Consider the following 278,669-nt stretch of genomic DNA (forward strand, 5'->3'; position numbering starts at 1 on the left):
CTCCCACAGGGGACAGCAAGGACACATGGACTGAAAGAGAAACCTGCCTCTTGTCATTCATTGGACTGGCCCCATAAGTCCGCAGTCGAAGAGCGGCTGCCCACACCCCTCTGACGAGGCAGGTGACAGGAGCATGGGGGCTGCGCCCGCACGGCCACGAGGGACGGCAGAAAGCGGTGTCAGAAGACCCACTGGCTTTTCTCAACCAAGCGTCGCCGAGATCAACATTCCTTCTTGAAAACATGGACTTTTAAAACCTCGAGCGTCTCTCCTCATTACCAGTGTAACTTAGAGAATCAAGCTCCCCACAACCCGCTATCAAGTCACCCCCTTTGGGAGCTGCTGGCGTCTGTCTGCAATAAAGTACCTCGCGCCACCAGATCGAAGCAACAGCCAACAAGAGCCTGTCCATGGGCAGGGGAGACATTCCCAGGAACACCACCACACTGTGCAAGCTGTGTCTGTGCCTTGGCCCCTGCTGGGGGCTGCCCCACGTCTCCAGAAGGGGGGCTGGAGGTGCACAGTGTGTCTCAGCCCCTGCCTTTCCACGGACACTGCCGCTGGAATGCAACAGACGTACAAAGCCAATTCTGCAAGTAGGAGAACTGGGAAATGGGGGCAAGAAGTCCGGTCACTGGAGTGTTCCTTTAAAATGCTGAGGAGCGAGCCGGGTTGGCCCCAATCCTGAACCCTGCTCCCCACAGGTGGATCGCGGCTCGTGAGGTATTTCTGCTACTTGGATGGGCTCTGCCTAGGTCCCAGGGCCACCTCCATTGCATCCAATTGCACAATCAGGGACTTAAACACCCTGCCCCCCTCCAGCTTCTCCTCTAACCTGGCCACATTCATTCCCCTGGGATCCTCCCACTCCCACCCTATTAGTCTGCATTAGAGGCCTCCCCACAGGCTCAGGCCTGCAGGTTCTGTCCAAGACCGAATGGAGGCTCCCTGCTATGGACGGAGTGTCCAGCAGGGCACCTGTGCTTTTTCCTCTTTCCTCTTCTTCCGCAAGAGCTCCCTCTTCCCCGGCCACGCACGCTGCTTGCGAAAGGGCTCTTTGGGAAAAAGGCTTTTTCCTCGTAGAAGGAGGATTAACCCCTCTGCTCTTTTGATTTTCCTGCGGAAGAACGTAATTGCAGTGTGGATGTTCCTCAAGTTTTGTAGGAAAAACGACTGTTTTTCCAACAAAATTCTGTAGTGCAGACATACCCGGAGATGGGGTCTCAGCAAGAGAGTGATCACGACTGAGAAAATTCAGGCTCCTGTGGAAACCAAGCTGGAGTGCGCAGCGGCTTTGCGGGGTGCGTCTCCCCGGATGAGTGACTATGTAAAAATGGCTTGTTTGCCTTCGAAAGACCAGCTCCCTGCACCAGTCCCTCGCCAGAGCTGCTCACCCTAATGGCCCAAATTACCCGTCACCCTGGGGTGCCCTGCGAAGAGGCTTGGGGGGGACTCGCAGCTTTTCCCATTTTCATGCCGGGTACCATGAATGGTGATGAGATGTTGAGGACCAAAGGTCTGTAATTAGCCTGGAAAAGGTGGGTCAGGAAGCCACACTGGCTCCGTTTCCATTGAGCTGCAGATGCTGCCTGGCATCGGAGAGTCCTGCACCCCAGACGGGAGGTTCTACACGAACCCCACGGTGACAAGACACTTCCCAGGAGCGCTCGGCCGGGGCTCTGAAGGGAGACGTTTCTCCAGCTTGGAATGATTCCAGCTTGAAAGGTGAGGCGCAAGAGAGCAATTTTTTCCATGAGAAAACAATTTCCAAAACTCGGATGGAAATTCAGAGGCTGCCTGGATCTGCAGATGGGGCTTTCTGACCAAACAAACAAAACCAACCCTGCACTAGTCCCAGATCATGGCCCAGGGCCCCAGAGCCGAGCCGGGGCCTCGCAGGTCACACGTCCGTGTGCGACACCCGCTCTGTGCACACCGGCCACTGAGCAGAATGAACCCAGCAGCAAGGCGTGCCGCGGCCTGTTTAAGGAGTGACTAAGCCGCCAGCCCTCCCTCGTGAGGAGGGTCCAGCGGCCAAGGCAGAGCTCCGAAGCAGCCGCACAGGATCGCCAATGGCGTGGGCACCCAAGCCCGATCCTCCTAACCCTGAGCAGGTGGTGGCAGGACACGGGCAAGGCCATAGCACAAAAGCACCGTCTGTGCTGCTGCCTCGGACTCCCCTATCCCATCTGCTCAGGCCACGTTCATCCCTGAGAGTTGGCCTGGCTACTTCTAAAGCGAGTCTACAGCCCCAGACAAGGGAGGCCAAAGGGGCCAGGGGAGGCCCCCGAGAGCTGGACAGCTCCAGACACGTAGCAACAGCTGCAGCCCGGCCGCTTATTTGATCCAATCTCCCCACCCCGACAGCCAGAGCCCTGCTGGCACGTCGCAGGTGCTGACCTCCGAGCCTGCGGCCACCCCGGAGCAGCCAATGGCAATCTCAGCTGGAGACCCCGGCTCAAAGCAGCAATCCCCAGTCCCCCCCGACGGGTCAGGTGCAACAGCCATTTACTTAGGAAAATCGTAAAAACCAACAAATCGCCTGCAGCACCTCAGAGACTAACAGACAAGCAGGCGGCAGCACGAGCCTTCGTGGGCACTGCCCTGCCCATGGCCGGAGTCATTACAGGTCCAGTTTCTACATAAATGGAGGTGGGGGAGGGAAGGAAAAAACAGAAAAAGGGGAGTCAATTAGAGACAGAGACTATTGACATTGACTCTTCCTCCCCCCCCCCCCCATCGCCTATTTATTTAGAAACTGGACCTTTAATAACTCCGGTCGTCTGGAGACGGGGGCTGTGCCCCCAGAAGCTCATGAGCCCATCGCCATGGCTTGCTGGGCTCTGAGGTGCTGCAGGACTCTTCGTTGTTGCTGAAGTTTTTCCACTGACAGACCAACGCGCCCCCCCCCCCCGAGCTTTTACCTAGGGTTAGTGTCAGCAAATGGAAACAGATGAAGCCAGCCAAGCCGGAAAACCCTGCAGATCGGGCCGGCTTCTGCTCTCTTGGCTCCAAGCAGCCGTCTCCCCTGGGATTAACAATTCCCAGTGAGGCGCAATGTCTGGCGCCGAGGCAGGTCCCCGGGCAGCGCGGCGGAGCCCAGAACTCCACAGTTCTGCTCGTTAGGCAGCCGGGTGGGCGCCTGGAACGAGAGGGGGGCTGCCTGGATCGCTGGCTGAGAACGGACAGAGCCCGACAGCCAGCGGATCAGGGACTGAGGGTCCCCAGGCTCTGCCATCATGGGCCCCCCAGTCCTCTCAGGTGCTGCACTGAGGTCCCAGCCTGCCCTCAGCGGAGCGGTTTGTCCCAGGGGGAAGACCTGGATCCACTGAGGAGGGGCTGCACCCCTGGGCCGGCCTTGGTGTGTCCCACAGCTACAGCAGCTCCCTGGCAGCGAGATCCTGGGCAACCCGCCCCCCGAGGAGCCAGGGCTAGGTCAGCCCCAAGCGGGGCCCTGCCCCCGCCGGCCCTGCTCCCTCTAGCCCTGCCCCCCCCCCGGCCCTGCCCCCTCCAGCACTACCCCCTCCAGCCCTGCGCCCCCAGCTGCGCCCTCTAGCCCTGCCCCCCCCGGCCCTGCCCCCTCCAGCCCTACCCCCCAGCCCTGCCCCCTCCAGCCCTGCGCCCCCAGCTGCGCCCTCTAGCCCTGCGCCCCCGGCCCTGCCATGCCAATGGCCTCGTCCTCCAGCCAACCGCCCCTCGCGTACCACAGTCCTTGCCTCAGTCAGCCCCCTTCAAGCCTTGCCTTGCCCCCCAACCACCCTGCCTTCCCTGTAGCCCTCTGCCTGCCCCCCAACTATCCTGCCTCCCCTTCAGCCAACCACTTTGCCCCCCTCAGACAACTGCCCTGTCCCCTTGGCCAACTGCCACACCCCAGCATTTGGGCCAGGGGGCCACCAAGCTGATGGGTGAGACCCTGGTGCCACCGAGCTCTGCCCTCAGGCCCACGGCTCGGGGGCCCAGGGGGGATCTGGGAGTGTCACGGTGCCACTTTGCAGCCGGCCCCAGGAACCGATCCAGGGCTCAGCCGGGTGCCAGCGTATTGCTCTGCCAGCTGCCAGGGGCCCGGTCACACGGGCCAGGCCCTTACAAGCTTCCCGCCCTCCCCAACAAGGCACCCACAGACCTGCCCAAGCAGCAGCCCCAGCCAGAGCCTCCATGAGTCTGTGGTAGAGAGAACCTGAGACAGCCCTGCCCAGCCAGGGGCCGCGGAGCATGGGAAGGGGGGCGGGAAGGGGGCAGGCGGGATGGTGGGAAAAGGGCATGAGAAGGAGGGCAGGCGGGATGGTGGGAAAAGGGGGTGGGAAGGCAGGAATGGGGGCGGGCAGGATGGCGGGAAAAGGAGGTGGGAAGGCGGGAAGGGGGGGCGGGCGGGATGGCGGAAAAAGGGGGCGGGCGGGATGGTGGGAAAAGGGGACAGGAAGGCGGGAAGGGGGCGGGCGGGATGGCGGGAAAAGGGGGCGGGCGGGATGGGAAAAGGGGACAGGAAGGCGGGAAGGGGGCGGGATGGCGGGAAAAGGGGGCGGGAAGGCGGGAAGGGGGGCGGGCGGGATGGCGGGAAAAGGGGACAGGAAGGCGGGAAGAGGGGGTGGGCGGGATGGCGGGAAAAGGGGGTGGGAAGGCGGGAAGGGGGCGGGAAGGCGGGAAAAGGGGGTGGGAAGGCGGGAAGGGGGGCGGGCGGAATGGCGGGAAAAGGGGGTAGGAAGGCAGGAAGGGGGCTCTGCCCCGCAAAGGAGCAGTGGGACACAGGGCACGGGGGCACCACTCGCTGTCCAGGGGGCTTTTGAGCATGGCGGCTCCACTGCCCAGCTCCTGAGCCGGCACCTCGGACTGGGAGAGGCCACCGTCCCATGACACCCGACCAGCTGCCTGGGGAGCGCTCCCTGCCCAGCCCTCTCCCCGGGGTGCCCCCAGACCAGGCCGCAGCCCCGGGGACACAGATGGGGGGCAGCAGATTCCCTGAGTCTGCAGGAGGGGGCGCACTAAGACCCCAGCGAGAGCGAACGAGGCAGGGTCTGCCCCAGGGACTCGGTCAGCCAGGCCGCGGGCGAGTGCAGAGCGCCAGGCACCAAGGCCCGCGCCGCCAGAGCCGAAGCCGGGCAAGCAGGCCCACCAGAAGCCGTGCTGCCAGAGGGGGTCGGCATTCGCCCCCATGGCCTGGCCCTCCACTCCCCTCCCCCCCCCACACCTGCGCTCCCGCCCCGCCCCACCCGCTGAGGCCATGCAGGGGCCCAGCCTGCCCAGCGCGGGGAGAAAGCTGCTGGGCCGGGCCCCCTGGCCCCAGCTGGGCCCTAGGCAGGGAGGGCAGAGCCCAGGGGGTGGGCTGAGGAGCCCTGCCAGTCCCAGCCCAGCCCCGGCTCCTCTGAACGGACCCCGACTGCCCCACAACAACCCAAGACCCCGCCAGAGTCGGGCCAGCGACCCCCCCCTCCCCAGGCTGCCTGGCCAGGGATGGATTTGCTGCTGGGCCGGGGCCATGCTGAGCTGCCCTTGGCTGGGCTCTTCCAGCAGGCCTGGGCCTTGAGAGCTCATCCCTTTGGTTCCATCTTTATTCATTTAAATAAAAGCCAGTTTAGAAACAGCAGCAACTGGGCTCTCTGGGTGAGCCCTCTGGGGGCCCCTCTCTGCCCCATCCGAGGTCCAGCCGGGCGCTGGGACCCAGCAGCTCCCTGGCCACTTCCGGGCAGGGCTGGGGGTTCCCTTGTGCATCCTGCCGTGGCCACGGTGCCACGAACCCGCATCCTCAGCAGCGCTGGCGGGGGCTGCCCCGGGCGATCCAAGCCCCGGGGGGAGCACTAAGAGCTGGTGGGTGCAGGGAGGGCAGCCCCCAGCTCCCCCTCCCAAAGGGTGCGCAGTGTCCGGCGGGGGGGCCGGCTCAGATGGCATTCTCCTGGGGACTGTGGCTGCTCCTGTGCTTCTGGCAATTCCTCTCCTTCAGGAGGGCTGAGGTCTCCTCGGCCGCCGAGGGCTCCGCCTTCTCTGTCGTGCCAGGGTCCGTTTTGGGGGCACCACTGTCCGGAGACTGAGGGCAGCTGTCCAGGCGCGAGGCCAGCAGGCCGTTCTGGTATTGCTGGCGTGTGATCTGCAGAGGGGGAGAGGGCAGACGTGGTCAACCAGCCGGACGAGCCCAACAGAGCTCCAGAGCCGGGCCTTTGGCTACTGCCGTCTTGAGTGTAGACGAGCAGCACCAAACTACACAACCCAGCATGCTCTGGCTCTTCTCCCACTCCTACTAGAGACTACAGATCCCAGCACACTACTCTCTGGTCCCTCTCCCACCCCCACCAAACTACAGATCCCAGCATGCCATGCTCCAGCTCCTCTTTCACCCCCCACCAGACTACAGATCCCAGCATGCCATGCTCCAGCCCTTCCTACTGCCTCCAGAGACCACAGATCCCAGCATGCCATGCTCCATCCCTCCCACCCCTACCAGACTACAGATCCCAGCATGCCATGCTCCATCCCTCCCACGCCTACCAGACTACAGATCCCAGCATGCCATGCTCCATCCCTCCCACCTCTACCAGACTACAGATCCCAGCATGCCATGCTCCATCTCTCCCACCCCTACCAGACTACAGATCCCAGCATGCCATGCTCCGTCCCTCCCACCTCTACCAGACTACAGATCCCAGCATGCCATGCTCCATCCCTCCCACCCCTACCAGACTACAGATCCCAGCATGCCATGCTCCATCCCTCCCACCTCTACCAGACTACAGATCCCAGCATGCCATGCTCCATTCCCCCCAGTAGGATAATCCCGCACACTCCCTTTTCTAAGAATTGCGTCTGTGCTGGACACTTTGGTTCTTATAAGCAGAATTACAAAGAACGCATGAAATCAGCCGTGACGCTGTAAACATCCGGCTTTCTCCCCAGCTGAAAACACGTCAGTTACTAGAGTTCAATACTTTAGACCAGAGGTTCCCAAACTTTTTGGCATCACGCCCCCTTTTTGATTTTCGAAAAAACCCTCAGCCCCTCCCCCCACCCCCAAATTGGCAAAACTTGAACTGACCGGGGCTGTAAAACTTGATTGTGGGGGTGGTGGTGGGGGGGGGGGGGGGAAAGAGGGTTTAAAAAATCCCTTGTGCCCCGCCTGGAATTTCTTCATGCCCCCCAGCTTGGGAACCCGGACTTTAGACTTTAAACATATTCCCCAGGGAACAAACCCTTCCCCACTTGCCAGTGGACCAGCCTGTTTTCCCCAGTCTGGTGCCTTTATTCGAGGCACTTGCTGGGCAGCCCAGCAGGCGTCAGCCTTCGGAGCGAGACACCTCGGAGCCGCAGAGCCAGTTACCAATCTCCCCAACTGCAGCCCAGCACAGGCCCCTCCCGTTCAGCCAGCCAGGCGGCCTGGAACGTTTGCGCCGATTTCAGCGTGTTGCTGCCTGTCACCGCAGCGGAGCGTCTGGCACTCGGCTGCGCACTTCCCCGGGCTGCACCGTCGCCGGCCTTTGCCCGAGCCCCTGCGCCACAGGCCACTTGGCAAGTTGCTGTCGCGTTCGGCGCCGCCTCTTCGTCATTTGGGTTTCGTTTCCATCGGTCTCTGGGCCCAGTCGCAGGGGCCCTCAGCAGGGTGGGCTGTGCCGCGAAGGCCTCGTCCCCGACGCCAGCCCCTCCTCAGCCCCGGGGCTGCTGTGCTCTCGGGGGCTCTGCCCTGGGCGCTACGACCAGCCCTCTCGACGCGGAGCCGGGGTTCTTGAGCATCCTCCGAGTGTCAACTCCCATGGGCACTGGCAGCTCTGGTCTTTCCCTGGCCCCGGGGCTGACGGGCAGACGCTGCAGTGTCTGGAGGAACTGACGGCAGATATTCCTCGGGCTGCATCTTCCAAAAGGCCACAAGTAGCAAAACCTCTTCCTCCTTTCCTGGTGCACCTTTCAGTCCCACCCTCTGCCCCTCCCCGAGAACGCAGGCGCACGGCCGGTGGGGCGGCACGACGAACACCCTGCGGCTTGACGTGTCCCGGGAGGAGAGGCCCTTTGCCTCGCCCGTCGTTGAGCAGGTGAGCGGAGTCGGACTCGGGTCTTCCCACAACTTTCCTCCTCCTCCACTGTCTGAGCTAAAGGGGACAGAGCCACCAGGCCAATTCCACTTCCTTTGGCTTTCCCTGTCGTCGTCCACGAGGCCCCCGCGCGTCCGACCCGCCTGTGCGCTAACCGTGCTCCCCGGGACCAGGTATCTGCGGCTCCGGGCATCGTCTCCAAACAGTCCCGCTGCTTCCCATGGCGCTCACACCAGCCAGCCCCGCCGGAGGCTCTGCTTCCCACATCCCCCCCAGCCCACTGGTCTCCCTGCACTGCCTCCACCGGGGCGCCAAGCCTGAGCGCAGCCCTCCTCTGCCACCTCCGGCCGCGCAGTGCTCTCCCAGCGCAGGCAGTCCAGGCGGTGGAAAGCCCCGATTCTGGCTGGGCGTGGGAAGACCAGCCCAGGCCTGGTGCAGAAAGGGCCTTTTCCTGCCGCGCTGACTTGGAAAGAGGCGCGACGGGTTAGTTCAAAGCCGGGAGGTGAGCAGACGCTGCCGGCTTGTTACACGTGACGGGGTCACGCGTGGCTGGTCTGCTGGAGCCTTTCACGCGGTGCACGTTGGCCTGGTTACAGGAACGATCTGGGGCTTTGGGCCCTACGTGCGGCTGAGTCTTGTGAAGGGAGCACGCTGCAGCTGGCCCCCATAAAACACGTCTCATGGGGGGGCCCGATTGCCTTCCAGACCCCCCCACGGTCACAAGCCAGCCCGGGGTGCAGCCCCCTGGGGCGGGGCGAGGAGACCAGCAGGGCTCAAAGGGAACCCAGCCGGGACTGACCGGGCCCCAGGATCCCAGCACTACGAAGCTCAGGGCCTTGGGTCCCTCTGCCAGCAGTCCGAGGCCCCTTGCGTCGCTCCCTCGCCCCGCCCGCCCCACGCCGCTGGCCCAGCCCTCACCTTGAGGAACTGCAGGTCGGTGAGGGCGCGGACGCTGAAGTCGGAGATGTACTGGGAGCTGCTGCACAGGTTGAGCTGGTTGGCGCTGCCGCTGATGGGCGAGACGATGGAGTCCGAGCGCTCGTGGTAGATGAGCGAGGCCGAGCGGTTCAGGCTGCTCATGTGCGATGGGGAGTGCAGCTCTGCAGACAGACGGGCAGCTGAGCGGGTGCGGCCCCCTCGCCAGCCAGCCCCCGCCCCAGGCCCGGCGCTGCAGCCAGCACCCTCCGTCCAGAGAGCCCAGGCCTGGGGCCGCTCTTGGAAGGGAGCAGCACCACCCTGCCCTCTGCTGGGAGCCGGCCAGGCCCCGTTCCCCGCACACGGACCACTGGCCCCAGGCTCTGAGCCTCATCCCCAGAGCCATCCTGGGCCCCAGCTCCTCCCAGGCCGCCCTGGGTCTGGCCTCAGCACCAGGCAAGCTGCAGGGAGGGAGGCCCGAGTCTGGCCCAGCATGGGGACGCTGCAAGGCCACAGAACTTGGCCCAGCCCCGGGGCCCTGCTCAGAGCTCTCCCCTCGGGATCCCGGAGCCCATCCCATGGAAACGCCAATGACCGTGCGGTGTGGGGGTGGATTCCCCATGGTCCGCGGAGGCCTTCCGAGAGGTTCTGCCTGGGAGGAGCCGCCCCGCTATGGGGGGGGCAGCAGACTTGCCCCTCTGGGTGCCTGGCGGGGGCGGGGGGCCGTAGCCTGGTCAGATGCTCTCCACCTCCCTGGCGCGCCTGTCTCTGGGCGGCTCCGGTGGGCCAGTCCCCGAGGCAGATGCGTGGGGCCCGTGAGCAAGGCCCAGCCAGGCCGGGGCGAGAGCCAGGGAACCAGGCCGAAGCTGCGGAAATCTCCCTGGGGACGAGGGCCGGCCGCGCAGGGAGACGGAGAGTGGCGCCCCAGGGCCCTACGCGGGAACGGCCACCAGCAGAGCGTGATGTGCTGCCACACCCGCCTGGGACCACGAGGTGGCGCCAGGCACAAGCGGATCAGACAAGTTTTGCCCAATTGTGTGTTGAGAAAGGCCCCGGGGTGGGGTAGCGGGAGGCCCGGCAGGGCGGGGGGGAGGGGCTGTGGGGCAGGAGTGAGGGGCACCGTTGGGGGGGGGAGGGAAAGGAGGACTGGGCTGGTGGGGGCTGTGGGTCGGGACTGAGGGGCACTGGCAGGGCTGGCACGCTGTCCCTGTGAGCCGCAGCCTTGCCTGGTTGCTCCCACTGCCCCTGGAGACACCGAGTCCACCCTTCCCAACGGTGCCCAGGCTCTGGCCCTGTGGGGGGTGGACACTTACCCAGCTGGGGGGGCGGGTTCAGCGCCATCATGCCATAGTAGGAGAAGGCGCCCGTCTCAAATTTCATGTTCTCCTTGCCGGCCTCCACCTCCACCTTCCCCTGCATGGCACAGGGACTGTCAGAGCCCAGCCCACACCCCCCTCACAGCCTCCTCCTCCCCCCACAGCCCTCCACAGGTCCCCATCTCTCCCACAGCCCCCCCCCCACAGCCTTCTCCTCCCCCCCACAGCCCTCCACAGGTCCCCATCTCTCCCACAGCCCCCCCACAGCCTCCTCCTCCCCCCCACAGCCCTCCACAGGTCCCCATCTCTCCCACAGCCCCCCTCAGCCTCCTCCTCACAGCCCTCCACAGGTCCCCATCTCTCCCACAGCCCCCCCACAGCCCTCCACAGGTCCCCATCTCTCCCACAGCCCCCCCCCCCCCCCAGCCTTCTCCTCCCCCCCACAGCCCTCCACAGGTCCCCATCTCTCCCACAGCCCCCTCCACTGCTTCCCCGCAGCTGTGCAACCCCCCTCCTCGCCCGCAGCCCCCCAGCCTGCCCCCTCCTTCCCCATGGACAGGTGCTGGCAGGGGAGTGGGGGAGGTGGGTGTCTGTGGGCGACTCCAGCCCAGCAGGCTATGGGGCAGGGAGACAGAGGGGCACTGGGGATCTCCAGAGGGGCTGACGGCGATGGCCCAGGTGAGAGGCCTCCTCTCGGGATACCAGGGCCTGGCCAGGCAGGTTGGGGCAGGACTGAGGCCGCCCGGCACCTGCTGCTCCGAGGCCCCCAACAGGCTAATTCCCACACCTCCCCCAGCGTCTCTGCGGCCCCCCAGTGCCGTCCAGCCGGCAGCCGGGATCCCAAGGGGCAGGCCTGGGGCGACAGCCTCACTAATGACCTGGTGAGGGGGTGGATCGCATCCGCAGGGGGCGCTAAGCTGGGGGGGCAGAGATGGGGCCCGGACACATTGGCGGGCTGGGCCCCAAGAAATCGGACGAGGCTGGAGGACAGGTGCGGAGTCCTGCCCGGGGCGGGCAGAGTCCCCAGCCGGGCGCCGATCGGCAGAAAGGGGCCTGGGACCGCAGTGGGCGAGAAGCTGGGCGCGAGTCCGCCTGGTAGCCAAGCAGGCTGCTGGCACGTCGGGCACATTCGTGGGGGGAAGGGGTGGTTCCCCGCGGGCCGGCCTGGGCAGCACCTGCAGGACGAGGATGAAGTAGTCGGACGGCTTGTTCCGGTGGTACAGGAAGTGCCGGGCCAGTCTCTTGTTCTGCTCGTCAAACTTCAGCTCGTGGACGACGTCGGGGTGTTTGAGCAGCCGCAGGAGGATTTTCTCCGAGATGAGGCTCGGCGAGAACATCGGCACCTCTGGGGGGAGAGGGAGGAGGGTCAGACACCCCCAGGGCGCTGCCCCTGCTCCCGGCACAGCCGCCCGCCCTGGGAGCTTCCGCAGAACCAGCTGCCCCCAAAGGACTGAGCCACGGCCCTTGCTCCTGATCCAAGCCAGCTTCATGCAGCCACCTCTGGTGTGGAGCGCCTGGCCAGGGGAAGGAGGGAATGGCTGAGAGTCCTGGCACTGGGCGCCATGCCACGAAGTCGTGGGCCTGACGTGGGACAGATGGGGCCCGGGGCTCCGATGCAGCTGCCCCGGAATAGGAAAGGCCCCTGGGCACCGGACACAGGGCACCAGCAGCGAGTCGCGCCCATTGGGCCTGCTCTGCCCAGGACTGTCTCCCGCTTGCTTGGCACCTCCCAGTTCTGCTGCCAGGGCCCAGCCAGGATCAGCTGACGCCCCATGGTCCTCCCACGAGTCCCATCACGCTCCCAAAGCCCCTCCCCTCCGGCGGGCAGCTGGGCGTCCCGGCGCAGACTCACCCGTGGCCAGGAACCGGTGCGCGGCCAGCAGCAGCTGGGGCGAGACCTTCACCTTGAGCTCGTTGTCCGAGTCCTTGAAGGCAGAGAAATCCCGCTTGTTCCTCTGGGTGGCCACGCGCTTCCGGCTGCGGTTGTCGGCTGCGGGAGGAAGGGGGTGTCAGGGGCGTCCGTGGGCTGCCAGGCAGGGAAAGGCACATGCCCCGGGGCTCTCCCTGCTCAGCCGGTGCCCCCCCGGGCTGCAGCCAGGCGCTCCCTTGGGCCTCTGCCCTCCCAGCAGCACGGCTGCGACAGCCCCACCGCGTCCCGGGCGCCGCAGGGCACCTAACTGTACATGTCCGACTCGTCCAGGATCTCCGACTTGATGATCTCCTCGATGACGTCCTCCAGCGTCACCAGGCCCAGCACCTCGTAGAAGGGGTCGCCCTCCCCCTCGTTGTTCACCTTCTGCACGATGGCCAGGTGCGACTTGCCTGGGGGAGACAGAGCCGTCAGCCGCCTGGGAGGGGCACCCCGCCGGCCCGGCCTCCGCGCCGTACCAGTCACCCCCCCCATTCTCCCCGCCCCACACGCCCTCCCTCCCCACCCCCTGCCCCAGCCCCCACAATCCCTCCCGCACCTGCCCCACCCCCCCACTCCCTCCATCTCACCCTTGCAATCTCCCCTCCTCCCACACCCTCCTGGGGGGGCCGCGCAGTGCAGCTTGGTGGATTGGGCAAACCCTGCCTTACCGAAGGCTGCAATTACCCCGTCCGGCTACCCAGAACCGGGTTAACCTGCTCGTGCTGGGGGCTGACAAAGGGCAGGGAGCCCCCTGGTCCTGCCCAGCAGCGGCTTGGGCCTTGGGGGCCGGGATGGGCGGGGCAAGCTCCCTGGGCCCCAGCAGCCCCAGAGCCAAGGGGGCAGACAAGTGACACCAGCTCCCCCCGCGTCCAGCCCCGGCCCCTCAGAGGCGCCCCCGCGCACGGGCGACAAGCCCTGGGTCCTGGCCAGCCCCGGCCACCACCCGACTTCGGCCCACGCGGGGTCGCTGGGGGTCACGTCAGCACAGAGACTCCCAGGCCGCTGGCAAGGGGGAGCCGAGACCCCTGCCCAGGGCTCCCTGGGGCAGCACCCTGGCCGAGGGGAGTCACCCGGCGGGGACCCAGCTAGGCCTGCAAGTCCCATTTCAGCAGGTCACCCGCCAGGCGCAGCGTGACCAGTTAACCGAGTGCCGAGGGGCGGGGGTGGGGCGCTGGTTAACCCCGGCCCCCCCAGCACCCCCCAATGCCCAGCCGTGGTATCCGGGGGAGGGTGGGGTGCAGGGCACAGGAGGGGAAGGATGAGACATGAAGGGCAGAGGCAGCGACTCGGGGACGTGGGGGGAGCCGGCTCTCGGGGCACGGCTGGAACAAGCCTCGCAGACCCCACTGTGCGCGGGCAGCTAATGGGCCCCAGCCGGCTCGGCCCACTCGCCCCAGTTCTGCTCCCGAGCCCACAGGCCTGTTTCATCCAGAGCCGAGGGGAACCCCCACTGGGCTCCGGGCCCCAGCCAGGACCCCTCCTCCTCCAGGCTCTGCTGGGCCAGTCGGGAGCCAGGGAGGGTCTCTGGCCTGGCCCCTGCAGCGGCCAGGGGATCGAGGCCCAGTCGCTCCCTGCCCCATCCCTCCTAGTCCCGCCCACCGAGCTCCGGGTCTCGCCTCTCGCCCCCTGGGCAGAGCAGGGCCGGGAGACCGGAACGCGGGATGCTCCACGGCGGGTACCCGGCTACCCGGACGGTCGAGCAGGCGCTGCCGCCTTTGAGGCGCAGACTCAGCCCTTGGCTCGTGCTGCTCTTCCCCGGCAAAAGCGGCACGTGGAGCCCGGGACCCGCTGGGGGCTCCGTGCGGCGCTGTGGCAGGAGCCCGTGGCCGGCGGGGGGGTCTCCAGCTGGTCTCCCCAGGGCCCTGCTGCTTCGCGCTGTGCGAGGAGCCGGACGCCGGGCTCCCACGGGGGCGTTTCCAAGAGGCAGCGCCACACGGAACTGGGGTCTGGCCTCAGGCTCCACAGGGCCCTGCCGCTTTGACGTACCCCCCGTCCCACCCTTGCTGCCCCCTTCTGACGGGAGCGACTAGCTCTCCACATCCCTGACTCCAGTCTCAGCCCAGTGCCCTGTCCAGGGAGTCTCCTCCTGCTGCCCCCTAGAACTCCCCACTCAATGGGTTCCAGGGGGTACGCGGGCAGGCACAGGGGAGGTACGGGGGGGTACAGGAGAGGTACGGGGTGGGGTACAGGAGAGGTACGGGGTGGGTTATGAGGGCAGGCACAGGGGAGGTATGTGGACAGGCATGGGGGAGGTACAGGGGAGGTACGGGGTGGGGTACGGGAGAGGTACGGGGGGGTACAGGGTGGGGTACGCGGGCAGGCATGGGGGAGGTACAGGGGAGGTACGGGGTGGGGTACAGGGGAGGTACGGGGTGGGGTATGAGGACAGGCACAGGGGAGGTATGTGGACAGGCATGGGGGAGGTACAGGGGAGGTACGGGGTGGGGTACGGGAGAGGTACGGGGGGTACAGGGTGGGGTACGCGGGCAGGCATGGGGGAGGTACCAGGTGGGGTACGGGAGAGGTACAGGGGGGTACAGGGTGGGGTACGTGGGCAGGCATGGGGGAGGAACCGGGTGGGGTACGGGGGAGGTACGGGTGGGGTATGGACTGTAGGTGATGGCCAGTGGTGTTCTGTTGGTTTCTTTCTTGGGCTTGTCCCGTAGACAAGAACACCACTGGCCATCACCTACAGTCCTCAGCTAAAACCTCTCCAATGCATCATTAGTGATCTACAACCCATCCGGGACAATGATCCCTCGCTTTCACAGGCCTTGGGAGGCAGGCCACTCCTCGCCCACAGACAACCTGCCAACCGGAAGCATATTCTCACCAGCAACTACACACCGCACCATAATAACTCGAACTCAGGAACCAATCCTTGCAACAAACCTCGGTGCCAACTCTGCCCACATATCTACACCAGCAACACCATCACAGGACCTAACCAGATCAGCCATACCGTCACTGGTACATTCCCCTGCACATCTAACGTAATATATGCCATCATGTGCCAACAATGCCCCACTGCTATATACATCGGCCAAACTGGACAGTCCCTACGTAAAAGAATCAATGGACGCAAATCAGATATTAGGAATGGCAACGTACAAAAACCTGTAGGGGAACACTTCAATCTCCCTGGACACACAATTACAGATCTAAAAGTAGCCATCCTGCAGCAAAAAAACTTCAGGACCAGACTTCAAAGAGAAACTGCTGAGCTCCAGTTCATCTGCAAGTTTGACACAATCAACTCTGGATTAAACAAAGACTGTGAATGGCTCGCTAACTACAAAAGCAGCTTCTGCTCTCTTGGAATTCACACCTCCAGATCAGCTGCTAGAAGTGGGCCTCATCCTCCTTGATTGGATCCACCTCTTCATCTCCAGCCTGATCCTGGCCTGCATATTTATACCTGCCTCTGGAAATTTCCACGCCATGCATCTGACTAAGTGGGTCTTTGCCCACAGAAGCTTATGCTCCAGCATTTCGGTGAGTCTCTAAGGTGCCACAGGACTCCTCGCCGCTCTTGCAGATTCAGCCTAACACGGCTCCCCCTCTGATACTTGACAAGGAAGAGGGAGACACATGGTTCTCCTTGGCCTCTGAGCACAGGACAAGCAGCAAGGGGCTTAAACTGCAGCAGGGAGGTTTGGCCTGGACTTTAGGAAAACGCCTGCCAGGGGGTTACACACAGGGACAAGTTGCCTGGGGGGTTGTGGAATCTCCATATCGAAGAGCCGGCTGGACAGACGCCTGCCAGCGATGGGTTCGCTAATACAGTAAACTTCCGATAATCCGGCACCTTTAGGACCCAGGGGGTGCCGGATTATCAGCTATGCCAGACTATCGGAAGGGGGGGCTATGAGGGGCTTAGGGTGGTGTGGGGGGGATGCCACTTCAGACCCCGCATAGCCCCCCCCTTCCGATAGTCCGGCTCTGCCCCAGGCGTCCCCGATTCAGCTGCTGCTGGTCAGTTTCAGCAGCAGCTGAATCAGGGACGCCTGCGGCAGAGCAGCTGGGGTGCTGCCGGGTTGGTCCAGTGGCGCCGCCCCTTGGCGCTGCGAGATCAACCCGGCAGCACCTCAGTTGCTCTTGGGGACGCCTGGGGCAGAGCAGCTGGGGTGCTGCTGGGTTGGTCCCGCAGCGCCAAGGGGCGGTGCTACGGGACCAACCCGGCAGCACCCCAGCTGCTCTGCCAGAGGCGTCCCCAAGTCAGCCGCTGCTGAAACTGACCAGCAGCTGACTCCGGGAAGCCTGGGGCAGAGCAGCTCTGCCTTGGGCTTCCCGGAGTCAGCCGCTGGTCAGTTTCAGCAGCGGCTGAATCGGGGACAGCTGGGGTGCTGCCGGGTTGGTCCCACAGCATCGAGGGGCAGCGCTACAGGACCAACCCGGTGGCACTCCAGCTGCTCTGCCCCCGGCTTCCCCGATTCAGCCGCTGGTCAGTTTCAGCGGCAGCTGAATCGGGGAAGCCGGGGGCAGAGCAGCTCCAATGGTCCGGCTGCCCGGAGCACTTCCGGGTTCCTGATGGTGCCGGACCAATGGAGTTTTACTGTACTAGGATGTAAAGGGGGATCCGGTTACCCAGGAAGTAACAGGCTAACCGGAACGCCGACTGGGTAACCGGGTAACCAGGCCGTGCCCAACTGCTGCTGGACACCTGACTGCACCAGGCCAGGGCAGGCCCAGCTCAGGTGGGCCAGCTGGTGGGGACCCCCCCGCACTGGAGTGGTCCCAGCAGCCAGGGGAGCAGCCCCAGCCCCACCCGGGGTGGCCTTGTGCAGTGCAGATTCCACCATGCGCTGACCCTGGTCCAAGTGGCAGCTGGCTCCGGCGCTGCAGAAATCCCAGAGCCCCAGGGGCTGCTTCAAGGTGGGCTGGGGGTGGCAACGTCAGACACGCTCGGGGGAGCTGCCTCAAGCCAGTGGCCAGGAAACAGGGTTGGGCTCTGGGCTCCATCCCCAGAACCCACCCAGCTTAGTGTCAAACCGGAGACTTGGCCCAAAAGAATCAGATGAGGTTCCGCACAGACAAGTGCGGCCTCCAGCCCTTGGGACGGGGGGATCCCAAGCCCTGCTGCAGGCTGGGGACCGACTGGCTAAGTAGCAGTTCTGCAGAAAAGGACCTGGGGGTTACAGTGGATGAGAAGCTGGATAGGAGTCAACAGGGGGCCCTTGTAGCCAAGAAGGCTAATGGCACATTGGGGCGCATTAGGAAGAGCATTGCAAGCAGATTCAGAGATGTCATTATTCCCCTTTATTCAGCTCTGGGGAGGCCACATCTGGAGTACTGTGTCCAGTTCTGGGCCCCTCACCATAGAAAGGACGTGGCCGCATTGGAGAGGGTCCAGTGGAGGGCAACCAAGTGATCAGGGGGCTGGAGCACATGACCTGTGAGGAGAGGCTGAGGGAGTTGGGCTTGTTCAGTCTGCAGGAGAGAAGAGTGAGGGGGGATTTGAGAGCAGCCTGCACCTCCCTGAAGGGGGGTTCCAAAGAGGCTGGCGAGAGGCTGTTCTCAGTGGGGGCAGGTGGCAGAACAAGGAGCAATGGGCTCAAGTTGCAGTGGGGCAGGTCTAGATTGGCTATTAGGAAAAACTCTTCCCCTAGGAGGGTGGGGAAGCGCCGGGCTGGGTTCCCTCCGGCGGGGGTGGAATCTCCATCCCTAGAGGCGCTTAAGGACCGGCTGGACAAAGCCCTGGCTGAGTTGGGTTGGAGCAGGGGGCTGGATTTGATGACCTGCTGATGTCTGAGTCTAGGGCAGTGTTTATGGGACTATCTTCTGCCGAGAGAGACGAGCTTTCCAGCTGCAGCCGCGAGGGGAAGGGAGATTATCTCAGGAGCCCCACTGCCTGCTGTCCCTCTGCCCCCCCACCCGTGCCCATGCTGTCACTCCTCCCTCCTCCCTCCCCCCCCCCCGCAGGGAGCATGCTAGCTAGCCCTGCTGGCCACACCGGCCCAGCCGGCTGTACTGGAAAGGCAGCTCCCAGGCAGAGGAGACAGTAACCAGGACCCCAAGGACTCGCCCTGTGGGATGGGCAGGTGGCGCTGGCAGGGTGTTTGCACAGATCAGGCAATAACCTCTCCCCTGCACACTCTTCTCTAGCCCTTAGCGCCTCCCCTTCCCTGCTACACCTCCCGGCTCCCCCCTGGGGTCGCTCTGCCCCCCCGGAGGAGGTGGGGCTCCTCGCTCTGCGCCCTCTCCTGCAGGCCAGCAGCACCCCCAGGAGCGAGCAGCACGGACCCAGGACAGAGACAGAAACAACTTCCTGACACGCAACCGAGGCTCACCCGGCCCTCTGCCGACAGGGCCGTGCCCGGGGACAGACCCACCTCTGGGCCAAGCGCTGGCCTGCAGAGGTCCCACTGCACAGCAGGAGCATTAACTCTTATGCCTCCTGCCAGGAGGTTTACAGGATCTGTGGAAAGAGGCTTTCTTTCTCGACAGATCCCCCTCTCGACTGCCCGCGACAAAGCACCGAGTCTGCAAAACACGGCGGCCATTTTTATGAAAATTAGGCGCAGGATATTTAAATCCCTGCCTCATGTGCAATGTTGACCTGCCTAATCTGCATCCCTCTGCCGACAGAGGGATGCAGTCTAGACATACCCACAGTCTGGTCCACATACCTACCGCCTGTCACACACAGACCGGCCTGGTCCACATACCTACCGCCTGTCACACACAGCCCGGCCTGGTCCATATACACCTACCGCCTGTCACACACAGCCCGGCCTGGTCCATATACACCTACCGCCTGTCACACACAGACCGGCCTGGTCCACATACCTACTGCCTGTCACACACAGCCCGGCCTGGTCCATATATACCTACCGCCTGTCACACACAGCCCGGCCTGGTCCACACACCTACCGCCTGTCACACACAGACCGGCCTGGTCCACACATCTACCGCCTGCCACACACAGACCGGCCTGGTCCACATACCTACCGCCTGCCACACACAGACAGGCCTGGTCCATATACCTACTGCCTGCCACACACAGACAGGCCTGGTCCATACACCTACTGCCTGCCACACACAGACAGGCCTGGTCCATACACCTACCACCTATCACACACAGACCAGCCTGCCACACACAGACAGGCCTGGTCCACATACCTACCGCCTGCCACACACAGACAGGCCTGGTCCATATACCTACCGCCTGCCACACACAGACAGGCCTGGTCCACATACCTACCGCCTGCCACACACAGACAGGCCTGGTTCATATACCTACCACCTGCCACACACAGACAGGCCTGGTCCACATACCTACCGCCTGCCGCGCACAGACAGGACTGGTCCACATACCTACCGCCTGCCACACACAGACAGGCCTGGTCCACATACCTACCGCCTGCCACACACAGACAGGCCTGGTTCATATACCTACCACCTGCCACACACAGACAGGCCTGGTCCACATACCTACCGCCTGCCGCGCACAGACAGGACTGGTCCACATACCTACCGCCTGCCACACACAGACAGGCCTGGTTCATATACCTACCACCTGCCACACACAGACAGGCCTGGTCCATACACCTACCATCTATCACACACAGACCAGCCTGCCACACACAGACAGGCCTGGTCCACATACCTACCGCCTGCCACACACAGACAGGCCTGGTCCACATACCTACCGCCTGCCGCACACAGACAGGACTGGTCCATATACTGCCTTTGCCCCTCCTTCCGACCCAAACCAGTAGCTCACACACATATGTCCAGGCATCGACAGGGGCTCACCTCTCAGTAGGTCAGATTCTGACTCTCTGCCCCATCGTCTACTGTCCCCCTGATCTGCTTCTCTCCAGCCCCATCGTCTTCCTCCTCATGCCAAATTTCAGCCACCCCCACCAGCACTGCATCCCCACCGCTGCCCCAGCTGGGCCCAGCAGTGCCAAGGGGTGATTAACGGGAGAGCTGGGAACCCCCATCACCTGCTGGGCCATGAGGACAAACGGTCTCCTCCCCCATGGGGACTGGTGCACGCCCCGAAGCGGGAGAGAGGGGAGCTAGGGAAAGCAACTCTGCCCCTGAGCAGCAGAAATGTAAGTGGAGAAACGTTTCCTAAAACCGCGAAGGTCTTTTCCTTCCAGCGGCCCTTCCGCAGAGCCGAGCCAATCCCCAGGCCCTTGGAGCAGCCACGCGGCCGGTAGCCCTGCTGCCACTCCAACAAGCCAGCCTCTAGCACTCAGGGTGACCTGCTCCAGCACAGCCTGCTGTAGCCTGTAGACAGGCAGGGTCTCCCCCAGCGGCTGCAGAGTGAAACTGACAAGCTTCTGGTCAGTTTCACAGCAGCTAATCAGGAAACTGTCAGGAATCAGGTCAGCTCCTGCCAGCTCTGAGCTCCAGGAGGGAGCCCAAGGCAGGGGGCAGGAACAGAGGAGCCCCTCCACACTGGCAGCAGCCTGGGAAAAGGGCTGCTGTAGAGGGGAGAGAAAAAGCGACTCCTCCCTTCCAGCAGCCAGGGCAGGCCTGGGGCTTCCAGGTAGCCAGCACCCTACTTGCCAAAAGCTCACTCAGTGATGTGGTCCCCCCGGGGGCAGGGAGAGCCGCCATTGTCACCTTCCTTCCTACTGGGAGCCAGGTCCAGCGGCCTTGACGTGCCCCGGCAGCTCCTGGCACGGAGGGAGCAGAGCGGCTGTGCCCAGGTTGTCCCTGCTGGGCAGAGAACGGAGCTGGCCGAGTGGCGTGGGATGGCTGCAGAGGGAGGGGGGAGGCAGCACTGGGTCCCCCAACGCTGGGATCTGGCTGCCACCTACATCCAACCAATTCCACAATTTCAGGGCATGTACTTGGCATCAATGGGGGGAGTCAGGGAGCTGAAAGGGGGCCCCTGCCAACCCCAAACACCTCTGCAATTGTCTCTGGGTTGACAAACGGGGCTGACAGCAGCCACTGCCGCCTCCCAACCCAAATGAGCTCCTCTCTGCCCAGCCCCCCAGAGGGTCACAGGCCGACCCCTGTGGCTTAACTCCCAGGCCTATCACAAGGGTCCGTGGGGAGGCAGGAGGGGATGGGCGGCCCCAGCTTTGGGGGGAAGGAGGCGGCACACCCAGAGCCCCTGGCAGAGGAATGGCGACCCTGCCACGGTGGAGGATGCCCAGCCCCGCGCACGGGGGCAAGCAGGGAGAGCTGCAGGACGGGGGCATCCCGCGTGTGTGTGCAGGCGACTGGACAAGCATCGGACTCTAACGCAGGCTAGCCTCTCCCGCTTGCTGGCGCGTTCCCTAGCTCAGCCAATCAGCGCCAGGAGGAAGGGGACCTGCCCATTTCCGCTTTGGGAAGGGAGGAGTTTCAGAGACCAATTTCCCTCCGATTTCTCCACATCGTTCCTGAAATGGACACAAGACTCCAATAATCCGCGCGGAGCAGAGCGTTAGAACGACTCCTCGTGTCTTGCTCACAACACTCCTGCTCACGCAGCCCAGAATCATGTTTGCGTTGCACTGTCAGCTCATGTTTATCATAGAATCATAGGACTGGAAGGGACCTCGAGAGGTCATCGAGTCCAGCCCCCCGCCCTCAAGGCAGGACCAAGCTCCGTCTACACCATCCCTGACAGATGTCTGTCTAACCTGTTCTTAAATATCTCCAGAGAGGGAGATTCCACCACCTCCCTTGGCAATTTATTCCAATATTTGACCACCCTGACAGTTAGGAATTTTTTCCTAATGTCCAATCTAAACCTCCCCTGCTGCACTTTAAGCCCATTACTCCTTGTCCTGTCCTCAGAAACCAAGAGGAACGAATTTTCGCCTTCCTCCTTGTGACACCCTTTTAGATATTTGAAAACCGCTATCATGTCCCCCCTTAATCTCTTTTTTCCAAACTAAACAAGCCCAGTTCATGAAGCCTGGCTTCATAGGTCATGTTCTCTAGACCTTTAATCATTCTTGTCGCTCTTCTCTGTACCCTTTATCTTGTGGTCCACTATGACCCTAGATCCCTTTCTGCCAGACTCCTTCCTAGACAGTCGCTTCCCATTCTGTGTGTGTGAGACTGATTGTACCTTCCTCAGTGGAGCACTTTGCATTTGTCCTTCTTAAACTTCATCCTGTTTGCCAGATCATTTTGAATGACGACCCTACCCTCCAAAGCAGTGACAACCCCTCCCAGCTTGGGATCATCTGCAACCTTTATAAGCGTACTCTCTATGCCAATACCTAAACTGTTGATGAAGATATTGAACAGAACTGGTCCCATAACAGACCCCTGCAGAATCCCACTTGTTCTGCCCTTCCAGCAGGATTGTGAACCATTAATTACTACTCTCTGAGAATGGTTAGCAAGCCAGTTATACACCCACCTTATAGTGGCCCCATCTAAGTTGTATTTCCCTAGTTTATTGATAAGAAGGTCATGTGAGACCGTGTCCAATGCCTTACTAAAGTCTACATATACCACATCCACCGCTTCTCCCTTCTCCACAAGGCTCGTTATCCTATCAAAGAAAGCAATCAGATTGGTTTGACATGATTTGTTCTTCACAAATCCCTGCTGGCTGCTCCCTATCACCTTGTTATCTTCCAGGTGTTTGCAGATGGATTCCTTAACTATTTGCTCCATTATCTTCCCTGGCACAGAAGTCAAACTGACTGGTCTGTAGTCTCCCGTGTTGTTCTTGTTTCCCTTTGTATCGATTTGCCCTGCCAGACACTCCAGCTCCATGGGGTGAGGTGGAAGATCAGGCTCGGGGTTACCCACATGACCAGGCGGTCAGTCAGCTCTCTGCAGACCCAGGCCTGCCCAGCAGCTGACAGGCAGAGTCTACGCTACTCAGCCTTCAGCATCCCGGCTGGGGCGACCCGGCTCTGGGAATGCTGCTCGGCCCCCGAAAGGGTCTCCCTCCGGCAGAGCAGCAGTCACAGGGCCCCGGCAGAAGCGGGGGGGTTTAAGCACCCAAGAGCGACACAAGTTGTGTCAAGCAAGTGCGAGTGTCCATGCAGGTCAGGCAAGGGGCACAGCCCAGAGCCCCGCCCCCGGCCTGAGGACTCAAAGGTCGGTTTGTCGGACCACGTCCACCCAAAGGATGTTGAGGGGGGCAACACTCGGCCCCAGACCCGGGACAGAACTTCTGGCCCCGCCAGCTCCGAGACGGATGTTGGAGGAGAGGGCAAAGCTACGAACCCCCTTTGCAGAGCACAGTCTGGGTTAGATCTAGGGGTTCTCTCTATGGCTGGCAGTCACCAGCCTGTGGTGCAGGGAAAGCGAAACGAAGGGGTTTCCGAATGCAGCACGGCGGCTGGAGAGCTGTGCTCCTGCTGGGTGGGGGCCCGGCTTTCGGCACCAGGAGGACGCAGGGCGCCGCGGCCGACGGCGTCAGGAGGCTGCTACTGCAGAGACACGGCAGCACAAACAGGACGCCCGTGGGCAGGGGAGCAAGGAGCCCGCCCCAGATTAGAGATGTTAGTGACTATAGTCGCTTCTCTCCCCCTTTGTTGCCTCTATCAGTGAGAGGCGGGGGGGGGGGGGAAGCAGGAGCCGCTGCTGGGGGGAGCCAGCTTACAAGCCGGTTCCCCCCAGCACCGTCTCCGCAGCAGGGAGGGGAGGCAGGGGACCAGGCACGAGCCAGGAATCAGCTGTCGCAGCTTGCGCCTGGTCCTTGCCACGGAGCCGCAGGGGGGTTAGATCCCGGGCCGGCTCCTTGCTGCGGCTCTGCGGTTTCCCCCGGGATCAGCTCATCAGCGAGGCGATGGAAATTCCACGGACTAGTCAATTAGCCAATTAAACGCCACCGAACATCCCTCGCTCGGACACGGCAGCCTCTGAGCTCCGCCCCGCGGCGCAGCCGGCGCCGAACAGAACGGGCTCGGTGCCTTTGGCACCGGGGAGTAACGATCCCGTGGGGCGAAGGGCAATGACAACCCGCCCTGGCCTGGCCCCAGCTCCCGCCCACCGCCATGTGCCAAGGAGCCCCGAGGGAGCTGGCTGGGGGCGGCTCCAACCAGCAAAGGCAGGACCAGCAGGGCCTGACAGAGAGGGGGAAGGAAAGGCCCTTTGCTGGGGGCCCAGCTCATCGGCGGGGGGGGGCGGAGAGCACAGCGCTGGGCACCACATGGGCACCGGGAGACGGCCCCAGGGCAGCTCCTGCTCTCTCAGGAGAAAAGCTCGTTGGGGCGAGGGTCGGGGCCGGGCTCCAGGCCCCACTGTGCAGCGCGCTTGGAGACATGTGGGGAGCCCACTGACTCCACCGGGCCAGAGGCGGGGACTCCCGGAAGGCAGCTGTGCTGAGTAGAAACCCGGGCAGCTTCCTGCTCCCCTCCCATCAGGGCCCGGTTCCTAGGACTCCGAAGCCGTCGGGGCAGGCGGCAGGTGCCCACAGGGACAGCGACAGGGACGGGGGGACAGACAGATGGCGCACGTCTCTCATTGCAGGCAGGGCCAGCTTCCCTGCTAGCCTTGGGACGCAGGGCAGTGCCCCAGCAGGAGGGACCCTGGAAAACCTGGCCCCTTGTTCATTCCCTCCTTGGCTCTCCCCTGCACTTTCTGCGCCTGCTACCCGGCTGAGCGGGGACGCCAGGGCAGGGCGGAAGGTGCCGCAAGGCAGGGACGGGGAGAGCAGGGGACAGCTGCTGAACTGGAAAGTCCAGAAGCCTGAAGGGATTCATTGGGCCCTCCCCGTGCCACGGGAAGCGACTGCCACAGGAGATGTTTCGGCAGGACTTCAGGGGGTATTTACAGATCTTCTGTGAGCCTCCACTGCCCTGCCCGAGCCAGGACAAGGCGCTGGCGAGCAAGGGGCGATTTGCTAACCCGGTACAAACATTTCCCAGGGCAGGCTGGGTTGTGCCCCGCGGGGGCTGCAGCTGATTTTGCAAGGCTGATTCGCATCTGAAGCGTCACTGGGGAGCGGAGTTAGTCTGTAGCAGGAAAAACTTCAAAAACAACAGTCTAGTAGCACCTTCCAGACGGCACCGTGAGCTGCCGGGGGCACAGCCCACTTCTTCAGATGGCAGGAGTGTCCGAATCCTGACCCAAGGATAAAATCCTTGGCATCTGAAGGTTCACGAGACAGGAAACCTCCCTCAGGGCAGAGCTGGAAGGCTCAGGACATGCAGAAAAGCACATCGGCCTCAGCCCTTGGCTTTGGCTGCTCTAGGAACCAGCCCTCCTTCCTGAAGGCCCACAAAGCAGGGGGGAAGAACTGACTGGAGAGACGCAAGACTTTGGCCAGAGACTGGGGAGCCAGGCTGGGCAGTGGGAGACCCAGGTCAGCCCCTGCTCCGTGTGTGGGAACAGGAGAGAAGCCCTGCCCTGCCCTGCCTCCAGTCTGCACTGTCCAGGGCAGGGGGGGCAGACACACACATGGGGATTAGCTGCGGGGGGTGAGCGGGATGTTCCCAGCTGGACGACAAGGGGTGCAATCGATCTGGGGATGCAGGAGCAAGGGGGCCTGGATCCGTGCACAGAGAAGGAGCCTGGCGAAGAGGCGGGGGGGGGGGGGGCCTGATGTGAGACATGACAACAGAGGAGGAGCGTAACGAGAGCAGAAAAGCTTCCCCCACTGAGCTCTGTGACGAGTCCCCATGGCGAGGAACCGGGGTTCCCACCCTCTGGCTTTCAAGGGCCGGAGCCCCAGCCAGCCCCCAGTCCACTGGCAAAGTGAGAGGCTGCATGGTGGGGGCAGAGCCAGGGTCCCGCCTGCACCTGGAGCAACCCCGGGGGGGGGGGCAGGACATGCTTTGTGCTGCTGCAGGTGCAGGCAAAGCTGAGCACTTTGGGGGCTGCCCAGGAGAGATTCAAATGCCCCCCAGCTGCTCAGCAGAGCGCCCACAGCCGCCAGCCAGTGTTTCCACTGGTGGTGCACGTCCGCACAGGCCTCCGTGCGCAGAACAAAATGTATTCCGAAGCCGGATGGAAAATATTAGAGGGAACACGGGGGTGGGGAGGGGAGGATGACCAAGAGAGCGGAGTGAGGAGTCCCTGCCGCACAAGGCCGCAGGGCCATGGGGAGTGAAATCCGGGAAGAGCTTGTCCAACCCCTACCACAGCATCTCCTGTGAGGCAGCGGGTTTGCCCACGGTGCTCCGTGTGTCTGTGTCAGTCTCCAAGGCACCACAGGGATGCTCGTCTTTAGAGTTACAGACTAACATGGCTCCCCGCTACAAGTCCCTGCCAAGCGAGTGGGTTCTCCCAGGTAGGCGTGTGCCCCCAAAATCCCCAGCAAAGGCCCCAGGCCCTGCCCAAATTGCCTCACGCTGTGTCTTCTGCAGCCAGGTCGCAGGGCCCGGAGTCAAAGGCTTCGTCCGCAGCCAGGAGCTGTCAAGCCGGAAGTCTCAGCCTCACCCTCCAGCAGAAGCGCATGACAATGCGGCTGGCCAAGAGACCCCTGTCTAGCAGCTCCCACTGTCTCCAGGTGGGTCTGGCACATCACTCCTTAGCAGCCAGGGCTGGGACCCCGATTCTCGGGTATGGCCCTCACTCCCCTGCTGCAGAATGAACGTGGCGAGGTTCAAATCGCCGGCAGTCGTGGGGCGTGACCGGGTAGGGAGCGCTCGTACCGAAGGCCACGACTGATTAGTAACATTGAGTTTCGCAATAGGAACTGGGGGCCACGAAGGAGACCGGCAGAGAAGCGAGAAGGAACAGAAAGGAGGAGGAGGGAAGGCCTGGAAGGACTCGCCCCCGAGACACAGCCTGAGACCAGAGCGGCTGAGAATCCGCTGCACGACTGATGTGACGCAACCAGGATCCAGAGGGGCCGGGCCGGCCTGGCCACGGGGAGTTCGCCGGCCAGGACCAGTCCTGGGCCGCGCTGCTGCCGGTCCCAACACAAGAACCGCAGTGACTCCCCTGGCGCCGGAGCGGGGGCCCGCCAGTCTGCGCGCTCAGATCTCTGCTCTGACTGTGCGAGTGCTGGGGGTTGGACCCTGTCCAGCTACAGGCCACCAACCCACGTGGCCTTGCCATGGCTTTGGGCCATAGCTGACTCCAGGCCGGCCTTCCAGGGGAAGGTCTGTGCTGCCCACTGCCAGAAGTCACAGTGGGCCCATGGGGTTACGCCGACGCCAGCTGAGGTGCCCTGGTGCCAAACCAGGCCTGGGGTGCCCAGCAAGAGCCGTTCCACTGGGAAGAGACGGGATCACAACACACGCTCCCAAGCACGTGTGTGTCTCTGCCCACTGGGTGGGGCAGCAAAGCTAGTACCTGCCCCTGGCCGTGCACAGTTGGGGGGCAGGGCAAGTCCTGTCCTGGACATCCTAGAGTAGAGAGCGAACCCTGCCTGGAGGATCTGAGCATGACCACTGCGGGAGGGTGACCCAGGGACAAGCAGTTTGTTGCTTTCACTTTCTGGTGACACAAAGCTGTAGATAAGGCCTCCTCAATCACAGCGGAAGTGGGAACCCACCAGGAGGGGGAGGGGGGACACTTCTGCCCCCCTCCCATCTGTCTGAACCCTGAGTCTCTGTCATGCATTTGGCTGACTCGGCACCATGAGAAAACGATCCACAGTCTGAATTAAAGAGACAGCACCAAGTGAAACACCCAGTATTTGAGTAAGGGCACGTCCTTCCCTTTGCTAACACCACCAGAGAGATCAAAACACTCAGCTGACCCCCAGAGCCACAACTGCCCCCTCCCCCCGCCCTGCTTTCTCTATTTCCTGCATTTCATTCCACTGGGACAACAGATCCCTGGATTTCCTCCATACTCCTAGATCAGTTTCACTTTCAAGTTCTCTACCTTGGCAGGCCCTGGATGTTTGGGATGCAAACACGTGGGGATAGGGTAGCTCCAGATACAGATAAAACCCCAACCAGAGACTGTGTGCAAATATAGCACTTCTGTCAATATTAGCGGTTGGGAAGCTTTTCAGACCCACACTCTCAGGCTGCCCAGCATCACTAAGGAGTCTCTACGGCCGAGTATGCAATAAACAAGCCTGTTTTGCAAAGCATTTCTACTGTTTCGCACTGCACAGAATTGGCCTTGTCCCAATATGTGTCTCTCCCTTCCCCGCAGCGCAAACGTCCCTGCTGCGGGGCAGTGCGCTAGGAGCTCACCCCTGCCGGTGGCCCAGAGCACAGAAGTTGGGGATGGACCGACTCACTAGCTCATCTCCACAGGGCCCAGCCAGGGTTGGTTCCTGCATCATATTCGCAAATGTTTGGTCTAGCCGAGTTGAATGGATTCCTGCACTTCCCGTGGGGAGGACAGGCCTGCACAGCTAAGCTCAGCTCCCTGACCCCACTCCACTACGGCCGCCAGAGGTGCCTTTGGATTTGCACTGGTTTAACTGAGCCCAGTGGTGGAGAGATTCCCGTGATGGTCGCCCTGAATTTCCTCTCTCACTTTCCCGCAGTTGCAGCCCCTGTGAGCTCCTCTGTCTGTCCACTAAAGCCGCACACCTACTGCGCTAGCCCTCCAGCCCAGCCCAACACATCAGCCAAGCAAGCAGAACCCAGCCTGGGCTGGCTTACCCTTTTTGAACTCCTCCAGCATAGCATCCAGCTTGGTGTCATGGAAGACAAAATGGACCGGGTGGTTGTAGAACTTGGTGATGGTCTTCAGGGGGGTACAATCGTCAGGGTCCACAAAGGCCAGGTCCTTGACATAGAGGATGTCCACGATGTTGGAGTGCTCCTCCTCGTAGACGGGGATGCGGGTGTAGCCGCTCTCCATGATCTCCGACATGGTGTTGAAGTCCAGGATGGCGTCGCTGTGGATCATGAAGCAGTCATGGAGCGGCGTCATGATATCCTCCACCGTCTTAGTCCGGAGCTCTAGCGCTCCCTGGATCATGTTGAGTTCCTCCTTCACCAGGTCATTGTAGGGCTCCGTCACCTTCAGCATCTCCACCAGCTTCTCGCGGTTGTAGACGGTGCCAATCTCCTGGCCCAAGATGCAGTCCAGGAGCTTGCTGACGGGGAAGGAGAGGGGGAAGGTCACGAGCATGAAGAACTTGGTGATGACGATGGTGTTGGCGCCCACGGCCAGGCCGTGCCGGGAGCAGAGCGCCTGCGGGACGATCTCGCCGAAGATGACGATGCCGATGGTGGAGGCGACCACGGCGCCGATGCCGGAGCCGATGAGGTCGTCCAGCAGGATGGTGAGGGTGGTGTTCACCAGCACGTTGCCCAGCAGCAGCGAGCAGAGCAGGTAGTTGCCCTTGCGGCGGATGGGCTCGATCTTGCGGGCGTAGCGCTTCTCCTTGTCGGTGCCGCAGTTCTGCACGATGCGCAGCTCCATGGGGTCCAGCGCCATGAGGCCCAGGTTGAGGCCGCTGAACATGCCGGAGAGCACCAGCAGGCAGATGATGAGGATGACCTGGAACCAGAGGGGCAGCAGCGACTTCTTCTCCTCCAGCACCATGAGGCGGCCGTCCTGGCCCTCGTGCTGCAGCCAGGGCTGGCCGGGGCCGCTCTGGGTGCAGAGCACGTACAGCTTGGTCTGCTCGTGCTTGCGCAGGGGCTGCACCTGCACGTGCAGCACGCCCGAGGTGTTGCGGGCGTCGTGCATGCGGGGCTGCACCACCAGGTCCTGGCTGTGCTCGGGGCAGGTGCCGTTGGCGCTGGCGTTGGCGCCCAGCTCGGCGAAGGCCACCCACTCGCCCGTGCGGGGCTGGATGCCCAGCCCGAAGAGCCGCAGCTGCACCTGGCTGCCCTCGGTCACCTGGATGAGCCCGGCCGCGGGCGGCCCGGGGGTCTTGCTGCTGCCCTCCAGCCGCATGCCCAGGATCAGGCTGCGCCCCCCGCCCGCAGCGCCCGGCCCCGCCGCCAGGGGGAGCGCGAGCGCCAGCCCCAGCAGCGCCCGCAGCGCGGCCCCGCCCCCGCGCCCGCCGCAGCCCGGCGCCATGTTCCGCTCCGCGCGCCGCGCGCCAACAACCGCCCGGTGCTGGGCAGCGCGGCACGTCACCGCCGCGCGCCCCGCCCCGGCCCCGCCCCCGCAGCCGCCCCGGCCCCGCCCCCTGCTCGCGTCTTAAGGGGGCGCCGCGAATAGCGTGTTAAGGGGGCGCCGGGAGTCCGCGGGGGGAGCAGCTCCTGGGGGAGGGGGCTGCGGGGGGGGCCGTTCACGGGGCAGGGGTTCCCAGGGGGACAGTTCCTGGGGGAGGGGGTTGCAGGTGGGGGGGGCTGTTCATGGAACAGGAGGTTCCCAGGGGAGTGGGGGGGCAGTTCCTGGGGGAGGGGGTTGCAGGTGGGGGGGGGCTGTTCATGGAACAGGAGGTTCCCAGGGGAGTGGGATGTGATGGGGGGGCAATTTCTGGGAGGAGGGGGTTGCGGGGGAGGGGGTTTGCAGGTGGGGGGGCCGTTCACGGGGGAGGGGGCTCGGGGCAGGGGTTCCCAGGGGAGCTGGATGGAGCAGGGGGGCAGTTCCTGGGGGAGGGGGATTTAGGGGCATGGGGGTGGTTTGTGGGTGCCCTGCCCTAGGGGTAAATTGCTGTCCCATGGTGAACACGGGGGGTGGTGCCCTACCAAGGACCTTGTGACCAATCTGTAGGGCGAGGCTGAGGGTTAGGCCCTGATCTCCCCCCGGCTCTGCATTGTCAGGTGGAAGTTTCCTCCTCTTTCCCCTGGTTTGCCTTGATTTGTCCCTGGCGTTTACAGCTTGCCATAAAACACAGGAGCCAGGAACGGGCTGGGTGCTGGGGTGGCTCAGCCAGTGCCACCCTACAAACTTGGATGCAGCTGCAAGTGCTCCTGGCATCCGCCCCAGGAACAGCCCTGGCAGGGGCTCAGCAGATCACTGCGAGTGCACAGCCACGGGGATTGAATCCGGCTGTTTTCCCTGTTGGGCCCAGACCTGAGGGAAGGCAGGAGCAGTCTCCTTTGGGTCTGCCCTAAAGCCTGGGGAGGTCAATGGAGAGACTTTAATGAGTGGGCCCCAAAACTGTGCGTTAGTGAGCTACTATTTACCATCTCTGGCAATAGGAGCGAAGCTGAACCCTTCCCACTGCATCCACGCTATGGCACATTTCTCAGCTTGCACCACTCCCCCCAAGGTGCCCCTCAAGCCAGTCACTGCTGGACTGTCCCAGCCCATGGCAATCCTGAGGCAGCTCCTTCACCTGAGATACAACACAAAGAGAGGCCATAGCATGAGCCTCAGTGGCTGTAATGGCCCCCCGAGGGCACTGCCTGCAGTGTAGTGGTAGCTGGGTGGGTCCCAGAATATTAGCAAGACAAGATGGTGACATTGTCTTGTACCAGACCCACTCCTGCTGGTGAGAGAAACAAGCTTCCCAGCCACATAGTGCTCCCCCTCAGCTTGGAGGAAGTGCCCAGCTGCCTCTCCCGGCTCTGTCAATCTGTGGTGCTAGAAAGCTTGTCTCCCTCACCTACAAATATCACCTCACCCACCCTGCCCCCTTCCAGTCATTGGTCGTTGGCAGAGATGTGGCTGGAGAGTAGCTCAGCACTAGTACAGCCCGAGAGGCTGGTGAGCACAGAAGAGGTTTTTCAAGCACCTTAAGCTGTGAATTGCTGTACCCGCAGCTTGCAGCACAATTCCCCCCAGGCTAGGGAGGATGGGTTTTACCATCCACGAGAAAATCTGGGGCTGAGTTAGAAGCTGCTTTCCTCCAGCTCAGCAAATCGGGGAGTTGATACTGTAACTCTTCTCTGTAGTTTTCATCTGTTTTTTCCTCTCTGTTGCTTGTGGTGGGTTTTGTAACAGACACATGACAGCAAAGGCAGTTGTCCTCCAAACAGTGTGCAGAAAGAGTTCCCTCTTGTGGGATCAGAGAAACTCTGCCTTGTGCACTGGCACCCTGCCGACTGGCACTGCGGGCCTGTGAGGAAGTCTATAAATATCCCACATTTCTAGAGTGTATGGCATCCTCCATCCCCAGACGGTTCCAGACTGCTAGCAAACTGGTCTACAAAGCAGACATAGGTCATTCCCTGCTGAAATGCAGCCACCTGGGGGTAGGATGGATGAAATATTTAATAGCGATAGGAACATTAGGAACTCAAGCCTGTGCAGTACTGACTGTCCTCAAGACCCTTGAAAAGGGATTTGAAGTCAGTTGGCCTGGTTGGAAACAGGCTGTAGGAAGGGACTTGAAAGGCAAATTCAGTATCCAAATAAACGACAGGAGGGCTGAATGTAATAATGGACTTTGGATCTGGGCTAAGACATGCTGACTTCTGCTAGGAGGCTGCTCCTCCACACCTGGAGAACAAACAATCCTGAACAGGTACATGCCTGGCACCTCCACCCCAGCAGGCGGGAGGGCGGGGGGGGGGGGGGGGGGAAATGAGCTGGATGTACAAGAAGCCACTAAAGCATCTTGGCAGAGGACCCAAAAGCACTCAGATGGCTCCAGCCAAATCTCAATCAAATGCCCAAGTACCTGCAGTTCCATCTTGGACTGAATATTGAGCAGCGGAAGCTCGTTCTGCTCAGAGCCCTTCAATCAATCAGAGACCTGCTGGCAGAGTGCATGTCTGCTTTACAGCTATGCTGCTGGCTTGCTGAGCAGAACCCCTCTGCAGGGCTGGCCCATGCACCTGGTACAGAGGGTGACAGCCCTGCCAGGTGCTCAGCCTGACTGTATAATTAGAGAGGCAGCCACCTGATTGGCCCCTTGAGACAAGTTCTGGGGTATTTTAAATGGCCCTTAATTGCTCTGCTAGTCACTGTGCAGCCACTGGAGCCCCACCGTTGAATGAGGATGAGTTGCACAAAGCAGACCCTAGAATCATAGCAAATTAGGACTGGAAGACACTTCAGGAGCCATCTCATGCAATCCCCTGTCCGAAGCAGGACCAACCCCAACTAAATAATCCCAACCAGGGCTTTCCACCCCCTCCCTAGAGAACCCATTCCAGTGCTTCACCACCCTCCTAGTGAAATAGTTTATCCTAAAATCCAACCTGGACCTCTCCCACTGCGACTTGAGACCATTGCTCCTCGTTCTGCCACCTGTCACTACTGAGAACAGCCTCTCTCCATCCTCTTTGGACCCACTTTCCCCTTTAGGCTGCGATCAAATTCTGCCCCCTCCCCCCTGCTTCTCTTCTGCGATCATTTGAGGACAGTTCTGCAGGACTAGTGATTAACTGGCTGGTTCACCGCACCCCAAAGATTTAGTGAGCTGGGGATACTAGTGCTCCATGAGAACCATGTCAGCATATGATACAACCAAAGGAACCCTAGTAAGAGACTTTCAAAGACAGGTCCATGGGTGGGTGGCCCAGCTGGGCAGCCTGCATAGCTCACAAACAATGCAATGACCCCAACGCAGGCACTGTAAGCCAGCTCCACCCAGCTCTTTCCCTCAGCTTTTCCAGGGGCCAAGGAGACCAGCTCTGACTCCTCTCTTCTGCTAGAGCCTGCACCAGGGGCTCATTCTGGGCCCTGGAAGTGACGGACTCACTGAAAGCTCACAAGGCAGGTGTAGAATCCAGGAGTCCTGGCCACTCCACTTAACTAGAGCTGTCTCCTCAAAGCCCTATAATAGCAAGTGACTACTATGGTGCCTTGCAAAAATAAGCCATTGCAACTCTCTCCTAACAACCGGGTGCATGTTAACAATGCAGGAATGCCCCTTTGCAAGACTAGAGAAGGGCTCTGATTGCCAGCCAGAAAAGGATCCCCATGACTTTAGCGATCATACAGAATAGCACAAGGGCCTTCTATAAACACAGGCACTGTGATGGCTATATTTGGTTTCCAATCCCGTGGGATCCATTGCCACAAGCGCTTCTTCAAGTACTGCAGGGAGGCGTAAATAACTCCTTTGGGGACCAGCACGGCCAGGTGCGCTCTGCTGGAGCGGTAGGCTGGTGATTTCAATGGAGCTGCCCTAGATTACAGCAGGAAGAGATCACTGGCTGGGCAGCATTGACCAGCTGCCATCTAGCTGCGACCTAAGCAGAGGGAGCAGAACTAGCCAGGCAATGCCTTTGCTGCCGCCTCAGCCCCACCATCCCATCCATGGTCCACGGGCTGCGTTACCGTGGCAACAAGGAGCCGCGTGGGAACTCCCTGGGAAGATGCCCAAGGGGCGCGCGGCCCCGGGCTGTGGGCAGTGGAGACCAGCCTGGCTGGCCCCTTGCCTAGGGCTGCTCGGGGGGCTCGGGCGGCCCAGGCCCGGGGGCGGCAGTGGGACCCCGCGGGGGGAGGGGCGAGAGCGGGATCCCGGGCCCGGAGACTCCCCAGCCGTGGCCCGGGCCGTGACTCAGTTTCCCCGCACCCAGCGCTCGGGGCGGGGCTGCTGCCACGGCCGGCGCTTCGAGGGGAAACTGAGGCGGGCAGGCGCAGCCCGCGGCCCCTCGCACCACGGTCGCTCCCGCGCCTGTCGCCATGGCACCGCTGTCCCCCTGTCGCTACGCAACCGTGGCCGGTGAGGGATGCGCGCCTCAGCCAATCAGCATGGCGGTCGGCGTGAGTGGGCGGAGCCCGGAGGGGAGCCAATGGCGGGCCGGGTGGCGGGCGCGTGCGGCCAATGGGCGGGCAGGGCCGGGGAAGATGGCGGCGGCAGCGGGCTGGTGGCGGGCTCGGCTCCCGGCGCTGCTCGTGCTGCTGCTGCGCGGGGCGCGGGCCGAGCAGACCGAGGAGCACCTGAAACGGGAGCACTCGCTCACCAAGCCCTACCAGGGTGAGGGCGGGGCCCGCGCAATGGGCGGGGCTAGGCTTGGGGCGGGGCCCGCGCAATGGGCGGAGCTAGGATTGGGGCGGGGCCCACGCATGGGGGGGGCTAGGCTTGGAGCCGTGGGCGGGGCCCACGCAATGGGCGGGGCTAGGCTTGGGGCGGGGCCCATGCAATGGGCGGAGCTAGGCTTGGGGTGGGACCCATGCAATGGGCGGAGCTAGGCTTGGGGGTGGGGGCCAGGCTGGGATGGCAGGGGTGGGGTGCAAGGTGGGGGACAAGCAGTGAGCTGGTGGTGGGGTCAGCGGAGGCAGTCACTGTGGCAAGGAGAGCTGGGCAGCAGGTGGACAAGGAGGCAAAGGGGATGGAAAGGGACATGGGGGGGCAGGTGCAGAAAATGAGGCTGCTGCTGGGAGGCGAGGGGAAGGCAGGGTGGGGGTGTAGAGGGGACTTCAGCCAGTGGGCTGGAGTGTGATGGGGGGGGCAGGAGAGGGAGGGGTTTGGGAACCCCAGGAGAGAAGGGCTGGGAATGAGCTATGTCGAGTGTACATGGAAAGGGGAGGGTGACCGGGCGGTGGGTCTGGGAGGAGAACCAAGGGAGAGAAGGAAGCGAGTTGTGGGGGAAGGTAGATGGCGGGGTGCTATATGCGAACCAAAGGGCAATTCCTACTCTTGAATGGTTCGAGCACTCTACTGTTGTATGGCTGGTGCAGATGTTTCCCTTCTACCCCCAGGTGTTGGCTCTTCCAGCTCTTCTCTCTGGGATCTTATGGGCAATGCCATGGTCATGACTCAGTATGTCCGCCTCACACCAGACATGCAGAGCAAACAGGGGGCCGTGTGGAACAGAGTGGTAAGAGTAATGCTCTGGAGCAATATGTGAGAGCATGGGCACTGCCGGGTTTCGGCTGCTGTGCAGAAGCGATTTGTCTTTGGGATGCGGTCAGTGCGTCTGAATTCAGTCGTGGGGTAACCATGGTGATAGGGATGCCTTGATTTATAGAGCCCAGATTCTCATGGGAATCTGCTGTGCAGGCCACAGAGTGGTGGTCTGATGGTGAGTCTCCGTGGCTCTAGCGTAAATCAGGGTGGATGGGCCTCAGGGGCAGATTGGCCATACAGATTATTTGTGGGATGCTTGCGTAAAACACGCTCCAGCTACAGTTAATCTGAAACAAGCCTGTTGCTAACAGGATCAGTAGTTGCTAAATCAGTGTCTTGGCAGCTGCGTTTGGTGTAGCAACAGGAGGTTGTTACCCCTGTGACCACAAAGGGCAGTGCTTGTCAGTGACTTGCAGGAGGGAGCCCTGCCAGCTCTATGAGAGGGTTTGAGCCAAAATCCCTCTGATCTCATTGTTGTTACTATTATAGTCCATTCAGTATCACTACTCAGTTGTGGCACAGTCTTTAGATCCTGACCAGATGAAGAGCCATGTCCCAAAATACAGTGACTTAGGACAGAGGCGTCTGTTCTGCGGAGTGAACTGTGTGGACATGCACAAGGTGGATAGTTCTCTATTGTGGATAGTTCTCTGAAAACTTCCACATAGTGTGCAGCGGCGGTCAAAAAGGCAAATAGGATGCTAGGAATTATTAAGAAAGGGATAGAAAATAAGACACGGAATATCTTACTGCCCCTGTATAAAACTATGGTACGCCCACATCTAGAATACTGTGTACAGATGTGGTCTCCTCACCTCAAAAAAGATATTTTGGCCTTGGAAAGGGTTCAGAAAAGGGCAACTAAAATGATTAGGGGTTTGGAACGGGTCCCATATGAAGAGAGGTTAAAGCGACTGGGACTTTTCAGTTTAGAAAAGAGGAGACTGAGGGGGGATATGATAGAGGTCTATAAAATCATGAGTGGTGTGGAGAGCGTGAATAAAGAAAAGTTATTTATTAGTTCCCATAATAGAAGAACTAGAGGACACCAAATGAAATTAATGGGTAGCAGGTTTAAAACTAATAAGCGAAAGTTCTTCTTCACACAGCGTATAGTCAACCTGTGGAACTCCTTGCCAGAGGAGGCTGTGAAGGCTAGAACTATAACAGAGTTTAAAGAGAAGCTAGATAATTTCATGGAGGTTAGGTCCATAAAAGGCTATTAGCCAGGGGATAGAAATGGTGTCCCTGGCCTCTGTTTGTTGGAGGCTGGAGAAGGATGGCAGGAGACAAATTGCTTGATAATTGTCTTCGGTCCACCCCCTCTGGGGCACCTGGTGCTGGCCACTGTCGGCAGACAGGATACTGGGCTAGAAGGACCTTTGGTCTGACCCAGTACGGCCGTTCTTATGTTCTAAGGTCACTGGACCAAAGGCAGAGCAGTTCCAGCTCCTTTGAAGTCAGTGGAGTCGTACTGGTTTATACCAGTGTGAATTGGGCCTTCTCAGTTTAGCCTGTAAACTCGAGCTGACCTCTCCCTGCTCCCACGTGCCAGGATTTCACCCAGGTCACCTCACAGCTGCCTTCATACTTGGCACAGCAGCACACGTGTCTGGGCTCTCCACCTTTCTTGGCTGGCTGTCGGCTTGAGTCACAGGTTCAGCTCTCACTGACTGTTTGTTAAACTTATGTCTTGCGTAAGAAGTGGTTTTAATTTGCTTATGAAGTGAAAAGCTGGATTTTGAGCCAGAAAATGTTTTATGGTCAAATCTTCTTGCGCTGTTCAGTGCAGGCTTTCTCAACTTCAGTCTGCTTGGGCCTTCTAACATATTCGTGGAGTCTTACCTTGCTGTTCTTTACCATTTATATTGCCCTTGGGTTTATCATGGAACCTATTTTAAAAAGCTGGTATTGGTATATGAGGTCCTAGTTCCAGTCCCTATCAAGGGTTTGCGTGTTTCTCTGGATTGTTGTAGGAATTGCTCAAATCTGTAAAATGCCTGCTTGTGGGGAGAGCATCTCTCTAAATATTTTAGAAGTGTCTGTGAGCTTGTCTGTCTGTGAGTCATTTGTTCAAGGACTTCTCCTAAACGATAAGAGCTAGGAGCAATACGTTTATTATGCAGCTGCCTCTTTTCCTAACCTAAAGCGAGGTCTGGTTGGTTGTGGCAGGAAAACGAGATGTGCCTGGAATTCTATTGTTTTCCATAACATGGAAAGTGAGGGGGCTGATCGGAGGGTCGCGATACTTTTTTTTAATTTCAATTGCATTTTAAATGTTTTTAAAATCACGAATACAATACGAACTTTCTCATTTACAAATAAGTTACAATTACATCTCACCACAGATGTGTTCCACATACACTGACAGTCTCGTTAATGGCTCCAGTCTGCCCAGCCTAATGACCAGCTCTTTCTTCTGGAAAGGCCTGGGCTTTCTGTTTCTCGGCAGACTAGCACACGCAAAGCCAGACACAGGCTGGATGGGATTGTTTTTGTTTTGTGCTTATGTGGTGGTGAACCTGGGCCAGGCACGGCGGAGGAGTTAGTTAAGACATTGTCTGAAGACAGAGACAATACACAGGAAAGGATGGAGGCAGCATAGAAAGGAAGAGTGGCATGAGCTAGGAATGGTAAATATCGGTTAATTGAATAGTTGAGTAACTTCGTGAATTCTTATTGGTTAGTCTCTAGTCCCTGGGGGCGGGGCCAGCAGTCAGTGTGCTCGGGCTCCACTCCCGAGGAGTCGTCTGCCACTGTATCAGAGGCAGCAGTGCAGGGTGCCAGGCGGGAGCTAGTTTGTGAGGGGAGTCAGTTTAAAAACCAGCTAAGAGGCAGCAGTGCGGGGTGGCAGCAGCCCCTGCCAGGGGGGATCTGAGCTCCTGCACCTGGCGCAAGCTGGAACTGAGCCAGGCTGCTTGCCCACCTGGCTCCTAATACACTTTAAATGCAGAGCCGTAGAGGGGGTAGGTCCTGGACCCGGCATGAGCCAGGACAGAGCCAGGCTGCTGGCCACCTTGCTAAAAAAGTAACTGGCACGGGGAAGGGAGGAATCCATGTAGTCTATAGCATTACCTATAAGCTTTTGTTAATTGGTTAATTGGTTAACCGACTACACTGTTACATCCCTAGAATGAACTGGAAAGGCAAAGGGAAGACATTCAGCACATACACAGCTTCCTGTGCTCCCCCACACTTTTGCTACAGAAAAAATGTCCTGGCTCATAAGAACTAGGGGTCACCAAATGAAATGAATAGGCAGCAGGGTTAAAAAAAAAAAGGCAATTTTTCTTCATTCTGCGCATAGTCAACCTGTGGAACTCCTCGCCAGAGGATGTTGTGAAGACTAGGACTTTAACAGGGTTCAAAAAAGAGCTAGATAGGTTCATGGAGGTTCGGTTCATCAGTGGCTATTACCCAGGAAGGGTAGGAATGGTGTCCCTAGCCTCTGTTTGTCTGGAAATGGATGATAGGAGAGGGATTACATGAGGATTATCTGTTGTGTTCCCTTCCTCTGAGGCATCTGGCACTGGCTAGTCGACAGACAGGACGCTGTGCTAGGTGGACCTTTGGTCTGACCCAGTCTGGCTGTTCTTATGTTCTTACATTCTTGGTGTAAGAGGGACCCTATCCAGGACTGTTTTTGAAGGAATTTGTCCCCTGGGTGAAAAAGGACAACGTGTCAAGAGTAAGCAGGGCAAGAAGGAGATGCAGGGCCTATTTGTAAGACTTGTCATTAAGAAATATCATTAAGAAAATTGCTTAGTGGGAGAAAACGATGTAGATGTGGTGGAGTGGTTAGAAACTTAAACAATTCACTTTGCAAAGCATCATTCTTCAGGACTCTCTCTCTTCCTTTTCTGTAAGTGAGATTTGACAAGGAAACTCCCAAGCTGTTTGCTGTGTTGCTAAAAGAAAAGTTTAGCTTAGCTAATCCTTATGGCTTGTTTAGTTAGACAGGCAGGTTTAGAATCTATCGCTCATGTACGCAGCACAGAAAGCTGCAGTAAGAGAAATCTAGAGGTGCCAGTTGCCACGGAGTGTCATTTTCTTATTTTATATTGCATAACACACACCCCTTACTTGGAATATCATGGCCACAGACCAGAACGCTGATGTCGTAAGTCTGTTCCCTATTTCACTGCAGCCCACCTCGGCTTTTCCAAGGGAACCCCATTCTGTACTCGTTTTCTCGAAATACAGATGTGCCACTGAGGTCAATAGGGCTTATTCCAAAATTAAGTGCTCACTAAGCACAGTCTGTCTTAGCTCTTTTAGTAACTTGATTTAGATCGGTGATTTAAAGCCCTTGATTTAAACAACCCACCCTGCTTAGACCTGTGTGAGGGCAGAACCAAGCTCTTGGGTTTTATAGCCATGGGTCCCTAATCTGAATGGTGCCCCTGTTGTTAATTATTCTTGCCAAAATGCCTGTTGCAAGGGAAGAGGAAGGCCATCTCTGCAGCTTTGCTCCTGTTAGCACCTGTACTTGTGCTAGTGCTGGCGCTGGCCAGCGCTTTGCCCTGCGGGGTAGAGGTGCCAGGCTGGGGCTGTGCGGTGACACAGTGGTATTGTCTGTCGGGCACGCTGCGGCCGGTAGCGCCCCTCTCTCTCTCTCTGCCAGGATGGAGTGGAGTCCCGCTGACATGTCTGCTTGCGTGGCAACAGCGGGAGGGGCTGTGATGTGACGGGAGGGTTATTCTAGTGTCCAAGTCCCTCTGACTGCTGCATACCCTCTCCCCTTTCTCTCTTGCAGCCCTGTTACCTGCGAGACTGGGAGATGCAGGTCCATTTTAAAATCCACGGGCAAGGCAAGAAGAACCTGAATGGGGACGGCTTTGCCATCTGGTACACCAAGGATCGCATGCAGCCAGGTAAAATGCTGGCAGCCAGGTGGAAGAGCTGCGTGAAGCCTCCACTGTGGACATGGCAGGCAGACGAGCGCTGCCCGTGGCTGGGGGTGGGGCTGGTTGCCACAGTGACTTGTATGTTAATCTCACGACCCAGTAATGTCACGCGGCTAACACTGACTTTGGGGTGACCATTTCCTGGGGCTCGTTGAGTGAATTTAGCCTTGTGGTAGCCAATTTCTAGGCCTGATTGTCGGGGGTGCAGAACAAGCCCCACTCCTGCTTCGGTGGTGGAGACGGCAGCAGCTCCAGATGTCTGGAGACCAGACTTGTGCTGTGAAGGGCCGTGTCCCAGTGTCTGGGCAAGTCGCTTCATCTGAGCCTCCGTTTCCTCGTCTGTCAAAGGGGGACGGGCTGATCTCTAGCCCCTGTGTACCCTGCAGAGTGTTGCTCTCTCTGTGGGACGGGTAGGGAAGAGAGGTGCAGAGGGCAGGGACTTGTCCAAGCTCGCCCAGCGGGTGGGTGCTGGGCTAGGCTGTTCTGCAAATGCTAACTGCTGCATTGGGGAGGGGCCACAGGCCCTCCAAGCCTGGCCCAGGGAGAGGGCAGCTCTGCTGATGCCACTTGCTTAGCTGCCCTAGGAGCTGCTGCTAGTGCCAAGCCCAGGCTTCCTTAGGGGTGTGTCTGGCATAGAGTCTTGGGGAAAGTTCTTTGGCATGAAATTGGAGGCTGCCCCACTGGCTCTCATTGGCCACAAGGGGGCAAGTGTCATCTGCCGCTCCGAGGTGGGGCCAGTCGGAAAGCAGGTCCCCTGGCTCTGTTTGAGAGCCGCGGGGTGCAAGCCACGTCGCTCGGCGTTCACTCTCTGCAATCCATTCCAGGGCCCGTGTTTGGGAGCAAGGATAACTTTGTGGGGCTGGGGGTGTTTGTAGACACCTACCCCAACGAGGAGAAGCAGCAGGAGGTAAGCGGGCCCGTGGCGGGCCAGAGGGAGGTGGGGCCCGGGTCTGAGGGTGTGTTACCGTCGCTATCCCCGCAGCGCTTGAGGGTAGAGTTGGCGAAGTGGCTGTTCAGGAGGGTTTGCGTGTTTCTGGTGGCAGTGCAGCTGGCTGCGTTAGATTCCAGGCATGTACCAGGCTAGGGGGGCTCTGAACATAGCCTCCTCTCCAGCTCCTCATGGCTGCACCTGCTGTGGCTCCTGCTCTCGTTGCCCCTCCTGTTTCTCTTCCTGCCAGGTGCTGGGTTTGGTGATTTCCCTGCCATTCCCTCTCCGGGGTGAGTAGCTTTTCACACGGGAACCGGTCAGCCTCTCTCTCCGCCCTGTCTGTGCCAAAGCACCTGTGTAGAGGAGCACGCGCAAGGACTGAGTGGGCCTGGCTAGTTTCTCTTGCACCAAGCAGGGCTAGCCCTTGTAGGCACAGGCCAGACACACCAATTAGCATGTGCTGGAGCAGCCGTGGCCATCAGCAATGGCTGCAGCACTTTGGAAGGGTGGGGCAAAGGAGAAATGGGAAGCAGGTGTACTCCGTTGGCAGCTGTCTGAGGTGTTGGACACTAGCTAGGCTGCTGAGTCTCGTCTCTACAGAGCCGTGGTTCAGATGCCAGCCCTGACACCTGCTGCCCAGGCTTTCCTGCAGCCCTCCTGGACCTCTCCTGGGCTTTAGAGCGCTGTAGGCAGGCCGTGCTGGTGCTGGCATTGATGCAAACGTGGACTGATGCCATGAGTGTGCGCATTGGCCAGCTGGCAAAGGAAACGACCTGTGCATCTCACCAGAAGGTTCCCGGGGGTCGGGTGTTTAGATTTTCTCCCTCTTTCCCCTGGGAGAAGTGAGCGGGGAGAAGCCCAAGCAGCCAAGACAAAAAAATGTTGGAACAGTTTTGTTAAATTTTGCACAAGCTGAGAGTTTGTCATCTCATTCCAAACTTGTTGTGGGAAATACACGGCTTTCGTCCAGCCAGCCCTGGCGGGTGCGTAAATAATCCCAACATTCGCATCCTGCTGATTCTTCCACTTGGACCCCAAGTCTCCTTTGGACTCCCTCTGACCAGCTCATCTGTGCAGGGGCTTCTGACCTTGAAACTGACTAGACAGATCTTGCATCACTGTCAGGTTTGGCTGAAAGATTAACACTGTCCTGCTCTTGCTCCGTCAAGGGCCTTTGTACGTGTAGGTTTGGTCCTAGGTATTGCCAGTGGGAGAAGCCGTTGCTCACCGGTGCTACTCCAGGGCTTGGCATTTAATGGAGGGTAAAGGTCCTAAACTGAGCCACCGCGCAGGGAGAAGTCAGAGCATCTGCAGCTTGTTGCTGGCGTCTGGTTTGGGTCCTAGCCAGCCGACACAAGGGAGGATTTTATTCCTGTTCTGCCGCAGGAGAACTGCACTGACATCTGTGGAGCTGCATCCGACTCCCAGGGAACGGGTGTAGAACTCGGTCCCATGTGAAAACAACGGAGTAAGCTCCGGGAGCTTGTGTCCAGGTCACTGGGATGCTGGCATCTGTGTGGCTCTGGGCCTGCCCTTATCACAGTGATCCTTGCCTCAGAGACGCCAAGAGCCACTCCCTGGCCTGTGGGCACTCCCCTCCTACAGCAGAAGCCAGAGGCGCAGAAACGCTGGACAAGCCATGGCCATGTTGCTCCAATAGGGCCTGCAATCAGAGCTGCACCCTCTCCTCACCTCGCCCTTCCTTTCCTGCACGAAACCCAGAAGTGGGGCTCTGTAGTTAACTGGGAAGTGTAGATATGGGGGGCTGCAGCTCAGCAGTCCTTCCTTGGCATGCATGCTCGGGTCCTCGGCTCTGGGTTATGGTGGTTTGCGCGGTGGGATGGGGAAGGGAAATAGGGGTATGTACTGGGCAGCTTATGGCGGGTGGCTTCTTGGGCCCGTGTATTCAGGGGCTTGGCACAAGTCTTGCAAAATGCAGCGTGTGCTCAAGCCTTGGCAAGGGGGCAGTGCTGGTGAGTCCGTAGGGCGCGTTTCCCTCCCAGTTTACAGGTTGACACTAAACTGTCTGGTCGGTGACTCTGTCTTGCTTCTGCACCTTTCTTGCTCTCACTAACCCTCTGGACTCAGGCTCAGAAGAGGAGGTATACCCCTGGAAACCAGGTACTTGCTCCTAGCTCCTTTCCAGCGGCGGAGTCCCCCCTCCCCCAGGGTGTTTGTGATCTTGCCGGGTGAGAGAAACCTTTATCTGACGCTGCAGCCAGTCCGGCTGGTTCCGAGCGTTTCTCATCGGCCACGGATCCCACCCAGCCCGCTGGTGACAGAGCAGCAGGCTGCTGATCGCTTTCCTGGGGCCTCTCCGGGGGAGAAGTCACCTCTCCAAGCTCTCGCTCAGGCCTTGCCCTGGTGGCTTTGGTGCACTCATCTCTTCCTGGGGGCGGTGCCTACCTACAGGCGGAGGAGCCGCTGCAGCTCTCTGTCTTGTCTGCTCTTCTCTCTCCCTGAAACAAGCCTCCGTTCCTGCACCTTGTGCAGCATCAGGCTGGGGCCCGGCCTCGGGGCTCTGCTTGCCTCTGCTCATGGTCTAGTGGATCGGCAGTGGCTCAGCTGGGGGTGTTTAGCCATCTGCTACTGCCACAGGGCCTCTCACGGCGCTGCCCACGAGGGCAGCAGGAGCGCTGGCCCCAGACTGGTGCACAGGGAGCATGTCTTGGTGGAACAGAGCCCAGCGTGGAGGGCAGGACGTGGAGCAGTGGCTGGCTGGCTGGGCTAGCTGGAGGGCACTGTGTGTGAGCCAGCCCGGCCTGTAGGAGAAGTGCGATGGGACTGCCCCTGGGGAACGGGAAAGCTGGGGGTCTCCGCAGAGTGAGCGAGCCTGGGAGGTGGCACCCACGACCCTTCCTAGAGCTGGGTGGGGGAAAGGATCAGCCAGGCCAGGGCCTCCTGCCCACATTTGGCTCCCTTGCAGAGCCAGCTCCTGCCAGGCGCTGGGGGAGGTTCTGGGCTGGGGCCACTCTCTGGCCAAGGCCTGTTTCTGCGCTGGGGGGGGGCTTTGCGCTGCCCATGTCTCGCTCTCGGCTGCTGCCGTTGCCTTGCTGCCTGGGCTAGGCCTGCGGAGCGGTGAGACCAGTGACCTGCGGCCTTGTCATCCCTCCAGCGTGTGTTCCCCTACATCTCGGCCATGGTGAGCAATGGCTCCCTCACCTACGACCACAACCGGGACGGCCGGCCCACCGAGCTCGGCGGCTGCACGGCCATGGTGCGCAACCTCAACCACGACACCTTCCTGGTGATCCGCTACGTCAAACGGCGGCTGACGGTGAGTGGCCTCCTGGAGCTGCGGGCCAGCCGGGCTGCTCCGGGCTGAGTGAAGCCTCCTGTGTTTCAGATCATGATTGACATCGATGGCAAGCACGAGTGGCGGGACTGCATCGACATGGCGGGGGTCCACCTGCCGCGGGGCTACTTCTTTGGGACCTCTTCAGTCACAGGAGACCTCTCAGGTACCGCGCTGCGAGCCTGGCTACTGCTGCACAAGCCCTAAGGGCGGGTCTGCGTCTCCTCCGCCGGGGTCTGCAGGCCCCCAGGCCCGTCGCTGGGCTGGGGCTGCTCTTTGTGCCGTGGCGAGAGCCCCGCGCGCCCGGGCCTGCTGCCTGGCCTCTGGGACTCGCTGCTGTCACTGGGGAGCCAAAGCCCTGCCTGCAGATGTGCCTCTGGTGCTCAGGCCAGACCTTGCTGGTATCGGAGGGCCTGAGGGGTCTCAACTCTGAGCTGTGTCCGTGGAGAGGTCCCTGGGGCTAACCGGGGAGCTGGAAAGGCAGGTGTGTTGGTCAGAAAGGGGCCAGCTCCAGTTCGTAGGCGCGGGGTGTGTGCAGCATTGGGGGCAGGGCTGGCCGCGAGCCAGACGCCTGCGGGCTCCTGTCGGCCCACACCTGGGTGTGTAAGATGCAAAGGTGTCGTGCTGCCAGCCCTTTGCCCAGCCTCACCCCCGCTCCCTGCTGCAGCTGGACCTGTGTGGGGGCACCTGGGGATGTCCAGGAGGGTTCTAGAGCAGGCAGGTTTGCAGGGCCCTGCAGCCACCAGCTGTTCCCCTTCCCGTGTCGGCGAGGGGCCTGTGCATGGGCTTTGTAGCTGTGGACTCACAGCTGCCTGGCCCCATCCGGCATAAGGTGCATGAATTCTGCCCCTTGCCTGACACGCCCCGCCCTGTCTGCTCCCGCGGGGCGAGGGCCAGTTCCCCACCAACTGGAATCAAGCCTCTTCGAAAGCACGTTGGTCACCAGCACCTGGAGTCATGTTTGCTCCAGCAAAATCCCTGATTCCCTCCATGGCCATCGTCCGAGCACTGGGGCAGCGGGGTTGTGTGCCAGACAAGGAAAGGGACTGTGCCGGGGGAGGGGGGTGATGGGCCTGGCTGCCATCAGCTGGCTGAGGGGGCTGTGAAGTCAACGGTGACCAGCGCCTTGTTTCTCTCTCGGCATCGGAGTGGCTTGTGGCCCCGGTGCCGGCACCGTCCCCACACTGACCATGGCAGGCCCTGTCCGAGGAGCTGAGTTCTGCTAGCCTGGGCCACGACCCCTCCTCCCACACGTCTCTTGTGCCCTAGATAACCACGACATCATCTCCCTGAAGCTCTACCAGCTGACGGTGGAGCGGAGCCCAGCGGAGGAGAAGCGGGATAAGGAAGTGTTCCTGCCCGTCGTGGACAACATGAAACTGCCCGGAGGTGAGTAGCGCTCAGACTGGGACCTGCCAAGTGCCCCAGGCGGGCTCTTCTGTTCCTTAGGCTGTCTCCCAGAAGGAGGGCACAGCATGAGCAAATAGCCTAGCAGCTGGGCCAGCGTCAGCCTCTCCGCGACCCCTCCAGAGTGCTTGGAGCCGGCAGCTTGGCCAGGTCAGGGATGCCTAGTGCACAGTGTGCTCTGGAGACAGGGCGGAGGATGCTGCAGGCCACTGAGCCAGGCTCTCACCTCCCCGGGATCTCCCCAGACAGACCCAAAGCCCATAGCGAGGGTAAAAGGCAAGTCCCGGGACGCGGGGGAGAAGGGTGCTGCAGAGATGGGCAGGGTACATAACCCCGGGGGGCCCTAGGCTCCCCGTCGCCATCGTCTGCAGTGACTGACCCTGGCTTCTCCTCTTGCCCCCCAGTGGAGGCGCCTCTGGAACCCATGAGTGGCCTGGCCCTGTTCTTAATCGTGTTCTTCTCCCTGGTCGCCCTGGTGTTTGCCATTGTCATCGGCGTCATTGTCTACAACAAATGGCAGCAGCAGAGCCGGAAACGCTTCTACTGACCTGGCGCCTGCCTTGGGGGACCAGCAGCTCTGCGGAGGGGGTCCCGTGCCAGTGGCTGGCAGCGGGGAAGCCCAGGCTAGCACACGGAAATGCCTGTTCATCCCGGACTTTGTGGAGCGTGACGAATGACCCCTTGGGAGGCTGCTGCTCTTGTCGAGTGGGGCGATTCCAGCAGGACCCCGGGGGAGCAGGCTTCGTGTGACGTGTAGGGCAGCAGGGACACTGACCCCCCGGCCCTGCCGGCTGGCTCACTGAGGCGTGCTTCCCCCTGGCCCGCGGGGAGCCGGGAGCGCTTGCTTTGCAGGGCACGTGGGGCTGAACGTTGCAGCGACTCTGGGGGGGGTGACTGCTCTCTGGGGCAGTGCCACAGCGTGACTGGCTGGCCAGGCCCTGACCACTAACCCCTAGAACAGCCCCCCTGGCGTGAGGCTGGCGCTTGGCCAAACAAAATGCTCCTTGCTGGGTAGTGCTGCGCCCTCCATGGCCCCTGCAGGACCCTCGCTGCCTGCTGCTGGCCCCCCGGCGGCTTTCCTGGCTCAGTGCTCTGATGGCAGCTGAGCTGAGCTGCCTGCTGCTGCTAGCGTCTAGCCCCCTCCTTCTCCCTGCCAGCCGGGCTTTGCTGCTGGGGCATAGCCACTGACGTCTCCGTGCTGGCGCGGGAGTCCTGTGGACCCTGCACAAGGGTCTGGAGTCACTTGCTGCTGAGCGTGGGAGGGTGCTGGGCGAGGGACGGCTAGTCCCCCACCTCCCCTCCGTTCACGTGTGATCATGTTGCTGCCCAGGGACTGCTGTAACCCTGGGGTCTGTTTCATAACCAGTTGCTGCTGTCAGGGGGCCCATCCCTCCCCCGCTGGGCCATTCTTTGCATGCAATGCTGCTTCCCCTTTGGGGACCGTGCTGGGAGCCCCCTTTGCCTGGGGCTGTTGCATGTCACTTGTCCTGTGAGTGGGGTCAGTGTCTCGTGAAAGGCCCAGCTCTCCTGCCTTGGTGCGTGGATTGGAAGGACACCGATCGGGGGCTGGCCTGGCAGAGAGCTTGGCCATGCCGGGGGAGAGCGCCGATCCCTCCGGACGCTCTGCTGCTGCCTGTCAGGGATGGTCGGCGATTTCCTGCCTCGGGCTGCTGGCTGTGAAGGACTCCTGGCTTTCGGGCGGCCCTGCTGACGGTGCAGGCTCCGGGAACAGAGTCAGCATCCAGGGACTGTTCCATCCTGTGGTATCACTGGGCCTGTAGCTGTGCTCACGTGGCCCAGGGCTGGTTGAAATCCCACGCCAGGGCCAGGTTCTAGTTCCCTGGCCCTCCTGCCCTGGTGACAGTGCTAGGGGAAGCAGTGATGGGCCTGGGATGAAGCTGGGGCAGAGGAAATGCCCAGACTCCTCAGAGGCTCCTGGCCATTCCCGGCAGCCTGGATCCTGCCGGCCTCCGTACCTCAGGAGGCCCAAGGGCCCGGCCAATTACGGGGCATGGTCGTCGGCCCAGACCACATGGCTCGTGATGGGCTGTTTTTCTTTAAGTGCCTCAGTTCTTGGGAGCCCAGCTGGAGACCCCTTTGTACAAACCAGGCCCCCTCCCTGGCTCTCCGCCTGGGCCCCAAGCCCCCGTGGCCTTGGCTGCTGGCTCTGCTCTCCGGAAGGCCAGGGCGGTGCCAGCGTGGAGCAGCGCTGCCGGCCTGTGGCACAGACGAAGCAGCCACTCTAGCTTGGCGACCAGCCAGAGGCGTCTGAGCTGTGCTGGTGGCGGCGGCTTGGCAGGAGGGTCTCCAATCCGCAGTGCAGCAGAGGAGCAGGTAGGAATCTGCTTGTTGCCCGGGGGCCTTGTGGTCTCTGAGGGTCTGGGGGTGAGGGCAAGACAGGGCTGGGGAAGCCACTGGCCTTGCTGCAGCCCCAGAGGTCCAGGCCCTGTGCCAGTAGGATAACTGGCCTTATTGAAGGGGGGAGGCTGCAGGCCCCAGCTGGGTGCCTGTGCTCACTGGGCTCTGAGCTGCACCTGCTGCAGTGTCCGAGTTCCAGCCTTCACAGCCTCTGACTTGTCCCTCCGCAGTTTCCTCCCTTGGGCAGAGCCTTGGTCCCCGGGAAAAGCCGTGCTGGAGCTTCGGGAGGTGCGGCCCTCCTCCCTCTGCAGAGGGTCTGACGACGGCTAAGTCTGCACTGGTCCGGTTGTGATCCCCGAGCGCAGCACGGGACAGCGCTGGAAAGCAGCCGTGTGCACTGGGCTGCAGCTCCCAGCGCTGCCCTTTCCCCGCGGAGGCGGCTCGCACGGGAACTGCCAAGTGCAGACAAAGCCTTAGATTCGTCTGCTCTCCCCACCGCTTCCCTGAGCACCCTGTTGGGAAGGTGGCAGTCGTGTGGCCTTTGCAGCAGCAGGGGGGCTTGGGCTAGGGGAGGTTTACACGTGGCACAGCAGTTGTGCAGCCTGTTTGCATCTCTGGAAGTGTGAGCGCGTGCCTGTTTGTGCAAGGGTGCCTTGGGTCTTGGAAATAAACCCACGTCCCACGCGCAGGGGGCTGCACGTCACTTAATCCAGAGGCGCCGTTTAACCTTTCCGCCGCCCCGTAGGAGGGTGGTTTGACCGTGTGGCTCCAGGGGCACACAGGGCATCTCTGCTCCTGGTGGCCTCCCGCACTTCCTGTTGCTGGAATCCCCTCGGCACAGTCGTTGAAGTGGCTAAGTGTGAAAAATCCCACAAGCTGCCTGCTTCCTTCCCGGAGCCGGCGCTTGCTTTGCCTTGTGCTTGGAGTCCCCGAGCTGAGCCTGGGGCGAGCGCGCGTGCTCAGTTTCGCCCTTTTCTTGTGCTCAGCCAGTTTGGGCCCCTGCCCACTCCCTGGGGCTCAGGATTTCTGAACCCCCCTCCTCCCCCCCCACCTACCCTCGGGGCAGAGGTGGGACTGGCCCCTGCAGCGTAAGCCATGACGGTGAGATCCTTCCAGCTCCCTAGAAGAGAGTCCAGCACAGCCGGCCTGAAGGTAACTGGCGCAGGCTTTGTCTAGCAGCCTGGTTCTGCTGTGACTGGCATTTCCTGCGGCCAGTGCCCACCCTGCATGGGGGGGTCCCGCTGGGGCAGAGTGGAAGTGGTGAGTGGACAGGCGCCTGTGGGGCCATGCCTCCCAGCCCGTACAGCCTGGCCATGCCAGAGGCAGCAGGAGTCCAGAGGTCCTGCTCAGCATTTGCAGAACTGTAGCCAGGGCAGGGCCTGCACTGCACCCCAGGGCTCCCGCCCAGCCAGGAAAAGGCCATTTCACTGTGAAGGGTCTTTATTGGGGACTACAGGCCTGAATGGAGCCGGGCACATCTGCTCTCCCATCGGAGCGGAGCAGCTGGCTCACTGGCATCTGGGGTGCAGCCTTGGGAGGGATTTGTAGGACAGCGCCGCTTCCTGGGGGTGGCGGGGAGCACAGGGGGGTGGGCCCCTTTTCACTGGGAGGCAGCAAGAGCGGCAGGTCTTCAAGGCCTGTAGCACGTTGTTCTCCCCACGGCTACTGGCCCTGGTTGCTCCCTGCCAGGGGGTTCAGGCTCCCAAAGGAATGCAGGCTGCGGAAGGGGTTTATCAGCTTCATGGCCAAGTAGCGCTGGGGAGAGAGGAGGAGGAGTCAGGCTGTGGGCTCTGCCTGGAGCAGCTAGGGAGGGGGCTGGAGCCGGGGACCACAGGCGGGAACAGCTCCAGCTGGAAGGGTGCAGCAGCCCCCTTCTCTCCCGCCCCCCCCATGGTTTGAGTCAGCTCATTCTCCTCCCCCAGCAAGGCCAGCCCTTTCCCCAAAGCCTACCTGCCTGACCCTCCCCCAGCAGCTTTGGATCCCCCTAAGTCCCCCCAGAATGCTGCTGGCTGGCACCCTTGAGCCATGGCTCAGCCAGGGGCCCCAGAGCTGGGCAGAGGCCCTACCAGTGTGGTGCTGCAGATTCTCCCTGTCTGCAGCCCTGCAGGGACCCTTGCAGGAAGCCCCCTCCCACTCCAGGCCCCGACTGCCACGCACCGGGGAGGCGTAGATAAAAGCTGCAACCAGGAGCAGCAGCAGAAACAGCAGCACGGCCAGGATGATCCGGCACCTGTTTGGCTGCCAGATGATGTAGCGCAGGCTCTTGAGGGGGGCCGTGAACCAGAGGAACGAGGCTTCGGGGCGCCTGCCAGGAGAAGAAAGTGTCTTGGCAGCCATCTGGCCTGTCCCAGGGGATCCCAGCTAGCCTGGCCCAGCAGCGGTGCTAGGGGCTTTCTGCTCCCCTCCAGCCCAGCCTTTGTGAATGGCCCAGGGCTGGCCTAGCTGGGGGGGGGGGGTCTCCCCAGGTGCCTCCTGCATGGAGAGGGATTAAGGTTTTCTGGGGCACAGGCCCAGAGCAAGTGGGGGTCCCCTCCCCACCCGTTTCTGCCCTTTCCCTCGGGTCCCCCCACGTTCTGCCCCCCCACTGCAGTCCCAAGTCCAGAGAGGCTCTGTCCCTGCACCATGGCCAGGACGCTGCAGGGAGTGAGAGCTCTCCCAGTCCCAGGTCTGAATGGTGGGGCTTCCTGCTTCCCAGGCTTCTCCAGGGGCCAGGCTGGGGTGCAGGGGCTTCCCCTGCCATCTTACAACTTCGGGGGGGGGTCTCCCCCTGCCCAGAGGCTGCTTCAGAGGAACTGCTCACAGGAGGGGCTCCCCCAGCCTGCCCCCTGCAGTGGACTTCCAGGCCCCCAGTTGGGCACAGGCCCTGTTGGCCCAGTGGCTAAGCTGCCCTGTTTCTCGGGCAAGGAGGGGCCCGGGGTGCTGGAAGCAGAGCTGTTTTCAGCCTGTGCAAGGAAGCAGGACCCGCACTTGTCTGCCCCCCGCCCCCCCCTAATTCCTCCCCGCTGTGGCCAGCCTTTCTCCGTGCCTCAGTGTCCCTGGCCATGCCATGGGGTAGCCCTGTCTGGCTCCGCGGGCAGCTTGGCAGCAGGGACTGTGCTCAGCTGGGGGCCCTTTCCCCCGGACGCTCCACTGCAAGGCCCTGGCGAGCTGCGTCTTGCTGGCCAGGAGAAGTGGCTGCTGGTGTTGGGGAAGGGGCACCATTTTGTTATGGTCCATTTTATTTTTCCCCTTCAAGATATGGGTCACATGACCCTTGTCTGCCCGGTTACCGGAGGGGCCGCGGTCACTTGACCCTTGTCTGCCCGGTTACCAGAGGGGCCGCGGTCACATGACCCTTGTCTGCCCGGTTACCGGAGGGGCCGCGGTCACTTGACCCTTGTCTGCCCGGTTACCGGAGGGGCCGCGGTCACTTGACCCTTGTCTGCCCGGTTACCGGAGGGGCCGCGGTCACTTGACCCTTGTCTGCCCGGTTACCGGAGGGGCCGCGGTCACTTGACCCTTGTCTGCCCGGTTACCGGAGTGGCCGCGGTCACATGACCCTTGTCTGCCCGGTTACCGGAGGGGCCGCGGTCACATGACCCTTGTCTGCCCGGTTACCGGAGGGGCCGCGGTCACATGACCCTTGTCTGCCCGGTTACCGGAGGGGCCGCGGTCACATGACCCTTGTCAGCCCGGTTACCGGAGGGGCCGCGGTCACTTGACCCTTGTCTGCCCGGTTACCGGAGGGGCCGCGGTCACTTGACCCTTGTCTGCCCGGTTACCGGAGGGGCCGCGGTCACTTGACCCTTGTCTGCCCGGTTACCGGAGGGGCCGCGGTCACTTGGCCCTTGTCCGCCCGGTTACCGGAGGGGCCGCGGTCACTTGGCCCTTGTCCGCCCGGTTACCGGAGGGGCCGCGGTCACTTGGCCCTTGTCCTCCCGGTTACCGGAGGGCTCATAAGGGGAGTTCTCCCTCCCCCCAGGGCTCTGTGTGTGTCATCAGCACAGCTCAGCCGGGCGAGGGCGACAGCTAGCAGGCTGTAGGGCCCAGGCCGCCTGGGGCAGAAGCCAGCCTGGTTGCTGACAGCCCTCTGGTGCAGCACTCCTGGTTCCCGGCTGTATGGCCTGCGAGCGCAGGGGAAGGACTGCACCCTCGAGCCGGGGTAGGACTGTTCAGGTCATTCCTGTTTGGGGTTCTGGCCTGTGCCAGGCTTCCTGGCTACAGCCGGGTCGTGGGTTTGCTTTCTAAGCTTCGTATTTGGTTAAATAAACCCGCTGCTGTTTGGGCCGTTTCTGGGGGACCTGAGTAGCGCCCGGTGACAGACGGGGGCAGGTGTAGAACCTGCGTCCCAGTAAGCAGGACTGGGTCCTGCTCTAACACTGGGGGCAGCTGGAGCTGGTGGGGGCTGGGCAATAAGCTGGGGGCGAGATGCTGAGCTGGCCGGTGAGCAGGGGCTTGGGCAGGGAGGAGGGGTCAGTTCAGCAGCTGGGCATGCGAGGGCCCCAACCTGCAGCTGAGCCAGAGAACCGCAGGGGAAGGGGAGAGCTGTCGGCTGAGCGCAGCCCTGGGCCCACAGAGAGCCGCGGCCCGAGCACGTGAAGCGCGAGAGCAGCTAGCGAATGGGCAAGCGAGGGCAGAGGTTCAGCCCAGGCCCTTGAATCTAGGAGCTCGTCTGGCCGCAGAGAAGCCAAGAGCAGGCCAGCGAGCGGAGCTGGACTCTGCCTGGGAGAGGAAGCGTCGACCCTTCTCAGAGCTGCCCCGGGCGACGCGGCGCGACCTTGTGCTCGCTGGTACCCGTGTGCTTGACGGCTGCCGCTCGGTGCCTCTCACAAAGCCAGGGTGGCACCTCCTTTGTCAGGAGGAAGGGGCTGGCCGGTCTGTTGTTTGTCCTGGGACAATCGGGGGGTTTCCCTTATAAAATCTGAGAACTTTAAAACCATCCCCTCTTGGTTTGCCTCTGCCTCTGCCTCGCCCCGGTGAGCCAGGCCCCACTGGCTCCCCTCACTTACACTGGTGGCTGCAGGGTGGGGTTCACATTCGGCTCCTCCCTTCCCTTCCCAGCCGGCCGCTCCTCCGCCTCCTTGTCCGTCAGAATCTCCAGGGTCATCTCGAGCTTCCCCTGGCGAAGCAAGGCAGGAGCTGGGGCCGGGGCAGGGCGCCCGCACAGAGCTGGGGGGCTCTGTGGCAGGGGCGTCCTGCCCCACATGCGCACGCGCCTCTGATTCGCCACCCCCTGGGTCGGCTCCCTGCTCCCTGCCGCTCCCTGGCTCTGGCCTACCGACACCCGCTGCCGGCCCTCCTCCTGCACCACGCATGGCCACCAGCCTCTGGCGAGCCGCTGCTTGAAGAGCGAGGTTCTCTTGGGGCGGCGGGCGAGGGGGCGGGACTCGCCCTCTTCCTGCAGCATTTTCAGGGTGCAGTCCCGGGGGCGCCTGGCTGGGCAGGGCATGCCGAGCAGCTTGAGTTCCAGGACCCCTGCGGGCAGCAAACGGAAGCGGCAGGGCTTGGGGTTGGGGGTCCAGGCAGGGGCTCCCCTAGGCAGGACCTTACAGAGGCCCTGCCCGCCCTAGAGGGCTTGCAGGGCTGTCCCTGGGGGACGGGAGGCTCAGGGTAGCCCTCCCACTGTCTCTGCTCTGCCCAGCCCGTCGCACCCCCCGCCCTGTGTGGCACTAACCAGGGATTCCCAGGGGCTGGGCCGTAGCCCACCCCCCACCTTGGCCCTCCCCCTGGTGGCAGGTGGCAGGAAGCAGAGCGCCCCAGTCCCCAGGCTGCTGCTCTTCTGTTGTGCCGAGATCGGGGTGCGGTTTTGCACCCCAGAAGTGGCTGCATTTTGTTGGCACTGCAGCATCTGGGCAGCTGGGTGGGACAGGCAGGTCCCAGATCGTTAGTGAGCATGGCCCCCGGGAAAGGGCCAAGGGGACCCCTGTAGCCTCCTGGAGCTGCCGACCTGCGGGGAAAGGGCCAAGGGGACCCCCGGTAGCCTCCTGGGGCTGCCGACCTGCGGGGAAAGGGCCAAGGGGACCCCCGGTAGCCTCCTGGGGCTGCCGACCTGCGGGGAAAGGGCCAAGGGGACCCCCGGTAGCCTCCTGGAGCTGCCGACCTGCGGGGAAAGGGCCAAGGGGACCCCCGGTAGCCTCCTGGAGCTGCCGACCTGCGGGGAAAGGGCCAAGGGGACCCCCGGTAGCCTCCTGGGGCTGCCGACCTGCGGGGAAAGGGCCAAGGGGACCCCTGTAGCCTCACCGAGAAAATCATCAGCCGAGAACTTGTCGTTGTCCCACACCTGGAGGATGAGCTTGGGGGGCACCTTCAGCACCGTCTCGTCCAGGCTCCAGAGATGTTGCTGGAAGCAGAGCAGGCGGGAGCGGGACGGCCCCTGAGCTGGGGGCAGGGCAGCTGCTGAGAGCAGCCAGCATGTGGGGGTGGGCAAAGGGAGCCCTGGTGCTTGGCCTGCCCAGGGGCTGCAGCGTGGGAGCAAGCGCCAGGCTGCGGGGCACTTCCCGAGGGTCTAGCTCAGCAGCCCCAGCGGAGCCTGGCAGGCGGCTGCCCCGAGTGCAGATGGCAACACCCCGTCAGCGGAAATCGGCAGCCTGGGCCTTTGGCCAGTGGCCCTGCAGAAATGGGGATCAAACGCCGGGGGGGCAGCCTGGGTCCCAGCACGGCCCCGGCGTGCAGGGGAGCAGCACCCACCTTCCTGGGCAGGACGCAGACCTGCTCCATGGGCAGGTACTGGAAGGGGAAGATGAACCGCCAGTTGAAGTTGCCCTCTCCTCCCAGCGACCGGTAGTGCACGTCGGTTCTCTGCCGGTCCTCCTCCAGGCCGTCCAGCCACCTGGGCAGGGGCACACGGCCGGCTGCGAACAGAGACAGGCCGCTCCCCGCCCCCTGGGCCCTCCCGAGGGGCTGGGCGTTCCTGGGGGGAGGTCACGTCCTAGTGGCCCCTCCCGGGGGACCTGTGACGTTTCCCGCCCCAGCTGAGAGGCAGCAGGGCAGAGGTGTCAGCTGGGGGGGCCTGGAGCTCTGGACACTGCAGGTGTGTGTGGGGGGAGTTCCCCTGTTGCCCCAAGGTCTCCAGCAGGGGGGGGCAATTGCCCCGAGGCCTGGGAGACCTGCCCCCCACGCCCTGCCCTTGCACTGGTACCGGCTGGCTGGGCGAGAGGGAGCTGCCCCCCAGCTGTCGCCGTCCTGCCTGGCTCCCTGTGTCCGTAGGCAGAGCGCTGGGCTCTGTGCCTGTGCGTGTGTGTGTGGACTAACCAATAGGCTGCACTGCCCCTTCGCACACGCCCGCACTCAGGCCGTCCCAGCTCAGCAGCCTGTGCACGGGGCGGTGCAGGAGGGGCCAGACCTGGGCACCGGGAGGAGCTGGACCCAGGGGACTCCCCGATCCTGCACCCCGTCTGCAGCAAGACGCGACTCCGCCCGCCAGTGGGGTGGAGGGTTCATGGCTCCTCCAGGACGCAGCCCGGCACAGACGTGACGCGGCTCCAGGACTCAGGGCCCGGGTGCCTCAGACCCCTGGGGTGGGGGGTCCATTGTCATCACTGGGCCCTCAGCCCAGGCTGCTCCCCTCATGTTCCCAGCCAGCAACTGCCCCTCCCCCAAAGCTGGTGTGGGTCTCCGCCTCCCTCCCTTTGTCTCCCCAGGCTGGGCCCAGGTGTCTGGGTCAATCCACACGTGGGGAGTCAGTGGGGATCGCAGCCCAGCACAGGGGCCCGGTCACAGAGCAGGCAGCCCCCCCCCACTACGGCACAGCTGGAATCTGTCAGTGGGGGGCCCACGTCCTGCTCCCTGCCAGCTGCTCTGGCCCGGCTCTGCTAGCCTGCAGCCTGCCTGGCGGGGCCGGGGTCCTTGTCTGCTCAGCCCTGGGCTGCCCCCAGCCCTGCCAGTGCCCCTCACCCCCAGCCCCTGTCCTGGGTGCCCCCCAGCCCTGCCGGTGCCCCTCGCTCCCAACCCCCAGCCCCTGCCCTGGGCGCCCCCCAGCCCTGCCAGTGCCCCTCGCTCCCAGCCCCCAGCCCCTGCCCTGGGCGCCCCCCAGCCCTGCCGGTGCCCTTCGCTCCCAGCCCCCAGCCCCTGCCCTGGGTGCCCCCCAGCCCTGCCGGTGCCCTTCACTGCAGCGCCTGCCAGCTCAGCCCTGTCCCCCAGTCCTGCCGGTGCCCCTCACTCCTGACCTGCAGCCCCTGCCAGCCCAGCCCTGGGCGCCCCCCAGCCCTGCTGGTGCCCCTCGCTCCCAGCCCCCAGCCGCTGCCCGTTCAGCCCTGGCACGGTCTGTGCCCCAGAACACTCAGCAAAATTCCAATTAAACACCCGCAGAAGAAAACCCGTCGAGAGGACTCAAGGACTCTCCTGTCTGCTGGTGCCAAGGCTGCAGGCTGGACCCGAGGGCCTTGGCACCAGCAGACAGTTTTCTCTGCATCCCACGTCTGTGGCTCCAGCCACGTGTCATCCCGCTGGGCACGGACGGAGGCTGTGTCCCGGCGCTGCCGGCAGGGGACCTGGTGCAGCCGCCAGAGGCCTGCGGCCTGCGGGCTCTCACCCTTTCACGTAGATGTCGCTCATCCTCTGCCCTGTGATGCTGATGTCGCGCAGATCCACGTCCCGCGTGTTCCAGATGATGCAGCGCAGCTGGTACCTGGGGAGGGGCCCGGCTCAGGCTGTCGGTGCTGCTCTGGGCTCAGGCTGCCTGTGGCCAGGGCCAGCTGGGGCCAGAGGAATGGGGGGAACAGGGGCCACCGGAGCAGGGTCACCCATCGGGGAAGAGGCTGCAGGTGGACGTTGCTGGGGCAGGGCCTCTTTGGTCACCGAGTCCGGCTGGGGAGCTGGGCCACGGCCAGGGCGAACAGGGTGGGGGGAGGAGGCTGGGGGGGTCAGTGGGGCTGCCCCAGAGCTGCCAGCCCCTCCTGGACACGTGGGTTTGTGCTGCGCCGGGTTCGCCGGCTCTGTCCACTCACCGTTTGGGCTTCCGTGGGGTGATGTTGAAGGCAGGGCCTGGGGGGCCAAAGCTCTCCGGGAAAACGTCCACCCACATCTGCAGCTTCCCCTGCCGAGCAGACAGGAGCAGGCAGCTCCTTGACGTGAGCCCAGGCCGGCTCCCCTCCCTGCCTCCAGACCCTTCTGCCATGGCACCTCCAACTCTCGCCCCCCCGGGCCCGGCTCCTGGCACTGAGCTCCAGCCCCCCACGAGGAGCCGCTGCTCTGGGCCCTGCAGCTCTTGGGACAGGATGGAGCCTTCCTCCAATAACAAGCTGCCCCCCTGGCTCGGTCAGCTCCCCCCATCTGGGCCCAGGTATCCCACCTGCCAAAGTAATCCTGCAGCCACGCCCCCGCCGCCACGCCCACAGCCATGTCCAGGCCCTGCAGCCAGACCCTTGTCCCTGCAGTCACGCCCACGCTCCTGTCGCCACGGCCCCGCCGCCACGCCCACACGCCCACAGCCATGTCCAGGCCCTGCAGCCAGACCCTTGTCCCTGCAGTCATGCCCACGCTCCTGTCGCCACGGCCCCGCTGCCACACCCCTGCCGCCACACCCACACACCCACAGCGGTGCTCAGGCCCTGCAGCCAGACCCTTGTCCCTGCAGTCACGCCCACGCTCCTGTCGCCACGGCCCCGCTGCCACGCCCACACCCCCAAAGCCACGCCCACGCTCCTGTCGCCACGGCCCCACTGCCACGCCCCTGCCGCCATGCCAACACACCCACAGCCGTGCTCAGGCCCCTGCAGCCACGCCCCTGCCGCCACACCCACACACCCACAGCCGCGCCCAGGCCCCTGCAGCCACGCCCCTGCCGCCACGCCTACACACCCACAGCCACGCCCCTGCCGCCACACCCACACACCCACAGCCGCGCCCAGGCCCTGCAGCCAGACCCTTGCCCCTGCAGTCATGCCCACGCTCCTGTAGCCACGGCCCCGCTGCCACGCCCACAAACCCACAGCCACGCCCATGCTCCTGCAGCCACGACCCCAGCCCCGCAGCCATACACTTGCCCCGCAGTCATGCTCACGCCCCTGCCGCCACGACCACACACCCACAGCCACGTCCAGGCCCCTGCAGACATGTCCCCACCCCCGCAGCCACGCCCATCCACCTGCAGCGATGCCCACACACCCACAGCCATGCACCTGTTGCCATGCCCACACACCCACAGCCATGCACCTGTTGCCATGCCCACACACCCACAGCCATGCACCTGCAGCGATGCCCACACACCCACAGCCTCCCATATGCCTGCAGCTATGCCCATGCACATGCAGCCACACACACACACACACACAGCCATGCGCCTGCAGCCACAGCCTCCCACACAACCACAGCTATGCCCCCATACCTGCTGCCACACAGCCTCCCACACACCTGCAGCCACGCCCACACAAGCGCACACTCCCACACATGAATACAGGTTCACATGGACACCAACACGCACGGACTTGTACCCACACAAACACACATATGCCTGCACACACATGCACACACAGGGTGCCAGTGCACCCATGCCCACACGTGCACATGCATGTGTAACCCACCCCTCGGTACCGAGTGCACACCCGCTGACTCACTGCACAGCTCTTGCACATACCCAGAGAGCCGGATGCACACACATCATCTCACTGTACAGCTCTTGCACATACCCAGAGAGCCAGATGCACACACATCATCTCACTGCACAGCTCTCGCACACCCCCACAGTGCAGGGTGTACACCCGCTGTCTCACTGTACAGCTCTCGCACACACCCAAAGTGCCGGATGCACACACATCATCTCACTGCACAGCTCTCGCACATCCCCACAGTGCAGGGTGTACACCCGCTGTCTCACTGCACAGCTCTCGTACACCCCCACAGTGCAGGGTGTACACCCACTGTCTCACGGTACAGCTCTCGCACACCCCCACAGTGCAGGGTGTACACCCACTGTCTCACTGCACAGCTCTCGCACACCCCCACAGTGCAGGGTGTACACGCATCGTCTCACTGCACAGCTCTCGCACACCCCCACAGTGCTGGGTGCACACCCACTGTCTCACTGCACAGCTCTCGCACCCCCCCACAGTGCCGGGTGCACACCCGCTGTCTCACTGCACAGCTCTCGCACCCCCCCACAGTGCTGGGTACACACCCGCTGTCTCACTGCACAGCTCTCGCACACCCCCACAGTGCCGGGTGCGCACCCGCTGTCTCACTGCACAGCTCTCGCACACCCCCACAGTGCTGGGTGCACACCCGCTGTCTCACTGCACAGCTCTCGCACCCCCCCACAGTGCCGGGTGCACACCCGCTGTCTCACTGCACAGCTCTCGCACCCCCCCACAGTGCCGGGTACACACCCGCTGTCTCACTGCACAGCTCTCGCACACCCCCACAGTGCCGGGTGCACACCCGCTGTCTCACTGCACAGCTCTTGCACACCCCCACAGTGCCGGGTGCACACCCGCTGTCTCACTGCACAGCTCTCGCACACCCCCACAGTGCCGGGTGCGCACCCGCTGTCTCACTGCACAGCTCTCGCACCCCCCCACAGTGCTGGGTACACACCCGCTGTCTCACTGCACAGCTCTCGCACACCCCCACAGTGCCGGGTGTACACGCATCGTCTCACTGCACAGCTCTCGCACCCCCCCACAGTGCCGGGTGCACACCCACTGTCTCACTGCACAGCTCTCGCACCCCCCCACAGTGCAGGGTGCACACCCGCTGTCTCACTGCACAGCTCTCGCACCCCCCCACAGTGCCGGGTGCACACCCGCTGTCTCACTGCACAGCTCTCGCACCCCCCCACAGTGCCGGGTGCACACCCACTGTCTCACTGCACAGCTCTCGCACCCCCCCACAGTGCAGGGTGTACACCCACTGTCTCACTGCATAGCTCTCGCACCCCCCCACAGTGCAGGGTGTACACCCACTGTCTCACTGCATAGCTCTCGCACCCCCCCACAGTGCCGGGTGCACACCCGCTGTCTCACTGCACAGCTCTCGCACCCCCCCACAGTGCCGGGTGCACACCCGCTGTCTCACTGCACAGCTCTCGCACCCCCCCACAGTGCCGGGTGTACACCCGCTGTCTCACTGCACAGCTCTCGCACCCCCCCACAGTGCTGGGTGCACACCCACTGTCTCACTGCACAGCTCTCGCACCCCCCCACAGTGCTGGGTGTACACCCACTGTCTCACTGCACAGCTCTCGCACCCCCCCACAGTGCCGGGTGCACACCCACTGTCTCACTGCACAGCTCTCGCACCCCCCCACAGTGCTGGGTACACACCCGCTGTCTCACTGCACAGCTCTCGCACCCCCCCACAGTGCTGGGTACACACCCACTGTCTCACTGCACAGCTCTCGCACCCCCCCACAGTGCTGGGTGCACACCCACTGTCTCACTGCACAGCTCTCGCACCCCCCCACAGTGCTGGGTGCACACCCACTGTCTCACTGCACAGATCTCGCACCCCCCCACAGTGCAGGGTGCACACCCGCTGTCTCACTGCACAGCTCTCGCACCCCCCCACAGTGCTGGGTGCACACCCACTGTCTCACTGCACAGATCTCGCACCCCCCCACAGTGCTGGGTGCACACCCACTGTCTCACTGCACAGCTCTCGCACCCCCCCACAGTGCCGGGTGCACACCCACTGTCTCACTGCACAGCTCTCGCACCCCCCCACAGTGCCGGGTGCACACCCACTGTCTCACTGCACAGCTCTCGCACCCCCCCACAGTGCTGGGTGCACACCCACTGTCTCACTGCACAGCTCTCGCACCCCCCCACAGTGCCGGGTGCACACCCACTGTCTCACTGCACAGCTCTCGCACCCCCCCTCAGTGCCGGGTGCGCACGCGATGTGAACACATCCTCCAGGGAGGGGCAGCCGCCCGGAGCGCGGGATCCCAGTGCACCCCCGTCACGTAGCTGTTTCATAGGCCGTGGCTGGGCGATGGACCAGGGCCCTGGGCTGGCTCCCTTCCCCCTTCCGGCTGGCCCTGTCGGCTGTGCCCCTGGGATCCTCAGCCCGGGCTCCGCGCTGAGCGGCCCACCAGGGACACAGCCCTTGCCCCATGGAGCAGAGCTGGCTCCGGGCCTGTCCCAGGAAGGCTGCCCCCCGTTGCGGTGGCTTTGGGGCGCTCTGCGGGGCCCTACCTGGTCGATGCCGGGCTGGATGCTGTGGTACAGTGTCCGGGTCTCCAGGTGCTCGGGGACCAGCCCGCAGGTGCGGAGCAGGTGCAGGGCCAGGCGCTCTCTCGGGGGGCCCAGGTGACGGTGCACAGGCGCCTTGCCCTCTGGCAGGGAAGCCAAGGGTTACGGGGCGCAGGACGTCCCTTCGCTCCCTTCTCTCTGACAGATCCAGCATCACCTGGGTCCCACCCACCCAGGCTGCTCCTTGCTGCAGCCCGGCCTCCCAACCCAAATCCCAGGGCTGGGCCTGCCCCCTCATGGGCTGGCTGCTGGACAACGGCTCCTGAGAGAGGGGGGCGGGGACCCCAGGGTCCTTGGGGCTCAGCACTCACCAAACTCGGCCAGCAGGAAGGCCCGGCCCAGGAAGGAGACTTTGCCTCCGTCTGCGCTGAACTCGGGCGGAGCCAGGCCCTTGGTCCTAGCAAAGGTCTCCAGTAGCTGGGTGGGGAGGAGCTGGTCTCGCCACTGAGAGGGGCCGGCACTGGGGAGGGGGCCCTAGGGTCAGCAAGAGGCTGTGGAGGTGGGGGCAGGGATTCGGGGGCTGTTTCATGCCTAGATGCAGAGAGCTTTCCAGGGCTGGACACTGGTCCCCAGAGGGGAAACTGAGGCCCAGAGGGCAGGACTAGCCCAAGGGAGCCCAGCAGGGCAGTGACATTTCTGGGAGCAGCTCCCCAGTCTCTGGCTGGTGTCCTGTGCTCTTCTCGGGGTGACCCCAGTGCAGGTGAGGCTGGGACTGGTCTGCCCCTGCACCATCGATTGTCTCCCTCCTGGGCACCCAATGCTGGTCCCCAGCTCTCTCCCCATCCGGGGCTCTGCCCCCTGCCAGCACTGGGGTCCCTCGCTCCTGCAGCAGGGCCAGCCTGTGTCTAGCCCCGGTGCCCCGATCGGACGGGGCCCATGTCCCGCCGGGCAGACCCAGGAGCCTGCATTTCCCATCCATCTCCTGGGGTCCCGTGCCTGGCTCCTGAGCCTGGGCACCCACTGGAGGGGGGTGGCGCTGCCCCTGCCCCCCAGCCCCACTGGCTCAGCGGGGGGGCGGGGCGGGGGCGGGGCACTCACATGCAGTAGGACTGGGGCAGCCCGCAGTGGGCCCGGAAGCGGGAGAGGAGCCGGTTCTCCAGGTCGATGCTGGTGCTCCCGATCTTCTGGTCGGGCAGGACCAGGTCGTAGTCGAAGAGCGAGATCTGCAAGTCCTTCTCCAGCGGGATGGTGCAGCGGAGCTCAAACAGCCTGGCCGGGGGCGGGGGGGGGGGGGGGGGCAAAGGAAGGGAGAGACTCTGCAGCCGGAGGGCTCTGTCCCCAGCCCCTCCTGCCCCAGGGCCCGGAGAGGGTCCCAGCACAGCGAGCGCCTGGCAGGGGGAGACTGGCTTGCGGCTCCATCGGACGCTTCAGCTCTGCAGGGCCAGGCCAGGCAGGGGCCCTGCAGCCTCTGCCCCCCCACAAGCCAGGGGCACAACGCCAAGGGCCCGCTGCTCCGCATGCTGGCACAGGGCAGCTGGGCTGGGCAGGGTGCGGAGGGGCAGCAGGGTCCGGATTCCTGCACTGAGCACGGGGAGGGGGCAGAGCTCAGCTGGATGGAAGCTGGGGTCCTGGACACGCTCTAGCGCGCAGAGCCCAGTGGGGGGGGGGAGGGGGGGAGCTCCCTGCCAGGCCTCAGCAGGAGACCGGAGTCAGGTGTCCGGGGAAGCGCTGAGCTCACAGGATGCAGCTCTGCCAGCCCTGGGCAAAATACGGCCCGCAGGCCACATGCGGCCACCAAGCCCCCGGTCCGGGCTGCGGCGCAGTGGGGAGCCTCAGGCAGGCTCCTTGCAGCCCCGCAGGCCGCTCCGAAAAGTGGCTGCCAGGCCGTTTCTCTTTCAAAACCGTGAGCCTGGAGGGGTGGGGGGAAGGCTTCAGGCTCTGCCCCTGCCCAGCACAATCCCATTGGCCGGTTTCTGGCCAGAAACTGGCCAATGGGAGCTGCCTGTTTGAATAACAGGCAGCACATGAAGCACCACGCCCCCCCATCTCCGGCTCACTTCGTCACACAAGCACATGGCCCTGCAGCCTGTACAGGCCAAGGGCAGCACAGGGCAGGCAGGCTGATTGGCTGAAAAACGTCTTAAGCTCTGCAAGCATTTAGCTCTGCAGGCAGGCTGGGCTGGTAAGTCTCCTGGCCAGAGCCTGCCTGTGGCACCCCAGCCCCTCCCTTCCCCCACCCTCTGACCCCCACTCAACATACCCAAACCCTCTGCCACCCTTCTGCACCCATAGCCCCTCCCAGAGCTGGCACCCCAGTCCTCTGCCCCGGATCACAACCCCTCCTGCCCTAGATCACATTCCAACCCCCTGCACCCCAGTCCCCTGCCCTGGGTCACAACTGCCTCCTTCACCCAAACTCCCTTCCTTACCCCAAGCTCCCTGCTGCATCTCAGACCCCGCACCGCCTCCATTAATATCACGGAAGAGCGAGGCCCTCGGCCACTTTCCAAAATCTTGGTGTGGCCCCCGTCAAAAATTATTGCCCACCCCTGGTCTACACTGCAAAATGCACCGGCAGCAGCGAATCCCAGAGCCTGGGGCTGCAGACCTGGGAGGCGCCTGCTGACATGCAGACATGCCCCTGGGTGGGAGCGGGGGCTGAGTTCCAGGGCGTGGCTGCAGGACCATTGCTCATGCCCTGAGCAGCCCCAAGCCGCAGGCTCTGGCTCTGATCCTGGCTGCGCGGCCGGGTCACTGTGCAGTGTAGATACACCCAGCCGCCGGGCTCTGGCCACCCTGCACTGGCCTATGTGCGGCTGTCTTACAGACACTGCAGTAACTATGCGTGTTGCCTGGCTACACGGCCCTCCGGCTGGTGGTGCACCCCAGGGCACGTGCACTGACCTGCCGGGGAGTGAGACCCAGGCTCTCCGTTTGGTGCCAAGCTCTCAGCCCCGGCCAGCTCTCTTCTCCCTGTGTGGGGTGGGGGGCTCCATGGCTCCAGCTGTCAGCACTGCCGGGGCTCACAGCTGGACCCCAGCCCCCATTTTGGAAGAGGGCCCCAACCAGCCCTGAAACTGACACTCTTGTCCATTTCATGGCTCCAGCTGAGGGAGGCTGATTATGTCGCCCTGCTGCCTCTGCAAACAGGCACCGAGAGCTGGAATGGCTGTGCCTGCCTGTCCTGTCCACTCCCGGGCAGGCTCCCAGCCCCAGGGTTCCGACCCATTCCCTCCGCAGGGCTGCCGGAGAGGGGCAGGCTCAGGCCCGAGCTGCAGGCTGGACTTACCTGCCGAAGACGGGCTCCAAAGTGTTGGGCAAATACTGGTCTCTGTCCCCCAGCTTCTTCGTGCCCAGGGTGACCCTGACGTAGGGGTCGCACTGCAGGAGGCAGCGACAAGCATCCCCTGAGTGCCACGTACCGGGCTGGACACAGCCAGGACCTGGGTCTGGCCGAGGAGCTGGAAAGGGCGCCCGGGCGGGCCAAGGCCCTGTGCCGAGCACAAGCTGGTGTTATCGCACACCGGGCAGGGAACCAGCACAACCGCTGGTAGTGCCCTGACGCCAGGGGGACTGTGCCACTTGGGGCCTGCCAGGTGCCTCCAAAGTGGGCCTGGGGTGTGTCAGGGCCTCAGGGGCCACCCACAGCAGCACGTCTGGGGGGCGGGGCTACAGGCTCGGGCTCTGGCACCAAACAGCCGTGCAGGTGTTCCCGCCGGCTCGGAGACCCGCCCCTCGCCAGACGCCAGCGCCCAGCAGGCTACTCGGGGCCTGGAACGATTGGCAGGGCCTGGACTCGGTTGTAATGAAACTGGAGATCTACTGTTGTCCTGCGCCGGCAGCTCTGGGCTTGGTGGCTCACTGGGTGCCAGTGCAGGACAACACACCAGACAGCTGCGTGCTGGGGAATGCGCTGCCCGTCGGGGTCACTGTGCAAGGTGGGTGGGAAGACATGGGCACTGGGTGCCAGTACCAGGCCGTTCCTGTCCTTGGGCGGCAGGTTAAAGGCCCGGACGATGTAAACCCGGACCAGACACTTCTGGGGATGGCTCTCGGGCAGCTGCTGGAATTGGCGTGGCGGTGCTGGGGAGCTGGGGTCCTCCGGCAGGGGGTAGATCTGGAAGGATCCCTGCAAACAAACCAAGCTACATGACTTCTAGCTGTTCAGATACTGCACCAGCGGAGTGTTGTCCCCCAGGCATCTGGAAGCCAGTCCCTGTTGGAAACAGGGCAACTTGCACGACTGTGCTCCGAGGGCAGGGCAGGCAGGGGCTGGGTGCGGTGCTGCTGGCTGCGGTCAGAGGGCAGGGCTAACAGGGGCATGCCTGGCTGTGGGTGACAGGGCCTGGGAGCACTCTGTAGACAGCGCACACGGTGCTGGGGGGAGGCTGAGGAGCTGTGGTGGAAGGACCGGGCTGAGGCACCCTGTCAGCCTGGCAATGAAATCCACAAACTCCTGGCACCTGGGTCTCACCTTGAATTCCCCAACCACCAGGGGGTCTTCGCTGGCCTCCTCCCGCACCCGGCCCCGGTACAGCTTGAAGGTCTGGCAGAAATCCTGCAGGCCCTGGAACTCCGGCACGGCCTCCAGCTCACAGCTATAGACCTGCCAGGGAGTGCCAGGCTCAGCGCGGGGTGGGACTGGACGTGCCCTGAGGGTGAAGCACCCAGGGGCAGACCCTGGAGTGTTGCCAGGGAGCAGGCTCGCCAGGCGCCCTTCGTTCGACACATGTTAGCTGCCCTTCTCCAGCAGGGCGCCGCGTTCTCCCCGGGGAGCAGCACAGACCACAGATCGGTCACCGTTTCGTACATGCTTCGAGTGCTCAGCTTAGCGGCCTGGGCATCATAGAATCAGAGAACACTAGGACTGGAAGGGACCTCGAGCGTCATCGCGTCCAGCCCCCTGCCCTCATGGCAGGACCCAGCACTATCTAGACCATCCCTGAGAGACATTTCTCTAACCTGCTCTTCAATATCTCCAGAGATGGGAATTCCACAACCTCCCTGGGCAATTTATTCCAGTGTTTAACCACCCTGACAGTCAGGAACTTTTTCCTAATGTCCAACCTCAACCTCCCTTGCTGCAGTTTAAGCCCATTGCTGCTTGTTCTAGGGAATGGCTGGTGCCTAAACCACTTCACCCACCACAGACATGCAGCTGCTTCTGGGGTGGAGCATGGCAGCTGTCTGAAGGCAACGTATGAGTCTGGGCAGAGAGTGTGCGCCAAGGCCTGCCTGGCTGACAGCATCACAACCTCTCCTCTGTGACTATCCTGGGGTCTAGCGAGGGAGGGAAACTCCTTACGGCCAGTCCGGAAAAGCTCAGCTGGTTTCCCTCACAGCTCCTGGGCCAGAGAGAGGCCCGGCCCCTCGCCCATCGGTCTGAGGGGAGCCACAGGCCTGTTCCACCTGGCCCAGGGTGGTCATCATCCCCAGCAGAGGGGAGATGCCTCTTTGCAACTCCCAGCCCAGCTGTGCCCGCGTGTGGCTGCAGCCGGGCACCCACCTTCAGGTGGCCCAGGCCTGTCTGCAGGTCGCCTCTGCTCTTTGCCAGCTCCCCGGTGGCAGCGTAGAACTTGGTCCACCAGTCGCCTTGCTCCTCCTCCTCCTCCTCCTGGGGCGCAAAGGGAGGGGGAGCAGCATGAGCCATGCTAGGCAGTGGGGGCTCCCCCAAGAGCCATTACCCTTCCGACCCCTCTGCCAAACCCACCTTCTCTGCTCTCGGTGGTGCCCGAAGCCAGGACTCGGCCGCCATCCTGTCCAGCATCTGCAGGGGCGAGGGGAGGAGCGTCCAATAGGGGAGGGGGATTCTGGGTGCGTGTGGCGCTTTGGTTCCAGCCAGGTCATGTGAGGCGTCATGGGGACCACTGGGACCAGCCGAGGGGGACGGGCCTATTGGCGGGGCCGGGCTCGGTCTGCAGCTGAAGCCGGGACGTGGCCGCCAGGATCTGGGTTTCAAGCAGCCTATTCTGGGTGGGGTCCCCGCCCCCCGGCAGGGCCGGCACGTGACTCAGCAAGGCCCGGGCCAGGCTTCGGGCTCGGACTCCGCTTTGGGCAGCTGCATTTCCCCCGCCCCTCCGGGAGCCACCTTCCCACCCGGTGCTAATGCTACACAAGGCAGGGAGAGGCCAGTGGTGGGTCCCCCGGAGACCCCTGGGGAACACAGGCTGCTCACGCAACACTTGTGCCCGTCGTTCTCATCACGCTGAGGGAGAGGCCGGCTGGGAGCTGACCCCTGACCCCGGCCCTCCCGGTCCTGACCCCTGAGCCCGGCCCACGCCCTCCCGGCGCTGACCCCTGACCCCGGCCCTCCCGGCGCTGACCCCCGAGACCTCCTGGTACTGACCCCTGAGCCTGGCCCAGGCCCTCCCAGCACTGACCCCTGACCCCGGCCCTCCCGGTGCTGACCCCTGACCCCGGGCCGGGCCCTCCTGGTACTGACCCCTGAGCCCTCCCGGCGCTGACCCCCGAGCCCGACCCAGGCCCTCCCGGCACTGACCCCTGACCTCCCAGCGCTGACCCCTGACCCCGGCCCAGGCCCTCCCGGCACTGACCCCTGACCCCGGCCCTCCCAGTGCTGACCCCTGACCCCGGCCCTCCCAGCGCTGACCCTCGAGCCCTCCCGGCGCTGAGCCCTGAGCCCGCCGGGGATGCTGCAGCTCTGTCCCTGGCCGAGGGGGTTCTGGGCTGCTCGTCACCACAAGGCCCAGCTGGCAACGCCAGGCACGTGCTGCCTGAGACGCTGTGACTTGGATTCCCGGAGATTCACTTGGTTCATTTGCACTTGTGAGGCCGACACTGTTTTCCTGCTCACAAAGCTTTGAATCTGGGAATTTCACCAATCGGTTACAATCGATCTGGCCAGACTTGCACACGGGCAGCCCCCCTTTCTGAGCAAGTGGCTCTCAGGGCTTGACAAGAATTAATTCATGAACCCCAGCCAGGAGGCAGGGCACCCAGTGGGGAAACCGAGGCACAGAGCATGGAGTGGCTGCTCCAAGGGTGCACTGCGAGTCTGTGGCAGAGCTGGGTAGAGCCCCATCGCCTGATGTCTGCCCCCTGCACTAGTCCAAGCTGATCCGCTCTCCTAGGGCTCGCTGGGCAGAGCCCCTGGCCAGTTAAACGCAGGCTCTGTGCAAGCGCAAAGCAGTGCACCGTGGCAGGAGGGGCAGCTGGCTCCGGGCTGCGGGAAAGTCGCACTCACCTTTGCGAGCTTCCCCTTGGGAGTCACTGCGCCGGGCGGGGAGAGGAGAGAAGAGACGTGGGATTAATGGCACCATGGCAAATAGCCTGGGCGTGGCTTGCAGGTCAGACACCCCACGACCCCGCGGGGCCCAGCTGGCCTTCACCTCCCGGATTTAGCCCTCGAATGCAAATGAGGAAGAGGAGAGAGGGATCCTGACGGGCCCTGTGGGAACTGGACCAGGGCCGTACCGCTCTGGAGGCCAGGGGCGAGCTGGGCGCGTGTGAAGGGCCAGTGTGGCTTGGGGTGATCCTGCCCTGAGCCACAGTAGCCCACGCTGAACGGGTGCAAGGCGCGGCCCACGGCAGCCAGAGGTTGGCTCTCAGGCTGCTCCAGGCTCGGAGGGAGGGGCACCGGCAGCTGGGTCGGGGGGCTGCAGCCTGGGAACAAGAGCCTCTGGCAATGCTGGGGGGCACCCCACGGCTGGAGTAGCAGAGGCTGCGGGTCCCAGCTGTGCTGTGTGCCGGGCTCACTGGGGATACACCTAATGCCGGGGCTGTGGGGCATGACTGAGGGGCCCTGCAGCATTCCTGCGCTATAGCACGTGGGCACCATGTGGGCATCACGCGGGCACCGGGCTGGCACCGAGCTGGCAAAGCTCAGGGCTGGGGCCCGTGGGGCTCGGCACTGTAGAGCCACAGGAGAGAGGCTGGCTGGGAGCGACCTGGAGGTCCCAGGCAGCAGTGGGAGAAAGCTGGTGTCCCCGGGGTCCTGGGGCTGCTGAGCCGGACTCTGACCTGGGGCGGGCAGGCGGGGGAGCTGCCCCTCGGCCGAGGGCTCGCACAGGTACGGGCGCAGGGATCTCACGCTGGCCTGGCCCACGACTGGCTTGTACCCAAACTCCCGGTTGTCCACGACCTTCAGCTCAATGGGAGGCGCGAAATCCTCCTCCACGGGCAGGTGCTGCGGGGTGGCAAGCGGGGCCTGAGCCAGGGAGCACTGTCCGGCCCTGGGGCTGGGGCGGGGTGGGCCGGCGGGACCCAGGCAGGTCGGGGGTGTGGCTGGAGCTCACCACTCGCATGAGGAAGACGCTGATGGGGAAGTTGGGGTTCTGCTGGGGGTCTCTGATGGGCGCCGTCTGGACAGACTCTCCGCCGCACTCTACCGCCAGGCTCGGCGACATGACGCTCACCAGCTGGTAGCTCCGCAGGCCCCGCAGGCCCCAGGCCAGGATCTGGGGCAGGAAGAGGGCAGTGCTGTGCCACGGCAGGGCCACATGAGGGAGGGGCGACGGGGCCTGCCCGTGTGGTTCTGGTGGGACCCTTCATCAGAAAGCAGCTGGGAGCCTGGCCAGCCGGGGCCGCTGCAGCCTGGGTCTGTGCCGGGGATGGGGACGAGGCTGGTGCCAGGAGAGCGGCTGTCGGGGCTGGCGTTGGCCAGGGGAGAAGCAGGCTCTGGGGGAAAGTGCCCGTCCCCATCCCGCCAGACTCTCACTCCACGGGGCCTCGACGGGAGGGCGACCGGCCCCCGGCCCCCGGGCTGAGCACTCGCCCGGCTCCTGGGGAAGGAAGGCACCCGCGAGGCACTGGGGCCGTGGGCTCTGCCCTGTGTGCTGATCCAGGGCCAGCCTCTGCCCAGGGACTCCCTGCGCCGCGACTGCCCTGCCCAGAGCTGCTCTGCCCACGTGGTCAGGTCGGGACGTGCCACTTCGTAGCTCTGCCTCCAGCCGTCCATGAGAGCTCCCAGCTCCACTCCTGCTGCCTCGCGGTGCCTGCTGGCTGGAGCTGCCCACGGGACAGAGACCCAGCTCACCAGCCCCGTGGCAGTGGCCGTGCAGTGCAATGCGCCCTCCCCCCAGATAAGCCGTCCACGTGAGCAGGGCCGTGGCCGTCACGCACCTCGATGGCCATCAGCCGCAGCGTGGGCCGGATGCCGGCAGGGATGGTGTAGACCCCGTTCTTCCAGGGGGGGACAGGAAGGCGGCCGGGGGCACCGTCCTGGGAGGGGGGCAAGGACGCCGTGTGATGCTCCGGCTTGGCTGTGCTAAGGCCGTTTCTTCGCACAGAATGGACAGAGGATTTGTGCTGGGGAAGGACCAGGACTGGCAACCAAGAGTGATTCCCGTGGCTTCCTCCCTCGTGGCCGATGGCCCAGTGACACCCTCCTACGTGGGCTGGGGGTTCCGTCCCGGTTCCTTGCCATTCCGGGAGTGCAGCCGTCTCAGCCTTTGGGGGAAGGGGGACCCTCCTGAGACCCTCGCCATGAGGAGCAAGTGACTGTGCCAGTCCCATGGGACCTCGCCTGGCCCAGTGCCGGGGCAGGATGAAGCAGTCCCAGCCCCGCCCGACCCGGTATTTGCCCAACCTGCTCTTCAACAGGACTGGGGATTCCACCGCTTCCCAGGGACCCTGCGCCACCGCCCAGCTCCCCGTCGAGGTGGGACGTTTTCCTGACACCGGCCGGACAGTGAGCCAGCCCCTCCTGTCCTACCCTGGGCGGCCACGGAGACCGGTTGTCTCCAGAGATGTGGTAGCCACGTTGGTCACAGGGTACTGGGGAGATTAGGGGGCCTGCCTCTTGTACTGCACCCATTGCTGGGGAGAGAGGTCGGGGGCCGGGGCTCGTCTCTTGTACACGTAGAAGAACATAATTTGTTGGGCAAAAGTCAACATGGTTTCTGTAAAGGGAAGTCATGTCTTACTAATCTCTTAGGGTCTGTCTACACTACAAAGTTCATTCGAACTAACAGACATTAGTTCGAATTAACTTTGATAGGCGCTACACTAGCGCTCCGCTAGTTTGAACTTAATTCGAACTAGGTAAACCTCATTCCACGAGGATTAAGCCTAGTTCGAATTAAGTCGTTCGACTTAAGGGCTGTGTAGCCACTTAATTCGAACTAGTGGGAGGCTAGCCCTCCCCAGCTTTCCCTGGTGGCCACTCTGGCCAACACCAGGGAAACTCGTCTGCCCCCCTCCCGGCCCCGGAGCCCTTAAAGGGGCACGGGCTGGCTACGGTGCTCATGCCAGGTGCAAGCCTGCCAGCACCCAGCCAGCAGACCCTGCACCTGGCACGGCTCGAGCCAGCCACCTGCTGTCACCCAGCCCTCCGCCTCTTCCCGGGACCAGGCTGGTGGCTCCCGGGAGCCTGCCCAGGTCCGCAAGAGGCGGGCGCCCACCTGGTCTAGTGCGGACATCGTGGACCTCATCCACGACCTCTGCACTAGGCACAGGAAAGTGGCCATCTAGGGCAGGAGAGCTGCCAGCCTGGCCACCCAGGAGCAGGTTTGCATGAAAATCAAGGTGGCCCAGTGAGACCCCCAACCCTGAGCCCTGAGCTTAGAATGGCCGTACTGGGTCAGACCAAAGGTCCATCTAGCCCAGTAGCCTGTCTGCCGACAGTAGCCAACACTAGGGACCCTGGAGGGGATGGACCGAAGACAGTGACCAAGCCATTTGTCTCGTGCCATCCATCTCCAGCCTTCCACAAACAGAGGCCAGGGACACCATTTCTACCCCCTGGCTAATACCATTCCATGGACCCAACCTCCATCACTTTATCTCACTTCTCTTTAAACTCTGTTCTAGTTCTAGCCCTCACAGCCTCCTGCAGCAAGGAGTTCCACAGGTTGACTATTTGCTTTGTGAAGAACAACTTTCTGTTGTTAGTTTGAAGCCTGCTGCCCATTCATTTCATTTGGTGTCCTTTAGTCCTTATATTATGGGAAATAACGAATAACTTTTCTTTATGCACCCTCTCCACACCACTCATGATTTTATAGACCTCTATCATATCCCCCCTCAGTCTCCTCTTTTCTAAGCTGAGAAGTCCCAGTCTCTTTAGCCTCTCTTCATATGGGACCCGTTCCAAACCCCTGATCATTTTAGTTGCCCTCCCCTCTCCCACCCTCTCTCTTCCTCTCTCCCACCTCCTTTTCCCAGTCTCCTCGAGTTTTATTCAATAAAGAGAGTTTCTATTTTTGAATACACGTGTCCTTTATTTTGTACATCAGGAAGGGGGGCTAGGGAGGGGTAAGTGGAAGGAGGTGAGGGAGGAATGGGGCACGAGACCCCGATGGGGAGGACTGGGGTGGCTCTGTGGGCTCCTCGGGGTGGAAGCTCTCCTGCAGCCCCCCCGATTGACCCCCTCCCCCGGATGCCAGCCTGCAGCAAGTGCAGCTGGGCTGATGGCCGAGTGCTGTGATGTGCCCAGTGTGGGCACTCAGGGCACTCCAAGCCAGGACTGCTTTGCAAGCGGGGAACCCCTGAGAACTGTCTGTCCGGGGTGGGGGTCGGGTCCCTTTAAGCACAGCCCTCGGCTAGCCTGAGACAGCAGCTCCACCCTCTAAGTCCTAATCTGATGCCCTGCCGGCACTGCATCCGGACATCCTTAACCTCGGTTCAGGGTCCACTCAGTGTGGACATGCTAGTTCGAATTAGCAAAACGCTAATTCGAACTAGTTTTTAGGTCTCTATGCACTAATTTGTATTAGCTTAGTTCGAATTAACTAATTCGAACTAAGTTAGTTCGAATTAGTGCTGTAGTGTAGACATACCCTTAGCGTTCTTTGAAGGGGTCAACAAACATGTGGACAAGGGGGATCCAGTAGATATAGTGTACTTAGATTTCCAGAAAGCCTTTGACAAGGTCCCTCACCAAAGGCTCTTATGTAAATTAAGTTATCATGGGATAAGAGGGAAGATCCTTTCATGGATTGAGAACTGGTTAAAAGACAGGAAACAAAGGGTAGGAATAAATGGTAAATGTTCAGAATGGAGAGGGGTAACTAGTGGTGTCCCCCAAGGGTCAGTCCTAGGATCAATCCTATTCAACTTATTCTTAAATGATCTGGAGAAAGGAGTAAGCAGTGAGGTGGCAGTTTACAGACGATACTAAACTGCTCAAGGTAGTTAAGAGCAAAGCAGACTGTGAAGAACTTCAAAAAGATCTCACCAAACTGAGTGATTGGGCAACAAAATGGCAAATGAAATTTAATGTGGCTAAATGTAAAGTAATGCACATTGGAAAAAATAACCCCAACTATACGTACAATATGATGGGGGCTAATTTAGCTACAACTAATCAGGAAAGAGATCTTGGAGTCATCGTGGATAGTTTTCTGAAGACATCCAAGCAGTGTGTAGTGGCAGTCAAAAAAGCAAACAGGAATCATTAAAAAAGGGATAGAGAATAAGACGGAGAATATCTTATTGCCCTTATATAAATCCATGGTACGCCCACATCTTCAATACTGCATACAGATGTGGTCTCCTCATCTCAAAGATATACTGGCATTAGAAAAGGTTCAGAGAAGGGCAACTAAAATGATGAGGGGTTTGGAACGGGTCCCATACGAGGAGAGATTAAAGAGACTGGGACTTTTCAGCTTGGAAAAGAGGAGACTAAGGGGGGATATGACTGAGGTTTATAAAGTCATGACTGGTGCGGAGAAAGTGAATAAGGAAAAGTTATTTACTTGTTCCCGTAATATAAGAACTAGAGGACACCAAATGGAATTAATGGGCAGCAGGTTTAAAACTAATAAAAGGAAGTTCTTCTTCTCACAGCACACAGTCAACCTGTGGAACTCCTTGCCTGAGGAGGCTGTGAAGGCTAGGACTAGAACAGGGTTTAAAAGAGAACTAGATACATTCATGGAGGTTAAGTCCATCAATGGCTATTAGCCAGGCTGGGTGAGGAATGGTGTCCCCAGCCTCTGTGTGTCACAGGGTGGAGATGGATGCAGGAGAGAGATCGCTTGATCATTCCCTGTTCAGTTCACTCCCTCTGGGGCACCTGGCACTGGCCACTGTGGGCAGACAGGGCACTGGGCTGGCTGGACCTTTGGTCTGACGCACTCTGGCCGTTCCGATGTTCTTTACTACAGCCAGTGCTGGGGAGAGAGATGGGGGGGGGGCTTGTCTCTTGTCCTGGGCGGGTCCCCCCTCGAATAGCCCCCCTACCTCAGTCTCCAGCAGCAGCTCAAAGGCCGCCAAGAGCTCGCCCGCGTCCTTCTGCTGCCTGGTGATCGGATGCCACTGGAGGCGGGGGGGCAGCCTGCAGTCCAGCTCCAGACAGGCCAGTGGGGGGCAAATGCTCCTGCCCAGGAAGTCATCCTTGTCCTAGTGCAATGGGAGATGTGACCAGATCACGCGAGGCCCCAGCCCCGGCTCCTCCGTTCCCGCCCAGGAGCCTGCACTTACGATCACGTCCTGGTCAAACAGCTCCAGCACCACCAGCGGCGGGTCCTGCCGGGTGGCCTGGGGGTCTCCGTAGATCAGCAGGTGGTGGAAGACCAGGGTCTGGTCCCAGCTGGGGCTCAGGGTGGCAGGCAGGGTCCGTGTGCGCTGGCTCATGTGCAGGAAGGACACGTGGACATAGGGATCTGAGGGTGGAAGTGGTGAGGGGGCAGGAATCTGTCAGGGGGGTGGGGTCTCTGGGCTCCCGCCTGCCCTGTGCAGCCCACGGGCACAGAAACGGCAGGGACGCTGTTTAGACGGCAGGTCGGGCAGGGCTCTGCCCACCGAGGGGCCTGTCTGGCCAGAGCCAGGAGAGGGGTGGGGCAGAGGAATGGGGGGAGTCAGGGCAGGTCTGGGGGGATGGTGGGAGGAGCCGGGGCAGTTGAGGATGGGGGCGGAATCGGGGCAGGTCTGGGGCAGAGGATGGGGGTGGAACCAGGGCAGGTGTGTGGGGAAGAGAGGGGGGAATCAGGGCAGGTGTGGGGGGAGGAGAGGAGAGAAGAGGGGAGGGAGAGTCAGAGTAGGTGTGGGGGGAGGGGAGGGGGAGTCAGGGCAGGTGTGGGGCGGAGGATGGGTGGAGCCAGGGCAGGTGTGGGGGGAGGGTAGGGGGAGCCAGGGCAGGTGCGGGGGGAGGGTAGGGGGAGTCAGGGCAGGTCTGGGGGGAGGAGAGGAGAGAGGAGGGGAGGGGGAGTCAGAGTGGGTGTGGGGGGAGGGGAGGGGGAGTCAGGGCAGGTGTGGGGGAGGGGAGGAGGAGGGGGAGTCAGGGCAGGTGTGGGGGGAGGGGAGGGGGAGCCAGGGCCGGTCTGGGGGAAGGGAGGGGGAGTCAGGGCAGGTCTGGGGGGAGCCAGGGCAGGTGTGGGGGAGGGGAGGGGGAGTCAGGGCAGGTCTGGGGGAGCCAGGGCGGGTCTGGGGGGAGGGGAGGGGGAGTCAGGGCCGGTCAGGGGGGAGGGGAGGGGGAGCCGGGGCTGGTCTGGGGGGAGGGGAGGGGGAGTCAGGGCGGGTCTGGGGGGAGGGGAGGGGGAGCCAGGGCCGGTCTGGGGGGAGGGGAGGGGGAGTCAGGGCCGGTCTGGGGGAGGCCGGGGGGCATCAGGCCGCCTACCGGAGGAGCTCTTGCCTTTGCTCGGCACCAGGTCCCTGGCTTGGTAGATGTAGCAGCGCAGCTGGTAGGAATTAGGCTCTGGAAAATGAAGAGTTCACAGGCCTCCCCTACACTCCTGCTCCCCCCCCCACGATCCAGCCCCGGGCCCAGCTGCAGCCGGGGCTCCCTGCCGTGGCCGTGGAGCCAGGGACCCAGCCGAGGACGAGGGCCGGCTCCAGGGCCGCGGGATGAGCCGGGGCCAGGGACTCACGCGGGAAGACGCAGGTGATCAGGGGCGTGTTCAGCTGCAGGATGTTCTGTGCCGGGGACCTCTTCTCCCCTCCGCCCGCCTCCGGCGCCTTCGTCTCGGGCTCCTCCTCGCCTTGCTCCCCGAGCTCCACACCCTGCGCAGGGAGCAGCCCTCAGCCCTGGGCAGCCCGGAGCCTGGCTGGGGCTCGCCGGGCAGATCCAGCCTCCCGCTCCCAGCCCCCAGCTCTGCTGGAACCAGTCCCTGCAGCTCCTTGTGCCGGGGCTCGGGGCTGCCTGCCCGGGGCTGCGAGCTGCTTGGGGCAGGCGGCCCTTGTGCCCATCACCTCTGGTATCGGGCCTGCTTCGGGCCCGCGGTTTGTGCTGGTGGCTGGATGGTGCTTTGTGGCAGAGGAAGGAGAGCGGTGCCAAGGGGAGCCAAGGGGCCTGGGGCGCTGCCCTCCCTCTCCAGCCGGGGACCCCTGGGCGTACGGCTGCATGGGCCAGTCTGGGGGCCCAGCCGAGATCTGCCTGCCCCGGCGAAGCCTCCAGCTGGGTCCAGGGTCCAGCCATTCCCGTGCGTGGCCGGCAGCGGGAGGAGCTGACCCCGGGGCTAGAACAGCGGCCGAGTGACCAGCCCAGAGCGATGCCCCTTTGCTGCCCGGCTCTTACCAGGGAGCCCTCCAGGAGGAAAATGGGCGCTGCCCTGGTGGGCTGCAGGGGCGCGAGCTTCCTGCGCCAGCAGCGCCGCCGGTACGTGTCCTGGGGCCGGGGCTGCAGGTGGAACTTCCAGCCCCAGAAGGAGGCGTATTCCCAGCTGTCCTCGTCCGCCGGCCTCCGGGCAGCGTGCTGCAAGAACGGGCGGGGCCTGGGGCCGGGGCAGACTCCGCCCTGACCCGCCAGGCCTTTCCCCTCCGGCAGACCCCCGGCTCCGTGGGGCGTCCCCCGTCCCCTGCTGGCTCCGGGAGCCTCGGCGATTCGCGGAGCAGCCAGGTGTCCTGACAGCGCTTGCTCCTTTGTCACGGCGACCCCCCAGGGACTGTGGGCTGCAGCCCCCCTGCCCCGAAACACAGCCCCCCAACCCCCTGCAAACACAGCCCCCCCAACCCCCTGCAAACACAGCCCCCCCGCCCCAAAACACAGCCCCCCCAACCCCCTGCAAACACAGCCCCCCCGGCCCCAAAACACAGCCCCCCCGCCCCGAAACACAGCCCCCCCAACCCCCTGCAAACACAGCCCCCCCGGCCCCAAAACACAGCCCCCCCAACCCCCTGCAAACACAGCCCCCCCGCCCCGAAACACAGCCCCCCCAACCCCCTGCAAACACAGCCCCCCCGCCCCGAAACACAGCCCCCTCACCCCCTGCAAACACAGCCCCCCCGCCCCAAAACACAGCCCCCCCAACCCCCTGCAAACACAGCCCCCCCGCCCCGAAACACAGCCCCCTCACCCCCTGCAAACACAGCCCCCCCGCCCCGAAACACAGCCCCCTCACCCCCTGCAAACACAGCCCCCCCGCCCCGAAACACAGCCCCCCAACCCCCTGCAAACACAGCCCCCCCGCCCCAAAACACAGCCCCCAACCCCCTGCAAACACAGCCCCCCCGCCCCGAAACACAGCCCCCCAACCCCCTGCAAACACAGCCCCCCCAACCCCCTGCAAACACAGCCCCCCAACCCCCTGCAAACACAGCCCCCCCGCCCCAAAACACAGCCCCCCCAACCCCCTGCAAACACAGCCCCCCCGCCCCGAAACACAGCCCCCCAACCCCCTGCAAACACAGCCCCCCAACCCCCTGCAAACACAGCCCCCCCAACCCCCTGCAAACACAGCCCCCCCGGCCCCCCGCAAGCACAGCCCCATAGCGCTGCCATCGCGGCCCCTACCAGCTGCAGAAAGGAGGCGATTTCCTGTTCCTGGCTCTGGGGGCTCAGGTCCCGACAGCGTCTCCGCAGCCAGCGCCGGCGCCGGTGCGTGTGGTACGTCTTCTCCGCCGCGCTCCAGGCCTGGGGGGCTCCGGCGGGCGGGATGCCGACGCCGTACTCCCAGCCTGCCGGAGGAGCCGCGCTGCCTCAGGACCCGGGCATCTGGGCTCCCGCGGCCAGGCCGCCTCCTGCCTGGCCTCTGCTGCCCGGGCCCTGCGGGGCGCTGATCCCGCGACCGCGGCTGCACACGGCACCAGTGTCCCTTCACCAGCCCTCCGGCGGCACAGAGCGCCCAGGACCCCCAGCCCCGCCCAGGGCGAGGGGCTCAGCCTGCACGGCCTGTCTGGCAGGGGGGGCAGCTTGTGCTGGGACCCGGCTGCAGCCCTGTCCGGCGGGTCAGCCGGGGGCAGAGCCAGCACCGAGCCCCAGCGCTTGGCGTGGGCAGCGGCTCGGTCCCGGCTCTCCGGCTGCTCCCGCCTCGCAGCCCAGCGGTTCCCCTGGAACGAGGCCACGTACCCGACTCGTCCACCGCTCGGTTCACCTCCACCCTCCAGCTGTCCGGGAAATGCCAGCCCTTGGGGCACACGATGGCTTCCTTGGGGGCGACGGCGGCTCCGCCCTGGAACCGAGCAGCAGGGAGCTGGGGGAGCGGGCGCAAGGCCTGGCAGCCTGGGCATGGCCAGAGTCTCCTGCCCGAGGGCCAGGGGCTGCTGCAAGGGCCGAAGCCTCGGGCCCCCCCCGGATCGGGGCTGTGAAGCGGGGGGGGGGTGGTTTCGGGTGGAGCCGTGCTCAGGCTGGAGCGGGCATGTATCTCCCCCAGGCAGGGGCGGACGAGAGTTTTGCGGGGCCTAGTGAAGCACGGGGCCCGGGGCAGCCGCCCCTGTCCTGTTTCCTGCCCACGGGGCCTGGGCTGAGGGCACAGAGCAGTGAAATTCACCCTCCAAGATGACACCTGGTTAACTCTTTTGGGGGCCCCGTGGGCTCCAGGGTGGGGCCAAAGTTCAGAGAGCGGGAGGGGGCTGTGGGCAGGGGGTTGTGGCAGGAGGGGGTGGGGCTGGGGTGAGGCGTTTGGAGTGGAGGAGGGGGCTCTGGGCTGGAGTCAAGGGGGCTGGAGTGTGGGATTGGGGCTCAGGGCTGGAGGCTGGGGTGGGGGCGTGGGGTCTGGGTAGCAGGTAGCGTGGGGGAGGAAGGGAGCTCAGGGCTGGGGCACGGGTGGGGGCAGGGCAGTTCCCCCATCTGGTCAGGGGGCAGGTGGCTCCACGCTGCCCCGCCCTCGCCTGCAGGCCCTGCCCCCACAGCTCCCATTGGCTGTGATTCCTGGCCAATGGGAGCTGCAGGCGTGGAGCCTCCAGACTAGTGCAGGGTGGGGACAGAGCTGTAGCCCTGGCCATGCTGCCTGTGCTAACCCTAACCCTAACCCTCTCCTCACCGCATCAGTGTTGGGACAAGGGGCCGGGGCCCACTCCTCCCCCGGCTGCCGGCACTCGTTCTCGTACACCTCCTCCAGCACCTCCCGCAGGTTGGTCTCGGTGTCCAGCAGCAGCCTGAGTGGGAGGCCGAGGCCAAGGCCAAGTCAGGAATGTGGAAGTCTCATCTCATGGCTTTTCCAAGGTGTGGCTTGCTGGCTCTGCATGCATCTTCCTCTTCTCTCCCACTGAACCTCAGCAGCGGAGGGCCTAGAGAACCCTCCAGGCAACTCTCCACCAGTGAGGGAGCATGTTCCTCCTAGCCCAGCTGGTGATCTTCTTACACCATGAGGCCTCATACAAAGTCTGAACGCCCTGAGACAATACGCAGACAGGATCCTGACTGGGACAGAGCTAATCTCTCCGGGTCTGTCTACACGACCACGCTAGTTCGAACTAGGGTGGTTAATGTCGTCAATCGAAGTTGCAAATGAAGCCCGGGATTTAAATATCCTGGGCTTCGTTTGCATCTTGCCGGGCGCCGCCATTTTTAAATCCCTGGTAGTTCGGACTCCGTGCCCGCGGCTACACGCGGCATGGAGTAGGTAGTTTGAATTAGGCTCTCGACGAGATGTCACGGTAGTTCAAATTAGAAAGCCTAATTCAAACTACCTACTCCGTGCCGCGTGTAGCCACAGGCACGGAGTCCGAACTACCGGGGATTTAAAAATGGCGGCGCCCGGCAAGATGCAAATGAAGACCGGGATATTGAAATCTCGGGCTTCATTTGCAACTTCAATTGACTACATTAATCACCCTAGTTCGAACTAGGGTGGTAGTGTAGACATACCCTCCGGGACATGGGCTCATCTATTTTCTGCAAAAGTATCCTACAGCAGTGAGTTCCGCAGTTCTGTTCTGCAAGCAGCTCTCCAGGCCCTTCACTAGCTTAGCTTTTCCCATCCTACTCCAACCCTCAGCTGAAGTCACATTTAACCCTTTAACCACCTTGCCTCTCAAGGAGCCTGCACAGTCCAGTATCACAGGTTAGTTCCCAAAGGCCATCTAGTGCTGTTTCCTGCCCTGGGCCATAAGACGTTTTTGGCTTAGAACATAAGAACGGCCACACTGGGTCAGACCAAAGGTCCACCCAGCCCAGTGTCCTGTCTGCCCACAGCAGCCAGTGCCAGATGCCCCAGAGGGATCCTCACCTGACCCCTCCCCTGTCGCCCATTTCCAAATGGATGATTCTGATACGAACATGCAAATCATTGTTGCAACCGCTGTTCTATGTTTGTACCGAACCCTGTGCACAGTGGCCAGGAGAGATGTCTATAGAAAGCTGATGATTCGCTGCTTCTGTCTGTACGACTCCTCTGCAGGGATGGCTCGTGTTTGGATTTAAAGTTACGAGTGTCGGCTCTGGGCGTGTTTGCTTCTGGGAGACTCAACAGGCCTGGCCTGCCTACTGACAGCGCAGCTCAGGTGAGGCCAGTCTGCACCTGAGGCCCTTTGCTGTGACCGTGCAGCCTGGTACCTGAGCCAGGGCCGCTGACTAAAAAGGCCCGAGTCAGGCACGGGCAGGCGACCGGCTCATGTGACAAACTCAGCTGGGGAGCTACGGTCGCACAGGGAGAAGGGGGTTCCCGCCACAGGGCCCCAGAGGTTCTCACTCCAGCTCGTCACTTCAGGACCAGCTTTGCCAGGAACTGGGCCCGGAAGGATGGCTGAGCCGGGCGCACGCAGAGACGTGCAAGGCAGCCGAGCATTGCGTCTCTGCCCCCAGCCTGCACCAGGGAGTTGTAATTAGAGTCATTCTGTTTTCTTAACAATTTTACTCTCAACCTTTTCTTTTACCAAGAACCCTTTGGCTGTCAGATGTGAAAGGCCTGGCCCAGCAGGCCTTCTGGGTAAGGGCTGAAGTATGAATTGACCAGGGACGGTTCAGCAGAACCGTTTCGGGTTGGGCGAGGTTGGTTTTCGTAACCTCCACGTGTCCAGTGTCTCCGGGGGTTGCTCGTGTGACTTGCTGGCCAGTGCGGCGAACAGGCGTGCTCTGTGTGATGGGTTTGGAGCCTTATAGTGAAGAACCCCCAGTTCGGGGCTGTACGTAGCCCTGTCTCTAAGCAGTTCACCCTGATTTGGCCCTCTCAGCCGTGTCCCCAGAACCTGTTATATTACAGGCCACGTCAGGCCTTGCAGAAAACGGTGCAACCTCACCTCCGAGCAGCCTGCTCGACACCGGGGAGATTCCTGCAGCCCCCCTCCCATGTGCTCTTTGGCCTCCTCCAGGCCTGCTCCCACCAACAGGGTCCCTGTGCAGAGCAGGCTCAGAGCCACAACTCACCGCCGCTGCGGCTCCACCGCCCAGTCGCCGTCCCATTGCCAGCCCTTGGGCAGCTGGAACTTGTCCCTCGGGAGACCAATCTTCCCAGTGATGTCCGAGAAGCTGGGATGCTGCATCAGCCCCTTGGAGCCCCATTGCCCAAAGATCTTCACCTGGTTCTCGTACTGGGTGGCACCGGGCGCGACAGACACGGAGGGAAGCGGGTCAGAGCGGGTGCCGTTCCATGGGCCGGGCTGGGCTCTGGGCACCGCAAGGGGGGTGGCGGAGGGGCTGTGGTGGCAGGGCAAGCGACGGGGAGTCACAGTCGCCTGGGCTGCCCGCGGCGCGGTGTGTACACGGCACTGCCCTCCCTCCCCACAGGGACGCCCTGCCCCAGTGGCGAGAGGCCTGCCCCGAAGCTGCCCCCCCGCTCCGCCTCACCGTCTCTGCATGGACCCCGATGGTCCCCTCGCAGAACCGCATGGTCTCCTGGCTGTCGGACACCCGGCCGAGCCACATCCGCACGCGCAGCTGGCCGAGGACGGTGCCCTTCCCGTCGCCCTGGGGGCTCTGCGGGAGAAGGGCAAAGAGCCAGGGCGTGTGGACAGGGCCAGCCCCGGGCTGGCGAGAGGGCAGGGCACTGGCACAGCTCTTACCTGCAGGAAGAGGGTGTGGGTTTTCCCGCACAGCCTGCCACAGGCACTGGGCTCCGCCTTGGAGAACATGATGGTGTGAGCCTTCACCCGGGCATAGGCCACCCGCTTCTCCTTGCACAGCATCCAGATCAGCACATCGGGCATGCTGGCGTGGGGCTGGGGGTGGGAGAAGAGATTGGGTAGATGAGACTGCCGAGGCTGCTCTCCTTCCCATGGCATGGGCAGTGCCAATTCCCCCTGCCGGGCCTGTGGGCAGGCGCAGCTCCAGGGGGACTGAGGAGTGGTTCTGCCCCCCTGCGAGCCCCATAGCACTGACGCAGCATCACTCCTTGCTCCTGCCTCCAGGGAGCCAGGACAGGACCATGCGGAGCCCCGGCTCAGCCCTCGGTCTGGCCCAGCACGGGCCGGGAAGGTGCTCAGCTGCAGCCCCTAGGGGCAGCAGGATGGCGGAGGAGCTGCCAGTGGGCCCGGTAGCTCAGGGTGGGTGTCTGGGAGGCAGCACGAGGCCTTGGCCTACCTCCGGCGTGACAGAGCGGATCCTCTGCAGCCAGTCCTCTCCCTTGGCGATCAGGGTCTTGGGGTCAGTCCCAGCACTCATCCTCTCTGCAGCCCTGGCTACTTGGCTGAGGAGCCGGCCACGCAGGTCTCTCAGGTGCTGATCCAGGCCTGTGGCTGTCACCCGCCCTTTCAAGCTGGGCAGCGGCCGTCTGCGACCAGCCAACAGGGAGAGGTCAGAGCTGGCCCAGCGCAGGAAGAAGAGGGGTCTGAAACTGACCTGCCCGTGCCCCACCAGGGAGAGATGAGGAAGGTAGAATTGACCCATGGCAGCGGGTAGGCTAGAACCGGAAAAGAGGGGGCCAGTCCCCCTTCTGTAGGCAGGGCTGCTCCCTGCAGCCTTTGCCAGGGCTCTGTCCCGTCCAGTTTTACATGCCCACGGGGTGGAGACGCCGTGCCTTCCCCTTGGGAGGCAGCCCCATAACCTCCCAGATCTCACGGGTAGGGCTCTTCCCCTGAGCGCCAGCCTTTGGTTTCCTTGCCTCCTGCCCTAAACATTCCCCTTCCTCCTTCGGACTCACACCCCTCAGACCTTGCCGAGTAGTATAAGCCTTGTGGACGAGGGGGAAGTGGTAGACGTGCTATGCTTAGACCTTAGTACAGTACAGAGATCAACCTGCTGCTTGAGACCCGATTCTGGCCCCCTCGGGTTAATAACACCAGGTGTCATTCCCATGCTGCTCAGGGGGCGCCACCCTGCTCCTGGCATAAAAGGGGTTAAAGCCAGCCCTGGGAGCCAATCAGGGGGGAGCTAGCGTCAGCCAATCGCTATAAAAAGGGCTCCTGGAGGCGAGGTGCACACTCTTGCTCCAGCTCTGGAGGGAGTGGGACCTGGCTGCCTGCTAGCAGGGACCATGGACAGAGCAGGGCTGGGAGAAGGCAGGTGAGCTGGGGATCTCAGGCCTGAATAACCCCCAGGCTGAGGCCCGACTAGAGGGGCCCAAGCAGGTACTAAGGCTGCAGAGGAGCAGCCAGGGCAGAAGCAGCAGGTCCACACCCCCTGCCAATGCTGAGTGATTAACCCAGGCGGCCATTGCCAGCTAGATGATGTGCCTGGCAGTGGGTCACTAAGGCATGGTGAGCATAGGGGGTTGGGGTTCCCTGGGAGGGGAGGACCCCAGGGTGTGGGGGTGCTGTGGTAGGGCAGGGCCCAGAGGGAAAGGGCTCCGTGGTCCTGATATCAGGCCCTGGGGAACGGGGAACCAGTAAGAGCGGGCGAGCCACTGGCGGGAGGTGGGTGCTGCTGAGCCGAGTAATTCCCAGCGTGACCAGCGGGAGGCGCTGTGCTGGTGAGTCACAACTTGCCACAGTGAGGCTAGAAATCCCGGAGCCACTCAGCACCCTGGGGCTGTGTGCACGGCCGGCCGAGCCGGGGGCAGAGGGGCACGGACTCGCAGGCCTGTCGCCGTGGGCGAAGCACCGTGAGGCCTTGGAGCGTGGCCGGAGCGCAAAGCAATTTCCCCCCCTCTGAGCCGCGCTCCGGGCCGGCCACGTCCTGTGCTGCCCCGAGGTGTCTGCACGGCTGTTAGGAGCTGGTGCCGGCTGACGTGGGCGCCAGGGCTCAGGCCTGCAACGTAGCTCCCGGGCTCTGGGCCCGCCCCGTCTTGCAGGGTCCGAGAGCCGGGTCTCCAGGCTCCACACTGCATCTGCGAGGTCTAATTACCAGGGAGACAGCCCTCAGCCGCCTGCCCCAGGCTCACCTGCAGTCCTCCAGCAGCTCCCTCAGCAGCTTCCTGCAGGCAGGGCCCAGGGCCGGGTCCTTGGCGTTCGGGACGGATCTCAGCGCGTCCAGGTTCAGTTTCTGGGGGAGGGGGGGTTAAGTCCGACCAGGTCTGCGGCAGAGCGACCGCGCAGTTAGCGCCCTCTCCAGCCTTTCCATTGACTCCAATGGGCCGGGTCCCCCAGGACAGGTAGCGGGTCTGGCTCGGGTCTCTGGCAGGGGCGGGGAGCCTCTTGGTGGGAGAAAAATCACTCAGGGGCTGCACAAAAGTGAGAAGCAAAAACCCACCTCACTGTGGCCCCCACATCCCCCTCACACCCCAGAGCCTGGGGGAGGGGCTAGGAGATTGTGTGGGCTCCCTAGGCTCTGGGGTGGGGCCAAAAGTGGTTCTTTGTGTGGGAGGGAGCTGCCAAGAAGTGAGCTTGAGGTGTGGGGTTGGGCAGGAGGGGCTGGGGGCAGGGGGGGCAGGAGGGGCTGGGGGCAAGGGGCAGGGGAGGCAGGGGAGGCAGGGGGGTCTGGGGGCAGGAGGGGCTGGGGGCAGGAAGGGCAGGAGGCAGGAGGGGCTGGGGGCGGGGGGGCAGGAGGGGCTGGGGGCAGGAAGGGCAGGAGGCAGGAGGGGCTGGGGGCGGGGGGGCAGGAGGGGCTGGGGGCTGTCTGGTCCCCACTCTGCTCCAGGCGGGCGAGCGGGGTTCGGGTGTCTGCCCGGCAGTGAAGGAAGCTGGAACGGTCGGGAGAGCGAGCCAAGGCCTGGCCGTGCGCCCAGCTCTGCCGCCTGTGCAGGGTGGGGTGCTTCAGGCACGTGCCCGGCGCTGGGCTAGGCCAACTTTCTGCTGCGCCCCGGCCCGATGTGCTTCCACTTGCATCCAGGGCTGCAGTTTGGTCCGGCAGCTCCCAGCAGCCCCACTGCAGACGTCTCCAGCCGCTGCTCCCTCCCGTCACTGGGCAGGCAGTTCCACAGTTTAACCCATCCCCCTCGCCCCACCCCCGACCAGCCTGTGGCATTTAACCCTTCGCGCACTTGCCGGCCGCTGCGCCTCTGCCTGGAGTCGCCACTTTGCCAAGCGGGGGCCGGTTAATTGGCTGGATCGCTCCGCAGCCGGAACGCCCCTGCGCCCTGCACGGCCGGGACCTGACTCACCAGCCTGTCCGCGATGGAGAGCAGGATGTTCAGGGTGTCCATGGAGTAGCTGGCGTCCTCCCAGAAGGAGGTGATGGCCACCATCGGCTTGGTGTCGTACCAGGGCAGGTAGTGATAGTGGTTTCCTGGCCGGTGGGCGGGAAGGGGGGTGAACGCTGGGCTTGGGGGTGGGGGGGAGACGATGGGGTGGAAGCGGCTGGTGGGTTATAGCAGCACAGTGCCCCCTCTGGAGCGTCTCGCCCCGGCCGCTGGCCTGCGGCTGTCGCTGTGGGGCCGCGCCAGACTGAGGACTGGGCCTGGGTCCAGCGATACAGGCCCCGGCTTGTAAGAACACAGGTCGCCCCTGCACCCGTCGCAGGAGCTGGTGGGCAGAGCAGGCTCAGCTGCACGCCCAGCGAGTCCAGAACCCACAGGGGGCCTTGTGGAGAAGGCCCGGGAAGGTCACCAAGAGCTCTCCCCGCTATGTGCCGGCCCCTTGCCTGAGCTTGGGCTCTGGACACAGAACCCGTCTGGGCCGGGGCTGAAACCCCCGCAGGCTGGTCTGAGCCCATGGGCCAGAGACTTCACTCAAGAGGAGTGCAACTGGGGCAGGGCAGGGGCTGGGTGGCTGCACTGGGGGGGCCCACCACCAAGGGGGTGTCTGACATGGGGTCTGCACCTGGGACTGGCGCAGGGACCACGCGGCCCCAGGGGACAGCAAGACGTGGGTTGCAGTGGGCCCCAGCTCAGGCAGCAGGGGCTCCTGGCAAGGTGACCCCCAGGAGGAGACCTGGTCAAACAATTTCCAGCATGGGGGGCTCTCTCGGAAAATGCCGCGTTGGGAACCCAGCACCTCGCTGGGAGAACGGACGGATCTGCGGGGGCAGGACCTTTAGAAATTCTGCTCGCTCTGAATCTGGCTGCTTGCGTCCCCCCATCTCTGCAGAGCGCTTCCCCCCTTCCCGCCCCTCGTCTGCCCCGCCAGCCTGGTCCCTCTCCCGCCTGGCCCCTACCGTCAAACACGGCCTGGCTGTACTGGGTGGTGGAGGCGCAGGGCTTGCATGTCACGTCAAACTTGTTGCCATAGTTCCCGATGCTGACCTCGAACTGGATCAGCTCCTTGAGCGCGGGCAGCATGGTGGCCGAGTAGAAGATGGCGCACAGGCCGTACTTGCGCCGGGACAGGTACCGCTGGCCAAGGGAGGACCCAGCGGCAGGGATGAGACCGGGAGGGGCAGGCGCCGGTGTCTTAGAGCCAGAGACTCACAGGCTGGAGACCTCGGGCGGTCACCTAGTCCAGCCCCAACTCAATCATCCCAGCCGGGCCTGACACACCTCTAAGGACGGAGATTCCACCCCTCCCGAGGGAACCCAGCCCCCCCCCCCGCAGGGAAACGGTTTCTCTCTCGCCCGTCAGGAAAGACTTTGAAACAGAATGAAATCGCCAGGCTCTCTGGATGTGAACGCGGCCATGGAGGAGTGGGGGGGGGGGAGTTGGTGAGCATGGGGCGTAGCCCCCTAGTATTTCCTAATATCCAGCCTAGACTCCCCCCCCCCCACTGCAACTTGAGCCCGTTGCTCCTTGTTCTGCCACCCACCCCCACTGAGAGCAGCCTCTCGCCAGCCCCTTTGGACACCCCTTCAGGGAGGTGCAGGCTGCTCTCAAATCCCCCCTCACTCTGCTCTGCTGCAGACTGAACCAGCCCAGATCCCTCAGCCCCTCCTCGCAGGCCACGTGCTCCAGTCCCCTCAGCATTTTGGTCGCCCCCCGCTGGCCCCTCTCCAATGCGCCCTCGTCCTTTCTGTAGTGGGGGCCCGGAACTGGACGCACCGCTCCAGACGTGGCCTCCCCACAGCCGAATAAAGGGGAACAATCACATCTCTGGACCTGCCGGCAATGCTGCTCCTAATGCCCCCCAATGTGCCATTCGCCCTCTCGGACACAAGGGCCCCTGTCGACTCAGCTCCAGCTTCTCTCCACTGGAACCCCCAGGCCCTTCTCTGCAGAACTGCTGCCCAGCCAGTCGGCCCCCAGCCCGCAGCAGGACGTGGGATTCTTCCCCCCCAAGGGCAGGACGCTGCTCTTGTCCTTGCTGAACCTCTTGGCCGCTCTCACCGTAGTGAAGACCCAGCCTGGAGCAAAGGCACCAGCCGCTGGCGTTTGAGCTCACGGGGTGACTGTGGGCCAGTCGCCGCAGGACAGCTGCCTGAGATGGGCACAGCAACCTCGGAGCAGGCACGGATGGCGGGGGAAGAACCAGGCACGTGCCCTTCGGAGCGAGGCTTTGCTGAACAGCTCCAGCCTGCAGCCCCTTTGCACTTTCTTAGGACCCATGGGATGGCCAGGTGGGAGCAGGCCCCATCTAGGTCCAACCGCGACGGTCGGTCCCCACCGTGGCCTCACTCTAACCCTGCGCAGCGCGGAGCCCGGGCGCGTTCGCCTCTTGCAGCCTGGGCTCGCGTGCAGGGCGCTGCGACTGCCTCTCCTCGCAGTGGGGAGGCCAGAGGGCCCCTCCCTGCCACGCAGGCTGCAGAGCTCCCGGGAGGGTCTGGGGGTCGGCCAGGGACGGCGGTGCCGCGATCAGCCTAACCCGGCCCCTCCGACACTCTCCTGGCACCAAGGGGACAGACCCTGCGGCCCAGCCCCGGGGACGTGTCGGTGCAGGGCTGCTCCAGCCGTGCCAGGGAGAAGTGCCCGGGCTGCCAGGGCTACGGGGCTCAGCGGTTCCCGTCTCGCAGGGGCCACGTGCAGGTGTGTTGGGAGCGAGGGGCCCACGGGCGCTCCCGGCTCACGGTGCCCCGATCGCTAACGAGCGGCTCCCTGTCTGCTGGAGCCAGCCCAAAGAAGCTTCGTCCCTGTGCCTGGCTGGCCCCAGTCCTGCTTAGTTACCTCCACCCTGGCAGCAGCCTCCGGCGGGATGTCCTCGCTCTCCTGGGCCGAGGGCCCCTCCATGCTGGTGTCCAGTTCCACCAGGACCCGGCCTCGGTAAGCCACGCCCTCCTCCTGCGGGACCACGGGCCTCAGACGAGAGCCAGGGAGGGATGGGAGAGGCAGGGGCTGGGAACCTCCTTTCGAGGGGTCAGAGAAGCAGGGGCTGGATCCCCCGTCCGAGGGGTCAGAGAGGCAGGGACTGGGACCCCCCTGGGACCCTCCCCATCCGAGGGGTCAGAGAGGCAGGGGCTGGGACCCCCCTGGGACTCCCCCCATCCGAGGAGTCAGAGAGGCAGGGGCTGGGACATCCCCCCCCCCGTCCGAGGGGTCAGAGAGGCAGGGGCTGGGACATCCCCCCCCCCCGTCCGAGGGGTCAGAGAGGCAGGGGCTGGGACATCCCCCCCATCTGAGGGGTCAGAGAGGCAGGGGCTGGGACCCCCCTGGGACCCCCCCCGTCCGAGGGGTCAGAGAGGCAGGGGCTGGATCCCCCGTCCGAGGGGTCAGAGAGGCAGGGGCTGGGACCCCTCTGGGACTCCCCCCATCCGAGGAGTCAGAGAGGCAGGGGCTGGGACATCCCCCCCCCCCGTCCGAGGGGTCAGAGAGGCAGGGGCTGGGACATCCCCCCATCCGAGGGGTCAGAGAGGCAGGGGCTGGGACCCCCCCGTCTGAGGGGTCAGAGAGGCAGGGGCTGGGACATCCCCCCCATCCGAGGGGTCAGAGAGGCAGGGGCTGGGACCTCCCTCGTCCGAGGGGTCAGAGAGGCAGGGGCTGGACCCTCCCCCCGGCCGAGGGGCACAGGGAAGCTTTTCCCACTCTTTCTGGGCCTGACATCAAGGGCGAGCGGCTCCATTTTCCGAGCCCCGGCCGAGATGCTTCCGGATGCTCCACGCGGGCTCTGTGATTCATGGGACAACCCAGGGCAGCAAGAGGCAACTTATGGGCTGGGCAGGAGGGGCAAGGCCTCTGCCAGATTTCTTCCTATTGCAGATTGTGGCCCCACAAACCCTGGTCTCCCTCCCCCCCCGCCCCCCCGCCAGCTCCTTCCCCTCCCAGGAAACAACAGCCAGGCCCTCCCACTGTGCAGGCGCCTGGAGCAAAGGGGGGTGGAGTGGCCCTGCCTGTGCGTGGGGCTCACTGTGTGATTGGGGAGAGGGGTCCCCCGGGTCCTCAGCCTCCCTGGTCCCATTCATCCAGCGCCTCCCATTCATGCCAGAGGCCTCCTGGGCCCCCGGTGCCTGGGACCCCACCCCGGGATGTGCTCTGCCTGGGATCCAGTGGGATCCGGCCAGCGGGCGGGAAACACTTACACTCCCAGAGCTGAGTTTCTCGTCCGGGTCGTGGAGGCTGGCGAACTCTCTGGGGCTCCCATAGAGGGTGAGGAAGCTGGGTCCAAAGCAGGGCAGGAACCCGGAGAAATCCCCTGGAACCCAGAGAGGGAGGTGAGAGGGCGAGAGGCCCCCGGAGGAACCCAGCCCTGAGGGTGCGGCCCGAGCCCTTACCTTCGATCTCAGCCCCCATGGAGGACACCTGGGACAGGCTGATGTCCGTGGTCCCCAGGACGTCCGTCCTTCCTGCTCGGGCCCTGGCAGTGCAGAGGGAGCAAAGGGGCTTTCAGGGCAGCAGGGGGGTGCTGCTCAGCAAAAGGCCCCCAGCTCTGTGCATCCCAGGAGCTCTGGCTTCTGCCAGCCCAGGCCTCGAAGCTCGGGGACCCGGCAGGCACGGACCCCTCTGCCGGGGACAGAACAAACCTCCCAAGGGCCAGCCAGGCTGTGCCAAGCGCACGTCCCTGACCGGCCTTCTCCGGCAACACGGAGCAACGGTCTGAGCACCTCTGAACCCCTCGCAGGCTCCCCCCTGCTGCCCGCCAGTGCCCTGCCAGGCCGCGGGCCAACCACAGCTCATTCCACCCCCTTCAGCAGCCCCCGTCCCCGGGGAGTCCTGGCCCCGGCTGCAGGGGGGCCCCAGCGTGTCTTACCCGCTCAGAACCGTTAGCTTGATCCTGTCGCACACCGAGGGCAGCTGCAACGGGAAGGGGGTTAGGAGGGTTAGTGCCCCGGGGCCAGGCCCTGGGAGCCCTGGCAGAGCCCGGGTCCCCCTTCCTATGAGCCCCCTGCTTTGGGTGAGCTGCCGTGTGCACGGGGGCTTTGGAGCAGGGCCAGCTGGGGGCGGCCAGGGGACAGGGGAGCTGAAGGGGGGAGAGGGAGGGCTTCCAGCCCCTTCCACTGCTGCAGGGTTCCCCGGGGAGAGAGCCAGGCAGGCGCCTGCCCGGGGGAAAGGACAGGGCATCGCACGCTCGGTGTCACTTCTGCCCCAGGGATGCTCCGGAGCCTGAGCTGCAGAGGCCACCGTGAGGCTCTCAGGGCTCCGTGGCATCCCTTCCTGCCCCTCGCCCATCTCACCTGGACGGGAAAGAACAGCACCTGGTTCCACTCGGGGTTGGCGTTCCGCGGTATCACGCGGGTTCGGCGCTGGGAACGGGACATGACTGTCATTAACCAGAGAGCAGCCGCCCGGGGGCTCAAACCGGTTCCTGGGCGACGGGCCCCCCCGCAATCCCGACTTTGCTGCCGGCAGCCTCACGGAGCCTTAGCCGCCAGGGGGCTGGGTACTGTCTCCTGGCCCCCCAGCTCCGTCGCCATTGTGGGCCCATTGGCCCGGGGGACCTGGGAGCTTTGTGCCCCACCAGGCAGCTGGGAGACTGGCAAGGAAAAGCAACGCGGCTCCCCCCAGCTCAGCACATCAGCCTGTCTGAACGGCAGGAGGTTCGTCCGCTCTCCCTGGGAGGGGACCAGGCCCACGACGAGTGGGCAGAAGATGCTCGTCGGTAGCATCCTAGGGCCGATCCCGGGAAGCCGGATGTCAATGAGCCAATGGGTGTGCTGGCTGTTAGGCCTGATTATGGGGCTGGTCCATTCCACCCACCCCGCAGCGGTTACATCACCATCTTCTGATGGGCCCTGGGCCTGGCCCTGAGAAGTGCCCTGAACAGACCAGTCCAGAGAGAGGGACCAGCTGACCCCGCGCACCCCGCTGGGATGTGAGACCCCCTTTTCCTTGCTCAGAGAGCTGGCTGTGTCTGTGGCAGGCGGGGTGGGGGAGGTGACAGCTTTCATTGGACCAGCTTTACTGGGGCAGAGACAAGTTTTCCAGCTTCACAGTCCCTGCTTCAGTGCAGAAGAGCTCGAAAGCTTGTCTCTGGCGCCAACAGGAGCTGGCCCAATGAGAGATTCCCCTCCCACCCCGGCACTGCCAAAGAGGAGCGGTTTTCCTCCTGGGCGCTCTCTCCAGCTAAGGGCAGAGGGAAGAAGGCTTGTTGTGAGAAGAGAAGCCTGGCAAAATACTTCACATTTCTGGTAGGGTTGCCAGATGGTTGAAACAAAAATACCGAACATCCCCCCCCCCAAAAAAAACCACCGGGAAAAAATTCTGTTGAAGGGAAAAAAAGGGGGGGGAGGCTAGAGCAGGGGGCTGGACTTGATGACCTTCTGAGGTCTCTTCCAGTTCTATGGTTCTATGATTCTAAGTTGTTGAGCAAAAAAATAAAATAAAGCAGCATTAAAACAGCATGTCCCCTTTAAGAGTGAGTGCAGGGATAGGAACAGGGGAGCGCTTGAGCACTAAGACCCAGGGGAAGCACTTGGTCTGCAGCCATTTTGCGCCAGCAGCCTTGCGGAACTGGGTAAGCCTGGGGTCGGGGGTTGGGGGGCTGGGGGTGTTGGGAGCCGGGGGGTCTCGGGCAGGCTGGGCGCCGAGTGTTTGTAGGGTTGTCAGGTGCCTGGCCTGGGGAAAAATTCAGAAAATACTGGACATTTTAGGTGTTCGGTATCCTCTGAATTTTTTTACCGGACAGGAGGTGAAAATACCGGACTGTCCGGGTGAACACCGGACACCTGGCAACCCTAATCCGGCGCTTTACTTGTCTCCATCTCCTCTATCTCTGGCAGAAAGTGAGATCATTTTCATTGCGCATTTGCTGCTGAGCAGGCTGCGAGGTCTGGGCGTACCCAAGACTGGAGCACTTTGGCCCACGTATTCCATCCCGAGGAATATCACACGCCCCGTTGGACACGGCCACCAGAGACAGCAGTTCCTTGGCTGTGCTGCTGCCAACACATCCTGCTTGGACTCAGTGGGTGCGTCTACACAGCAGCGTTATTTCCAAATCGCAAGGAGTAAAAAGCGATTTCGAAATACTGGCGAGCTGGAGGACTTCTTGCTCCGACTCCTGTAACCCTCCCTCCGGAGGAGCGAGGGGAGTCGGAGGAGGGGTGCTCGTCCTTCCACTTCCTGCTGTAGACGGCGACAGAAGCCGAATTCAGCTATTTCCACTTCAGTGGCACAATTGACGTAGCTGAATTCAACGTGTGCCCTGCAGCGTAGCCGTGAGCAAGTTCGCTATGGACACGGCCAGAGAGCAGCAGCCACCCCTGGTGCCGTGGAAAGGGAAGGACGCGGGAGTGCTCTCCGGCGGGCCGGTGTGGATGTGCTCTTGGACAGGGATTCGGCTTTGCGGCCTGGGGGTGCTCCCATGTCTGCGACAGCACCTGCCACCAACAGGCTGGTGAGTATCTGCCGCACTCTGGCTGCCGTCGTCCTGCTCAGCTGTGCGCTACCACCAGCTACTGGGAGCTCCAGGGGGAGCTGAATTCTGTGGCCCCTGGTGCCAGGGCATTTCTAGGGGCCACACGACTGTTTCATGTTAGCGTTCAGCGTACAAGCCTGGCTGCTGGGCAGGCCATAGATAGACACTGGAGCTTTTCCCGCGTGTGCTGCGGAACACGCCCCTTTCTGACGAGCGCTGCATGCGACCTACCGTCTTCCCTGCAAAACTAACTTCCACCGACGGGTCCACCCCGACCCTTTTGTTGACGTGCAGCTGGAACATGGAGCGGAAGTAATGCAGGCAGGAGTCCTCCACTGGAGAGGGCAGAGAGACGCGGTGTCAGGGAGCTCTCGGCCGGCGCCTGCTGCAGAGAGACCCAGGGCCTCCCCGTATTTGGCTTGTACAAGCAGCATTGCCCCCGGCTCCTTTGGAGCCCTCCCTGCGGACGGGTGAGCACAGGGACCCTCAGACCCGGGCGTTACCTGTGTTCTGGGAGGAGCCGCAGGGCTGACGGCACCATCCCCACCCAAAGAGCAACCCCCTGAAAAGTCTGGCTCCCAGTCACCTGCTCTGCCTACCCAGCCAGGGAGCCACGCTTACTCTGGGGCAGATCCTCTGCTCTGTAGACACGGAGCTGAACGGTGGCCAGGCACACGGGCATCGCTGGCGGCTTGAGAAGGTTGGATTCCACGTCCTCACTCTCTGCAGGCTTGTTCAGGTCCTGAGCGAGGAGAGAGCAGGCTGAGAACGGAGACAGCGGCTCACCATAACCCAAGACAGGCCCACAGCCATGCCAGGGATGTGGCTGCCTGAGCCCAGGGGTGTCCCTGCTCCGGGGAGAGCCACCGGCCGTAGGGAGCAGGAGAGGGATTCTTTGCAGCCCGGGCAGGGGCAGGGTCAGATCCTGGTGTCTCAGGAGCGATGGGGGCTCTGCCACTGGCTCCAGGGGCAGGAAGATTGAGCCCTTGCGCTGCAACCGGGAGGCGCCCTGGGGCACGTGGGTAGGGTGGTGGCCGGCAGCAGCCTGCGGATGGGTGGGGCGTGAAGCCAGGTATGCCAGGGTGAGTGCAGATGTTAGCAACAAGGTGCACCAGGGACACAGGGCAGCCACTGCTGACCCCACAGCCCTGCTGCCATGGCTCAGCCTAGCCGGTAGGCGGCCCAGAGAGTTCCAGTGAGGGCCAGGAGGGGTCGGGGGAAGCCCAGGAGCAGCCCAATGCAGGTGCTGGCCGTGTTCACGTTGGAGGTTTCAGCAAACCCAAGCCCACGGGAGGGAGCTGCGGTGGTTTGGGCGCTGACTTGGGGAGGGGGGTAGGAACTCAGCAGATCCCAGCCCCCTTCCCGTCCTTTCCCTGGGGGGGGGGTTACCAGGGCCTGGTCCCCAGCTCCGAGTACACACAAGCTGACTTGCAAGTAGCCTCTCAGGCCAGTATTCAGGTGCGTTGGATGGTAAAGGCTCAGCCACTTCCAGTTGAGAGCGTGACCTGGGGGAGAAGGACACAGGGGCTGCTGTTTGTGCGATGGCTTGTGTTCTCCCTGCCCTGCGCTCAGCTTTGACACGCCCCGCTTCCAAAGCCCGAAGGGACCACCGTGATCGGCCAGGCTGACCTCCACACACGCCCCGCTTCCAAAGCCCGAAGGGACCACCGTGATCGGCCAGGCTGACCTCGACACTCGCCCCGCTTCCAAAGCCCGAAGGGACCACCGTGATCGGCCAGGCTGACCTCGACACTCGCCCCGCTTCCAAAGCCCGAAGGGACCACCGTGATCGGCCAGGCTGACCTCCACACACGCCCCGCTTCCAAAGCCCGAAGGGACCACCGTGATCGGCCAGGCTGACCTCCACACACGCCCCGCTTCCAAAGCCCGAAGGGACCACCGTGATCGGCCAGGCTGACCTCGACACTCGCCCCGCTTCCAAAGCCCGAAGGGACCACCGTGATCGGCCAGGCTGACCTCGACGCACGCCCCGCTTCCAAAGCCCAAAGGGACCACCGTGATCGGCCAGGCTGACCTCGACACTCGCCCCGCTTCCAAAGCCCGAAGGGACCACCGTGATCGGCCAGGCTGACCTCCACACACGCCCCGCTTCCAAAGCCCGAAGGGACCACCGTGATCGGCCAGGCTGACCTCGACACTCGCCCCGCTTCCAAAGCCCGAAGGGACCACCGTGATCGGCCAGGCTGCCCTCGACACACGCCCCGCTTCCGAAGCCCGAAGGGACCACCGTGATCGGCCAGGCTGCCCTCGACACACGCCCTGCTTCCAAAGCCCAAAGGAACCACCGTGATCGGCCAGGCTGCCCTCGACACACGCCCCGCTTCCAAAGCCCGAAGGGACCACCGTGATCGGCCAGGCTGCCCTCGACACACGCCCCGCTTCCGAAGCCCGAAGGGACCACCGTGATCGGCCAGGCTGCCCTCGACACACGCCCCGCTTCCAAAGCCCGAAGGGACCACCGTGATCGGCCAGGCTGACCTCGACACTTGCCCCGCTTCCAAAGCCCGAAGGGACCACCGTGATCGGCCAGGCTGACCGCCACACACGCCCTGCTTCCAAAGCCCAAAGGGACCACCGTGATCGGCCAGGCTGACCTCCACACACGCCCCGCTTCCAAAGCCCGAAGGGACCACCGTGATCGGCCAGGCTGCCCTCGACACACGCCCCGCTTCCGAAGCCCGAAGGGACCACCGTGATCGGCCAGGCTGCCCTCGACACACGCCCTGCTTCCAAAGCCCAAAGGAACCACCGTGATCGGCCAGGCTGCCCTCGACACACGCCCCGCTTCCAAAGCCCGAAGGGACCACCGTGATCGGCCAGGCTGACCTCCACACACGCCCCGCTTCCGAAGCCCGAAGGGACCACCGTGATCGGCCAGGCTGCCCTCGACACACGCCCCGCTTCCAAAGCCCGAAGGGACCACCGTGATCGGCCAGGCTGACCTCGACACTTGCCCCGCTTCCAAAGCCCGAAGGGACCACCGTGATCGGCCAGGCTGACCGCCACACACGCCCTGCTTCCAAAGCCCAAAGGGACCACCGTGATCGGCCAGGCTGACCTCCACACACGCCCCGCTTCCAGCCACCTGGTCCAGCTTCAGTGCCCAGCCACTAAGCCGTAGGGGACCTTCCCCTCCTGGACGGCCGAGCTCGCGAGCGAACCTTTGTTCCCCAGGGAGCTCCATGCCCCCGGCCGTCCAGTCCCCCCCCCTTCTCTGCCACGCGGATCAGGACAAGCTCCCTGTGCTGGTAAAGTGGGAGGGGGCGTTAATCTTGTGACGTGGGGTCCACCCTGCCCAGGACTGGAAGGGCTTATGCCCTCCCAACGCCCAGGCTGCCCTGGAGGGAGCAGGGAAGTGACTGCAGACAGGCTCGCAGTGGGGCAGGAACCGGCCTTGAAAGCCAGGATGCTGTGACGGAAGCGGGGGCTGCTGCTGGGACAGCCCCCTCCCCCGGGGAGGAGGGAGGAGGCCTTGGAGCTGGAGCCCCCAGGAGCAAGGCAGGGGCCGAGGGGTGGCAGGAAGCAGGCCGGGGAGGAGCAGGGAGGCTGGAGTGGCTGGGTGGGGGGCGTGGAGAAGACAGATGGGGCTCTCCGGGGTGGGACCTGAGCCCTGCAGCATGTGGGGAAGAGGGACACCAGGAGGAGACGCGAGAGGAAGGGTCAGCTGGGGAGGCCACTGGGTTCGTGCTGGGAGAGCCGGGCAATTGGCCAGTTACTGCGGGTGCCTGAAAGCCGGACACCTGGGAAGCAAGCGGAAGAACTGGGAGTCCTGGCACAGTGCAAGAGCCGAGGTGTGACGGGAAACACAGACTGGGAAGGTACTCACCTGACTGAGCACCGCCATGGAGGGTAGAAACCGGGGGCACTTTTCTGTGGAGGGGGCGCGGGGTTTGGGACAGAGGTTGATGCAGACGGGAGCCTGGGGTAAGGGACTGGGGTGCAGGGGGTACAGGTGCAGGAGAGGGTTCTGGCCTGGGGATGGGGTGCAGGGGTTTGGGTTATCCCCGGGGGCAGAGGACTGGGGTCCAGGGGGTACAGGTGCAGGAGAGGGTTCTGGCCTGGGGATGGGGTGCAGGGGTTTGGGTAATCCCTGGGGGCAGGGGACTGGGGTGCAGGGGTTTGGGTTACCTCCGGGGGCAGGGGACTGGGGTGCAGGGGTTTGGGTTATCCCCGGGGGCAGAGGACTGGGGTGCAGGGGGTACAGGTGCAGGAGAGGGTTCTGGCCTGGGGATGGGGTGCAGGGGTTTGGGTTATCCCCGGGGGCAGAGGACTGGGGTGCAGGGGGTACAGGTGCAGGAGAGGGTTCTGGCCTGGGGATGGGGTGCAGGGGTTTGGGTTACCTCCGGGGGCAGGGGACTGGGGTGCAGGGTCTGGGAAGGAGTACGGGTGCGGACCCGTGTCCCGGAAGAGGGACACCGAGGTACCTGGCTGGGTCACAGGGGCCGGCAGCCCGGGGCGGGAGGCAGCGTGACGGCGTGTGACCATGGGAAAGGGCATCAGCCCAAGGAGCTACCCCCCAGAACGCCCAGGAGACCCCAGCAGTGAACGGACCCTGGAACAAACCCTCCAACCCTCTCCATGGTGTCAGCAGCCGTCAGGCTGGGCCCAGGGTCCCAGCCGCGCCGAGTGCAGAGGTCCAGTAACCCCTCTCTGCCCGGCGCCCCAGGCCGGAGGTAAGGGCCTGTCAGCCTGGCCTGTGCCCTGGGCGCCCGTTTACACTCCGCCGCGTTCAACGGTGCATTGTTTTCTTGCGCCCCCGGTCGCGCTGAATCAGGGATCTGTCCCTCTGCCAGTCACCGCGCCCCCAGCCTCTGGCCCCGGCGGGCTTGGCACTGCTGGAGGGGGCCGGCTTGGTAACCTTAGGAGAGGAGCCCCCCACCCCCCAAAAACCCACGCGGTCCAGGACTGCGAGTTGGGAGAGTAGCTTTAATGTGGGCGGGGTAGCCAGTGTTCCACCCCCTCCGGCAGGTCCCCAGGGACGCGAGGAAAGGGCCCAGGGCCCCAGGTACGGAGGGGGTGCTGCAGTTGGTGTATGGAGCAGGAGAGCTCCTGTGTTCTGGGAACATGGTCCCCACATGGGGCAGCAAGAAGGAAGCGGGGCTATTAGGCCAGTGCCCTTGGGGGGGGGGAGAGATGGACGAGGCGCCCCAGGGACGAGAGGGGCCGGCGTGAACCCCCGATTTGTATGTGGTCTGGTGGGAAGATGCTTACAAGGGGTAGGGGCGGGGCAGCCCAGCCCATGTGCGATGGGTGTGTTGACCTGCACGAGGTCAGGAAGGCTTAATACCCTCTGCCCCACCCCAGCCACACTGGGTATGCTCCAAGGGCTGGAGCAGTATGAACGGGGCTGGGGGAAAGGACCTGCAGGAGGCGCTCGAGATGGACCAGCCGGAGGCCCTGATGATGGGACCCAGAGGCCTGGGAGACTATATGGAGCCTCCAGATCTGGTGGAACTAACTGCAGGAGGAGGCTCATGTTGTGGAGCCTGATGACCCTGAAACTCTAGGGACCCCCAATGCCAGAGCTGGCAGGAAGTGACCCAGGGAGGGTGCGTGAGGAGTGGCCCCCCAAGTGAGCTCAGTGTGTGTCGGATCCCTGCTGAGCAAGTGGGGCATTGCTCCCCCACGGATAGAGCCCTGTGTTGGGGTCTGGTGGAGTAGGGCAGGCCCGGACCCCCTACCAGGGCTGCTGCCCCAAACCCCTGTAACTCCTGCCATTAGGCTGCACTGCCCCGAACGGAGGGAAATCATCACTGTCTCTCGTCATGGGGCTGTGCTGCCCTATACCCCAGGGCTGTGGCCATTGGGCTGCACTGCCTTGGGACGAGGCACCATCGAATCACGGAGGCTCCGCGAACAGCCTGCACCTACCGGGAGAGTCGTACACGTGTCCCACCTCCAGCTGCGAGAGGGAAACAGCAGGTTAGGGGGTGAGAGTCTCTGCAGTGCCGGGCATTCTCCCCACACTCCCCATTCAGGCTGCTCCAGCCCCCACCAGGTGGGGAAAGAGGCCGGAGCAGCCAAACAACATGCCCACGATTTGCAGCAGGGCTTGAACCAGAACCGGGCCCCTCTTGCAGTGGAAACGCAGCCCGAGGCCGCCCTGCTGCGGCGTCTCAGTTCTGTGCAGGACGAAGCTGCCGCGTGGCTGGAGGAGCAGCTCGCGCTCGTGCAGGCAGAACAGCGTCGGCAGGGGAGGCCTCCTGTCAACGCGACGCCGGGCGGCGGAACTGCCTCACTCGGTAAAGGAGCGAGGTGGGGCCGCCACGGCGCGTACAGCCACGCGGCTCCACCGCCACGGCACGTACAGCCACGCGGCTCCACCACCACGGCGCGTACAGCCACGCGGCTCCACCGCCACGGCGCGTACAGCCACGCGGCTCCACCGCCACGGCGCGTACAGCCACGCGGCTCCACCGCCACGGCGCGTACAGCCACGCGGCTCCACCGCCACGGCGTGTACAGCCACGCGGCTCCACCGCCACGGCGTGTACAGCCACGCGGCTCCACCGCCACGGCGCGTACAGCCACGCGGCTCCACCGCCACGGCGCGTACAGCCACGCGGCTCCACCGCCACGGCGCGTACAGCCACGCGGCTCCACCGCCACGGCGCGTACAGCCACGCGGCTCCACCGCCACGGCGCGTACAGCCACGCGGCTCCACCGCCACGGCGCGTACAGCCACGCGGCTCCACCGCCACGGCGCGTACAGCCACGCGGCTCTACCACCACAGCGCATGTGTTTCTGCAACCCCAGGCTCACGCCTAACGCCCGGCTGCGGGGGAAGGGCTGACGGGCGGGGAAGGAGACAGGGACAAGCGGCCACAGTTACAGAGCGCAAGCCGCTTTCCTCCCAAGGCCCACGTGCCCGAGGCAGGAGCAAGTTCAGGGGCCGTTTGTCGGCAGCATCTTAACGAAGGGCAGGCGTAAGGACGGAGCGTTGGCCCGAGAGCTGGACACGGGGGGATTGTGGAATAGCCTCTTGGGAGTCCCGTGGGCCAGGCTTTGGCCTCTCTTCAGTGTTGCCCTGGGACAAAGGGCCCACTGCCCAGAGCCCACCTGCGCACACGTGGCTAGAGCAGCCCCTGGGGTAGTGCTGGGGGAAAGGGACACCGGGTCCCCGCAGAAGGACACGAAGGGGGGACTCCCTGCCCTAGGCGGATGCCCTGGCCGCGTTCCTCCGGCCGTGCGCAGAGCCTGCCTGCCGGTGCCACGCCCAGCGCGCCGGCACCACGAGGAGCCCTGTGGCACTTGCACCGACACCGACATTGTGGCAGACGCTGAGGAGCCACAGGACTGACCCGGCTCCCCCGGAAACCATCTGCCAGCTGGCTCCAGCGAACTGCCTCGGCCAGAATCCTAGAAGCCCAGGGCGGGCAGAGGCCTCAGGAGGAGCCGAGTCCAGCCTCCTCCCACGCCAGGACCAACCCAACGCAATCAGCCCAGCCAGGGCTGTGTCCAGCCAGGACTCAAAACCCTCCAGGGACGGAGATTCCACCCCCTCCCGAGGGAACCCCTCCCAGCGCTTCCCCCCTCCTAGCCCCCCACTGCGAGCTGAGCCCATTGCGCCTCATTGCCACCTGCCCCACTGAGAGCAGCCTCTCGCCAGCCCCTTTGGACCCCCCTGCAGGTAGCTGCAGGCTGCTCTCAAATCCCCCCTCGCTCTGCTCTGCTGCAGACTGAACAAGCCCAGATCCCTCAGCCCCTCCTCGCAGGCCATGTGCTCCAGCCCTCTCAGCATTTTCACTGCCCTCTGCTGGGCCCTCGCCGATGCGCCCACACCCTTCGGTAACGAGGGGCCCAGAACTGGTTGCAGTTCTCCCGATGGGGCCTCTCTAGATCAACTGTCACTCACCTTGAACACGCCAATGATGGAATCAGCTCGCACAGCCCTTGAGTTCAGCACCTAGCAAGCAGACCCAAGCCTTTGGTTCATCATTCTTGTGCTGGGGTTTAAAGTCCCTTCATCCCTCCCTGCCCCGAAGGACGATGCAAGGGGTCTATTGCCCACAGGTGCTGGCGTGAAGGGGCTGTAAGTCTGATTCTCCAGTGTCTTGCACCCTGGCTCATCACTCAGCCTGTGTAAAATGCTACAGAATCAGAACTTTGCCTGCACTTGGCCCAGAAAAGACGGCACAAGGTGCAAAGCAGAGAATTGGGCTTCAAGTCTCCAAAGCCCCAATGGCCCGCAGGCTTGGTGAATATAAAGTTCACAGACTGATACATCTGAAGGCCAGAAGGACCGAGTGTGACTGTCTGACCCTGCGTAACACGGTCACAGGACTCCCTGCGCTTGTTCTTCTGGGAGGCCCATCGCTGTGGCTGAGCTAAAGCAGAGGTTTTAGAAAAGCATCCAACCTCCATTTAAAACCGGTCTGTGATGAAGAATTCACCATGCCCCTTGACACCGTGCTCCGGTGTGTCACACCCTGGGTGAGAAACGTACTCCTTGGCTGTGTCTACATTGGCACCCTTTTCCGGAAAAGGGATGCTAATGAGACCAGTCGGAATTGCAAATTCAAATAGGAATAAGGGATCTTCCGGAAAAGGGTTTATTTTCCGCAAGATCCCGTCTAGTCTGGCGCTTTTCTCTGGCAAAACCCCGAGCCGGAAAAAAGCGGCAGCCATGTTCATGCAAATGCCGCAGGGGATATTTAAATCCCCCGTGGCATTTGCAATTCCGACTGGTCTCATTAGCATCCCTTTTCCGGAAAAGAGTGCCAATGTAGACACAGCCCTTATGTATAGGCTGCACTCGCCTGGCTTCAGCTCTCAGAGACTGGACTTTGTTACCCTCTGGCTGCTAGACTGAAGAGCTTGCTTGTCACCTGGCCTTATATAGGAACTTCTAGACTGTGTCCAAGTCACTGGGCACGCCCCACGTCCCAGCCCCCTTCGACAAGCTAAATCGACTCAGCTCCCCGGGTCTCCCACCCTCAGGCACATTTTCTACCCCTCAGACGTTCCTGTGGCCCATCTCCGACCTCTTCCAATCGACACCCATCTGATTTAAAACGCAGGCACAAAACTGGAGCCGGTGGCCTGGTCTCAGTGCCACACTGATACAAGAGCCGTCCAGCTGCTCTGGCTTCCTGAGCACGGCACAGAACCATTGCTGTGCCCTCACTGACTGCCAATGGGCAGAAGGGAGGCGAGGCGTCTCGCCCGTCAGCTGGCCTGCCCCTGGAGAGACGGGGCGGAGGCAGCGAGCTGCAAGGAACCGGCTCCAGGGGCTGACTATTGTACCTGTATGTTTATGGTCTCGTCGAAGAGCTGAGTAGGCGTCTCGTGGAAGTTCTGGAAAAATATCTGAGGAAAGCGGGGAGAGGGGCATTTAGCACAGTCCCAGCCCTGCCGGTGCTGTCTGGGGAGCCCAGGGCTTCACGCCCATGCAGCCAGGGCGGGCAGTTGTGGCTGGATGTATTCATGGAGGTTTCATTACAGGCCAGTCTCTAATGAAAGATTAGCCTTTAATTCCTGCAGGCTGCAGGACAACCCTGGAGGGGCGGGAACCTAGCCTGCAGCACCACTCCCCCCTAGCCCCTTCGGGAGCCCGGTCCAGACACTAGGGGTGAGAACTCAGGGCCGCCCGCCTCCCTCCAGCAATCTCGCCTCCCACGCCCGCAGTAACTGGTGCCCTGAGACCACCCTTGGAACTGACGCCAGGCCCGCCCAGCGTGATACATCCCCCACGCTGCCCACCCACCTCGTTGAAATAGGGGTTGTTCCCGGTCTGGATTCTTGTCCTGAACACGTGGTCGCCGATGAAGACCTTCACCACGGGCTTGATGTTGTTTCCCTGCAACTGGCGGCCTTCAATGATCTTCACGCGCACCTGCAGAGAGGAGCTAGAGGGTCTCGGGCAGGGATGTTCGGTTTGCCCAGCTGGGCGCCCTGGGGCACCACGGAAGGTGGGACCTGCTGCTGGCCATGCAAGCCCAGAACACGAATCCCTGCTCGGTTCGGCACAGAGCCCGGTACAGGAAGAAGCCCCCAAGGCAGCAGGAAGAAACCCCCGAGGCAGCAGGAAGAAACCCCCGAGGCTGCAGGAAGAAGCCCCCGAGGCAGCAGGAAGAAACCCCCGAAGCAGCAGGAAGAAACCCGTGCATGAAGGAGCATGGAGGGGACCTTGGATCTGCTGCTGTGGGGAAGGACGGACTTCTGCTGCTGGGGTCACAGTACCTGGAAGTCCTGTTTTTTGTCTGCAAGTGCTTTCCTGGGACTTAGCCGGCTGCTTATTCCTTCCTTCCAGTGGCCCTCTCCCGTAAGACGCCAGAGGGCCGTGGTGACCCTGCTGCGTGGGCCTGGGACGGTCAGAAAGGGGTGGGTGACCTGGCAGAATAACCCTGTTCCCCGGAGCAAGTCAGAATGAGCATTTTCCGCCCCTGGGGCAGCTTTGCCAGGAAGGGGGACAGACCCACTTGGTACACTGGTGTTCAGGGCCGAAGCCCTGGCCCAGACCCCTGGCTCTGAGGAGCCTAACGCACCCGTTCTCAAAGCGCCACGACGTGCATGATTCACACTACACGTGAACCACACTGTGCCAATGGGGGTGAGCTCTGCTCTTCACAGGGGAGACATGAGACCCCGTAATGCCCTGAGCAGGCTACATGTGGGCTGGGCAGCTGCCTGGATGCTCCCTCTCACAATTACGTTCCAAAGCTAGCGGGGCCCACGGTGATCATCTCATCGGGCCCTTGCACCCAGGTCAGAGTCCTGCCCACAAGTAATTCCTAGGGCAGAGCTATTCAAACATCCAGCCTGGAGCTTAAAATTGCCCACCGAGGAGACTCCAGCGTGCCCCTTGGTAAGTGGTTAATGGCTGCTGCTAACAACGTGTGTCTGAGTGCGTCTGGCTTCATTTTCCAGCCACGGGGCCGTGCTAGCCTTTCCCAAGCGCCCACTGTCAAACATGTCAGGTCCTGAGAGCCTGCTCACGCGTGAATCATAGAATCCTAGAACACTAGGACTGGAAGGGACCTCGAGAGTCATCGCGTCCAGCCCCTGCCTCATGGCAGGGCCCAGTACTGCCTAGAGCATCCCTGATAGACATTTATCTAACCTGCTCTTCAATATCTCCAGAGATGGGGATTCCACAACCTCCCTGGCAATTTATTCCAGTGTTTCACCATCCTGACCAGTAGGAACTTTTTCCTAATGTCCAACCTCAACCTCCCTTGCTGCAGTTAAGCCCATTGCTTCTTGTTCTATCCTCAGAGGTCAAGATGAACAAGTTTTCTCCCTCCTCCTTATGACACCCTTTTAGATACCTGAAAACTGCTCTCATGTCCCCTCTCAATCTTCTCTTTTCTAAACTAAACAAACCCAATTCCTTCAGCCTTCCCTCATAGCTCATGTTCTCTAGACCTTTCATCATTCTCGTTGCTCTTCTCTGGACCCTCTCCAATTTCTCCACATCTTTCTTGAAATGTGGTGCCCAGAACTGGACACAATACTGCAATTGAGGCATAATGAGCGTAGGGTAGAGTGGAAGAATGACTTATGTCTTGCTCACAACACTCCGGTTAATGCATTCCAGAATCATGTTTGCTTTCTTTGCAACAGCATCACACTGCTGACTCATATTCAACTTGTGGTCCACTATAACCCCTAGATCCCTTTCTGCCGTACTCCTTCCCAGACAGTCGCTTCCCATTCTGTGTGTGTGAAACTGATTGTTCCTTCCTAAGTGGAGCACTTGGCATTTGTCTTTATTAAACTTCATCCCATTTACCTCAGACCATTTCTCCAATTTGTCCAGATCATTTTGAATTATGACCCTATCCTCCAGAGCAGTCGCAACCCCTCCCAGCTTGGTATCATCTGCAAACTTAATAAGCGTACTTTCTATGGTAATATCTAAATCATTGATGAAGATATTGAACAGAACTGGTCCCAAAACAGACCCCAGCGGAACCCCACTTGTTATACCTTCCACCAGGATTGTGAACCATTAATAACTACTCTCTGAGTACTGTTATCCAGCCAGTTATGCACCCACCTTATAGTAGCCCCATCTAAGTTTTATTTACCTAGTTTATTGATATCATGTGAGACCGTATCAAACACCTTACTAAAGTCTAGGTATACCACATCCACCGCTTCTCCCTTATCCACAAGACTCGTTATCCTATCAACGAAAGCTATCAGATTGGTTTGACACGATTTGTTCTTTACAAATCCATGCTGGCTGTTCCCTATCACCTTGCCACTTTCCAAGTGTTTGCAGATGATTTCCTTAATTACTTGCTCCATTATCTTCCCTGGCACAGAAGTTAAACCAACTGGTCTGTAGTTTCCTGGGTTGTTCTTGTTTCCCTTTCTATAGATGGGCACTAGATTTGCCCTTTTCCAGGCCTCTGGAATCTCTCCTGTCTCCCAGGATTTTCCAAAGATGATAGCTAGAGGCTCAGATACCTCCTCTATCGGCTCCTTGAGTATTCTAGGATGTTTCATCAGGCCCTGGTGACTTGCAGGCATCTAACTTTTCTAGGTGATTTTTGACTTGTTCTTTTTTATTTTACCTTCTAAAACTAGAATGATGAAAGGGTTGTGAAACAGCCCCCCCTTTTGAGCCACCTTTTCGTTAAACTAAGCAGACTGAGCCCGTCTCTCTCGCTGTGAGGCAGGTTTCACAACCCTTTCATCATTCGTGCGGCTTTTCTGTGTCCTCTTCGAGGGCTCAGCATCTTCCCTTTTAGCGTCAGGAAGCTGCCATCTCTACTGTTTACAGAGCCCAGGGACATTCCAGCACTGGCAGCATGAGACGGGCAACGTGTCCTGCTCGGATCAGTTCCCACCCACGGGACCGGCCCATGGCCCAGAGCCGGTGCAGAGAGGGAAGGGAGACGCGGCAGGTACGGGCAGGAAACGGAAGGACTGGGAACAGTCCCTTACTCGAGGTGGGCATGGATGTGGGGGATGGAGTCAGGTTTGGGGCACGTTTTCCTCACCCCAGACTTGTTCCTAAAACTCAAGAGAACTCTCCTCACAAGACCCCAAGGCCAAGCTGATCTGGAAAATGTAAACGTGAGTTACCTGTGCAGCATCCCCCACCTACAGCTGTTTACTCACCTTCACCACTGGCTTTTTCTCTCCCTGCCTCCTCTCTTGCCTGGAGTCTGGGAGGGGTGCAGGAGGCACTTACGCTGATGGTGCACTAAAGAATAAGAGGGTTAGTCCACCTCCTCTGGCTCAGAGTGACACTGTCCAGGCCCAAGAGCACAGGGACCCTACCCCGGCTCGTCCCAGCCTGCACACAAACCTCAGGCCGGCTCTGTTTATTTCCAGCCCTTCAGGGGCGGCACCAGCCCCTAATGCTTCACCTTTCTCTAAGGGTGCATGGGGCTTAGCACAGAGGTCCCCAGACTGTGGGGGCATGTCCCCTAGGGGGCACAGAGGAACAAGCAGGGGTGTGCGGCTGGGGCCAGAGCCCGCCCCAAGGAGGGGCATGGGGAAGATGCGTGTCCCGGCTGCTGGCCCCAAGGCTGTGCACACAATCCCACCCCCAGCCTTGGCCCCCCTACTCCTGTCCAGTCAGGCGGGGAAAGTGGAAAGAGGCTGGTCCACCCCCAAGACCCCAGTTCCCCAGAACTCTGCCCCACCCTGCTGACCACCAGCCTTCCCAGAGAACAGCCAGGCGTGGGCTTAGCAAAGAAAGTTTCGGGGCCTCTGCGCTCTGGCGCCGGGCTGCTCTCAGTGGGGACAGGTGGCAGAACGAGGAGCAGCGGGCCCAGGTTGCAGGAGGGGCGTCTAGGCTGGATATTAGGACAAACTGTTCCCCTAGGCGGGTGGGGAAGCGCGGGGCTGGCTCCCTCGGGTGGTGGCAGACTCTCCATCCCTAGAGGTTCTTAAGGCCTGGTGTGACACAGCCCTGGCTGGGATGGGTTAGCTGGGCTTGCTCCTGCGTTGGGCATGACTGCCCCCTGGTGGGCACAACTGGGATACCCAAGGGGCGGGGCAGGAACAGAGCTATAAAAGGCCAGCCCACTAGCTCAGTCCCTGCGGAGGTGCTGGAGGAGCAGGATGTCTCTCTCCCACGGCTGGACCCCGCACCTGATGGAGGTGGCTCTTGTGCCAGAGACCAGGAAGGACTGCGGAGCTGCCAGCCACTGAGGAGCTACTGGGGCTGACGCTCGCCATTGACCAGAGGCCGATGACAACCCCAAAACCCAGGTACCCCTGGAGTGGGAAGGGGCCCAGAGAATCTGAACGGGGTCCGGGATGGCACCCTCCCATCTTTGTGCCAGGAGGCCTCCGTTGGTCCGGCCCTGCCTGAGCTAGGGCAGAAGATGGTTTGCTGACTCGCCCACCCGAGAGTTAGTTCTGTCACACCACGGCTCTGCCTGCAGCAGGCCAGCACCCCTGGCAGCTGGGAGGGTAAGGGGCTGGGAGTCAGCGGCACAGGGTGGCGGTGGGAGGGGAGGGGCCGGGAGTCAGCGGCGCAGGGTGGCGGCGGGAGGGGAGGGGCCGGGAGTCAGCGGCGCAGGGTGGCGGCGGGAGGGGAGGGGCCGGGAGTCAGCGGTGCAGGGTGGCGGCGGGAGGGGAGGGGCCGGGAGTCAGCGGCGCAGGGTGGCGCGGTGGGAGGGGAGGGGCCGGGAGTCAGCGGTGCAGGGTGGCGGTGGGAGGGGAGGGGCTAGGAGTCAGCGGTGCAGGGTGGCGGTGGGAGGGGAGGGGAGGGGCCGGGAGTCAGCGGTGCAGGGTGGCGGTGGGAGGGGAGGGGCCGGGAGTCAGCGGTGCAGGGTGGCGGCGGGAGGGGAGGGGCCGGGAGTCAGCGGCGCAGGGTGGCGGTGGGAGGGGAGGGGCCGGGAGTCAGCGGCGCAGGGTGGCGGTGGGAGGGGAGGGGCCGGGAGTCAGCGGCGCAGGGTGGCGGTGGGAGGGGAGGGGCCGGGAGTCAGCGGCGCAGGGTGGCGGCGGGAGGGGAGGGGCCGGGAGTCAGCGGTGCAGGGTGGCGGCGGGAGGGGAGGGGCCGGGAGTCAGCGGTGCAGGGTGGCGGTGGGAGGGGAGGGGCCGGGAGTCAGCGGCGCAGGGTGGCGGTGGGAGGGGAGGGGCCGGGAGTCAGCGGCGCAGGGTGGCGGTGGGAGGGGAGGGGCCGGGAGTCAGCGGTGCAGGGTGGCGGTGGGAGGGGAGGGGCCGGGAGTCAGCGGCGCAGGGTGGCGGTGGGAGGGGAGGGGCCGGGAGTCAGCGGCGCAGGGTGGCGGCGGGAGGGGAGGGGCCGGGAGTCAGCGGCGCAGGGTGGCGGCGGGAGGGGAGGGGCCGGGAGTCAGCGGCGCAGGGTGGCGGTGGGAGGGGAGGGGCCGGGAGTCAGCGGCGCAGGGTGGCGGCGGGAGGGGAGGGGCCGGGAGTCAGCGGCGCAGGGTGGCGGCGGGAGGGGAGGGGCCGGGAGTCAGCGGTGCAGGGTGGCGGTGGGAGGGGGTAGCAGGCTGCAGAGAGGAGCTCCCGCCAGCAAGTTACCAAAGAGCTGCCCGCCCAGGCTGGGACAAAGCGCCCGGCAGCCGGAAGAGCCTGCAGAGAGCCCGGGAAGGTAGGAAGGGTTCCCGCTCCCAGTTCCGGCTGAATCCCAGCCGCCGCCTGGAATGAAATGGGATCGGCCTAAGAGCAGCTCAGCGAGCTCCCCCTGGACAGTTATTGCGGCTTCATTCCTGCCCGACAGTGTCAGACCCGGGCAGCTTCCTGCTAAAAACTCTCTAGCTCAAGGGAACAGGAGATGAAAAGCTTCCTGCTCTGCCTTTCAGAGGCTCTACCCTTCCCCCTCTTGCTGTGGCTGTAGGGACGTGGTGCCTGGTGGGTGTCCTGTGGCCCAATGCAGCCCAGGGCGCTGCACCCCCAGCCCTGCACATTTCTGGACAATGACTGGCTCATTTACTGCATCTGGATTAACACCCCAGGGTGCCCCTCTTACTTACACCTGTTGGCTGGTGGCCACGGTCCAGAAGGGGCAGGTCCGTCAGGGTGAGGCTGCGGCTTGGTTTGGCCGCCAGAGATGTGAGCGCTACAGTAACAGAGCCCAGCTCCCTAGCGGATAGAAACGCCGGCTCGTCAGCAGCGCCAGCATCCTCTCCCCAGCCACAGGAAGGGTCACCGCTCATGGAGTCCAGGCGGCTTGCGGGATGAGAGGCTGGCAGGCAACGCTTGCAAGGACGGGGGGCCAGTGGTATATAAAGGACCCGGTTGGGGCGGGAGCGGGGCAGGTACATGAAGACTTTGAGGGGGCTTGTAGGGGGAGGGCAGAATTGTTGTGACGTGGAAGTGACGCTGAGTCCTGCTCTTGCCCAGGAAAGGCAGCAGAAGGGTCAGGGTTAGGCAGCATGTTCCCACCCACGGTCCTAGTTAAGACCAAGCTTTGGAAGGGGCAACAAGGGAGAACCCCCCCCCCCCCGCCCCACGCCAGTCTCCTTGGCTGGAAGGGAAATGCTGGAGTATGTGTGGGTGGAGGAGGGTGGGAACACGAGGGACCAGCCCCCAGAGAGCCCAAGAGGCTCAGTCTTTACTGGCTCTTGGCGATTCACCTTTCTGTAGCTGGGCAACCCCACTCCCGGAGCTGTACGTCCAGGAAGGAGGCGCAGTCCAGGGGCTGATCTGCCAGGAGCCACACCAGCGTCTGCAGGAGAAGCAGCACAATATGCCCATCACCTGGCGCCGCGGGGCCAATTCTGGTCGCACTGACACTGGGTTAACTCCGCTACCTGGACCTCCCCTGAGATAGGGTCTGGAGTTACAAAGCGTCATGTCTCACAAGGTTTCTTCATGCACTGGGCTCAGCTGGCCTGTTGGTTCCAAGTAAGTTACTGGGCTGATTTGTCATCGCTTGCAGCCACTCGGATCCCACTTAATAAAATCACTTTTGTTTGTCATCCAGCGCCAGTAACTGCTGCCTGGGGGCGGAGGAACAGCTGGTGGCATCTCTCATTGGCGACGGGGACTGACCTGATCTTTCTCTGCGTAGAACTTTTATACGGAATCAAGTGGCTTTATCTGGGGGTTTGGTCTCATTGGGGCCATGCTCCCAAGTGCTGGCAAGTCCCTGTAACTGAGCCCCCCCCTCCCCTAAGCTGCTCTCAGTGTCTGTATTACTCTGCTGGGGGGGCTCTTACTCCAACCCTGTGCCATGGCTGGGGGAGGCCAGAGCTTCTGGCCCATCAGGACAGGTGGTGGGGCGCCCCCGAGGGCAGGCAGGTGGACTCAGTGGTATGATTAGCACATCGGGTGACAGTCCCAAGGGGATCTCTGTGACCTGACCTCTCACACCACGTTGGCCAGTTCTCTGGGTATGTCTACACTGCGAAGACACACCTGCAGTAGTAAATCCAGAGCCTGGGCCTAGAGACGCAGGCCCCCAGGGCTCAGCGACAGCGCTAAGAATAGCAGTGGGAAAGTTCCCAGTCCGGCTGGTGCGTGGGCTCTGAAATCCAGCGAAGGGTGCACGTAGGAGTTGTATAAATCCATGGAAGACTGATCCATCAATGGCTATTAGCCAGGATGAGCAGGGAGGGTGTCCCTGGCCTCTGTTTGCCAAAAGCTGGGAACGGGCAACGGGGTGGGATCAGCTGATTCCCTGTTCTGTTCTCTCCCTCCGGGGCCCCTGGCATTGGCCGCTGCCGGCAGCCAGGACCCTGGGCGAGATGGCCCTTTGGTCTGACCCAGAATGGCCATTTACACACCTGTGCCCCACACTGCAAAGAAGGTGACTCTCCCTCATCCCAGTTTCTCTGCCAATCTGACCCAGGGGGAAATTCCTTCCCGACCCCAAATACAGCAACCAGTTAGACCCTGCCCATGTGGGCAAGACCCACCAGGCGGATAGCTGGGAAGGAATCCTTTGCAGTAACTCTGTGTCCCATCTCTGGCCACTGCAGATCTTTGCTGGTAGCAGTCATAGGTCAGCTCCATGCCTTTGGGGGCAGCGCATCCGTCCTGCCATAAACTTACCAAGCTCAGGTAGGTCTTTGCCCCCACTGCTCCCCTTGGGAGCTTGTTTCAGACCAAGGCCGGATTAAGCGGGGGTTAGCTGGGCAGCTGCCCAGGGTGCAAGTATGGCTCGGTCCGGCGCTGTTCCAGACCTTCACCCCTCTGCTGGCTAGAAATCTTCACCTCATTTCAAGCCTAAACTTGACCAATGGGCTAGCAGCGTGTAGACTGGCCCAGAGGTCTGAGGGGTGGACTGACCCACACGTACACGCCAGTGCAATCACCCTCCGACAAAGCAGAATTTGCACATCAGTCTGGTAGATTCGGGGCAGCCTGCGCGCATGTGCCACATTTGGAGCAGAGGGGGAACACGCTTGCTAGCTGAGTCTTACCTCATTCCAGGTGGGATTCTGCTCCTTCTGCACGACTCTGGTGCTCCTTGTGACATCTAGGAGAGATTAGACATACCGCGGATGCCCCCAGCTTTCCACTGCCAGGCTGTGCCGTGGAGTCCTAGGTTCCAAGGCCGGAATGGGCCACTATGTTCATCTAGTCTGCCCTGCAGGCCAGGGGCCTGCCCTGACGGTCAAAGATGACACACAAGTCTAAACTTTCAAACTTTGGCAGGGATTTGGAGGGCCAGTTGCCTTTCATTTTCATAAAATCGAGGCATCTGAATCTCTCAGACACTTTGAAATCTCGGCCTTCGTGCCTACGAAGGTACGTTTCCTTCCCTGGCTTTGGTTTTGACCTGTGTTCTGCTTGGCGCAGATGCCTTAACAATGCTCCTGTGAGCCCCTTTAACTCCTGAAGGCCCTAACCCCGGGCAATCCTGGAGACTCCCCCCCCCCAAGCCTCCCCCCACAAAGTCACAGAGGCTGTTCAGAGAGCAGGGCCAGTGCAGGTGGGTTGCATCAGCTGACCCAGCATTGAGGGCACCGGGGAAAGGGAGGCCAGCTGAAGGGGAGTTTGGAGGCTGCCAGGGCCCCTGGGCGAGGAGGAAGAGAGTGCCTGAGACCTGATCTGGAAGGGGCATCCAGGGAGAAAAGCCCTGGGTGTGGAACAGGGCATAGAAGCAGGCGCAGCAGGACTGCCAGACTTCCCGGGAAGGGCGGCTGTGGGAGCCGGAGAGCGAAGGGGAGGAGCCAGGGGGAGGTTTTGTTGAAGCCACTACAAGAAAGCAGCAGAAAAGAGAGATGGGTGTGTTGGAGGCCTTGTCGAGAAGGGGGAAGCCCTGCCTTGTTACAAACCCCGCTGCACAGCTCATGGGGGGGGGGAGGGCGGCTTCTTGTCTTGTCCTTCAGTACTAAGTAGATTCATTGCCTCCGTACCACTCAGCTCGGAACAGCAGGAGGCCCTTGATGTGCAGAGACAAAATGCACCTGAGACGGGCAAAGGGTTATCGACTTATCTCCAGGGAAATAGGGAGCAAATAGTTGTTACCTCTGAAGGTGGCAGACACGTGGGAGTCAGGTGTGGTGAATTTTGCAGGGGGGATGTTGGCAGACAGAACCACGAGGTGCAGCATTTCTGTTCCACCTCTGCTGATGCTCTCCCTTCTTCGTAGCCAATGACTTTATTCTGTAACCATACAAGCCCTTCAGTACTTCCTTCTTTCCCCTTTACTCTGCCCATCCCTGTTTTTTGTCCTGTCAGTGGGTTGTTAGTAGCAGTAACTCATGTGTTTACAGCTTACCTCCGAATGCCGCTTTGTGGCTTTGTCTCACTGGAAGTCCTGTCTGTACGGAATGCACTTTCCGTTTCCAGGAAGTAGATCAGAGTGAGGCATGACATCACATAGAGGAAAAGGCCAAATAGTGCATCTAGGAAGTGATGCCATAATAGGAAAGAAAGAGGCTTCCATTCATAGATCAGCGAGGGTCAGCTGTTTGATCCCATGCTATGGCTTTGGAGATAAAACCTGAGGTGCTGACTGCCTTGGCTATTGGTAGTACCTGGACATTTTTTGGTGTCTTGAACAAATTCCCACATTGATGTCTGCATTCAGCCTGCTGCTTCCACTGGATACAATGCTTTTTTCACTTTGACCTAAGACATCATGTAGTGTTGATCTGAGTTGTTAAACAATGGCCAAGCTACCCTCCAGACTTGGCTACATGTAATTGGTGGGCAAATCACCCTCTTTCTTAACATGAAGTTTTGTTCTGTGTTATGAGTCACTGATAAGGTTTTGGAGACATGATAGACTAATAATCATTGGGTGTCCTTTCCTTCCCTGGAAATGTACCTAGCCCACATAGCCAGTGTAAGACTTGCCTAATGTGTGAGAACCCTGGAGGTAGCAGTTGGTCAAACAAAGATCCAATTACTGCTTATTTCAGCAGCTTGTGGAAACTCCCTAAGCAGAGTAAGAGGCTGCTGGGGGACCTATGCAAACACTGAACGCAGGGTGGTGGGTGAAGCTTCTGCTGGGGAGGTGACCTTCCTACCCTCATCTTCTCCCTGTGCCCAACACACATTCGACCCCTTCTCCCCTCCAGGCCACGCCCTCACCCCACTGTCTTCTTCTCTTCCCTCCCACTCCCTGTTCATCCTCTTCCACCCAAATCCCTGAGCCCAAATGAAACAAATGATATCACCCCCCCCCACTCTTCTGCATTGTCTTTCTGAAGAAAATGGAGCGTGTTTTCCATTGCATGCCAGGTGGTGAAGACTGGGCAAGCAGACGGTACCTTACTGAAAGCACTAAACTTGTGAATAAAAAATGTCAGTTACATGTGTTTTGATATACCCTGAGGTTTGTCAGAGGTTTATTTGCAAAAAGTTTGTAGTAAAGGGATTAGTCAGCTGTCCTGCTGAATACAACATGAAATATATTATGGAATACATCATAGATTCCCAAACTGGGGGGCATGCCCCCCCTTGGGGTGTGTGAAGAGATTCCAGGGGGGCGCAAGGCAACCCAGCCCCCCCCGTCAACCTCCCCCCGCCCCTCCCCCAAGAAAGAGCCTGGTCAGTCTGGTAAAAAAAATTCAGAAAATACCATGTGAAATGTCCAGTATTTTCTATTTTTCCTGGCTTGGGTGTCCACTGGAACACACACCTGGAGTATTGGTACCTTTGTTTTTACACAGGTCCTGGGAATCAAAGGGGCCACGACTGTTTTTTGGGCCTGGTCAGTTCCTTTCTTTTTTTTTTGCTCAACAAGTTTTGGGGGGGCAGGTGTGAGGGTTTCTCAAAAATCAAAAAGGGGGTGTGATTCTGAAAAGTTTGGGAACCCCTGGAATACATGATAGAGCTCTTCAGGGTTGTACATTTTCTTAACCAGTGTTTCTAAGCCGATTTATAATTAAAATACACTCTTAACCCTTCATCAAGTAACCATTCCAGAGTGCTACATACAAGAGACCCTCCTGGATGGGATCCCTTCATGGAAGCGCTGTTTGCAGTTGCATGTATTTGTGGGTCTCTCCTATCCCCTGCATTGCACCACATCCCCCGGCTTGGGGGGGGTCGATGCAGCCTCGGTGGGAGCAGGGATCGGGATTCTGCCCCGCACTCACCCTGGCATCGGGGAGGCCCTACCCCAGTATTTGCCTATTTCGCCATCGGCGGTGGTGCCAGGAACACCAGGGTTTCCGGAATTTAACTCACTGAAACCAAGATACTAGTTTAAGTGACTGGGGCTCTGTGCACCCGGAGTTTCATGCACCAGTGTGATCAGGGCACCAGGGCTGGGAGAGAGCTCGGCTCACACGGGGGCACCGGGGCTGGGAGAGAGCTCGGCTCACACGGGGGGGGGGGGCACCAGGGCTGGCCAGCAGGCCCCGTGGCTGCGCTGCGACAAGCCTCCCCCATTCAGCCTTCCTGGCCCAGCTCCGCTCCGCGCGGGGCCGATCCGCTCTCCGGCATGTGTCAGCGCCGCGCGCTCCGCTCCGAGGTCCGGGCTCCGGGGTTTGCGGGAGCGGCGCCTGCGCAGTGCGCGGGGCCGGGCGGGCGGCTGAGGCCTGGTGGAACGGCGAGAGCCTGAGGCGCGGAGCCGGCCCCGGGTGAGCGGAGCGGAGCCCCCCCCCGAACCCTCCCCCAGCGCCCTGCCCCCCCAGGACCCCCCCGGACCTTGCTCCCCCCCCTTGCGGCGCGCCTGGGCGGGGGGCGGGGCAGGGGGTTTGGGGGGCAGGACGGGATTTGGGGGGAGGGGAGCGGGGGGTTTGGAGGGGCAGGGGGGATGGGAGCGGGGGGTTTGGGGGGGCAGGATGGGATTTGGGGGGATGGGAGCGGGGGGCAGGGCAGGGGGCTTGGGGGGGCAGGGTGGGATTTGGGGGGATGGGAGCGGGGGGTTTCGGGGGGCAGGGTGGGGGCAAGGGGTTTGGGGGGGCAGGGTGGGATTTGGGGGGAGGGGAGCGGGGGGTTTGGGGGGGCAGGGTGGGATTTGGGGGGATGGGAGCGGGGGGCAGGGCAGGGGGCTTGGGGGGGCAGGGTGGTGGTGGTGCCAGTTCGTAGCAGGAGGGCCCTGACTGGGGGCATTCTGGGGCTGGAGCAGTTTGCACACACGCTAAGGGGCCCCAGGCTGTCTGGCGAGGTGGGGGTCTGTCCTGTTTTGTGCTTTATTGGGGCTGGGTCAATACAGCAGGGCCCTTTTCCTGCAGCATGTTCACCCTCCCTCTCCTGTCCTGTCCCAGTGCAAGGAGGCCAGGATGAGGAGCCGGAAGAGGCATTTACGTTGGCGCTAGATGCTGGGACGACCCAGAAGACATGACCTACCGAGGCACTGAGCGGGACTTCCAGACTTCAGCCAGGAGGATGGGAACCTCGTTGCTCTTCCAGCTCTCTGTCCATGAGAGAGAGCTAGACCTCGTCTTCTTGGACCATAGCTATGCCAAGCCATGGAGTGCCCACCCTGACGCCAGCAGTGCCCGGCCTGCACGGATGCTTTTCGTCACCCCCAGGAGGCACCAAGACAGCAGCATGTGAGCAAAGCCCTTTCTAGTGCTTCTGAGTTAATTTGCTTTGGATTCACACATATTTTGGATACTCCTTTCCTATGCTCTGATGGCTTTCTTGCTTTCTGTATCTGCTTTCAAGGTGCTTTTCAACACAGTAGGTAACATATTAAAACCCCAGCATAAGAACATAGAATGGCAAGACTGGGTCAGGCCAAAGGTCCTTCTAGCCCAGACAGTGGCCAATGCCAGGTGTCCCAGAGGGAAAGAACAGAGCAGGGAATGATCAAGCTTCTGACACACACTGGCAGAGGACACCATTCCTACCCGTCCTGGCTAATAGCCATCGATGGACCTGTCCTCCACGAATTTATCCAGCTCTTTTTTGAACCCTGTTAAAGTCCTAGCTTTCACAACAGCCTCTGGCAAGGAATTCCACTGGTTTTGTGTTGTATGAAGAAATGTTTCCTTTATTTTAAACTTGCTGCCTATTCATTTCATTGGGTAACCCTGAGTTCTTCTGTTATGAGGAGTAAATAACACTTTCTTCTCTATACCAGTCATGATTTTATAGATCTCTACCATATCTCTCGGTAGTAGTCTCTTTTCCCAAACTGAAGAGACGCAGTCTTCTCTTTGCTCGTGTGGAAGCTGTTCCATACCCCAGTCATTTTTGTTGCTTTTTTTGTACCTTGTCCAATGTCAATATATCTGTTTCAAGATGGGGTGACCACATCTGCATGTCGCTTACCATGAACTTATATAGAGGCATTATGATATTTTCTGTCTTATCTGTCCCTTTCTTGATGATTCCCAACATTCTATTCACTTTTTTGGCTGCTGCTGCACACTGAAGGGATGTTTTCAAAGACGTATGCACAATGACTCCAAGTTCTCTTGAATGATACCAGTTAATTTAGACTCCATTTATGTGCCAAGTTGAGTTTTCCAATATGCATTACTTTACATTTGTCAACATTGAATTTCATCTGTCAGTTCTCTAAACAGGACAATTTGTACCTGACCATGTAAGCTGTAGAAGTTCTCCCCTAGAGGGCAACCTGCTTTGTCTAGAATCAATTTTTAAAGCATTAACACACACTAATTGAGCTGGGTTTGAAGTTTTCAGTTAAATGTCAGATATACTGATATTTCTAAATTGAAACTGTTGCTGTTAGACTTTCCCCTTTTGAAAAAAAAATGAAAACAATGTTTTGGAATTGTGAGAATTCCATTTTGAAAATTTGCAGCCTTTTTCATTTTCAACCTTTTTTCATTTGCAGGCCCCTAAACATTTCAAATGGAGGTGCTGACCCATTTGGAAATTTAAGACATCTGCAGACCTCCAGGGGCCTGCAGACCACAGGTTGAAAACAACTGTGCTACATTGATGAGCCCATTATCAGATATTTATTCCGCACATAGGTACTTTCAGCCTGTACTCAAGTCACCCTTTAGTCTTCTCTTTGTTAAACAAAATAGATGAGCTGCTTGTGTCTTTCATTATAAGACAGGCTTTCTAAGCCTTAATCATTCTTGTGGCTCTTCTTTGGACTTCTCCAGTTTATCTATACCCATTTTGATTTGTGGGCAGCAGAACTGCACACAGTATTCCAGCATCGGTCTTACCAGTGCCAAGTAAAGAGTAGGATGTAAAATCCCATTTAATTAGTTAACTGGTTAAATATTAAGTTTAACCAGTTAACTGATTAAAGGGGAAAGATGGGGAGAGGGAGAGGTGGTTAACTGTTACCCAGTCACATCTCTAATACAGAGGTGAAATTAATTTTCTGCTCTTTCACTAGATATTGAAATTAAATTTTGTAATTGACTTGATTGGAGACATTTGTTGCATTTCCAATTTATGTACATTTGCCAGATTTTGAATTTTCACCTAGGGTATGTCTATGCTACAGAGTTTTGTCAGAAAAACAACTGTTTTTCCAACAAAACTTGAGGAATGTCAAAACTGCAATTGCATTCTTCCTCAGGAAAATCAAAAGAACAGAGGGGTTTTTCCGGCATTGGTAATCCTCATTCTGCGAAGAAGCAGCCTTTTTCTGAAACAGCTCTAGATTCAGGATGAGAGTATTTTTCAAAATCTCAAAAATTTTCCTGGGTCAGGAAAATTGTTTCCTGCCTAGCTCCAGTGCGAACATCATACCTTTACATTCTGGTCTAGACAAGGCCTGAAACATTCAGTAAGTCCAGTTAAAGTGTAGAAATCTGCTTAGAAAAAGCTAATCATGTAAGTACAGTGGCTTTGTTTTGACTACACTTTTAGAAGCAGTTAATTAGGTTGAGTTGGGTAGTTTGAGCTAACATCATATTGCTATATTTTATTCTAAACAAAACCTTTAGGGTGTGTCTACATAGCACCATAGCTTGAAATAAGCTTATTTCGTACTTTTGCGCCAAATTTCAGAATATCTTGAAACGTCCCTTATTCCTTGTGGAATGAGGTTTACAGGGATTTCGGAATAGCGAGTCTGTTATGTTTTGAAATAGCTATTCCACATCTTGCTGTGAAGATGTGGGATAGCTATTTTGGGATACTCTGGTATCCCGAATTAGCGCTTCAGGGTAGACGTAGCCTTAGAGAGGAACTGGGCATGAGCTAATAACTTTGCAGACCCAGTCTACACTACAGAATGTCACCATGGCTGACCATGGTTGCTGGGCTTGGGAGCTAGCTAAATGCTGACTGCATTTGAGAAGTCTGACTGCCTTCAGCTGATAGTGACAGCTGGGTCATTCCCTGTCTCCAGCATCATATGCGCTCATGTGATTACTGAGGACTATAGTTAGAGTAAAATTTCCAAGTGCAGACCAGGCCTCAGCCTGCCTCTGCAAAAGGTGGGGAGGTTGGTAGTTCTCAGAAAGCAAACCACGGCCACTGGGGCTGTGACTGTGGAAACTCACCATAAACAAACTGTCTCATGGCCTGTAAGCGAATTACCGTGATGGACCCAGATGCAGCCTACAGGTTGCTTGCCACTGAGCTAATGCAACTCTTGGATGAATAAGTACAGTAGAGAGAAGGAGCAAGGAGGTGATTTTTATCTCTCTTCTTCACTGGTGAGACTGATTTGCTGCATCCAGTTCTAATATTTGAATCATTACGGGGATGTTGGAAAATATGGAGAAAGTGCAGAAAAGAGTCACAAAAATGATTCAAGGTCTGGAAAAAATACCTAATAGTGGGAGGCTGAAAGCTCAGTTTTATCAACAGGAAAATTGAGAGGTGACATTGATATAATCAATACCTTCATGGGGAAAATAGCAGGTACTGTAAAGGCCTCTTTAATCTAGTGCAGAAAGGCAGAAGAACTGCCAATGGCTGGAAGCTGAGGTCAGACAAATTCAAGTTAGAATCAAGAGACGCATTTTAATAGTGAGGGTGATTAACCATTGAACAAATTACCATGGGAAATGATGGATTTTCCATCTCCCAAGTCTTCAGATCAAGACAAGATGGACTCAATTTAGGAGCAGCTGGGTGAACTTCTCTAGCCTGTGTTAAACAGGGGGTCAGAAAGGATGATCTAATACAGGCAGTCCCCGGGTTACGTACAAGATAGGGACTGTAGGTTTGTTCTTAAGTTGAATCTGTATGTAAGTCGGAACTGGCATCCAGATTCAGCCGCTGCTGAAACTGATCAGTTTCAACAGTGGCTGGATCTGGACACCAGTTCTGACTTACATACAGATTCAACTTAAGAGCCCCAGGTGTCCCCAAGTCAGCTGCTGCTGAAACTGATCAGCAGCTGATTCCAGGAAGCCCGGGGCAGAGCAACTCTGCCTCCGGCTTCCTGTAGTCAGCCGCTGGTCAGTTTCAGCAACGGCTAACTTGGGGACGCCTGGGGCAGAGCAGCTTGGGTGCTGCTGGGTTGGTCCAGTAGCGCGGCCGTTCCTCGGCGCTACTGGACCAACCCAGCAGCACCCCAGATGCTCTGCCCCAGGCGTCCTGATTCAGCCACTGCTGAAACTGATCAGCAGCGGCTGAAACAGGACTCCTGGGGCAGAGCAGCTGGGGTGCTGCCGGGTTGGTCCAGTAGCGCCAAGGAGCGGTGCTGCAGGACAAACCGGCAGCGCCCCACCTGCTCTACCACAGGCCCCGGGCTTTGCTCCACGTCTCCCTGGTCTGCTGGGGGGGGGGCACTAGCTGCGTCCCCCTCCAGCAGACCAGGGAGACGCGGAGCAAAGCGGCGGAGGACCCGGGCTGGACCCGCGGCGCTTCCAGCTGATCTGGAAGCGCCGCGGGTCCGGCCCGGGTCCTCCGCCGCTTTACTCAGCGTCTCCCTGGTCTGCAGACCAGGGAGACGCAGAGCAAAGCGGCAGAGGACCCGGGGCCGGACCCGCGGCCGCTTCCAGATCAGCTGGAAGCACCGCGGGTCCGGCCGGGTCCTCCGCGGCTTTGCTCAGCGTCTCCCTGGTCTGCTGGCTCCTCCAGCAGACCAGGGAGACGGGGAGCAGCTTTTCTCGCCCCGGAGGAGGCGGGCGGCGGGACCAGGCGTCCCGCCGCTCCAGTCTTCCGGGGTGAGAAAATCCCCGTTCGTAACTGCAGATCCGACGTAAGTCGGATCCGCGTAACTAGGGGACTGCCTGTTGTCCCTTCTGGTCTTAAACTCTGAGACTTTGTCTACGCTGCCGGCTTTGCCTACACAAATGAAGTGCGGATTAGCATTCTGCGAGATATAAGGATCTTGCACAAAAAGGGTTTTTTGCGCAAAAAACCATGTCCACACTGCATAGTTTTGCGCAAAAACCCCTTGTGCAAAAACAGCTTGAATAAATTATGCCAATGAAGCATGGCAAAATACTAATCCGCACTTCATTTGCATAGGCCTGAATTTATGACTATCAGGTAGAACTGGAGAGCTTCCCAGATGATGCAGGACTCTCAGAACACAGCTCATGTGTGAGATAAATTTACTCACCTGAAGCAATGCATCTTGCCTAAGAAAACAGGTGAGATGTTTTCTCCTCCATTGCTCCAAGATGCAGTAACTTCTGCTGAGTCTCTGGTGCTACTTAAGCTAAAGGGTAAAGCATTAGAAATAAACATTGCATTTAAACAAATGCCCCAAGGAATCTCAATAATTTGTATTTTGAACAAATGGGCTTAGCTGTAAACAGTGGTAAAATCACTTCTCAGTCCTGCAGCTGAGATTTTAGTTATTGCTTTTATTCCAGTGGTGGTGAAATGACCCAGTCACAATTGAGACCCTGTTGTTCTGGAAGCTATATAAATGCATAAGAAGATCCTTGTCCTGAAAAACTTAGTGTAAATTGGCAAGACGACAATAGACAAACAGCATGTCAAGGATCTTCTTTCCCGTTGAATTCCATCTCCCACTGCTCATCCCCCTAACACTGCCCAAATACTTGAGCCAGGATAATCCGGCAGTGACCAAATAAAATTATCATTATGGCTAAATAGCAAAGCAAAAAGAGATCATTAGAGGCAAACAGGCATCCTTTAAAATTTGGAGTTCAGATCCTACTGAGGAAAGTAGAGTGTCTGACAAGTAAGTGTAAAAAGAAGTTTGTCAGACAAGAGGAAGCCTGTCGGACATTCAAAGTGCTAAAGGAGCACTCAAGGATGACAAGGTAATTGTAAACATGTTCCATGGATTCTTTGCATTGGTCTTTACTGCAGAAGATATGAGGGAGATTCCTACACCTTAGCTATTTTTTTAGATGACAAATCTGAGGAACTGTCCCAGATTGAACTGACCCTAGAACAAATTGATAAATAGTTAGAAGTCACCAGGATCAGATGTATTCACCAAGAATTCTGAAGGCAGTCAAATGTGATACTGCACAACTACTTTTTTAATGTAACCTATCACTTAAATCAGCCTCTGTACCAGATGACTGGTGAATAGCTAATGTAAAGCTGATTATTAAGAGAGGCCCCGAGGCAGTTCTGGCAGTTTTAGGTCAGTGAGCATAACTTCAGTTTTGGACAAATTGATTGAAACTATAGTAAAGAGCAGAATTATCAGACAAATCAATGAAATTGGGGAAACTCAGCTTTGGTAAGGGAAATCAGGCCTCCCCAGTCTTTGAATACTTTGAAGGGGTCAGCAAGTATATAGACAAGTGTGATTCGGCTGAGGACATACATTTGGATTTTCAGAAAGCCTTTAGCAAGGCTCCACACCAAAGGCTCTTAGGCAAGTAAGTATTTAAGGGGTAAAAGGGAAGGTCCAGTTCTGGATCAGTTGACTAAAGATAAGAAACAAAGAATAGGAGTAAATGGTCACTTTCCACAGAGGTAAATAGTGTCCTCCAAGGATGTGCACTGGGACGAGTGCCGTACAGCATATTCACAAATGATCTGAAAAAGGGATAAAGAGCACGGTGCAAAGATTGCAGACAATACAGAATTACTCAAGATAGTTCTGTCCTGCCTGCAGAGAGTTACAAAGTGGGTTCCTGAGCAGTAAAATGGCAGATTAAATGTAATACTGATAAGTGCAAAGTAGTGCACATACATGCAGAATGATGGAATCTAAATTAGCTGTTACCATTCGTGAGAGAGATCTGGAGGTCATTGTGGCTACTTCTCTGAAAACATCCAGTCAGTGTACAATGACAGTCAAAAAAGTTCACAACGTTAAGTACTTCTTTACACAATCCACAGTTAATTTGCGGCATTCATTAGCAGCAGATTCTGTGAATGCCAAACATTTAATTGGATCCAAAACAAGAAGTACGTTGGTTTGTGAAGGGTAGGTCCATTAATGGCCGTTAGCCAAGATGGTCAGAGATGCAACCCCATTCTGTGAGTGTCCCTAAATTTCTGACTGCCAGGGGGATGGATTCTTTGAGAAATTGCCCGGTTCTCCATTTTCTCTGAGCACTGGCACCATCAGAAGACAGGATAGTGGGGTGGGTGGACCTTTGGTCTGATTCATTATGGCTGTATTTGTGTTCTTATGCTGTATGTGAACTGTTTCCAAACTGCTACAACTGAAGGCCCCAATGGGGCTATGAAATCCACAAGCATGTATGGCGTTCCACTGATCTAACTGGAATGTCCTGCAGATGCTCAGCTGTGTGCGACGGGATCCATGCCTACGACTGCAGTGGGTTGTGAGACATGGTTAAAACCTTATTCAGGGCTCATCAGCACAACAAGCTGCAAGTAACCCTGTCAGGAGACATTTCATTTTGTGGTGTAGACTGGTCCCAAGGCAGAGATGTTGGGTGTAAAACAGGGTTACAAATACCATGAAAACCAGAGCAATTCTGTCTTCTGCTTCAGTGGCAGCAGCTTCTCAGGCTGTGTTTTGGATACTGATGGGGGATGGGGTGGGGTGGAGAATGAAATCAACTTGGAGGAGCCATGTGCTTTCAGACAGGTGGGCACTGGTGTGTTGTCTCTGTCCATCTTGCTCAGGCTTCCCAGGGCAGTGTGTATCCAATTCCTGGTTTGCGTTGAGAAACCTGCTGCTGTAAAGGTCCTGTGATAGGGCAGAGACCTGTTCTCTGAAATCCCAGCTCTTCTTTCAGTGAGGCCGATATCCCCCTCGATGTGGAAACTGTCGCCCCCATGCCTGTCCCACTCTACGACAACCAGAAAGCACGCAGTGTGATGAACGAGTGTGAGCGCCACGTGATCTTTGCCCGCACGGATGCCGATGCCCCTCCTCCCCCAGATGACTGGGAGGAGCACATGAGCAGGTAATGTGTGTAGGCTACTGTTGGGTGTTTCTGTGCTGCGGTGCCTAGTGAGAGGCTATTTTATTACCTGGGAAGAGAAACAAAATAAGCATCCTGAAAAGGGTAATGCATAGAGGCATTGGGATTCAGGGTTGGGATAGAGGGTTGGGATTCAGGAATCCTCTTGGTTGGAATCCACTACCTTGGAAGAGTCCTCAACTGAGATTGGACTCCATAGTGCTATCCACTGTCTATGGAGGTAAGAGAGTTCCCATCCCAAAGAGTCTAGAGCAGTGCAAAGGGTAGGAGGGGACACTGAGGAAGAAGGGAAATGACTTGCCCTGGTTCCCATAGCAGGTCAGAGGCAGAGCTAAGAGGAGAATCCAGGTCTCCTGACTCTGTCCATGCCCTAGCCCCTGGTCCATGCCGCCTCTGGGTTCTGTTTGCCTGGGAGAATTAATGTTTGTCACATGCTTGGAGATCCTGATGTGAAAAGAGCTATAAAAGGACAAAGTGTTACTCAGTTGCAGAAATTAAGCAGGCTTGCACTTCTCACTGCTTCTCTTTCTGTAATGCTGTCTTGGGTGATACACAGGCTTAGGCTGTAGTTAAGTAATGTGTGTTGGATAGTAGGGATGTTAAAAGCATGTAATTCATTAATTGTGTCGACTACACGATGAATCACTAAGGGTTAGCACTGCAAGCACTCAGTCCCGGCTTGTGCCACGTCCAACAGTTACCCCTGCTGTGGCTTTGCACTAAGAGTATTTTAGGAGCCAGTGGGCAGGCAGCCTAGCTCAGTCCCAGGTCGAACTACTCCCTTCTGCGGCTCTTCATGAAAAGTAATTCAGGAGCCGGCAGGTAGGTAGCCCGGCTCAGTCCCGGCTCACGCTAGGTACCGGGAGCTACTCCCTTCTGTGGCTCTGCAATAACTCCTAAAATACTTCCCTCGCAGAGCCGCAGCGGGGGGAGTATTAAAGTTCCAGTTGTCCGAGCCCCTTTTCCTCTCTTCCTCCGTCACTCTTCAGTCAAGCAAAATATTTCTAGGAAGAGCTTTCAGTTGCTCTTCTATGTATTAGCTGTCTGGTCCCCATTTCAGAGGCCTTTCTCTTCAGATCATCTGCAGACTGTACCCGGAGGAAGCAGACACTCTTCTGTTGTGTGTAAGATACTGTTCCTCAGTTTTGCATGTGCAATTTGGTCTGCAGCCTGGAGCAAGTAACTCTTTGTTTCTTCCTAAAACATTGATGGTAAATGCTTTCTCTGCCAGTGTTTTGTTTGTTAGGAAGGAAAGAGGATCTTTGGCTAAGGAATGGGGTTAGAAATCAGCTAGAAGCAGGCCCCCCCCCATCTATCTATGGGCTTTTGTCCCTGGTTGTGTAATATCTCAGTGTCTCTTGACTAGGGATGTAAAAAGTCATTAAAAAAGGTAACCATGTAATCGCTAAAAATCTTAGTGGTTACACACACTGCAGGCTCTGCAGTATCAAGGTTAGCTGAGCTTTGTACTGCAGAGCCTGTCCCAATGCCTCCCCAGGAGCAGGCCAACAGCCCCTGTTGGTCCGGCTCCTCGGGAGCCACAGTGTGTAACCTGTGGCAGGGAAGCTGAGCCGGACTGGGCCTTCCACGGACAGGGGCTGCTCCAGCCGACCCCGCTCCCACGGAGGCTTCGCTGATGGCACAGTGCGAGGGAATGTCACCTGCTGGGGTCAAATACCACGGTGTTTTAAAGGGTGTTGCTTTTGATGAGATCTGTGAGGCAGATTACCGAGGCGTAAATGATTGTGTCAATGGTCTTTTTGCCGATCCCCCACTGGTAGCAGCATCACACAGAGCCCAGCCTCCTTTCTGTAACCTTCCTGCACCTGGCAAGTAGCTCAAGTGCTTTCCTAACCCACTTACCAGGTGCATCATCCACACAGCCTCCAAGGGCTGCAGGGTACACAAATGGCTTCTGCTGCAAGCTTCTATGGCTGCCGAGTCCTCCTCTGGCTCTGGCCTTCTTGCCCTGAGCGCACTCTGCCACAACTTCCTCCTCCTGTCTTGTTCCAGTGTCAGATGGTCCCTGAGCCCCTGAGGAATCCATGGGGGTCTTCGGAGTGGAGGTGGGGTCACTCCCAAGTATGTCATCCAGCTCTTTGTAGAACCTGCAGGTAATGGGCGCAGCACCAGAGCGGCGGTTTAATCTGTGGTAGGCATTTCACAGCTCCTTCACTGACCCTACACTGCAGTGCATCCTGGTCATGGCCCCTTTTGGGTCTGCCCCTAGAGATGTACCATAAGTAAGGTAATTCCTGCAGCTAGAGCACAGCTGGGACTGGATGGCCTCCTCTCCCCAAACGCTGGTGAGGTCCAGCACCTCGGAATGGCTCCAAGCCAGGGATCTCTTGGTGCATGGAGCAGGCATGGCCAGCTGGAGAGATGCGCTGAGAACACAACACGCATGCTTAACTTCTGTACCAGGAAAGATAATGGAGCAAATAATTAGGGAATCCATCTGCAAACATCTGGAGGATAATAAGGTGATCAGTAACAGCATGGATTTGTAAATAACAAATCATGTCAAACCAACCTGGTAACTTTTTGGATAGGATAACAAGCCTTGTGGATAAGGGGGAAGCGGTAGACATGGCATACCTATGTAGAAGCTGCCAAATGTTTTAGTAAAGCATTTAATACAGTCTTGCATAACACTTTTATCAGTAAACTGGAAAATACAGCATGGATGGGACTACTGTAAGGTGGGTGCATAACTGGTTGGATAACCATTTCCAGAGAGGAGTTATCAATGGCTCACAGTCAGGCTGGAAGGGCATAATGAATGGGGTGCCACAGGGATCAGTTTTGGGAGTGGTTCTGTTCAATATCTTCAGCAATGATTTAGACAATGGCATTGACCAGGAGTGGGCAATAACTTTTAATGGAGGGCCACTCCAAGATTTTGGCAAGTAGTCAAGGGCTGCATTTCTTCCAAGGGGGTTTAGGGTCTGGGACAGAGGGTTGGGTGCAGAAGGAAGCTTGGTGTAGGAGACTGGGATGCAGGAGGGTGTGTGAAGTCTGAGAGGGAGTTTGGGTGAAGAGGGGGTTGTGATCTGGGGCAGAGGCTTGGGGTGCAGAGTCCAGGAGGGAGTATGGGTGTAGGAGAGGATTCTGGCCTGGGGGAAGGGCTCTAGGAGGGGATTGTGACTTGGGTGAAGGGGGTGCAGAGGATTTGGGTAATGACTAAGGAAAGGGAAATGGGGTGCAGGGTCAGAGAGGGAGTATGGGTGCAGGTGAGGATTCTGGCCGGGGGGGAGGGTGCAGGGTCTGGGAGGGAGTTGTGACCTGGGGAAAAGGAGTATAGAGAGTTTGGGTGCTGGCCTGGGGCAGATAGTTGGGGGAGAGAGGGAATGGGGTGCCAGAGGCAGGCTCTGGCTGGGAGGTGCTTACCTAGACAGCTCCTAGTCAGCAGCTCTGCAGGAACCTGAAGGCTGCAAGTCGCAAGCTGCTCCACTTGGCTCTGCTCTGGGCAGGATGAAGGGGAGGAGGGAGGGAGGAGGCTTCGTTGGCTGCACCTGCTGCCAGCAAAATATCTCAGCTGCTATTGCTCAGAAATTGGCCAATGGGAGCTGAGAGATTTTGTTGGTGGCCGGGACAGCACAAAGCCTCCCTCCTTGCTCCCAGAATAGAGCAGCCACATTTAACGTGGCATCGCTGAGCTGTGCTTAAGGGTCCCAGCAAGGCATCTGCTGGCTGCTTGGCATCCAGCCCATTGGCAGCCTCTTGCCCACCCCTGGCATAGAGCGTACATGTGCAAACTTTGCGGATGACACCAAGCTGGGAGGGGCTGCAAGCGATTAGGAGGATAGGGTCATAATTCAAAATGATCTGGACAGAGTAGAGAAATGATCTGAGGTAAATAGGATGAAGTTTAATAAGGACAAATGCAAAGTACAGTAAACTTCCGAGAATCTGGCACCTTTAGGACCCAGGGGGTGCTGGATTATCAGATATGCCGGACTATCAGAAGGGGGGGCTATGAGGGGCCTAGGGTGGGGTGGGGGTGTGACGTAGTGGGGGTACCTTGCTGGTTGCTATGCTGGGAAGTGGGTTGTGAGTGACCTTCACTGGCTGCTGCCTGCAGCACAGCACAGCCCAGCAGGGCAGGGGATGAGTCATTATGCAAGGGGGCTTCTGAGTTCTTCCCCAGGGAGCAGAACAATGGGAAGAAGGGGAGTGGAGCCCTGGCTGGGGGGCAGGGCTGGAAGGGGGTGAGTTAGTTTCTGTCTGGGGGCATGGAGGAGACAGCCTAGGGAAAGGGGCTGGAATTTAGGGGCCCAGTCTCCCCCATCTCAAGGGGGGCTGAGGCATCCTAGGCCTGCCCTGTAACCAGATGACATCTGTGCTGTGCTGTATCCTGGAGAAGCAATAAACTCCCTCTATTCTACTGGCTGGTGCAGTCTGTTCGTGCCACTACGGGGGTGCAGGAGGTGGGAAAACCCCAATGCGCCATCACAGGGGGGAGTGCCACCTCAGACCCCTCATAGCCCCCCCTTCTGATAGTCCGGCTCTGCTCCAGGCGTCCCTGATTCAGCCGCTGCTGGTCATTTTCAGCAGCAGCTGAATCAGGGACGCCTGCGGTAGAGCAGCTGGGATGCTGCTGGGTTGGTTCAGTAGCGCTGCCCCTCAGCGCTGCGAGACCAACCTGGCAGTACCCCAGCTGCTCCTGGGGACACCCCGAGGGGCAGCGCTACGGGAGCAACCCGGCAGCACCCCAGCTGCTCTGCCCCCGGCTTCCCCGATTCAGCTGCTGGTCAGTTTCAGCAGCGGCTGAATTGGGAAAGCCGGGCGCAGAGCAGCTCCAATTGTCTGACTGCCCGGAGCACTTCTGGGTTCCCGATGGACCATCAGGAGTGCCCGAGCATTGGATGCCGGACCAGTGGAGTTTTACTGTACTCCACTTAGGAAGGAACAATCCGTTTTCTCTCTCACAGAATGGGAAGCGACTGTCTAGGAAGGAGTACGGCAGAAAGGGATTTAGAGGTCATAGTGGACCACAAGCTAAACATGAGTCAATAGTGTGACGCTGTTGCAAAAAAATGCATCCCAGAATCATGTTTGCTTAACAGGAGTGTTGTAAGCAAGACACAAGAAGTTGTTCTTCTGCTCTACTCTGCACTGATTAGCTCTCAGAGTATTATGTCCAGTTCTGGGCACCATGTTTCAGGAAACATGGAGAAATTGGAGAAGTCCAGAGAAGAGCAACAAAAATGATTAAAGGTCTAGAAAACACAACCTATGAGGGGGGATTTGAGAGCAGCCTTCAACTTCCTGAAGGGAGGTTCCAAAGAGGATGGAGAGAGGCTGTTCTCAGTAGTGACGAATGGCAGAACAAGGAGCAATGGTCTCAAGTTGTGGTAGGAGATGTCCAGGTTGGATATTAGGAAAAACTATTTCACTAGGAGAGTGGTGAAGCACTGGAATGGGTTACCTAGGGAAGTAGTGGAGTCTCCATCCCTAGAGTTGTTTAAGTCTCGGCTTGACAAAGCCCTGGCTGGGTTGATTTAGTTGGGATTGGTCTTGTCTAGAGCAGGCAGCTGGACTTGATGACCTTGTGAGGTCTCTTCCAGCTCTGTGGTTCTATGATAAGAGTGAAACAATTGGGTTTGTTTAGTTTGGAAAAGAGAAGACTCAGCGGGGACGTGATAGCAGTTTTCAACTCACAAGGAGGAGGGAGAAAAACTGTTCTCCTGGGCCTCTGATGATAGGACAAGAAGCAGTGGTCTTAAATTGCAGCAAGGGAGGTTGGGGTTGGACATTTGGAAAAACTTCCTGTAAGGGTGGTTAAGCACTGGAATAAATTGCTTCTGGATGTTGTGGAATCTGAGTTGGTTAATAAACATCTGTCAGGGATGATCTAGACAGAGCTTGGTCCTGCTGTGAGGGCAGGAGTCTATACCTGATGACCTCTCAAGGTCCCTTCCAGTTCTAGTATTCTGTTCTATTGAATCTGAACACAGGACTGCGAGCCATTAACTCCTGGATGCTAACAGAAGCACCAATGATCGACTGCACAGTCTTATTTACTTGCACCCTTATTGCATTGTTTTAAGAGTTAGGAGTAATAAAATGTAACGTTGAGCTAAACCCTTTGATGTCCTGTCTAAACTACTCTCTCGGTTTCCCTTTGTAGGTCGGGTTGGACAATGGCTCAGAACAAGCTATTTAATAAGATCCTTAAAGCCTTGCAGTCTGACCGACTGGCCCGTTTGGCTAACGAAGGGGTAAGATTTGTCTTCTCTCATCTCTACAAGCTGCAGCAGCTGCATTTCCTCCTTTTGCACATAGTGCTTTCTGGCAACAGCAGATGAAACACAGGACAGTCTAGGTCCTTAGCTCTTACAGCCTCCACCATAAACAGCCTTGTGACTTTGATATGGATTAGAAAATGGTCTTCAGTGGGAGGAGGATTGGTCCATGTTCATGACCAGGGGTAGAGAGGCTTTAGCAGCAAGTTTTGCCCCTGTGGATTCTCTGTGGCCCTTGCACACTTACTCACTTTCCTTATGCCCATGTGGCCTGCTTCGCTTGTTTTTAGGCTTGCAATGAGCCAGTGCTGAGGAGGATAGCAGTGGACAAATGCGCCCGGCGGGTCCGCCAAGCTCTGGCCAGCGTGAACTGGGACACCAAGCTGATCCAGTGGCTTCACACCACACTGGTGGAGACGCTCAGTTTACCTATGTTGGCTGCTTACCTGGATGCTCTGCAGACACTAAAGGGAAAGGTGATACACACAATGAGTTCTGGGATGTACTTGGCTTTCACTTACTACCTACTTTCTCATCAAATGGTTTGTTCAGGAGAAACTGATGGGACATTTATCTCCTTTCTGGGTGACGGGGGGACTTCCCACCCCCCCATTCTCTTTCCCTTCCCCACTGTACCAGCTTGGGGAATTTGAGCCTTGTGCACAGGGTAAGGAGGGGAGACTCCTAGTTTTTCTCTGGCTGTACTGCTGTATCATTGCATGACCTTCAGCAAGTCACTTAGCCTCTCTTGGCCTTGTTGCCCTATCAAGAAAGTGAGGAAAGGAGAGGTCGCTAGCCTGGTACTTGAGAGCCTGGGTTAACTAACCCAGGCTCTCAAGTATCAGGCTAGCGTCCTCTCCTTTCCTCACTTTCTTGATAGGCTTCTGTACAACCCTGGGAAAATTCCTTAACTTCTGTGTGCCTTAGTTCCCCTATGTGCAGGGATAACAGTTTTTCCCTGCCACAGCAGGGGTTGGGAGGGGTACAGCATAGCATGTAGGGCACCCTGTTATCTTAGGTAGATTTGTAAAAGAGGACTAATAATTTACATGGAGGTTGTAAGCAATTTACGAACAATTAGGTTTGTAAAGCTCACAGAGCTCCTGGGATGAGAGTTGTTATAGATGGGCAACATATTAGTTTCTAAACTTTTATTAAAGTGATTCAGAGAAATAGAGGGCTCTTAGGAAGTGCTGCACTGGGAGCCTGGTCTGTTTTCCTTACTCTGCCACGGGTCTGCTGGATAGCCTTGGGCAAGTCACATCATCCATCTGTGACTCGGTTTCCCCATAAATAAAATGGGACTAATGATACTGAGCTACTTTGGAAAGGGCTTGAGATCTATAGTTTGTATCAGAGTGAGGTGGGGATGATGATGGAAGACCAAGGACAGGGTAGGTCCATTCCTCAATGAAGAGGAAAATAACAACAGAAAATGTAATTTTGCATAGCCACTCATCATACAAACTGACTTCCCTACAATAAATATTAGAGGTGCAGAAGAATGAGCAGGTCTGAGAGAGCTGATCTCTCTGCTGTAAATGTCTAAAGTTATGGCTGTTGAACAATCCAAAAAATTATTGCCATTAATCGCGGTTTGTTTTCCACTGTTAAGCAATAATAGACTGTCACTTCTTTATATATTTGGTGTTGGGGGGAGCGCTGTCTCTTTAAGCAGAGCACTCCGGAGCCTGAATGCTTTTTCAGCCAGCAGAAGCAGACAGGCTCCCTCTGTTTCCAGCCCCAGATCAGCAGTGTCTGGGCACATGTGGAAGGAAGGGAGCACCCAGACATTAGCCCCCCTGCTGCCCCCACCCCTGCTCTGTGCAGCAGACAGGAGGCAAGTTCCTGGTCTGGAGCATCTTGGCCAGGGGCAGCTCCATGGATGGGAGGAAGCAATGGGAGCAGCAGTGGAGGAGGGTGGTGGGAAGAGGAGAAGCACCCCTGCACTGGACGCATGCGTCAGCACCCCAGGGGTGGCGCCTTGGTGTGCAATTAACATTTTAAAAAAACCCCATGAATTGTTGTAAGTTAATTGTATGTGTTAACTGTAGCTAATTGAGAGCCCTGATTATTATTTCTAGTTACAAATATTTGCACTAATAAAAAGTTGAAGCAGGAATGGGCATGTGAATGAATCTCTGGCACGCCAGTACCTTGTAGTGGTACCTACCGCACCCACGTAAATACCTACAGCAGTGCCATGCCAACCCCTGGTCTCACTTTCAGGTGATATTGTAAAAAAGAAGTTGGGAGCATTAGCTCTCGTAGCTGTAAACAGACTTGTTTGGCTTAGCGACTGGCAGAACAAGAAGTAGAACTGAGTGGACTTATAGGCTCTAATGTTTTACATTGTTTTGTTTTTGAGTGCAGTTATATAACAAAAAAGTCTACATGTGGAAGTTTCACTTTTATGATAGTGTATGATGTGAAATGAAAACTAGTCTTTCTTTCATCTTTGCATATATTTTAAATCAAAACTGATATAAAGCAAGCACTCTGCATTCTGTGTTGTAATTGAAATCAATACATTTAAAAATATAGAAAAGCACCCATAACATTTATAATAAATTTAAATTGGTATTGTTTCAGGGCAATTAAAACTGCAATTAATCATGACTGTTTTTTTTAATCTAATTATTTTGTTTTGTGTTATTTGCTTGGGTTAACTGTGGTTAATTGGCTGCTCTAGCTAAAATGGAGGATCAGTGGAGTAGAGGGAAGGGGTCCGCCGGACAGCAGGCGGCGCAAAGGAAAAGGCTTTTGTGTCAGTTACAATGAGATGATGTCATGGGATTAAAGCAAAGTGCAGTGCCAGTTGACTGGACGGAGCAGGCACCACTGTCTGTTCATGAGGCTGGAGAAATGCATGCTGGGTTTTAAGCTCTGTGTGTAACTGGATAAGGAGAAGCCAGTGGAGCTGTCCAGAGATGGCAGTTGCATGTTGAGACAAAAGCATGTGCAGACGCCGCACATAGACTCTCCTTGTGTTGGGTTGACACTTGGTGCTCATCAGTGTCTGAGGAGTGAGTCTCTGCTGACAAAAGGAACTGGAATTGCTGGTGGCCATCTCCTCCACAGCCCCTTGCTTGTACCACTGGGGGAGGAAGGGGAGGGCCAAGTGGGCATTCTCCCTTTGCCGGGGAGAAGCTAGCAGAATTTTCCATGTTCTGCTGTAGACAGTGAAATCAGTTCTGAAGGAAGATCCCATTGGATATCGGGCATGTAGTTAATAAGTTTGTTCATTCATGGTCTGGCCTTTGGTTTCAGATCCCCACCCTGATTGACAGGATGCTGCTCTCGTCCACCACAAAGACAGGGGCAGCAGGGGCCGAGGCGCTCTCCCTCCTCTTGAAGAGACCGTGGGACCCAGCTGTGGGTGTCTTGTCACATAATAAACCCGTGAGTACATCCCTGAGTGTGTAGGGTGAGGAGCTCAGCTCAGTGTCTGGTTGGTGCCCCAGTCTACTTGCTCTCCCCAGTCCTCTCCACTTCTCCATCCCATTCCCTCTGGCACATCCAGCATCATGATCTCTGTCATGGTGTCCCTACCCCCAGTACTTCCTATCTTCAGAGAGCCCTCTTTCTCCTCCTTCAGAGCCAGTGTCTCCACACTGCCTTTTCTCTCTCTGCAGCCTTCCTTATCTGGCACTGCCCTTCCCTGCTAGGTGTGTGTTGTGTGACTCGCCCTGTGAGCAGGGACTGTCAGACTCCACAGATGAGAGTGTTGTGCTAGAATGCAGCACCGTGCAAGACCACGTCTTCCATGACACCTGCTTCCAGGATGAGCAAGGCAGGGTCTCTAGCTTTCCTTTTAGCCTGTGCCCTGGGGAGGTGTTTAGTCCCTGTTCTAGGAGACCTGGGCTAGGCTTGTCCTTTTGTCCGTCACCCATAGCTCGGTTAGCTAGTAAGGCTTGCTCTCAGTGCAGCACAGGTGCTCTGACCTCCTGCTGGCCATCTCATGCCCTCTGCACCTAGGGCAGAGAGTGCTCGAGGGCATGTTTTGGCTGGTGGCAGTACTGGTTGTGTGTTTAAGTGACCGTCACTCTTACCTTGCACAAAGCTTTTCGCTTGCTCCTCTGTGCTCGGCACAGCTGGGGGAGGGTTGGGCGGGGGCAGCGACTGGTGCATTTGTTGGTGGTTTTCCTACCCTGTCCTGTCCTGCCAAGGAGACTGGGGAGGGGCATGCCTGAGGGAAAGGAAGCTGTTTCCCTTATCTTTCTGTTGTGGCAAATTTTGTAGGGCAAGTTGCCTGGTTCTCCGCTCATCCTGATTGCATCCTCTGGACCCTCCAGTTCTATGTTCCCCACCTCGCGCCGTCACCGGTTCTGGCAGTCACAGCTCTCCTGCCTGGGAAAGGTTTGTAACTCTGCATGTCTTGGAAGGGATGAGTGGATGTTCATACCAGTAGCCTTTCTAGGGCAGTGTGACTGCTGTTCACCTGGCTTCTGGGCCCCTGCAGCTGCTGGCAAACGCCCAACAATGCTTCATGGTGCTGATGGCTTCAGCAGAGAGGCCCTCTCCTTGAGCAGCTTCGCTCAGGCCCGTACTGCTTGGTCCTCCAGGAGGAGTTGTCCCTGCCAGTGTTGCCGTGGGCTTGAGTAGGAGACGTTGTGTCCTAGCTCAGAATTCTGCAGCTGCAGCTTAGAAGGGACCAGAGGAATTGTCCAGTGGAGTGGATTGAAGAGTATGAGGCAGGGATTCTCCAGTAGGAACAGGTCGGGAAAGGGCGTATTTGGTGTCTGGTAGCTTGTCTTCTGCCTGGGTGAAGTGCTGCTCCAATGAAATGGCTCCATCAGCTCTGTTGGACGGAAGCCAGGAGAACTGGGGCGATTGGTAGGGGAATAGCAGGAAAGCCCCGAGTCCTGACTGTGTATTTTTGCCCCAGTTGGTGCATCCCTATCCGCGATACATACTGCTCCACAGTGGCACTCCTACAATTCATGTGGCTTGTGTTCCAGGTGATCCCTGTTGCCACCCACCTGCTGAATAATGGCTCCGGGGTGGGAGTGTTGCAGTGTCTTGAACACATGATTGGTGCAGTCAGAGGCAAAGTGCTGGAGGTAAGTGTGAGGGCGTCTGAGATGGGCATGTCGTGTCTGCCTTTAATGCCCATTACCTGCCCTGTGCTTGCCCAGCACTGTTCGTTCCTCTCACTCCTCCTTCTTTCTTGGCCAGATCCACAATCATTTCTCCCACAAGCCCATCATCCTGATTGGGTGGAACACAGGATCCTTGGTGGCCTGTCACGTAAGTACCTTTGTGTCTTGCACCCTAGCTGAGGCCACTTTACGCTGTACCTCTTGATAAGAGTCACCTGGATTGGCTTATTTCCAAATGCCCTCCTGGTGCTTGGTCTACAGGTGGTAATTGAAGAGAGCTGCCCTAAGGCATACCCAAGGCAAGGATCAAACAGCAAGGAACCCTGCTAGTCCCTGGATCTTTTATTACCAGATCAAAGGCACTTGTGTGGCCGATCAGAGGCAAGATTAGAAAGGCAAAGGCACAAAACGAGCTCAGACTAGCTAGAGACATAGAGGGTGTGTCTAAACTACAGGGTTTTTCCGAAAAAAGTGGCATTTTTTTGAAAAAACTTCCCCTGCATCTAGACTGCCACTGTGTACTTTTGAAATTAAATTGAAAGAATGTGGCAGTTTTTTCGACCATGGTAAACCTCATTTTGCGAGGAAAAACGCCTTTTTTTTAAAGTGCTCTTTCGAAAAAAGGCGTTCTTGAATGCAAACAAAGCTTTTTCGAAAGAGAGCATCCAGACTGCCTGGGTGCTCTTTCGAAAAAGCGGCTCACTTTTTTGAAAGAAGTGGTTGCAGTCTAGATGCTTTCTTTCAAAAGAGGCTTGTAGTCTAGACGTAGCCAAAGGGTAACAAGAAGACATTCTTTAAATATATTAGAAGCAAGGGAAAGACCAAGGACCTGGTAGGCCCACTGCTCAGTGAAGAGGCAGAAACAATAACAGGAAACTTCGAAATGGCAGAGGTGCTTAACGACTTCTTTATTTCAGTTTTCACCAAGATTGATGGTGACGGGATGCCTGACGTAGTGAATACTAGTGGGAATGAAGCAGGTTTAGAAGACAAAATAAAAAAAGAACAAGTTAAAAATTACATAGAAAAGTTAGATGTCTGCATGTCACCAGGATCTGATGAAATGCATTCTAGAATACTCCAGGAGCTGATAGAGGAGGTATCTGAGCCTCTAGCTATCATCTTTGAAAAAACATGGAAGACAGGAGAGATTCCAGAAGACTGGAAAAGAGCAAATCTAGTGCCCATCTATAAAAAGGGAAATAAGAACAACCCAGAAAACTACAGATCAGTCAGTTTAACTTCTGTGCCAGGAACGATAATGGAGCAAGTAATTAAGGAATCCATCTGCAAATATCTGGAAAAAAATAAGGTGATAGGTAACAGCCAGCATGGATTTGTAAAGAACAAATCATGTCAAACCAATCTGATAGCTTTCATTGATAGGAAAACAAGTCTTGTGGATAAGGGAGAAGCGGTGGATGTGGTATACCTAGACTTTAGTAAGGCATTTGATACTGTCTTGCATGATTTTATTGTCAATAAACTAGACAAATACAACTTAGATGGGGCTACTATAAGATGGGTATATAAGTGGCTGCATAACCATTCTTGGAGAGTAGTTATTAATGGTTCACAATCCTGCTGGCATAACAAAGTGGGGTTCCAGAGGGGTCTGTTTTGGGACCGGTTCTGTTCAGTATTTTCATCAATGATTTAGATGTTGGCATAGAGAGTATGCTTATTAAGTTTGCAGATGATTTGTATCTGGGAGGGGTTGCAACTGCTTTGGAGGATAGGGTCATAATTCAAAATGATCTGGACAAACTGGAGAAATTGACAGAGGTAAATAGGATGAAGTTTAATAAGGACAAATACAAAGTGCTCCACTTAGGAAGGAACAATCAGTTTCACACATACAGAATGGGAAGCGACTGTCTAGGAAGGAGTACGGCAGAAAGGGATCTAAGGCTCAGAGTGGACCACAAGCTAAGTATGAGTCAACAGTGATGCTGTTGCAAAAAAGCAAACATGATTCTGGAATGCATTAACCGGAGTGTTGTGAGCAAGACATAAGTCATTCTTCCACTCTACCCTACGCTCATTATGCCTCAATTGCAGTATTGTGTCCAGTTCTGGGCACCACATTTCAAGAAATATGTGGAAAAATTGGAGAGGATCCAGAGAAGAGCAACAAGAATGATTAAAGGTCTAGAGAACACCAGCTATGAGGGAAAACTGAAAGATTTGGGCTTTTTTAGTTTAGAAATTAGAAGACTGAGATGGGACATGCTAGCAGTTTTCAAGTATCTAAAAGGGTGTCACAAGGAGGAGGGAGAAAAATTGTTCTCCTTGGTCTCTGAGGACAGGACAAGAAGCAGCGGGCTTACACTGTAGCAAGGGAGGTTTAGGTTGGACATTGGGAAAAACTTCCTAACTGTCAGGGTGGTTAAACACTGGAATAAATTGCCTACAGAGGTTGTGGAATCTCCATCTCTGGAAATATTTAAGAGCAGGTTGGATAGACATCTATCAGGGATGTTCTAGATCAGTGTATCTCAACCAGTAGTACGAGTACCCTTAAGGGTACTTGAAAGAAGTCGGGGGGGTATATCAACACAACTGAAATTTGGAGAAAACTGAATTATTGTGTTAAGTTTTACAGTGCTTTATTATTTTTGTACTTTTTACACCCAAAAATTTCATTGCCCGCCCGGCTATGATAACGTTGTTTAAACAAGTGTGTTGCAATGGTAGAAAAAAATGTGTGTGCCTGAAAACTGTAGGTACTGGGGGCACTTATGATTTTTTATTTTTTTTTAAAGGGATGCTTTATAAAAAAAATTAAAAAAAAAAAGGTTGAGAAGCACTGGTCTAGATGGTGGTGCTTGGTCCTGCCGTGAGGGCAGGGGACTGGACTTGACCTCTCAAGGTCTTTTCCAGTTGCAGTATTCTAGGAATCTAACTTCAGGGTGATATTACTTGTTGCTTGGTTTATTTGCCTTGTCTGCATCCATAGCTGCTAACTTACTACGTCGCACCAAGTGAAACCTTGTATCACCTGGTGCCCCAGCTTCTTGCTGAGCTTACGTTTGGAGTCATCTGTTCCTAGCATTACGTGTGACGGAAAGTCTGCCTTTGACTGGTGATCTGCCTGCTGTCAGTCCCAGCCCTGAAGAGCTCCTCTTCTTCCCTTCCCACCCTAAGGCCCTGTATTGCTGCCGCCATCGCTGTGGGCGCAGGCAGATGAAGAGCTTGAGATTTTTCCTAGAAAGAGGCATTGCCGACGCCAGGTCTGTGCAATGCAGGGAGCCTGGCAGCAGGAGCTCTGCAAACTGCATTGACCCCGAGTTGTATGTTTTGGGACATCTCTGGCTAATGATGCTGTCTCTCCAGGTCTCAGTGATGGAGTACGTCACCGCAGTAGTGTGCCTTGGATTCCCTCTGCTCACAGTGGACGGTCCCAGAGGGGTAAGCTCAAAGCAGGGCTCAGAGTTCATAGGAAAGGATTGGCTAGTTAACTTGCTTTAAAGTCCAGCCAGAAGAGCAAGGGTCAGAAGTTTGATTCTTCATACTTCAAGTATTTTCAAGAGGGGATGTGCGTGTAGTCTAGCGTACTCTAGTGTTTGGAGTAATGGAGAGCCGGGTCCCAACAATCCGGGCTCTAGGCAGTGAATCACAGTGCAGTAGTCTGGTGTGGAAGGTGCTCAAAGGTTTGATTGCATCCTTGGTGTGACAGCAGTGTAGTGTTCCTCAGACCACACCTCTAGAGCCCCTCGTAGGCCCCACTCCAGAAACGGCAGTTCATCTCACCTTGTTTTGCACCCAGCAACAAGAACAACAACTTAGGCAGTCTTCTCTGGTGGCCTGATGTGCTCCTTTGTTGGCTGGCCTGTGTAAGACTGACTCAGAGCGACCTTGGGTCCTTGTGCCACTCATGTTTGGGGGGTATGTGAGAAGAGTAGGCCCAGGCTCTGTGTTGCCTCCATATAGAAGATAATGAGTTCCATGCAGGAGGCAGATCTGTACCAAAACCGTGGTCAGGGTCATATTTTTCCACTGGGAAAATGCCCTTTGGAGCGTAACTTGGAAAGTCATGACTCTGAATGTGCAGGCTTGAGACTGTTAGGCAATGTAGCATTGCATTTGGTTTGGCCTTCGCTTTTAAAATGTCTTGTCGTCCAATGCTCCTGCAGGATGTGGATGACCCGCTGCTGGACATGAAGACCCCAGTTCTCTTTGTCGTTGGTCAGAATTCTTTGCAGTGCAACACTGAAGCTATGGAAGATTTTCGAGAAAAAATCCGAGCTGATAACAGCCTGGTGGTAGTGGGAGGAGCGGATGACAATCTGAGGTATGGCGCTGTGGCATAGATGGCATCTCCATGGCACGAGTCTTTTAGAAGCTTTGAGCAATGTCTGGTTGGGCCCATGGGCCTGGCAGGAGGGTTCTGGGACTTCGTTCTGAAAGTAGATGGAGTCGTGATGGCTAATGGGATAAAAAGCCTTTTATTTCTGGGAAGTTAATTTAAATCAGGCCCAGGTTGGGAGGGACCTGCCATCACAACCCCTGCGTGGAGTGCATGGGTAAGACAAGGTCCAGCTCCCAGGGATCACACATCCGCCTCCCAATTGCACACATTGGTAAGCTTGTGGCGGTCAGTGCTTGATGGGCCATGGGTTGTCCTGTTCTCTTGGTGGCTACAAGTCGTCCTTTTCCAGATCCAAGTGGAGGCACGTGGGCTGGGCAGCGTGTGTGGGGAACTTGTGCTGTTCCTGCCATCCTGGCGCTGTCTGTTCATGGCAAATGGCAAACTCATTTCTCCAGGGCTCCCAGGCCTTGTCTTTCTCTAGTATGAGCTTTCATCACAGTAGCTGTAGGTGCGGGTGGGGTGATGGACCACAGCCGCTTTACAGTATTCCTTTCCACTGACAAGCTGAAAGCCCCGAGTGAGGGACATCCCCCCATTGCTGAATACTGTAGACTAGGGTTGTTAAATATCAGTTAACTGAATAGTCGAGTAACCTCATGAATTCTTACCGGTTAGTCGACTATTCTATAGTCCCTGGGGGCGGGGCCAGCAGCCAGTGCGCCTCACTCCCAAGGAGTCCCCTGCCACTGCGTGCTGCTGCCTCTGATAAAGAGGCAGCAGTGCGGGGTGGTAGCAGCCCTTGTTTAGGGGTGGGTCTGAGCTCCCGGACCCAGCGTGAGCCAGAACTGAGCCGGGCTGTCTGCCTGCCCGACTCCTAATACACTTTAAATGCAGAGCCGCAGCAGAGATAGGTCCTGGACCTGTCGCAAGCCAGGACTGAGCTGGGCTGTTAGCCAGCCTGCTAAAATATTTACTGCGGGGACTGGGGCGGGGGGTAGAAATGCGTGTAGTCTATCGCATTAACCTATAAGCTTTTGCTTATCAGTTAATTGACTACACTATTACATCCTTACTGTAGATTTTCCCTTTCCAAATCATTCTTGGCTCTGCTCTTGATGGTGGCTTTTGGCTGTTCGTGGTGCCCAAAGGGCACTCCTCTAGGAGGTGTTTGGCAGGAGAGGCTGCTGTGGGACTGGCAGGGAGCCATGGGCCACCTGCTGCAATCACACAGATGTAAATCTGCGTAACCCCATTGACATGGCTGGAGCTGCACTGCTGTGAAATGAATGCGAGAGAGGAATTTTGGCCTAATGTCCAAAATATGCAGGTACAGTTATGACAGGTGTTACATGTAACAAGGAATGATCAAAAACCTAGGGAGGGGAGTGACATGCAAAACGGTGACTAGCAGCATTTCACATGAAGCAAGAAGAGAGAAGGCGCCGACAGCCCTTTTGAGGAAATTTTGGGACCGTGTGTCAGAGCTGGAGAGCCATTTCCTGTTGAAGCCACTGGGAGCGCCAGGCACGTTCAACATTGACACTGAGTGAATAATGGAGTGTGTGGTGTGCTGGCAAGTGCAAAACGCTGGAAAAAAACATTTCGGGGGAAGCAAAACTAGTTTGTTGTTTGGAGATGTTCATTGAATCAAAACGTTGAAAAATGTTCATGTCAAAACTGCATGATTTGCTTCAGTCCTACTCAGGAAAATCTTGATTTCAGGCAATTTGATACAAGACAGAAGGATTAGAAGCTGAGATCTTGTTTATAGTAGCAAGTTTTGTCAAAAACCCCTTTTTGGTGGCAAAATCCAGAGAGCGTTCACATTACAACATGACAAAGGTTGCGGCAAGCACCCAGTTTTGTCAACTAAACATTTCCAGTGCCGCGAAGGACTTTTGTCTTTCCCCCTCCCTTTCCTGTTGACAGTCATGCAGTGTGTACTACAATAAGGTTTCTGTCGAGTTTATTGACCGTCAGCATGTTTCCCACAATGCTGAATTACCATTCTGGCCAGTGCTTTGAACTCTGCTGCTCTGCAGCCACATAAAGAGGTAAACAGGTGTGCCCTTCCCTAGGGATGTTAAATATCGGTTAATTGAATAGTCGATTAACCTCATGAATTCTTATCGGTTAGTCGACTATTCTATAGACCCTGGGCAGCCCCTGTCCAAGGGGGAGAGGTCTGAGCTCCTGGACCCAGCACGAGCCAGAACTGAGCTGGGCTGCCTGGCTCCTAATACACTTTAAAGGCAGAGCCGCAGCAGGGGTAGGTCCAGGACCCAGTGCAAGCCGGGACTGAGCTGGGCTGCTGACCAGCCTGCTAAAAAATTTACTGGCAAGGGGTGGGTGGGGAAATGCGTATAGTCTAAAGCATTAACCTATACGTTTTTGCTTATCGGTTAATCGACTAGACTATTCCATCCCTACCCCTCCCCTCTGCAAACCCCAAGAACTTTATGATCTGTTTCCTGATGTCTGGCTCATTATGGGTACATCTATACTGCACGCATATTGCAAAATAAGCTATTCCGGAAGAAATACTCTGCAGTAGCTTTTTTCGAAATAGCACATCTACACTACAAGGAAGCCTCAAAATTAGTCTAAGGCAGGCTTCCCTAATGTGGACGTGCTACCTCGATTTAGAGTCCCAGGAGGCACTGGGAGTAATTACTTTGAACGGCCCTGGGAGGAGCTATTTCAAAATAGCAGCAGTGGAGCGGCCACGTTACTGGTATTCTGAAATAGCTATTTCTGAATAAGCGTTATTCCTCGTGGAATGAGGTTTGCAGAAGTCGGAATAAGCTGACCGTTATTTTGAATTTATTTCGAAATAATGGAATTGCTGTGTAGATGCTTGCATTTTATTTCAGAATAACAGTCGTTACTCTGAAATAACGCTGCTATGTAGACGCAACCTTTGTCATGGTCCTTGTGGTGTCTACTCAGGGAAACAGGTGATGGCTATCGCTCAAGACTCTCTCCTGCTTGGAGCACCCCACCGCTTTTGGATCTAGATGTGTGGGGGGAAGAATTGGTGCAGTCACAGCTGTGAATGATCTGTAGGAATTGGGGCATGTGTGGTCACATTTCTGGAGCCCTGTGTGATAAGGGGTCTGAGCGAGGCACCCTACAGTGCAGAACCAAGATAAAGGCAGGCGTACCAGAAGGCAAAGGAGGCAAACAGCCAGTCTGGTGCTGCATCCACAACATGCCGTTTTTATGAAGCCCAGTGGATACTTCCCCTAGCACCGAGTGAGAAACAGGAGTTATCCTGGAGACAGAAATTATTGAGGAACAGATGGAAGTGGACAAGGAAGTGGGGCTCAGTCCAGTGACAACCTTTGTGCCAGGCAGTGAGGAATCGTGCTCAAGTCCCAATGTTTGTGAGGACTCTCAGCAACTGGACATGGAGGCTGAAGCAAGAGAAGACACACAGGTTGCAGGGTGGGGGTGGGTGAGCAGCGACGGTGCAGTGCAGTAAGTTGCTGTGTAATGCGGTGGGGTGGGTGGTGGCAGTGCAGGAAGTTACTCTTGCAGCGAGGGGAAGGGGAGAGGGCAGTGGTGCAGGGCGGCCAGAGGCTGTATTTCTGTGAGGTGGTAAGCCCTGCTTGGGTCTGCGTTGCGTCCAAATAGAGTATTGATGTGCACAGAGAGATCAGTAGAATCTGGCTGGGAGATGGTGTCGAAGCTTTGCCTGATGTACTTATTCATTTTCTCATGGAGATTCCATGGCAGGGTTGCCATTTCCCTACTGTCGGGGTACAACTCTCTCCCAAACCATTCCTCAGTCTGTGTTGCCAGAACCTTTCCAGAGCACCCTGCATTTAAGTCTGTGAAACACCCACGGTGATCCACAAGCACCTGAAGCACGATGGAGCAGTACCCCTTCCAATGATGTGTTCCCTGGCAAGGCGGGATGGCCATAATGGGAATATGGGTGCCAACAATTGCCCTACCAGTTTGGAAAGCCCATTTCTGCAAAGCCAGTCACTCTGTCACCCACATTTCTCAGAGTCACAGTCCTACGCAGCAGCATGCGATTTATTGCCCTGACTGATTTGCAACTGACTGGTAGCAATCGGGAATCACTAGCTTCCACAAAGCAATTGCTTCATGTGTGTCGATCAAGAGAGCAGCTCTCATGCCGGCGTCCCTGCGCCGCAGTTCAGGGGCCAGCTTGGCAAACAGCTCCAGGAAGGTTGCTTTATGCATCTGAAAGATCTGTCGCCACTGGTCTTCATCCCACCCCTGCATTACAATGCAATACCACCACACAGGGCTGGTTTCCCTTGCCCAGAAGCGACTCTCTGCTGTGACAGCCCCATGCAATGCCACATCGCTTCAGTCCCTGTCACCCACATTGTCATCCACATCCGAGTCTTCGTCCTCTGTTATCAAGTGCACAAGTAGCTCTGCTGCAGCCTGTGATGTCCTAAGCACATTGAACATGACACGGGAGAAGAGTCTGGGATCTGAGTTCTCACAGCAGATGCTGGAGTTTTCAGCAAGGACTGTCATTCAAGTGGCACAAAAGTAAGCTGGAAGCCCAGGGAGGGCTGGGAAGCAGATGGCTGCCAGGATGTTTTTCTTGTTCCCAAAATGCTTAGGGCTCATTCCCACAGTGCTTCGCGACTAAAGGTGACGCCAGGCAGTTTGGATGCTTACCCACATTGCTTTGCATTTTCTGTCGAAGGGTGCTAACAGGGTGGTCATGATATGTGCACAAAGGGTGGCAGAGAAACGGGTTTGGCGAGTTTTCAGTTTTGGTGACTTTTGCATGTTGACAGCACTTTCATCGCCACATCTTTCCAGTGCAGACACAGCCACAGATTGAGGGACGATCGATCGATCTAACCTTTATCCCTCCTGGAGTGTTGGAGTCCAGGTTCAATTCCCCCTTCTGCCCCTTGTGGAGAAGGGGTTTGAACGTGTGTCTCCTACACAGCAAAAGCGCGCCCTAGCCACTGGGCTATTGGGTAGCTGCTGTGGGGTTTTCTCAGTCTCCTGTGGAAGCTGTTCCATTTTTGTAAATCATTAGTCATTGGAGCAGGAATATGAACTTGAGTCTTGCGCCTCCCGGATATGTGTGTGTCCCTCCAGGCGTGAGCCCTGTTATGTCCAGCCAGTTCTGAAGCAATAGCCACTCTAGTGAACTAGCCACTCTCACCTGGCCAAATAGCCACATTGTTCAGGGCAACTAGCCGCACTCCACTGGCCAAATAGCCACGTGTGGCTGGTGTGTTGGACACCCCGGTGTTAGCCGGTCTCATTCCCTTTCTCGTCACTGTCATCTGAATTTCACCCTGCTCACCAGATGCAGTACTCGGAGCTGATTGCCTCCGGCTTCCTATTGGTTGGGTTTCAGCATAGAGCAAACCCGATGTCCTTTGATTTCTGCTTTCAGTGCTGTCCCAGGGTGGTGGGAGCAGGGCAAGGGAGCTGGGGGTAAATGAACATGTACTGACTCGCCCACCTTTTGCAATAGGATAAGCAAAGCCAAAAAGAAGGCAGAAGGCCTGACCCAGAGCATGGTGGACAGATGCATCCAGGTAATGAGCGGCGAGATCTCTCTGTATCCTGAGTGCTCATTCGCCACCATGAGCCCACGCTCTGGTGCTGCTGTCGGGACTGACTGGGCGGTGGCGGGTCGGCATCTCTGGCATGTGTCCTCAAGGGAGAATCTGTTCCTGGCATCTCAGCCTTTGGGGGGCCGTGAGGGCTATTTCCTGAGTTGCTCCCATAGTCCCTCATTCTTTCCTCTGGCTTGAGCTGCCTTTGTAAGGGGGGGGGGGGCAGCTCCTGGGGTAGCTGGTGCTGGCTGTGGGGCCACTACCGGAGCTCAAGTCACAGGTTCTGACTTCCAGCGGAGGGGCGCAGGCATGCTGGTGGCGGCTGCCCGGGCAGAAGGCAGAGCAGCATCGTTAGAGACATTAAGGCCCATGCGCTTGCCCTGAGGACCCTGACCCTGCAGTGAGCAGCTCTCTCTGTAAATTGTGCTAGGATTTGTTTTGTGGCAATTTAGCACAAGCCCAGACTCTTGTGCTAGTCTGTCTGCCCCATTGCCACACATTAGCTTCTCTGGAACACAGTACCCTGCTGAGGCCTGGCCTGGCCCGGTGCTGGTGGGAGAAGGAAGCTGGGGAAGGCTAGAAGCCTGTAGAGATAGCTCATGATGTCCCCATTCATTTCACTTGTGACCCTGATGGCTTTGATGCTGCCTTGGTGTATTGACCTCTCGGGTGGTACTATGTGCATGGAGATCTCCCAGCAGCAGTTTTCAAGAGCCCCTGTCTGCTAGGCTGGCTATTCCTATGTTATGGGCCATAAAGGAGGTGGATTTTTCCAGCTGGCTGGCCTGGAGAAGCAAATGTTTCTGGTTCTTCCTTTAGTGCTATGGAGGGTGGCACACTCCCCTCGTGTTCCAGAGAGCCACGGAGATGAAGCTTTAACATGGCATCTAGTAACACGAGCTAGCTTCTCCTCGTCCGGAGCGGCTAGCTGGGGACTCCTCAGGGGAAGGTCTGAGTGGAGTAGAACCCAGCAGAGCCCTGGCTGTAGAATTGATTTCTTTAGCCCAGTAAGCTAAGTGCCCTGCATACTAGCAGAGCAGTAAATGGAAGCTGCTTGTAGGCAAGTCATGGAGGCTAGTTGGTAAGAGATGTCTGACCCCTGTGTAGGATGAAATAGCTGACTTCCTGACCGGAGTCCTCACTCGCACGGACAGCCATTCAGGCTCTGACCCTAGAGACCTTGATGCTGAGAAAAAGAAGAAGCCACGTGACTTGACCAGGAGGGACCTGTCATTCGACTTGCCGGAAAGAACCAGCAGCCCCACCTCCCCTGCAGCTAAGGTGCCAGCCTCGCCTTCTGGCTCAGAGGTAGGGACTAGCCCTCCGGGATGTAGAGCTTGGACTTAACTATCTTGAGCAGTTTTGTGTCATCCGCAGATTTGTCGACCTTACTGTTTACTCCTTTTTCCAGGTAATTTCTGAATATGTTGACTATTGGTCCCAATACAGCAGTGTTTCCCAATTGTATTTGATCATGGAACCCTTTTAAACTCGAAAGAATTTTTGCGGAATGCCTAATAACAGTCTAATACAGGGGTGGTCAACCCGAGGCTCACGAGCCGCAAAATTCTGGCTCCTGATGGAACCGGGACGGAACCCGGAACTGCTCAGGTCAGCCGGTCTCACGGTTGGGTCGCTGTGAGCTGCATGCGTGCTCAGCGTCCGTGCCGTTCCGCTCATGGCCCCCAGCGCACTGCGTCATATCCTGCACGTGCAGGCCGGGTCTCGCACAGGGTCCCAGCGTGCACATGCTAGCAGCTGGCCGCTGAGCACAGGCAGCGGCTTTGGGACCCAGACATAAGGTTGCGGGGGCAGAAGATGCCTGGCTCTGGAGAATGGGTGCAGGCGGGGCAGTGCACATGGCGTCCCGGATGCTGCGCAGCGGCTCTGGCTCCGGGACCCCAGCATAAGGTTGGGGGGGAGGGGGATTGGGTTACAGCAGGGTGGGGAGGTGTCTGGCTCTGAAGAAAGGAAGGGAAGGGGGATTGGGTTGCGGACAGTGTCCTGGCCAGCTCATGCTCAAAGCCGGCTGCTCAGCACATGTGCCCCAGTGCCTGGAGGGAGACGTGTGGCTGTAGTGGCACCTCTGGGACCCAAGAATTAGGTTAGAGTGGGGGGAGGGGGAATTGGGTTAGAGTGGGGTATGCATGCCTGGCTTTGGGGAAGGGGAGGAGAGGGGGATTTGGGGGGGGGGTGTGCGCCTGGCTCTGGGGAAGGGGAAGAGAGGGGGATTGGGTGGGGAAGGGGGGGGGTGTGCGCTTGACTCTGGGGAAGGAGAGGAGAGGGGGATTGGATTGGGTTGGGGTGTGTGTGCCTGGCTCTGGGGAAGGGGAGGAGAAGGGGAAGGGGGGGGGTGCGTGCCTGGCTCTGGGGAAGGGGAAGAGAGGGGGATTGGGTGGGGGAGAGGAGGTGTGTGTGCCTGGCTTTGGGGAAGGGGAGGGGGACTGGGTTAGACCAGGCTGCTCTTTCCCTCCCCTAAGCAGCTGGCCTACTTCCTGAAATGCCGGGTCTGTCGCACCACCAGGGACTTCCTTCCCCCCTGCAGCCTGCCTGTGCGGGGGGGATGAGGGAGGGAGTAGGAATCCTGGGACTGCAGGCCAGCTCCAACTTCTCAGGAAGCACGCGGCTGTCGTGGGGAGCAGAGGAAGAGCGTGCGCTTCCTGAGAAGTTGGAGCTGGCCTGCAGTCTGGGACTCCTACACACACACCCGGTGCAGGCAGGCAGCGGGGGGAAGGAAGTCCCTGGCGGAGTGACAGACCGGGCATTTCAGGAAGTTCCCCAGTTGTTTAGGGGAGGGGAAGAGCAGCCTGCGCTTCCTGAGACCTGGGATCCCCAGGTACTGGCCCCAGCTGTCTGTCTCCCGTCTCCCCCCACGAGTACCCTGCCCCAGCACCCTGTCCGCTGCCCCCACCAGCACAGTTGGGGCCACATTAGTGAGGCTTGGGGGGTTTTGGAGGGGATGTTTTTTTGCATCTCACTTCTGTGGCCCCGATTGACTTTTCTGTGGGTCAGTGACTCCTGACTCAAAATAGGTTCCCCGCCCCTCTCATAAATAAAGACAACGCTGAAACATTTTGTGTTTGACATAATATTTTATTTAAAAATGTAGCCTGGCCAACAAGCCCCCAGTTGGGGCCAAGCCCCCATCTGGCCGCAGCATCATAATACTCCTGCACCCCCCAGACCTTAAACCTGAGCCTGTCATACACTGGAATCCCCTGTCCTAATCCTCCCACATCCCCAAACTCCTGCACCCCCACACCCCCAGTCTTCTGCCATAACACTCCTGCACCATCCATACACTGCAAATCTGTGTCCTGAGCCCATCATACTCCCAGCCTCCCTGCCCTGAGCCCCTCATACAACCCAGCCCAAACTCCTGCACCCTCACAGCCACAAGCCTGTGGCTTGCTCAGCACCCCAACCCTCCATCTGACCCCAACACTCCCCAGCCTGGAGCCCCCTCCCTGAGCCAGAATCCTCTTCCTCCTGCACCCAAATTCCCTCCCAGAGCTTGCACACCTCACCCCTTCCCAGTGTTTTTTTTGTGAGCCACAATAGCAGTGGAGACAGCCTGAAGAGCCAGGGCAAAACTGTTGAGCCAAAAAAAAAAAAAAAAAGGCAGGGCCACGAAGACCCAGGGAAAAGTTGTTAACAAAAAACAAACAAACAAAAAAAGCAGCCAAGGGACAGCGTGCCAGCACCTATCCCCCCCCCGCATGGCGTTTTTCTTGGCTGGTTGGTTTTTTGCTCAACAGCTTTGCCCCAGCTCTTCACGCTGTCTCTGCTGCTATTGTGGCTCTTCGTCTGGAACGGGTTGGCCACCCTTGGTCTAATATATGGAGCTGAAAAAGCAGACCACAAATAAGTAAGGATAATAAGAAACAAATGTTAAACAAGACCATGAGATCAACATTTAGTTTAATTGCACATATTTAAAAGCAAAAATCACATAACAGTAATTAATTTTTTTAAATCATAAAATGAATTTTTTCGCGGAATCCTTATTTTCACTTCTCAGAACCCTGGGGTTTCGCGGAACACCATTTGGGAAACACTGCAATACAGGCCTCTTGGAGGAACACTGCTAGTTACCGCTCTCCATTCTGAAAGCGGACTATCCAATCCTACACTTTGTTTCCTATCTTTTTACCTGTTACTGATCCAGGAGAGGATCTTCCCTCTTATCCCTTGACTGCTTAGTTTGCTTAAGAGCCTGGTCAAATGATTTCTGAATCTAAATGCACTGTAGCCCATAGATTCCTCCTTGTCCACATGCTTGTTTTCCCTCTCAAAGAATTCTAGTAGATGTGTTCATTTATGTGTCTGGTAATTCCATTCTTTACTATAGTTTCAACCAGTTTGCCTAGTATTGAAGTTGGATTTTCCAGCCTATAAGTACCGGGATCACCTGTGAAGCCATTTTTAAAAATGGGTGTTACAATAGCTATCCTCCATTTATCTGGTATAGATGTTGATTTAAATGACAGGTTACATACCAAAGTTCGGAGTTCTGCAATTTCACATTTGAGTTCCTTCAGAATTCTTGGGTGAATGCAATATGGTCCTGGTGATTTATTATTGTTTAATTTTTCAGTTTGTTTCAGAATCTCCTCCTTTCTCCCTTACCTTGCTTTATGTTAGGATAAGAGGAAGCTGCACACCCAATTTAGGCATCCTAGTCCTTGCTATTGAGGAGTTCTTGAACAAACACACACAGACAGAGACACTCTCTCAAATATAGTAGATGGTCACTGTTACTAAGAGGTTCAGCTATAATCACCTCTTGGACCAGATCCTGTGCTCCTGCTTAGGACTGAATCAAGAATTTCCTCTCCTCTTATGGGCTCAGAAAGGTGTGGGGGGGAGGAAGGGGAAGCTACACTAAAATGAGGAAGTTAGTTAAACAGAAATTAAAAGTCACAGTGTGAAAAGTGAAATCCCTGCAACTGAGCATTTCTCAGTCCTATCGCCATCCTCGTGAGATGGTCGGTAATATATCCCCGCTGCTGTTCTTATTGGTAGAGCATGGAATTACTGTCCATAGAGACTCTATGGAACAGTTTGGTTCATTAAGATTTTTACTTCATTTGACTCTGCAGTGCCATTCTGCCCTGGCACGACCTGTTTGGTCTTTCTGAGATATTTTGTGCCCTGTATGACTGTGTCCTGTTGAGTGTCCTCATTCCACCAAGTTTTTCTGATGCCTTTTATATCCATATCCTCATTTAATACGAGGCATTCTAGTTCACCCGTCTTATTGTTTAGACTTCTAGCTTTGGGGGGGTGTCCCTGGCTGGGGTCAGAGTGCAGGGAAGGGGAGTCTGAGGGCGGGGCAAGAAGACTGCAGTTGCTCAGTGCTAATCCTTGCTCCAGTACTGACTCTTCTGTGCCTTTGGGCAGGTAACCTGCCCTCCATGCCCACGTTTCCCATCTGTAACGCACACACTCGGTCATCAGGGATTGCGAGGGTCAAGTGGAAACTACTGATCTGTGGAGATGTAAAGTCATTGCTGCATCCTGCCATGGAAACCTAACGGCGTGGGGCTTCCCTTCTCTTTGGCCAGGACTTGTCCAGTGTCTCCAGTAGCCCCACTTCAAGTCCCAAAACCAAAGTGGCTGCTGTGCCATGTGTTCAGAAGTGCAGCCAGGCGGGTGCCCCCCAGCTGCTGAAGAGACACGTGCAGAGAACAGACGGGGTCCTGGCACACAAGCAGGCACAAGGTAATGCCCCTGCAGCTCTCTTCGCTCTCATCCTCCTTGTTACCCTGGGACAACCCCCTGGCCATGCCACTGGCCAGCTCTGCTCCCCCTTTGCCCTGCAGGACTAGTCTGAGTCTGCAAGCTTCCTTTGGCCACGTAACCGGCAGAATTGGGTGGTCTCCCCATAGCTCATACCAAAATTCCCTCTAATTTTTTCCCTCCATGTGCAGAATAAATTTTGTTCTGTGCACTGAGGTACATGCGGCTGTTCGACAGTAGAAACCCAGACCTAGCTGTGGGCTCTGTGCTAATCAGGTGGGTGGCACTGGAATCTTTCCTGGGCAGCCACCCGAGTGCACGCTGGATCACACCAGTGTTACTCTTCAGCAGAGGCAGATGGGAACTGACTCTAGGCTGGGAACAGGGATCTCTCTGGGACAGGAAGGTGAGTCACATACAGGCCTTGGCTGTGCAGTTGCCCATACTGAGATGGGTCTTTGCCTTCTGCAGTTGTAGAATGTCAGCCTGGTGGATGTGGGCACGTCGTTGGAGGGCATTTGACGGGCTGCCGATTTGTGTCAGCAGATTCGCTAGGGAGTAAAGTACGGCCAGGTGGGTAAGACCACGGAGCCGAGATGAGGGGCTAGTGCCGCGGTAGTCAGCAGGCATACTGCGGGAAAATCTAGACTGCCAAATGCTTTTGAATGGACCCTGACATCTTGGTGTTTACTACAACTTATCCTCTTTGTTGTTTTCTCTGGAGTTTGGACTGCAACTATACCTTGACCAAGAAATTTGGACCTTGACAAAAAATGTCTGGACCAGGGTTGGGCATTAAGCAGTCCAGGGACCAGATGCAGTTCACCAAGATTAGCCACTGGCGGACTGCCAGATGCTTTATTTACCTGCACGTCTGCAGGTGTGGCTGCTTGCAACTACAGTTGGCTGTGATTCACTGTTCCTGGCCACTGCTTCCTGCATTGGGCTGGGCCACCACTTCCCGCAGCTCCTATTGGCTGGGAATGGCAAATTGCAGCCAAAGGGAGCTGCAAGTGGCCATACTTGCAGACGTGCAGGTAAATAAAGCATCTGGTGGCCCAGTGGGGACTAGCCTTTCTGAACTGTGTCCGGCCTGTGGGCCATGTATTGGCCAGCTCTCATCAAGAAGGAAAGGCTACCCTGAGCCATGACTTTTGTCCTGTGGGATGTTGATAAGATCTTGGGATACACTTTCAGTCATACAGGGGAAGAGGCTGGAAAGGTCTGACTGGCAGTGGTCTGTCTGATGTAGGGGGGCCTGTGGTAGCCATGTCGATCCCAGGATATTAGAGAGATCAGAGGAGTGAGGCAATATCTTTTATGGGATCGATTTCTGTTGGTGAGAGAAACAGACTTTTGAAGTTCTCCGGTCTCCAATCTTCCTTTGCTCAGGGCAGATCTGGGTAGGCCTGCTGATGGCCTGGCGCTCCTGCTAGCTGTAGGAATTTTTCTCTCGTTCCCAGTGGGCGGCAGACTGGGACTTGAGCCCAGGTCTCCCACATAGGAGAGCAATGCAAGCTATCGGCGCTGGCGAGTGTGCAGAGGGAACTGAGGGGAGAAAGCTCAGTGGCTGGGATCACAGCAGATACGTCTGCAGGGCGGAGCTGGTGCAGAGGGAGGCTTTGTGGCAATGAATGTTTGAGTGCGCCAGGTACGGTTCCCAGGCATTGCCAGCGTTCCAGCCCAGAGCGGCCCAGCGGGACTAGCTGAAGGGAATCTTTGTTTACAGCTCCAGTGCTAGACATGGGGAAGAGCCAGTCATCACAAGCCTTTGCATGGTCCCTGGATGGGCGAGGGGGCTTTGGGAGAGATGGTGTGTAGTTTGGTTGCTCTCTAAGACGGAGGGAGGGGGATGTCTCCAGCCCGGCTGCCCCTTTCCAGACACGTGTGATGCACTGCACTTGGGGGGTTCAGTCCATAGTGTCTCTAAATGCTCCAAGGCTGCATAACAAAGCTGCACTTCCCTTTGTCAGAGTAAGTGGGATCTGCAGAACTCCCCACTGGCAGGCTGTAGGCCGCAGGAGTGAGTTGGGTCAACAGGGGCCCTCCCTAGCCAACTATGAGTCCAGTAGAGTGTGTGGGGCCTGTAGAGCTCCGCGCTGACTAGCTGTGGGCCCAGAGGAGTTTGTGGGATCTGTAGGGCCCGAACACCGGGCTTAAGGGAGTGAGTTGGGTGTATGGCATACCCCTCTGGCCAGCTGTGGGTCCAGGAGAGTGAGTGGTGGCTGCAGGGCTCCACGTTGGCTGGTTGTGGGTCCAGGCTGTAATATAACGGGTTCTGGGGTCACCGCTGAGATGGTCAAATCAGGGCGAATTGCTTAGAGACAGGCCTACGTACAGCCCAAGGCAGGGGGCCCTCTACTATAAGGCACCAAATTAGTCACAAAGATCACGTCTGTTCGCCACACTGGCCAGCAAGAAGTCACACAAGCAACCCCCTTAGACACTCCAGCTTCTCCTGTGCCACAAGCAGCTCTGCTCCTTACACAAATGAAAGGTTAGGAAACCAGTCTCACCAGTCTGAACAGGTCCTCCACATTCCAAAGGAACAGCCACGTTCCCAGTTCAATTTATACCTCAGATCTTACCCAAAGAGAATCCGCAAACCCTCAGCTTTCAATAGACACCTGGCTGGCCCACTTTGTGCAAGATTTGGGACAAACATACCACAGGGTGTAACTGTTTGTCCTGCATGTTCACCTCAAAAATCCAGTGTCCCACCCCCATGCAGAATTGATGCAGAAAAGGGCGACATTAACATCACTGAGTGCATCAAAGCCCTTCCCATGTCTGACTGTGTTGTTACAGATTCTAATTCAATATTAGAAGAATCAGTGTCTAACTGGAACAGCTTACGAAAGCCATGTTTGTCTAAAAGAGGCTTCCTCATAGTAAGAGTCATCTTGGTACTAACAATATCATTGAACTCTTTGCTAATGCAAGGTAAAACTGGGTCAGAACAATAGTGGGTTGGATCTGCTTTTGCGGCATGATTTCCTTATGTCCTATGTGGTCGTACCAAGAGGTAAAGAAAATAGTTAATTTACCCATGTAAGTTCTGGCAGATGTTTGGAATTCCGTGAACATCAAGTCAGTAATTCATATCCTCCATAGTGTAGGAATCTTGGCATGTAGCCATGAAAGCAATATGGCGGTGTGCCTCGGTTTCTCCTTCCGTAGAGCACATAATTTCTCTGATGTCCTTTTTCATGTGAGAGGTTCCAAGATTGGTTCAGGCACCAACTGTGAAATTCTTGTATTACCAGGTCTTTTAACATACAGCGTTTCTATGCACCATTGCTAATGTGTTCCGGAATTTTCTGAAAAAATTCTGCTCAATCTAGATCTTTACAGCTTTTGGTATTAGCAACACATCAGTTACAAAAGTTAACATTAGTAATAAAAACACGTCCATTGAAAGTATACGTTTGCAGTTCTTTGTCATGCCGCATCCTTGACTGAATACCATTAGAGTTCTGGTAGTTCAGAGCCAATCTGTGGCTTCCCTTTGCAAAATCAAGATTTATCCTTACTCCTTCCCTCATGAGCTCTCTTTCTGATGTCTTAAAGACATACGATCCATTTTTACTGGCATGTTAGACTCATAGTTCTTGTGTCCTTCCGTCACCAACCCATGTTTCCATATGGAATCCGATGTGAAGTCCACTAAGAGATTACCTGCCATCCCGTGTATTCAAGAGAGACTAACCATGCAGCTGTTCTGCTCTGCATTCCCGCCTTTCCTCTGAACCTGAGACACACACTGTCCGCTCACAGAATCAAGCTGTCCCAACAAGACTGACTCCCCAGTAAGCTGGTCAGACAGTCACTTGGTTATCACAAGGCTGTCCCAGTTTTCTGACAGTTTCCACTTAATCTTAAAATGTTTAAGATAATCAAGACAGAAGCAGACTGTGAAGAACTTCAAAAAGATCTCACCAAACTGAGTGATTGGGCAACAAAATGGCAAATGAAATTTAATGTGGATAAGTGTAAAGTAATGCACATTGGAAAAAACAACCCCAACTATTCGTACAGTATGATGGGGGCTAATTTGGCTACGACAAATCAGGAAAGAGATTTTGGCGTTATCGTGGATAGTTCTCTGAAAACTTCCACATAGTGTGCAGCGGCGGTCAAAAAGGCAAATAGGACGTTAGGAATTATTAAGAAAGGGGATAGAAAATAAGACCCAGAATATCTTACTGCCCCTGTATAAAACTATGGTACGCCCACATCTTGAATACTGTGTACAGATGTGGTCTCCTCACCTCAAAAAAGATATTTTGGCCTTAGAAAGGGTTCAGAAAAGGGCAACTAAAATGATTAGGGGTTTGGAATGGGTCCCATATGAGGAGAGGTTAAAGTGACTGGGACTTTTCAGTTTAGAAAAGAGGATACTGAGGGGGGATATGATAGAGGTATATAAAATCATGAGTGGCGTGGAGAGGGTGAATAAAGAAAAGTTATTAATTCCCATAATAGAAGAACTAGAGGACACCAAATGAAATTAATGGGTAGCAGGTTTAAAACTAATAAAAGAACGTTCTTCTTCACACAGCGCATAGTCAACCTGTGGAACTCCTTGCCAGAGGAGGCTGTGAAGGCTAGGACTATAATAGAGTTTAAAGAGAAGCTAGATAATTTCATGGAGGTTAGGTCCATAAAAGGCTATTAGCCAGGGGATAGAAATGGTGTCCCTGGCCTCTGTTTGTCAGAGGCTGGAGAAGGATGGCAGGAGACAAATCGCCTGATCATTGTCTTCAGTCCACCCCCTCTGGGGCACCTGGTGTTGGCCACTGTCGGCAGACAGGCTACTGGGCTAGATGGACCTTTGGTCTGACCCAGTACGGCCGTTCTTATGTTATGTTCTTATGTTAACTTTCAATCCATCTGAAACCTCCTCTAAACTAGGAGTCCTGTGGCACCTTATAGACTAGCAGAAGTGTTGGAGCACAGGACTCCTCGCCGCTTTTGCAGATTCAACTAACATGGCTACCCCTCTGATACTCCTCTAAACTGTTCACACTGAACCAAAGTCAATGGAGTCATTTTTAACAGAAAAATTCTGTCTGGAACTGAAGCAAATGCCTCACCAAAGAAACTGCTGCCTCCTACAGATGGATCTCCCTCCATCAGACCACTTCCAAGGGTTCTCTTCCTTAGGAGCTTCTTCACGCGGCTGTACAGGAGCATAGCTCTGCTGAGCCACAACCAACTCCTTCCGAGTTTCCCTTATACCCAGAATCGCTTCCGGCCCATCAGGTGGATTTTTACACAGTCCCCTTCCAGGAGAAGAGAGAGACTCACCAGGTAAAAAGTTAGAGACATTCTTCTTCCCTTTATGGATTTCCACACGGGTAGCATGAAGGTTACCAGCTTAACTCACACAAGGGTCGGAACAATTTTCTCCTTCAAGTTTCCATACTATCTGTAGGTACCACAGTTCAATCGCTATTATGCTCTGTTTGTACCCGGGCTAAGGTGTCACCCTGATCACACAGTTGTTTCACCCTTTCCCAGCAACACACTAGCAACAGGCAAAAAACAAGCCCGAGATCAGCATCATTCTCCCCAGCAGACACAAACTTAGGACCCTTCCCTTTCTGGGCTTCATGTGTATCCAGAGCCAACTGTGAGACAGCTGCATTGTCCTCAGCCGCCACAGGCTGAGAGGGAACTTCGGCAGACAGGATTGGGAAGAAACCCTTCCTTCCTGCTGCTGCTGCTTAGCACAAACAATGGGAGACCATCTCCGCACCCATGGCTGATTTCAGAGAGAAATCTGGGAACTGAGACAGCTGCTTTCGCAGACAAATGAGGATTGCCCTTCCCAGTGGAGAAACTGCTATTCTCCTTGGAGAAACATTTTGAGAAACCTTCCCTAGGCAAGTCATTGCCCCTAATAAACAAAGGCTCAGGGTCATTTCCTTCCTGTGTTTCATTCAGGACACTGACTTGACTGAACAAAGCTTTAGCATCATCCCCAACCCTACGAGCCTTAGGAATTGTGTTTTTCACTCCTCCTTCCATTTCACACGGATTTTAGCCAAAGGCTCCATTACAAAATACACAGACAAGGCTACAACAACCAGGCTGTCTTCTGGCCCATAATCTTCCTTCTTGACAAGGCTTTAACCAGAGTAATCTCTGCAGCAGCATCTCTCCATGCTTCACACTCCACTCCATTAACCTCAGCGGCACTAATGAACTCAGCATTCTTGTTCCCATATTTAGCTCTAAGATGTGAGTTTTAAGGCCAAGCCCTTCAGGGACCTCAGAAACAGCATTTGCACACAGGGCCCCAGCACTGGATTCTGTGGGGCTTGCCTGGGGTGTTTAGAAGAACAGGATTAGCATGGATGGGGTTTGGTGACTTACTTGTAAATTTGGACACACTGGTTTGACGTGTCCCCCACAAATGACACGCCACCTGTCTTCCCTTCGAGTAGGAGTTCTTCTAATGGCTATGGGGCTGGCCTCACCTTTTAAACCCTCTCTTCTAGATTGGGGAGAATAGAGATCACTCATACTCCGGGGTTTGCACCCTTCTCAAACCCTGTTTTGGGCATGAGCATCTGCAAACTGCTGCCCATAGGACTGGCTCGAGCTCTTTTATCACATGCAGGTGCTGTAACATGGTCAGAAACAGTGTCTAAAAGTTGCTCCAAAGTTATTAAATCCAGCAGTTTCTCAAAACGCCTGTGTGCTTTCCCCCCCACAGTCGGCTTTTTAACAAAACCCATCAGCTTATGAGCACTCTCCACATAGGTATATTCACAAGACATTCTAAACCTTCTACCTCTTACCCTGTAAGATTTAGGGATGACCTCGATCCGCCTCCACGCAGAGTCTTTAAACCACATATAGTCTAAAGCAGGGGTGGGGAACCTCAGGCCCCCGGCTTGCCTGGATCTGGCCCCCGAGGCTCAGGGCCTCCCTCCATCACTGGGGAGCCTGTGCTGCCACTCCAGCCCTCTCCCCGCCTCACAGTGGGGCTACAGCACCCAAAATCTAGTAAGCAGGAACCCCTAGACTCTGGTGTGTGAGAGGGATGTGGGGAGTGTCTGTCGTCTTCTCAGCTGGGGGCCATGTCACTGAGGAGGTGGTTTGGGTTTTTTTTTGTTTTGCTTCTCACATGTGTGCAGCCCCCAACTGATTTTTCAGTGGGTCATTGGCCCCGACCCAAAAGAAGTGTTCCCCACCCCGGTCTAAAGCTTCATGTTCCACCAGTTCATTAAAGACCTCCCTGGCTTTTCCAGTCCGTCTGGATTTGCTGCTCAGCTGGGATTCAGCTCACATGGCATAGGCGTTAACAGGGAGACAACAGTCCCTCTCTATTCTCAGTATGCAGGACACATCTTTTCCCAGCTTCTGTTGTACGGGGGTCGGGGGGACCGGGGGTGGACTTCCAGGGCACTTCGGCTTCTGCTGCTGCTCAAATGCTCATAGCTGAACTTGGTGAGTCCTCTCTACAGCTTGCTTGGCTTTCTCTTCAGCAGCCGGTAGTTCCATGTGCCTTGTGTGGGACTCTTTCTTCAATTCAGCATTTTTTTGCTTTTCCTTTAAATGCATCTCTGCAAGATTTTGTTCATGTTCAAGGGCCACTTTCTTTAATTTTCTCTGCAGCATCTCTGGCCACTAACGAAGATCTCTTCCTAAAGGAGAGAACTTTTCTGAGCACAAATCTTCCAGGTGTTTTTTACTAAGACCGTCATATCGTTGCTGATTCATTGCAACTGCTCTTTAACCAATCAAATTCTCAATTCCCAAATTCACATATTGAATAGCGTGGTTTCTGATCCAAAGTATATCCAAGCACGACTACGCCACTGTAATATAATGGTTCTGGGGGGCACAGCTGAGAGGGTCAAATCAGGGTGGATTGCCTAGAAATAGGGCTATGTACAGCCCAGGACCGGGGTCCTTCAGTGCAAGGCACCAAAGCAGTCATAAAGAGCATGTCTGTTCACCATACTGGCCAGCAAGAAGTCACACAAGCAACCCCCTTAAACCTCCAGCTTCTCCGGTGCCACAAGCAGCACCACTCCTTACCCAAATGAGAGGTTATGAAAACTGATCTCACCCAGTCAGAACAGGTTCTACCAATCCCAAATCCCAGTTCAATTTATACCTCAGATCTTACCCAAAAGGGCACGCTGGGCCACTCCTTTAGAATCTAACAGCTAAAGGTTTGTTGAAAGAAAGAAAGAAAGAAAGAAAGAAAGAAAGAAAGAAAGAAAGAAAGAAAGAAAGAAAGAAAGAAAGAAAGAAAGAAAGAAAGAAAGAAAGAAAGAAAGAAAGAAAGAAAGAAAGAAAGAAAGAAAGAAAGAAAGAAAGAAAGAAAGAAAGAAAGAAAGAAAGAAAGAAAGAAAGAAAGAAAGAAAGAAAGAAAGAAAGAAAGAAAGAAAGAAAGAAAGAAAGAAAGAAAGAAAGAAAGAAAGAAAGAAAGAAAAGGTTGAGAGTAACAAAATTACATGCTCCAATTACAAAGTTCCTGGTGCAGGCTTGCAGCAGAGATGGAATATGCCACCCTGTTAAGTCTCTGGAGTATATCCTGGGTTAGGATGGCTCAGCAGTCCTTCCAGGCCCAGTTCATAAGCAAGTTGCTCCTGAAGTGATGAGCTGGAGTGAAGATAAATGGAGGAACCTTTAGGGCCCTTTCCACCCTGCCTATGTGGAGGGAATCCCATAGTTCTCCTTGTGTGAAAGCACCTCCCAAAATGAAGTTTGTCACATGAGCAAGTCACCTGTCCATGCCTGGCTCAGTCCTTAGCGGCCATGGCTAACATGCTGGCCTGAAGGGTCGCAGGGAAATTCCTCAGATGTGGATTGACACCGTCCACGGTGCATTGTCAGTCCAGTACTTCGATTCACTTGCAGCCAGCCTTCCGCGATAGGCGGGCGAGGCCTGTTGATATCTCTCAGAAGCAAATATTTGAAATACAAGTACCAGTCAGTACTTATAACTGTAAGTACAAAAATGATACAGGCCTGTGAGTATTATAAAGAGAATCAGCAAACCCTCAGCTTTCAGTAGGCATCTGGCTGGCCCACTTTGTGCAAGCTTAGGGGCAAACATACCACAGGGTGTAACTGTCCTGCATGTTCACCTCAAAACTCTACTAGCATCCCGCATGGGAGTAAGCAGTGGCTGCAGGGCTCCCTGCTGGCTGGCTGTGGGTCCAGGGGAGTGAGTGGGGTGCACAGGTCTCACCACTGGCCCACTTGTGCTCCAGGGGAGTGGGTGCCAGCTGCAGAGCTGCCTGCCCCCGTGAAAGCCGGCTGTGATACTGTAATTCTCTCTGATTCATTTCAGCTCAGTTTGCTGCTTTTCTGAAACAAAACATGCTGGCGAGGAAAGTTCTTCCTCCTGGCACCGCTTCATGTCTCTTTGGTGAGTATGTCCTCACTTCCTCTCTCTCTGCTTCCTTCCTCCTCCGGCTGTCCTCCATCACTTTCCTCTCCTCCTCGCCCTGGTTTGGGGGCGTTGCAGCGTGCGCCCCTGCTCCCCACTGTTTGCTTTCTCCTTGCTGCGGTAGGAGCTGATAAAAAAGCCATTTGCAAGCTGCAGAATATTGACCCACCTGGTCTCCCTCCTCTGGCTTTCCCTGTGCTCCCTGAACCAAGGTGTTTGGCTGTGATGAACTGTGGATTGGTATGGGCGATGAAGGAGCCTGCTGTGGTCAGGAGCGTAACCCTTGGGTGCTGGGTGTGATTGGCTGGGATGGAGACCCAGCATGGCCAGTTGTGCTGTTGATTTGGAAAAGGAATGGGAAGATTCTTCAGACAGCCTGTTGCCCAGGGTGCAGAGATAGGGCTGCTGAATGGCTCGAGGCCGGCTGGAGCATCTTTCCGAGCCCGGAGAGTTGGAGGAGGAATAGCGGAGGCATGGGTAGGCAGGGTGAGAGACTTCGTGGGAAAGCAGGGAAGCAGTGTTGAATTGGATCCTGACATGCATAGGAAGTCATTGTTGATGGTGGGAGGATGGGGCTGGAGGAGGAGACTCTGGCCACTGTAAGTTAGAGCCTCTGACACCTAGAGATGGAGGGGCCAGGTTCATCGCTGAGCTGGGTGGCTCAAGTTCATTGCCTCTAGTGGCACCTGCCGTGGACCCTGAGGTTAGGTGCATCATGGCATAGTGCTGGTGGCGTCTTGCCTGGACGAAGGAAGCTCAGGAGTAGCTGGAGAGCAGTGGGACTGTAACTGGGTTCTCTGCAGTCCCGACCCCCTCTGCCTATTGCACACAGACACTTCCCTGGGCTTGGGTTCTATGCAGCAGTCAAGTAACAAAGCCCTGGGGAAGGCTGTGCAGACAAACAGGCACCTGGGCCGGCTACTTACCGAGTTCTGTCTCCCGCAAGCTTTGCCTCAGAGAACTGTGGTGGCGATGAGAGAAGCTCTGCACTTCCATGCACGGGCTGAACACCAGCCGCCGCTCACAGGCACAAACCAGCTTCAGTGCTGAGCCGGGGGGTTGCTCGCATGCTGTCGTCCGGGAAGAGATTTTCCCCTGGGACTTACTGGCAGCTGCCCCACCCCGTTTCTGGAGCATCAGTAGGGTCAGGCATGCAGTGTGCTGTGCCATCAAAGGGGCAGGCACCTCAGGCTCTGCCATCCAGCACTCTGGGGACATTGCCCCTTGGGAGCTCTGCCGGTAGCTCGTGTGGGTCTTGCAGCCCTGCTGCTTCTGCGTCAGTGGGGTTCAGGCTCCTTGCAGGAGAGCGGCGTGGTGGGAAGCCATGGAGAAGCGAGCGATGTAAGCGGTAGGTATGTCTAACCAGAGCCTGGGAATTGAGCCGGAGCACAGGAGTCGGCGTGTGCTGTGTGTGCCATAGGGGAGTAACTGGGTAACGAAGGGGGCGTTGGTCACTGGTCCCTACAGTGAGGAGCACCTGCCGCCCCTTCCCTCTGCATGTGCCATGCCTGCTGCCGCCCTGTGCGATGTGGTTGATGCTCCCGTGGGCTCGAGGGCTTGGACAGCAGAACGGATGCTTGTAGTCCCTTTGCATAGGGGAACAGAAACTCTCGGTATGTCCATTCCCTCTGCATGTCCACAGTTCTGGGCATGGTGTTGAGCACTGCACATGTCAGCAGCTAGCCCCCACCTTGCTGCCCAGCAGAAGAGGGCCTGTGTGCACAGACCCCATGCACTGGGGCTTGCACTGGGCTAGAGCCAGGCCAACAAACCGTGTTTCTACTGCACTCTCCCCACAGTGGGTCTGGGGCCCACGCAGAGTGGTGTCACTGCTCTGCAGGAGGGTGTTTCGTAAGGAACTCGGATTCCAAGGCCTCAGTGTTTCTTCTATACTCACTCCCCCCCCCCCCATGAGACGGAATTAACTCCTGCAGTGACTCTTTGGAGGCTTTGTATGCTCTTGGTTCCCCGATGCTCTCTCCAGCTGGAGGGCAAGGAGTTAGAATTTAGAAACAGGGACCTTGGCAGGTGATCTAGTCCAGCCCCTGCACTGAGGCAAGGCCACAAAACAGACCATCGCTGACAGGTGTTGCCCACCTTTCTTAAACACCAACCACAAGGAGATTCTACAGCTGCACTTGGAAGCCTGTTCAAGGGTTTAGTTAGAGAGCGTCTCCTAATATCGACCCGAAATCTGGCATGTTGCAGACTAAGCCTGTTGTTACTTGTTCTGCCTCTCGTGAACATGGAGCACAACTGATCAGTGTCGTCTTCCTAACAGCCCTGACTAGAGAGACTGTTCTCAGGTCCCTCCTCTGTCTTCCTTTCTCGAGACTGACAATGGGTGTGGACAGGTTCCTGTGCATTTCACCATGTCTGTTGCTCTCCTCTGGCCCCTGCCCAGCACTGATCCCAGGACTTCAGCTGAGGCCTTCTCTGTGCTGAGTGGAGCAGGATGACAACCTCCCATATTACGGACCACGCTCCTGTTAATGCCCCCAGAAAGAGATGAGCCTTTTCCACCATTGCATCACATTGTTGGCTTGTATTCGGCCACAATGACTGGTCCTATGGTCCACCCACTTCTTCCCTGATTACTAATCGTGTGTTTGGTTTTCCCTTCCTGTGTGCCGCAGTTCGCTGCTGTCTTTGAGTTCCATCTTGCTGCTCTCAGACGATTTCTCCTGTTTGTCATGGACGGTTTGAGTTCTTACCTTGGCCTCCAACATGCTGGCAAAGGGTTGTGTCATGTACCTTACTCCTACTTGCCCCTCGGGCAGAGTGGCCTGATACCATTGTTGGTGGGAGCTCTCTGAGCACTGCAGAGTTACACCTTTCACATGAAAGGCAGGCCTTCATTTCCTCACCTGTGATGCAGAATGCGCCGGGGCTGAGTGGTGTGTTAACATTCCCTCCCCACGTTTTCTTCTCCCTGGACACCATGGTACAAGCCATGAATTCTGGGTTCCAGTGAAGATCACATGGGTACAGATCAGCAGTGGAATGCAAATGGGCAAGATGTGGTCCTGAGGAAGGGTGGTCTGGTGGTTCATTATCACTTCTCTTCCCCTAGTGCCCGGGGGGCAGGGATGATGAGGGTCCCATTTTGCTAGGAGCTGTGCACACCATGTGTGCTCCAGAGAGCTTTCAGACTGGGTCTCAGGGCTCAGCAGCGGTGGGGAGGGATGGGTGGAGGGTAGGTGCATAGGAACTAGGGATGTGGATGACTGGTCGCGTCTTCCCCCCTTGCTGCCTCTCTGAGAAAGAGGCAGCAAGGGTGGGGGAGAAGAGGAAGGAATGCTTCAAAGCGGCAGTGCTGCCTGGAGTCTGGGGTCAGACCTTGGGCTCCGTGTGACGCCGCCGCTTTGAAACGCCGCGTGGGGCCCTGGCTCTGCCGCTTTGAAACGCCACGTGGGGTCCTGGCTCTGCCTCTTTGAAACGCCGCGTGGGGCCCGGGCTCCGCCGCTTTGAAACGCCGCGTGGGGCCCGGGCTCCGCCGCTTTGAAACGCCGCGTGGGGCCCGGGCTCCGCCGCTTTGAAACGCCGCGTGGGGCCCGGGCTCCGCCGCTTTGAAACGCCGCGTGGGGCCCGGGCTCCGCCGCTTTGAAACGCCGCGTGGGGCCCGGGCTCTGCCGCTTTGAAACGCCGCGTGGGGCCCGGGCTCCGCCGCTTTGAAACGCCGCATGCAGCACAGGGCCAGCAAGCAACTGCTTGAGTCCCCTGCTGGCCCCGTGCTCCCCGCAGCACTTTCGCCTTTCAAATGTAGCAACAGCCCTGTGGTCATTGCTACACTTCAAAGGCAGAGGCGCCCTTATTGGCTAATTGAATTCGATTAGCCAATTAATCTAAATTTAACATCCCTAAGAGGAACAGTGCAGCAGAACAGTGGCAGCCTTGGCTTGCCTGTGTGATGCCTGACGGGGGAGGAGATTGGACAGAAGCAGGGAGTCTCTGCCGCAGACCCCTGTGTGCTTTGGGCATGCCACATGACCACGTGTCCGTACCTTGAAGGGGGGGCTGGGCTTTTGTCTCTGTGAGCCCAGTTCCTCATTTGCCCTGGGGCTCCCAGGGTGGCCTGCCTTGCAGGGTGTTGCATGAGCACCAAGGAACAATGGCCGTGCAGTGCTGATGCCTCGCAGTCACACTGCACACTGCAGTGATGGCTGGAGCAGGGCCTGGTGCTCAGCAGCTGAGCTCTAGACCCAGCTGTAAGAAGGAAGCTTTGTGTGCCTTTGGACAGTCACTCTGCCTCTCTCTGGGCCAGGTTTCCCCCCGGTGAAATGGGGATTCGTGCTGGGAGCCTGGCGTTCGCACTGTGTTTTGGGAATGAAAACCTGTCAGCAAGGGTGTTATTGCTGCAGGGCTCTGCATGGTTCTCGGTGCAGAAAAAGACAGGGCCCTTGACTGCCCTGCCCTAGAGCATGGCGAGTTCATTCTGGATACAGCCATTGTAGGCACAAGGAAATCGGATCAGAAGTGGGTGGTCAGGAGAGCGAGGACTGTCCAGCAGCCAGGGATGGGACACGTGAGGGGAGGGCTCTTTCCCACAGAGAGTTCTTTCCGGTTGTGTCTGGTGGGCCATGCTCAGGATCAGCATATTTGGGAGAGGAAGGAATGTCCCACCACATACTGACAATTACTGTCACCTCAGCAAATGGTTTGCCAGCTGCAGGCTGGCGGCTTGTGTCTGTAGCAGTCAGGAGTCACCATTGTGGTGTCCTGCTGACCGGTCTCCCTTGCTCTGTCCAGTGATGATAACTATTCTGCCTCGTGCATATCGGTTTCTCTGTGTATTGTGTTGACTTTGTGCAAGCAGTCAACGCAGCAGACTCCGAGAGAGCTCCCAAAAACCACACGATCAGATAAGGATCGAAGGCGCCCTGCCAGGTTTCTTGTCAAACCAAGTACAGTAATAGTTGTCAGTAGACTCTGCCGAACCACTTGTCGACCCAGTGGTGTCTACACTGGGGCTTGGGTCAGAGGAAACATCAGTTGAATACCGAAGCTTTGGCAAGCTGCTAATCCCTTTCTCAGCCCCACAGACCGTGACAGACTAACAGTGCGGTGAACATGTCCCTTTTCATTCTAGGTAACTAACATGGGCTATTTTCAAACAGCCCTTTGGCAGATCTTTAATCAAATGCCAATTTGTTATGAGGGATCTTTTCAGGAGCCTGTAATGCAGAGAGAGATCTTGCTCCATGTTCCTGTGTCCTGTGGTGTTTTCAGAGCTCACACCTGACTCTTCCACACACGCTTGTACAAACGTGAAAACGTCCTTCGTGTGCCTCGGTTTTCAAAGGGAGAGAAATCTCAGGTGGGATTTCAACTCTTAAGTCCTTGGGATGGTTCCCAGGTGGATGGAGGGTTCTTGCTGCCCCTGTCTGACCTCTAGAAATACCACAGATGCATATGGGAACTTGGACTGTCACACCCTTATATATGACAGGAGCCCGGAGGAGACTGGTTTCTAAGGGTGTGTCTAGACTACAGGGTCTACACTGCCGCTGAGTTCTGTTGACATAACGTTGACAGAACTCGGCAGTTTTGTCGACAGCTGTAAACCTCATTCTATGAGGAGTAACGCCTTTTATCCACAGAATTCTGTCTACAGAAGGCGTTATTGCACCTACACTGTCCTTTGCGTCTACACTGTCATGTCGCCAAAGCGGCTTGCTTTGTCGACAGAACTGGATGTAGTCTAGACGCTCTTTGTCGACAGTATCTGTTGACAAAACTTCTGTCGACAAAAGCCTGTAGTCTAGACACACCCCCAGAGTCTACATAAAATGCAAACCTCAGCCAGGCAGGCCCCAAAAGCCTCTGTCTCCCAAGGACCCCGGCACTGGCCCCTCCTTGCCCAGTCGCACCATCCTCACACTGCAGTTTCTCTCTGTCAAAAGGCAAAATGAAGAGGCGAACCCAGGTTGCTCTAGCCCTGACACAGCTCCCCATGACGCACTAGTGCGAAGAAAACGGAGCACAGCTCAGTTAATATTCTCCCTTGGCTCCAGCACTGCAGCAGCTTACAGAGCAGGGCTAAAGGCCAGGCATGGCTGCCATGGAATCAGTGCTGAGGGGTTGGGGGCAGCGTGGGGCACTTGCACATTTCAACCGGTGTAAATGTGGGATTCCCTGTCACCTGACGTCTTTAAAGCCTGACTTGAGCACTTGAGTAGCTCAGCCAGAGGTCAGGAGCTGGGATCACCATGGTGCAGAGGGGGCAGCAGGAAGGTGCTGTAGAGAATATGCCTGGGCATGTGTCCTTCTGTGTGTACATGGGAGTGGTGCTAACCTCGAGGCACCAGGGATCGGTTTCACATCTACCCTTCTGTGTCCTCTAGTTCCAGTCTCCTCTGAGCAGCCAGAAGGGCCTGAGAGAGAAGACATGAGAATGCAGCTGAAGCGACATCAGCCCCCAAGCCCGACACACTGCAGCAAATCCTCCAAGCGAGCTAAAATCAAGGTGACCATTGTCTCCCATGGAGAAGCTGCAGGCACGGGGAACGGAGCATCTCTCCTTGCACCGCCAGAAAGTGAGTCCCAGTTCCGGAACCGCTCTTTAGGCCCGAGGCTCCCATTCAGGAGTCAGACGCGGGGAGGAGGCTGTGGTGAGCCCAGGCCAGCTCCGGGTGACTGCCGACCCATAATCGACTGCGCACAGCAGAGCCTACGGTTCTAGAGTCGTTCAGATGGCATGTGCCGGGGAAAGGCTGCTTGAGTGGGGGCATAACTGAGGTTTTCCTCGTGTGAATGACGTTGGGCAGTCGGCTGAGCTGAGAGGGAGGGAGATGATCTTTTCACTTTCCTCTGAAGCTTCAGGACACTGGTCTTGAGGGACACTAGGTCTGGTTACGCTTTGCAAATCTTAAGTTCTGTGGCTTGCTTAAGTGTCCCTTCTACCCCAATGCCGTAGACGTGGCGACAAAGGATTTCCAAACAGTTGGGATCTCTCTGCAAAGGTCTTGCCTGAGACTCGCTCCTGCCATACCGGAAGGACCATGTTGGCATTTGATGCTCGCTCCCGCTGGAAGAATCTCTGTGTAGTCTCTGCATAGAATCATTTCTGCTCTGCTGATCCCCTTTGAGCACTGCAAGAGCCTGAAATCTGTCAAATGCACCTTTTATATGTACATGTGCAAAACCCTGCTGCTCGCTGGGGTCCGGAACCCTGCTGTGATGTGAGCTGCAACCCGATGAGCTGCCGTCCAGAGAGAGCTGGAGTGTGGCCACTCCAGAGAGGAGGCCAGGAATTGTTTCCTTATTGTAACCACTGTGCATTAAGGAAACTGTCTGTTGTGGTAGGCCAGGGTGATGCATAGCAGGACTTCTGCTTGGAGACCAAAAAATAACTTGTGAAGGGTAATGGCTGGTGAGTAGTTAGTGGGCAGTGTAGGACTGAAAAGGTCAGCACGCCATTCCAAAGCCCTGGGAAATCAGAGATTTTTTTCAAAGCTGTAAAGTAAATGGATCCATTTTGAAACATTTCTTGGTTGATTTAACAGTTGATTTTACTGTGAAAATTAACTAATGAATATATTGTGGCTTAACTTCTAACAGCTTTGAAAGTCTCTGATTTCCCGGATTTTTTTTTTAATTTTCAAAACTTTATTTCTTTTCACAGAAAAAAAATGAAATGCAGAAGTAAACATGAACCAAACAAGAATTCCCTCTTACCGTGCGTGAGCAGGAGGAATACACAGGACAAACGCATTTGTATCCCAAACACTGCAATAAACAAATATTGTAACTCACCGGCCTTTCTGTGTATTTTGTAAAGTGTCTCAACAGAATGCTTACAAAATCAACCACTAGAAAACCGGCGTGGGTTCAGTCCTCCACTGAGGCAGCAGGACAGTATGGAAGGGAGGAAGCGGGGGCAAGAGAAGGAGAGGGTTAGTAGAAGAGGATTAGCGAAATTCACCAAGATGCTTGCATCCCGTGCTGGACACTTAAGTGTCCAGCGCTTTCAAATGGTGAAGCTGATCCCCTCAGTCCTGTTGTGCATCATGAGTGTCACGGTGGCAGTTCCCTGGTTTTATTAGTGGTTCTGTTCTGTTTGCGGTCCCTGGACGGACTCCCTCCCCTGTCGTGGGCCGGAGAGTATTTGGGACTGCAAAACATGCCTCGGGCAGCAGGATGAGCTCGCTTTCCCCGGTGGTGCTCTGTGCCGCTGGGTTATGCGATAGCAGGGGCTCCCCACAGGCTGGACTCGAGCAGATCTTTACGTCTCGTTTTTCTTTCCCACAGTTGTGGCAGGAAAGCCCCCGAGCGTGACCGTAGGCCAGTCTGGCTCAGGCATAAAGGAGCTCACGGGATTACTTACCACCCCCAAGTGAGTGTATCGTTTTATTTTTAATCAGTGGCTCTCTGAGGGAGCTGAGCCAGTCGCAGGTGGGGCTCCAGCGTCTGCCACCTCCTCCCATGTAGAGTGCAAGAGGCCCAGTTCTGTGTCTGACTCCTGAGGAGCAGGCGGCACCCAGCTCCCCGGGCTCTTTGTTGGGCTTGACTCCTTTCAGGCCAGTCCTGGGATGTGTTGGCAGAGGCGATAGACTCAGACCTCCATGGTCTGGTGAGACTGGTAGTACTGTCTCTATCCTCTCCTGCCTTCATTCCAGGCCTGGCCCAGCCTTCGTCTCTGCCTGGTGCCACTCGCTCCACCAGGGCTGGAGGAATTTGTAAAGTAATTCTCCTTTGAAATACCCCTGGGAGTTTCTTGTTGGGCTGCCTCTGGCTTCTCATCTCCCATGGGGCTGCTCTGGTTTGCTGCACACCCCAAAGTGGCAGCCCCACCTTTAACCAGGAACTGGAAAATAAAACATGCTCTAAATTGAGTGGTCCCTTTAACGCCAAAGGTGGAGTCTGCATAGCACCGGGTGGGCGTGGCATCTCCCACCCCACGGCTGCTGCTCGGAGCTTGCCACAGTGACATTTCCAGCCTCCGCCAGCCCTTCCAGAAGGAGAGTGGCGATGAGCTGCAACCTTCACCCTAGGAATACATCCCTCAGAGCCTCGTGTCACGGGCGTGCGCTGGCATTGTGTCTCTGCTTGTCTTCCAGGCTGAATGCTGCAGTGGAAACCCCCTCGGCCATGATCCCTAGCAGCACAGCTCCCAGCCCCTTCCATTCCTTGCAGAGCAGGCTGGTGGCCAGCAGTGCCCACTGCAGGCAGGCCCAGCCTAGCAGCGCGCTCCAAGGTACCTGCCTTTTTCTTTATCCCTCCTACCCCTGGCTTGGGAGTGTGCAGAGCAGCCCCAGGCTGCACATGGCGGCGTTTCCCTGCCTTCACCTTTGTCGTAACCCAGTGGCTTCGTCAGGAGCTAGGGAGTGATCCTGGTGGAGAGTGGAACCTGGGGCCAGGCCCTGTCTCCACTGCGGGCGGAGGCGTTAGATTGGGTGCAGTTATTTCAGCGCATGGTCCATATACAGCCACGTCCCTTTCGGGTCAGCTTTGGCAAATCACCCCCTAGAAAGAGGGGAAGCAGTCCAAAGTGGTTTGTTTTGGCCCATTTTGAAGTGGAATATTTCAGGGTTTTTGTTTGGAAACAGTGTTTGGTTTAATAATTTAGCTTGTAACAAAAAAGGGTGGAAGATGCCCCAAAATGCCAGAAAAAAATTCCTACTCGAGAGACCGCTCGCAGGGAGATCCAAGGGCTCCCACAGGTCAGGAGACACTGTGACTGTAGGGCACAGCCTCCGGCCGCAGCTTCTCCACCAAGGATGAGAAACTGGCTCGTTGTCGCAAATTATTCCCCAGCCTTGTTTACTTTCAGGAGCAGCATCCGCGAGCAGCCTCCTGCAGGGACTGAGCTTCAGCCTGCAGGACATCGGCACCAAGGCCGCAGCCCTTCCAGCCAGCGTAGCATCCGCGGGGCCGTCCATACAGGTAGGCAGGCACGGGCTCTCCTGGAGAGAGGGAAACGGGAGGCGGGGATGATGCCTTCTCCACAAAGACCCTGCTGCCTGGAGGCCGGGGGCAGTGGTAGCTGAAGGGATGTGGAAAACGGGTGTTCTGGCTCAGGAGGCGCTGAAACCTGGGCTGTGAGAGGAGTCGTCGGGGCCTTTTCCATGCCTGCTTCTCCCCATCCGCTCCAACAGGGGCAGCCCACAGAGACAGTGCCAGCCTGCAGTGCTCTGCCTGTGGAGCAGCCTCCATTCTCAGCAAGGCGGCCGCATGGCTGCCCCTCCACTGTAAAATCCAGGTGTCCATGGGGAAAGGGCCGAACGCCATCTGCCCTGGCGCTGAGTCCCCTGGACAGCAAGGGAGCAGGGCAGGACACCTCCCCCTTCCCCTGGTGCTCATCACACGTGCCTGGCCTTTCCTCGCAGACCTCGGCGGGGAAGACACCGGCGCCTGTCCAGAGTCTCAGTGCCATAACCACGGGCACCGGGACAATTGTCCGCACCATTCCAGTGGGCACGTCCTTGTCGTCTCTCAGCGCCTCGGGGAGTGGGAAGCCTACGGCAATTCACCAGTTGTTGACCAACGGCGGGCTGGCCAAGCTGGCCAGCAGCCTTCCTGGCTTGGCTCAGATCTCCAACCCAGCAGCAGGTAAGGGCTAGGGTAGTGCTGGTGGGGCATTGTGGGATGGAGAGGCAGGCCACCTCCTCACCCTGCAGGGCCACCTGCTTTCAGACTGGGCAGCATTGCTAAGCTTGTTTGCTGTTCAGGGTGCTGTGTGAACGCTGGTGTCCCCTCCCGGCAGGCTGCCCCTGTGGAGACAGAGGCATGTGGAGAGGGAGCCGGCGGCAGAGCTGGGATCTGTTGCCACGGACCATGAATCCTCCCCAGTAGGAGTCGATCTTCATTGGGCACCTGGGCCATGTCTAAACTTCCTTTTTTCGAAAGAGGATATGCAAATTCTCACTTTCGAAAAAGGATCTTTTGAAAGTGACAGTAGTCTGGACACGGTTTTGGGGGGGAAAAACCCCTTTTTCAAAAAAAACTGTGTAAACCTTTTTTAAGGAAGAGCGTTTTTTTTTTTTTGAAAACGTGTTTTTTTCCCGAAAAAAACCGCCTCCAGACTACTTTCACTTTCAAAAGATCCTCTTTCGAAAGTGAGATTGGAAGAAGATATGCAAATTCCTGCAGGATTTGCATATCCTCTTTTGAAAATTCTACATAGTCTAGACATAGCCTTGGTTGAAGGCCCCTTTGCATGTTCCTTGATATCAGGCTGACTCAGACCTCACATGGTTGAGATTGGCTTGCACACAGGGCCAGGGCTGTTGGTCCCTGAGTCCCCTCATTCCTAGAGCATTCCAGGCCCCAGAGAGGTCCAGCTCCTTGGAGGTGGCAGACTCTGCCCTGTCTTTCTCCCCCGCCCCGCCTGGGGGAACTCGCATTACTCCTGGGCTCGTCCAGCCCTGGGTCGGGGGGTCTGGATAGCACTGCCAGCGACTGTGGAGAGCTGAGGTTGGGCTTTCCCAGCGGGGCGTTTGCAGTGCGTGTGCTGGGTCGGGCACTGAGATCCTGGCCACGTGGCTCGTTCGGTGCTGCAGCTGGCGGGCGGCTCTTTGATCTGCTTCTCCGGTCTGGGCGATGTGTGCGCCCGGCAATCGGCCGCCAGCAGTGACCTGCCTCACTCTGTCTTCCAGGCTTGAAGGCTCCGACCACTATTACAGTGACCCTGAGAGGGCAGCCTAACCGGGTCACTCCCCTGAGCCAAGCAGCCGTGGGGACGCTCCAGCCCCAGCTGGAGGAGCAGCAGCTGCAGACGCAGGCACCTCAGGTAATTCTAGGCCTCTGGTCTTAGGCAAAGAGACGCCGTTGGGCATATGTAACACTTCCCTGGCCGGCGTTGGCTGACCCACGTGTTCTGTGCAGGCACAGCTGGGCAGGGGCGTGTTCTGCCAGAGGGCCCAGACGCCATGGGGCTTTTCTCAGTAGGGAGGTTTCTTGGTGCGGAAGCCAGGGTGTTTAACCCTTACGAGCGCTGTGACCTTGCAGCGCCGACCTAAGGGCATCATGTCAGTCAGCGAGAGCAGGCTGCTTAACGCACGGTTGTGGCTTCTGCCCATTTTGTTCTCCGCTGGAGTGAGGGCCTGAGGAAGAGCGTGCTGTCTGGGCAGCCGTCCTCCCCGCCACAAACACAGGCCTCCGCCCACAGGACGTATCTGATGTTACGTCTCCTCCGCCTTTGGCCAAAGGAAAGTAGCAGGCCAGTGTCTGGTATCAGAGAGGTTGAGAACTACTGCCCTAGAGTAGCCTTTTTCATGGGTCACATTCGCGGCGCTATTTCCGTCGGTGGAATCCCTGGGAGGAGGGATTAGCAGCATGCCAAGGCTTCGGTATTCGGTTCCTCTGCCGTGCGTGACTTTCCTTACTCTAGCCCTTAAATCACAGTGTCTTGCCAGGTGCTGCCCAGATGTGGAGGCGGGCCCAGTGTTTGCAGTGGGGGACTGAGAGGTTTCAAACTCAGGCTGCGCAAGGCCTGGGGAAATGGAAGTTGGTTAGTGGGGCCGGCCTGCACCACAGAGCTCTGTCGCCTTAATGGAATCACTCAGGGCTGTGAGCAGTCTCCCACCCTGTGCAATGTCACTCGGCTGACCCAAGCCCTCATGGAAGCACCACTGGGTTGAGAAGAGGTGGGTTTCCCACGGCACTGGAAGACCCTCCTCTGTCCCTCCAGTGAGCGTGAGCACTGCAGCAGCTGCACTGCGTCCGAGCCAGCCTAGAACCAGCGCTGGATAGGGGACATGCAGACTTTCTGCAGAGTCCTCAGGGAGAGTGGCATGGCAGAAGGGGGTGGAGGAAGCTGCCCTGGGCTGAATTCTAACTGAATGTTTCCTAAGTGCCTTTTGTGGAATTTCCCCCGCTCCCTTTGCCGGTACTTTCTGCACCATGTTGTCAGCCGTTTCCGGGGTGGGGGCGGGGGCCAAGCCACCAGCATGCAGCCTGCCAGCTCAGGCAGGGATGGAGTTTGCTGAGGAGATGATGGTACTTGTCAGTGTGTGGTGGGGCCTGGAAACAGGGAGAGTTGGGTCAGGCTGGTCCCAGCTACTTTCCAGGGTGAATCCGGGAGCTGGGGGATAAGGCCCCTGGGGAGCGATGTTTGTCCTGACTGTGATGGGGTCGGTCTGAGTGCACAGTTGAGTTCCCTGTTTTGGGGGGCACTAGTGCAGGTGACCCTCCCTGTGGGGGTGCAGCCGGCGACTGGGCCTCTACTGCTCTCCAGCCTAGAGCCTGCTCCTCTGAGACGGCGACCCCAGGCTGCCTCCCACTGGGAGCCCCCGGAGGCGGCTTTGCCTTTGCCTTTGCCTTTGCCTTGTTCCTTCATCGGGGGACTTCAGAGAGAAGGGGCTTCAGAGCCACTTGAAGACCTGTTGTCACCGCAGGGGCCTTCAGGCTGCAGCGGTGGGCGTGGTCCTGTCTATGTCCTGGGCCAGTTCCCCAGGGTTCCCTGGGAGCTGGGGAGATGTGGCCCCGCTGATTGGTAGAGCACCCCCAGCCGGCAGTGTTAGTGGGGATGGAAGCGGTTAGAGGGAACGTGGATCTGCACCATGTTGTTCTTCCCAGTCATTTCCACCTGTGGACACTCCTCAGGCATCTTGTTTGCCCTTTACATGCTTGGTCGCTGCTCTCCCAGCTTGTCAGCCTTGGTGCCTTCAGCCCCCTAGACCAGGTCAGTTTCAGGCTGTCTGCCGGCACGACGTGGCCTGTTATTGTCCCAGCGTGTCTGGGCCGTGGCTGGCTCCTCGAGGTGGGGGATGGCTGCGTGTCAGTCACTGTGAGCCCCCTCCCAGTCACATCACTGGTCAACATCCAAAGCAGCAAGTGGTGCAGTGGCCCTTAGAGACTAAGCACACTAGAGATGGGAGCGTTCGGGGGTGGGGCCGCTGCCTCCGCTGGGTTGGAGTCTCTGGTTTACAGAACTCTCGTCAGCTGAGCCAGGCGCTGGTTTCCCGGGGCTGGGTGAAGGGCTGAGAAATAGCTGCCCCGAGGTGCCCTAAACACGTGGGCCTGACCGATACTTAATCAGAAAGCTCGGCAGCCCTCTGGCGCGTCCAGGCAGAGACTAACTCCGGCGGTGTTCTGAGGGGGGCTGGAGCGGGAAGTGTGACGTAGAGCTGGGTCAGGCCAGAGTTCTTGTCTTAATGCCCATGGAGAGTTCCTGTAGACGCACAGGTCATGCCTTGTGCATTTCGGCAGGGCTCTAATCAGCTCCACTACTGGGATTGACTTGCATCTGCCTGGGCTACTTCAGAAACCTGCTGGGCGAGGGCAGAGGCCCTGAGTTCGCAGGGAGAAGTAGCCTGGCAGAGGGAGAGAGCGGTCGGTCTGGGTAATGAGGGGCTTCCCTGGGTTCTTCCCTGTCTGGGCTCGTTCCTGGCTCAGCAGCTGACCTGCTGCGACACCTGGGCCAAGTCTTTGTGTCTCAGACTGCCTGGTACACGGCTGCTAATAGCCATGTGCATGGTGGTGAGCTGGAGAGACCTCCTGTGAGGAGGGGGCCAGTGGAGGGCAGAGAGTGCTGTTATCTAAGTGCTGGACAAGGGAGCATCCAGCCTCAGCGAAACCCCTGGGAGAGGCTTGGTCTGACAGCTGTGGGAGTCTCCAGGTAAATGCTGGGCTGCTTGGAGGAAGCACGCCCGCGCTGAGATGGGACCCGGGGCAAACCTCCCCCCCACTCGCTGGGGTGTGTCTGCACTGGGGGCACTGGAATCAGCCAACAGACACAGCTCAGAGAAGCAGATTGCCCTTGAGCCTGCACCGTACCGTGTGTTAACTGGTGGCCAGTTAATTCCAGGCTCAGCATGCCTCGAAGTGAGTGCAAGCCAGAGAATATGGATGTGGATGGTGCAGGGCAGCCGTGAGCTGGGTACCTAATAGACCTTTCAGGATCCCCTAATTGGGTAGCTCTTTGAGTGATGCTCATGTCCATTCCAATGAGTGTGCATGCGCGATTGTCGGAAGGCTGTTCCCCTAGCTGGACCCTTGGGGTCGGCTGTGGAGCCCGTGGAGCGGCTGCTGCACCCCCCCTCAGTTCCTTCTCTCCACCAGTGACGGTCATTGGAGCTCTTGCTCTGCAAGACGACCCTAGCTGCGTTTTTCCTGTTTGTGGTTGCTCTTCATAGAAGTGTTGAACACTAGAACTGGAGGTTGTTGAGTCGAGAGCGAGCTGATCGTTTTCGTTGGGGGTTCTCCCCCCTTTTGTTCTCTCTTCAACTTTCCCCCTGGGGCATGCGGAGGGGGTTTAAGAACTAACTCTAACGCCCCTCAGCCCCATCTCCAGTGCTGCACAAGGTGGCCAGGCCAAGTCGGAGCTGGACTCCAGCATCCACCATTCCCTGGGGCGTCCCTCGGCAGGACACCTTAAGGACAGCACAGGGCCATCGACTCCGGCGTCGGACTCCTCAGGCGAGAAGTCCTGGAAGAGGAGCTTGACCTCCCTTCGACACTGGACACTTGAGGAGGCAAGGGACCTCATCGAGATGATCGAGCACATGGGGCACCAGCCTTTGTCCAAGCCCCAGCACCAACACCGAGTGTGGGACATTGTTGGGCACCGGCCCGGACACCAGTACCGCTCCCGGTGCAATCCCGGCACCAGCTCTGGTGCAGCACCGTGGCAAGCCGACTCCATTGCAGCCTCGCTCTCCATCTCCTCGGCATTGTTCCCTGGCCCTGTCGGGCACTGCACCTCCGTGGTCTCGCTCCACATGGACGTCAGAGGTGGAGTCCTTTGTGTCCTGCAGTGGCTGGGACTGCTTTTGCTCCTGCTCCCATTCCCAGCACTGCCACTGGGACGCCCCCCCCCCCCAGCACCACAGGCAGCCTGGCCCACGCAGTGGCTGGCACCAGGGCAGAGGCTGTTCTGGACACCCTGCACCTACCGTCAAGGTCAGGGCCCAGCATTGCGAGTAGCTTCGGTAGCTCCTCCAGCCACTGTCACATCTCCTGAGGCCCCACGGCCCCTGAGCCCGTGGTGGTGCGAGTGCCGCCTCGGCACCTATCTACGCCTGCTGTTGAACCACCAGCGCCTTGTCCCCCCAGGGCCTGCGGGGACACCCAGGAGCAGGAAGGTCAGAGGACCCATCCCCAAGGAACCCTCCTCATCCTCCCCAGAGGAGGTGGCCATGGGCACGTCTTCCTCCCTCCCTGCCCCTGGCGTGAGAGCTCCCCAGGACTTCTTGCACCGAGTGTCTCTCAGCCTTGCTGTCCCCACTGAGGAGGTGGTGGAAGCTGCAGACCCTGTGGTGGACATCTGGGCCCCCAGGTCCGTCCAGGGCGGCTTGACTCCTCAAGACAATGCAGTCGGACAGTCTGTTTGTAGCACACCTCCCCCAGCCCCTGCTGCTCCGTTCATTCTTGGCGCATTATCAGAGTTCCAGACCTGCTCCCTGCAGACTCGTGGGGTTTTGAAAGAGGGCAAGATGGCCCTCCAGGCCGCGCTGGACTCAGCCACCAGGTCGATGGCCACGGCCGTTGCCAGGATGCAAACGGCCTGGCTCCAGGTGTCTGGTCTCCCCGCCCAGAGGACCAGACCACCATTCAGGACGATCCCTTCTACTGGGAGCCTGTTTTCTGAGAAAACGGACGCCAGGCTGCACGGTCTTAAGGGTTCTGAGTGGGATCCGTAAGCCATTTAGGTCTCAGCCATCCTCATGCCTCTTCTAGGGCCCCTCTGGGCAGGAGTAACGGCGCAGACAGACTTTCCATTCCTCCGGCCAGGGCCCCAGCCCCCTCAACCCTAAATCCAACCTCCGAGGGTTTGCCCGAGGACGGAGACCAGTCCAGTCCCTAGCGCTCCCCCTGCCCGCCTGGCAGTCATCTGCCCCTTTTCTACCGTGCTTGGGCCAGTATTACCTCAGAGCGGTGGGTCCCCAGCGCGACACGGGAGGGATATTCCATTCAGTTCTCTGCCCCTGCCTTCCCCGTCCCTCTCCAGGGACCCTTCTCATGCGCCGTTCCTTACTCGGGAGGCTCAGTCCCTCCTCGAGCTGTGGGCAGTAGAGGTGGCCCCTCGGTATTTCCTTATCCCCAGAGCCAAGGACAGGCTCAGACCCATTATGGGGCTTCGAAATCTGAACTTGATCATAAGGAAATTCAAGTTCTGTTTGGTTTCCATTGCAACCACCATCCGCTCCCTAGATCCTGGGGACTGGCATGCCGCCCGCCACGTGAAGGACGTGTACCATCGTTCCCACACACAAGAGATTTCTCGGGTCACTGGGCACCAGTCCTGTTCGGTCTCGCCATGGCACCGCGGGTGTTCACAAAGTGCACGGCCGTGGTGGCGGCCTTTCTCTGCAGACAACAAGTACAAGTCTTCCCGTCCCTCCAAGACTGGCTCATCCAGGGCTGGTCCCATAGCAGGTCCACCAGCATGTGGCGCTGGCCCTTTGCCACGCTCGGTCTCATTCTCAACAATCCAAAGTCTCAGCCGGTCCTGGCCCAGAGTTCATTGGGGCCCTTCTAACTCGGCCCATACAAGAACCTGCCCGACTCTCAGCAGGACAGAGCAATGGGAAGGTGCAGAGCAATGTCGCCCCGATAGTTATTGTAAGTTCAGCTCCATGGCCACCTCCATTGAACACACCAAGTCGTTTTGTAAATCACCACAACTCCTGTTACAGTAGCGGAATGGCTAAGGGAACTGCCCATCCCGTCCTGAACCAGGACCTGCTGTGACCTAGCCAGTGGCCCAGCTTCCTCTGTGGCGTTCCTGGTGCAGGACATCTGCAGGGCGGTGCCGTGGTCCCTGTTCACACCTTCGCCGCCACCCCGCAGGCCCGGGACGACACGGCGTTCTTCTGATGGCAGTGCGTTGGTCTCCAACCTCTCCTCCAGGTAAACTGCTTGCACGTCACCTGTTGGCACGCACGTGGGCGATTGCTCGAAGAAGAAAAAACGGTTCCTTACCTTTGTCACGGTGGCTTTTCCAGAGCTGCTGCGTGTCCATCCCCCCGCTGTCAGAAAGCTGGCAAGAAGGAACCGAGGGGTGGCAGGTCGGCTGAGCCCCATGTTCTGCGCCATGCAGGGGACTTCACAGCCAACCCGCTGGGTATCAGCAGGGGAAGAGCCTTCCGACGACTGTGCTAGCACACACGCCTGTTGGGACCTGCTGAATGGACTTACGCAACGCTGGGTTAACTCTGCAGTTACCAAAATAAACAACTGTGTCTTTCTGGAATGCTCCATTAAGACCACCCCCTGCATCCATCTGCCAGGCCTGGCAGTCACCACACAGAGGACAGCTGTTGGGAGCAGTTGGTTGCACATGCTGCGCTCAGGGACAGCGCAAAGCCAGACCCCTCCTGGAGCTCCGCAGGGAACGTGAGATGCCTTTGCCGTGTCCCCACTGAACGGCTCCATGCCCAAGGGAGCAGATGCAGCTTTCATGGCCCAGCAGGGCTCAGTTCTGGTGCAGAAGCAAACGTGAACCTGCTGATTCCGTTTGTGTTGCCTTCCTCAGAGGATCCCTGATTGTCAAAATGGTCAGTATTAGCGGCATTTTACAGCTGGGAAACTGAGGCTCAGCGTGGGGCATGGCTTGCCTATGTGACCCACAGAGTCGCTGGTGGAGGTGGCAGTAGAACCACCATCCCCTCTGCTGAGCTCACCCCCCGAAGGTTGGGGGGGGACACTGCTGCAGAACTTGGCTCATCCTCCAGCTGGCAGGGGACTGGTCGGGGGAGGGAAGAGACCCTCCCAGGAAAGCGTGTAGAGATGTGGATTGGACTGGACAGTGACTAGGTCAGGGCATCCCTGCTCTGCTCACGCATAGAGAGCTCTGTCAGGGCTGGGAATGTTTGGCGGCTCTGCCAGCAGTTCCTTTGGGTCTCAACTGCTTTCACCCTTTCAGGCTCCAGACGGCGCATTTGGGTACTTGAGCGCCCCGGCGTCCACTGCCGCCTCTCCTGGCAAGCTGCTGTCTCAGCTGGAACTCAGCACAGCACAGGCGGGCACAGAGATGGCTCCTGCTGACCCCGCGTCCCACCTGACCGCTGCAGCAACGCCGCCTGTAGGTGAGGCGCATGGCAGTCCCGGGGCTCACGCCGCCAGGCCGTGGGTCTATGCCGAGGTGACTCCTGGGGGTGCTGTGGGAGTGTTGCTGCATTGCCAGGCCCCCCAGCTGCCTTGGGCTTTGTTTGTCACTGGTTGGTTTGAGTGCGCGCCACGTCCCCCAAATGCCCAGCTGGTTCTTGGAAGCTGGACTCCCTGGCCAAAGTTCCCAGCTGCTCAGGGTGTGCATTTCTGCCGGCTCTGCCCAGGCGCCCGATGCTGCTTCCCACAGTGGCAGCTCCCCTGCTGCGCATTGTTGGCCTGGACTAGAGAGAAGGCCCCAACCCACTGCAGCTCAGTAAGTGTCTGTGGCCCAGGGAGAATCCAGAGCGTACCACCATGCTGCCGTCTCTGGAGCCCTTAGCGAGCTTTGGGGAGACGCGCGTCACCGCCGGCTTGAGTGTTTTGTTCCCGTGGGTTTCCAAGTGAGGAGAAGAGCTCTAGGCTCGGAGCAGACTGGACCAAGCCCCACCAGAGCAGGGTGGAGCTGTGTACTTGTCTGCCTCATTTCTCAAAGACTAAACAAACTGCCTTGGAAATCCCCAGCAGGGAAGTGGCAAACTGCTCTTTTCTTTCTCGCCTCACTCTGTGTTTTCCTGCAGGGCAAGGCTGTTGGCAGAAAGCTTTCGTGTGCCCCGTGGCCCTGTCCCAGTGCTTGTCTAGTGGCCAGAACTGGAGTAGGTGCTCCGGAGAAAGCAGATACAGCCCCTGCCCTTCTGAGTGTGCAGTTGAAATAACCAGGAGATACAAGCAGGACAGAGGGGTGGAGATGGAGGACAGAGGCGTGGTTTTCAACAACGCAGTCTAGGATTTTCCATACCAGTTCAGCCCTCTTGGTTCCGTTTCAGTGAGACACTGCCCCAGTGGGCATGCCATGTTGACACGTCAGTGGGAGGAGAGCACCACTCCCACCCAGCGTACCTTTTCTCAGTCGTCTGTGGTGGCCCTGGGGTTGGCCATGTTGGGTGACAGTGTGGTGGCCCCGGCAACAGCCAGAGCCATGCAGGTTCCTCTCCTGCTGCTCCATTTAGTGACTCAGGACATGCCGAACTTCCACTTTCTTTGTGGCAGTCGCTTGTGCTCAGACGAGCCTTGAGGTGCCATGATGTTAGGGAGCTGCAGGTGCTGCCCGACATCTCAGCATTGTGGGTGCCAGGTGGGCCGGGTCCATCGCTGGCTTGAGAATGCTCCTGCTGCAGAGAATAGCTGTCAGGACGCCCGCAGGACACTTCCTCCCACAGCGGCGTCCCTGTGCTTGGTGCTCACTGCACCGGATCCTGCCTCCTGGCCTCAAAGAGATCGGTGACCTGGGCTGAGGTCAGCTGGTGGGGGAGGGGAGCTCATCTGACCCCAGGTAATTGCCACGGTGGCATCTCTTAGCCTTTCTGCTCCCTGAGAATCTGCAGGGCTGGCTTCTGTACCAGTACTGCAGGCACGGCATGACCCATGAGCGAGGGCTGAGGTAATGCCTAATGCCCCCAGTCCCTCGCTGCTGCTGGAGGCCATATGAGTACGATCTCAGTTGATCACGGTGGATTGTATAGCACCAGGAGCACTGAAATAGTTCTGGAGTCCTGGCCAGCTTGCACTTGGTGATTATCCAACGAGTTCCTGGGCTGCACTGGAGACAATGTTTTATTTCAGACAGTTGAGAGAGCTACCAGAGGGGAGCTGTTCTAGATTTGATTTTAACAAATAGGGAGGAACTGGTTGAGAATTTGAACGTGGAAGGCAGCGTGAGTGAAAGTGATGGTGAAATCGTAGCGTTCATGATACTATGGAAGGGTAGGAGGGAGAACAGGAAAATAGAGACAATGGATTTCTGGAAAGCAGATTTTAGTAGACTCAGGGAGCTGGTAAGTAAGGTCCCATGGGAAGCAAGACTAAGGAAAAACAACTGAAGAGAGTGGGCAGTTTTTCAAAGGGACATTATTAAGGGCCCAAAAGCAAGCTATTCCGCTGCATTGGAAAGTATGGTAAGATCTCATTTTTGCTTAATCAAGAGATCTTACATGATCTAAAAATCAAAAAGGAGTCCTATAGAAAGTGGTACCTCGGTCAAATTACAAAGGAGGAATATAAGCAAATAAGTAAGTATGTAGGGGCAGGATTCGAAAAGCAAAGGCACAAAACAAGCTCAATCTAGCTAGAGCCATAAAGGGTAACAAGAAAACATTCTACAGATACATTAGAAGCAACAGGAAGACCAAGGACAGGGGCTAGGCCCATTGCTCAGTGAAGAGAGAGAAACAGTAACAGGAAACTTGGAAATGGCAGAGGTGCTTAATGACGTCTTTGTTTCGGTTTTCACCAAGAAGATGGATGGTGACGGGATGCCTAACATAGTGAATGCTAGTGGAAATGGGGTAGGTTTAGAAGTTAAAATTTTTAAAAAAAGTTAAAAATTACTTAGAAAAGTTATATGTCTTCAAGTCACCAGGGCCTGATGAAATGCATCCCAGAATACTCAAGAAGCGGACAGAGGAGGAATCTGAACCTTTAGCTATCATTTTTGAAAAATCATGGAAGATGGGGGAGGTTCCAGAAGACTCTTTTTATTCTCTTATTCTCAAAGGGATAGAGAATAAGACAGAGAATATCTTATTGCCTCTATATAAATCCTTGGTACACCCACTTCTTGAATACTGCGTATAGATGTGGTTGCCTTATCTGAAAAAGATGTATTGGCATTGGAAATGGTTTAGAAAATGGTAACAACAATTATTAGGGTTTGGAACGGGTGTTATATGAAGAGAAATTAAAAAGACTGGGACTTTTCATCTTAGAAAAGAGGAGATAAAGGGGGATATTATAGACATGTATAAAATCATGACTGGTATGGCAAAAGTGAATAAGGAAAAGTTATTTACTTGTTCCCATAACATAAGAACTAAGGGTCACCAAATGAAATTAATAGATAGCAGGTTTAAAACAAACAAAAGGAAATTTTTCTTCAATGAGTGCACAGTCAACCTGTGGAACTCCTTGTCAGAGGATTTTACGAAGACCAGGAGTTTAACAAAGTTCAAAAAGAACTAGATAAATTCATGGAGGTCAGGTCAATCAATAATTATCAGCCAGAATGGATAGAGATGGTGTCCCTAGACTCTATATTTGTCAGAGGCTGGAGATGGGTGACAGGAGAGGGATCACTTGATTCCTGTTCTGTTCACTCCCTCTCGGGCATCTGGCATTGGCCACTGTCAGAAGCCAGGACACCGGGCTAGACGGACCTTTGGTCTGATCCAGTGTGGCTGTCCTTATGACTGGAAAAGGGCAGGTATAGTGCTCATCTATAAAAAGGAAAATAAGAAGAACCCAGGAAACTACAGACCAGTCAGCTTAACCTCTGTGCCAGGGAAGATAATGGAACAAATAATTAAGAAATTCATCTGCAAACATCTGGAAGATAATAAGGTGATAGGCAGGGCTCGCCGAGCCACAGCGAGCCCCGCTCGCCAGCCGCACTGTCTGGCATTCTGCGCATGCACAGATTGTCCGAACCCGGCTCTTCCAGGATGTAACCTGCTCGCCATGGGTGAGTAGATTACATAGATTGTCGAACCCTGGTGATAGGTAACAGCCAGCAGGGATTTGTGAAGAACAAATAATGTCAAGCCAATCTGGTAGCTTTCTTTGATAGGATAAGGACTCTTGTGGACAAGGGAGAAGCAATGGACATGGTATACCGAGACTTCAGTAAGGCATTTGATACTGTCTCGCACGACCTTCTTATCAGTAAACCAGGAAGATACAACCTAGATGGGGGCTACTATAATGTGGGTTCATAACTGGCTGGGAATAGTTCTCAGAGAGTAGTTATTAATGGTTCACCATCATGCTGGAAGGGCGTAACTAGTGGGGTTCCGCAGGGATCTGTATTGTTCAATATCTTCAACGACTTAGATATTGGCATAGAGAGAGAGGACACTTATTAAGTTTGCGGATGACACCAAGCTGGGAGGGGTTGCAACTGCTCTGGAGGAGAGGGTCATAATTCAAAACGATCTGGGCAAACTGGAGAAATGGTCTGAGGTAAACAGGATGAAGTTTAATAAGGACAAATGCAAAGTGCTCCACTGAGGAAGGAACAATCCGTTTCACACACACGGAATGGGAAGCGACTGTCTAGGAAGGAGTCCGGCAGAAAGTGATCTAGGGGTCAGAGTGGACCACAAGCTAAGTATGAGTCAGCAGTGTGACGCGGTTACAAAAAAAGCAAACATGGTTCTGGGAGGCATTAAGAGGAGCATTGTGAGCCAGACACGAGACGCCATTCTTCCCCTCTACGCTGTGCTGATTAGACCTCAATTGGCAGGGCTCGCTGAGGGTGCTGTGCAGCGGGAGAGGTCAGGAGTGGAGCCTGAATCTGACCCTTGCACTCTGAAGCTGAGCCTAGCCTCTGTCGGGTCAGAGCAGAGCGCCTGGCCTTCCCACTCCCCCTGCCATCCCAGCGCTGAGCTGCAAGGAGACTGCAGGTCCCAGCTGCCTCTCGGGGCTCTCCTGGGATTTGCGGTAGCCGGAACATAGGCAGCCTGGGTGACAGCTCTCCTCCCTCCCCACGCCTGTGCTCTCCAGATGGAGCTGGTGCTCTTGGGGCCTGGCTAGTGCAGTCCAGGGTAGGCCGTGGCCAGCGAGTGAGATGAGCCAGGCGCTGCTGGCCGTAGGCTCTGGGCTAGACCGGAGCTGCAGCACAGCAGCTGGGGGAAAGGCCTCGTTCCTCTCCCACAAGCATCTGGCAGTGCCCAGGCCCCTGCAGGACATGCTGTGAGTTAAGGAGAGAGGCTGACGAACCTTCCTGCCAGTGCAGGGCATCAGTCGCAGCTCCGGGCCCTGTGATTTCCATGCAGTGTCTGCGGATTCCCAGGCCAGGGGCTCATGGAGCTGACCCTGGCCCAGACCACGGGTGGGGGATGTAGGCTAGAAGGCTCTGGGGAGCAGACTGGTTGTGCCCCTCCACTGAGGGAGACCCACTTTCCTCTTGTCCAGCGTGGTTGCAGTTTGGGGGCTACTTTGGGTCCTTATCTGCTTGTGGATTTGCAGCTGGCATGGGGGTCCCTGGTCTGGCGCTCGGGGTGTTTAGTGCCATGCTGCGGGGGCTCCCGGCACGTACCCTGCTCTACCCAGTAACGGGCCCACTGAGCACTGCTCGGCTTTCAGCCTGGCTCCCCTGCCCCGGCTGCCGCAGGCTTGGCCCGGAGACACGGTGCAAGGCACAGGGGAGCACTGAGCTGTGTTTGTCCCTCTGTCCACACAGTGACCACCAGCAGCCCCATGAAAATGCTGTACGTCATGTCTGACGCCAGGCTGTCTGCGCTCACCAAGTCTGTGATGGCTGAGGCTGCCTGCGCCCCCCTGAAACCTGCGGGAATCCAGGCTCCCTCCTCGTCTGCCTGCTCGTCCTCCACCAGCTCACCCTCTGGGGCCGTGGCCTTCCCTGCTGCCACGGCAGCCAGCGCCCCGAGCCCGCCCTGCAGCCTGGTGCATTCCAAGGGGGGCCCCGCTCTGCAGAACGCGGCCAAGACTCTTCTCCTGACCTCCGCGGTGGCAGCGAAGGGGGACGGGCCCCTGGGCCGCAGGGCGGAAAAGGTCGGCCACACGCTGGGGGCAGTGGAGACCCTGGGGAAGGTGCCCTCTGTGGTAGACAACGGGAGCACCATCCTCCACACCAGGGAGACTTTGGGAAGCAGACACTTGCTGCCCCAGGGCATGCTGCCAGCTGGGGCTGGCACCACCCTTATAACGCTGGGCAGCAGCCTCAGCCCCTCTCTCCTGGCAGCAGCGGGGCCCCCCGTCAGCCAGAAGCCATAGTGGGTTCAGCACCGCTCTGCCATGAATTGGAGTTTTGCCGTCGGGATGAACTAGCACTGCTGGCCCGGACGGGGCCGCGCGGACGTTTCTTTTGGTTTGGGGGTTTCTGTTGCCGTTTAATAAAACGTTTTTTTTCCACTCGCGGGCTCTTCATTGAGGCGTTCTCCTTTGAGAGCTGCCTGGCCTGGACATCACCAGGCAGGTGTTGGCTGTTTATAGCCTCTTTCAGGGAGGGGCTTCAGAGCGCCCGCAGGACCTGCGAGTGGAGTAAACAGGCTCTTCCTTTGGCTGGGTGCAGCCGTGTGTTACACACGGGCGTGTGCGCCCAGGGCCTGGGTGGAGAGTTGGGGTTCGAGCCCCTCCCCTGGCTATTTGAGACAGCGCTGCCTGTCAGCGGGTTGGTCCCTTCCCCCTCCCACTCCCCTGGTCCTTCTCGCATGACCAGAGAACAGCCGTCCCCACTGCACGCCCGGAGCTGCAGCCGGTTCAGTGCCAGGCAGCGTGAACCCCGTTTCCTTTTCCCTTGTCCCCGCTGACCTCAATGTATATAGCAATCTCAGCCACACCGTACCCCCCCGACAGGAGTATCCAGCCATTGTCTTGCCCCACCTTACTTGGGTTACACCCTGCAATATGAGTGCTACAGAAGACAGAGAATCCGAACCCCTGGAGAAGTGGGGCGCAGAGCCACGGAAGAGTAACAGAAGGAGGGTTTCACAACCCCCGCTCTTGACAAGTGGGTCCTTCTTGACCCACGTTTTCATCCAGTCTCCAAGCTCTTCTATTTTGCTGCAGGTGATGGGCCCGGTGGGCTTTGTCTCAGCCCCGAATTGCCTTATTCAGTGTGAGTGGCTAGGGCAGGGCGCGAGGAGGAATGGGCACAGGAGCAGCTGGGTCTATTCCGTGGGGAAGGGGTTGGGATGCCAGATGTGGGCTGTAGTCAGGAGGCACTTACCGAGGAGGCTCACGGCCAGCAGGTCCCTCAGGCAAGCTCCCTGCCAGCCATGGCCTCGCGCCGCTCAGAGCGGCCGGCTGCAGGGCCGAGTGCTGCTCTTGGGCGCTGCCCACGAGGCTTTGCGTGGTGCCCTGCCTCCAGGACATTTCACAGCCCCCCAGCCAGTGGTGTGTCCATTACCAAGAGCGCCTTTGAGCTGCCGTTTATGGGCAGTTCTCTCCTTGCCCATCAGCAAGGCCAGGGGCAGGGTCACTACCTTTTCCTGTGGGAATACAGGGCTCCTGGTGACCTTGCTCAAATTTAAGAGGCTGCGTCTAGACTGGCAAGTTTTTCCGCAAAAGCAGCCACTTTTGTGCAAAAGCTTGCCAGCTGTCCACACCGGCTGTTTGATTTTGCGCAAAAGCACTGACGTTCTACTGTCCGAAATCAGTGCTTCTTGCACAAATGCTCTGACGTTCCCGTTCGGGCAAAAGCCCTTTTCCAGAAATGTGTTTGCGCGAGAGGGCCGGTGCAGACGCTAAAAACTGTTTTGCGCAAAAAAGCCCCGATGGCGAAAATGGCAATTGGGGCTTTTTTGTGCAAAACCGCGTCTAGATTGACACACACGCTTTTCTGTAAAAAGTGCTTTTGCTAAAAGCGTCCGTGCCGGTCTAGACGCTCTGTTCCACAAATGCTTTTAACGGAAAACTTCTCTGTTAAAAGCATTTGCGGAAAATCCTGCCAGTCTAGACACAGCCAAGCAAGTTCAATGGGAATTAGTCAAAATCCTGTGGTATCCCCCCGGACATGCTATAAAAACTCCCAGGCCCAGCAGGGAAAGGGGGACGTGGGGGCTCAGGTATAGGTGTAGCCAGCGTTGACTGGTGCTTATCCTGTGTCCTGAGCCCCTGCTCACACCCCCAACCCTGACTCCTGTGTACTCCCTGCCCTGAGACTGATGGCCTAGCCCCTGCTGTGACTCCTGCACCCCTCTTCACCCCAACTCTCTTCACTGAGCCACTCCACACACACCCAGCCCTCTGCCTGAGCCCCCCAGATTCCACATCACACATTTCTTACAGGGACTCCTGTGTAGCCACCCCTCTGGCGGGGGCCTGGGGTAGGAGCTTGGGGGTTGGCAATGCAACAGCGCCCAATAAGAAATGGAAGTTACTTTCACCCCGGAGCAGCTCATACCCGCAAGGGGCTGGCCCAGGGGCAGGACTTGCCCTGAAGGGAAGGGGTGGGTGTGGCAGTGACATCACAAGGGCCTTTTGTAGCACCTCAGCTTATTGGTTAAAGGAAGCGGGGAGGTGATGACCTCATAGAGAGTCCATGACGACGGCCAGGTGGGACAGGCTCAGAAACATACTCCCCCCGCCCGCCCCCCTGCCTCCAGGCTGTGTCACGGGAAGTCTCGAGATCTGCTCTAGAGGACTCGGGCTATGGCTGCACTTGCGGCTTCTTGCGTGAGAAATGTGCGAATGAGGCTACGCGTGGCATATCGCCGAGCCTCATTTGCATACCTAATGAGCCGCCATTTTTGCAGAAGAGGCTCTTGCGCCAGAAGGAGCTGGCTACACTGCCCCTTTGTGCGCAAGAAAAACCCTCTTTAACAACCTTACTCTCTGCCTTTCTCAGGGGCTCCAGGAGCAGCAGGTACCACTCCAGCCACAACCGGGCTATGTCTACACTCGTGGCTTCTTGCGTGAGTAATATGCTAATGAGGCTACGCGTGGAATATCGCTGAGCCTCATTTGCATACCTAATGAGCCACCATTTTTTTCAGAAGAGGCTCTTGTGCAAGAAGGAGCGTCTACACTGCCCCTTTGTGCGCAAGAAAACCCCTCCTGCGCGATGCCGTTATTCCTGAACAGTAATAGGAGTAACGGCATCGCAAGAGGGTTTTCTTGCTCAAGAAGGGGCAGTGTAGACAGCTCCTCTGGCGCAAGAGCCTCTTCTGAAAAAAATGGTGGCTCATCAGGTATGCAAATGAGGCTCGGTGATATTCCACATGTTGCCTCATTTGCATATTACTCTGGCAAGAAGCCGCGAGTGTAAACATAGCCCAGGTTAGTTATTTTAGAACTCGCTGCTCAAAGAATTACATTAAGTGTGAGAGGGAACTGAGACTTACGACTTGCACAGACCAGTCAAACCCAGAACTAACCCACTTTGCAAGCAGTGAAAGTAGCAACAACCACAACCCCCCGTACGTGCTGGGTCGGGAGATGAGCAGGCAGGAGAGGGTGTGTGTGAGAATGACAGACACACACACACTGTGAGGGTGACAGATTTGCATTGCCAAGCTCCCGCCATCCCCTCCTCTCTGTGTGGCGAGAGGGTACAGAAGTGAGGGGGAGCAGGGACACCCTGAAATCAGCACCCCCCCTTCTCCCTCCCACACCCTGCACAGCAAGCAGGAAGCTCCCGGGGGCAGGAGCAGCATGACAGCGGGGGGAGGGGCTACTGAAGTTCAAATGAGCGTCCTCGTGATTGTTCAGCAAGTGGTGTAGATGCTCGAGCACACAAGTGACTCGGGAACTGCCCAGAGACGCACACTGGTGAGAGGCGGAACAAGCCCCAAGCTGGCTCATTCGCTGGGCCTGCGAGAGACCACTGGTCCCCCCCAGTGCAGCCAATCAGCACTGAGCCTCAGGGACAGGAACTTGTGGGCTGCCCCAGAGGGCACAGGGATAGCTGGGGTCACTCTCTGAGCCCCCTCTCTGCCCCATCTCTCTGCGGGCCTCCCACCACAAGGGCTAAAAAGCAGTCTGCTCCCCCCCCAATGGGAAGCAGGGAAAAGGGAAACCAGACACCCCCAATGTCCCCAGTGATGAGGAGGGACAAAGGCCGAGGTGGGCAAAAATCTCCCACCTTAGCCAAGTGTTTTCCCTGCCTTCAATGTGGCCGGTGCCAGCTGGATCAGCCCCCAAACCTCTCACCTCCCCCCTGGAGACCTCTGCCAGCTAGCTCCAGTGTGAGACAGGAGAACACTCCAAAGCAGCTCCCCTGTTCATGCTCACATATATGACCCTGAATGCTTCTTGGCTATGGCTACACGTGCAGCTTCTTGCAGGAGAAATATGCAAATGAGGCTAAGTGTGAAATATGGCCAAGCTGCATTTGCATACCTAATGAGCCACCATTTTTGCAGCAGCTTGCACCAGAAGGAGCTGTCTACACTGCCCCTTGCACAACAAAACCCCTCTTGCGCAATGCTGCTACGCTGATCCTTTTCAGGAATACCGGCATTGCGCAAGAGGGGTTTTCGTGCGCAAGAAGGGGCCGTGTAGACAGCTCCTACTGGTGCAAGCGCCGCTGCTGCAAAAATGGTGGCTCATTAGGTATGCAAATGAGGCTCTGCAATATTCCATGCTTAGCCTCATTTGCATATTTCTTGCGCAAGAAGCTGCACGTGTAGACATAGTCTGGAGTAGACGGACATCAGCCTGCCCACTTCTAAAAGCCCCTCCCCTCAGCCTTGCAGGAGGGGCGGTGGGACCCAGGGATCAACTGATTCCAGGGGACAACTAATGAAAGACACAGTCGGGGCTGTGGGTCAAAATGAGGGAGCCAGATGGGGCCACCGAGCAGAGAACCCCGGGCAGCCCCACTGCGCCTGAAAGCCAGCGATGGAGCCAGTGGACGGCGCCAGAGGAACGCGGCCCAGATACGTGACACTAGGGAGGCGCGGACGTGGCCCCCCCGGTCACAGAGCGCCCCCCCCCCCCCGTATTGTATAGTGTGGCTTTCGCCGGGGCAGGTGGAGGCTGACGAGGTCTCGTGACTTTGTGGGGCCATGGATGGGGCGTGCATAAATAAAAAGGTGAGGGGGAAAAGTGCAGCCAGCAACGCAGCAAGAGGAACTGGACTAGGGGGCTGCAAATGGCGTATTCCTGACACGCGTGTGCCAGGTTTTGCCGCACGCCGCAAAAGGGGCAGGTGGCTGGGATGGGCAGAGAGGGGAGGCAGGCATTGGTGCTCTAGATACCCAGGAAAGTAGCTCTTAGCCCCTCCCCTTCTGTCCTCCCCTTCGCAGCCACAATTGCCCCAGCAGCTGGGCAGCATGGTTGCTGTACCACCAGCCCCAGTGCTCATGGCATCAGCTCGGGGGTGGGGCGGGGCAAACGTGGTCTGGGGGAGGCAGTTGAGGGGTGAGGAGCACAAGCGTCAACAGGTGAATAAATTAGTCAAACACTGGAATAAATTGCCCAGGGAGGTTGTGGAATCCCCATCTCTGGAGATATTGAAGAGCAGGTTAGAGAAATGTCTATCAGGGATGGTCTAGACAGTATTTGGTCCTGCCATGAGGGCAGGGGACTGGACGCGATGATGCTCGAGGTCCCTTCCAGTCCTAGTGCTCTAGGATCCTATGAAGGGTAGTGGTTGTAGAGGTGGGGAAGTCAAGGCACAGGGAGCAGGAGGGGTTGGTAGGTGGGGGGTCCCAAGGGTGGTGGTCAGGGGCATGTTGCATGGGAGATCGATAGGAAGGGGTCCTGTGGGTGATGGATAGGAACTAGGGGGCAGGAAGCATCGAGGGATCAGTAAGAGGCGAGGTGCCAGGGGGCAGTCAGGGGAGGGGGCCTCTCCTCCCTTCTGCTCTGAAAAGAAACCCCCAACCGATAAAGCCATTGAAAACAGAACAACAAAGAGAAAACAAGATAAAAACTTTACTTTGAATATGTCTGGTAATTTAATTATTTTAGCCTTCCAGGACTGCAACAGCTGGAAATACTACTGAAGATACGGTTGCCTACCAACAGAAATACAGTCTCTGCTTTTAATCCTAATGCCTGACAAATATTTGAAACAGATTGTCCTTTTTCCCATATAGCAAGATTTTAAACTAAAGTTAACGTACTAGCAAAGAGGGGCTCAGGGCAAGCGTTTGGAGATGTGGGGTACTCAGAGGAGAAGGCTGGTTGATGTAACTATAATATTAATGCAAGTTTTTACAAAATTCAAAAAAGGTCTCCTATGTATACATGTACATGCATTCCTGCTGCAAAGATTTGTCTTAATTAAAAACCTAGGGATTAAATCAAGAAAAAAGGGAAATAATCGACATTAAGGCAAAGGTAATATTAAAATGTCAATTTTTATTTGGATTTTATAAACCTTTTTGCATATAAGAATATGATAGCTAAAGTGATAAAAATATAACAATTTATGCCAGGTGTGGTTACGTTGCAAAATGTTAATGCTAACCAAACAATCTCAACAGGTTAAAACATAGTGGTATGTCATGAACTTGTAATACCCTGAAAGTATCTGCATAAAGTTGCATTTAAAATACATTTTAATTTAACTTGTGCATACACTGTGTGTCTCGTGATAAAGGGAAGCAGTGGTCATTCATGTCTGTGCTTGTAAACAGTTCACAAAACTGGAACTGGTATCATGAGAAAATGAACTTGAAAAAGCTCAGGTGAAAGAAATTGGTTACTATCAATAGCTGGGTTGGCCAGGGAGAGCAATACGCCTTTTCAGAACAGATTGTGAGGCAGCAAGCAGTCCTTGGCAGCTTTTATGAGCAGATTGTGCAATCAGGAGCCAATCATGCTCTCCTGCAGGAAATTAAAAAACAAAAACAAAACAAACCAACCAATCCCCCAGAAGCCAAACTCCACCCCCAAATGAGCAAACACTACTTAAGGAAATGAATAGGGAATTACATACACAAAGAAGCCAATTCATGCTTGCTGAGAGCTGAATTGGCAGCAGATCTATTTAAACAGTCAAGTATCAAATATTAGTAACACACTGCAAGTGAAAAGTCAATGTCTGTATAACTTCAAAAGTAGAGCTGTGCTATAAAAGGCTTGGGCCCTATTACAATGTAAGCAAATTTTATCTGTGTACTAAATTTTGATTACAGAAAACAAAACAAATCTAAAACAAACAAGCAAACATTTTATTATATTAAAGCTATATAAGGTTGCATCCCACAGCCTGAAGAAACATGGTGGCGTTTTCACTTCCAAAACCCACCAGACTAGATCCAGAACAATGAAGAGGCTCCCAGGCATCAAGAAACAAAAATGAAGCGCTTTGTAAACAACACACGAGTCAACTACATCTTCGTCTGCCATATATGGACAATTAAGTAGGCAACTAGCTAAAAACTACTAGCTGAGGTATGTCTATACTGCTTCCTTCTTGCGCAAAGCCTATGCAAATGAAGCACAGATTAGCATATTGACCCACTTCATTTGCATAATTAGGGGCTGTTTTTGCGCAAGAGGTTTTTGTATAAAAAGGAGCTGTGAAGAGATCTCCTTTTTGCACAAAAACCCTCTTGCGCAAGAACCGTTCTTCATTTTTTCAGGAAGAAGGGCTCTTGCTCAAGAGGGGGTTTTTGCGCAAAAATGATCTGTCTTCACAGCTCCTTTTTGTGCAAAAGCCTCTTGTGCAAAAACAGCCCCAAATTAATTATGCAAATGAAGCACAGCAATATGCTAATCCACGCTTCATTTGCATAGGCTTTTGCGCAAGAAGGAAGCAGTATAGACGTAGCCTCAGACAGGTCTGTCTTATTTAAACTGTATATTTTTAAGCAAGGTAAATTCATGTGCCTGTAGTTTTAAATCTTTAGCATCAAAAGCTGAATGAATTTGGCTACTGTTCACATTATTGCTAAATTGTTTGCTTATTGGCTGTACGTCATTTACAGTGTGTTTTACATTGTTAATTTCCCCCTGCGTGTTGGTTAGTGTAACAAACAAGTGGCAAACAACAGATAGGCAAGATAAAAACCAAAATGGTAAAAATTATAAAGTTACTCAGGAACTAGAAATCATGTAAACAAATTCCTTGCAAGTACCAGTCGCCATGTAGGTTAGTGATACTGAATCCTGAGGCCAAACAGTCTTGTTCAGTGTCTGGGCACCACTACTAAATCCTGATAAATTGGCTCCTGCCAATCAGAGCTGGAAGAGACCTCAGGAGTCATCAACTCCAGCCCCCTGCCCAAGGCAGGACCAATCTCAACTAAATCAACCCGGCCAGGGCTTTGCCAAGCCGAGACTTAAACACCTCTAGGCCGTGTCCACACTCAGGGGTTCTTTCGAAAAAAGTACTCTTTTTTCGAAAGAACTTCCCCTGCATCCAGACTCAAGCCGCGTTCTTTTGAAATTATTTCGAAAGAACGCGGCTTTTCTTTCGATGGCGGTAAACCTCGTTTCACGAGGAAGAACGCCTTCCTTCGAAAGTTCCTCTTTCGAAGGAAGGCGTTCTTCAATGTAAAGAGGCCGTCTTCGAAAGAGAGCATCCAGACTCGCTGGGTGCTCTCTTTCGAAAAAGCGGATTTCCTCTATCGAAAGATCCGCCTGCAGTCTAGACGCGATCTTTCGAAAGAAGCCTGCAGTCTAGACACAGCCCTAGGGATGGAGATTCCACTACTTCCCTAGGTAACCCATCCCAATGCTTCACCACCCTCCTAGTGAAATAGTTTTTCCTAATATCTAACCTGGACCTCTCCCACCGCAACTTGAGACCATTGCTCCTTGTTCTGCCATCCATCACTACTGTGAACAGCCTCTCTCCATCCTCTTTGGAACCTCCCTTCAGGAAGTTGAAGGCTGCTGTCAAATCCCCCCTCACTCTTCTCTTCTGCAGACTAAATAGACCCAACTCCCTCAGCCTCTCCTCATAGAAGGTCATATGCTCCAGCCCCCTCATCATTTTGGTCGCCCTCCGCTGGACCCTCTCCAATGCATCCAGATCCTTCCTGTAATTGGGGGCCCAGAACTGGACACAATACTCCAGATGTGGCCTCACCAGAGCCAAATAAAGAGGAATAATCACACCTCTGGAGCTAGTAGCAATGCTCCTCTTAATGCAACCTAATATATGCCATTAGCCTTCTTGGCTACAAGGGCGCACTGTTGACTCATCTCCAGCTTCTCATCCACTGTAACCCCCAGGTCCTTTTCTGCCGAACTGCTACTTAGCCAGTCGGTCCCCAGCCTGTAACAATGCTTGGGATTCTTCCATCCCAAGTGCAGGACTCTACACTTGTCCTTCTTGAACTTCATCAGATTTGTTGTGGCCCAATCCTCCAATTTCTCTAAGTCACTCAGGACTCTATCCCAGCCCTCCAGCGTGTCTACCTCTCCCCCTAGCTTACTATAACCTGCAAACTTGGTGAGGGTGCAATCCAGCCCTCATCCAGGTCATTAATAAAGATGTTGAACAAAAGCAGTCCCAGAACCAAACCTTGGGGCATTCCGCTAGTAACCAACCACCAACCTGACATTGAGCCATTGATCACTACCCGCTGGGCACGGCGTTCTAGCCAGCTTACTGTCCGTTTATCCAATCCACATTCCCTTAACTTGCTGGCAAGAATATTGTGGGAGACCGTATCAAAAGCCTTGCTAAAGTCAAGGAATATAACATTCACTAACTTTCCCATATCCACAGAGCCAGTTACCTCATCATAGAAGCTAATCAGATTGGTCAGGCACAACTTGCCCTTCATGAATCCATGCTGACTATTCCTGATCACCTTCCCCTGTTCCAAGTGCTTCAAAATGGATTCCTTGAGGATCCCCTCCACGATTTTTCCAGGGACTGAAGTAAGACTGACTCATCTGTAGTTCCCTGGATTGTCCTTCTTCCCTTTCTTAAACATGGGCACAACATTTGCCTTTTTCCAATCATCCAGGATCTCCCCATCTCCATGACTTTTTAAAGATAATGGCCAAAGACTCCTCAATGACATTTTCCAACTCCCTCTGTACCCTCCGATGTATTAAGTCCAGACCCATGGATTTATGTACAGTTCGCTTTAACTAGTTCCTAACCTGTTCTTTCCCCACCAAGGGCTGTCCATCTTCATCCCATCTTGCGTCACTTAGCACATTAGTCCGGGAGCCGACCTTGTCCGTGAAGACAGAGGCAAAGAAAGCATTGAGTACTTCAGCTTTCCCCACATCATCTGTCACTAGGTTACCTCCTTCATCCAGTAGGGACCCCACACCCTCTCTGATCACCTTCCTCTTGTTAACATGCCTGTTGAAACCTTTCTTGTTATCCTTCCCATCCTTAGCCAGTCGCAATTCCATTTGCACTTTCACCTTCCTGATAACTCCCCTGCATTCTCGAGCTATACATTTATACCCCTCTCTAGTCATCTGTTCATGTTTCCCCTTTTTGTAAGCCCCCTTTTTGTGCTTAAGTTCACCAAGGATTTCTCCGGTAAGCCAATCTGGTCTCCTACCTTATTTGTTTTTCTTGCTACGCATCGGGATGGTTTCTTTCTGTGCCTTCAATAAGGCTTGTTTAAAATACTGCGAGCTCTACTGGACTCCCTTCCCTTTCAGGTTAGCATCCCAGGGAATTCTACCCATCAGTTCTCTGAGGGAGTCAAAATCTGTTTTTATGAAGTCCAGAATGTGTATTTTGCTACTCTCCCTTCTTCCTTTCGTCAGGATCCTGAAATCTACCATCTCATGATCACTGCTTCCTAGGTTGTCTCCCACCTCTACTTCCCTTATTAGTTCTTCCCTGTTTGTGAGCAGCAGCCCCTGCTGCACACGACCCCTGGTTGGATCCTTCAACACATGTAACAAGAAGTTATCCCCAACATTCTCCAAAAACTGCCTAGATTGTCTGTGTACTGCCAATTTTTTCTCCCAACAGATGTCAGGGTGATTGAAGTTCTCCATGAGAACCAGGGCCTGTGATCTGGAAACTTCTCTGAGTTGTCCGAAGAAAGCCTCATCTACCTGATTCGTCAGCCTGTAGCAGACACCAAGCACAACATCACTCCTGTTGCTTTCACCTCTAAACTTGACCCATAGATTCTCAACAGGCTTTTCTCCCTCTCTATACTGGAGCTCTGAGCAATCATAGTGCTCTCTTACATACAATGCAACTCCTCCTCCTTTTCTCCCCCCACCTGTTCTTCCTGAACAGTTTATACCCTTCCATGACAGCGCTCCAGTCATGGGAGTCATCCCACCAAGTCTCTGTTAACCCAATCAAATCGTAGTTCTTGGACTGGGCCAGGGCCTCCAATTCTTCCTTTTTGTTTTCCAGGATTCTCGCATTGGTGTACAAACACCTTAGATAACCAGTTGATCACCCTACTCTCTCCATTCGAATCAGGGGTCCTCCTTTGTTTCTCATTCCTCTTTGCATTTCTTCCCGGTATCCAACTTCCCCACTTACCTCAGGGTTTTGGTCACCGCCCCCCCCAACAAACCTAGTTTAAAGCCTCCTCACTATGTTTGCAAGCCTGCCCGCGAAGATGCTCCTTCCTCTCTTTGTTAGGTGGATCCCATTTCTTCCTAACAATCCTTGTGCCCAGAACAGAGTCCCATGGTTGAAGAAACCAAAGCTCTCTCTGCGACACCACCTGCGCAGCCACGCGTTTACTTCCTCAGTTTGACAATCCCTACCCAGTCCTTTCCCTTCAACAGGGAGGATGGACAAGACCACCATGTGTGCTCCAAATTCTTTGATCCTTCTTCCCAACTCGATGTAATCCACAATAACCCGCTCAAGGTCATTCTTGGCTGTATCGTTAGTTCCCACATGGAGAAGCAGGAAGGGGTAGCTATCCGAAGGTTTGATCAGTTTTGTAAGACTCTCAGTCACATCTCGAATTCGAGCTGCCAGTAAGCAGCACGCTTCTCGAGATTCCAGGTTTGGATGGCAGATGGATGGCTCAGTCCCTCTTAGGAGGGAGTCCCCGACCACTACCACCCGCCTTCTTCTTTTGTGGGTGGTGGTCGTGAACCCTCATCCTTAGGACTATGCATCCCATGCCTTCCAGTAGATGGTGTTCCCTTCCGATTTCTTTCTTGTGAGGTCCCTTCCAAAGCATTCACCATCGCAGAGCCTGTGGGGAGAGCCTGAAAGTGATTACTTACCTCTGTAGCAATGGGGGATTCCTGTGCTGGCCTTTTTTTCCCCTTCTAGAAGTTACATGCTGCCAGTTCTCTCCCTTGTCCTGTACTGCCCTCTCTGGCTCTTCCGCCTGCCTTGCTTGCAGGATTAAACGCTGCCTTCTAGCGAGAAAGTATTCATTCTCTCTGATGGAGTGTAGGGTCAACACTTGGGCCTCCAGTCCTCTAATTTTTTCCTCCAAAATGGTGACTAGCTTGCATTTAGTGCAGATGAAATCCCTTTTCTTCCGGGAGGAAGACAAATATAGCACGTGCTGTGCAGGTAACAACAGCAGACCTATCACTACCCATACCTGCTGTCCTAAAAAAGGGTTTAAAGGAAAGGCAAGAGTACTTCACCCCCTTCCCTCTCCACTTCCAAACTCCCGCTCTAAACTCCGTTTGCAATCACCTGTTCGCAAGCTCCCTGGTTGCTGACTCATTCCTTTATAAAGCGGGTTATCTGAAAGACAGCATTGGTTAAAAAAACCATCTGGAGCTATGTTTATCACAGAGCAATGCAACTCTGGTGGTGTATTTCATATGCTTTATGGAAATATGAATATGAATATAATTAACTCACTTTATGTAAAACATTTAATGTAACATATCACTAGAAAGATTAAAATCAGCAGAATGTGTATATTTGATTTGTGTGCATGTATCATTCCTGGATTTGAAGTTAGAAGTATGAACCTTTTTATGAATCTAGATGTGCTAACGGAGGGCAATGGCTCTCAAGGAACTTAATGGCCCAGTACTTGGTACAGTGACCTGTGAATAGTCTTGCCTTACCTGTAAGCCTGAACTATGATTGGTCTTGCTAAGACTTGTGGCCAAGTCAGCTGATGCTGGATCCCATTTTGGATGATGTACTTTTCCATGGGAGTGAGACAAAATGTAACTGAACACAAAGGATTTCCACTTTAGGCAAAAATCTACATACAGGTAGGGAACATGACAATAGGGCTGCTGCCAGACACCCAGACTTCCCTCATAAGATGCTTGCTGGAAACATTTAAAACTGAACAGGTGGCAGGATGAGGCCCAAGTTGGGAGACTGCAAGGATCAGTGATCAGGGCAGGGAGTGCATTAAGCAACTCAAGACTATTGACCACAGAGCCAGGGCCCAGCGCACCACATCTACTTGATTCCCCCCTGAATTTTGACTGAGTCCCAGATGTAGCTACAAATGTAGCCTGTAGCAGGAAGTCCAGAAAAATCACATTCCAGAGAAAGGGCTACTTTTAGGGCCCCTCTGCAGCTGTCTGTCTCACTTCACTCTTAGCAGAACATTTCACTCATACTTCATTTCAATCTGTCAGCAGCACACACAGCTGGCTTCTCAGCAGCAGGTTGGAATAAAACCTCTTGGTCACTCAGGCACCACAAGAACAGGCATGTCCTCCCAAATGCGGAGTGCCTGCAAGGACAGAGGTTTCTGTAGAGCGCTACAGGAACTGCCTCCCAGCAAAGTCCAAAAGGGCTGGTAAGTTTTAGAAAGCCGTTTCTCTCTGAGCATGTCTTTCACTGCCCTCAGTCTAGCTGTGGCAGATGCTCCCTGGACACACCTACGGTACATTATTAGCACGAGACGGCTTCCAAAGTAACGTTTTATGTCCCTGAAATTCCAAACAAACTTTTTCTTGGTCATGCTCTGAAACAACCACTGTGCGTGTCTTGGCTGCTTCCCAGACCAGTGCAAGAGGAAACATCTCGGTGACAACCTTTCGGCCTGCGCTCTGGACAGGGCCAATGGCCAATAGCCAATAGAAAGGGACTTATGGCAAGTGGAAGGGCTCTGGCGGGCTGCACAGACGGAGGACAGATTTCAGTTTGCTTCCCAGTTCCTGGGAGAGGAACAGCAGTGAATAGAGGAAGATAGATCACGAAGAATAATCCGTGCAGCTACTTTTGATAATGGCTGCCCGACAGCAAATTCCTGCTGTGCCTGCCCTCTGGCCTGAGTTTCCTCCTTGGGACAATGTATGTATGGACCATGCTGCGGAGCCATATCAGCAGAGGGACAAATCAAATGTACCCCAGGCAGAACCCTGCCCCTGGACACCTCTTGCTGTGGTGCAAATGCATGGCATAGGTACAAGGAAGGGAAAGGAGAATTAGGGGACCTGGCCTGGGGGGTCCATCTTGGAAATTATTTCAGTGTTTGCATATGTTCAGACACTTAGTGCATGGTAGTGTAAAGTGTTTGGGTGTGCTATTGGCCCCAGGCCTGCTTGGCAAAAGGGTCAGATTGTGTCTAAGAGCTAAAAAATAATACACTTTCTTATAAAATGGATACCATTACAGCACAGAGCATGTATTTCATACTAGAAAATGTACCCAGTATTGCCTGGGCATGGCCCAGGGGTGGGGGAACTGGCTGCGTTGGGTGGTCGGGCTGTGCTGGGGAGGGGGGAGACCAGTGTGCATCTCTCTCTTTCATTGATAAAGAGGGTGAACATCCTCATGAGCTTTCCCTGTGTAAAACGTTTACACAAAGTGAATTTATCTGAGGTTTTGATCCCTTTTGGGGAATGGCTTCCTAAACTCTTTGCCCCAAAACTGCAACCTGCGAGAGCTGAAGTGGTTTAGTGTCTGCATTGTTCCGTCTTATCAAGGGGAGACTAGAGGATCTGACCCACCAGGACATGTTGGTGGGGAGCTCCAGAGAGCAAGAAGTCAGGCGTAAGTAGAATCTTCTGTGACCACACCCTGTCACTCTGGAAATAATCAGCTGATAGTTTTACCTGCAATGGACTTGCTTTTGCAGTTTGCTTGCACCTGAAATAAGCATGGCCACATTTAGAAAGATGGACAGATCTGGCCATTGATGAATGAATAGCAAAGTCTCTCTCCTATCTCTGTAAATACTGTATAACTGCAGGGGAGCATGGTAGTTCACTCCTCAAACTCAGAAATGTTAAATATCAAATTTAAGGAATATTATGTACCCACATGTTCGAGCAAATGGCCCAGACAGGTGTGCAGTGGTCCATAATGAAAAGCTTGGCAAAAGCCTGAAGGTGAAATTGACCACTAAATATTTTTGTGGGAAACCTGTGTTTTTAAGCAATCTCCTATCTGCATTAGAACACTGCTTGGGATCAGAAAGTTCCCATTTAGTTTTTAATACAAAGGTAATCATAAGAACAGCCAGACTGGGTCAGACCAAAGGTCCATCTAGCCCAGTATCCTTTTCTTCCCGCCAGTGGCCAATGCCAGATGCTCTGGAAAGAGTGAACAGAATAGGGAATCGTCAAGCAATCCCTCTCCCATCACCCATTCCCAGTCTCTGACAGACCAGGAACACCATTCCTACCCATCCTGGCTACTAGATTCATGGAGATTAGGTCCATCAATGGCTATCTAGTTCCTTCTTAAACCCTGTTACATTCCTGGTCTTTGCAACCTCTTCTAGCAAGAAGTTCCACAGGCAGTGTGTGAAGAAAAAGGTTCTTTTGTTTAAACCTGTTACCTATTAATTTCATTTGGTGACCCCTAGTTCTGCTATGAGAACAAGTAAATAACTTTTCCTTATTCACTTTTTCCACACCAGTCATGATTTTATAAACCTCTATCATATCCGCCCTCAGTCTCCTCTTTCCTAAGATGAAAAGTCCAGGTCTTTTTAATCTCTCTTCACATGGGACCTGTATCAAACCCCTCATCATTTTTGTTGCCCTTTTCTGACCCTCTTCCAATGCCAATATATCTTTTTTGAGATGAGGCAACCACATCTATATGCAGTATTCAAGATGTGGGTGTCCCATGGTTTTATATAGAGGCAATAAGATATTCTCAGTCTTATTCTCTATCCCTTTTTTGTTCTCCTGTTTCCACCAAGAGCAGTGGCTACCGCATTGCCCGAGTGACTGGCCTCCAACTGCATCAGAAACATCAGGTCAGATTTACAGCTAGTGGAAATCAGTAAACTTCAGCCAAAACTATGGCCAGGTACAGCAGCTGAGGAATTGACCCCTTATGCTGTCATTACCATCTGTGGAAAAATCTATGACCCAGCTTTGGCACCATTTTACATCCACTCTGCACTTGGGACGTGGCAAGAGAGTATCAGGCTCATTCCCTGGCATGCTTCAGAAGAACAGAACAACTCTCCCATTCCAAATTCCAACAGGAGTAAGCATACCTTGAATTTACATGTCATCCCAGCTGAAAAGTGCTCTTAGTTCCTATTCCAAACACTGTGCGAAGGATTACACGTCTCCTGCAGTTCAGTGATGCATGAAGTGATTACTGTACACAGCAGTTTGCAAAGAGCCTTGGTAAGAATGTTAATTATTATAGACCATATTTCACAATTGCAATAAAACTTCATTGCGTCCATTGCATTATATTCATTCACATTCATGCGCTGCCCTGTTGCCATGAAGCCTTCAGTAACACACTTCACGCCTCATCACATCTCTTATTGTTCCCTAAATAAGACCCTAAAGGAGCCAATGTGTTTGCCCATTTAGCCAGAGATCGTATTTGATAGCTACTTTCTAAGGCCAGAAAAAAAATCTAGTCCAGCGGAATAGGAAATACGCTAGACAAATACATAGGAAGAAAACATGAAGTGTCCCCAGGTTCATATTTTTATTTCCATGTGATCTCAGCCTTTCAATGTATAGAGCACGAAGGGCCATTTCATCACATCATGCTCCTGCCCTGGTGGGCTCGCAGCAGTTGAAGGTTTGCACACCCAGACTGTAAGAGCCTACCACCAAAGAGGCTAAGATTTCTAGGGGCTGTTTATTCACTAATGCCAGGCTCATAAAGCAGCCAGATTTTACCGGCTTCTCTACTGGACACTGATGGGGGAGGTTGGTCTCCACCTCACTGAACAAACAACCCCAACATCTCCAACAGGAGCCAGCAGCTCTTGATGCAATAGGTTTGCCAGAACAAGGGGCAAGTGCCAACAGAGGCCAGCAAAGTTAAAAAGGGGGAAGGTCAAACAAGGTTAGGAGTGAAGAAACACTCCTCGTCTCACCACAGCAGCACAGATGATGACTGGCGCCATTTGGGTACCAGAGTAAAGGGTTGAAAGGCTACACAGCAAAGCCAGAGCTGTAAATGGCAACATTAACACACTTCATCCTGGGAACCAGAGAACAAGCTGGGTCTGACCTAGAGCACATGTTCAGCAAACCAGGGAGAAAAGGGTGTCCAGCCTCAGATTGCAATGAGAAAGTTCAACGACATAGATCATCAGAGACTCCTAAGGACACTTCAATCTTACAGACAGACAGACAGACAGACAGACAGACAGACAGACAGACAGACAGGGAAACTCCTGTAAATATCTTCCAGCGAATGAGGCAATTCAAACTTAAAGGAGACATAGGGGTTGGCACTACAGGCAAAGAAAGTATGAAATGCCATAACTCCCTCAGTCAATAGCACTCTGCCTGAAGCCTCTTTCCGTGCAATAAGTGTAATGTAATTGAAAGAGGGCTGCAAGGCCGAAAGCAGAGATTAGAATGCAATGCTTGCTTTCCTCTGAAGGCCAGAAGATCCACCAAGAGCAGGACTGGTTGCTGGAAACCAAGGAATGGCAATGGCTGGGAAAGTGATCCTTGTGTCCTTGGATTACTAGGAAGCAGCAGTAACCTAACTCAGCAGTAAGCGTCAGCACAAAGAGCTGGTCCTGCTGATGAGCCACACGGGGGCGCTGAGCACCAGCATGTTTCAGAACAAGTGGGAAGGGATTTTCATCCCACGTTTGCGTGGCATCATCTGGGCCCCCTTGTACCAGCCCTTCAAACAAACATCAGAACATCCTCGCAGAAGGGTTTTTTAACCCCGTACTCTCCGGACTTTGCCAGAGAGGCCCCATTACCACAACGCTCCTCAAGCTAGGGGAGTGTGTGGAAACTGCCAAACAAAGCCCATGTTGGATGACAGCATCCACCACCTCTAACCTACAGCGGACTTGTGGCTGCTCTGAACTCCAGCCAAGACATGCACATGCAGGGCCAGTGGCCGGAGCAGTACACTGGCCTAATACACTAGCATTTGCGGTAGGAAAACCAGTGAGAATCCCTTCATGCCTGACCAACTGGCTGCACGTTGTCCATTGGAAATCTAACCCTGAACGGCAGCTAAACACATTCATTCAATATAAGTTTGACAAGGAACCTTAAATACTGCACTGGGGGACTGGAAACAGACATTTCCAAGAAACAGCCTAAAACCCAAGTCCAAAGCCCTCCAGTCAGAATAGCCCAACAGAGTGAAATCACAAGACAACTCTCACATCTGTGCCAAAAACTCCCATTGGCAGAGCACTTGCACAAGCAACAACACTGGCCACAGGACTACGGGAAGCCTGCCCAGGATGCTGACCAGGAACCGCTGTATTCTCTGACCTAGATCTAATTATAGAGTGATCATAAATAGATCCAGTGCTGGAGCTTTCAAATTCCACCTGCCCTGCTGCAAGAAAGCTCTCTGGTTTGTTTTCACAGTGCCCCGGGGCTGCCCGGGGAATTATAGAACTCGTAGTGCTGTAAGAGGATATCTATATGGAAGTCTGTCTACAGTGCCCTCTCAAGGAAAGTATCGGGCTACTTCAGTGTAGCTATGCTTCAGCAGCAGGTGTGCTGGCACACAACAGTTGGCCAACTCCTTTTAAGCCAGACCATGCAGCACCGGCCCTAGGAAGTTGTGGACTGGCTTGAAATGCTATTGTCCAACTTGTATTCTTCTCTGCTCCAGAAGAGGCATGTCAGCCCCACAGAGAAGGAGCTAGGTCAAAGGGCAGAAAGCACACGAGAGTGGAGCAGCTTTCTCTGAAGCATGTGGGGCTCCACAGGACCTCCTGGTGCAGAACACCAGACACAAGGGCTCCTTGCACACAGTGGGATGCGTGGTTCTCATCCCAGCCTACTCACAGCCGTGGGGAAGGCTGCTGCTCAGTGGGATGAGCATATAGCACTGCATGGTATAAAACACTCATGTCCCCTTATGACGTGAGACCCAGCTTTCCTGAGGGCCAAGAAGCATTCAGGGCCATATCTAGTTCACACAAACCATGAGTGCATGCAACACTAGAAATATTGGTCAGTGCCTTAGGCAGCATGGTACTTGCACAGAAATAAAGGAGGGAACAACGTGGGCAGCATTCCCGCTGCAGCAGACACCCGAGGGCCAGCCAGGAGAGAGAAGGCCTTTCGTCTTTAGGGGTTTAGGCCAGCCTGCTGGTAACCCAACCCTGCAGAATCATGAGCCTGGGAAGGCTGGCTACAAGGCCAAACAAGAGACACAAGAAATGCGTGGCTACGCCTCCTGTCCATCTAGACAGCTCCTGCATCCCTTACCTACAGCAGCATTTCCATTCCCACTTGGAAGGCTCAGATCCGATTCTGCTGCTAAAATCATCACCAAAATTGCCAGCCCCTTTCCCTGCCTCCTCGGCCTGCCTGCTCTGAGACCCCTGCAGTGAAGAGCTGGGATGATCAGCATAAGAGAAGCAGCACATAAGCCTGAGCTCTGCCCCTCCAGCTGGGGGGAAAACCAGGCCTGAATTCAGATTAAAAAAGGAGACACCAAAACACTCAAAAAGCAACGGCTGCAGTTGAGTGAAGATGAGCCTGACCCTCCTCTTACACCAGTGACTAGGCCTAGGATTTGAAGGGGCGCTGTTAGCTAGAGGGAAACCGAGACCTAGATCACGTGATGGTGCAACTTGCCTTGTTTAGATTAGACTTTCAAAGGAGCTGGTTAGACGAGGCAGCTCCAGAAGAGGTGACATACCAGCAGGTACCTTCATACTCTGGTCTAGCTGAAGCCTAGTGGAGGCAGAGGCAGATGAGCTGCATGAGGTAAGTTGCATGTTGGGAAGCGGCTGACAGAGCAGGAGCAGGTGCATCACACACAGGGAACTGAAGGCATCGGACATGGTTGCTCTCACCTCTGAAGGTGACCCTGCACCCGAGAGCTCTGTGGGCCTGCACAGCCCCCAAAGGCAGGCGTCAGGCAGCACAGAGTTCTGGGGGCCTCACTGAATTAGAGAGTTGGTTTGCAAAAGCTATGCGCCAAGGGTTAAAAGGAAAGTCCAGACACGCTCTTCAGCAGCTCTGCCCAGGGGAAGGGTGGCCAGAGGGGCAGACCTGGATTCCCATTTCTCAGAGGCAGGAGGCATTTCAGTCATAGCAGCAGTTTTGAAAGTGGCACCACTTGCCAAAGCGGAGCAACTCCCAAGATCCCACAGCTGAGGTGGCAAAAAGGAGGAGTTCTCCTGCCAGCGTTAAGATTTCGTATCTTTTACCTTCTCAAGGGCTTGGACGTGCTCTCACTGAAGGCAGCAGACAAGGCTGGCACTGAAATGCACAGGGCCAGGACTCACCTCTCCTCCCACCCCCACCCCCACCGGCGTGATAACCCCACTGAGGTCAGTGGAGCCGCACTGTGGAGCCATGCTATGTCAGGACAGGAAGTGCTGTTTGCTGCTGCTCCTCCAACCACCTTGTTAGATAATGACAGCTTGCTCCCAAGAGAGCTAGTCCCCATCTGCCAGCAGGTACCGATCACATTGCATTGTCGTGAACTGACAATGCAATTACCACAAAATATACACAAAGCACACACTATTTGCTTAGTACTGGGCACTGCTGATGGGCCTCGTTCTGTGCCCGCCACAGATCACAGAGACCCCAAACACACTCCCCATTTGCACCATCTTGGGCAGTTTTATTGCAGACACCTGGATGCTTCCAACCAGAGCAATGCAGCCTTTGGAGAGATCCACAGAGGCCTCCACAGACAGCATCACATGGGGACAGGAGTAGCTTGGGAATATCTCAGATGATTTCCGGGCTCTGTGAAACCAATGGGGGAGGGGGGGAGTTAATGCCCTGTCCCCAATTTGGGAAATTTAAACCTGATTCCCATCCCCAAGGTGATTCACCTGAAATACTGTTTTAGACCAGAACACAGGTCACAGAGCACTCCCAGAGCTCCACTGGCATATTGGGACACCCTCGAAACAGTAGTAATTAATTTGAGTTTTTCCTCTCTCTGTCTTAACACTCCTCTTTTCAGTCTTGCTAGTAAGGAACATGGATGGACAACATCCAGGTCCATGCTGCTCTTTGGAACCTACTTGTCCAAGCAGCTGCATGATAGATGGGGTCACCTCTGATATTAAGAGGACTCTCCAGAACTTATTTTGCTCCCTTTTTTAAACTCCACATGTGTGCGAGAGCCCCCAGTGTATGGTGTCAATTACAAATAACGCTTGAAGAGCAAGAGTAAAAATGACACGGTCCAGTCTGTCCGTATCTTCTCCTTCCACATTGCAAGACAAGGCCTCAGGACTGGGGCAGCACCAAGGCTGATGCAGCACAGCTGCAACTCCACTGTTACTGTGTCCTACTCAGCACCATGGCTGGCCAAGACCCCCTACCATCAGTAGATAACCTCTCTCCACAAGTAACAGTCTCTATGCCAGTGACTACAGCTTGGTGTTCCGGTGGAAGGTGTTCACGTGGTGGGGGGTATATGTTGGCTGATTGTGCCATGTGGAAACAGGGTATAGCCTATGCCGCAGCGAGCTGTCGTAAGACGTGGGGTAGTGCACTAGGCTGGTAGCCAGCGGCCGGCAGAGGTCTGAAGGCTGAGTGGAGGCAGCTAATAAGTGGCTTGGAAATGCAGGAATGATGAATGGGCTGACAGAGAGTGAAGGGATCAGTGGAGAAGACTGTCCCTTTAAATGGTCCGTGGAGGTGCCAAAGTTCACTGGGAACCTCAGCATTGTCCCTTTGTAACTGTCCTGCCCTGCAGTAGAGGCGAGTGGTGCAGGAAAGCTGGGGTTTGGCACCACGGCCCGGGGCTTGGCCAGGCCCTGCTGGAGGCTGGGTGACTCGCCGCACTTGTCCTTTGGCTCCACTCCCTTGACAAGAGGCGAAACGGCTTTTAGCTTCTTCCCATGCACAAAGCCCTCCTCCTCCAGACTGCGCTTGCTCCTCAGCCCGTGGCCCAAGGCAGGACTGCTCAGCTGGCTCTGAGGGACGGGTTGGATGAGCCCACTATTCTTGGGCAGCTGGGGACTGGCCTTGGTAAAGCTGGGCAGGGGAGGGACCCAGCAGGCTTTCACACTGGCAAAGGGAGAGCCTCTACTCCCCACAGAACTGCTTTTATAGAAGGCAGAGGGTCGCGGGCTATCTCCACTCAAGGATGGTGGGGCCTGGCTCACTTTGCTGCGCAAATCTTCTGGCTGATCCATACAACCCTCTGTATCCTCCTGCCGCTTCCGAGGGGGGTTGGCTGGCTGCGTGTCCTGGCCCGGCTGATGACAGGCGGAGGGAGTCTCTTGGAAGTCACGGTAGCCTGGAAAATACTCCATGGGGCCTCGTAGAGGGTGGCAGCTCACAGGTTTTAGAACCTCACTTCTGTACGCATGGAAGCGGCCAGTGAAGATGGCAGGAGCAGGCAAGAGGTGGCGTCCTGAACTCCTGCTGTCTGTCCTCGGAAAGATCTGGCTTCCTCTAGGGCTCCGAGATCCCTTTGGGCACAGCACGCCCTCCCCTCTGTTAGGGAGATGACATGCTTGGGCTGGGTTACTGTGATCATCTCCCTCTGGCACAGGGCTCCTTCCCTCCTTGCACTGATGAATGACTGACGGCCTGTTGGACTCAAGCTCTGGGCTGGGGCAGGGGAGTCCAGCAGACCTCGATTTCTTCCCTTCTGGGCAGTGGCTCAGGTGTCTTTCATGATAGTGCAGCGATTCAGCCTTGCTCACCTGAGCAAGCAGCTTCTTCTTGGCCAAGGGAGACATGATGCCATGGTTCCCTTTGAAGCAGAAGCTGGAGAAGAGCCGTTTGTAAGCCTCGGAACAGCCATGGGCCCTGCAGTTGCTGTGACAGCTTGTGGATGGCGGACTCTTGGCCAAGTCCCTGGTGTTCGAAATGGGGAGCCGCTCCACTCGGTCTCCCAGTTGATTCTGCTTGGGTGCATCTGTCACATCCTCCACACTCCATTTGGGAGTGACAGAGGCATCTGGCTTCACCTTCTCAGGCAAAACCTGCAAGCCAAGGGATGAGACCATGAGCACTGGCAAAGCAGAGCCAAGTTAGGGTCAGGGAAGGCGTGGGACACAGCCCCCACCCATCTGCTAAAAGCAGAGGGGCAGTCTCAGCCTGGTCCTGGCCCGGGTCATCAGCTCTCCCCATTCTACAGTGAGGTGGGTTCCAGACCCACCAACCTGTTGGTGTCCCCTCCAGAAAGCTATGGGGGGCAGCCCTTTAGCTCCCATGTCTGCCCACTTGTTTGTTCTCTTCCCTCGGCCTCTAGCCATAGCCACCTCCGCCCTGCTGCCATACAGTCCATTGCAGCTCCTGTCCCTGCCCAGTCCCTACAGTGTGACTCCAGTGTCTCTCCTTGCAGCATAAGAGCTGTCAGGAGCACTGCTCTGGAGGCTGGTGTCGAGGCCGGGCGCAGTCCCACACCTGGTCTCCACTTTTCTCTTTCTTGACTCTCTTGCTTTTCTCAGCTGTGTCCTCGCCTTGCTCCCCACGGGGCTCCCTGGAGACCTTGTACTGCTTCCGGGGCTTGGTGGGGGGCAGCGGCTTGTCATCCTCACCCTTCAGATGTCGCACGTAGGGGAGGACCAGCCTGCAGGACAGAGAGGCAAGTGCATGAATCAGGGACTGCGGGGCCCAGTTCCACTGAGATGTGCAGCCTCTTCCCATCCTAACCATGACCCACTGCAAAGGACTTGGCTGGGCCCAGGGCAGAGCACAGCAGTGGCACAAGGCCCATGCAGCAGTACCTGTGTACTGAGGAAGAAGCGCCAGATTCCAGCACTGCTACGCCCTACATTCTCAGGGATCTGTCCATCCTCAGTTGTGTTTTTGTGTGTGGGGGGGAAAAGGGGGGTTGTTTGTTCCAGCCCACTTCTCTGGTCCCATCAGAGACAGCAAAATACCTCTGCACAGACCACAGAGTCAGGGTCGTACCACCCCAAATTACTGATGAAGAAAACTAGGCATTAAGCAAAGGTGCAGGACTTGCCAGGGTACCCAGTTTGCATGTAGGGTGGAGCACAAGGCAAGAAGCAGCAGATGCAGGGTGATGGCCACTAGAAGCCTGTGATCTGGGGACTAGGGCTGGAAGAGTGACCTCAACAGGGGTTAGACCACGGAAGTTCAATGCTGCATGTAAGAGTGGGATCATCTGCCACCTGTGTGACAGGCACAGCACCAGCTCAAACCCCACATGCCACAAACAGGGCGCAAGCCCCTTACTGTAATAGAGTGGGCTCAGCACCCCAGTGCAACAAAGCTCACAGCCTAGCTGGCAGGGCAAATGCTCAAATAGAGACCTTGAGGGCAGCCATCTGTGGCTGCTCCTGGCGACCCCAGCGGTTAATTGGGGCGAGGCACTCAGGGAAGGCTAGCCGCTCTTCCCCTCTGTATGCCACGGGCAGGAGGGTTCCATACCTCTCATAGTGCCTCCGGGTGCAGGTGGCTGCGCTGGTGCTTCCAGGGCTGCCCCCCAGCTCATCATACACATTCTTCCACAGGCGCCTTCCTGTGACCTGCAAAAGGAAGGGAGAGGAGTGCCACTGGAGTCACTGCGGACTGTGTCCAGGAGCACTGTGCACAGCATGCCAGCGAGTGGCACCCTGACCCCAGGGAGCACAAAGGCACAGCAACATGCCACTGCTGGTGGGAAGGGAAGGCTTGGAGTGCCTGAGCAGGGCTAGCAATGGCAGTTCCTCTCCAAACTCGGGATTGAGGAGCAGCCAAGGGGCCAATCACAGGTTCTGTGGTAGAGTGGAATCCTTGGGCCTGCTGAGGGATGGATGCTTATTGCTCTAATGCCTGGGACTACTACATTCAGCCTCACGAGAGGATAACCATCACGCTTTACAGCAGGAGAAAGAGGCACAGAGCAAAGGTGTGACCGCAGCAGAGCTAGAGCAGAACCCAGCCATTCCAACACACCACCCATGTACTGGGGGATAACCTATCAGCTTATGCTGGGCCTTCAAGCACCCTTTCTCTGCATGGCAATCAGCACTATGCTGCACTGGGGAGTCATCTTAGGCTCTTGCAGGCTTCAGCCAGGATAGAATTAAGTGATGGGCATAGAGGAAGATCATTGGATCCAGCCGCCACAGGATGGGCTTTGGGTCAATTTGCTGAAAACATACCATACTCCATCCCACTGGTGTCTGGAGCTGGAAAGCTCCAGACATGGGAACTGGGCAGCTTCCCCTCCCCAGGGTGTTCCGCACAGGTGCTGGCACCAGCAACATACATTGTTGCTGTTTGCAGGAACAGATGGGGCGATGAGGAGGAAATCAGCTGAGACAAGCAAAGTGCCAACGTGAAGGAAAAGGTTCATTCTGCAGCAAAGTCCCCCATACTCTGCACATTATCCACCAGGGATAGGAAGAGGCAGCAGAAGATGCCAGCGCTGCTTGATTCAGAGAGATAAATCACCAGGTGCCTAGTTAACTCTCTCCTGCCTGCGAGCCTCAGCTGGGCAGGATCTGTAAAGGGCCAATTCTAGGATTCTGCACACAGTTCTTGCTCTATGGGGCTGAGCAAGGTATCTATGGTAGGAAGGCAGCAACCCTTCCCTTCAAACCCTTGCCCTGCCTGCCAGTGTCCCCAGAGACTAGGTTTTCCACCTACTCCCTCCAGATCCAGCATTGCCCCATCTGCCCCAAACAGCAACTGCGTGCACTGGCTCTTGCCCCCAGACCTGAACCAAGAGCTTCAACAAGATGCTCTTGCTCCCTCCCTCACCTCCTGCAACAAGGCATGCTGGCAAGGAGGAGGTAAATCCACAGGAACACTCCAGCAATAATCTCTTTGTAGTTCAGCAGCAAGCCTGCAGAATGTGGGTAGCCCAACGGGCAGAAAAGCATGGGACAGACTAAGGTCTAAGGAGTGTTGCAGAAGAGCCCAAAGGAAAGCCCCTTCTTTTTGTTCCTAGTGGGATTGCTGGAGCCAAGATATGCACCAACAGCATGGATTGGTCACCACAGGTTTGTGCACCAGGGATCACTTTCAGCCCTCTGGGCATGACTGTCTAGAAGCAGTGGCAATCCCTCCATGGTCCATCTTGGTCAATTTTATGGGCATATTCAAAATAATAAATGTCACGATTTTAGCTATTTAAATGTGAAATTTCAGTGTTGTAATTGTAAGGGTTCTGTTTAGGGACGTTAAATATCGGTTAATTGAATAGTCGATTAATCTCATGAGTTCTTATCAGTTAGTCGACTATTCTATAGTCCCTGGGGGCGGGGCCAGCTGTCAGTGTGCTCTGGCCTCGCTCCCAAGGAGTGCTGTATCAGAGGCAGCAGTGCAGGGTGCCAGGCAGGAGCTGATCTGCAAGGGGAGCCAGTTTAAAACACAGCTCCCCTCACAGACCAGCTGCCTATCGCCCCACGCTGCTGTCTCTGATAAAGAGGAAACAGCGTGGGATGGCAGTAACCACCGTCCAGGGGGAGTCTCAGCTGAAACTGAGCCAGGCTGCCTGCCCGCCCAGCTCCTAGTCCACTTTAAATGCAGAGCTGCAGCAAGGGAGATCCCAGACCCCATGAGAGCCAGGACTGAGCCAGGCTGCTGGCCAGCCTGCTAAAAAATTTACTGGCAAGGGGGGGGGGGTGTGTGTGTGTGTGTGTGTGTGTGTGTGTGTGTGTGTGTGTGTGTGTGGAAATGCGTGTAGGCTATCGCATTAACCTATAAGCTTTTGGTTATCAGTTAATTGACTACATTATTACATCCCTAGTTCTGATCCAAAAAGGATTTGTGGAAGGGTTGTAAGGCCAATAGAGGGGGGATGCTGGGGTACTGCTACCCTTATTTCTGTGCTGGGGCTGCTGGCACTGCCTTCAGAGCTGAAGATTGGCTGCTGGCTGGGAGCTCAGCTCTGAAAATAGAACCAACACCAGCCGTGCAGAAGGATGGCATGATATGGTGCTGCCATCCTTATTTCTGCACTGTCACCACCAGAGCAGCCACCAGTCTGTCCACCCAGTTCTGAAGAGAGCATGCAGAAGTAAGGGTGGCATGGCATGTTATTGCTACTCTTACTTCGGCACTGCTGCTGGCAGACTGCTGCCTTTAGAGCGGGGTGCCTGGCCAACAGCTGCTTTCCTCTGGTCACTCAGCTCTGAAATCAGCACAAAAGTAAAGGTGACCATATTGTGACCCTCCCCCCAAAATAAACTTGTGATCCCCCAGGCAACCCCTTTTTGGGTCAGAACCCCCAATTTGAGAAACATTGGTCTCTTCCATGAAATCCATATAGTATAGGGAAAAGCACCCAAGAGACCAGATTTCACACTTCATGGTGTGTTTTTTCCCCATAACTGTGAGTTTGGTAAGGCCCTTCATGATCCTCAAAACCAGTCAGGGGCAACCTAGGGTAATGAGTGGACCACATGACTGGCCCTATTTCATCTCAGTGGGCCACAAGATTGTTGTAACCAAGATGGTCACCCAGGATAAGGTAGTTTTGCTAATTGCGCTTGCATATGTAGAATGTGCAGGCTGACTGTGCTTTGACTGAATGCAGGGGGAGTGCACGGATGTCACAATGTTGTGAGCAATCAGCACACACCTCGCTTTACGTGTCCTTGCTTTAAGTACATGTCACTTGTAATACTGCCAAGAAAAAACCTACATGGATGAAAACCAGCAGAATCTGGCAATCCTGGGCATGAACAACAGTAAACAAAATATCTTGTGGGTCACATACAATCCCATTGGGCTGCACTTGCCCACAACTGCTCTAAACTCTGAGCTGCTCCGAGCAGCTGCAAATAGCAACAGATTTCAGCTCCTGAAGTCATGTCCTGTTTGGCTAGAGAGGACCCTGCAACAGGGCAACGTAAGTACCTAGCTGACGACAAAAGAATCCCTGCCCCAGTAACAGTTCCACTCTTCTTACCAGTTCATATGCTCCCAGCTTCTCGACGGCTTTATAGATCTTCCACAGGTTAACTAGACAAAGACAAAGAGCAGGCAAGGAGTGAGGGCAGATCACTGTGCAATGACACGACTCACCCTTCATCACCAACGCTCTGTCAGCAGAGGTCATGTGAGAGCAGCTCCCATTGGCTTTAATGGGAGCTACAGGATGGGCCATCAGCATCATGATGCAGGATCACCAGCCAGGGCAGGGCTCCACTCACAGGATGTACAAGGAGCACCTCAGCCATGTCATGCTGGGAGACCAGCTGTTCTGCTGGCTTTTGGCGGGGGAGAGGAGAGGTGCTGGGACCTCGGGCAGGGCCCTGCCACAAGGAAGGTCAGTGGGTTGTTATGGTCCCGCTGAGCAGATGCACTGTTGCAAGGAAGTTGCCAGCCTGGCTGAGGCCTCTGCTGGCATGACCAAGGTGGCTGCAATCAGAATTGCTGTGAGCCACCTTCATGAGGATCCCATGAACAGCCACAGGTGCTTCCTCTGGACCACTAAGCTGTGCTAGTTGCTCATGGCACTGGCAGTTTACTCAGCCAACAGGCCTGGGCTTGCTAGCATGGAGGGGGAATTGTTGGTACTTGTCCTGGGTGCGGGGTAGTGCCACTTCCTGCCCCTACTCTACAACTGGTCATTATATGGATGGGTCAGTCTCTCACAGGCCAGCCCTGAGGAGGTGGCTGGCATGTCACTTCTACACCCACTTCTGCAGTGCCACCTGTCCTGGGAACCAGCAAAGGATTCAGGGACACCCCTCCCCAAAGACATGGTTATGAGCTGCTGCGCAGTGGGCTGTGGCAGCAGAAGTGAGTGGATACACACGAGGTGAGTGGACTCACTCTGCTTGAAGCCAAGATGAGGCACCCTCTCAATGGGGGTGTGACGGTCCTTCATGAACTTGTAGAGATTGACAAGAAAGGCCTGTTCCTCCTCCTTCTCCCTGCTGGTTTCCTGTTCATTCTCCATCTCCTCCACCAGCCTCTTTTGCTCCACTTCAGAGCTGCTGTCTGACTTCGGTGCTGGAGAGTCCTGCAGAGAATGACAAGTGAGGTGGGGGAGCCAAGTGACAGAGGAGTCACACAATGAGTCCATGGCCAAGCTATGAACAGAACCTGGGAGTCCGGGCTCCCAAGCCCCATTCTACTCACTGAACCATGCTCCCTATCAGACCCACGAATTGTACCAGGAGGCCTGACTGCCAGACCATTGCCACGAGGTCACCCAACTTATATGTGTTTGTCACACAGAGCCAGCTAAAGCTTTCCTGCATCTGAGTGGGGGGGTGGGGGGAGCTACATTAATTCCTTAGTCCTCCTAGATATGCACAACTGAGGATCAGCAGCTCCCATGGCCTAGCTCATGCTTGCTTCAGAACAGCTGTGCATGCTGGAGCGCCAATATCCAGGACCAGTTAGCCCCCAGAGCCCCTCAGCAAGGAGTGGAGCAAAGGAAGGCCACTTACTGAACAGCAGGTATGACAAGTGGTTACTAAAGAGTCACGTTTTCTTGCCTCCTTACTATCTCCCCTTGAAACCTCAGCACACATCTGCATGGGTCTGCCTAGTGGATACACACAAGCAGCAGTGAAGTAGGAGCTAGGACTCCTGGGTTCTCTTCCTGCTAGTAGGGTGTTCATGAAATGCCATGCTGCATTGTACCACTGCTCTAAATACCATGAGAGGCATTTTGTGGTTGGAGGCTTTTTATTAGCTCCGGAAAGTAACAGACTTGTGCAACTAAAGAGTGAGAGCCACAGTTTATTATTCTCTCAGCTGGGAAGACAGCCAAGTTGGTCAGAGCGCTGGAGTTGTGTGAGAACACGAGGAACGGCTTCCAGGAAAACAGAAGGGCAGAAAGACTTGCTCTCACTCTCTCTCTCTCTCAGCTAAAAATGTTTCTCGTTTGTTTGTTCTACATTTTCCGGAGTTATAAAACTTGTTGCTATTTTTGGGCAAAGCAGCTGCTCAGCTCCCAGCACTTTTTCTCCTTTCTATTCTTTTAACTGCTTGTGACAGATATGTTATTTTAGCTGCTGAGTTATTTTTGGGCCTCCTTTTTCTTTTTGAAACCCCAGTGCATTCAGTGCAGGGGACTGGTGTGTGAGCGAGAGTCCTGGCAATTCAAGGCCTCTGCCATAGGGCAAGTTTCGCAAACCCACTCAGCACTGCCACAACCCCCTCAGGCTTGCCCCGACAGGATGGGCTTCTGCTACAGGACATGAGCCATGCTTTGTACACGATTTGGTCCCCACCCACTTGGGTTGGCTGTGGCAGCGGTTGTGGTAAAGCAGCCAATTACCTGCTGGAAACTGAACTGTGTGAATGAACCACTTTACCAAATGCCTTTCACCAGAACAACTCTCAGTAGGGAACAATTTCCCCCAGATTGAATCCATGCTGATGGTCTGGAGGGTGAGAGGCCTGGTCTGCATTGCTGTCACCAAACATCCAGCGCCTTTTAATGGGAGCGGTGTTATGGTGTGCCCAGCTCAGGATGCTTGGTTTAGTCCCATCTTTAGCAATCACACCAACCACATAATCCTAGAACACTAGGACTGGAAGGGACCTCGCGAGGTCATCGAGTCCAGTCCCCTGCCCTCACGGCAGGACCCAGTACCGTCTAGATCAATAATGCTGAGGACTCACAATTTGCACCCCTCACTCTCAACATCAAGCCCATCTCTCTCTCCACCATGATGGAAGCGGCAGGTGCCCTTTAAATGTGCCCACAATGACACAAGGCATCCTATGTGAATTTTCATAGTGCTCAGAGAGACAAGGGATTGACCAAAACCAGTGTAACCCAACACTTGACTCAGGGAGGCTGCACGGGTCACACCCACCCATGGCCTTTAAATTGACAGCTGAAGTGGGTACACCAGTCCCTTGGATGGTGCTGCAGCAAGGTGGCCATGGAACAAGCCCAGCAGGCACGCAAAGAGGATAAAACCACAACTTCCCACAATGGAGAAGTCACAGGCTAATGAGCTAATGAGGCATTTTCCCTGAAACAGAGCATGGACATGCTCCCTATGGTCCCCATGCAGCTACCTCCACTGGACTGAGCACACTCCACACACCTTCCACAGAGCAGCACGGGGCCACGTGCACCCAGCAGTACAAATGATTATGCCACATGCTTCATGCAGCAAGGGCAGCAATGCTCGGAGACAGCAGTGGATAGGACTTCCCCAATTGCCGTTCACCTGTTTCCCCTCACTAGTTTCTTGGCTTTGCAAATTCCTCACTCAGGTTCACCTGGTGTGAACAAACAATCTGAGCATTTGCTTTTTCTTTTGAGTTATCACCGTTCCTGGAAATGCTCTAGTCTCCATAATTGCACCGATTATCCCAGAGGTCTGTAACACAACTTGGCCCACACATTCTCAGTCACAGCCTGGCTTCTGCAGAAGGTGCACACCTATGTGCACACACCATCACTTGTGCGCACGAACTGAGTGCCAGACAGGTGTGCATGCCTCTGACTGCAGTGTCATCAGAAGACCATTCACAACTGTTTCCGCAGCACTGGTTACATCTGCCGGGAAACTCAAGAGAACAGCTGAGTCTTATCAGCATCTAGCAGCCTCAATCAACAATCCCTTTTATTTACAACAACCAAGTACTGGGTCTTCTCTGTTGTCAGGGACACACCTTTTCTGCATGTTGCATGTGCAAATAAGGGACCGATGAAGGCACAAGTCAGCCCTGGCTATACAAACAGGCCCCATGCAGAATTCTGTATCTACTCCATGAAATGGCTTCACATCACGCAACCACCATGCCAAGGAGCCTGGCCTTGTGCAGGGCAAGCAGGCCACTGAGGCCAAGCTGAGGCAACATATTATAAAAGCAATACACCTTCAGTGTCACTCCCACCCTTCCTATCTTCTCCCCCCATCCTGTTCCTTTCCTTTCCTTTAGCTGATTTTAAGTACATTTAACCCCACCCCCACTCTCCAGGCCTAGAAACTATAATTGTGGTGCTAACTTGCCATTTGCTCCATCCCACTCTTTATTGTGCTAATGCTTTCTACCCTTTCCCCTCCCCTGTCTCAGTCCTGCCCAAGTAGACAGCTCCGTCTCATTGCTTCCTTGTGCTCGGTCTCTGCCTGGCAGCTCTAATCGCCGACTCTGGGGCAGGTACCCTCTCTCTGTTCTGGAGCTGCACAATGCCCAGCCTAACAAGGTTCCAGGTCAGGACTGGGGCCCTTATGAGAATACAAATAAAACATTCTCTTCCCTGGAGACCTGCCTTTGCAATTTGTTCTTTTCCCTTCACCTAGAATAAGAGTGAGACTAACCCAAATTCCAGTGCTGTCTTTTAGTACTGACACCTACAGCAGTCCCCTATCAAGGTATGCTGGAAGAGTGATGAACAGCCCTTAGTGACTGTTTTGCCATTAAGGTAAGGAGAGAGATTCCCTGTGCTAGGCTGCCCAGGAACTTTGCTTGTTGTTCCTGAAGCATTGCTGTCAGTTGCTGCCCTAGCCTGTTGAGCAGCAGTGAAGCTATGGGCATGGGTACCCAGATAACAAAATACACCTCAACAGCATTCTTTCCTCACCTCCCTTGGAAGCTCCAAGCCCCACATTCCCACCTCATGGAGAAGGCTGAGTGCATCGAGAAGCTCCAATGGGAGACAAGAGAACTTCATGCCATTTCTCACTCACCAGCTGGTCCAGTGAGTCTACAGTGCTCTGGCTCCCCTCAGGTTCGGGCTTCAGAGCATTAGACTCTTCCACAGGCCCCGGCTCAATAGCCTCCATGGTGGATGTCATCTTTTTCCTCTTCCCTTTGAAGCTGGGTGCTGTGTCCAAGGGAGAAGATGGAGAAAATATTGAGAAATGAAGGCCCAAACAATCGTGCAAGTCAAGCTAGTTATCTATGTACTCTGCACGCACACAGCAGAGTGAGACACCCACACTCCTTGGCATCCCAGACACACATATTAAGGAATACACAGGATCAGTTCCTCCAATGCTACAGAGCCCCAGTTTCCAGCATGCGTAAACCCGGATCAATCTTCCCTCCTCTCAAACATAAGCGCAAGCTAGATCTCGATTCAGACTCCCCAATCCAGGCCTCTCCAAAGGACAGAGAACCAGATGCCCCAATCTGCATAGCCTTGAACTCGGGGAATAGTCAGGTCTCTCAAGATTTCATGCTTGGGCCCATGGTTCATTGCTACATGCCGCTCTTTCAGAGGCGGGTCCTGCCTCTGAACGGAAGGACAGTCCCCAGTCAGGGACACTTCAGCATTGGATATGTCAGAGGGGCCCAATACCCTGGACTGGGCCCGAAAACAAGCAGGCTTTCCAAGAACAGAGACCTCTGTGATGCAGGTACCTGCAGGGCTTCCTGTTCAGAGATATGCTGTGTTTGTCAACAGCTCGTGATGGCGGGGCGTCTGGCCACTGCTTTCACTTTCAGGGTGGCTTCCTGGAGCCCTATGAGCTAGTGCGGAGCTGTGAACGCTTCCCCACCTCAGCCACATCCGTTCCTGCCAGACGCTCAGCTAACTGCCTCTGGCAGGTGGCTCACTCTCCCCTCGAGTCACTGAGGAGGGATGAAAAAAATCCCTTTAGCCAGCGAGCAAGTGGAGATACCTTCTACTTCCCCACTCATCACCTAGGACATGGCAACACATGGGAACCTGCCTCTACTGCAGCCCTTGATAATCCTGCCCTGTCGAATTCTCTTTACCCTCAGGCTCATCAACAAGAGCCTGAACATCATGGAGAGCTGGATAGAGGTTACCTCCCTTCACCACCCAGCAGTTAAATACTTCTCACCAGTTTCCACCTGGCTCACAGAAGAATCTCAACCTCTCCAAGTCAGATTGCCCTGCACTGTCCCCATTAGGCTTAAAACATGTATATGGGGCTGTGCTGCTGCTAATTCAGCCTGAAAGTCACTGAGAACTGGACACTTACAAAAAAGTAAACCCACCCCGAACAGAGAGACAAAAGGGAAACTCTAGCCCAAGGGCCAGGCCAAGGGAAGCACAGCCAGGATGCTCTAAGAAGCATATTACTGTCATATCTAGAGGCCACATGGAGATCAGTGCCCCACTTTGCTAGGTGTTGCACAGACACGTACCTGCCCTGAAGATTTTACACTCTAAATTGAGAGAGAGGAAACTCAGGAACCGAGCAGAAACGTGGGCAGTGGCAGAGCTGGGATCTAGTGCCAAGTCCCTGTGCAGAGGTCAGTCCTCAAGAGGGACCCTGATTTGTCACAGCAAGCATGGAGGCCACCCTCTATCAGAAACTGGGCCGTATCATGGACAGCTTCGTCTGTGGTCATGCAAGCCACCTTGCCGAGCAGCTCCAATACTACCCAATGTTTCTTGAAATGAAAGGCTCATGCTCTGCTGTGAGCTCAGGGCAGAGACCCTGCCCCACCTTACTGCATTTGTGAAATTCCTCCCACATTGCATAACTGCTTAATATAGATTCTGTTTACATAACAAGAAAGGAAGAGAAACAAACAAACAAAACCTCCCTCCTACTCTGCACTGTTGCCGGTGCCACAGCTCCTGCGAGCAACATCTGCCGGGCTGAGGTCACCGACTACTCCAACAACCCCCTTTTCCAAGCTGGGGGGGGGGGGAGGGAGGCAGATGGGAACCAGAGCTGATGGATCAGAACCAGGTCACATCAGTCTGTCTCCTGATGCTGCTGAAATATCCACCTCTCCTTCCTGAGCCTTTTGAACAACAACAAGTGCTGATTTGTTCCCAAAGCTCAACCCCTCAGCCTACTCCAGTTCGTGTTTGCTGTGTGTCATTCTCAGCCCCACGGGGTCAGCGAGCTCATAAAACGCTTTCACATACTGTACAAAGGGGAGAGAAAACTGGCCGGTTTAATGTTCTCTGGGCATGAGATCACCACGCAAGGCAGCCAAGACAAGCCCGGCTTCTGAGAGGATTACTGGACATGATGACAACTTTGGGAAACAGCAGAGAACAGCTTGAGTCTTTTACCCGGCTTATGGCAGGAGCCACTGTGGGGGAGGAAGGAAGGCTAAGAGTCTGTCCCCTCCAAACTGCCTCAGCTCATCAGCATGGCACAGAGAACAGGCAGGGAGACAAAGGGACAGACACCTGAACACTCACTGACACAAGAGCACAACTCCCAACAAACAAAGGAGACAAGTGCAGGCGTTTGTTAATTACAAAGCAAGCAAAATGCCATTAATTAGAGTTTTCCTAACAGTTATACTGGATGGACCAAGGTTTGTGGGGGTTGCATGTGGTGGAGTGAGAACACAGCTTGGCTCACACCACATGTAGGAATCTGCCTCTCTGCTCTGCAGAGTTTTGCAGCTCCCGCTTCATTCTTCCAAGGCAGACCTCAGCAGTTGTTGCCTCCCTTCCCCCTTTCCAGAAGATACAGTAATTACACTGTTCTTTGTTTCATGCCAGTTGGGATGCATCTTATCTGGGTTGCAGCACTGCAAAGCACCTGTTTTTTTCCAAGGCAGCTGCATGCTGGGCCTTGCTTTGCAGTTTTACTGGTATGGCAAAGTGCCTGTTTTGGGGCTGCCCTTCTGCACAATTTGGGGCTCCAATCACCCTCTTCTCACCAGTCCAGAGAGGAGAGCAGGGCATGCTGCTTCAACTCAGTTCTTTATTCTGCTATCATTAGTGGATTGATGTCGACATATCATATAAAATGGAGCAGTACCAAAAACACCATTTTACATGTGGGGAAACTGAGGCACAGAATGAGGCAAGGAGTCACCCAAGGCCAGAGCAAGAAATAAAAGTCTGCTCTCCAGGCTTCACCCTAGAGATTACCCTGCCACAAAAAGAAAATCTTAAAACAAAGGCCACCCAACCTTGCTAACAAATCAGAAATGAGAGAGGACAATGACCCATGAGCTCATCTAAACCTTACTTAAGAGGAGAGGGGGATGCTCAATCTCATACATATTCCAATGCATAGAAAACAGGAGAATGCACTGTGGACAAATGCAATTTACTAAATATCCAAGGAAAAACAGCTCCAACCTAATCTGGAACAGCCAGGTCCTCTGGTATTTTGGAAAAATCTACTGAGAGTAGATGTTTGTACTTCTCAGCAGTAAACTGCAATTTCCAGAGTCACTTCTCCCCTCCCCCTGCCCCCACTACTAAACATTTATCTTGTTCACACTACCCTGGTACGTGTGTGTATGTATGTGCTTGCGTGAGCATGGGGCAAATGGGAATAGTTTCATTCTTCTACATGGCTGTAGTAGCTGAAAAGTGTTCTTGAAAAGGTCAAACCATTTCTTGACTTGGAAGGAGGGGCCGTTAGCATCTTCAAAGCACAAGAGTAAGCCACTTTCGGGAAATGACAGCGTACAATGGAACCAGAATTCTGCGTACACACTGTACAATACCTCAGCTTAACCCTTTGGAGGCCATGACGGGGAAGGGGAAAAACAGCCAGATTCTTCTGGGAACCAAAGAAAAAAAAAAGCTGTTGCTGACAGCTGTCACAACAAATTAGCTGAGAACAGCTAAAGATTACAAACCACAACAGGAAGTGGGAAGCCAGAACCCAACACAGCACTGAAATTTACCAACTAGAAAGAAAAGTGCATTTTGAGATAAAAATTACTGGGAAGCCCCTTGCAGCTAGAAACTTTTGAGACAAGGAAAAAACTCCCCCTCCCTCCTCATTGCTTCTGAAGAATCTGCAGCCTAACGGCCGGGCTCTGGGACCAGCCTGCGAACCGGGCTGGGCAGCTGCGGCTCCCATCTCCAAGGGGCTGCTAGGGAGCAAGTGCACCCCTGCTCTCTCTGAGCCCAAACCCAGCTGCAGGACAGGGGCTCGGGAGTGCGCCGGAGGTTTGACCGTAACCAGAATCCAAAGCTGACTTCCCTGTCCTCAAATGGGGCACGGCACCCGCCTCCTGCTGCCAGCCCCATTTCCCACTCCAACTCCTCCCCCTACCCCCAACCCACTCCCCTGCTGCCAGTCCTGGCCTCCCACCTCACCCCAACCCTCTCCCCTGCTCCCAGCCCCATCCCCCCACTGCCAGACCCCGTCCCCAACTCCCCCCCACCTCAGTCCAACTCCCCCCCGCCAGCCCCCATCCCCAACTCCCCCCCCCCTCAGTCCAACTCCCCCCCCCGCCAGCCCCCGTCCCCCCAACTCCCCCCCCTCAGTCCAACTCCCCCCCCGCCAGCCCCCGTCCCCCCAACTCCCCCCCCCTCAGTCCAACTCCCCCCCCGCCAGCCCCCGTCCCCCCAACTCCCCCCCCCTCAGTCCAACTCCCCCCCCCGCCAGCCCCCGTCCCCCCAACTCCCCCCCCTCAGTCCAACTCCCCCCCCGCCCGCCCCAGTCCCCAACTCCCCCCCCTCAGTCCAACTCCCCCCCCCCGCCAGCCCCAGTCCCCAACTCCCCCCCCTCAGTCCAACTCCCCCCCCCGCCAGCCCCAGTCCCCAACTCCCCCCCCTCAGTCCAACTCCCCCCCCCGCCAGCCCCAGTCCCCAACTCCCCCCCCTCAGTCCAACTCCCCCCCCCCGCCAGCCCCAGTCCCCAACTCCCCCCCCCTCAGTCCAACTCCCCCCCCGCCAGCCCCGGCCCCCCAACTCCCCCCCCGCCAGCCCCAGTCCCCAACTCCCCCCCCTCAGTCCAACTCCCCCCCCCGCCAGCCCCAGTCCCCAACTCCCCCCCCTCAGTCCAACTCCCCCCCAACTCCCCTCCTCCCCGCGCTTCCCGGCTGGGGACGCGCTGCCGACCCAGCCCAGGCAAGGCTGGTTCTTACCCATCGCCCGCAGCGCCGCGGCCTCAGCGCCCGCCCGGCCCCCGCGCCGCCGCCCGGCCCATGCGAGACTCCGGAGTGTCCGGGCTGAGAAGCAGCAACTCTGTCCCCGCCCCGCCCCGCGCGCCCATTGGGCGGCGCTCAGCGGCTGATTGGACAAGGGCGCCGTCAGTTCAGCGCGCCCGCCCCGCGCCGCGCGGGCCCTTGGGATTTGTAGTTCGCGAGAGAGCCGCCCCCCCTCCCTTCCCGCCGATCGCCCGCCCGCTGCGCGCGGCTCGCCCCTCCCCCCACGCCTGAGGGAGCAGGACCCCGGCCGGGCCAGCTGCGGGGCTGCCCCGCTCCCCCCCTCCCGCGCCGGCCGGGCCCAGGCCACTCCCGGAGGCGAACGGGCTGACCCGGGGGGGAGCCGGGTGCGGGGGGGGGAGCCGGCGGGCTGACCCGGGGGGGAGCCGGGTGCGGGGGGGGGCCGGCGGGCTGACCCGGGGGGGAGCCGGGTGCGGGGGGGGGAGCCGGCGGGCTGACCCGGGGGGGAGCCGGGTGCGGGGGGGGGCCGGCGGGCTGACCCGGGGGGGAGCCGGGTGCGGGGGGGGGGCCGGCGGGCTGACCCGGGGGGGAGCCGGGTGCGGGGGGGGGGCCGGCGGGCTGACCCGGGGGGGAGCCGGGTGCGGGGGGGGAGCCGGCGGGCTGACCCGGGGGGGAGCCGGGTGCGGGGGGGGGGCCGGCGGGCTGACCCGGGGGGGAGCCGGGTGCGGGGGGGGGAGCCGGCGGGCTGACCCTGGGGGAGCCGGGTGCGGGGGGGGGAGCCGGCGGGCTGACCCGGGGGGGAGCCGGGAGCGGGGGGGGGCGGCGGGCTGACCCGGGGGGGAACCGGGAGCGGGGGGGGGGCGGCGGGCTGACCCGGGGGGGAACCGGGAGCGGGGGGGGGGGGCGGCGGGCTGACCCGGGGGGGAGCCGGGTGCGGGGGGGGGCCGGCGGGCTGACCCGGGGGGGAGCCGGGTGCGGGGGGGGGCCGGCGGGCTGACCCGGGGGGGAGCCGGGTGCGGGGGGGGGGGCGGCGGGCTGACCCGGGGGGGAGCCGGGTGCGGGGGGGGGGGGCGGCGGGCTGACCCGGGGGGGAGCCGGGTGCGGGGGGGGGGGCGGCGGGCTGACCCGGGGGGGAGCCGGGTGCGGGGGGGGGGGCGGCGGGCTGACCCGGGGGGGAGCCGGGTGCGGGGAGGGGAGGCCGGCGGGCTGACCCGGGGGGGAGCCGGGTGCGGGGAGGGGAGGCCGGCGGGCTGACCCGGGGGGGAGCCGGGTGCGGGGGGGGGCCGGCGGGCTGACCCGGGGGGGAGCCGGGTGCGGGGGGGGCCGGCGGGCTGACCCTGGGGGGGAGCCGGGTGCGGGGGGGGGCCGGCGGGCTGACCCGGGGGGGAGCCGGGTGCGGGGGGGGGCCGGCGGGCTGACCCGGGGGGGAGCCGGGTGCGGGGGGGGGCTGACCCGCACACAACTATGACCCAGATGCCGGGAAGAGACGAGCCCGCACCCCTGTGTGAGCCAGGCACCCCGCACACACGCGTGAGCCGCGTCCGGGAAGGGAGCGCTGGCTAACCCGGGCACGTGCGTGTGAACCAGGCGCAGGCAAGGGGGGAGCCCGAGCACACTGCTCCTAAGATGCACTTCTGTGTTCCGCACTTCAGAGAAAGAGAAACTGACCTGTGCGATTTCGTGGGGACATGCTGGACACTGTTACCTTGACGGCATACCTACTAGCCAGGGATATATGCCTGATGTATCTGTAGTAGAAAGCGGAAGCCAGCTAATATGTGGCTTTAGTTGGAGAAATGAAATCCCAGCCTCACTCAGTGCCTGAAGGGAAGAGCTGAGTACAAAAACTCAGTTGTCCCTACCAGAGCATGGCTAGTAGTTGAGACTGTGGACAGTATTTCTAGTTTTAAAGACAGTTACAAAACCAGAGGCTTTTTAGAACTGTTCCTTTAAAGCCCAATACAAGTGAAGTCAATACAAGTGCCGGTGCACCGACTTCAATGAGTTCCTTCAGTTTATCCCCTTGAGACATGGCTATGTTTAAAATGTAGCATTATTTTAGCTTGATATTTCTGTCCATTCTGAAATATTGGTTCAAATATTCATTGGTAGTTGCTATTCAAGCCTGTCTCCATTTTCTGTGTCCATGTGTGTCTAGCCCATTGGTAGTGTTACATTCTGTAAATAAATTTGATCTTTTCTCTCTGGCTTCTGATACCTTGTGGAGATGACTTTATTTAAAATAAAAATAGTGATATACAGCAGTGGGGAATGGGATTTAATGCCAGCTTTTGAATTATACACTCAAATGGCAACTAGTGAGGAGCACTTAGCCCTGAAAAACTGGAAGATTTAAAGTAAGGGTTCAGTGGATGGAGACAAACTGAATTGTTGAAAAGATCCATTAAGCCAAATGGCACAGCCAGTGGAGGGGCTAGGACAGGGGTCTGCAACCTATGCCTCTCAAGCCAAATATGGCTCGGTATGTAACCAAATATGGCTCTTCTCTCATTCCCAAAATACATGCAACTTTTAAAATTAAAATAAAAAATTAATTCAAAATTTTAAGAACACATAATTATTCATGTAACTTGAATTATGCATGACCCTGAATTTCACCAGTGATGATGTAAACTTCAAAGAAACGTGCGAAAAGATGCAGCAGCAGAAGTCCCATTAAATAAAAGTCGGAGTACAATATTTCATTTGTTATTAATCATCATGTCAATTATCAATAATATTAAGTTGTATATTTTCAGTCATGAAAATGGGCATTCTTATACAGCTCTTTGTTGACCACTAGTTCTGAATTTTGAGGTAGTTTGTCTCTTTGGTTTGAAAAAGTTGCCGACCCCTGGGCTAGAGGGTCTTATTGCTGGAGCCTGTGATATAGCATTGCAAAAATACCCTATAATGTTTTGGAGTTTTGCAGTAATCTTGAATTACTTCCATAATTTCTATTTTGAAAGAATATACTAATTCACCAGAGAGGCCTTATTGCCTTCAAATGCTAGTAGCTGCAGTAAAAAAAAAAAAAAAAAAAAAAAAAAAGCATTGAAGAATACAAAAAATCTAAGCCATAATGATGTAGCTAGGTGAGAGGCTAGTCCATTTCAAAGTTTTGCCAGTAGAACTATTTGGGTTTTCATGACATTGCTGTGCCATCAAAAGCTCTAGTATAGTCAGTTACACTGGCAAAAAGTGTTTTATAGCATTGAAGCATGTTTTGCTTAGGTAACTGGTATACACTATGCCACCAAGATGTTTTTTTTTGCCAGTATAAACTGAGTCTCTACTAAGAGGGATTGCTGCTTTGCTTATGCCAGCCACAGGTTTGAAGTGTGGAGGCTGGTGAAGGGAAGGGTCACAATCAGGAATAAACTGGAAGAGGTTTTGATAAGGGGTAAAGCGGGGTGGGGGACTGGGGACATTCCAGCTATGATTGTAATGTCTCACACATTTTGTTTAGTGTCATGTTACTGTTATTGAAAAAAGCTTAAGGGTTGTGTTATTTCCTTTCTTTTGATTATTACTGTGAAAAAAACAGGAAACTGGAGTTGTACTCCTCTTAGTGCAATAGCACACAGGAGAGGAGGAGGAGGCTGGAAAAATATTCTACTACATATTGTTGTAACTGATCAGAGAGAGGGGGCAGTACAGGAAGGGCTGTGGTATAAGGAACAGTGAGTAATTTGTGCTTTTTATGACTTCCTTCTCTTGGTTCAAATAACCCCTTCCAAGAAACTTTCCTACAATAATCCCCCAGATAAATGATAAGATAGATACAGAACAAGAAACAGCAACAGAGCCAAAGAGATGGGGTGTGATTTTCGGTGGTGCTACACACTTGAAGCTCCCAATGATGCTTATAGGAGAGGTGTCAGCTCAATGCTACTCTACATCTGGTCCCTAGATGACCTAAATAGTATATCATAAGTAATGTGGGATGTAGGTTTTGTTGGACTGAGATTGGCCACATTATTCATGTGAGGCAGTGCACCTGAGCATAATGGTTCTGCAATTTATTATATGGATCCACCATTTATTATTAATTCAGTCCTGCTGTGTGACCTTAATTGCTATTGTTATTACTGGGTTTTAAGGCAGCCAGTACTTTGTGGGATTGGGCACTACATTTAGACAGAGAAAGAGGATGAGTGAAGTCCAGACCCTAGAAAAGCCCAGGACTGGATATGTGGCCACATAGAGTTAACCATTTAGCCATGTGGGGTTGCAAGCTAGAAAATTACTGAATCTCTAGCTCTGATTGGCACAGAAGGCACTTTCAGTAAAATATCACCTCGTGTTATAAATAGTTCTTGTGGCTATGTATATAGTCCAGAGTCATAGTGACTCAAAAAATATAATTGTGGAGAGTTCAGTTTGGCTTCATAAAGCAGTGAGATGTAAAACTGAATTAGCAGAGATCACTGTCTGAGAAAAGGATGTGGGGTAAGAGTGGGATAATGTAAGTTAACTGTTAGAAATGGATGAACTTGCTCTGAATAGTGTAGGCCTTGAATTGAGATTGTCTGAGATATAGATGGCAAAGATGTTGGTTTTGTGCCTGAGTGTTAACTATTCTATGAGTGTAATAAAAATGAATGAACCCTTGAGCTTACATGGAGTTTGCAGCTCACAAGATGTGGAGATGTAAATTAATTGGAGACACTGTGGTGAGAAATCTAATATAGGACCTGACCAAACACACTTAAGTCAGTTGACTCTCACTGCTTTAATTGGTCTTTGGATCTAAGCCATATTGGATAATTGTACCTTTTCATTCTGTATTCTGTCCTTTTGTCCGGAATAGCTGGATTGCTTTCCAGGCCATGAAGCAGCTCTTGCTGAGCTTCTGTGATCACAGTGTTTAATCTTAGCCAAGCAGTGAGATCTTACAGCAGAGGGGATGTTTCCCATGCCTAAACCTCAGTTATGAAAAACCTTTACTCCTAGGAATCCCAGGCTTGAAAACCAGTGGACCTTTCCTCCTGCATATGTGAATTTCCTTTCCATTTTTTAGGTGAGAATGTTTAGGACAAGACCTTGGTTTAGTGACTCTTTTTTTTTTTAATATCGTTGAAAGCCCAGTATTATACTGACCTTGTTGCTATAGTGTCTAAACAACCAATAACAATACTGAGCATGTATTGAGGACGGCTTATCCAAACAAAATTGAACCAAGTTAATCTCAGGGTCTGGGGGAACCCCTGGAAGAAGTACCTTCCTGGATGGCATGAATGAAGACTTGAGGAGCAAGTAGGTGTAGGTACAGCCAAGGGGGGAGGGATAGCTCAGTGGTTTGATCATTGGCCTGCTAAACCCAGGCTTGTGAGTTCAATCCTTGCAGAGGCCATTTAGGGATTCAGGGCAAAAATTTGTCAGGGTTGGTACTTGATCCTGCTGTGAAGGCAGGGGACTGGACTCAATGACCTTTCAAGGTCCCTTCTGGTTCTAGGAGATAGGCAATCTCCAATAATTTATTTATTTATAATTTATGCTATTTACCACTAACTGCAGCCTGTTTCTGCCCATCTGGACTGAGTCCTTGTTACACTACTGAAAAGAGTTCCTGTGGAATGCTGATCTTAAACAGCCCCCCGTTCCTGCATGATGGTTTCCTACTCTGGGGGCTGGTGTTTTCATATCTATTTGATTTAAAGCTCCACCATGAATACAATTTACATGCGTCTGTGCAATCAGAGGCTAAACCAGCTCCCACCTCTGTGTCCTTGGAGACTCCTCTGCTGTAGTTCTCCTGCAAAGATGCAGGTGCTGCGATTGGGATGCACAGCCCTTGCATGGTTCAGAGCCCAGCTTCACAGGCAGCAACTGGCAGAGGGAGACACAGCACCTGAGTGTCCATAGGAACATGGATTCAAACAAAAGGAAATGTTTCTTGAAGCAGTGCAGAATCAGCCTGTGGCTCCACAACATCCTCTGGCCCGAAGACCAGGGCTTTAATAGGGTTCAAAAAAAGAACTAGATAAATTCATGGAGGTTAGGTCCATCAATGGCTATTAGCCAGGATGGGTAGGAATGGTGTCCCTAGCCTCTGTTTGTCAGGGGCAGGAAATGGATGACAGGAGAGGAATCACTTGATGATTCCCTGTTCTGTTCACTCCCTCTGGGGCATCTGGCATTGGCCACTGTCAGAAGACAAGATATTGGGCTAGATGGGTCTTTGGTCTGACCCAGTATGGCCATTCTTATGTTTATTTATCGATCAGGCCACCCATCAGTCCACAGGAAGATCCTTCCAGCTATTCATCCCTTTCTCCCACACAGCACCATGGAATCTGAATGCATCACAAGAAAATTAATTGGTAGTGTATCCTACCTGTGCTAAGTTCACATAATTGGGCTCAGGGATACTTTGTGACTGGTGCAAAGGATTTATCCTCTCCATCTTTCTCCCTCTTATGTATCTCCTCAGCACCTGGCCCAGCTACTTGAGGTGGGTGCTGGCTGGAGCTCTCTCTGCTCTGAAGTGAGCAGTTTGTTTTTCAGCGCTGTTCTGTTCCTTTAATGCAGATATACTACATGTCCCAGAATGCAGTGCTCATCAAAGGGGTGGAGTCAGCCTTTGAAAAACACAGGAGTGTAATTTCTCGTTAAAAAAAAAGAAGAATCAAAGCATCAAGCGTCATGTCTAGGAATAGAGTGGGAGCATTGCCAAGTTATTACAGAAGATGAGTAATCCACTTAAGTCATTCCTCTAAACACCGTTCCTTGTAAGAGAATTAAAATATCAGCTTACATCACCAAGTGCAGCTCTTAGCCTGGATGAGATGTGCATACACAATGTGAAAAATCTTACTCTGGGATTGCAAACATGAGGAAGATCTGGAGGGCAAAAGAATGGCTCATTCAGGATGCAGATTTCAGAACAAAATATGCACCTGCTTCCAAGCCGTAACCGTTGGACATAAAACATAGTTGAGAGATCCACAATTCACAGAGAAATTAGTGGCTTAAAATAATTAAATATATATTTATATTGCCTCTTCTTTTATCATTTTGGAGATCTGCACCAGGTTTTGTAATCACCAAGGACAAAGGCCACAAGAAGCTGTTGGCTCAAAGACAATAATAACCGTTAGCGTTTATATAGCAATTTCCATTACTAACCCAAAACATCTAATCAGAGTGGTTTCAGCATTAGTCCCAACTTTACAGATGGGAAAACTGAGTCATGGAACACAAAAGTATTTCCCCAGGGTCAAAAATCAGCAGAGCCAGGACTAGAACTCAGACTATCCAACTCCTGTCTGGTACCTCATGCACTAACTCACATGGTTTTCTACACGTGAATGGAGCAAAAAAGTCTTTAGGGTTGTTCTTGGGATTCAGGCTCTGTACTGTGCACCTCACTGGAGTGCACTAGTGCCCCTAAGTCACAAATGTTCAGGCCAGTAAGTCTTACTCAGTAGGTTTTAAAAAGGCAATCTTTCTAAAAGCACACCAAAAGAGTAAAAATAAAGTTTTCGGCCTCCAATTTAGGAGGAAGATTGGATGGCTAAGGTAGTTGCTAACTGTTAGCCATCCAATGACCGGGGGAGGTTGGTGGGTGGTGGGGGGAACTGGCTGCTGGAAGCAGGACTGGATGGGGGCAGCAGGGCTGGACTGGGGAGATCGGGAAGAGAAAGGGCGGGGGGAGCGGGACTGACCTGGGCACATGCAGACCCTGGCAGACAAGTGAGTCTGGCCGGGGATTCCATTTTGCCTCATACCCTCCCTGGAGTAGTTGCGAACTGTCTGGCAGATAGACACACTCAGACAGCGTGAGCACATCTACCAGCCAGGCAGCTAAGGACTAATACACCTAATTATAATAAAACATACCTAATTAGAAAATACCAGGCATTTTATAGGTCTGGTAATTTCTCAATTTCTTTCCCAGACAAAACCTTCAAATACCGGACTGTCCAGTACAAAACTGGACACCTGGCAACCCTACCCTTCCTTGCACCCTCCCTCTTAGTCAGATACCCTACCCCCAATCTGTTCCTGCTCCCGCCTTCTGAAGTGCTCATGTGGCACTGGATCCCCCTGGCCCAGGCTGGGGGGAGGATGCAGCCGGGTGAAACACTGAAAATTTATTCATTTTTCATTCTTTTTTTATATGCCTTTATATTTTTGGGCTGCAAAAGACAGTACTGGAAAAAAAACGGGTTCCAACTAAAGTAAAAAGTTTGGGAAACCCTGATCTAGCCAGTTTTCTATCCATCTTGCAGTCCATTTATCCAATCCATATTCCCTTAAGTTGCTGGCAAGAATATTGTGGGTCACTGTATCAAAAGCTTTGCTAATGCTGGCACTGGGGGCTTTGGGAGGACCAGAAACAACTTATTTGAATATTCATCATTTGCTTATTGAATATGCAAACATGCAAATGAATGTTACCAGTCCTCCAAAAGCTCGTGAATGGATTTACTGGTCCCCGTGTCAAAAAGTTTGGGAATCCCTTATTTAGATATTGGCATAGAGAGTACGCTTATCAAGTTTGCAGATGATACGAAGTGGAGAGGGGTTGCAATTGCTTTGGAAGATAGGGTCATAATTCAAAATGATCTGGAGAAATGGTCTGAGGTAAATAGGATGAAGTTTAATAAGGACAAATGCAAAGTGCTCCACTTAGGAAGGAACAATCAGTTTCACACATACAGAATTGGAAGCGACTGTCTAGGAAGGAGTCCGGCAGAAAGGGATCTAAGGCTCAGAGTGGATCACAAGCTAAGTATGAGTCAGCAGTGTGATGCTGTTGCAAAAAAAGCAAACATGATTCTGGGATGCATTAACAGGAGTTAATGTGAGCAAGACGCGAGAAGCCATTCTTCTGCTCTACTCTGCACTGATTAGGCCTCAGTTGGAGTATTGTGTCCAGTTCTGGGCACCACATTTCAAGAAAGATGTGGAGAAATTGGAGAGGGTCCAGAGAAGAGCAACAAGACTGATGAAAGGTCTGGAGAACATGACCTATGAAGGAAGACTGAAAGAATTGGGCTTGTTTAGTTTGGAAAGGAGAAGACTGACAGGGGACATAATAGCGGTTTTCAGGTATCTAAAAGGGTGTCACAAGGAGGAGGGAGGAAAAAATGTTCTCCCTGGCCTCTGAGGATAGGACAAGAAGCAATGGACTTAAACTGCAGCAGGAGAGGTTTAGGTTGTAAAATCTTCCTAACTATCAGAGTGGTTAAACACTGGAATAAGTTGCCTAGGAGGTTGTGGAATCTCCATCTCTGGTGAAATTTAAGAGCAGCTTAGATAGACATCTATCAGGGATGATCTATATGACTTTAGCAAGGCTTTTGATACGGTCTCCCACAATATTCTTGCCAGCAAGTCAAGGGAGTATGGATTGGATAAATGGACTGTAAGCTGGCTAGACTGTCGGGGCCAACGGGTAGTGATCAACGGCTCGATGTCAGGTAGACGGTCGATTTCTAATGCAGTGCCCCAAGGATCGGTTCTAAGACTGGTTTTGTTCAACATCTTTATTAATGACCTGGATGAGGAGAAATATTGCACTCTCAGCAAGTTTGTAGATGACACTAAGCTAGGGGGAGAGGTAGATACGCTGGAGGGCTGGGATAGGGTCCAGAGTGACCTGGACAAATTAGAGGATTGGGCCAAAAGAAATCTGATGATGTTCAACAAGGACAAGTGTAGAGTCTTGCACTTGAGATGGAAGAATTGTTACAGGTTGGAGACCAAATGGCTAAGTAGCAGTTCTGCAGAAAAGGACTTGGGGATTACAGTGGATGAGAAGTTAACAGCTAATGGCATATTAGGTTGCATTAGGAGGAGCATTGCCATCAGATCTCGAGAAGTGATTATTCCCCTTTATTCAGCTCTGGTGAGGCCACATCTGCAGTACTGTATCCAGTTCTGGGCCCCCCACTATAGAAAGGATCTGGAAGCATTGGGGAGAGTCCAGCGGAGGGCGACCAAAATGATAAGGGGGCTGGAGCATATGACCTATGAGGAGAGACTGAGGGATTGGGGTTTGTTTAGTCTGCAGAAGAGAAGAGTGAGGGGAGATTTGATAGCAGCCTTCAACTCCCTGAAGGTGTAACAATACGGCTTTTCTGTAGCCATGTTGGAAGGCCTGTACTAGGCCTCCATCAAAGCCGCCTTCTGCAGCCAGACTGAAGAGCAGCAGCCATTCCTGTAAGGCGTGGAGTGACATCCTCACAGTTCCATCTAAATTGTATTACAAAGTGTCACACCAGGCTGTGAGGAGGGGACTTTGTCCTGATAGCTCCTCACGGTCACAGATAAAGAAACAGATCTCAAGATGGGTAAAGAAAACTTAAGTCACACCATTCTGTCTGGCAAGAAACTGCTTATCAATAGAGAATGGTGTGGAATTCTCATCCTATGATCATTGTCACTACACTTTCCTATTGTGTGACTGTGTGATCTCTGTCTGGTTTGTAACTGTTTCTGTCTGCTGTATAATTAATTTTGCAAGGTGTAAATCAATTAAGGTGGTGGGGTATGATTGGTTAGGTAATTTTGTTATGATTGGTTAGTAAAATTCTACTAAAATAATTGGTTAAGGTATAGCTAAGCAAGACTCAGGTTTCATTATATAAACTAGGGTTCAAGAAGGAGGAGAAGATGATGATCAGAAGCAATAGAAGGAAGAGGACCAGGAGGAAGGGTGGGGGGACCTCGGAAAAAAAGAACTCACCTCTGAGACGCAGCCTAAGACCAGAGAGACTGATATCGCCTGGCCACCAGGGGAAGTCTGCCTGCCTTTATCAGGACTGGTGAGCATGACCCTGTGTGCTTAGCATGTGCATTATGCTTGTTTGGGAATTGTCAATAAATAGAAGATAAGGACATTACTGTGTGAGTCTCTTTCAGTGGCTAAAGATCCTGCCAGCCCACGGGTTGTTACACTCTGAGCCCTAGGAATTGGGTGAGAGGTGGGGGTTCCCTAGGGAGAGGGTGGAATCTCCATCCCTAGAGGTTTTTAAGTCTTGGCTTGACAAAGCCCTGGCTGGGTTGATTTAGTTGGGATTGGTCCTGCCTTGGGCAGGAGACTGGACTTGATGACCTCTCAAGGTCCCTTCCAGCTCTAGAGTTCTATGATTCACTCTCCCACCTGTTGTCAGCAAAAAATTGGTGAACACTAGTGCAATAGTTAACACAATGAGGAACTGAACGGGTAACCTCGAGGGGGGTATAACAGTTTGATTTGAGGTTATGGCTCCTGTAGCTAGCAGTTGTAGCAGAGCTTATCCTTTGCATGTGGCACAGCTGACAACAGCCCGCTTAATAGTGACTTACACTGGTATGTATACCCTAAGTGCACGTGCACTGGGTATGCCAATGCAGGTCCCTCCGGAAACGTTATCACCAGCATTGTACATACATTAAAAAGCTGCTCAGCTGCCCCACATACTCTTGGCAGCATCTCTGCCAAGTCCTTGTAGAATCACTATCAACCTCACTACTGCACAGAGGGCTTATGCCTCAGGCAGGTCAACCCCTTGTGGCCAAGGATCTCAGTGACCCTGACAAATGTGTATGAGCTAGCCTCACAGCAGGCATGAAGGAACCACTAACCCCACGTTACAGATGGGGACGTGAGGCACTGAGTGATGAAAGGCCACTCAACGAATCAGTAAAGAGATGACAATAGAGCACAGCAGTCTGGGCACCATTTGCATGTCTTACACTGTACTCCCCTGAATGTCAGTTGTGTTCAGGGCTGAGCCTTGTTCAACCAGACTATTTCTATCTATTGTAGTGAAACAGGAAAAGTTAGGGTTTCAGCCACAAACGGTAGACCCACTGAGGGAGGACTCTGTCCTCAAAGGAGGGTTCAGAGTTCAGCTGGACTGAACTCTGCTACAGGGCATCCCATTGATCTGGCTATCCATGCTTAAGTGCGGAAGTCTTCCCGGTCCAGCCAATGGGCACTTGCTTTGTTTTCCAAGAGGTGCCTTAGCTGGTTAGGCTGGGTCCAGAATGCAAGCAAGAGATGGAGGAGAGTGGTGGTAAATACTGGTTCATCTCTGTGTCCAGAGGAAGAGCTGTGTGGTTTGCTTGTGTTAACTCTACCAGCAGACAGAGTGATGGGTTGTGAGTCATCCCAAGACTCAGGGAAGTGGCTTGTATGTGTATGTATGTGTGCATGATTAACTCTTTCATTACTGGAACACCTGGGCTTTTTGGGGCTGTTGTAACTGTGGCTCAGGGTGGCTCGCTGAATGAGTATGCCGTACTTTCCAATAGCAGAAGAAAAGCTTCCTCTTCTGCGAGCTAGGTGTAATAGCAGCAGCCATGCATCACTGAGAGCTTGGGAAGCAGACAGGCAGGGTAACAGCAATCTGAACCCTCCACTCTGAATGGTTGGCCCAGGCCCTCTAGTCTTCAAAGACACCAGCTCTAGCTAGCAGGCACCAAATGAATTCATCACCTGTTGGCTGCTTTGTGGTTGATCCAGGCATGGGTGGGTCTCAGCCTGAAGATCATATGGACTAGTTGTCCCCTTGCTGGCAATCTGAGCTGAGAACCCAGTGAGACTGAATGCCCCTGCTCCTTCCACAGAGCAGTGGGAACAGTGGAATTGATCCGCTGTGTCTGACGCAGGATCCTGCATGCAGAGCCATCCTATCGACAGGATGGTCCTCCATATTGATGTTAATCACCAGCTGTAGGGCTCAGGGTGGCCTGGGGGACCTGAGCCCATTAGTAGGGGTTGGGCATTCACCACAGTGGCGAGAGTCCTGCGAACTGCATCTTGTTCTGCCCTGCTGCCATCTCCCAGCTGGGTCATGTCTTGGGGGAGCAGACAGGAGTGGCTGGGTGAGGATGGTGGAGCGGAGCAGGCTGCTGCATTGCTTCACTTTCTGTGGCTTCTGTTGCTACAGCCAATGGGGGCGGGGGGGGTCCAACCCCTGCTGCTGCCCAGAACCAGGCTTCCCAGTAAACCCCCATTGTATCTCTCAAGGGAGGGGCTTCAGGGAAGGGGTACAGTAGGGGCAGGAGGGGCCAGAGCAGAGCCATGAAGAAATGGGACGAAGGTGGAGTAGAAGCAGGGTTTGGGGGAATGGGTGGAGTGGGGGCTGGGTAGGAGAGGGTTGGGGGCAGGGCCAGGGGGGTTGCCCCTGGCTCCCCTAGGGTTGGTCTTGCCTGCATGTGGTGGTGGTGATGAATTCTTAATGTTTGAGGTGAAAGCTAAGTCCCTCGTGTGTCCTTGTGACGAAGTGGGGATTGTATCTGCTCTGTTCACTCTGTTATGTAGCATGAGATTTCTAGTATCCTGTGGTAACCCTATGTGTGTGCCTCAGTTTCCCTGGGCACTGCACCAATACCTAGATGGGGATGGGAATTTCAGGGGTGAATCTCACTAAAGGGGACTGCCCCAGTCCAGCATGTACACAATGACCGAGGTTCTCTGTAAACTGAGCCCACGTGGGTGACGCAACCAGGTGACCCCTTTTGCTCAGAAAGCTGAATGAAGGAGGAGGCAGGGCTAGCTGCGGGGCTGGGCCCATTGCTGAAGGTGTGAATTAGTCTCAGCTAGCTCAGGGTACAGGCAGAGGTGCCAGGGCTTTGGTTCCGGGCCCTCCTCTCTCCAAGATGGATTGTACTGACGGCTTCTTGTTTCTGTGCCAGCAGGTCTGCTCTCTGCAGTGTCCCTAGGAACTAATAAAGATTCTGTTCTGGCTGAGTCTCACATCTGACTGCAGATGGGGGTGCAGGGCCTCCACCTTGGTAACAGCCCAGAGCAGCGGTGCATCACTCTCAGTGGCCTAGCACCCCAATCCCACGTGGAAATGAGGAGGTTCAACTCTGCCCTCCTCTTGTTCCCTACCGCACAGTTGCTAGGGCAGTGGTTTCCAATCAGAGCTCGGAGAGTCTGCAGATTGTCAGATTTCCAAAGACGTCCACATCTCCATTTGAGATTTTTGAGGGGTCTACAAATGAAAAAAGGTTGAAAACCACATTGGTAGGTCTGTGTGGCCAGAGCTCTCCTGTTTCCTACATGAGAAGGTTTCACAGCCTCAGAGACCTCACTCTGAAGAAGTTTTCCCTGATAGTTTCAGGGTCCCTTTATTTCAACCTCTCTTTTCTATTTGCACTCTTTGGTGCTCTCTTCAGTGAACCCTCTCTCCCTCTCCTCAGAGCTCTGCGGCTGCTGTCTGGATGCCGTTTCAGCACTTAGCTAGCCTGGTCATTTAGCTCTTTTAATCATTCCCACAGGTCAGTCCCTAGTGACTCCTCATTTTGCTGCTCTTTTCATGGCCTCTAGTTCCCCAGGATCCTGGTGGTACCAAAGGACCCACATCTGAATGCAGCATTGTAAGAATGGCTGCACTGGGCCACGCTAAAAGACACTTTCACAAACCTGTTTCATGCCAATCCTGATGAGCAGGGAATAGATAATTTCATTGGCCTTTAGTTTTTTTCCTTCCCTCTTGCTTTACAAACTCATGGCTTACATACAATCCCCCCTCTCACTCCCATGTCTGTTGGAATCCTACTTCTCCACCACTTTCTCCCCACTTTGCATCTGTGACCTGGCTACACTGGTGCTATGGGTTATTATTCCCAGCTCACATAGGCTATGTCTAGACTGCAAGCTTCTTTCAGAAGAAGCTTTTCCGGAAGAGATCTTCTAGAAAAGCTTATTTCGAAAGAGCATCCACATTGCGAAAGTGCAACGAAAAAGCGATGCTTCTTTTTCTAAAGATAGTGTCCCCATTCATTGGACGCCATCTCACATGTAAGCTGTGATTAGTCTGGACGGAGTGGCCACCAGAGCACTTGTGTTATTTCCTGGAGGCCTCTTCTTTCGAAAGAACTCCCTCTTCTGCGTCCACATGCGCCTTTTTCTGAAAAAGCTTGTTTGGAAAAAGGTTTCTTCCTCGTAGAAAGAGGTTTGCCACTGTCAGAAAAACCTTCCATTCTTTTGACTTTGTGTTGAAAGAACGCAATAGCAGTGTGGATGTATGTATCGTTTTTCCCGAAAAACACTGCAGTGTAGACATACCCATAGATGTACACATGGTAGCTGTGCTTGAACTAGTGTGCTAAAAATAACAGCATAGCCAGACTAGCATGGGTAGTTGTTGTCTGTGAGAAGATGTACCAAGGGGGTTTGGGTGGATATGTACTTGTATGGCTACTAACCTAAGCCACCTCCAGTATTACTCCAGCTGTACTGCTATTTTAACCAGTCAGATTGATCAGAGCGCATGCAAGTACATGTGCACTACCTGGAATCACACCTCCCAGAGACAGTCTAAGTGTAGCCTGGGTTTCAGATGATTGTATATTAACTGCACTGCTCCTCACTGATGCTCAGGTTCTTATTTTTCTGTTCAGGTTTCTATTTTATCTATGAGAGTTCTCTACTTTCACAGGTGTTGGCAACTCCTCCCAATTTTGTGTCATCTGCAGAGCTGATTGAAACTCAGAATTTCCATTCCATAGGTCATTCCCACATTTCAAATTTGTTTTCATTCCACTTCCAGATTTCCTGAGAAACCAATGTTTCAAAAATATTTTCTTTTGTGTCAGCTGAAATATTTAAATTTGATAAAATCCAAGGGTTTCGTTCTAATTTTTACCTTAACATTTTTTAGAGTATACTATAATTTATAATATACTATAAAATACATTTCAAAACAGAAAGTTGCTTTGAATAAAAAAATGGAACCATCCCCTTCCAATAAAATCAAAATGACCTGTTCCTGCCTCTGAAATCACCAGGTTCCTATACAAAGGTTCCATCTCAACAAAAAAGCATTTTCTAAAGCAAAAAATGTTCTGTTGGAAAATCTCTGACCAGTCTGGCTAGCTGTCTGAGCATTTCAGGGACATACCATCTGCTTTCTTCTCTAAGCCATGTCATGAAGCACAATGTATAACAACCCTTGCTGAGCTTCATTTGACAATATGACTGCTCCCAAAATCCCCTTGGTCTTACAAGGTCCAAAGTTTGTCATTTCTACAGAGCTGTCCTCAAAAGCACAAAGGATTGTGGATAACACTGTGCACTGGAGGCACCAGAAGAGTCCTTGCCCTAGCCGAGCCCCCTCGCTCTGCCTCTCTCTAATCCAGGGACTGCAGGGATATTGTCTTCCCCTCCTTAGTCGGTGAGTCTGGGCCCCATTCTCAGAATGAATCAGAGGAAACTTTCAGGAATATGAGTCAATACACATTGTAGATGAGAGCAACACAGAAGGAGTTGACGGCTCGCCAACCACAATATTTGATGCATAGAGCCATCAGAGACTTCTTGTGGGCATCATATTGGGAGGAGAAGACCCCAGAGCAAAAGATCTTAGCCACATGATTCTTCTCAAATCTGACTTTGGCGACAAAGTCTGGCAAGGATATTCAACCTCAGCCTGTCTCTGACGATCAGGCTATGTCTTGCAGCAAAAAAACATCTCAAAGCTCATGGGGTTTGTGCTATGAAACTAAAAACAGACATGTAGATGTTTCTGCTCAGACTGGAGCACTGGCAAGGGGGGAGGGTTTCAAGTGGAACAGTGACATGGCTATTTTTAGCCATGTAGCGTGAGCTTGAGTGAATTGACCTAGACTCTGAGACTTCCTTCTAAAGGGCTTTTTATGGTAGTAAGTAGACATGCCTTCAGAGCCCTGAATGGGGCCTACACTAGACACTACAGGGTTCTCACATCTCCTTCTGAAGCATCTAGTGTTAGTCTCTGTTGGAGATCATGGCATACTGAGCTAGATGGACCTTGGGGTTGTGCTGTCTGGCCATTCTGATGGTCCTGATATTATTCTCTTCTGTTGTAGGTGTTTGTAATGTGCCCATCACTGGGACATTCCCTATCTACATACGTCACGTACCACCAAAAATTCAGCACAGCTGGTACTCAGGAGACTACAGGACTAGACCAGCAAGGAGCTTGCAGGTTGGGACTGCAAGCAATAGCTATCCACAATTCTCTGCACTGGTTCCACAATTCCGTATGTGGGGAGTCCAGGGCTGCTGGGAGAGCAGGGGGGCTGCAGGTGGTTGGGGTGTGTGTGATTTTATTACCACTACAACCCCAATTGTGGACACAGTTATCTTGGTATAAGGTACCAAACACCTGTAGCTTATTCCACTATATTTACCATTATTCCAGTAAAAATAGAGTCACACTAGGAGCTAGCACCAATTTAAATTACGGCAGTACCAAACCTATGCAGAAGCAAGTGGAGAATGAACTGTACTGCTCGACTGGTTCAACTGCTCCATGCTGGAGCTGGAGCCTTAGACAGTACTGGTGGCAACGCACTTCACTTTTACTCACACTAGATTAACTTTCTAACACTAAACAAGCTAGAGAGAAAACTTTCCTGTCGGCTAATTTGTGTTGCCGTATGAGGCCCTCTGTGACATTACGTTCCATATTCTTTATGAAAATGTGCTTTTGTTAAGGATGTGATTTAACCGATATATGCTTTATGTAAGATAACTCGTGTAAAGTTTCATTGGAAAGGTTATGATTTACCGAACATGATTATCCTATTTGTATACCTGTATCATTTTTTACAAGTATTAGGGGGGCAGCTGTGTTAGTCTACATCTGCAAAAACAATGAAGAGTCCTGTGGCACCTTAATGACTAGCAGATTTATTTGGGCATAAGCTTTCATGGGCAAAGACCCACTTTGCCAGATGCATCAGACTCCTCATATCATTTTTGTATCTGAAGTTAGGAATATTGACCATGTATCAATCTTCATCTAGAATCTAGAAAACATTCTACAAATACATTAGAAGCATGAAAAAGACTAAGGACAGAGTAGGCCCTTACACAATGAAGAGGGGGAAAATAACAAAGAATGTGGAAATGGTAGAGGTGCTTTACGACTTCTTCGTTTTGGTTTTCACCAAGAAGGTTGATGGTGATTGGATGCCTAACATAGCAAATGCCAGGGAAAATGAGGCAATTTCTGAAGTTAAAATAAAAAAAGAACAAGTTAAAATTACTAAGACAAGTAGATGTCTTCAAGTCACCAGGACCTGATGAAATGTATCCTAAAGTACTCAAGGTGCTGACTGAGGAAATATTGGAGCCATTAACTACTACAGGCAGTCCCCGGGTTACGTACAAGATAGGGACTGTAGGTTTGTTCTTAAGTTGAATTTGTATGTAAGTCGGAACTGGTACATATTGTAGGGGAAACTCTAGCCAAACATTTCTCCAGAGCTCAGTTTTATTCTCCCACACCTCACTTCCCTCAGTCCTTTATTCTCAAGCTGAGGTGTCTGCTGAGAAAAGCCGCTCTGCGTCTCCCTGGTCTGCTGGGGGAGGGGGGGTGCTAGCTTCGCGTCTCCCTGGTCTGCTGGGGGGGGGGGGCGCTAGCTTCGCGTCTCCCTGGTCTGCTGAGGGGAAGCAGCTAGTGTGGGGTTGCCTCACCCCGTTTGTAAGTAGGGATCCGATGTAAGTCGGATCCATGTAACCTGGGGACTGCCTGTATCTTTGAAAAGTCATGAAAGATGGGAGAGATTCTAGAAGACTGGAAAAGGGCAAATACAGCGGCTATCTATAAAAAGGGAAATAAGGACAACCCAGGAAACTACAGATCAATCCGCTTAACTTCTGTACCAGGAAAGATAATGTAATACATAATTAAGGAATCCATTTTCAAACATCTAGAAGATAATATAATAAGGTGATAAGTAACAGTAATCATAGATTTGTAAAGAACAAATCATGTCACACCAGCCTGATAGTTTCCCTTTATAAGATAACAAGCCTTGTTGATGAGGGAGAAGTAATAGATGTGGTATATCTAGACTTTAGTAAAGCATTTAATACAGACTAGTATGACTTTCTCGTTAATAAACTAGACTACGTCTACACTACAGGCTTCTTGCGCAAGAGATCTTCTGCAAAAACTTCTTGCGCAAGAGCGTGTCCGTACTGCAAAAGAGCATTGGAAAAGCGATGCGCTTTTGCACAAGAGAGTGTCCAGACTGTATGGACGCTCTCTTGAAAGGAAACTCTGATTGCTATTTACAGATTGGCTACCAGGGCACCTGTGCTTTTTTTCAATTGCCTCTTTTTGCACCAAAAAACCCCTGTTCCTCGTCTACAAGAGCTCTTGTGCAGAAAGAAGTTATTCCTCGTAGGAGGAGTAATACCTACACCAGAAAAACCCCTCTGTTCTTTTGTTTTACTTGCACAAAAATGCGCTTGAAGTGTGGATGCTCCATGTGTTTTTGTGCAAAAACTCTGTAGTGTAGACCTAGCCCTAGAGAAATACAACCTAGATTAAATTATTATAAGGTGGGTGCATAACTGGTTCGATAACCATTTCCAGAGAGTAATTGTCAATGGGTCACAGCCACGCTGGAAAGGCATAACAAATGGGGTTCTGCAGGGATCAGTTTTGGGACCGGTTCTGTTCAATATCTTCAACAATTAATTAGATAATGGCATAAAGAGTACACTTGCAAAGTTTGTGGATATCATCAAGCTGGGATGGGTTGCAAGTGATTTGGAGGATAGAATTATAATTCAAAATCATTTGAGGAAATGAGAAATGGTCTTGAGATAAAAGGAAGAAATTCAATAAGGACAAATGCAAAGTACTCCACTTAGGAAGTGACTGTGAAAGAGTACTGCAGAAAGAGAACTAGAGTTCATAGTGTTAAATATGAATCAACAGTGTGACCCTCTTGCAAAAAAAGCGAACATCATTCTGGGATATATTAACAGCAGCGTTGTATGCAAGATGCAAGAAATAATTCTTTTGCTCTACTCTGTGCTTAGTAGGCCTCAGCTGGAATAGTGTATTCCAGTTCTGGGTGTCACGTTTCAGGAACAGTCACGGAGAGGTAGCTGTGTTAGTCTGACCTTGGAAAAACAAAAAAAGCAGTCACGTAGCACTGTAAAGACTAACAAGATAGTTTATTAGGTGATGAGCTTTCAAAAGAGCAACAAAACCTAGAAAATATGACGTATGAGGGAATATTCAAAGAACTGGGGGTTGTTTAATTTAGAAAAGAGAGGACTGAGAGGGGACATGATAATAGCTTTCAAGTACCTAAAAGGCTGTTACAAGAGTGAGGGAGAAAAATTATTCTCCTTAATCTCTGATGATAGGACAAGCAGCAATAGGCTTACATTGCTGCAAGAGAGGTTTAGGTTGGACATTAGGAAAAACTTCCTAACTCTCAAGGTTTTTAAGCACTGGAATAAATTGCCTCGGGAGGTTGTATAGTCTCCATCATTGTAAATATTTAAGAGCAGGTTAGGCAAACATCAGTCAGCTATGGTCTGATGGTGCTTGCTCCTGCTGTGAGTGAAGGGAACTGGGTCTGATGACCTCTCGAGGTTCCTTCCAGCTCTATGACTCTATGATCTATATTTCAACTATGTTCCTTGGTTTTCCTGCAGATGCTCCATACTGCCACTGACTCATGAACACTGTGATACTACAGAGTCAGATAACCTGGTCACCTGATACTAAACGCTATCTTGGACTTCAGAACTTTTCAACTGGAAGGTAGAATCAAACAAAAGATTCCTGCCTTAAGGAAATCCTATATAAGGTGGATGGGGGAAAAAATGTGGAAGAACCGCTCTTGTGCAAGAGGGGGCTTTTGAGCAAAAAGGAGCTGCATAGATGGCTCCTTTTTGCGCAAAAACCTCTTGCACAAAAACGGAGCCTCATTAATGATGCAAATGAGGCACAGTGATATTCCACACTTTGCCTCATTTGCATATTTTTTGCGCAAAAGGGGGGCAGTATAGAAATAGCCTAAGGGTTTTCTGCTTGCTTCTTCTCTGCTTCCCCACTCAAAGAGATACTTGAAAACATGTGGATACCAAAGGAATTGGATGGGGACAGGGATGGGGCATGGACCAACTGCTTGATGCAGGTTTGAAAAATACCTGGCCTGTGAAGGAATCTACCTAAAACAATATGTAGGGTGAGGAATTATTATTTGTAACCAATAAATCTAGCTTAATTCACGTGCTTTATTTTCTGAGTTATCTTCTTTGTTCTGTTTGCTACCTCTTTAACCACTTGAAATCCACCTTTTGTAGTTTATTAACTTATTTCTTGTTTATAATATAACCCAGTTTATGTAATTTCTAATTGCGGGGGAAGGAAGTTGTGCATTCCTTCCTGTACGTTGAGGGAGGAGGTGAATTTCATATAATTTTGGGTTTGCACTCCTAGGAAGGTGGACACCTGAGTGCTGGGGAAGTCCCCGATTTCAGTGTCTGTATTATTCTGCAGTTGGCTGAGGTCCCGGTTGTGTGTGCGCTGGAGGAAGCTTAAGAGCCTAGCCCACTGAGACCAGATAAAGGGGATCCAAGCTAGCAGAACAGGCTGACTTAGTGACATCCCAACACATCACGTGGCATTCCCAAAGGGTGCAAGCTGTTACCCCCACTCCTCCCATTCCTTCAAGTCCCATTAACCCATTTGTGGGAGGGAGAGAGAGACCGAGAGAGAGAGACGCTTCTTATATGTCTACAGAGAGCTCTGTTCTTTTTATAGCCCAGAATCTGCTAATATTCTAGTAGAAGTTTTGAAACAGCTCAGAAATCCCCCCTTGTGACTCAACCAAAGCCAGCAGCAGGAACAACAGAAAAGCAGAACTGGTATGTGATAGGCAGCAAAATATAGGCCCAGTCACAGCAATGCGAGAAACGAATGACCAAACGGAGTTGAAATGGGAGCTCTGAGATTATTTTCAAACTCCTGTAACAGGAACAGAGGAATTGCCTGACCTGTTTAGACCTGGGTCCATCCAACCCAGCCTCTGACTTGAGCCAGCACCAGCAGCTTCTGGATAAAGTATGAGAACCCTGCTAGGGGATAATTCTGGAATAACCTGGTGCCATGGGAAGTTCCTTCCTGACCCTGTCGTTTGAGGGGGTTGCTCAGACCCTGAAGCAGGACGATTGCTATCCTCTCCAGGGTAACTGTATGGCTGTTCTCATTAACCATAAACATGCCCTGGGCTTGAATCCTTCTAAGCTCTTGGTCTCAATCATAACCTGTGACAGTGAATTCCACGTACAGTACAGAGGGTGATGGGCTAGCTGAAAAATGTTTGGGTCAGTATGATGAGTGTATCCACTCCACACCGGTGCAAATATTTATTTAACCCTTCTCTCTTGGCTGAGGAAGCCACGCCCCTTGGCTCTGATGGCCATGCTTCAACTGGAGCCAGGATATAAAAGGCAGAAGAACAGCTCAGTTTGGACTGACAAGTGGTGAGGAAGGAGGCATGTTGCTGACTCCTGGGAGAGGACCGCCTGCATGCCGGGAGGTAGAGGCTGGCCTACTCGAGATGGATGCATGGAGACACAGAGACTGCAAACTGCTGAGAGTCAGGTAGGAAGTGATCCAGGGAAACATGGCAAGAAAGAGATTGTAGAACTGGAGACAGGTGCAGCGTTTTTCGATAGCTTTGCTGTGCATCCTGCCTCAAGTGCCAGAGGGCAAACCTGAAGAAGACAGTAAGGGATCCCTGATGTCTTTGTGGTTGTAAACCCTTTTGAGCACATCAGCCTGGACCTGGTATGGCCCCTAGAGAAGAGTAGCACCAGCAACCAACATGTTCTGGTCGTAGTTGATGATGCAACATGGTACCCTGCAGCTGTCTCTTTGTGGGCTGCTACTGTCCATTATTGCTAATGATCTGCTGAAGATCTCCACTTGGGTTAGACTAACACGTGAGATACTAACAGACCAGGGAATGAATGTAGCATCAAGGTTGATCGTGGAGCTATGCTGCCTCCTCAATATCCATGCCCTTGAAACCTCGCTCTACCCTACTAGCTGGATGGGTTAGCAGAGCAATTTAATGGAACCCTGAAGTCAGTGCTGAGGGAGTTTGTGGAGGATGGTTCCCTGGACTTCCTGTGGTGGGGACAAACATCTGTCTCTGCCAGCAACAACATGATCCTGCCCTGGACTTGCTATGGCCGGGGGACAGGCATCTCTCCCATGACCCTGCTGGAGTTGCCACTGCCATGGAGAAATGCCTCTCACTTGGCCTCAAGCTGCTGTCGTGAGAAAGGGCTGGGGGTAGTCGTGTGCACCAATATGGACATAGAACAAAACTTATTCCACATATGGACATAACAAATTAGAGGGACCTTGGCCCAGCACTGGAATAAATTGCTGCCAGTACTACTCTTCACATGGGCTGTTATAGACTCCAGCCACTAAGCCGTACTGTCCTGACCGCAGGGACTGTGGCATTGACCATGGCTGCTAGGCCCCACTGTCCCAATTGCAGGAGCCATGTTATTGACTCTGGCCACTAGGACGCACTGCCCGACTGCAAGGGCCATGTTACTGATCCTAGCAGCTAGGCAGCACTGACCCAACCACAGAGGCTGTGTAATGGACTCTGGCTGGTAGGCTGTACTGCCCCAATTCCAGGGGCCATGTCTCTGAGTAAGGCCACAGGACATGCATCCCTAAGACAGATGCAATTGAGGGGTCATAATGCACCCTGGCCACACCCCCAATGGGGGACAGATGCATCAACCCTGTGACAGACAGCCCATTTCCTGGGGCAGAGTGGGAGCATCGAGGCTTGCTGATTCAGGGATGGACTAGCCTCAGGGTTCCCTAAGGGTGCTCAGAACCATCGGGCTGCGAGCCCTAGAAGTGCCGCTAGATCTGGGTTTGCTGTGGGGATGGCGGGGTGGACACATGGTGACTGACAGATGCAGGGGAAAGAGTGACGCAACATGCACAAATTACACTAGAAAACACCCTAGGTCTTTTGTTTGTCTTTAACAGAGCTCAGGAGTGATTTATCCCCCAAGCCAAACCCACCTGCCTCTGGCTGTCCAGGCACTTGTCAAGACAGAGGGATGGTACCCTGGCAGAGAGAGAGAAATGAGGCTGGTGCAGAGGAGCAGGAGATGAAAGATGCAGGGTGTGTTTCTCCCAGGGAAGTGCCAGAGGGCAGAGCGCTGGTGGGGCTAGGCAGGGACACTCTCTGTGGGTCAAGGCGGGGCTGGGCTGTTCCAGGGTCCATTAGGGAACAGGGCCATGGAAAGGGAGAACATGGGTTGACTCAGGAGAGTTTCTGTGGTGAGATTAACCCTTTCATTACAGGAAAGCTCTTTCCACACCCCACAGTGTCTGACTCAAAGCGGGGCCTCCAGTCAGAGTGAAAGAGAAATCCACTTGCAAAGGGCTTTGAATTTCTCCTCTGTTATGAAATTATTAAGGGAGCGGGAATAGCCAGGTTTGCTCAGGCCGACAAGTGGCTGGGTTGGGAGGGATGCAGTCTGGAGGTTTTGGAGGCTGTGGGGGACCGTGGGGCTCCGCTGTGGGTCAGCCCAAGCACTAGCAAAAGGGGGAGGGTATGAGGGAAGAGAGGGGAATTTGACGCATTTGCTACAAACCAGTAAATATAGGTTGGGTTCTTTTTCTAAAAAGTTCTTGGTAAATGTAGTCCAAAGCGAGGCAAAGAGGCATAGCCTTGGATCCCCCTACCAATGTTCCTCAGTCCTACACACAGCCCCCCACTAGCCAAGCCCTGGGTTCCCACATGCCCAGTTCTGCTGGGGCCCCTCACTCCCGACCTCCAGCCTCTTGCTAGCTCAGCTCTCAGCTTCACTACAGTTCTTTTGGGCCACTCAATCCCACCCCAAAGCCCCCTGCTCGCCCTGCCTTGGAGCGCTCTGGAATGAGGATGGCTTGCCATTCTATGTGGTGACAAACTGTGTAATGAGACAATGACACGGGTGTCAGGGTCCCTGGGAGAAGAATCACCCAAGTCATTTCACCTTGTGATATGACAGTGTGGCTATGGCCCCTGGGCCAGGCGTCCTGCCTGGTGGCACTGAGAGAAAGTGAATGTACCTTGATGCCTGCTGGCCTGGTATTTTCACTGCGCTGGGGTCTGTAGCCTAGGAAGCCCTGTGTGGCAGAGCAGCCCGCCCACCCTCTCACTATTGCAGTCAGAGATGGGGAGCTGACGGGACTGGCCTCAGCAGGGTCACACTGTGGCAGTGCCAGGAATTGAAACTAACTCCCCTGAGCCCCAACGCAGGTCCAGGATTTGGGTTCAGTGGGGGGAGCTGAGGCCCTGGGATACACAGGCCAGCAACCTGGAGGCTCCTTCTGGCTTAATTCGTGGCTTCAGCACAGACTTTGACATCTGGCAAGATTCTTCTCACCTCTGTTTGTGCCTAGTGATCCCTCCTGCTGAGCTCCGTCAGGCCACAGCTGTGTCTATCTTCTCTCGGAGGGCAATGGGAAAGCCACTCTGGATTTCAACACACAGCGCTATTGCTGGAAAGCAATAGCTTTGGGGCCAGCTCGGAACCCGAGAGAGGCTGGGGAAGGGGGAGAGGGGACGAGACCTGTACCAGACATAGAAAGGCACACACTAGCCCTTAGTAAGCGTATTAGCCTCTCCACAGATTTCCAATTGCTTCACCATGGCCGAGCAGTGCGATCATCCCTTGTGTACAGATGTAAAACTGACGGCCAGGGTTAGGGATACATCCAGCACATACACGTTCCCACACGGCCACCTGCTGCCATTCACACACGCACACAATCCTTCAGTCACATCCACCCGCGGAGCCAGCCTCGTTCTGTGCAGCCCCTTTCTCAGCTCACTGTAACCTCACCAGAGGGGAAGTGGTGACAAGCCGTGTGTTGAACTTGGAGGCAGTGACTGGGTTCCGGCTGATACTGTACTGGCTGGGACCACAGGAAGGAAGCTCGCAGCAGCAATAGACTAATAATACGCATTGTTATAAAGAGAAAGAAACAAAACCACCCTGCTTTCTATTTTTGACTCCGGTTTCTATTAAAGCAGATCAGGGACTTTCTTAAGCCCATGAAGAAGATCGTTAATTAGTGACAGTCGGGCTGCAAACAACAGGCCCAGATTCAAGGGATGTGGCCGTGAGCAGACACCAGCCTGGGATTCAGGAGATCTGGATGCAATTCCAAACTCAACTGCAGATGTCACTGAGAGCCAGATTCCCATGGGACACATAAATGCCCAAATCCAGCGAGTAGACACCACAAAATCACTGCTCAGCCGAAATGCCAAGTGTGTGAGGTTGGCATAGGGCTGTAAATATTGATCCAAATAGTTAACGGGTTAAAAGATTAAAATTATATTGTTTAACTGGTTAGCCGTTGGTGGGGGCAGGGCAAACAGGGTGGGGATGGGTCTTAGTACTGCTGCAGGCGGGCCTGTTGGGGTCCAGGTTCGCTGGGGCCAGGGCCACTGCAGTGCAGCGGGGTCTAGGGCTGCTGGGAGCCAGATCTGGGGCTGCTGGGAGCCAGATCTGGGGCTGCTGGGTCTGTCCCACCTGCACACTATGCCGCCCCACCAGCCACCCTGAGCTCATCAGGTTCCTGCCAGCTGGCTCCGTGAGGCTGGCAGGCCAGAGTACTGGTTACCAAGTAAGCATTCTGGTAAGCCTGATGGTTACTGGGTAACCGTGTGCACTCCTCATTTGGAAGATCTATGTCTTAAAGATGATGAGATGCTGAGACGTGGCAGTGAGGGGTCCAGACAGGGCTAATTTCTCTCTCCTTCACCCAGGGTGCATCTACACAGCAGGGCTTCTCTTGAAATAATTGATGCAAATTGAGCTATGCCAGTTGCGTAGCTTATTTTGAAATTGAAATTGGGAGCATCTACACAGCACGTATTTTGAAATAGACGTCTCTTACTACTCATACAATGAGGGTTACAGGAGTTGGCGGAAGAAGTCCTCCAGCTGGCCAGTATTTCAACATTATTTCGAAATAAACTTCCTGCTGTGTAGACGCAGACTAAGTTATTGTGAAATAACGCTCGTTATTTCGAAATAAAGTTGCTGTGTAGACGTATCCCCATAGTCCCAGACGGCATCACCCAGCGGCTGTCGTGTGCCCTGGCTCCAAGCTGTGTTTGTCTCCCTCTGGTGACTGGGCTCTGCACAGGGGGTCAGCTCTGGGGCCTTCTCCTTTAGCTAAAGTTCTGAATTCCATTAACATAAAGCTCTGCAGGCTGGGAGCCAGGCTGCTTGTGCAGGGTGGGAGAAGCATGAGGCAAGGACTGTGAGTGACATCGCGATGCCGGAGTCAGATCAAGGCTGCGTGTGTTGGAGAAGCCCAGTTCCACTAGTCCCGGGTGCAGAGCAAAGGGAAATACAGGCAGTGAGCAGAGGGGTAACAGCATGTGCCAGGGCCTGGCCCAGAGGCACAGACCAGGGCCCTGCTTGTAACCCCGGGGAACAGAGGGTCCCACCATAGCATTCCTTTATGAGCCCTGTCCTGGCTGTGGCCTGCGGCTGGTAGCTCGATCCAGCTGGGGCTGCAGCCCCCAAAGCCAATCAATGCTGTTGTGACGCCCACTCCCCTTGAGCTCTGCTTTGCCCAGCCACTGCCTGAGTCACCTTGGGCCCCTCAGATCCCAAACCAGCAGCTGTGCTCCTTGAGCCAATGGAGGACCCTCAGCCACAGCAGCAGCAACAACATCCCTTAGTCTCTCTCTGTCTCCCGCTCCATTGCTTGTGGACTCCAGGCCTGCCCGTCCTGGGGCCACTTCCTCGAGTGCCTCTCTCAGAGCCGGGGTCTGTGTCCTAGGCCCCACACTGCCAGACTCTCCTCCAGCTGCAGCAGCAGGAGCAAAGCTCTGAATGACCATCACATGGAGTTGGGCTGTGCCTCTGTCCCATGTGAATCCTTGCATTGGGTGCTGGCCCTGAGATGCTGCAGGACCCTGCAGCATGGCTCTCTCTGGCAGGGGCACAGGGGCTCTTTGCTTCTCTGCTTGTTGCTGCATCAGGGCCAACTGAGGCCCTGCACTGACTCACCCTGTTCTGTGGGGCTGGCTGTTTTTAGCCCTGTTAGGGGAAGTGGGCTGGAGCTGACAGTGGGACGGAGAGTCACAGAGCTCTATCTTCAGCAGCATGGTCAGCAGCCCAGGGCCTCATGTGCAGCCCCCACACTCCCTGGAGACCTTTCTCAGCACCACATTGCCTATCCCTGCATCCAGCTGCAGCATCTTCAGCTGGTCTGTGGCCGTAGCAGCAGGGACTGAGGCAGGTGAGAGGCTGAGCTGCAAGTGTATCCCTTCAGGCCCACAGGGCAGCCATGACTCCAGGACAGCAGATGGGCCTTTCCCAGCATCCTTCGGAGGAGCTGAGCAGAGTTGGTCACAGGCTTGTTCTGATTACATCTCTGCACTCCACATGGAGCAGGGTCAGCGTGGCACACGTCTGTCCATGCTTTGAACCCAAGGCCTTCAGCTCCCAGTGCTGGCTTCTGCCTGTATATTGCCTGTAGCCCACCATGTAAGCATATTACGCAGCTGCAGCAAAAGGCCTTCAGCATGGAAGTGGCTGGCCCAGGCCATCTGACCTGGGCTGCAAAGCTCTGCAGTACAGTGTAGCTGTAAGGGGAGTGAGTGTCTGAGCCCTGGCTTCAACCTGAGCTGAACACCTGCACTGCAGTTTTCAGACTGGAGCCCATGGGTCTGTCAACGGAGGCCAGCTCCGAGATTCCAGGCCACGGGTGTTCTATTGCAGCGTAGATGTGAACCAGAGCAGCAGACCCACCAGACACACGTTATGTGGGGGAGCTGGCCAGAGCCCCTGCCTGTGTTTTGTCAGAGCTGCCTCTGACTGCCATGGAGCCTGGCCTCCCCACAGAGGGGAAGAAGGGCTGAGAAGCGGTAGCTGCTGTGATTCATATCTTGACTACAGTCGCTCAGAGCTGAGTGAAAATGGAACGTCCCGCAAGCTACAGCTCTGACCCTCGGCATTTCCCCCGCAGCCTGGCCCCTCTGCACTGAAGAGAGGCAGTTATCAGAAGCTGGAGCTCTGAGTCATTTCTCACCTCACACTGTGGTTTGCAAAGATTCTTTGCATCAAATTATGTGAAATTTTGTTTCGTGATATTTTGGTCTTTGACGCAGTCAGAGGCCTGATGGGGCAGGGGGTGGGGGGGCTGGGGCTTCCAGTCCATCATGGGGCACAGTTCATGCAGGGCTATTTGGAACCCTGCACAGCGCTGTCAAATTTCCCAGGCTCCAGGAACAAAACTGCAATTGCAGATATAAACACTGAGGCCTAGCTGACACGCCCACACTCTGTGCACCCTCTGACACACTTATATACGCAGCAGGAAGTGAATGGTTAACTGGTCCGAGGAACAGAGGGACTGAACGTCTAGGATCTCACCCATCGTGAGCTGCCCCTGCATGCAGCAAAAGAACGGGAAGATGGGGCCCTCTGCTGTGCAATGCGATAGTGCAGATAGGGTGTGCTGACATGGTCGGCAGCGTGATGATCAGACTGATGGAATGGCTCAGCTAGGCTTTGGCTTATGTCAACTTATCAGTGGTTACGCTGTTGTATGGCTCCCACCATTGAAAGAGCCTTACTCTGCAGACGTAGTAACGCCACCTCCACCAGAGGACTAGAGCTTATATGGGTGTCTGAATAGATGCTGTTCTGACCATCAGCTGCTGGCTAAAATTCTTGTCAATTTCATTGTTGCCTGCTAAAGCCCTGAAATTGACAAGAAAGATTGGTAGATTCGCTGTTGTGAACCCCGCACTTGGCTTCTTGGGCAGAGGGGGGACTCCATCTATGAGCCCCACAAGGGGCTGTCAGTGCCCCATAATTCCCCACTTCAACTTTGTACAAGTGTAACCCACACATCTCTGGGTGTGGGTCACTGTCCTATGTCCCACAGTATGCTAACATCTTTATGGCTGACTTAGAACAATGTTTCCTCAGATCCCGTATACTTTTACTCCTTCTCTACTTACGCTACATCGATGACATCTTTATGATCTGGTCCCATGGCCAAGAAACAGTGGATGCATTCCACCGAGACTTTAACAACCTACATCCCACCATCAATCTCAGCCTGGACCATTCTACACGATCCATTTCCTGGCCCACAGTACAAATCACCAATGGAAAATTAGATACCACTCTACAGAAAACCCACTGACTCATACAGTTACCTACATGACTCCAGCTCCCATCCAGAACACACCATACGATCCATCGTCTATAGCCAAGCCCTTAGATACAACGGCATCTGCTCTAATCCCACTGACAGAGACCAGAAACTTCAGGATCTCTACCAAGCATTTATAAACCTCAATTACCCACCCGGAGAAATAAAAAAATAAATTGAAAGAGCCAGACAAGTACCCAGAAACCATCTACTTCAAGACAGACCCAAGAAAACCAACAATAGAACACCACTTGTCATCACCTATAGCCCCCAACTTAAACCCGTCCAACGCATTATCAATAAACTACAACCTATACTGGAACAGGATATTACACTCCGAGAGGCTCTGAGAGACAGACCCATAGTCTCCTGTAGACAACCACCTAACCTCAGGATGATTCTTACCAACAACCACAGGACATACCACACTAATACCAACCCTGGAACTTTCCCTTGCAACAAACTCCGTTGCCAGCTTTGTCCACACATTTACTCTGCTGACACCGTCATTGGACCTAACCATGTCAGTTACAAGATCAAGAACACATATTCCTGTTCATCGAGAAATATAATTTATGCCATCATGTGCCATTAAGTGTCTACTATGTATATTGGACAAACTTCTCAGACACTTCGCCAAAGAATCAATGCACACAAAACAGACATCAGACAGTTTCACAAAGAAAAAACAGTTTCTTGCCATTTCAACCAGACTGGGCATTGTCTCAATGACCTCACTACATGCATCCTGCTTCAAAGAGACTTTAACACTAGACTACAAAGGGAAGCCTCAGAACTGTCATTCATGCTTAAATTTGACACTTTATGAATGGGCCTTAACAAAGATGCTAATTATCTTACCCATTACAAAGATAGCTTCCCCAATTATCACCCCTAATATCATTATCTCATAGACACTAACCTCCCCCCCCCACCCTCCTCTGTTCTAAAATCTGTCAATTTTATGTGTGTTCACTTTTTTTGATTGTATCCCTTTGGTACATATGGTCATGCCAATTTTCTTCTGCAATTTGATCTGAGGAAGTGGGTCAGGCCCATGAAAGCTCATCACCTAATAAACCATCTTGTTAGTCTTTAAAGTGCTGCATAGTCCTGTCTTTTGTTTCAGCAAGACCAGACTAACACAGCTACATCTCTATTACTGTCCTATGTGATGGCACTGAGACTGTGACGGCCCATGTGGGTGCGAGCGCCCCCTTCCGGCGGGGGAAGGGGGGTTCAGCGGACCCGCCGTCTGGTCGTTTGAGTGCGATCACCTGGCCGCGAGTCCGGACCGGGGATCAGCGAACTCGGGGATTCCTTTTCCTCGGGGCTGGCCCGGGGTACCAGTAAGCCCGGGGTCCCGGCGAGGGGACGGGGTCGCCTCCGGCGGCCTGCCGTAAGTCGGGTCCCCGTCGGGACAGTCCAAGTGACAGGGTCCTCGCCCTTTTATCTAGTCACCCCAGCGGGGTTCTGTGGGTTGGGGTGTCGTGGTAGGGAGGGGGGATGTGGGGGACCCGGGCCCGCCCTCTCCACCGGGTCCCAGCCCGGGGCCCTAAGTGGGGGGAGAACGAAGCGTACGTTCCTCCGACAGGCGGGGTTTATCCCCATAACGCGCCTGTCCACGGGCGCCAAAAGGCCCCCGCCCCGGGCTGCTTCCACTCTCCGCTCCCCTCCTCCCCGACGGGGGGAGTCCCGCAGTCACTTACCCCGCCCGAGGCGCCGGTCTCGTCCTGCGGCCGTCGTGAGGGTTCAGGGTCGCTCCCTCGTCTCCTCCAGCGCGGGGGGGGGGAGGGTTCCCCTCGGCGGCTAGGTCGGCGGTGGTGGCGGCAGCTCTCCCGAGTGCTGCCTCTTCCTGCTCCGCCGGGCCGCTTTTCAAGCGGCCCGGGTGATGACGTCAGGGGCGTTCGGGCTGCCGCCCTGGCGTCCGTCGACGTCACGGCCGGGGCGTCCCGGCCTGACACCGGTCCCGTGCGGCTCTGGCCTGGCGGAACGCCGGGCGGACTCCTCGCCCCCCTCGGGGGGTTGTCCCTGACCCCTCCTTCCCCGCCAGGGTTTTAGCCGCCCCTCCCCCTGCGGGGTTTCTTCCCCGGCCCGCTCTCCCCTGCTCTCCCGGCTGCCTGCCGGTCCGTCCGGCGGGCTCCAGGGGGCGCCGGCGGCCCTGGCCCTAGTGCGGACCGGCGGGGGTCCGTCACAGAGACCACTTACAGAGAGAAAGAAAATGAGTTTTCTCTGCAGCCTTAGCTGAGCAACAGCTGGCTTTACAGCTCAAGCTGTAGAGTCTCCTGCATTCAGCTCCAAAGGCCCAGGTTCAGTGCTATGTGTTGGTGTTGTAAGTGAGGGCTGTGGGAGAATTGTACTTTTCACTACAGATTTCCCTGACAGATCCACAGTGGTCAGGGTGCCAACTTTGAATCAGAATTGATTATCGAGTTAAGTAAGATCGCTGGAGTAAAATTACATGCTGCTCCTTATCACCCCAGAGGGAATCCAGTGCACAGGTTTAATTGTACTTTACTAAATATTTAAAAGTTTCCGAGGGGTAGCCAAGTTAGTCTGTAACTGGAAAAACTTAAAAAAACAACGAATAGTCTAGCCGCACTTTAAAGACTAACAAAACATGTAACAGTCTTTAAGGTGCTGCTAGACTTTTTTTTTGTTTTTTAAGTTTTTCTACGAAATGTGTTAGGTACTCTAAAAGAGGCTAAGAAAACCAACTGGAGGAAATATATCAAACCATTAGTTCATAGAATCATAGAATAATAGGACTGGAAGGGACCTCAAGAGGTCATCGAGTCCAGCCCCCCGCCCTCAAGGCAGGACCAAGTTCCGTCTACACCATCCCTGACAGATGTCTATCTAACCTGTTCTTAAATACCTCCAGAGAGGGAGATTCCACCACCTCCCTTGGCAATTTATTCCAATATTTGACCACCCTGACAGTTAGGAATTTTTTCCTAATGTCCAATCTAAACCTCCCCTGCTGCACTTTAAGCCCATTACTCCTTGTCCTGTCCTCAGAAACCAAGAGGAACAAATTTTCTCCTTCCTCCTTGTGACACCCTTTTAGATATTTGAAAACCGCTATCATGTCCCCCCTTAATCTTCTTTTTTCCAAACTAAACAAGCCCAGTTCATGAAGCCTGGCTTCATAGGTCATGTTCTCTAAACCTTTAATCATTCTTGTCGCTCTTCTCTGTACCCTTTCCAATTTCTCCACATCTTTCTTGAAATGTGGCGCCCAGAACTGGACACAGTACTCCAGCTGAGGCCTAACTAGTGCAGAGTAGAGCGGCAGAATGACTTCACGAGTTTTGCTTACAACACACCTGTTGATACAACCTAGAATCATATTTGCTTTTTTTGCAACAGCATCACACTGTTGACTCATATTCAACTTGTGGTCCACTATGACCCCTAGATCCCTTTCCGCCATGCTCCTTCCTAGACAGTCGCTTCCCATCTTGTATGTATGGAACTGATTGTTCCTTCCTAAGTGGAGCACTTTGCATTTCTCTTTATTAAACCTCATCCTGTTTACCTCTGACCATTTCTCTAACTTGCTAAGGTCATTTTGAATTATGTCCCTATCCTCCAAAGAAGTTGCAACCCCACCCAGTTTGGTATCATGCATATAACTGTAGCAGAAATGATACTACAGGACAGGCCCCGTATTTTTTGATGTTTGGGAGGCAACCTATGTTACCTATTAATTTGTGTTTTGGGGATTAAAGGCAGAAGACAATAAATAACCTATCAGGAATATGCACGAGATTTACGATACAGGCTTTGTTATGCATATGACCTAGCTGCTAAAGAAAGTGAAAGAACCCAATTAGCCAACAAATTAAGACGGGATGCCAATTGTCAACCATAGACCCATGATATAGGGTTCTAGTGCGCAACCTGAGTCTTAGAGAAAAGCAGAGGTTTGTAGGTAGATGGGAGTAGTACATGTGGTACTAGAGCAGCTAAAAGATGATATCCCCATTTATAAAGTACAAGCAGAATCTAGGGAGGGTCCTATGCAAATTCTTCACAGGAGCATGCTAAGACTGTGTGGATATATTTCTGCTCATAATCAATAGAAGATAATCAGTTAGAGCAGGGGTAGGCAATAATTTTTTGCTGGGGGTCGCTTCAAACATTTTTGAAGTGGTCCCTGGCTGCTATGGAAGGGGCGGGGCCTCAAACGGAAGGGGCGGGGCCTCAAACGGAAGGGGCGGATCCAGGATGCTTCCAGGATTCTCCACCCATAGACCATGATTGATCTGAGGGTGGGGAAGCACCTTTGCCGACACCCAGGTTTCCCCTGGGCACCCATGTCCCTGGCAGTGGGAGGAGACTTCCTGTGCTCCCCCACTCCCAGGCCAATCAGAGCCTGGGGGCGGAGGAGCACGCAAAGCCTCCTTCCACCCTGCCAGGAGCACACGGCATTTCTAAGTGCCACATGCTCTTCACTGGGCTGGGGGCAGGGCGGAGGAAACTTTTTATTTTTATTTTCAAATTTTCACTCCCTCTGCCCCCAGGCCAATCAGGGTTTGGGGGCAGGGGAATGTGCGAAGTCTCCTCCTGCCCTGCCAGGAGTGTATGGCGCTTCAACAGAGGAAACTTCGTGCGCTTCCCCCTGCTCCCAGGCCCTAATTGGCCTGGAGGCGGGGGGCAGCCGGATCCAGGCTGTGGGGGCACTTTTGCTCACCCCTGAATTAGAGACTCCCGTGAGCAGTAGAACTAGACAGAAAACTTCTAGAGTGGTCATTCAGATGGAGAATGAAGATGAATCTGTACTTGATTTGACCTGGGAGCCGTTAGTTCAAATTAACTTTCATAGCGTATAAACACATACAAACTGCTAGTTCAAACTTAATTCCAACTAGCGGAGTGCTTAATTCGAACTAGGTAAACCTCATTGTATGAGGAGTAACGCCTAGTTCGAATTAAGTAGTTCAAATTAAGGGCTGCGTAGCCACTTAATTCGAACTAGCTGGAGGCTAGCCCTTCCCAGGTTCCCCCTGGTGGCCACACTGGGCCAAACCAGGAAAACTCCTCTCCTTTTTCTCAGCCCCGGGCCCTTACAAGGGTGGACTCTGGCCAGATGGCACTTGCCACAGCCAGCCCTGCCAGCAGTCTCTGCCCCGACCCAGTGGCCGCAGGATGAGCCAGGCAGCCAGTGCCAGCGAGCCGTCCCCCGCCCAGTCCCCCAGCACCCAGGGGCCATCCAGGGGCCGTAGACGGCACGCACCCTCCTGGTCTAGTGTGGAGGTCATGGACCTCATTGAGGTTTGGGGGCAGGCCCCCAACCTCCATGATCTCCGCACTAGGTGGAGGAATGCGGCCGTCTACGTCCGCATAGTGGCCACAATGGCCCGAAAGGGACAGAGGCGCACCCAAGAGCAGGTGCACCTGAAACTAAAACAGCTGCGGCAGGCAGACGCCAGGGTCACCAGGTGCTGCGCCGCAGCAGGGGCTGCCACCTGCCCCTACTTCCCCACCCTCGACCTACTCTTGGGGGCGGGGTGGTCCGCACCAGCCCAGGAGGCAGCGAGCTGGGACCAGAGGGCCCTGACCCGGGCGCAAGGAGTTCTAGCACCGGAGTCGGTAGGGTCGTCCAGGGAGACCGTACCGGGTAAGGAGTTCGAATTAAGTAGTTCGGGGCGGGGAGGGCCGGAGAGGGTGACCAGGGACCGCGTGCGTGGGCCATGCCTCCCACGGATCATGCAAACACCTGTGCACGTGCAAGCATGTGCCATGCCACCCTTGGGCAGGTGGCTCCAGCTGCGTGACACCCAGGGGCCGTGGCCCAATAGGCACATGCATGTGTGAAGAGACCTGACATCCTCCCGACCCTGGGGTGGGACCCAGCAGGATGCTTTCCCTTCACACATCCCCTCTACACGGAGGCAGTGGAACGAGGAGTACCGGTAGTTTGGAATAGGAAGCCTAGTCCGAACTACCTAGTTCGAGCCCCGTGTAGCCGCGCTGCACGGGGTTCGAACCAGCGGGGTTTTAAAAATGGCGGCTCCCCGCTTATGCAAATGAAGCCCGGGAAATTCAAATCCTGGGCTTCATTTGCAAGTGCGGTATGCATACATTACCCTCTTAGTTCGAACTAGGAGGGTAGTGTAGACATACCCTATTGTAGCCCAGTGTCTGTGAGCCTGTAATGCTGAAATGCTGGCTGTTCCCTCTGGGCGGCTCTGTTGCCTGAAATGCTGGCTGGGACGGGAAGGGGGGTGGGATGGTGACGTGCGGCGTGACAGTGGCTCCAGGTCCCGCCCCCTGGCCGTGAACGTCACCGCCCTGCCCCCCTTCGCCTCCCACCGTGGCGCTCGGCTGACTTCAGCCAGGCTGCCGTGTGGGAGCAAGCGGCACAAGTAACTGTTTGGGCTTCACACCTCCCATGCAGCACGGGGAGTGCAGATCCCAAACGGCTGTTTGGGCTCCGTGGTCCCCCGAGTGAGAGGCAGGAGGGGGAGAAGAAGAGAAAGAGAGAGGCAGAGGAGAGCTGAGAGAGAGAGGGGGGGAGGCAGGAGAAGGAGAGAGAGAGAGATGGAGCGAGAGACCGGAGGATCAGGAGAGAAGACCGACCTGGAGGAGAGACCTGAAAATCCCGTTTTATGACTATTACTTTAACAGTAACACTCTACAATAAATACACAATCCTAATCTTAGTTTGTATTTATTGTAGATTGTTAAAGCCCTGATTTTCAAACATCTGACTGCTAATGTTAACAAGTACCATTAACATATGCATTCCTTTCTATTCTAATTGCAATAGCGTTCGATAATAATAAAAATTCTGGCCTTCTGTTTAATTCTTTAAATGAGTAGTTTTAAGTGAATGTTGAAATGATAAAATAAATTAAAATGTATCTGATTTATGTTACTATGATAGCCTCACCCGTGCAGTAAGTCACCAGAAAAGGTTTCAAAAGGCAGAGAACGACATACTCACTGTTTGGCATGCAAATAGTTTCTACGACCTGGTGCAACGCATACATCAGGGGTTTTTTAAGTTCCACATGCTGGAGGGAAGTTCTTTGTGCCTGGGCACATTCTTCAGCCCTGAAACCAATGAATCAAAAAAGATGGGAAAGTTGAATCGATGTCTTAAAGCCTCTTCGGAACGAGCGTGGAAATATCTATAATGCACAACTTGAAATTTCCAATGATACTACCCTAAAAGGAGCATCTGGCAACACAGCACACGCAGAGGCAGAAGCTCTTGCAACTGGCCTTTGCAAGTTCAAATGTGAAGTTTTACCCATTTTGAGATATGATACCTTGTTTGAGATTAACTTGACTAGTAAGAAACTAGTAAGGCAAAGGACTTTGATACACATTCTGCTAGACAACAGCGTTTCTGGAAGAGGCAGGAGTGATGAAGAATTTGAAAAGACACTAGTAGATGCTCATGAGCTCTCTGAGGAATCTGAACAACTAAAAGACTTTGATTCAGAACCAGCACGTATTTGGAGAAAGAAACTACAGCCCATCTGTGAGGCGAAAGACAAAAGAGTTCAGGATCCAAAACAAAAATTCAGTGTAAACTTCTTGTGGACAGGTCTCCAGGATCTAGTGGCTTGATTCCCCATGGGCCTTGCTAGGATGCTTCTGAGCACAGGTCTGGGGTCAAGCTCCAGCTCTCTTTTTGTGCGGTCTGGGGTGACTCCATTTCCCATCCCTCAGTGTCACACTTTCCCACTGAGATCCAAGGGGCTGTCTTACCTGGGGTACCAGGAGCGACTGGCTGTGCCAAGGAAATCAGACAAGCTGCAGCACTGACATCAAGGGACCAGTGACCGCAGAGAGCGGCCCAAGGGGCTCAAGCCATCAGAGAGCCAGGGATGAGACTCACCTCTCTGGGCATCCCTGTCTGGCCCTGCTACCCAGAACTTGACAGCTGCTTTGTCATCTCCGTCCCAGCCCAAGAAGAACAGAGGAAGCAGGGGGGTAGCCCCTCGTTATTCTTTGCTGTGGCTTTCACTTTGTTTTATTTGCCTCCCCACCTGCGACGCATAAGCAGGGTTTAAAAGGGATTTGTGCTGGAGGGACAGAGAGGAGTGACAGGAAAACCCCAGAAAAACCGACCATATGTTACATAAACGGAGAGCACAGTTCCACAGAGCCTGATTCAAGCCAACACTCCCATGGGTGCCAAGGGCCTTGGATCAGACTCATGCACCCGACAAGGTGGGGTGATCCCTCCCGCAGTGCAAACCCTAATCCTCCTCATTTCACCCAATAGGAGCCAAGGACAAATTGCCCCCATAGTTTTCATGACACCCTGGCATGAAATTCACACCAAAGCCTATTTAGTATGCAGGGGCCTCGTGTTCAGAGGGCCTTGGAGTCTCCTGTTGTCTTGCACCAATTTAACGCGTGACGTGCAGTTTCCTTCCCCTTCGAGTGTTCTCCATATATCACACTGTTCACACCCTGAGTCCAGCTGTGGATTTCCAGCCCTTGGTACCTCCAGGTAATAGGTATCTCGGTGGCTCCTCCCTGGGCCATTTCTAGCAGCTCCTTATAGCGTCTACTTCGCTCCTCTGCTCAGGCAGTTCTGTCTGCATTGGCCTGCCCATGTCCCCAGCCTGGTCCCACTGGGGAGCTGTCTCCTTTGTGACCCCAGCTGCCAGGGACTAGCTGGCCCTCGGCCTCCTCCCGGGCAGCCACCTCTTGCAGTGCTCCATGAGGTAGAAAGGATTCACCATGAGGCTGGGAATTAACAGCTGATCCACAGGGTCACCCAGTCTATCCTCCTTTGCCTGCTAAGATGTGGATACACCCGCATTCTCCCAGGATTGGCCCTGGGGTCAGCCCCTCTCCACACCCAGCTCTCGGGCAGGGACAGGGGATTGCGTCAGCCAACCTGATCCATGGTCCCAGGGGTCCCTCGGCTGAAGGAGGATAGAGCCACAAGTGTCCCCACGGAGTCCCCTTCATTTTTCATTTCCACCACTAGGTGGTAGCATCCTGTTGGGGAAACGCATAGGACTGATTGCTGGGAACCCAGGGACGCCTAGATCCGGTCACTACCCTCGGAGACATGAGCTCAGGGCCCTCCCTTGGGGGTGTGCGGCCCAGGGCAACCCCCCACCCCACCCCACCCTCAGCCTGCCTCTTCCTGCCCCAGCCCTGCCCCCGACTCCACCCCTGCCTCCAAGCCCTGCCGCTGCTCTGCCACTCCTGCCCCCAAGACCCCTCTCCTGAGCAACGTGACCTGGGGAATTACCAGGTGCCTTGGTGCCAGCAGCAGGGCTCAGGCCCACTCACCACAGCAACTGGCCTCCCTCTGAGCTGCACACTGTCACCAGGGTAAAACCTCGCACGGAGTCTGGCCTCAGCATCCCCGCCAACACTGTGCGGGCCCCAAAGCAAGTGTGCCCAGCTGGGACTCCTGCCTGCACCCCTCTTCCGCAGCCAGACGTGACTCTCAGCCAGCAGGTAGAACAGGAGGTTTACTCGTCTACAGGGACACTGCGTAGAACAGGCGTGTCCGCACAGGAACCAGGAACATTCAGGCAGGTCCATCTCGAGGGAAAGGCGGCACCTGGGAGGGAGTTCTCCAGGTGAAGGAGGAGCTAATACAGGACCCTCGAGGGAAGTGGCTGTCTGTAGTATGTGTTTGTGTTTGAGGGCTTCTTGCTGTGTGCTGAGCTTGTGTTTGTCTGTCTGGTTGTGTCTCCTCCGCCCCAGGAGTGTGTGCTGTGTCTGGCAGCTGGAAGCTGTGAGCTTCTAATCAATGTTTGAAATCCAGAAGCCTTTGCTCATTGGCTGAGCCTTAATTGAGGACAGGGCTTTATAAAACAGTGAGTCAGCAACCAGGGGCTGCAAACAGGGAGCTTTGAGAGGGAGTTTGGAAGGGGAGTGGGAAGGGGGCGCGGGACACTCGCCATTCTTTAAAACCTTTACACTAAAGTATAATCAAAACTTCCTGATCTCAGGTGGGTCTTCAGGGGTTGATTGCATCAGAGGCAAGGCTTTGAGCTGGGCCTAGCCTCGGCCTTATGAAAAAGGCAGCCAGAGTGAACGCAGAGAACAGCGAACAGGGCAGCAGCCAACAGGCCTGGGAAACGTCTGAGAGGAGCTCAGGAGGCCTTTAAAAACATCTGAGGAATCTCTCAGAAGGAAGGCAGGTATGGATAGTGATAGGTCTGCTGCTGTTACCTGCACAGCATGTGCCATGTTTGTCTTCCTCCCAGAAGACAGAAGGGATTTCATCTGCACTAAGTGCAATCTGGTCACCATTTTGGAAGAAAAAATTAGAGGACTTGAGGCCCAAGTATCAACCATGTATTCCATCAGAGAGGATGAAGACTTCCTTGATAGAAGGCAACATTTAATCCTACAGGCACAGCAGGCTGAAGAGCCAGCAAGGGCAATACAGGACAAGGAACAGAACTGGCAGCATGAACCTCTACAAGAAGAAGGAGGCCAACTCAAGTATCCCTCATTCCTGTAGAGGTAAGTAACCGCTTTCAGGCTCTCTCCACAGGCACTGCGCTGGAGAATGTTTTGGCAGAGACCTCTCAGGGAAGAAATCAGAAGGGAACACCATCCACCACAAGGCATGGGATGCGTAGTCCTAGGATGGGGGTTCCACGACCACCACCCCCAAAAGAAGACAACGGGTAGTGGTGGTCGGGGACTCCCTCCTAAGAGGGACTGAGTCATCCATCTGCCGTCCGAACCAGGAATCTCGAGAAGTGTGCTGCTTACCAGGAGCTCGAATTCAGGATGTGACTCTGAGTCTTCCAAAACTGATCAGACCTTCGGATCGCTACCCCTTCCTGCTTCTCCATGTAGGAACTAATGATACGGCCAACAATGACCTTGAGCGGGTCACTGCAGATTATGTAGCACTGGGAAGAAGGATCAAGAAATTTGAAGCACAAGTGGGGTTCTCGTCCATCCTCCCTGTTGAAGGAAAAGGTATAGGTAGGGATAGTCAAATTGAGGAAGTAAATGTATGGTTGCGCAGGTGGTATCGGAGAGAGGGCTTTGGTTTCTTTGACCATGGGACTCTGTTCCGAGCACAAGGATTGTTAGGAAGAGATGGGATCCACCTAACCAAGAGAGGAAGGAGCATCTTTGCGGTCAGGCATGCAAACCTAGTGAGGAGGGCTTTAAAGTAGGTTCATTGGGGGATGGTGACCAAAGCCATAAGGTAAGTGGGGAAGTTGGATACCGGGAAGAAACACAAGGAGGAACGAACAACAAAGGAGGGCTCCTGATTTGAATGAAGATGGTAGGGCAATCAACTGGTTATCTAAGGTGTTTGTATACCAATGCGAGAATCTTGGGAAACAAACAGGAAGAATTAGAAGCCCTGGCCCAGACAAAGAACTATTGGAATAACGGAGACTTGGTGGGATGACTCGCATGACTGGAGCACTGTCATGGAAGAGTATAAACTGTTCAGGAAGAACAGGCAGGGGAGAAAAGGAGGAGGAGTTGCATTGTATGTAAGAGAGCAGTATGATTGCTTGGAGCTCCAGTATATAGAGGGAGAAAAGCCTATTAAGAGTCTACGGGTTAAGTTTAGAGGTGGAAGCAACAGGAGTGATGTTGTGCTTGGTGTCTGCTACAGACCGCCAGATCAGGTGGATGAGGTAGACGAGGCTTTCTTCGGACAACTGAGAGAAGCTTCCCGATCACAGGCCCTGGTTCTCATGGGGGCTTTAATCACCCTGACATCTGTTGGGAGACCAATACGGCAGTACACAGACAATTCAAGAAGTTTTTGGAGAATGTTGGGGATAACTTCTTGGTACAAGTACTGAAGGAACCTACCAGGGGCCATGCGCAGCTTGACCTGCTGCTCACAAACAGGGAGGAACTAGTAGGGGAAGTGAAGAGGCGGATGACAACCTGGGAAGCAGTGATCATGAGATGATAGATTTCAGGATCCTGACCAAAGGAAGAAAGGAGAGTAGCAAAATACACATTCTGGACTTCAGAAGAGCAGACTTTGACTCCCTCAGAGAACTGATGGGCAGGATTCTGGGGAATGCTTACATGAAGGGGAAAGGAGTCCAGGAGAATTGGCAGTTTTTTAAAGAAGCCTTATTGAAGGCACAGGAAGAAACCATCCTGATGCGCAGTAAGAAAAGCAAATATGGTAGGCGACCAGATTGGCTTATCGGGGAAATCCTTGGTGAGCTTAAATACAAAAAGGAAGCTTACAAGAAATGGAAACTTGGACAGATGACTAGGGAGGAGTATCAATATATTGCTCAAGAATGCAGGGGAGTTATCAGGAAGGTGAAAGCGCAACTGAAATTGCAGCTGGCAAGGGATGTGAAGAGAAACAAGAAAGGTTTCTCCAGGCATGTTAGCAATAAAAGGGTGATCAGAGAGGGTGTGGGGCCCTTACTGGATGAGGGAGGTAACCTAGTGACAGATGATGTGGGGAAAGCTGAAGTACTCGTTGCTTTCTTTGCCTCTCTCTTCACAGACAGGGTCAGCTCTCAGACTACTGCACTAGGCAACGCAGTATGGGAGGGTATGTCTATACTTGTAGCCTATTTCGGAATAGGGCTGCAAATGTAGGCATTCGGAATTGCAAATCAAGCCTGGGATTTAAAGATCCTGTGCTTGATTTGCATCTTCCCGGCCGGCTGCCATTTTTGAATTTACAAGCCCCGAATAACAGCCTGTGTCTACACGCGGCAGTGAAATGGGCGTTCGAAATAAAGCCCTATTTCGAACTACCTGTTATTCCTCCTGCAATAAGGAATATTTAAATCCCAGGCTTGATTTGCAATTCTGAATGCCTACATTTGGAGCTCTATTCCGAAATAGGCTGCAAGTGTAGACATACCCAGAAGGAGGAGAGCAGCCCTTGGTGGGGAAAGAATAGGTTAGGAACTATTTAGAAAAGCTAGACATAAATAAATCTACGAGTCCGGATTTAATGCATCCGAGGGTACTGAGGGAGTTGGCAAATGTTATTGAGGAGTCTTTGGCCATTATCTTTGAAAACTCATGGAGATTGGGAGAGATCCCGGGATGATTGGAAAAAGGCAAATGTAGTGCCCATCTTCAAAAAAGGGAAGAAGGACAATCCAGGGAACTACAGCCCAGTCAGCCTTACCTCAGTCCTCAGAAAAATCATGGAGGGGATCCTCAAGGAATCCATTTTGAAGCACTTGAAAAAAGGGAAAGTGATCAGGAATACTCCTCATGGATTCACCAAGGGCAAGTCGTGCCTGACCAATCTGATTAGCTTCTATGATGAGGTAACTGGCTCTGTGGACATGGGAAAGTCAGTGGCTGTGATATACCTTGACTTTAGCAAAGCTTTTGATACCGTCTCCTACAATATTCTTGCCAGCAAGTTAAGGGAGTATGGATTGGCTAAATGGACTGTAAGATGGATAGAAAGCTGGCTAGACTGTCGGGCCCAACGGGTAGTGATCAATGGCTCAATGTCAGGTTGGCAGTTGGTTTCTAGCGCAGTGCCCCAAGGATTGGTTCTAGGACCGGTTTTGTTCCACATCTTTATTAATTACCTGGAAGAGGGGATGGATTGGACCCTTAGCAAGTTTGCAGATGACACTAAGCTAGGAGGAGAGGTAGATACACTAGAGGGCAGAGAGAGGGTCCATTGTGACCTAGACAGATTAGGGGGTTGGGCCAAAAGACATCTGATGAGGTTCAACAAGTACAAGTGCAGAGTCCTGCACTTGGGATGGAAGAATCCCAAACATTGTTACAGGCTGGGGACCGACTGGCTAAGTAGCAGTTCTGCAGAAAAGGACCTGGGGGTTACAGTGGATGAGAAGCTGGAGATGAGTCAACAGGGCGCCCTTGTAGCCAAGAAGGCTACTGGCAAATATTAGGTTGCATTAAGAGGAGCATTGCCAGCAGATCTAGAGATGTGATTATTCCCCTTTATTCGGCTCTGGTGAGGCAACATCTGGTGTATTGTGTCCAGTTCTGGACCCCCCCCCCACTCCCACTATAGTAAAGATGTGGACGCATTTGGGAGAGTCCAGTGGAGGGCAACCAAAATGATGAGGGGGCTGGAGCACATGACCTATGAGGAGAGGCTGAGGGATTTGGGTTTTTTTAGACTGCAGAAGAGAAGAGTGAGGGGGGGATTTGATAGCAGCCTTCAACTTCCTGAAGGGAAGTTCCAAAGAGGATGGAGAACAATAGTGACGGATGGCAGAACAAGGAGCAATGGTCTCAAGTTGCAGTGGGGGGGTGGGGTCCTAATACATTGGATATTAGGAAAAACTATTTCATTGGGAGGGTGGTGAAGCACTGGAATGGGTTACCTAGGGAGGGGTGGAATCTCCATCCCTAGAGGTGTTTAAGTCTCTGCTTGACAAAGCCCTGGCTATGTTGATTTATTGGGGATTGGTCCTGCCTTGGGCAAGGGACTAGACTTGATGACCTCCAGAGGTCTCTTCCAGCCTCATGATTCTATGATTCTATTAAATGAAGCATTTCCCAGAAATCAGCATCTTGCAAAAATGAAACCTAGGCGAGTACTGTGGCTGGGCCAGGCTGAACTCCAGGGATGCCTAATAGAAGGGAAAGCAAACAGGGAACTTGGATTTGCTCCAAGTGGGATAACAGCCAAGCCAGCACTGAGTTAAGTTTCATTTACCATGCGGAGCCTCCAGACAGAGATCCTGGGTTCAACTCCGCCTGCTGCAGCTCACCCCGAAAGGGAAAGTGAAGGTGACATTTCAGTACCTGTTTCTGTTTTGGTGAGTCAGGCACCTCCCTCTGCACCTGCCTGGCCGCATTCACCTGACAACGGCCCCACTACATTGCAGCATGTAAGGAAGGAGGCACCAGGCTCCTGGGATCAGCACAGCATCCGGTGCTTATTGTCAGACGCCTTGAGCAACACACAGTTCATGTTGGAGCATTGCCAGCGTGAGTCATGTGTGACCCTTCAATTGCGTTTCCTCTGGCTTTCTGGAATTCAGCCTGTCCCCAGAAGGAACCAAGGCGGATCCTGAAAGATACAGGTGGCCCGCGGCTGGGTAGCCACCTGGAGCATCCACAAATGTTGGGGCCTTCACAAATTTCTCCTGCCAGTTCATCTGAGTCTCCAGGAAGAGTTCTCTGCTACTTGTTGCTCCATAGGCAGACTCAGTTCTGCCAGACTCTGGAAGCCCAGCACTGGCTGCATGTTGCCTCCCAGCTATCACAGGAACCTTCATTCCTCTGCGCGGCAACTGCTGCAGTACCCTCCCAGAGGCATCGCAGAGGCCGTGCAAGAAGCCCCCTTTGGGAGCCTAGTCCCTCCCTGCCTCCTCTTTGCCCTTCTCCCCTGCTCCATGGCCAGAGAAGCCCCGCCCCAGCTGGCCCAAGTCATGGCCCATAAGCTGGCCCTGGCCACTGGCTCTGGGTTGCTCCAGCCACAGTGCCAGGATCCCCACTCTTGACAAGTCCAAAGTGTTGCAAGGGGGTGTGGGTTGCACCTGCTTTGAACACTGAGAGGGGGTCGCCACACAGGGGTGCAAAGGGTTGGTTTGTTCAGTTCAAACTGGGAAGGGCGGGGGTCTCACTCAACCACACTGACAGTCCCAGGCAGGATATCAGGCGAGCAGAAGGCCGTTCATGTTGTTTGATCTTCCTGTGTTGACTCCTGAGCTGGTCCGCTGGCCAGGCGATCTGGGAGGCTCCGCTTGTTGGTCAGCCCACTGTGTCTGCGTCCCTCTCTCCTTTCAGGGTCAGCCACATGCAGCTTCTGAGTCTCTGGGCCTCTCGGGCCGGGTGCTCTGTTGTTTACTCCTGCTGTTTACCTCAGAGTTTTCCCGCCTCTGGTGTCCACCTCAGACATTCTTCTGCACTCACTCGGGGAAGGGATGGGGGTTAGCTGACAACACCTGAACAGTTTAGGGAACCAAATAGCATCTTAACAGGTGAAAAAGAGAACAGCGTCCATTTTAACTCTCCCTTTGCTCCTCCTTTGCCTCCCACACAAACACCAGGCAGCACCAGCCCCAGTGAGCTCCCCTCACTGGGGGTATGTCTACACTACCACCCGAGTTTGTGAAACGAGGAGTAACGGTAGATCGGACTAGGAAGCCTAGTCCGAACTTCCTAGTCCGTGCCGCGTGTAGCCGCAAGGCACGGAGTCCGCACTAGCGGACATTTAAAAATGGTGGCGCCCGGCTTTATGCAAATGAAGCCCGGGAAATTCAAATCCTGGGCTTCATTTGCAACTCTGGTTGCTTACGTTACCACCCTAGTTCGAACTAGGGTGCTAGTGTAGACATACCCTGGATGTCCACAGCCCAGCAAGCCGGGTAAGCACAGCTTCAGCTGACCTAATCCCAGCCAAACACTGGCCCAGCAACTCCAGGTCCCGTGCTGCTGGCTGTCCGAGCCTGGCCCCAGCCCCTGCCTGCTTTGGAGGAGAGGCTGAGCACGGGATGGAAGAGGAGCAGCCTGGGCTGAGCCAGCAGGGATTAATGGGAAGCAGGAGGGACCTTAGGGCAGGTGGGGGCAGGACCCATTTGGGGAGGCTTAGCTTCCCCAGGCCTGTGATACCCACTGCCCAGGCATGTGCCTTTTACTCTAATGAGCTCATTCCCACTGGTCAATATTATGAAACATAGCCAAGGAACTCCTGCCAGCAAGCCAGCCGTGGGGCCAGGGACACTACTGCCCAGTCCACATGCACACAGACCCAGAAGAACTAAAAGGCCTCGTTGTGAGATGGCTCTGGTGGGCCTTCTCTTCCTCTTCCAGATGCGGGAACAACGGGGAAGCCGACCCCTGTGCCCAAAGGGGAGCACTATGCTGTTTGGAAGGGACCCAGCATCCCCTAACTTTCTTGGAGTGACCATCCACCTGGACCCGCTTAACCTAATCTGCTCGGCCTTTGCTGCTGCCCCTGGTGACCAAGGGTGTGTCTAGATTACAGGGTTTTTTCCAAAAAACGACCTGCCTCTAGACTAGCGCCGCGTTGCCGACAGTAGATCCCTCATTCTACAAGGAATACCGTCTTTTTTCAAAAGGCATCTTTCGCAAAAAGGCGCTAGTGCATGAAAGCCGGGCTTTTTAGTGTCTAGAGTAGTGAGCCGCTTTTTCGAGAAATCTTCCTGTTGTCTAGATGCTCTTTTTCGAAAGAGACTTGCAGGCTAGACGTAGCTCTAGAAGTCCTCTATCGGGGTGTGCATGGGAGCTGAGTTATGTATGTCCCCTCTCAAAGGGAGAGCTATTTCCCCCAACTGCCCCCATTTGTGGCCCTTTGCATGTGCCACATTCCCCCCTTGTGGGCATTTTGGCTGTTCTAAACCCCATCACCTGGCCTCCCATTTCTCTTGGTGGCCTTGCATGCATGCCATGACACGGACACCGTATGTGTCCATGAACCTGGGCTTGGAATTTGTCCTGTGGCATTCACAGCCAGGCAAGGAGGGGCTGCCTCTAGCCAGAGAGACAAGATCCAAGCACATGGTACAGCCCAGGAAAAGATAAGTAAAAGGCCGTTAAAGTGAAACCGTCCCCCTTCTTGGAAACCTAAGCAGGGAATTTCCCCCATCAGGACTCCCTGCCGGGTTTGAAGAGGCGGCTATTGGCTGGAGCCCCGCCTGGCAGGGCCTGCTGGAAAGCTGCCCTGAGGCAAGCCATGCTGAGGCTAGAAGAGGGAATTTGTACAACCTGGGGCTCTGTTCGTTTTCTGTACCACTTGCCTGGATTTGGCCTTCTCACTAGTTCCTCTGTGACATAGGATTTCCCCATTCAATAAGCTGTGTGTTTTGCCCCCAAGCAAGTCTGTGTGTGTGTCCCCTGAGGTGGCCTGCTGAGAGGGGGAAGTTTCCCTCCTGTGGGGTGATGAGCCGGAGTGGTTGGTCGTTACAAATGTGGGCAGCTGGGGTTTGGCGCCGCTCGGGGATGGAGGAGCTGCACCCAGCTTGTGGTCGCCAGAGGAGACCTTTCTGCTTGGAGACTGGCGAGGGGTGTCAGGGCTCATAGCCACAGCAACCCAGTGTTAAGGCCCCTAAGGTGACACCACACAGCGAGACACCGCCCCGTTGGTGGGACCCCCAAAAGGATGCCGTCCCAGACGCTGCCCGTGCTATGTCATCAAGCTTCCTGCTTCCAGCCTGACCCTGAATCTCTTCCTTGAACCCCCTCCCCAGACCTAACCCTCCACCTCCTGTCCAAGCCCTGAGTCCCTGCCCCAGCCCTGAGCCTCCTCCCACGCTCCAAACCCCTTAACCCCAGCCCTGAGCATCCTCCCACGCTCCAAACCCCTTAACCCCAGCCCTGAGCATCCTCCCACGCTCCAAACCCCTTAACCCCAGCCCGCACCCCAATGCCTCAAGGCTGGCCCAACCCAGAGCCCACAATCTCAGTGGGTGTCCTCACCCCACCCTGAAGCCCATCCCCTTCCTCAGCCCACAGCCACGGGGTCTAACTGCCATGTGGACAGGTCCACCAAGCCCCACGCTACAGAGAAAGCCGCTGCGCAGGGTGGGAACAGATGCTGTAAAGATGCACTTGTGGGCTGAGAGTTTTGTCTGCCTGGACAGAACCAGGAGCAGACCCCCTGTTGTCTCTAGACGCCGGGGAGGGAGCCTCCCCCCAGTTCGCAGCCTGATCTCGGAGGCTGCTGCCTTCCCGGTGGAGTCCCTGGCGCAGGATTCTGTGCAGAGCTGCAGGAAGGAAAACCCTTTGTGTCGCTCAGGGCACTAGGCAGATCCCAGCTGCAGGCCCACAGCCAGCTGGCTACAGCGAGCTCACGTTACAAATTAATATTGGAAATACCCAGAACAAATGCAGTTGCACCATGCCGGGGAGCGTCAGCCCTTGGCTCGCGGGGGCGGAGGGAGTAACAAACACCACACGCGGCTCCTATAAAAATGGGCAGGGCCGGCCCAGCAGGAGCTGCACAGGAGAGCTCTCTCCGCCTTGCCTGTGTGTGGGAAGAGCCGCCTGCCATGGGGACCTGCTTTGGCCTGCCGTGCGGTAAGAGGGAACCGTGTCCAGGTGTGGCGTGATGCTGCATGGTGCTGTGGCGGGGGCACAGGGTGGGCAGCACAGCTCAGGAAAGTGATGAGTGAACCACCCATCCTGCCGCCTGGTGCTTGGTCTCAATGCCAGTTCAGCTTTGCCCACTCTGGGGCTGGGCTTCCCTCCTAGTAACAGCAACTCTGCGCCGGTGGGTAGTGCGGGCGCTGGGCCCCTCGTGTGTGTGTGACTCTGGGGCACACTGACTGGCCAGTGCGGGCGCTGGGCCCCTCGTGTGTGTGTGAGACACTGGTGCACACTGACTGGCCAGTGTGGGCGCTGGGCCCCTCGTCTGTGTATGACTCCGGTGCACACTGACTGGCCAGTGCGGGCGCTGGGCCCCTCGTGTGTGTGTGAGGCACTGGTGCACACTGACTGGCCAGTGTGGGCGCTGGGCCCCTCGTGGGTGTGTGACATTGGTGCACACTGACTGGCCAGTGTGGGCGCTGGGCCTCTCATGTGTGTGTGACCCTGGTGCACACTGACTGGCCAGTGTGGGCGCTGGGCCCCTCATGTGTGTGTGACACTGGTGCACACTGACTGGCCAGTGTGGGCGCTGGGCCCCTCGTGTGTGTGTGACACTGGTGCACACTGACTGGCCAGTGTGGGCGCTGGGCCCCTCGTGGGTGTGTGACCCTGGTGCACACTGACTGGCCAGTGTGGGCGCTGGGCCCCTCGTGTGTGTGTGACCCTGGTGCACACTGACTGGCCAGTGTGGGTGCTGGGCCCCTCGTGTGTGTGTGACCCTGGTGCACACTGACTGGCCAGTGTGGGCGCTGGGCCCCTCGTGTGTGTGTGACCCTGGTCCCTACTGACTGGCCAGTGTGGGCGCTGGGCCCCTCGTGTGTGTGTGACCCTGGTGCACACTGACTGGCCAGTGTGGGCGCTGGGCCCCTCGTGTGTGTGTGACCCTGGTCCCTACTGACTGGCCAGTGTGGGCGCTGGGCCCCTCGTGTGTGTGTGACCCTGGTGCACACTGACTGGCCAGTGTGGGCGCTGGGCCCCTCGTGTGTGTGTGACCCTGGTGCACACTGACTGGCCAGTGTGGGCGCTGGGCCCCTCGTGTGTGTGTGACCCTGGTGCACACTGACTGGCCAGGGGGGGCTGGGCAGCTCATGCGTGTGACCCTGGTGCGACCCTGCCGCACACTGACTGGCCAGGGGGGTGCTGGGCAGCTCATGCGTGTGACCCTGGTGCGACCCTGCCACACACTGACTGGCCAGGGGGGTGCTGGACACCTCATGTGCGTGTGACCCTGGTGCACATTGATGGGCTAGTGCAGGTGCTGAGCACTTCATGCGTGTGTGACCCTGGTGCACACTGACTGGAAAGGGGGCACTGGGTGCCTCGTGCATTTGACCCAACCCCTTTCGCAGGCTGGACCAACGTACACTAGGGACTTTCAGTGCACACCTGCAGGTCCCATGAGCAAGCAGCAAGCGAGCATGTCCTGGAAGTTGCACCCTCTGCGAGGGAGTAAGGCAGCAGGCAGGGAAGCCCATCCCCTTGCTTGGTAGAGCAGAACTGGCTCTGTGTCTTGGGGGGCCAGGCTAGCCAGGGTCTCAGGCAGGCTGAGGCTGGATGGCTGAACTCTGTGCTCATTGAAGAAGGACCGATAGAAATAAACTGTTGTATTTGCCATTTTACACATGGTGACAGTGGGCTAAGTGACTTGCCCAAGATAACCCACCAAATCAGTGGCAGAACTGGGGATACACCCCAGGAGTCCTTCCTGACACTTAAAAACAGTGAAGCCGTAACTGGCGCAATCTTGTCCCGTGTCCTGCCACGACAACACTTTGATGTGTGCGGATCTGTGGCCCCGCCTACCCTCTTACATGAGGGATGAGCTAGTTCTGGGGGCTCAGCCACCTGGGACCAACTCCACAGGTGCGCCAGGACTGCGCCCCCCACTAGCAACCAGCCCCTCCTGCCTGCTGTGGAGCAGCTCCTCCCGTTCCCTCCCAGGAGCAGTACTGAGGCTCGGGGCAGAGGAGGTGGCATGGAGCCGGGGCTTCTGGTGCCGTACAGGTGGGCCAGAGCTAGGTGTGGGGGAAGGGGTGCAGTGGGTATAGGGGCAGGGTGGGAGCTTGGGGGAAGGGTGGAGCAAAGCTGAAGCATTGGGGACATTGTGCTTTCTGCCCTGGCCCCAGTGACTTGAAAGTTGGCCCTGCTAAAGGGTGCTGCTGAATGCGCCCCGCCCGTGCACCCTTGCCCCTGCCAACAGCTGCATAGCTCACAATGGAGACATCGCCCATTCTCATTAACTAGCCCATCATAAGACGGGATTTTCAGGTCTCTCCTCCACGTCGGTCTTCTCTCCTGAGCCTCCGGTCTCTCACTCTCGCTCCCTCTCTCTCTCTCCTCCTCCCTCCCCCCATTCTCAGCTCTCCTCCGCCTCCTGCCTCTCTCTTTCTCTTCTCCTCCCGCCTCTCACTCGGGGGAGCGTGGAGCCCAAACGGTCGCTTGTGCCACTTGCTCCCACGCGGCGGCCTGGCTGAGCCGCACAGAAGTCAGCTGAGCGCCACGGCGGGCGGGGCAAGGCGGGGACGTACACAGCCAGGCCCCGCCCATGTATGTCACTGCCCCGCCCCCCTTCCCCTCCCGCCGTGGCGCTCGGCTGACTTCTGCGCTGCTCAGCCGGGCCACTGCAGGGGAGCAAGCGACCTGCACTCCCCAGGTAGCACAAGCCACCCAGAGGGACCAGCCAGCATTTCAGCCTCACAGACATTGGGCTATTTCTCATTAATGCTCTCAGAGGGGAAGGGGGAAGCTCCCACTTCTCCACACTCTCGTCCCCAAGCTCTCCGCACTCACAGGGCGGGGGTTGTTTGACACAACAGCTGAGTTCCTGGCAAAGTTGCTGGTGTAACTGCCACCAGGCGGATTTGAACCTGGGATCTCTGAAGCTTAGTATAAGAGACTTTACAGCTTGAGCGATGAAGCCAGCTGGCTCTCAGCCCAGGCTGTAGAGGTCTCGTGTTCTTATCTGTTGCTGTGGTCTAAGTGCCACTGCATGGGACAGTGAACCGCACCAGGCGCTTTGATTACACTGGCAGCTAGCGAGCGGTGCCAGGCCCCATCCCTCTGCAGCTCTGTGGTTCACAAGGGAACAATGGGAGCAAATCCCACTTTGCTAGGCAGTAAAAGCTGCAAAAGAGCTCACGGATACTGTGTTCTGCCACAGGCTCCTTGTGTGACCCTGGGCAAGTCACTTAGTTCTCGGGGAACGGCGTCACGGCACCAAGCAACTGTCAGCTGCCTTGAACAGAATCCTGGTCTCATAGGACTGGAAGGGGCCTCGAGAGGTCACTGAGCCCAGTCTCCTGCCCTCTCGGCAGGACCAAGCACCATCTAGATTATCCCTGACAGGTGTCATCCACCCTACTCTTAAGTGTCTCCATGATGGAGATTGCAAACCCCCCCCCCCGAGGCAATTTAGTCCAGTGCGTAACCACCCTGACAGGTAGGACGTTTGCCTCTCCTGCTGCAGTTTAAGCTCATTACTTCTTGTCCAGTCATCAGAGGCCACGGAGAACAATTTTTCTCTCTCCTTCCCTCTCTTGCAGTACTTGAAGACTGCTATCATGTCTCCCCTCAGTCTTCTCCAGACAAGACTGAATAAACCCATTTTCTTCAGTCTTCCCTCACAGCTCATGTCCTCTAGACCTTTCATCATTTTTGTTGCTCTTCTCTGGACCTTCTTCAATTTCTCCACCTCTTTCCTGAAATGTGGTGGCCAGCTGAGGCCGACTCAGCACAGAGTAGAGCAGGAGAGTTTCTTCTCATGACTTGCTTACAACATTCCAGGCCTTGCATCCCCTCGGATGGCCCTGTTCTTGGGTCATGTCTCTTGGGCGAGGAGTATAGAGGAGTGGGTCAATGGGGGCAAGAGGGGTGGGAAGAGATGGGGGGTTGCTCTGGGCCCCTGTAGGAATGGTCCTGCAGATCATTGAAGATCTCCTGGCTAAGCCATTCCTATGATTGGCAGAGTTGGCTCAAAATGTCTGAAAAAACGGCCAACTCTCTTTAACTCTTTCTCCCCCTAGATTTGCTTCCCATAGAACCCTCCCCACCAACTCCCTGAGTTTGACACTGTCGTCCTTCCTGAAAGCCATCACCTTCATTTTGCTCTTCTCCCTCCTACCACATTCACCCAGGCTGCCTCCCACTTCAATACTCAACCTGTTCCTCCTTGTTTGTCAAGCTGCAGTCCAGAGCCCCACCTGCATCCCCGGCCTGCCAGGTCTCTTCACCTGCCAGCTCCTGCAAGAGCAGACCCACTGTTTGGCTATGTCTACACAGGCGGGTTCTTGCGCAAGAATCCGCAGAGCGTCCACACTGCCCGCCCGCTCTTGTGCAAGGAAATTTACAGTACGGCGTGGTAAGAGAGGGCTCCTTGCACAAGAGCTACGCTCTTTTCTAACAGATGTAAGCCCTCTTGCGCTGGAGCTCTTGTGCAAGAGGGCAGTGTGGACACTCCGCAGGGATTTCTTGTGCAAGAAAGCCCTATGGCTAAAATGGCCACCAGAGCTTTCTTGCGCAAGAGAGCGTCCACACTGCCATGGGCGCTCCTGCGCAAAAGCACAGCTCGCACATGGCAGTGTGGACGTTTTCTTGCACAAGAACCCTTGCACAAGATGTTCTTGCGCAATAAGCCGCCAGTGTAGACATAGCCTTTGTGTCCTTAGCTTGCACACAGATTCCTTTTCTCCAGCAACAGCTAATCTGCTTGGTGTGGTAGCAGTGCCAGTAAGCGCTGTGTGGCTGCTGACTTTCCCAGCACTGCACGGTGTCTGGGCTGATGTGGCCATCTCAGATAAGGCTCCATGAGTGGGAAAGTGGCCAGAAGAGTAGGGTGTTGTCTCCAATTCACGGCGCTGTTGTGTTGACCCCCTCTTGCCTCGAATGCCACATATAAGATTTATATGGAAGAAAAGGAAATATAGATACAAAAGTAAGAAACTGAGTATTGTGTTAAATTTGAATATGCCCGAGCCCTCCCCATCCCCGCACAGGTTTCCGTGTAGCATCCTTGCTGACTGCTAATGTTGGCCCTGAGGAAGCCACTAGACTCCAGCGTATCATGAAGGAAACTGCAAACCTCGCTGGTTAAAAATAAATAAAGGGGGGTGTCTAAACCGTGTGAGGCTTTTCGGTTTTGTGTGCTCTCAGGTTTATTTTGGGGCCCCCAAAACCTGCTCGCGGCCCTCTCAGCTCCCAGCTGAGTACCACAGCGCTAGAAGGCGCTTTCACCTGTGGGAGGGCCAGCAGCTGTAGGGTGAGAGGCAGAAACCACAGGCCTTTTGCCTGTTGTTCTCCTTGGCACATGTCATCCTCATGTGGCAGGCTGGGATTTTCCCACTGGATTGTGATACGCAGCCCCCGGAGGCTTGGGAAAGCCCAGCCTAGGCTGCAGCTCTCTCATGTCTCTGTTCTCAGGTGGCAGGAGGGAGAGCTCTTCCCTCCAGCCCGTGAGCAGCGGGAGTGGTGCTGGGAGGAGCCGCCACGGCACTTAGCCCAGAGTAGCACAGCTTGCACGGAGCACTGCAGGCCTGGCCTTCGCGCAGTGAGAGCAGAACTCTCGCCGCTCACACAGATCCTCCTGCGGCATCTGGGCTTGTTTGCATGGCTTGGGTGCCAGCTGGCTGCTGGGGAGCAGACTGCAAATACATTCTGGGCTGTGATTAGCCAGTGACAGGCCAGACAGGAAGGGCGATCAACTGGGGCACCCTCTTTTTGGGGAGGAGGAGTCACATCTGGGCACCTTCCCCAGAATGTTCATCAGACTCCTGCTGGTGAGCGACCAGAGCCTGCCCCAGGGCTCATCACACAACTCCCAGGCTTTCGCTTTCTCTGGCGCTGGGAGGAAGCCCCAGTGTTGTTTTTGCTCCCCACGTGACGGCTGCAGAGAGGACGCCCGGCGGAGGAGGAAGGAAGGCGGCAGCTGACCTAGAGAGATAGCTCTCCCAGGGAGACGGGCTTTCCTTCTGCAGGATGTGCTGCAGGGGAATGGAAGGATCAACATGGGGAATTCCCCTCCTGCTACAGGAGGACAAGATGCCTTCGAGTCAGGCCCAGGGGGTTGGGAGGAGAGGGAAGCCTCGGAGCCTGCCCTCTTCTCTTAGCCCAGAGTCGGGGCCCTTCCAGGCAGGGCTGAGGTGAGCAGGATGTTAGCAGGAGGAGCATAGGGCTGAGCTGCCATGGGTTCCCTTTGCTGAGGGTCCCTGGCATGTCAGTGCAAAGCAGGCTACGGGGCCTGATCCCTTGCACTTGGCCTGTTGAGAAGACAGTGCTTGGCCCCGGAAGGGTGGGCGACAGAAATTCACTAGCTCACTCCTTCCTCTGTTCTCTCACGCAGACGTGGACAGTAGGGATGAGGACTCCTCCCAGACACTTTTCTTCCACCCTTCCACCTATGGCTCCAAGATCCGCCTGTACGAGTCCTGCCAGGTGGCCGAGCGGATTGACTCCTTCCATGACGGCATCATCTTCACCAGCCGGCCCATCCATCTCCACGAGAGGGTGACACTGAAGATCTTGAAGAAAGAGGGTCCCTGGCATGGGGGGCTGAGGGTGGGCTTCACCTCCATGGATCCCTTGGAGATAGATGCCAGCCTTCTGCCTCCCTTTGCCTGCCCCAACCTGGTCTTGCAGGGCAGGACCTGGGCTGCAGTTCTGCCCGATGTCTGTGGAGAGGAAGACACTGTCCTCACCTTCTGGGTGGACCACAGGGGCAGGGTCTTCTTCGGCAGGCAGCAAGGGGTCCAGGACATTCTCCTGTTGAAAGGCGTCCCCGTGAGAGCCCCTCTCTGGGCCAT

The 278,669-nt window shown here is 55.9% G+C and overlaps 6 protein-coding genes across 18 annotated transcripts in view; 3 read left to right on the plus strand and 3 right to left on the minus strand.

Annotated features, from left to right (window-relative positions):
• Positions 1 to 5,525: 5,525 nt before the first annotated feature.
• CNNM4 (cyclin and CBS domain divalent metal cation transport mediator 4) lies at positions 5,526 to 30,009 on the minus strand. The gene is made up of 7 exons (XM_075910701.1): positions 28,592 to 30,009; positions 12,419 to 12,562; positions 12,093 to 12,230; positions 11,416 to 11,585; positions 10,238 to 10,337; positions 8,928 to 9,109; positions 5,526 to 6,079 (listed from the first exon to the last, which is right to left on the minus strand). The coding sequence occupies exons 1-7, from the start codon at positions 29,964 to 29,966 to the stop codon at positions 5,873 to 5,875; spliced, it is 2,316 nt and encodes a 771-aa protein (XP_075766816.1). The 5' UTR covers positions 29,967 to 30,009; the 3' UTR covers positions 5,526 to 5,872.
• A 4,551-nt stretch (positions 30,010 to 34,560) lies between these two features.
• LMAN2L (lectin, mannose binding 2 like) lies at positions 34,561 to 49,167 on the plus strand. 3 transcript variants are annotated; one of them, XM_075911060.1, is made up of 9 exons: positions 34,561 to 34,713; positions 35,439 to 35,557; positions 40,343 to 40,460; positions 41,318 to 41,400; positions 43,510 to 43,542; positions 44,537 to 44,698; positions 44,768 to 44,882; positions 45,986 to 46,105; positions 46,528 to 49,167. In XM_075911060.1, the coding sequence occupies exons 1-9, from the start codon at positions 34,584 to 34,586 to the stop codon at positions 46,668 to 46,670; spliced, it is 1,023 nt and encodes a 340-aa protein (XP_075767175.1). In that variant the 5' UTR covers positions 34,561 to 34,583; the 3' UTR covers positions 46,671 to 49,167. The 3 variants fall into 3 exon arrangements, with proteins under 3 accessions (XP_075767175.1, XP_075767177.1, XP_075767178.1); XM_075911062.1 differs by lacking the exon at positions 43,510 to 43,542; XM_075911063.1 differs by lacking the exon at positions 35,439 to 35,557 and having other exon boundaries at positions 34,574 to 34,713.
• A 653-nt stretch (positions 49,168 to 49,820) lies between these two features.
• FER1L5 (fer-1 like family member 5) lies at positions 49,821 to 113,242 on the minus strand. The gene is made up of 54 exons (XM_075911059.1): positions 113,180 to 113,242; positions 112,927 to 113,064; positions 111,876 to 111,931; positions 110,085 to 110,176; positions 109,482 to 109,590; positions 106,651 to 106,735; positions 103,759 to 103,880; positions 103,283 to 103,411; positions 102,823 to 102,885; positions 101,432 to 101,482; positions 99,446 to 99,476; positions 94,943 to 95,058; positions 94,175 to 94,295; positions 93,785 to 93,888; positions 91,371 to 91,439; positions 90,947 to 90,990; positions 90,471 to 90,553; positions 90,279 to 90,391; positions 88,930 to 89,043; positions 87,053 to 87,230; positions 86,061 to 86,185; positions 84,903 to 85,003; positions 83,165 to 83,354; positions 82,648 to 82,803; positions 82,433 to 82,561; positions 82,013 to 82,176; positions 79,689 to 79,803; positions 78,776 to 78,878; positions 78,221 to 78,384; positions 77,006 to 77,182; positions 76,359 to 76,491; positions 76,109 to 76,186; positions 74,974 to 75,155; positions 74,734 to 74,892; positions 70,669 to 70,995; positions 69,843 to 70,004; positions 69,568 to 69,733; positions 68,792 to 68,817; positions 67,298 to 67,354; positions 67,094 to 67,201; positions 66,062 to 66,193; positions 65,561 to 65,716; positions 64,877 to 64,968; positions 62,686 to 62,856; positions 61,959 to 62,107; positions 61,591 to 61,730; positions 57,406 to 57,494; positions 56,991 to 57,086; positions 55,148 to 55,289; positions 54,701 to 54,800; positions 53,739 to 53,935; positions 53,470 to 53,579; positions 50,639 to 50,786; positions 49,821 to 50,236 (listed from the first exon to the last, which is right to left on the minus strand). The coding sequence occupies exons 2-54, from the start codon at positions 113,009 to 113,011 to the stop codon at positions 50,144 to 50,146; spliced, it is 6,402 nt and encodes a 2,133-aa protein (XP_075767174.1). The 5' UTR covers positions 113,012 to 113,064; positions 113,180 to 113,242; the 3' UTR covers positions 49,821 to 50,143.
• A 2,109-nt stretch (positions 113,243 to 115,351) lies between these two features.
• KANSL3 (KAT8 regulatory NSL complex subunit 3) lies at positions 115,352 to 185,449 on the plus strand. Of its 8 annotated transcripts, none has more exons than XM_075910939.1 (24): positions 115,352 to 115,493; positions 116,124 to 116,411; positions 123,909 to 124,079; positions 130,231 to 130,321; positions 130,636 to 130,821; positions 133,616 to 133,747; positions 134,588 to 134,704; positions 135,307 to 135,408; positions 135,524 to 135,595; positions 138,784 to 138,858; positions 139,584 to 139,741; positions 145,248 to 145,311; positions 146,440 to 146,640; positions 150,900 to 151,056; positions 151,546 to 151,647; positions 160,394 to 160,471; positions 166,837 to 167,028; positions 168,743 to 168,827; positions 169,552 to 169,688; positions 170,265 to 170,377; positions 170,821 to 171,043; positions 172,090 to 172,223; positions 179,301 to 179,463; positions 184,758 to 185,449. In XM_075910939.1, exons 2-24 carry the CDS (start codon positions 116,197 to 116,199, stop codon positions 185,309 to 185,311), a joined length of 3,522 nt encoding a protein of 1,173 aa, XP_075767054.1. In that variant the 5' UTR covers positions 115,352 to 115,493; positions 116,124 to 116,196; the 3' UTR covers positions 185,312 to 185,449. The 8 variants fall into 8 exon arrangements, with proteins under 8 accessions (XP_075767054.1, XP_075767060.1, XP_075767059.1 ...); XM_075910945.1 differs by having other exon boundaries at positions 179,301 to 179,459; positions 184,758 to 184,898; XM_075910944.1 differs by having other exon boundaries at positions 179,301 to 179,519; positions 184,758 to 184,887.
• Positions 185,450 to 205,819: 20,370 nt separating this feature from the next.
• On the minus strand, positions 205,820 to 223,017 carry ARID5A (AT-rich interaction domain 5A). 3 transcript variants are annotated; one of them, XM_075911051.1, is made up of 8 exons: positions 222,860 to 222,945; positions 218,444 to 218,653; positions 217,768 to 217,904; positions 213,935 to 214,124; positions 213,066 to 213,118; positions 209,594 to 209,691; positions 208,601 to 208,766; positions 205,820 to 208,176 (listed from the first exon to the last, which is right to left on the minus strand). In XM_075911051.1, the coding sequence occupies exons 3-8, from the start codon at positions 217,873 to 217,875 to the stop codon at positions 206,608 to 206,610; spliced, it is 2,184 nt and encodes a 727-aa protein (XP_075767166.1). In that variant the 5' UTR covers positions 217,876 to 217,904; positions 218,444 to 218,653; positions 222,860 to 222,945; the 3' UTR covers positions 205,820 to 206,607. The 3 variants fall into 3 exon arrangements, with proteins under 3 accessions (XP_075767166.1, XP_075767165.1, XP_025043471.1); XM_075911050.1 differs by lacking the exon at positions 218,444 to 218,653 and having other exon boundaries at positions 222,860 to 223,017; XM_025187686.2 differs by lacking the exon at positions 222,860 to 222,945 and having other exon boundaries at positions 218,444 to 222,007.
• Positions 223,018 to 271,640: 48,623 nt separating this feature from the next.
• NEURL3 (neuralized E3 ubiquitin protein ligase 3) overlaps positions 271,641 to 278,669 on the plus strand; it is a 10,676-nt gene continuing 3,647 nt past the window's right edge. For both annotated transcript variants that reach the window (XM_075910919.1, XM_025187688.2), the window contains exons 1-2: positions 271,641 to 271,806; positions 278,210 to 278,669. The exon at positions 278,210 to 278,669 is cut by the window's right edge and continues 41 nt beyond it. In XM_075910919.1, the coding sequence (XP_075767034.1) occupies positions 271,701 to 271,806; positions 278,210 to 278,669 (566 nt within the window). In that variant the 5' untranslated portion in view covers positions 271,641 to 271,700. The remainder of the gene's footprint in view (positions 271,807 to 278,209) is intronic.

Source organism: Pelodiscus sinensis, chromosome 28, assembly GCF_049634645.1.
Source record: "Pelodiscus sinensis isolate JC-2024 chromosome 28, ASM4963464v1, whole genome shotgun sequence".
NCBI classification, from domain to species: domain Eukaryota; kingdom Metazoa; phylum Chordata; order Testudines; family Trionychidae; genus Pelodiscus; species Pelodiscus sinensis.

Bases quoted from the DNA above. Each gene is read 5' to 3' on its own strand.
- CNNM4 (XM_075910701.1), bottom strand. From the start codon at position 29,966: ATGGCGCCGGGCTGCGGCGGGCGCGGGGGCGGGGCCGCGCTGCGGGCG. The intron at 10,338-11,415 runs GTGCTGCCCAGG...TGTGCCATGCAG, and splicing joins ACTTCATCCTCGTCCTGCAG to GGGAAGGTGGAGGTGGAGGC. The intron at 9,110-10,237 runs GTAAGTGTCCAC...GTCTGTCTGCAG, and splicing joins GAACCCGCCCCCCCAGCTGG to AGCTGCACTCCCCATCGCAC.
- LMAN2L (XM_075911060.1), top strand. From the start codon at position 34,584: ATGGCGGCGGCAGCGGGCTGGTGGCGGGCTCGGCTCCCGGCGCTGCTC. The intron at 34,714-35,438 runs GTGAGGGCGGGG...TTCTACCCCCAG, and splicing joins GCTCACCAAGCCCTACCAGG to GTGTTGGCTCTTCCAGCTCT. The intron at 41,401-43,509 runs GTAAGCGGGCCC...CTCTGGACTCAG, and splicing joins ACGAGGAGAAGCAGCAGGAG to GCTCAGAAGAGGAGGTATAC.
- FER1L5 (XM_075911059.1), bottom strand. From the start codon at position 113,011: ATGCTGCACCTCGTGGTTCTGTCTGCCAACATCCCCCCTGCAAAATTC. The intron at 68,818-69,567 runs GTCAGAGTCCGG...CGCCCGGCGCAG, and splicing joins CCCCCGCCTGCCCGCCCCAG to TGACTCCCAAGGGGAAGCTC. The intron at 55,290-56,990 runs GTGAGAGCCCGC...GCCCCTGCCCAG, and splicing joins AGCGACATCTACGTGAAAGG to GTGGCTGGACGGCCTGGAGG.
- KANSL3 (XM_075910939.1), top strand. From the start codon at position 116,197: ATGACCTACCGAGGCACTGAGCGGGACTTCCAGACTTCAGCCAGGAGG. The intron at 116,412-123,908 runs GTGAGCAAAGCC...CTCTTCTTTCAG, and splicing joins AGGCACCAAGACAGCAGCAT to TGAGGCCGATATCCCCCTCG. The intron at 167,029-168,742 runs GTGAGTCCCAGT...TCTTTCCCACAG, and splicing joins TCTCCTTGCACCGCCAGAAA to TTGTGGCAGGAAAGCCCCCG.
- ARID5A (XM_075911050.1), bottom strand. The intron at 209,692-213,065 runs GTAAGAAGAGTG...TTCCTTTTGCAG, and splicing joins AGCTGGGAGCATATGAACTG to GTCACAGGAAGGCGCCTGTG. The intron at 208,767-209,593 runs GTATGGAACCCT...TCTGTCCTGCAG, and splicing joins ACCCGGAGGCACTATGAGAG to GCTGGTCCTCCCCTACGTGC.